Raw genomic sequence first — 286,592 nt, 5'->3', positions numbered from 1 at the left:
AGCCTGCTGCCTGTAAAAAGGTCATTCTTCTAGCCTTAGCCCATCAAAGGCTCACTTTAAAGATGCATTGTTTAAGTCACACAGCTTTGAAACCCCACAACTTCTGGAACCCAGAGCATTCTATAAACTGTATTTCAGGGATTTCAAACCCAAGTGCACTCATAAGGACCAGAAAAAAAAAAAAAGGGAAAAGAAAGGGGGGGGGGGGGGGGGGGGTAGGGCTTGGCCAGGAGTAAAACCTGTCTTATTTAGAGAGCCGAGCTCTAGTCTAACTATGGCCACACAGAAATGCAGACCCTGTGTTGCCAGCCCACCCCATTTTTGTTCAAGAGAAGCTAGAAATCTGAATTTTGTGGACTCCAACCTTAAGTGTTGGTAACTTAATTCAGGTCTCTGAAAAACCTGATGCAGACCTGACATGGCTGCTAACACTGGCCAGAGTGTCAGGCAGCACCCTTTATATCCCCACCTGTGAAATGGGAGGTTCTATAATTTAAATATAATTATGTACATGAATATGTCCGGTCCATATGATGGACTCACAGTGGAGCAATTAATAAAGTGCATGATACTTCCTTTGGACTCAGAATCTAAGACAATCTTAGGGTCTCAGAATTAGTCTTAACTCACTGTGTGCTGCCCCATGTACTTACTGACTGCATTGATTCCTTGATTATCTGGTGTCCTTAAGCCAGTAATCTGTCGACCTACATGAGTTGAAGACACATTCATGTCCTATAGACGCTGATCCTTGACTAGTATATACTTAAGCTCTTACATGTGGGTCACCGTCGTGGTCACTGGTGGGTATACTGAGCCAGATAGGATGCCCCTAATGCATGGGGAGCTATATCCTGGCATGGAACCGAATAAGACAATGTGATCTTATAAATGGCCCCAAGGTTCTGTGGGAACTCATGTCACAAGCACATAAATGTCTTGAGCACTGTTAGGTACTTCATATGGATTCTCTCTGCCTCTCATGATAACCCTAGGGTCTGTACTACATGCTCATATTAAAGATGAAGAACTAAGTCAGAAGCTACATCATGTCTGTTATAAATGACCACGTACTCATTATCAAGCCAGTAAATGGCAGTGTCTGGATAAGGGAGACACTTAGTTTTGGGAGATGCTCAAGTTTCTTTCCTGTGTGGACTTCCAAATCACTGCAGAAATCCAACTTGTTTGCCCATCAATTACATGTGAGCTTCATTTTATACATTGATTTTTTTCCCTTACAAAGAGCATCATGTTTTGTTCTGTGTCCTGGTCAACAGAGTGGAAGACGGCTATGTATTCTGTGTTCCTACCATGGTGGCTTTCTAGGATATGCTTCAGACCCCAGTCCTTGGTGGCTTCTGTGTAGCTGCTGAAGGCAATAAGTGTCTACTGACCTCAGAAATGGCTGGAGGAAGACTGAGTCCAGGTGTCAACACTACGTGTACGAGCACAGAAATGTGCTAGTGTGCCCTTCCTGTGTAAAGATCTCTCCCTCAAGGTTTCCAGGTAGAAGGGATCTTGTGCTGAAAAGGTACAGGTGGGGATTGAACTACGAAATGGAACAGCTTGAAGGTTTGGCTTCTTGGAGCTTTCTAGGCTTCATTCAAGTCTCTTCTGACCTTAATTCATTATCAAAACCTTTCAGTGACTGTCCTTCTTGATGACTGGCTTGTTTCCTTATTTTCAGGTATCCCTCCAACTTGGCCCAGCCCCTGCCTTTATACCAGGTTCTCAGGAATCAGCCAGCCAATAGGCAAGCTGCTCCAGGGTCAGGTGACTGCCTTGGTCCAATCATCTGGGCCCTAGATAGCAAAGTCACATGGTATAGAAACATGGCCTCCTGGGTGGTAGGGATTGGCGTCTGGGAAGTGTCAGTTCCCAGGGACTGTGGGAAGGCAGAGTGACTAATATCTAGCATCTTCTAGAAGGACAATGTGTGTGGTCTGGAAAACTACTTAAGGCTACTTTGTCTTTCTAGCATCTGATTAGAGAGCAAGAGTCCAGCCTTGTAACTGCTCCTCCTTCCTAAAACTCAGGAGGCGATGGCTTGGCCTTGTCCCCCATCTCTCAGGCCCCTGACTTAGGTCTTTACGGATGGGGAACCCAAAAGTCTTGACACGTGAGGAACCCGAAAGTGGAACACCTGACAGATGTTCCACACGGACATCCGATCTTATCTCTTCTTTGAGGGCTTTCCTAGGAGAAGGTAGGCACAAACTTCTCCATGTGTGTGATCTAGGCAACCAAATACACACCTGCGCAAGCATCCAGTGGGCGATCTGTCACCTTCTCTGGGTCTGGCTTTTCCGTGGCTTAGTGTGGGATCTGTCTTGGTCAACGTTCCATGTGAGCTTGGAGGAATGTGGATTATGCTGTTGTGCGAAGTACTTTATAAATGTTCGATTTACTTGATGGGTGCTGTTTAGTTCAATTATCTTGGTTGAATTTCCTGCCTGCTTGGTCTGTCAATCACGGGTAGGGGGGTGTTGAAGTCTCCAACTCTAATAGAGGTGAAACAGACAAATCACTGTCCATTTTTTTGCTGCACATGTTTTTGAAGCTGTCACATGCCTAAAGATGAAGGATTGTTACGTTCTTAGGGTTGACCCCTTCATTAGGTAATACTCCTTTTATCCCTGATAGCTTGCTCGGAATTTTGCTTTATTTGAAATAGCAACTCCAGCTTTCTTCTAATCAGTGTCTTAGTACGTCTTTTCCCATCCCATTACTTTTAATCTACCTGTCTTTAATTAAAGTAGGTTTCTTATAGACAACATCCAGCTGGGTGGTTCTTCAAAATCAGTAAAAATTTGTGAAAAACCTAAGTAAACAGACTATACCTGAGTCACTTCAGTGATACATAATAGTCCATAACGAATTCACCCATCCCCCAAACTAGGGAAAGTGCCACCTGGTTTTTCAGGCTTGGGCCACTACACAATGCAGAATAAACATTGTTACATGTATGTCTTTATGAACTGGTGCTTTTATTCCTATGGGACAGAAAGAATCCCAAGAGGGAGATTGCTAGCGTGAAGAGTGTTATAAGCAATTAATTCTTACTAGCTGTTGCCAAATTGCCTTTCAAAAAGGACAATGTACACTCCCCCTTGCAACTAATAGCCTTTTCATTGGAGTCAAAGGCAGAATATAACTGGGCAATTGTCCAGGGAATTAGACTCCTTTTGATAAGGTATCTGGAACATTCAAACCCCAATCCTGTCTTCTGGTTGGCAAGCTTTTAAAATTTGTTACTTGTTCCAACACAATCCCTTCTGCCCTGCCTATTGCTGTAGCCTGAGCCAATTACTAAATACTTCCGAAATACAACGATGCAAATGTGCCAAGTCTATTTTCAAGCAGCACTCCTTGCAAGATATGTTGGGATGAGCGTTTCGTGTGAGAAGAAAAACCTGAATACGGTTGACTATTTAGACTCATTATTCTGAACAAGTTCGAGGCTCTAGCCTTCACCTGAACTGGAAGAGGTCAGCAAGTGGTGAATCCTTGATTTCTCTCTCTCCCATCCTCTTCCCCCTTTCAATCGGTGGACATTTAACATCAGCCACCTACTAATAGGGAAGCTATTCGGATGGGCTATAACGAGGGTGTTAAACCAAATTGTTTGTGGCTTTGGAATGTGAGGCAGGATTTTGCACAAGGCTTTATCTCTATCCCTCCTTGCCACTAATAGGTCATTAACTTATCTGGGCTATGAATGCATCCCCATCGCATATGTCCATCAAACCATAAACCCACAGCCACCCTGGCAGACCGCATATGCAGTGCTGCAGAGGCCTCTGTTTTGGAGCCAAGTGCTTTATATAACTCCACGGTGGTGGCCCCAACCAACTTGCTTTTCAACAGCTCTCGTGGCACCCCTGCCTGTCTCTCAGTGACAAGCCCAGACCTTCTTCAGGCATTTTCTCAGCGGGTTAATCAAATGGCATCAGTGGGAATGTTTACAGCTTGCTGCCACTTAGGGAGCTTTATCAGTGCCCTTTTAATATCAGCCCCCAACCCACGGCTGATAACAGAACAGGAAGGGGGAGGGGATGGATTGCTTTGGGAGAGCTGGTAAAGACCAGAATATAAGATGTCAATCTAATCTGAAAGACCTCCCATAGGGTCTCTTCCTTGGGGTAGCTGTTCGGTCTGGACGTCCTTGAGATGACACATCTCTAGTGCCAGACAAATGCTTGACATCTAATGCTGTTGGGCCAGTCAGCAGTAGAGCACCTACCACGTACCAGGCTCTGTGTTTCTATGGTGATAAGATGCTATTCTCTACCTGTTCCTAAATGTGTCAAGCTAAGACGTAAGCCTGAATCCTAGTCAAGCCTCTGTTGTATGATTTTGAAAAACTTCTTTCTCGGCCGCTCTTAACCCCACTTTTTAGAGGGTATTTTCTGAATGCCGTGTGTGTACTTATCGTCTAATGAGATATAAGGGGGTGAAGATCATCTTTGAGCCTACCATCACGAGGAATTGTGATGGTTAATTCGGACTTAGACGATATCTGAGCTTTACCTTTGGGAAGGACGGGATAAAGGCCTTAAGGTATGAAAGCTAAAGACAAACATACCTTGAGGGGCTCTGGTGAAAGATACCAAGAAGGGACCCTCTTTGAAAGTCCAAACGTGCTGCTTTTACTTTTGCTGGAAAATATACCACTGGTGTGACTTATCTTTCAAAGAGTAACACTTTTAATCCCCTGCTAACCTATTATAGATTGAGAGGCATTTTATGCTACAATAGGCAGCATGCAATTATCTGATTATGGATTAACTACAATTTGAATCCCAGGCAGATTTCTTGCCTTCTTATGCAGACTTCCTCTCAATCAACAGTGGTGGGCACCCCAGTGACACAGGTAGTCTTGGTACCTTAAGCACAATGAGTATTGTTGCCTTTGGCTCTTTAGAACTGCATTATGCATTGAAAGTCAGTGTCCTGAAATCTTGTTGACTCATCTCTCACTGATTCTGGATTGGACTCTGACTCTAGGCTATAAACACACGAGGGTGAAATAAAAATGGATCTTAGTCACTCCAGTGGGCAACCTTCACCTCGTGCACCTAAGGACTTTTCCTGAAATGATGATGGTTCGTTGAACTTCTGTGACTGGATCTACAGGTGCTCACACAGTCAGCTACCCTGCCTCCATCCCAGGACGTGGGTGGTAGAATATCCACTGTACAAATGAAGTTCGCAAGGTTAAGCAGTGAGTGAAGGGGAAGAAAGTGAGATGCAGACTCGGGTTTAATGGTGGTTCTACGTGCGAGCGACCTCCAGCTCCCACCGACGGTGTCTGCAGTCCAAATGAAGTGAAGAGTTGGCAATTCGATCAAGGCGGTGGACTAATTAGATAGCAGGGATCAGAGCATGACATGGATTCTGGAGGGTTCTGACAGGGAGAGGGATGCGCTTCTTCAGTTGAGGTTTACCTTCGTGGTTCAGCATCCAGCTCTTCCTTGTGTCTTGAGTTCTAGCATCTGGTGGAAACTCCACCTAGAGAATAGGCTTGTAATCTTCAATAGACATGGGTCTCTGTTTGGGGTGGGGACTGGGTATATAACTGTTCCACTCAGACTTGGCCATTTTATTTCGCCTCACCTCACAACCCGCTTCCCAGGATCTGGGTCTGCATGCCCTCCTGGGTGAATCTGTCCATTTTGTGTGTGTCTCTTCTTTGCAGACATTGATTTTTGGCTTTCTCCACTTCTTTAGGCAGATATGCCATTCCTTCATCTCCTTTGCTTCCAGAAACTTCACTCTCCCCTGACTTGTTTGTCCTTATGAACTAATACCTTTTAATTCCTTTGAGTGGGATTTGGAAAAGGAAAAGAGAAGCGTGTAATCAGTCTGCCATGTTTACCTGGAAGTTCTGACGGCGTCTTATTCAGTATTTGAATTTTAAACTTTGGAATGCCGTGTACCACTCACTACACCAGTACTTAGAATGAACTCTTATAATCATAGCATTTATGGTAAGTGCTGTTCTTGGTTAGTTCATGAGGACCTTGCAAAGAGTATATACACTCGAATTATCTAGTAAAGGTTTTGTATCTCTTACCAACTTGGGGTAATCAGATGAGGAGTGAAGACAAGTCACAAAGATAACTAGACTCGGATGGATGAGTTGTTGAGGCGTTGGGAGTATAGCTTAATTCTTCATTTTTCAGGTCTGGTGGGCTGTTATATTGAGAGGATGAATCAGGTACATCACCCAGTATTTGTGGGTTGTTTCTAAGTGCAATTGGACTCGATTCATCCAGAACAAACACTAGGAATGGTCTTGTGCCAGCCTTATATTTTATTTCAGTGGCATCTGTAACATTAGTTTTAATTTGGTTTGATCAAAGGGCATCTAGGTGAGCTTTCTGCCAAGGGACTGCTATAAATCCCATGGCTCTGAAATGCCAGCAGAGTCACCTGCTTGGAATGGATACAGGGTCCCAGGGAAAGCTGTAGACATACTCAGTGAAGCTTTGCCCACGGCTCGTAAGTCATGACTAAATCTACTCTTACCTGTGCACACCTCTTTGTGGCATTGGAATTGAGCATAAATCAAGCAAATGAATGCGTTCTAGGTGACTCCATGTTTTGTTGAAATGAGCTTGATTCCCCCAGTGCATACAAGTGTGGAGGCTATTGGTCTTAGCTAGTGCAGATATCACCTCCAACATCCCAGAGAAGTAGCTAACCTGCCTCTTTGTTCACTTCCGGACGTGCTCACTGTCTCCCAAGGCAGCAGTTTCCATCACGAAATCTGCCCATGACTTCTGTTGGCTGGTCCTAAAACCATAGTTCATTTCCAGTGCTGGGTGGGTTTTCCAGAAAACAGATGCTGAGATGGAGTTAGAAATGCAAATGGTTTATTGAGGAGTGACACCTAGAAAGAGAAAGTGGAAGCGAGATTGAACAGAAGGAACCATTGGACCATGACGTCTGTGTGGCGGCTTTGGCGGCCCAGTGAGGGGCTCTGGGGCCAAGGCTGGAGGAACCTTGCACCAAGCTGGCTCTCCTACCACTTTCAGGTCTCTCCATATCTGCCATACTCCTCCTGTAGTGTGGAGACGAGCAACCATGTTTAACAGCACATCCTTCAAAATATGTTTCAAACACCCCCCACAACTGCACATCCACTCTTTCGATGTTTTCTCCACGATACGAAGTTTGCAAGACTTAGTAAAAACTCAGAATTTCCACTGAAGTTTACCTATTTCAGAAACAAGTGTCTTCTAGGATAAGTTTGTCCCAAATATTGCATGGGACACTTTTTATCGGACAATCAGTATAGGGATGTAAACACAAACATTCTAAAAGTTACAGTAATGTTAAGAGAGTCCAGGTTTGAATTAACTTTGCTGGCAGCAATATGGTTGACGTCTGATGGTACAGGTTAAGATTTTCCCATGTAAATGCTAGGAAAGCTTTTTGTAGCTTGAGATTTAATCTATCTGTCAACCGACGGTTCTTGGTGCTAAGTCAACGCCAAGGGGAGTCCCCAATCCAGGGTGCAGTGGAGACCAGCACAGGTGTGGAACTCTCAATAGTGTTACAGCTCAGTGATGAAGCAGCACAGCTCTGACACAGATGGCTGAGGTGGCCCTGGGGCCAGGCCTCTGTGGCTAGACAGCTCTGCTCTGTGCCGTTTGGCTTCACTCTTCTCTACTCTTGTCCGACGAGATGGCTCTCTGGTGTTTCATCTTTGGAGTTTCAGCTCCAGCCAGGGAAAGTCTTCAGCCTTTGGTGGAAAGGGAAAGTGAGCTCTCTGAGTCAGAGGGGAGCTGACTTATATAGACACAAGTCCCTGCCCCTGTTTCCTGATTGTTCTGTCCTTGTGCAGATGAGGACTCCACATCCTCCGTTTGGTCCAAAAGGCACTGTCCTGGTTGGTCAGAATGGAGCCTCTCTGTTTGGTTGGTGAAGATGCTGATGGGAGATACAGCTGTGCGGCTCCCATTGGATGGGGAAAGCTTCAGTCCTATTGGTTGACATACATTTCCAGGAACTCCTTTATAAGGGCTGGCTCAGATGGCAGGACCACAGTGCAGGCAGGCGGTGTAATGCAGACTTCTCTCTGAAGTGCTGTTTGCATGAGAGAAGTGGTTTAGAAACGGCTGCTAGGCTCTGCTTTTAAATTGAGCCCACTTAGCCACTAGGAGCCCTTCTCAGTGGATAACTTTTTTCTGAGTCCACATATCCTTAAGTTATTCTTGGTGAAACTGTAAGACTAACAGGCTAGAATGAGACAACAGTTACCGATAAGTATTCTCAGTTTTAACTATACCATTATCAATTAGACCTAAGTCTACATGAGTCCTTGATAAAATATTGAACAGGGTATGTCAGTTCTGGTGTGCTCTACTAAAATCCTCCCCCGGAGGGTGTGAATCCATTAGTCTATGCTCTGGCACTCACCTCATCCAAATATATTTCAACAACTTACTTCATCTGCAAAGATACTTTCTTTGGGTGCGTGTTTCCAGGAGTTAGTATGGTCGCGTAGTGTTCTGCCTCAGGGTTTATTCTAGAATCTTGCTAGGACATTATGAAATTGATAACTTTAGTCTCCCACAAATCTATTTTTCCCCTTTCTAGCCTTGAAGGAACCCTAGAGAAGGTCTGAAGATGACACTGCAGGGTTGTAAGCGGTTAATACCTGGAGCTTAAATCATGAAAGCAAAATCGTTTTACAACCTTCTCTTTATCTTTGTCCACACTGGGACGTAATTAGTGTTGGATAAATAAATCCAAAGAGCATAATCTTGTAGCTTAATATTGTACTGAGGTTAACACAGTTTTGATGTATGGTCATGTTCGATGTTAAGGGAACACTTGGGTCAAGTGTATGCAGGAAGTTGGTACCATTCTTCTAACTCTTCCGTTGCTGCTAACATTCTCCTTTAGCTTCGAGCTAATTTAAGGACTCCGCGGAACAAAGAATTACCCTAACTTGAGTCTCTGTGCTCAGAAGAGCCCTGTGCCTGTCCCAGAAACCTGGCTGGGTGTCCCCTCTGTCACACAGATAATAAGTGAGCAAAAATGTAAGCAGAAACAGAATATTTGATAGTATCAAAGTATCTCCCCCAAATATGTAGTACTAATTACAAAGGGGAAGTTTACAATAGAGTCCAGGAACACAGCACTCTAACCAGGCACCGGTGGGCTACTTCACGTGGTCAGCAAACCTGCTGATGTCATGTGCGTCCTCATCTGCACTGAGAAGGGCACGTCACTTCTGTACCGTCTTTCCCCAATATGCATAACTTCAATCATGAGAACTCCAGACAAGCCCTTCTTTAGTGACATTCTACAAAATAACTGACCAGAACTCTAAGAGAAGCAAGGTCACAAGACAAGTAAAGACTGAGAAACTACCAGAGGGGCAGAGACGGAGACTAGGATGAGGAAATGCAACATGGCATTCTGAATTGTATCCAAGAACAAAAAGGGTCACAGAAGCATCATGACTGTAGAGCATGAGCCAGAGAGTTAGCTCTGAAGATGAGAAATACGATGTGCTTGTGCTAAAATGTGAAGGGCTTTCCATTGGTAAGGAAAAGTGTGGGAGAATGTTTCCATCGTGATAGAAGCAACTTTTATAAAGTCCAAGCTGGGATGGCTCCAAACAACCTTCTCATTAAACACTCGGAATCCTATAACTGGGAAAAACTAGAACAGGAAGCAGAGGCTAGTCCAGGTCAGATGAACCCCCTCCTGAAGTCTCCCTTCTACAGATATGACTCCTTCTCTTCCTCTGTCAATTGTTACCCCTTGGTCGCCAGAATGATTCCACTGTTGGAAGATTTACCTTCTTTTGAAATGTTAGTCTTCCTAAGGGCAAGCTTGCTCTCAGTTCTCTTCACTCAGCTCTGTCTCCTTTACAGATGTTCGTCTCATTCCCCCCAGTCCGTCCACTTCCGGGGTATCAGAGCTCCCTCCCTGGTAGACAAAGCTGTGTGGGGATAGTAAACCTCCCTGGCAAGATCTTAGGTTCCCTCTTTCCCACTGCAAGGAGTTTTGTATTAGCTCATTCTAGCTCTCAAAATTGAGATAACACCACAGACAGACTCTGAATATCAGTAGCTATTATGGTCTGAAGCTAGTTTAAGGAAAACGCCATGCAGTGCACCAACTCAGTATTGGATTTATGTACTGAAGTTTTGACTAATGGCTTTTCTTGTACTGCTTTGCCACATGTCACCTGTATGGGGCACCTAACTGAGCCCTTGTGGGAGGAGTGGGTCGGACATATGGCAATATTTGGTTATTCCTAAATTCTCTCTTGGTCTAATACCATGAAATTATATGCTGACTTCTCATCAGACTTTCTATAGGTAAGATATCAAAGCCTAGCCATCAGAAACCTACCTGGAACCACACAGTTGTGTGTGTAAAATATGGTATATAAATATACATATGGAGACACTCAGTGCTATGATCCTGCAGGGACTTGAATGGTTTAAAACAAACTTGTTAGTGACAGAGTTGAAACTAGAATGTGAGTCTTCTGACTTTTCTGTGATAATTATTTGCTCAATTTGTGTTCAGCTCAATGGGCACAGGTATTTGCCTTCTTGACACATACATACAGTGGAAAATATATGTCACAGACAAATCCCAAGCTATAGCTTTGCAAACTACAAAAGACTAAGGGTCTTAGGAGCAGGAGATCTGACCTATGTGAAAATTCATTAAATAATTATGGGGACGTACACACGAGCTGAAAAGGGAAGGGTGGAGGTAGTGCTTAACTAGCAAATGATGGGGCGAGGGAGTGTTTTATGTCATTTGCAAAAGAGTTTTACTTCTTCCTTTCCAATCTGGATGCCTTCTATTTCTTGCCTAATTCTAGGGCTTCCAAAACCACGTTGAATAAAAAAATCACAAGAGTGGGCATCCTTGCCTTGTTCTTGATCTTAAAGGAAAAACATTTTCACCATGGAGTATATTAGGGTTACTATGGGTTTGTCCCATATGGCCTTTAGTACCTTGAGATACAAGCCCTCTATAACCACTTTGAGATTATTTTTACTATAAATCATACGACAAGATTCTCTCTCTTCTGCATCTATTCAGATGACCGTGTGGTTTTTATCCTTCATTTTGTTACTGTGGTGTGTCACATTGACTGATGATCGATGCTGAATCATCCTTGCATCCTGAAAATAAATCCCACTTTATCGTGGTGTATGATCCTTTACAGGTATTGTTAAATTTGGTTTGCTAATACTTGAGTGGCTTTTTTGCATCTACGTACATTACAGATATTGTCCTGTTATTTTACCTTGTATCCTTGTCTGCTTTTGGTGTCAGGGCAATGTTGGCCTCCTAAAATGAGTTTAGGTGTGTTCCCCCCTCAAACTTTTGAAAGGGTTTGAGACAGACTGGTATTGATTTTCTGAATGTCTTATGGAAGTTACCAGTGTCCCTGTCTGGTCCTGGGCTTCTGTTTGAATCAGTAACTTAAGTCTTTATAGTCTTCTTATCAGTAATTGGTCTGTTCAAATTTTCTACTTCATGATTCAGTCTTGGAAGATTGTATGTTTCTAGAAGCCTATCCATTTCTTAATCGTCCAATTTGTTGGTCAGGAAGGGAGTGTTTTAGACTAAACAGGACTGGAAGCAGGCTCAGGGGGGCTGAAGTAGAGAAAGCCAACAGATGACGGTGGTGTCAGTGGAATGGAAACAACACACAACTCGGGGTTAGTCATTAGAACCAACTCGGGGTCCAGAAAGTTCTCTGAAATGGACAACTGCTCAAACGGGAAAGTCTTGCCCATGAAGAAACTTCTTGAGTTATTTCCAGATTTTAGGCTGAGGATTGAAACATTGATTCCCTCAAGCACTTGGCTCAGGAGTTTGGTCTGCATTTTGATCTTAATTACCCTGGTGGATGGCTATCAATCAGGTGGGGAAGTTTTAGTGAATGCAGCTCACCTGTTAGCCAGTGAGGTTACTGTTTTGTACACACAACCCAACTTAAAGCTAAGCTCCACCGTGTGTTTGTTAAAGCAAAAAGAATGAGTTGGGGGAGGACGGCTGGGTTATGTGGGCCTGTCACCCAGGGTCCAGTGAGAACCTGCACAACATTCTCTGGACTGCTCATTTTGAAACAATTCCAACAAGGGTTTCTATTTCTCTCCTAATGGAATATCTTCTGCAGTCTCTCAAGTGAAGTGTTTCCAGCTTCAGTTTTCTCACGTGAGGCTTCTCTGTTCTGTTAGGTAGATCAGTGATTCCCAAACTCTTCCGTTGGTGTTCCTCACTGGGAACTTGCTGAGACATACCCAAAGGTCTGTGGATGTAGTTCTTGGTGCAGGCTGGACTTTGTTCGAGCACTTAAAACGTGCTCTTCCTTCCTTTGGTGTTCACGATCACCTTAGGCTCAGGTGGGGTGTATTCGTGATGTTTTTATAGATGAGAAAAATGCTCAGAGGCTAAGTCTTTTCCAGAGTCATGTACGTCAGGATTGCATCTCATGTCTCTGAACTTCTGGTTGGGTCATCTACCCACGTGCCCCTAAAGTTAACCACTTCGACAGTCTCACTGTGTAGGGGCTAGATTTACTTTTCTAGTAACCATCAGCTGTTCTCGCAAACCCTTTGTCTGCTTCGCACTAAGCTTCCAAACATTCTGTTTTATTTCTTATAAAGCCAAACAGATCTGAAGACATGCTTTTGACTTGTGAAACTAGAGAAAGCTATGGAAGGATGTGCGCCAGGTTAATGCCATGGACCAAACCTGCAGAGGTTTGGGGATGGTGACACGTGGAAGATGGCCAACGATTTCTTCATACTTCTTTGCATTGATGTATTGAAAGTGCTTGCCACTCTTGCTGTTGTTGAAGAACATAATCCTTCAAAATAATAAAATAGAGTATTTAGAGCAAAGGTAAGTCATAAGTAAAAAACTAAAGCCCCAGGGTAAGTGGAACACAGCGGTCCCACAGACGTCTTCAACAAGGGCTAAAAGCTTGGTTCCAAGCTTCCTGTTCGCCAAAAACAAAGCATAGTCTACGGGGATTAAAACTCTTTGTAAGTTAAACTCACTTGGAAGGAACAATCCTGACGTCAAGAGCAAGACCCATAAGATACACCAATATTGGTAATAACCACTATTATGAGGGAGGCATGGAGCAGTGTCTTCATATCACTCTATGTAATTCACAAGACACGAGGCAAGTCTTGGATCTTCATTTTACAGTTGGGGAAACTAGCTCAAGCTTAAGTGCTCCTGAGAGCTCTCTGTGAGGAAATGCCCAAAATAACACTCGATTCCGGGTTTTGCTGGAGTCCAAGCCCAGATCTAGTCAATGCTTCCTCCCTTGTGTTTGCTATGAGTTGTGTTCCCACAAGCGACAGATTTTCTTAATACAAGTCAAGACCAAGACTTTTAGAAAGAATGTCCTCCTGGGAACAGAAACAACAGTTTAAGTGTATACCCCACTGGTCTAGAGTGAGCAAGTCATAAAATTTCTGGAGCACAGGTCTTGGGTCACAAGGCAAAAATTAAAGTTATGATCCCAGGGTTGAGCCCTGAGATCATGGCTGAGAGCTGAAAGGGTGGGGTTATGCACGTGTCCCTTTAAAACAAAATCATTTTCCTATTTATAACTAGTTCACTTTAGCTCAAGAAGTTACTTTGCCATGTTGGACTTCACCTAGTCATATAATGCATATAAATTACAAACAGTTCAGCAATTTATAACGTGAAAAGTTGGTCTCAGGGATTCCATTCTTTAGACATCCATGGTGAAAATGAAGATGCATAATGGTTTTCTACTCAGTGTTCTTAGTGTAAAGTAAAACACGAGATTCTACTTCATAGCGACTTGTGTGTTGCTTATTTTTTTTGTAATTTTGATACATGTCAATCTTATAGAAAAGCTCTAAGAATATTATAGAAAAGCTCTAAGAATATTACAAAGAATTCTCATGTACCCTTTACCTTGCTTCACAAACAGCTTACATTCTGCCCTACTTCCTTTGTATTCTCTATAAAGTTGTCTTTTCTTGAGCCATTAGAGTATGTTGGAACCTTTGTACCCATTTACTCTAAATACCCTAGTGTGTATTTCCTAAGAATAGGTACAGTCTCTTATGCCACAATACAATGACCAAAATTGGAATTTAATCTATAACCCGTAGCAAAATTTCCTAACTCATGTATTATGTACTATCTTGTCATTCCATGTCCTAGAGGTCTAATTTGTTCTCAAATGCCATAGCCATGGATGTACCATAATTGAAGGATATTTAAAAAGGTGCTGACTTTATCCAACGTATACTTCATTTATTAAACAGCCCCCTGCCCCCAATCATTGGGCTCATTCAGAGCCATATATGGTGTTTATCTGAGATCCTGGGCTTCTTACTGGTGACTGAAAGAGGCTCTGACTCGAGAGTGACGTGAAGAGCCTCGGTCGTGTAGGTATATTAGAGTCTATACATCCCAGCTTGCTTTCCTTTGCAGGCTACCTATCTTCTGACCTATGAAGTGTACGTCTAATGATGGAACAGGCTATCAGAAAATGCCTCCACTGAAAGGACCCTTTCCTCCATCTTTTTGCTGACCCCCTTTTCCCTTCTCTTACCGAGGGGGACGAGTCAGCTGTTAGGACTTGCCAGTTGTAGCATTGACAGTCTATGTCTTGGGCAAACTGAGATGGTCGGTCCCCCTCATCACACTGCTGCTTCATCATGGGCTATCATTGCTGACAGCTTTTGTCACAAAAGCCATTGTTCCTTTCCTAAACTATCTACAGAGCACCAATATCCTACAAAATTAAAAACCAGCGTTGCTGTTCTTGCACAGCAACTGACCAGAGTAAAAATAACATTGAAACACTAGTATTCATGCCTAAAAATGGCACGACAGATCTATAGATGCCAAAAGCTCAAACAAGAAGTCACCTGATGCAAGAATGCATGAAACTTATGTCCCATCAGTTAATTTATGAAGAGTCCAGTTAAGACTGTGCAGTGGCTAGGGTAATTGCTGAAAGCATGGGCTATAGTTGAACTAGGGTTTAAACCTTAGCTCTGCTTTTACTAGCTGTATGATGTGGAGTGAATGTCTTGTCCTTTGAGCCAAGCCACAGTTCCCTTTTATCTCACTTTGAAAAGTAGGACTAATATACTCCCACAGAGCTAGAAGGAATGAACATGTCTGAATGCAAAGAAGCTGGTATGTTGCCTGGACAAGTGGTAGCTATCGGAATAAAAATAGATGAGCCCTCCCGAGGACTTTTGGGAGTTTGAGAAACGCAATCTTGTATGTTGCTAGGAAACAGTTCTCCATCTCAAGGAGCTTAGTTGCCAAGGAGCTTAGCTGGACCAATCTGACACCTTGCTGATGGAGGGCAGAAGCAGCTGATTGGGGAAGAGGCTGGGAGGAAATGGGGGTGGGAGGCCCAGTGCCTGGTGCTGCAGCTGTGTGCCATTACCCACAGCAGTCCTGGGTAAGAACAGCCCTAACGCTAGCCATTTGTCCCTAGTTTTATTGCTTTAATCCCGCCATACAGGCCAAGGGCAGGCCATGATAATATATTTAAGTAATGAGACATGACAGCCGGGGCCTGCCATGGTGATTAGAACACACCTAGCAGGGTGTGAGAAGGTCTAAAGGTGAGGGTCCTAATCCCTTAAACGCCTGCAATTGTGAGATGGCAAATGAACACAATGTTGAGACCCAGAGCAGAGCCGACGGCCAGCTGGCAACCCCCATCGGGCCCAGGTAAACACGTGCATCCAACAGCGTGAGCGGAGGGCTCTTCCAGGGTTACGTGGTGGCGGTGGTGTTTGGTAGACTCTCGCCAGTTTTAGACACTCAGCAACCACATGCTAGGAAATACTTGTAGGTTCAACTGCCCAAATATCTCCTAGGATTTATTAGAAAAGGATTAAATATAATTCCTTAAATTCTGTCATAATGAAGTAATACACATGCCTAGTAAAAATTCCAAAAGCATTGTTACATAATGAAATTCTCCTCTTAGCCTGGACCACTGAGGTGGAAATATCCCGAACTCCTCCTGGTACAGAAAGATCCCTCCCTGCATGTAAATAGGAGCAAGCTACAGATTCCAGCTGCCGCTTGGTTTATTGACTTAGTTACTTCTGGCGATCATTCCACTTCAGCGCATGTAGCTATACCTTGCTTTCTTATTGAAATCTTGTTTGGACTTTCCATCACGAAGGGGTGGGTTAAGTGATGGTGATCCAGTCTGTGATTTCTTGATAGGCAATAAGACATGTGATGCTTTCTTTTGGCTATCTTCTTTCCAGCACACAAAGCGGGGAACCACTCAAGGGCTTTGAGCTAGAAAGATCCAGTATGGAGGGTCCAAGTTCAGGGTCTTAAAAAGATCCAGAGTTGCAGCTATGACCACATATGGAGGCAGAAGGCTGGGCTATGCATTTTCTTTATGCACTAACTTGAATCTATGCTAATGAAGGCCACTAAGCAGATTCTTAACAATAAAGAAGCATAGGCCTCATTGGGCAGGCTGGTTTATCAGAACACACCTGAGAACCCAGAAGTGGGAGGGGCGACCTTTGCAGGAGATCCTTTGGATTTTCTCCCTTGGTCAACAAAGAATGGGAAAGTCTTAATTTCTAGAAGTTGACTGTCTAGCTTCCCCTTGCCCAGAAGATGGAGCGATCTTGACAGTTATAGCAAGGAATTTTGCCTGGACATCATGGTTTGGGGACAAATTGGAATTGCTTTGTCTAGAGCAATTAAAACCACAGATTCTAGAGTCTGAAACTCTAGGTTTAACTACTGTGTTTCCCTGGAAAAGAAGACTGGGTCTTCTATTAAGATTTGCTCCAGAAGGCTCATTAGGGCTTATGTTCAGGGGATGTCCTCCTGAAAAACCATGCTAGGTCTTATTTTCCGGTTAGGTCTCATTTTCTGGGAAACACGGTATTGCATTTCTGTGTGGCCTTGGGTAAGTGCCTCACCTCCCTGAGCCTTTTTCTCTACCTTTAAAATGGAGCTAGATTCTTAGGTTGATCTAGCTCCTCTGAGAAGTGATGCTACAGCAAGATTAGATTTGCAAGAGACTTGTTAGGAGAGATACATGTGAGGGAAAATGGGGAAGCTGCTGGGGGAGCCTCAGACCTCAATGCATGTCTGAACCCTGAGTGAAGAAGAGAGGAAGTGGAAGTCAGTTAAACTGTTGGGTTTCCTAAGAAAGTTCAGCAAAGCTATGGGGAGTCTCTGAGGAATAGTCACCTTTGAGAGGTATCCTATGACTCTCCAGAGAGGGCTTGCTTTGGAATGCCTGCGTCGCTGGGAAAAGCCAAGGTGCAGTATGGCCTCGACATGAGTGCAGTGATCGCTCTGAGCTCAGAAGCTGGTGCCACCAGTTACTTAGGTTTCCAGTGGATGCAGATTTGAGAATCATGGTTTCACAGCTGTGACAATCTTATCTGAGATGGGCAGATGGCACACAACTGCTGTTCAGAACTCTTAATGTTCAAAAGTTAGATTTCATTGACACTGCCTGTGTGAACTTAGGCCTCTCTGTGCCTGTTTTCCCATCATAGAATGGGGCTACCCATTTACGGGACGTGACCTTGTAATGCATGTAAGACACTCAGTGTAGTCTAGTGCAGACCAAATATAGACCAAGAGCTCATGGCTTGGATTGCTGTCACATGTTACTACCAAAGTCTTCGTCTCCAGTCAATTTTGGAAACCTTTCTTTGTAGCGGGAACACAGTAGGCTCTGCATTTCCACTCCCTCTTGAGTGAGGAGAGCTGACTACTTGTCTTCTCTATACTTGGTGTCATAGCTGGACAAGGAGCAGCTTATGGCCGTCTCCCGTCTTAGGCCAGGAAGCACAATTGAATGTCTAGTTGATGCTTTTTGCCAGAAAGCCATAGGGAAGCCCTGAACTGGCCCTCTCAGGTAGCCCTGTGTAGCCTTGACCTCGTAGGAAAAAAACCCCCGTGTTCACGCGGGGACCAGCTTCATGCGTGTGTGACCTGTGGAGCCCCAACGGGCCAAATGCTTAGAACCCTGTGCTTGTTTTCATGCTTTGATGTTGGCAGGCTTGAAATTAAATTTTGAACGAGGGGACCCACGTCTTCACTTTGTACCAGGCTTGGCAAAGTGAAGCCTGTGGCTGATCTTGAGTTGGGTGTATTCAGGATCCTGACCGAAGCAACCGGTACATCCAAAGGGTGTAACTGAAGGTAACTTAATGACAGGACCACGTGTGGAGGTGTGAGCAGAGTTAAGCAAACTCGTAGGGAATGGCTGAGCATGTGCAGACTAACCGCAGGAGCCCTTACCACCACTGGGTGTTACCTCCAGCAACAGTGGTTAAGTGTAGGAGGAGAGCTGACAGACAGGAGCAGGGAACTCAGGTAAAAAGACTTGGCGGCTCTTAAAACAGGTCTAGAGAAAGGAATTGGGAGAATAAAGTCCAGATTTTGTTGTCTTCTGCTCATCTCCTTCTGATGCCTTTGATTTGCTGCTAAAACATACGGAGCGATGGGGACCTCAAGTGACACAGTCCATGAAGGTTGTCATCTGGGGGCAGAGCTTCGGAGGGTGGTGACTGTATTTGCGGAAGGGTGTCGCGTCCAGCACAACAAGGGCAGTGAGGGGGCGAGAAGGGGTGGCTTGGGTTAAGTTTTTAAGAAAGAAACAAACAGACTTAATGTAGTTAAATCTCTCCGAAGGCCAGGGGTCTCGCAGTCTCAGAGGACTGGAGCCCAGAATAAGGCCGACTGGAGGTTTTTATTGATAGGTATACAAATACAAGAAAGTAACATTGTTTCTCACATGGTCTGTGAGACTCATACATTGTAGCAGGAAAATGTTTATTCCAATCACCCTTTGTAAACAGCCGAAGCACAAGGTCCCATGATGTCTAACCTAAGGTATGTACCCTCTCAGGGTCAAGTCTCATATTGTAACAGCTCCGTTGAGATAAGTGGAGAGAACTGATCTTTGTTGTCTTCATGATTTCTCTCACAAACAGGTGCAAGGGAAAAGCCAGAGCCGGCAACAGACTTTCCCAGGCAGGGGGAAGGGGAGGCAAGGCCCCTTTCCATATTTCTCTAAGGCAGCTCATTAGGGGTCCCCACTCGGTTCCGCCTGGCTTAGGTTGTATCTCCCGTGAGATGTCTTACCCGTCTTTGGCTGCAAACCATCTTTTGGGGACCAGACAGAGAGACATAAGGTGTAAACACAAGGATGGAACAGAGTCCCAGAAAGGCACAGTCTTACAGACTCTTCTTTCCTTAAGGAAAGACACGGGGGGGGCGGGCAGTTGGCTAGGCTGCTGTGTGACTACAGAAGGGAGGGAAACCAGGCAGGACAATGGGACAGTTCCTATTTTCTGCTTATGGGTCACTCATTTAAAGAAATTCAAGACTTCAGTGCCCAGGAATCTAACCCCCCACTGAATCACCCCCAAATCTATAGTTCCCATGAGCAAGGTCAGCAGAGCCCTGAGAATTTCAGATTTGCTTTCTTGAAGCAGAAGAAAAGGCTTGTTTATTACATAAAGGTTTGTGAGCTAAAAAAATCCCTTTTTTTTTTTTTTGCTAAAGAGGTAAAGCTGTATTAAGTCTATGAGGTACCTGCATTTTCCACACCAGTTTTATCTAAGCCTCATGCTTTAACATCCAATACAACTTTGCTGGAAAAACAAGGGAAGAGGGTAGGTGACATTATGAAAACAGATACATAAGTGCACTTTGATTCAACCCTGACTGTGTTCCTGAAAATATGACTATAGATGATATTTTTGTAAGTCTTCTTGTCAATGCCCTCATGAAACCTGTTTTCAGGATGGTTCCTTTAGGATTTTAGGGATGGTGTCTTCACTACGAAAGTGACTCATTTATCAATGGAAGTAAGTCTTGAAGTTAGTGCTCTTGTTGGAAAAATTCATGCAGCTTTCCTAATATCATTGGAGGGACGTTGTCTTGGGACAGCCTCCTAGCTGATAGCTCCATGAAAAATCATTTAATGGTGAAGAATCTCAGTTCCTCGTAAACAAAACACTGTTGATGGCTGGATCTTACCATCATCTCATGATCTAGGACCACATCTAATTCCATTCTGCCTTTTAGTATTTCTTTGCTTTGTGTGACTTACTAGTCTGGGTCTGTTTCATCTATAAATGGGGAGAATAACCTATGTCTTAAGTTTGCCAGGCTGAAATAAGAGTACGGGGAAGGAACAAACTTTACTCTCAAGACTCTTCCGGCTGGTCCAATAAAAAAGACAAGAGACATATAAGCAAGAGAAAATAACCAAATTTAATACATACATATGGGAACCCCACGTGCATAAGAGATTCAGAGACAGAAAGGGAACATAGGTATATAAGACATTCTGAGCTCGGAATGAGGTAAGGTGCCTTGGGGGCTTCACAGGGTCATTGCAGGATGACCAGAAGAGCAGATGTTGTCCTGCCTTATAGATATGTCCAAAGAGGTTATCTCCAATAATCTCCCATTATAAGCAAGACCCCTAATTCAAGTTCCTCCAGGTAGCAAGGGAGAGGCAGAAGTTTCTCCTGAGCCAGAACTAAAGTTGCTCTTAGCTCAAAACAATCCATATACCAGAGAAGCATATCTTGGGGTGACTAGCTCTGAACCCCCACAAGGGCCTTCACCCAGTTCCTGCTATATCAGGACTCATGTAAGTGACTGACTAAGCAGCCACTAGGCTCTCACCACCACAAAGTTCAGTCTATTGGGGAGTCAGATCAATGTATTATAGTCTGATGAATGCTTTGGGGGTGAAGAACAGAATGTCATGGGAGCTCTGAGAAGAGATCCTTGAAACTCCATGGCAGAATGTCAGCAATGGCTTCCTGGGACAAATAACGTCTAAGCAAGACTTGCGGAGTATAGGATTTGGACCAGGGGGATGAAAGAAGCATTGGAGAGGAGAGACATTGTCTGGGCCCATTGGAAGTTGACTAGGTCACTCCACTTGGAATTGCTTAAGCCTTTGGAAGTACCCCTGGACAGGAATAAACTTGGGGATGAATGGTCTTGTACTCCCTCTACCCTGTAACATCCAACCTATGCAGGGGTCGAAGGAGGAGTAAAGGGAAGAAGCAATTTAGACAGGGTAGGAAGTCACAGCCAAGAGGTGTGCCATTATCCCAGCCCTTCGCACACTTGCAGGGCAAAGGGATAACAGAATCAGGTGGCCTTATCCCCTCCCCACCGGTGCACATGTCCAGGGTCCCAGGCTTATGAGGCAGCAGGGATCAGCAGAGGTCCACCAGACTTCCATTTCCCATCCCCCCATTTCCCCTTTCATTGTCATCAGAAACCCTAGACAAGCAGATGGCAGACAAGGTCTAGTGTCAGCCCGGTGACTCCGGGTGCCTTTGTGAAACAACAGGTGCCTGCGTGCAGGGAGAGCGCACGTGTGTCCTCCTGGAGAGCCATCCGCAGGAAATGCGTTTGTTTCCAACCTGTTGGCAATGCACTGACAGTGAGGGGAGCCACAGCTGTGGGTGTGGAAAGGCTGCGGGGAGAAACCATTTCCCAGCCCCACGCTGCTGGGGACGGAGAAATTGAACACTTACTTGTAATTTCCCCCCGAGGTCTGTCCAGGACTAATCCAAGGAGGCACTTGGGCTAAAGGGCGAGAACACTGGAAGCCTTTTTCCAGGGGCCACCTTCAGTCCCAGCCCCCATGTCAGCACCACCATCACCCTATTTCTGAGGCGTCTAAAGGCTTGTTAATACCGCCTGAGACTTGATCCCTCTCTTCTGTTAAAGAAAAAAAGCCCCAGGCCCAAAATGGCATCACTCATGCTCAAAGCCCATGATACCAAACCTAAATCTAATACCTGGTCTAATGGCAGTTTCAACCTCGCCCAGAAAGATAATCAACCATTCTAGAATCTTCTGGTCAAGGACCAGTAAGGTAATCTGTCAAATGGCCCCCCTCGATCCCCCATAGAAAAGAGGCAATCAACATAATAAAACCGTTCCCTTTCTCTTCCCCCAAGAAAGATGTCCAGGCCCCAAAATAATCCCTTTCTTTCTCTTGCCCCACCTCTCTTCCTGTAAAGACATTCCATTTTGTACAACTCCTTGGAGCATCTTTCTAGTTACTAGATGGGATGCTGCCTGATTCATGAATCTCTTCATAAAGTCTATTAGATCTTCAAATTTATTCGGGTGAATCTTGTTTCACACTTCTATGGAGTGTTTTTTTTTTTCCTTAAAAGTAAAAAAAACAAAAGACAACTGTTTGACCCTTGCTCTCAGACCCCGGACAAGGTCTTAACTGCTTTGAACTTCAGTCTCCTGTAAAATAAGACTGTGGCAAAACTGAAATCAGGATGTACATGCAAGATACGAACCAAGCCTGGCAAATATCATCTAATAACATGTGTAGCTGCCTCTGCCTTTGTCATTTGGGGTTCACAATACCCCTTCCTCCTCCTGCGGCACCCCTAGAGATGGAAGCAGAAGTAGGATCCAGGAGAGCTGGTCACTCAAATGCCTGACCCACAACAGCAGGGCGTAGATGTGTTTTGGGGAGAGAAGTTGGGTGTTAGCAACTAACACCCAACAAAGAGATGTAAGTTGCTCTAAGTTTTGATAGAGGGGTTGATGGTCGCAGGATGACTATGGAGAAAGCTGACTCTATGACAACATATTTGAGATCACTCAGTGTGGTACCTGACATCCCCTTGACCTTCTGAGCTTTTATGACCTTTCTAGTTTTTCCTTAAGAGGTTCAGACCCCAGAAACTTGGGGAACCAGAAACTCCAGGAGCTTACTCCTAATTTGACCTTGCTCCTTAGAGAGCTGCTCCGTGCTCTACCTTGTTCCCCTGAGTGAAATTGTCTAGCCAGGAAACCTTCTGAGGCTGCTCCAACTCCCTCTTTCCAAAACCTTGTTCTCCTTGACAAAAAGATTTCAGAAACAGTGCACCCCCCACTGTTGTCCCCACATAGGACTCAGATGCGTAGAAGGAAAAAAAACTTAACCACTGGAGACAGGAGGACTTGGTTGGTAGCTGGGTGGGCGGGACTGGGGTTGAGCTAGATACAGACCGTGATGTAGCTGAAAACATGGCTGAGGAGTCCAGTGTCATTGAAACCCCGGCTCTACCATGAGCTGGGTGGTCTGAGGCAAGGTGGCAGCTCTCTGAGCCGCAAGGTCATCTGGTAAGAACATCTACCTCACAGGGCTTCTGTGACTCTAGAGAAGATAATATGTGTAACAGGTGGTATGTTCCTTTGTATTAGGTTTGCCTAGTAACAATTGCTAAACCTAACAGACTAGTGGCTTAAGCAAATAGTTTTTCTTCTGTTAAAATCTGGAGGCAGCTCCTCGAGGGCTGGCATGATGTTCCAAGATGCAGGGACCCAAGCTCCTTTCGTCTCGTTTCTCTGGTGTGCGAGGCACACGCTCCCAGAGTCACCTCATGTTTCAGGATGGTTGCTGAAGCTTCAGCCATTGCCTGGATTCCAGCCCAGGAGGAAGGTAAAAGGGTGAGTTAGACAGTGCCTCCTCACTCGAAGAAGACTGCCGGGAAGCTAAACTCACCGATTCTGCCTACATCTATTTGCAAGAACTTTTAGTGACATAGCCAAACCTAACTGGTCCACTTCTTGGTAATCATGTTCACCCAACTGCAAATGGGGAGTTCTATTACTGAGAAAAGGCAGGAACTGATATCTGGGGCTAACTAGATGGCTTCAGAGTTCTAAAACCAGTACTGTCGTCTGCTGTGTGTCCTTTGGCAAATTATTTCGTAGCTACTTTCATATCTCTAAAATGGGCGTGCTATCAACTTCATAGGCTTGTGAGAATAATGGGAGTGTTTTGTTCTAGTTCGAGCACCCAGTTGCTATTCAGATCCTTCCTTTCAGAGCTGTGCATGCTGGCTTGCACATCCGACTGCACATACCTTAGTGAAAAACCTACTTCTCCAGAAAGAGTCTTCACGGAGAAATGCGAGTTGAATGTAGACATCTGGGCCTGATTTAAGAAGCCTTTGAGAGATGGATGCCTTGCAAAGAACAATGCCTTTGTCAGAGGCTGCCAGCATCGCAGGGACACTTAACTGCTAAGTACAAACAGCTGTCCCACATCTGCAGGATCCATTTTCAACAACTGTATACAGTAGATACTGCTGATAATGAACTTGGGTCCAGCAAGACGCAATTTCATGCAGTATAGACTGAAGGGTGCTGCCAGGGTTGCAAGGTGCAAATGATACTTGCACAGAGTGAGGAAGCCCTGGGAGGCTCTTCTGCCTTCAGACTCGGTTTCTGAGCTGAGAAAAGGGAGACCTGGGCTGCCTCCTCTAGGACTCTTGGTTTGTAAAGCAGAGCATAATTACCTTATGGCTGGTCAGTGGGTTAGAACGCTGCCCCCTCCCTCACACTAAAGAATTTGGACACAACAAAGATGCGTATCGTGAAACATTAGAGCAAAGACAATCTATTAAAAACCACCAGATCTGCGGCCCTGTCTGGGTGGGAAGATGTACTTAGAAGTCTGAGCGATATCCATCCATTTCATGGAGGACGCTCCCATTTTATTTAGGTATCTGTTCTTGTCCTATTTATGACCCCAATAATAGAAAGTGCTTCTTACGTCTCAGACTATCAGGTCTCAGGTCACCGGAAAGATATTGGCTTGCTTCAAGGTTGAATTTAGGAGGGTTCCTGGGAGCCCCCCACACATGGGCAGCCCTGCCCACCACAGCCATCTGTGCATAGATCATTAGGTCTACTTCTCTTTTAAAGAAGAGGCATAGAAACTACCCCCCCCCCACACACACACACCACCACTGCAAATAAGGAGGCTTTCTAATTCATCAAGAACTTAAATCGTTGTCCTCAAATAGGTAAATCAGAACCTTTGGTTTTAAGAAAGATTTAAATATGCCTCAACATAAAAGGAATAACCAGATATTGGTATAATGGCTTCCCAATTATTCAGCAATGCATGCTTCCCTTTGCCTGTGAACGTTTTTCTATTTTATACACATCAGCATTTATAAATTTGGTGGCTTCATGTCAATGACAGTGGCAGGTGATCTAGTGCTGCCATTAGCCTGGGACCAGACTGAGTGAGAATCCTGTCTGACCACTGATTTGTTGTGACTTTGAAGCATGGATGTGTTAAGTAACGAGGCCAGTCTCCCCAGAGGTATATGACATAAAAATAGCACAATTACCTTATTCCTCAAAACACTTAAGACAGATAAAGCGCTTAGAACCACGCCCAACCTGCCGTGAACGCAGTATTAAATTTTTGTCGATAAAACCTGGGGGTGCTCTGCCAGGAGAGGTGCCCCACCTGACCCCATAAGTCGTTGCCACGAGGAGTGGTTTGAAACCTACCTGTGCAGGTGATACGAACGAACAGTGAGAATGTAGGTACTTGGCTTATTCGTAGTTACTGTCCCGTCTGTCTTGCAACTCAGTAGAGCTTGCAACATGACTGTTTGTGTTTTTCAGGAGGACTCGTTCCTCTCTCACTGCAGAATCCTTAAACCACCCATCCTAGAAGTTTCCATGTAAAAGAATAGAAGTCACTTTTACCTGAGGACAGCAGGGAAATCAACTACAAGGTGCTTCCATGATGGGGGGTGGGGCGGGGCAAAGGTGGGAAAAGCATGTGTCGGTTTTCTGGAAAAATCTGGAGTTAAGAAGCCAGAGGAAGGAATCTGTGCCTCTGAGATGCCTGTGCAGAGATGCCTGTGCAGTGTGTGTGTGTGTCTGCGGGCATGTGGATGGACCAGAGGACTTCAGGTGCAGTTTCCTCAGACCCCTTTTCTCGCCTTCATCCCTTCCTTAGCTTTGTCTCACTGGACCACCCAGAAGGCAAGGGAACATTGACGGAATTCCCAGCAAACAGTCCTGAATATCACCCTGGTTGGGATATGCCACGTGCTGATTGCTGATGATTTTAGGATGGTATGGCTTATGTGAACTCGTCAGTGTGGCTAAGGGGATGGGACCCCTGACTGGGCTAAGGCCATAGGGGCCCATCTGTTAGAGGGAGGAGCTCGTGGCACTCCGTGCAAGTCAGCCCAAGCTGAAGGCCCCTGCAGGTTAAGGCGCGGTCCCACCCTATGGCTCTGAGCATCGGGTCTTGCCCTTGGAATCCACCCAGGTGTGGGGAGCGAAAGTTCCCGCCGGTAAGAGCCATTGTCCACTCACTGTGTTTGGTTATTCAAGCTCGTCCAAAGTGCACCTTTATACACATAGCCCCCCCTCTCTGCAGGGAGGTGGCCCTCACGTACCCCACACCATGTGATGCCAGAGGCTCCTGGGTCAGGAAACTGACGGAAAGGAACATACACCTCCTTGCTGCTATAAACTCCTCTCAAGGCTCTGCTGACCTGGCCCTGGGGCGAGAGTAATCCTGCCAACCATACTAGCCTCTTGGGGGACCCTGACCCCTTCAGCTTGCCTCCTTTTGGTTTCTGGAGAACACTGTCATCTTGAACCTTCCTTTCTTGGATTCTCCTGCGGCTGAACTTACTTGAGTGGGAAATAACCATTTGTAGAGACTTTGGGGGCCGGATGTTATCCCATTAGAAGGTTCTGTGGAGCTTGTGCCTCCCTCTCTTCCCCCCCCGACACCACCACCAGACATGCTAGAGATCAGTGTCTAGCATGATGTGGACACAGGATGGAAGAGGCATCGGTGCTTTCTTAGATATTGGAATTGTTGATCATGAACTTGTGATTGGCGTATACCATATTTCTCCAAAAATAAGACCGTCTCTTATACCATATTTCCCCGAAAATAAGACTGGGTCTTATATTAATTTTTGCTCCAAAAGATGCATTAGGGTGTATTTTCAGAGGATGTCTTATTTTTTCATGTACAACAATCTATATTTATTCAAATACAGTCATGTCATCTTCTTCTGGAACATCGTCATAACGTACTAAATGTGTCCGTCTGGCTGATGATCTTAACTGGGGCTTATTTTTGGGGTAGGTCTTGTTTTCGGGGAAACACAGTAGCTGCACAGCAGGTGGGGCTGGTGCATTTGGTTCATGGTGAACCTCTCTTCTGGAATCTTCTCTGGAAAAATGTTTAGTGGCTTCTCTGCCTGCCTTCTCTGGACCCCTCTCCTGGCTACGGTGCTGCTGGAACCATGCCCGTTAAACTCTAGCTTCCTCTCAGCTCTCCTTACTTGTCTTACTTAACATCCGTGGTCTTGAATGAATGTCTTCTCTAAATGACCAAATTAGTTTGATGCTCAGACTTTTCCAAACCTGTTGCAATTGGGTTCATAAAGTCCTACCCCCTGAAGGGAGTAATGCCCAAAATGATGTATTTTAGGAAGAACCACTTTGGGAAACTCCAAGACTTATTTAGTTTTGTCTTCTGTGCCACTTATCTTTAATTCCCCTGGTGGCTTTGCATTCACCAAGCAGAACCGCCAGGCTTTGGAGGGTCAATTAGTTTCTAAGCCATGATGAGGTAGCTGAACACAGCCCATCATAATTGCTCAGCACAGAGGGACAAGTGCCACCTCCTGGATCTGGTCTTAATGAGCCTGAATCCTTAGTCCAGAATGCCCACCCCCACACCAACTCCCTGGGGAGGTGATTCCCCCATCTCTGCCGTTTTAAGAATGGAGGCAAGGATGCTCAGCTTCTCTAATGAGAGTTGACAGTGGCTCCAGCCTCTGGCTTCAGGAATGAGGGGAGGGTGGGGCCTTGGGAACAGACTATCTTTTGAGTGTCTCTTCCCTGACCCAGGAGAGCAAAAGTCTATTTCCCTGCTGCTAGGGGGTACAGATGAGATCTCTCGCGCTAAAGAAGAAAGGGCGCATGGTGTTTGTTTTGCATCAGCTCAGAAAGGAGGGATTACACTCAAATGCCAAAGCGATCAGACACAGAGGAGGTACAGAGATGGGGGTGTCGGGGGGTGTTCCCTCTGAGACTGATCTGAGTGGACAGGTTGTCTGATTCCAAACCTGCTCCCTGCTCTCAGGGGACTGGACACTTGAGAAGACACTGATGGGGGAAGGGGGTGCCATAGGATCCTTGCCCGGAGCTCCTCCCCCTTTCCTGTTACCATCCTTCCTCACCATGTGTCTCCAGGACCCTGGAAACGTCAGGTATTCCCTGATGAGCAGCACCTGGCCTTCTCATCATTTCTTCTCATCTTTTGTCATTCTCCCAATGTAGGTGTTTGGGGTAGAGGGAGCGCAAACTAATTCTCTCCTTGCTTTCTTCTTAGACATTGGAGAAGTTACAGTTTATTGTAAACTTGCTTTTGTGTGTGTGTTTATTTCTGTTTTGTGTGCTTGTTTTGCGCTTTCGGTTCCACACACAAGTGAAATCAGGTAGTATGTGTCTTTGTCATTCTGACTTCACTTAGCATAATAGCCTCTAGGTCCATTCATATTGTCACAAATAGTAAGCTTGCATTCTTTTTCGTGGCCGAGTAATATTCCACCTTAGACAATGTACCACCTCTTCTTGATTCATTCATCTATTGATGGGCACTTTTGACTTGACTATAGCTGCCCAGCTAGCAGGGGGTTAGTACATTTGCTTTACTGTGAACCTTCTCTCTGGAATCTTCTGCTCTTGGAAAATTGAGTGTATTGGTTTCCTTTCTATTCATGTTGACCTGTAGATTTCTGTTTCTGAAGCTTGATTTCTCGATTGGTCTCTGGACTTATTTTTCTCCCAGATACATCAATATGTAAACCACAAGCGCTTCTGTATCTTGACACAATAGAAATGTATTTCTTGTCTCCGTTCAGTTCCATGCCTCCATTCCTGGTCAGCAGGAGGCATGTGCAGACCCCACTTAGGAATCCACCTGGTCCGTTCTGTGGCTCCCAATACAGGATGAAATGTGTTTAAGAAAAACGTACCCTGGAGTAAAGAAGAACCCACAAACAGTGACATGCTCCTCACCTCACTCCAGGACCAAGGCTTGGAGGCCACAGAGTCCTTTGTCACTGTAGAGACACAGACTCCACAAAGCAACGTGCAGGAGGATCTCCCTCCAGGTGCCCCTGCTGGGTTTTATTCTCCATTCTGGCCTGTTCTGTGCCTTGTTACCAAGGGGGTGATTCGGCTTCCTTGCTCACTAACTTCTAGGCTGTTTTGGCTCCCGGTGGAATGTTTAGCCACTGTCACCTGCAGTCCAGCAGATGAGGATTAGGGAATTCCTCCTCATATGGAGGCACACCGCTCCTATCAGACGGCCTCTCCTACAGCCAGGGTGCTAGTGGGGTGCTAGGAGCAGTGGCCTCTCTCAAAGTCTCCCCAAAAGTAAGCTCAGTCTTAGAGCCCCTCTGAAGTTCAAACACACTGAGCCCTCCTAGTCTAAGGGCCCAAGTAGATTAAAAGGTACCCATCCCAAGCTGACAAATTTTCCTTCAAAAAAGAAAAAGGCTTTTCATAACTTACTCATGCTGATCTTGGCTCAAGCCAGCAGTGGTTTCTTTCCTCCCTGAGTTCTGTCTCCCCCGCACCCTCCCACAAACCTATACCACAAATATGGAGAGTCAGTTCCGTATGCCAGGGACCTTGAGGTCTGTACTGGTGTTTTCCGTTGCAGACTGTATAAAGCATCAGTGGAATAGTCCCTGAGTTTGGGGACAGGTTGGTGACAGCATTGAAGAGAATCCTTGCTGTCAAGGTAAGAAATGTCCAAACCTGTAGAGAATTTTTATAAGTTTATTTGAGCCAAACTGACAACATATGCCGGGGAGCAAGATCTCAAATGCTCCCGAGAATAACAGATTTGCAGCTTCTTTTATGCATTTGAAATTCCGGAGAGAACATATAGAAGATTGGAGAAAGCAAGGAGGAGATGGGATTACAGGATCGTTAACCAGATCATGTGCTCCCTTGAGGGGGTTATTTCAAAGGTGTGTTAACCTAGATGCGCAAAAACAATGGACAGGGCTGGCTTAAGGCAAAGATAAACCTTCTCCTAAAAAGTTATAGGCCTGCGGCGGGACTGCCCAGTTAGGAATTTATGTTCAAATCACTCTGCGAGGTTACTTTCCATAGAACCCTTTTTGTTTTTCCATCCATATTACTTAGAGAAACTTTTATCTGTTCTGCAGAGCAATTACACAGCACTTGGGGAAAAAAAAAATAAAACTATTGCTAGTTCCAGGAGTTTTGATTGTTGAAAGGGGCAACTTGTGGGTATATCGCTCCATTTGGGGCAGTAAGTCTCCAAAATCAACTGTATTTCCCCTGCTGTCACTGGCCCAAACCCACTATCTCCTCTAAAGACTCTCCTGATAACCACCCAATATCCTGAGCTGCTCACTAGTGGAGGGGTACAGAATCGATGGAGTGCCCTTGACCTTATCCTGGTGCCACCAGGGAAATGAAAGGGAATGAGGACCTCAGGTCACTGAGGCCAGGTGGCAGGAGTGGGTTGTGTGCGCTGGGGTCCTCGGAAGCGACTCCCACGGTGACTCTAAAGCAGGGTAACTGGGGCCAATACCATGTGATAAATGGGGAATCTGCACCAGGAAATGCTTTGGAAAAAAGGCATCTGGACTGGGGACCTCCTCTGCTTTTCTGCATTTCATTCTTTTAGGGAAAACTGAGAAGGTGAAGGCTAAGGACACGTTGGCCTCACCAATCCCCCCTTAAGCTTCCTTGTAGCTAAACTGTACCGAGTCCAAGCTGAAGATTTTTCTCTGGCATGTCTGTTTTGCAGTCTCATGGAAATTCCTGGGAGGAGAATTCCCTTCCCACAGGGACTCAGAAATATGCTATCATGAATGCCAACTACGAAACTATTTAGACTTGGACCACTTGACTTTCCCCCATGCGGCCTCTAGATGGCCGAGCTTCCTTACCTTATTTTTGGGGGAGATGATCCCCCACGAGACGGGGGCATCAATCGTAGATTGCTTTCTGGATGAAATAACTCATAAGGACCTCAAGAATTGATGCAATTTACTTTTTTCATTTTTATTTTTCAATTACAATTGGCATACAATATTATATTAGTTTCAGTTGTGCAACATAGTGATTAGACATTGACATAATTTACAAAGTGGGCACCCTGATAAATCTAGTACCCACCTGACACCAAACATAGTTATTATAATATTATTGACTATATTCCCTACGCTATACTTTACATCCCTGTGACTATTTTGTAACTACTAATTCATACTTCTGAATCCCTTTCCCATTTTTATCCCGCCAACACCCCTTCCATCTGGCAACCATCAAAATGTTCTTTATGTCTACGAGTTTGTGTGTTTTGTTCGTTTATTTTGTTTTTTAGGTTTCACATATAAGTGAGGTCATATGGTATTTGTCTTTGTCTGACTTATTTCACTTCACGTAATACCCTCTATGTCCATCCATGTTGTTGCAGATGGCAAGATTTCATTCTTTTTTATCGCTGAGAAATATTTCATTGTATATATGTGCCATTTCTTCTTGATCCATTCATCTGTTATGGGCACTTATGTTGCTTCTATATCTTGGCTATTGTAAATAATGCTGCCAAGAACATATGGATGTACATGTCTTTTCAGATTAATGTTTTGGGTTTCTTTGGATAAATATCCATAAATGAAATTACTGGGTCCTCCTTTGTCTCTTGTTGTAGACTTTGTTTTAAAGTCTATTTTATCTGGCATAACTGTTGCTACTCAGTTTTTTTCTTTTTCCATTTTCATGAAATATCTTTTTCCCTCCTCTTACTTTTCATTTCTGTGTGTCTTTCAATCTGAAGCGAGTCTCTTGTAGGCAACATATGTAAGGGTCTTGTTTTCTTATCCATTCAGCCACCCTGTGTCTTTTGATTAAGGAATTTAATCCATTTACATTTAAAGTAATTGTTGATAGATTTGTAGCTATTGCGATATTATTCATATTTTTGATCTTTTTAAAAGACGTCTCTTTAACATGGTTTTGTGCTGAACTTCTTTAGCTTTTTCTTGTCTGGGAGAATTGAGGCAATTTATAGTCAGCCACCTGCTCTCATGGGTGATAAGACTTGTCTATTCACGTATTTATAAAAAGCATCTCTTCGCTTTATAAAAAGCGAAGACTCTCTTCAGACAGAACTACAAATACTTATGATGGCTTCAAGGTCTACCTCTGTTTTACCCTCCAGCAATTGTTCAGAAAACAGGATTCATTTTCCAGGAAGTCAGTTAAGCCCGGCAGCTTATACCCACTGGTCAGGAATGGGTAGTACTTCCAACATTGCTTTGGTTCATGTAAAGGTGTTGATCGGGTGGGCATTTAGAATCTTACAACTGGTCCCTTGTGCTATAATGTGATAGTAGTTATATCTCTGCTAACTAATATGACTTCCCAGTAAAGAGTTTGCTAACCCACATTGAGAAGATTAATGTGACCTGAAATCCTGCTAGCATCTCCTGAACTAAGCCAGTGTGATAGAGTATTATGTTCACGATGGTGTTGATTTAGCCAGCCTAACTTGCCCAAAGTTCGGTTAATATTACCTGTGGTCTATATTGACAATGAAGCTTACAGGGAAGTAGGCCCTCTGAATTGACTAATTTGGGGAAGAGAGACCATGCTGAAGACTGTGGTAAATAAAAAACAAAGTGTAGATGTACAACCAGAAGACATGGTTATTTTCAGATCCAGAGGTTGGATATTAGAGATGAAACCACCCTCTTATTACAGTTTAGAAGAAGGTAAATATGTGCTTAAGGGCATGGATGAAACTATATGCTATGGCATGTGTGCTAGATAATCCTACCTACGAATAGGCAAACTCCTTCAGTGATACCAAGCTTGTTCTACAAACAGTGGTAGTGGGTCCTTCTCTAAAAGAATGCCTTAGAGGATTCCTTGGACTCCTGGCAAGGTTATGTTGTAGCATCTTTATTCATCTTCCAAAGCATAGCCAAAGTCCCTCTTGATTTGCAAACTCATCTAGAGATGTACCTGGAGGGGAGACTAGTCAAAAATACTTCTCCCTCAGCCTTGGTGTTCTCCTTCAGCTCCTGGGATAAAATCATTGTTGGGTATTAAGTAAGAAGACCCTGAGATTCTTAGTTCCTCTGGGAATAGCACCTGTCACCTTGGGTCCCAGCACTGGAAAGTAAGGTCTGTTCCCTCCTTCAGCATCTGACCTGCTCAGGAAGAAGGGGCTCCTGGTCTTCATGACTACAAGTGAAGTCTCAACTTAAGCTGAGATCTGAAGAACCACAAGAAACCAGCCACTTAAACTTCTGGATCAAACAAGGTTAGACCTGGAATGAGGAAGGTGGAAAGGAAGAGACTGAACGAGGTGGTGGTGGGTATTCAAGACCCTCTAGATATAGGCCCAGGCTGGTTCTTTGGGGGGAAACTGTTGGACCATCAAACATTAAAGTTGGGACCACAGAAAGCACTGGTATAGTGGTACCTCGATACTTGATCACTGTAACTCCCAAGGAACAAACATTCCAAATTTCGGTGACTTCTCCCTCTCCCTCCCCCCCAAAAATTAAGGAGCTAGGACAGTCCTACTCGGTACATTTGTATGTTTGCCCAATGTGGAGGTGATCTCAGAAGGCAAGGAGCCTGAGGTGGAGGCAGAAGTGGAGGTTGAGAAACAAGCAAGATGAGGTAGACATCTTTCAACCTGTAGACTTTTGGGTCTATGGTACCTGGCACCTCATCAAGCAGAACTTCTAAGGCCCCTGGAGCCATTTGGCAAGGTTGTTGCTGTTCCTTCTCTCAATTCCTTGGTGGTGGTGGTGGAAAGGGGGGCTCAAATGCTCTGGGACAAGTAGGTGAGAGTCCTATCAAATGTTAGCACCCTTGTGGAATGCTGGTATCACCAGTATCTTGGCGGGCTTCTCACCAGCTTGGGTAGCTGCCTTTGAGATAGCAGGACGCAAGATTTCTGGAAGTAGCCCTGCTTATAGAAGTGGGAAAAGAATTCACACAAATCGACGGGGGATAGGTTGCATTTTGAGGCTGCCCAGGTTGCTTTCTTGCTATAGCTGTGTGGAGGTCTGATCTGCTTTGAAACAGAAATACACACCTCCTGGACACATCACAGCTCTGGTTTTCCCCGGTGTCCCGAGGCTGCTGCCTGGTACTTCCCGAGAGATGTCTCACTGCAGAGGCACCAAGATCCTCGGTCCTGGTGCCCTGGGTCCCGCTCTTGTTTAGCTTCTTACACGTGGCTTTGTTCTTCTTGACAAGGCCTGCTTCAATGGAGGCCCTGAGGCTTTCCTCCCTCTGACCTGCTGTCCTGCAGTCCAGAACGTTCTCGGTTTCTACTAAGAAGGAAGCAGGATTGGACAGGTGGAGAACTCTTGATGGAAGCCTTGGTCAACTGAATGCACAAGAAGGTCTAAAGATGGATGACTCTTCAAAGTTCTCCTGAGGAGAGGCAAGAGCATTGCTTCTCTATCCTATGCTGATTAGTCACTGGCTGGGTCAATGTCAGGAAAGGGGCTTCACATGGGACAAGGTAGCTCTGCAGCTAAACTCCCGCCTGCCCAGGGAGCTGACTGCTGAGGTCTGTCTGCTAGCGAGTGCGGTTATCAAAATGAAGGGCATGAGGGGGGATCTGAATGGTACATCCCAGCATCTTGGCAAGCACGAATTTCCTAGAGTTGGAATCTCTTCCTCATTAAGTAGGCTTTATCCCAGACTCTCCCACATTGCAAGTGATTGGATCAAACCACTTTCCCTACTTCCCCTCTCCTTCCACAAATGAGCCAAATTTGTGTAAACCTGGAGGTTGCAGCAAGTTATAGTTGATTCTTATACTGAATCTTAAAAGGATGTGTGTTTGAGGTGGATGCCAAAGTCTTTGCCTGAATACCCCTAAAGGATAAGCAGATTATACTTCCCAAGAGGTGTCTCTGACTCAGTTTCCTGGCCAAATGACACTGTCAAATGCCATTATGGACATTCCACCAAGACAAGTATTATAGTTCATCAGGTTGATGTTGAATAATGTGCTTTTCTCTAAGTTGTAAGAAATTGTGTTGTCTTGGGTGCCTCTCTCTGGTTCTGGACCAAGAAAGGACTGGCAGGAAGACTCCCAGTTTCCCCCTTTCTGATTTTCTCATCTGAGAGGCAGTTGGATGGTGAAGTCATGCCCCCTCTGCCCTGTGGAGTCCCCATATCCAAACACTTTCCAGAGTCCATTGCTAGAGGGACTCTGCCCCCTGTGCGTTGGCCTTTCTCCATGTGCTGTAAGCATCAGAGCCACGTGGAGGTGATATGGACAGGGGACAGCATTCTATTAACATCAAGTGTGGTCTTCACCTTGGCCACCTCCCAACATTTTACCATGTGTCTGGAAGGTAGGATCTTTGAAGATTTATGTCAGCTCCACATACCATGCTTTTTTCAAATTCTCATGACAGACATCAGAAAGTATAACTTGCCAGACAAGCGATCTGGACTCATCAAAAATCATTGGTTCCTCCTCATCGGGTTCAGGTTAAATACTACTTAGCAAGAATTTCATGTAGATGGCGGGTCGTCCTTGATGGCATCTTATCTAGAGGTAACTGCCAGGGGGTGACTATTGATGAGGCAGTGTTGGATCGCTCGGTTGAGGTGAACATCTATCCACTGTAAGGGAACGTATTCCCTTTTGTAACGAACTTGTGGGATGAGACTTTGAAACTCTTAAATAGTGGGCACAGTGTTTCATCCAATTTCTTAAAATGGGTTTGATTCTTCCTGCATCAATGATTTTATTGGATGGTAGCACTCCTAATTCTATCACTTTGGCACACACTTATTTATTTATTTTTCCCTTTCTTCCGTCTCCCGCCCCCACTCCAGTTCAAGCCGTTGTTTCTCAGTCTAGTTGTGTAGGACACAGCTCCCATGCTGGTATGAGCCTTGTGCTCCCCTCAGCTGAGGCAGTCGGTCACCAGTCGGCTGCTCACAGCAGCTCACAGCAGCTCACAGCAGCAGTCTCTGGCTGCTGGCCACTCACATGGGCCACTGGCTCAGGGCAGCACACGGTAGCCCACGATAGCACACAGCAGCCCGTGGCAGCCCACGCCAGCCTCTGGCTGCTCACGGCAGCCCAGGTCCAGGGAGAGCTGTTGTTCACAATCTTAGCTGTAGAGGGCGCAGCTCCCTGGCCCATGTGGGAATCGAACCGGCCACCTCGTCGTTGGGAGCACGGCGCTCCAACCACCTGAGCCACCGGGCCGGCCTGGTACACACTTATTAATGAGCAATTCTTTATAAAGTTTTCTCTCCCTCTTTTTGTCACTGCAAGACTTACTGATTATTTGAATCACTTTGGTAATCCATTTTTATTTCCGTACAGACTATGCTCTTTGTCCAACTCTTTGTTAAACTGGCTTGAATATTATTTTTCTCAATATTCTTTGTGTGCTGCCTTGCTTTAAACACGATGTTTTCCATGCTCATCTTGAACTTGCCTTGCTCCAGACCTATAATTGGCCTTTTGTCTAAGTGCCTTTGGTTCCTTTTAGTGGGGAATGATGTTTAGAAATAATTGAATGGGTGCTGGGTACGTTTGTTGCCCCAGGATCTGCTCTTTTTCAATAAACCACAAAGTACGTGGAACTTGTGATGACAATCGCAACACCTGTCTGGTTAAATCAGAAATAATGATTCTTAATGAGCAGTAACTCAACCCAGAAGAAGTTTTTCCTGCCACTTCCCTCCATAAGCATCTGTTTCTGTCATTTCCTGGAGAAACTTAAGTACTGTTGGCCAGTGATGAAGAGTCTGGCTGTCATTTTACTCCAGTTTTTTTTGCCATGATAAATTCAGTTCCTGGCCAACAGACAGCCTCCATTAAATGTCTTATGGAGACCAAAATGGAAGATGTCTAGTAACAAGATCCATGACTCTCCCTGCTACCTCGTATAAGCCAGAGATTTGATCAGCTGGATTTCCCCAAGTCAAGCCGCTCTTCACCCAAGGTCTCTTGGCGTTGTTTGGTCATCAATTCCAAGGTCTAATGTTACCTAGAACAGGTAAGCTAATGGCCAAGCTGAAGAGTTGCAATGAGTGTTCATCCTGAAAAGTACACACACGGAAAGACTGATTCTCAGATCCAGCCCTGGCTGCAGAAGAGAAAGACACTGGAGACTTTAGCTAGAATATGACTCATGCCTGCCTGTCCCCAGTGTGAAACTATAGGGTCCTTCTCAGACCAGGCACTGGGTCAGCACCAAGCTTCGAAAGGGCAAAAACATTTCAGTGATATCCACTCTCCTCAGTAAAGTCCGTGGAAACTCTCCAAAACTATTTACGACTTTCTGTGGTAACAAAGCCAGATGAGGAAGTAACCAAATGCAAGTCAAAATTTCCTTCACTAACCGAAGCTCAGGGCTGTTTAGACATGTAACTACTCCTGTTACACTTCAGATTCTGTGTGTTCTGGTCTTAAAGCTTCATTGGCCAGTGTGAGCTCACGCCAACCCTAGGGCTAACACACACCTCTCCGTGAATCCGTCTCTGGGTTTACAGAGATGATTTTAGACAAGTGCCTGTTTATTACAGGTTTGGTGGCTTTCTCTGGGTCTTCTGGTTTTCCTAGGCAATTGGGCTTCCCCCGCCCCAAACACTAGGAGAACCTGCTCCTCAGGGGGCTAGGGATTGAGCTAAGACGACCCCTAGGGCTTTGCTCCTGTGTGGCTGGCACAGATCTTTTTTCCCTGGGCTTGAACTGCCCTCTTTCACTGTTCTTAGTGGTCATGCTTGGAGACATCAACTTCCTGTGAGTTCCAGTCCCAACAGACACCCAAACAACCAAGATTGTGATCCCAGGCTAGCAATTGAAGAGGTGGTTTCTGGGATCATTAGGAGCCCATGGAGTAGGTTAAGGTTAACTTTAAACGGGGTGGGGGTTGGTGAAGAGAAGCCAAGGTACATTCTAAAGCTCCACACATGAAGTTTCCTCCCCCACTGATAGAGAACTCGGGCACCCTTTTCTCTTCTGCGTCTGCCAGGTCAGCTCTCCAAGGTCGCAAGCAACCCTGTGGCTTTGTCCGTGGAGTTGGAGCTGCTTGAAGGGCAGGTAGACGTGAGTTTTTGATTCACTGAGGACAGGCTCGCGTGACTAACGTCTTAGATGTCACCCTTCAGCTAAACCAGAAGAACAGCCTGGCGTTTCATAGGCAGGGGTGCTCGAGTCTAGGCTCCAGCTTTTTTCTTGGATGAAAAGCCTTTGCCTATCCTATGCTTTTCTGGCTTTTGCCTCTTTCTTGAGCTCCCCTGCCTCAATGGAGAAGCCTGGAAGACCTCATGGGAAGGGTAATAAGCAGCTTTTTCGGGCTGATTCAAAGCCGTACTACAGGAGTAGGAATCGTGATCTGTATGACTTGGCGCAAATCTCTGAAATGTGAGGACTGATAAAGGTCACATCTCTTGTTTTACCCCTTTAATTCCCTTCAATCCATTTCCCCCCATTTAACTCTTGGCCATCTTGTTAGAGAAAAATGAAACACTGTCTTGAATGTCGAGGTTGACAAGGAACTCTCTTTGGCATCTGAGCACAGGAGGCTGAGGCTCAGAAGGGCAGAGCTGGCCTCTGCCTGAGATGCCAGCACTGGAAACTCAACTTCAAACTTCACAGCCCAGAGGTAGGAAGAGCGCAGGCTAAGCTGCCCAGTCCCTCAAGGTCCCTATCCATTCCTTTTCTGAAAAGTCCAGTCCGGTCCTTAGGAATAACAGGCAACTGGGACATGAATATGGAATTCCATCTTGGAGGACAGGGCTTCCGCCTGCATTCCCTTGGTGTCACTATGAGTGCCATTGTTCCTTGCTGAGTTCTTCTCACCTTGACTCTGGAATCTAGCTAGAGAATGTGCCCTTGGTATGAGCCTCCTGGCCACGTGGGGCAGCGCCTTGCTGCTGTCAGCACCATACTGGGTTGCAGATTCTTTCCTGTTGAGTAGAGAACACCTTGTTACTACCACTGAGTCATTTGCATCAGAGATGGACCTGATGCTGAAGGTTCACGAAGTGGTTGGACTTTGACTCAGCCTCCTTGATACAAACGCAGACTTGTTGTCAAGAGCCTGAATCTCCAATGGACTCTATGGACACTTCCCTGTTAGCAAAAACAAAACAAAGCAAAAAGCATTCCAAGTTCTAATGTTAACGTGTGATTTTGTGTGTGTGTGTGTGTGAGATACCCAAGACATTCTCATTTCCTTGAATTAAGTGGTATACCATTATATCCAGGACCATAGGAAAAATGAAAATATTTCTGGGGGCTTTTGCCAAACTATGTGAGAGACAACATGCATTGGTCTTTGGTATGGTCTGGAAAATGTCCTAGCTTGTACTTATTTTTTTTAACACTAATGTTAGTATTTATTACTATGCATGTTAGATACACATTCAAGTCTTTCCCCATTCGTGAATATTTTGATAAAAGTAATAGAAAAGAATGTCAGAAGGTTGAAGCATTTGCAAGAAGAAAACGTTGATAGTGGTTGGGATACATTTGAAGAAATTTAGCAGAAACAAAAATACTTAATAGAAATGAATATCACATTTGGATCTACACACGCTAGATGTTTTTCTACCATCATCGAAGATGAGGGTAAAGGGGATCAAACATATGGTGACGGAAAGAGAACTGACTCTGGGTAGTGAACACACAATGTGAGATATAGATGATGTATTACAGAATTATACACCTGAAATGTGTGTAACTTTACTAACAATTGTCACCCCAGTAAACTTTAAAAAGTATATATGATGAGAATCTATGGGTTCTTACAATCAGTGGTCACACCCAAGACATGAGGTTGAAATAAAAAATAAAATAAAATTCACAGATAGTCACTAAATTACCACTTCTATTATTTTGGTTTGCTCCATCAACAGAAGTCAAATTGTCATTGTTTGTTTGCTCTTGTGGAGGACTTTCAATAATATCCGTACCATTTTCTTTTTTTCCAACTACTGGCTTTTTTGCTTCTTCTTGATTTCTCATTTGCTCTAATGTCTTTTTCAGATCCTGTATCTCAGCTTCTAAATTTGTGCAATCACGTGATATAACCTCCAGTGAAGCCTCTGACAGACATTGTTTTTTTAGGGTATCAGCTAGCTCTTGTTGAAGTCCTCTCACAACCACTTCTCTTTCTGCTTTAACGTTTTCATGCTGATACAGACTTTCTTTTAAGTAATTAAATTCATTGATTGACTCCATATTTCTGTCCTCCAGCATACAATCTAGTTTCTCAGTTTGACCTTGAAATATTTTTATGATATTCTGAAACTCGTCTTGGATACTAATTACTCTCTTTTCCTTGAGACTTTTGTTGCGAGCATCATCCCGTTGCTGTCGAAGCAACGTATTTTCACTTTGTAGCTGAGAACACATCTCCTCTAGGGATTCCAGCTTTCCATTGTATGTGTTCACTTTTTCTCGTTCACTTTGATACATGTGTTCTGTTTCCTCCTTTTAATGCTGGGTCTGGCTCAGGTCTCCGTGAACATGTTCTAAAACCAAAGTCCTTTCTCTGAGAGCATCTCGGTGTGATGGAACTCAGTTTCTAGGCTTCTGAATTTATGTTTTTCAGCCTTAGAAAGTTGTTGAGAAAGAATCTCACTGTTATCTTTCAGGTTAGATACATCGAAATTCATTCTGTCCCGTAAAACAAACCATTCCTCTCTTGCTCTCTGGAAAACAAGCTCTACGCCTCTTTTAGATTTCTGACTTTGCTCAAGACCGTGGATAGCAGTAGCCAGTCTAGAACGGTAGGATTCAACTTCTGTTTGCAGTCTTTCTCTGTTTTGTTTTGCACTCCGCATTTCAGAGGTTAGTCTTTTATTCTCAGCTGTCAGAACATTCAGCTGTCCATTACATTGAAATATTGTTTTCATTAGTGTGTCCTCATTCAGTTTTATTGTCCTTTGAAGACGGTCGTTCTTTTCTTTTACAATGGCAATGTCCTCCAAATACTTCTTTTCCATTTCCCGATATGCATTTTTAACCTTATCTGTTTCCATTCTTAGTGTGGCAATTTCATGCAACAGATCTTTTTGTTTTTCATGACTCTCAGAAACCTAAGAATTCATTTCTTTAAGATCTATTTGTTTCTCCTTTTGTTTGCAAACGGCATTAGTCCGAATTGCATCCTGTAATATTCGGTCATTTTTGTTCTGAAGAACGTGGCCTCTGAGTGTCATTTTGCTCCAGCACAACAAGTGGGTGGTTATTTTCACTTCTATCAAGCCTCGCTTGCTCTTCCATCGATGTCATACTTAAGCGTAGTTCTCCAAAATGAGTCTTCTTTATCTACTAAGATCATGTGTCCAAACTCTGTAGATGCTGACAGACTTTGCGTCATTGAGTGTGATGCAAATGGACATTGATCATCAACTTTCCAATCCCTGGATCTTTCACGAATGTCACGACCGAAGGTCAAAGTAGTGGGATCCCATTCTGAAGAATCTTCTCCTTCTCCAGTAAGAATATATTTTCCTCTTCAATCTGCAGTGCAGGAGAAATGCTCAATGTACTTCTGTGGACGTCTTGCCGAAAAACTCATTTTCTTTTTTTTCCAATTGCCAGCTTTGTTTCTTCTTCCTTACGATGACATCAAAACGTGGTTTTGCTTTTTAAAAACAGAGAAAACTTCAGAAATAAACAGAACTATAATAGACAGAACAATACCGCTAACCCTCAAGTAAGCCTGACCCAGTTCTGACAGTGATCAATCAGTGGTGAGTCTTGTTTCATATACGTCTCCATCCACTTTCATCCCTGCGTTGTTTTGGAACAAACATCAAACCTTGATTTCCTTCCTACATAAATGTATTCCATGTGCACATCTTTTAAACTAAACTAAACATAATTGCAACAACTTTAGCACACCAAAAAATAACTGAATTCCTTCACATCAAATAACCTGTAAATGGTCAAACTTCAAATTTTCATAAGTGTCTATTTTCTTACAGATTACTAAAATCGGGATCCAGGTATTGTCCACACATTATGACTGGTTGATACAAGTGTTGAAAAAGTAACATACATTACTGCTATATCATCTTCTCTCTATATATATACACACACACACACGCGCACACACACACACACACACACACACACACACACACACACAGGGTGCCAGAGAATGCCCTTTCAGCTATTTGTCCCATTTTTCTTCCCTAGTTTCTCTCTGAGCACATTAATCTGAATTTCAAATACTGAGAGCACAACATACTGGCCTTTTAGTTTTAGGGGAAAGAATCTTGCATATGAGAAACCAGAAGAGAAGGATCAGTCTTCTTGGAAAACTGGAAAGGTAGCTTATAATCTAGTGTCAGGTGCGTCCCCTCCCCCGGCTATGACTCCTGGAGGACATCTACCATATAATACACACTATCTTGATCCAGAGATTTCTCGAATCAAAAACCCAGAAGGGCGTGGGTAGTCAGATCAGCTGAGGTCACTGCTAGAGGGCTTCTGACCTTGCTGCTTTGCCTGAAGGCACTGCCTGCATGGTCCTTGACAACTCAGAATAAGGAGGCAACCAGGAGTCTCCACGGCTCTCAAGCTTTGCCAGAGATGTTGCTGAACGTGTCGCCATTAAGTCTCTTCTCTAATGATTGCTTCGTGACATGTCTGTTGAGACGGGGTACTGCTTTTTTGGAGGGCAGGGGCACGTGCCCCATTCTCGCCAAATCCGTCCATTGTGGTGTTCCAGTTATAGACTCAGGGGCATCTCTGTTAAAAAGCCTGTGTGGCTCGTCCTCAGAAGTGGTTAGGAAGGGATCTCTTGGGATGAGGTTACTGGACACGGGTAGAGCTACTTTGTTTCTGCAGTCTGCCACGGCCTCATCATTCATGGCTTCACGGGTGGTGAAGGGAGACTAAAGACTTGTCCTATAAGCTTGAATCGCATACACTGAAAATCCCTAAGGTACCAACTATGGATTCTTGGAGACCAACTGGGGACAACCGTTTGGAAGAGACAGGCAAGGAAGCACTGAACAGAAAGAGTGTCATATCCTGTCCTCTTAGTGTGAGGGCAGGGACTGGCACATGGGTCACCTCTTCTAGAGCAAACTATCTGCCTTAATGCTGGATCGGTCCACTTACCTGATAATCAAGCTTTAGGTGAACTCAACCACCTGTGTCTCTAGGTAGGGCTCTATCATGTAACCCATCACCTTGATCTAGATATGAGTTAAACTCAGAAGGGGTGACATAATTCCCTGAGGCCACTGCTGTAGAGTTGTTTTTTTTTTTTAAATCTTTCTCCTTTTCTCGAAGGCAATGTTTTGAAGGCCTTTGGAGTGAAGAGTTCACCTCAACTCTAGAAGCCTGGGGGAAGGAAGGGGTACAATAAGAGCCTTTGTCGCTGTTCTAAGCCTTTCCAGATGCATTGCTGAACGGCTCATCATTAAGGTTCTCTCCGAATGGGACTGTTTCTTCACCATTTCCTTTATGTGGAGGAATCGCTTCGGGGAGATATGAGTGTCTGCACAGTCGCCACTTATTGTTTCTACCTGCCCTGGAAACTTCTCAGGAGTTTACAGTGTGAACTTTTGAGGCAACGTAACCAGTAACTTTTGGCCAAAGTTGGGATGTAAGATGCATCCTGGAGCAAGTTGGTTTGTTCTGTGCCATTATGTTTAGATTTTTGCCTTCTATGCTTTTCTTTCTAAGTATCTCATACTATATTTAAGAAAGCAAAGAATAACATAAAATTATATACCCACCGGCCACTCATTATTATAGTCCTGGAAACTATTCCTGAATCATGGGAGACAGTACTCAAAAGGAAGTAAGTTTCCGGCCAAGTAGACAGGAAGTCTGTTTGTTGTGTGGGGCTTTGAATCCATTCTCATCAGGATATTGTCTGAGGGTCTTTTGGAAGCTGCCGGGACCAGGGACTTGTCTGCTATCGGAAGTCTCAGACTTGTGAAATTTTATCCAACAGTTCAGTTCTCCAGATGAGAACACTTGTGGGTTTATCCAAAGACCATACACTAGAGACTTCTTCCCTTAACAATCTGTCATAGATGAGATTTGGCGAGCAACAGGGACCTCAGGCTGGTTTCAGAAGAAGGTTTGTCAAATGGTTGGGTTCCAAAACATACAGATTTTCTTGAGGTAGCAGGTAAGTTCTGCTTTCAGGGAAAGCCCTTCTTTCCTCTGTATGACTTTCTGACACCTAAAGCCAGGAAATAATATGGTGGAATAGTAACAGGCAGAGTCAATCTGACCCCCCACGTAGTTCCCAATGGAGGCAGGAATTTGACAAGGTCACACACCTCAGAACCAGCCCAGATTAATCTACCTTCTTTCCATAAGACCAGGTTGTATACTAATTTTTGCTCCAAAAGTCACATTAAAGCTGATTGTCCAGCTAGGTCTTATTTTCCGGGAAACATGGTAGGCTTCACGCCGGTCCTGCTTCTTCCCAAGGGAAAACAAGTCCCTTATGGTAGGTTATGACAATTGTGGACTGAGTTATCTGCTCTTCACAATATTGAAGCTGCTTTGAAAGACCAGACAGGATCCCGTTCATGCTGTCACTGGAGCCAGACCAAGATTCAAAATACAGTTATGTTCTCATGTCAAATAATCCAGTAAAATTTTAGAAGAAGCCCTCTATTCAATCAATAGATGTATTAGATACTTACCATAGGCCTGGTTTGGATGCCTCCCATGTTTTTCTTCAGCGGTAAGATGGCTGTCATGGAAAAGTTCTATTTTCCATATTAGGTCTTCCCAATTAGGTCCAAGTGGTGTCCCTCCAAAAAGTATTGCTTTATGACTACTTTTGGGGACGCCAAGCGGTGCCAGACTTGTAGTTACTCTAGGTGTTCAAGGTGGGCTCAAGAGATCTAGAGTGAAATTCCTCTTTAGTAAAAATTCATGCCGGGGCTTTGGGCGTCTCTTCCCCTCGGAGCAGTTCTAGGAACCTGCTGTCTAGTGGGTCTAGAGCCTGAGAACTTTCATCCTGATCTGGTTGTATTGACTATAGTTTGCCCAATAGCCTGTGTTTCATTTCTCGATTCCCTGGTCTCCATGGAATTATCTGAAACCCTAATTTGTTAAGTGGATGAAAGGAGAGAGTATATGGCCGTGGTTCTCTTTCCCAGGAAGACTGCAAGCTTCTCAGAAGTCCCTTGTTAATCAACACACAGCTTCTCTGAACGCCAACTCGATGACCTACCGAATCAACTGCCATCAGCAACTTCTTGCCAAAACTAAATCTGTAAGTGCAGGAGAACATTGCTTGTGGACCTTTGAACACACGACAAATGTCATGACCAAGATGGCAAGAATTAACCCCCTGTGAGTTCAGAAAACGAGCTGTGAGCTGAAAGTATCTATTCTGAAGTCAACCTATGAATATGCATTTATTTTTAAAATTGGCCACCTCGAGGAAAATGTTGGGTGTAAATTGTTCTCTTAGGGTCATTCTATTTTCTTGCCTTTGCGCTTTCACTTCAAGGATACACTAATCTCAAACCTCATGGCCCAGCAGGGCTTATTTCTGTGTCCAGTGAAGATAGCGAAATGGGATGAATCCAGAGCCTGGCCTTCCCCAACGGAAGGAAAGGATGTTGTGCTTTAAAGGACCTTGGCCCTCGGTGGCATTCCCAGAACGAAGCCCCGAGCCAGGCACCTGGGTTGCGTCCTTGGTGCCCGTTGCATCCCAAACAGCCTTGTGGGTTTGCACATATGCACATCGAAGGGTCTGCAGCCAATTGTGCATGGTGGGCATATTGGCCAAGAGGGCAGCTCCCAGCACTACAGTGTACCCTGGCCTGGCCATCTCGGCTGAATGCGAGGTCCTTACGCTGAGTGAGATGTGGCCTCAGCACTCCATGACCACACCTGTGGTGGTGCACACTCATGGAGCAGCCCCCTGAGTGGATGGAGGTGCTCATCTGCGTTCCTTGCACTCTGAAGGTCCTACTCTACTCACACAGGTTGCCTGTTCAACACAGACACGGCCCATCTGCTCCCCAGTCTCCAGCATCATGGTGAACAACTGTTGGCCATCTTGCCTGGGTTGGTCATCTTAATCTTTTGATAGCTCCATGAGGTTGAAGACGCGTACCTTGAAAACCCCGTGTTCTAAACTTAGTGTGCTACGCTCACTTCTGTGGTAGCTCTGTGGCTCCAAAGCCCCTGAAAACTGATTTGATTTTCCTTGTGGTTGGAAGGTGACAGGGTATGACATGTTCATGGGTGAGCTCTCAGATGTAGCTATAGGTCCCTTGACCTGTTCGGGCCCAATTTCTTTCTGGGCACGTACCCAACCTCAACTCTTATGTATTCACTCAGCCAGATGTGGTTTTGTTAACCCAGGGCTAGAAAATAGATCTTCCTCTGAATCGCTCTGTCAGGGCATCTGTAATCCCAGAGTCCGTGTCTGCTTACTAAGAAGTTGTGTTGGCCCAATATGGGTACCTTTTGTGGCCATGGGGCTTCCCAAGCCACCCTCCCTCATCAACACACATGGTTCTGAGAGTCTCCTCCAAATGACCACAGAGCTTTAACTGTTAACTCTGTTTAAACTGTGGTTTGCCATTGACTTACTAACCACCCTGCCTCAGGTGGGGGAACAGCATAGAGGTGGGAAGAACAGGCAAACCAAGGAGCAGACGCAAATCTGAATCACGTTGGAAGCCATGGGTATCACCTGAGCGCTTAAGGAAAAGATACTGGCATGTGTTGTAATCTTGTCTTTGCGATATTGATGCTATCTTCTAGCTAAGAACTGAACTTACTGAAACTTTTTATAGCAACCTTACAAAAAGAGTCTGGCTAGTTATGTAGCTTCTCCCTGTTACAGACGTTAAGAGATCATTCAAGGAGATGGGAATGTTATTTTTCTCTAGTTCCTCCTGAACCAATAGAATGGAATATAGTCCAATATGGTGGCTTTCAGAACCAACCTAGGGATTTCTGAAGGTAATCAGCTGTCCAAGCGTTGTTTTCAGCGCCACATTCAGTGCTGGCTAAAACGATGGGCTTGATCTATGCCTTACCTAAAGAGATCTTCGGTGTGTGTAATTTATAACATGGATTCGGAGGGAATGACAGTTTATGGGGGTTAGAAAAATCTTATGGTTAGTGTCTCTAACCCAAGTCTGGAACTGAAGAGGTCTTTTCCTCTCGAGGAGCAAGGTAATAGGATCCTGGTATTGGGGATTTGTGTGAACAGGGCCCGGGCTGTGGATGGATAAGCCTCCTTATGGAAATCCAACTCTGTTCTCTAGCACAAAATGCCATCTTCCCAAGAAAATGCTTTGAGTTAAAAACATGTTTCGTTCTGAATGGAGGCATGTGAGACAGGGTGTTGTCACCTCCTCGTGCCCAAATGTCACTGTAGATCCCTCAGCACAAGGTTTCTTCTTGAGCTTTGTTTGGGAGCAGACCTCTATACTAATACTGCCTGTGTCTAGTAGACAGTGTCATCCGCGCTCTCCACGAGAAATTCAGGCTGTCCCCTTTTGAGGATCACTGTTAACAAAACAATATTTTGAGCGAGTTCTTAATGAACAGAAACGACAGCGGTGTTAGTGACAAGCTCAGAAATTCAAAGGCAGCTCTCTATGTTATCTGGAGGTGAGCCACTGGGACTCCTATCTTGGATTCAGCTCTGTTTCCTCAGATAGATCTAGAACCTTCCCCAAATTGCCTCAGGCTTCCTTCTATATTGTAATAAAAATACTGCAGTAAACAATGTTACAGGAAATGCAAATAATGCTAACATATTTCAAAGTAAAACTACGGGCTTCATAGGAGTCTGTTGTCATTGCTATTCTGGTGGGTGAAGGAGAATTAGTTAACTACTGAAGGAACAAATGGAACAATCCATGACCAAGACTGGGTCCCAACCCGAACCCTAACACTGGCCCAACCATGCCCAAAGTCTAGGAACTGGGGGACAGTCTTGTGACTCAGAAGTAGATCAATGTGACCCACCTCAAATGCTATAGACATAGCCATAGAATGAAACATTCAGAGGATATCTGTGTTGTCGTCCCTCTTCTTGTATTTGTATGATTTAGACACTTTGTGAGCCTTTGCAAGTGAGTGATAATGACGAGAGCAGAAACATAGCGTTCCACCTGTCATCACTTGGCAGTTTTAAAGATCTTTTAAGGATTTGGCATCGAGTATCTGGCCTCTTGAGCTAATGATGAGTGTCAAGTTGAATGTGTTCCTCATTGGCAAATTCTTGGCTCTTGCTGAGGAGACTGGATTCAGCTGACAGTAAAAATGTCGAGTGGCCATCATTTGGAATTCTGCAGTCTCCGGAATTCTTGTAAGGATGTTAGAATTCTCCGAAAGTGGAGGGAGAGAAAGACCTCACTTGAAGAATGATGGACTTTGATTTCTGTGTCCTAATGGGATGAGACAGAAGGAACAGAAGTCAGATAACCTTAGAAGGACTTCAGATTTCTGGCCAACCCTATATGAGAGCAATGAAGCCAGAGCTCCTGGAATATTCCTGAAGTCATAGAACCGAGTTCTCAGCTGGAGAACCAAGTTGCTAGAGATACCCTTGACCTCAGAAGTGAGGTCAGGCTCCTCTGTCAAATGTAAGGAATCTCTGCCTGTCTTGTGGGGTCCTGGAATGGTCCTAAGTGGGCCTGGGAAGGAAACCGTGCTGTAAGAGAAATGTTCCTCTGGCTCTCTGTCCACAGGCCTTCCTAAGAGGGGTTACTGGGATCGAGACACACTTGCCTTTACAAATGGATCTGGACAGCAACTCCTCACCAGAGGGTCAGCTCTTCCCTGAGATCACCCTCCCTAAAGAAAGTAAGTCCCTTCTTAAAGGGACTTCTGCACATCTCTAATGGATGGAATTGTCTTTCTCTCCTTGGGAAATCTCATATTTCTGAACGATGTTTCTGCGTACCAGAACTTGCATCTGGTTAATCTGAAAGAAGGGCTCTGTGAGTCCCAGTTAATTCATGCAGTTGTGTTCTGTCCTCTGTCAGGAAGTCTGCTGGCCTGCGAGCTGACTTAGTCATGATGAGAGTTGGCTTAGATTGTGCCCTTCTCTTACCAGGATGCACACCATATTTGTCAAATCCTGAGAACAAATTACCCTTTCTCTCCATTAGAGTCCTAACTGGAGATGGAGTCCATGTCAGGGGACGACTCCCAGGCATGGGTGGGGTTGAAGGAACCAATCAGAGATGCGGGCATCCCTCGGCTAGAGTCTTAGGACTTCGTTACAACCACTTCCCCTCCCAGAATGAAAAGGGCAGGGGAAATAACCAGTGCTCATGGGGCCTGATGGTGAGCTGTAGCCGTGGAAGCTGAGGTCCTAAAGGGATCAGCCACCAGCTGGAGGAAGGGGACTGAATACCCCAACCTCTCTCCTCTTGTCTTTCTATCACCTGTTGGGATCCCTCATCAATAACATCGAGTTGTTCTTTTGCCCTCTCCCTTCCAAATATAAACCAGTATTCCTCTCGGAGCAGAGGGAAGGGTGGAGGGTGATAGAAAGAGTGGATCTTTGTGCAAACCCAATAGCACATCCACTCAGGTACCTGCTGTCAATCGTTTCTTGGCCTGTGCTCAGCGACCATGAGGATTGGTAGTTTCTGGTACCAGGAACAGCACGTGGTCCCCTGCATATCTGGAGACTTTCCATTTTTACTGTGGTCTTCCTGCCTGACATAGTCATAAGGAAGTTGTCACCATGCTGTTCCTAACACAGCTGTCCTTTCTGATGTTATCCTTGCTGCAACCATAGCTATCCATCCTCCTCTCAGGTTCTCGTGGGCACTGCTCTTGCTGCTGCTGCCACCATCGGTTCCATATCCATTGTCCTGGATTAAAATTTGTGAACGCATAGTATTTTTTGTAGTGAGATATTCCTCATTCTTAATGTTCACGGGAATACAGATCTTTGGCTGTGGTGCTCTGTACAATGAAAGCCACGTGGAAGAGGGTAAAACTAATCTATGGCTCAGAAGGCTGGTTAGGGTACAGGGATCGGGGCCCTCAACCCCGACGTGGCCTCTTCATGAGGCGCAACAGGAATTATCTAGCATCTCAGGAATATTCTCAATCCCTGCAGCACATTCGAGTGTGGGTGAGACAGGCGCTTAGTGCACTCTATACCCTGGGGTTGTTTTGTCCTTTGCCTGCCCGCTGGCTCCTGAAGCACTTGCACGCCTTACAGCCAGCACCTGAGTTATCATTGGCAGACAGACCTCAGGCTGCTCTGGGTGCACACGTGGAGAACTAGACGCCTTTACCAACGATCGCTGCAGGGGTATAAATAGCGCAGCTCCCTCACTGCCAGGAAGCCAGCTTGAGAGCTGAATTCTACAGTCTCATTAATTACGTCAGCTCTCATTCATTACATCAGCTCTTATTAATTATGTCAGCTGGACTGTAGAATGGGGCAAGGTACCCTGGGACAGGGCTCGATTAGAAGGCCTTGCGTGCTTTTTTGCCTTCCCGCTCTCACATCGTTGCACCCCCCTTTGTTGCACCCCAACTAGTGGATCCTGAGACCACGTCCTAATAACTTTCCCCTGAATCTCAGCGGGGGAACCTAAGGCAGGAGGCTCTACCCAGGTTGCCCACGTGATCTTTTTGTTTGGTGTCCAGCACTGTGGAAATGAACTTGAGGGTAGATGTAACTGTTCAACTCAGTGTCTTGAACTTTAAAATGGGCCTCCCACGTTTAAGAGATGAGATTCAAACCTGGATTTATCTGGAGCCCCAGTGAAGACCAAACTCGGGCATCACACAGCATGTGTGATGGGTTGAAATAAAAATGGAAGTGAGGACAGCAGGAGGGCCCGGCAGAATCGCTAACAAGATTGCCAAATAATCCTAATTCCAAATGGCCCTTGGCTGTAACAGTCTCCGTATGTTGACTTCATCCCCAATCAGGTAGTTAAAAACCTATAAAATGAGCCCGCTGAGACTTTCTGCATGGAGGGAGGAAGCCTATGGTAAATCCTTCTGGAAAGCATGTCTTTAAAAAGAATGACACTAATCTCAACAAGGAAGGAGGACTTACATAATTATGTCTCTACACGACTATACTCACCTTGTGAAAATTCATCCAGCTCTGTATCTATGATGTGTGCCCTTTTCTATATGTATGCAATGAAAATTTACAGCACAGCCAAAGAATGGCTACAGTGATACTTTGCCTTGGGAGTTCTGCCCACCGTGCTATCCTATCACATTGCGAAAATCAAAGTAGGATCCAGGACGCATCATAACCATGGGAAGATGTGTAAGGGCGGAGGGAATAAGGACTCGCACACCTCCTTCTCATGCCGCCGACCCATGCTGGCAATTGTCTCGCCCTCTCTTCCTAGATCAGCTGACTTAGAAATTCTTTTCTGCACCCCCCTCATTTCTCACCTCAGTTTCTGCCCTAAGGACAGATAGCTTGGCCTCTGTCCTTCCCCATTCGCTCAGCAAAGCCCCCAACTTCTTAAATCTCTTCCTTGCAGAAGGCTGTTAGCCCCCCAACTGAGGAGGGGAGGCTGCCATTTCTCTTGAACCACCTTCCTCTCCGGTACCCAGATGCCCCGCTCAGTCCTCAGCTGCTGCGTCTGTTAGTAAGGCCGTAAATCAGGAGACCTCCGATAGGGTCAAGCCTGCTCCGATGGCGGATGGCATTAGGGTAACGAACGGGGAGTGGGTGTTTACATTAGTTTCGGCTCTCGAGTTGAAGGAAAAAATGCCAACGTTTAGCTTTGTGATAAACTCAACACCAATACATCCTGGGTCAGCAGTTATGTTTTAAAGATCCCTTGGGAGTTGCTGGGGTGGAACCTCCCTGGGAAAGCGTGGCCACCTGAGCAGGCCTGCCCTGACGAGAGAAGTGGATGACGCATGACACCGATGGAGGGAGGCTGGGCTAAGGCGAGGCTGAGACAGGGAACCAGAGCTACGACTGGGCACAAGGCTATCGCTGGTATCGTACCGGAAATGCACAAAGTGGAGTTACAGACCACTTTGGTACTGCACCCCCACTGTCCTGCTTTCTCCTTGGGGAGTGGAGCAGTTGGTGTTACCAACTCCGGCCTGGAAGACCCAGAAGTTAGGTACACAGCGGTTTATAAAGAGGGTGGGTGATACCTATGTGAGATAAAGGAGAGTGAGCAGAGGCAGGCAGGAAGAGCCTCGGGCCGCGACGCACATCACATAAGGTCTTAGACCCAATGGCAGCTCCAGCGCAAAGACTGCCCCTGAGAGAAGAGCTGCTCGGGAGCCATGCCTGGACCCTAGGACCCCCAGCCTACTTGATCAATGGCTGAGGTTGTCTTGGAGGGCCACGGTGACAGCATGAACGGAGAGACGAATCCCAAAGGTGCTGCTGCAGCTCCATGCTTTCCTAAGACCCACCAGCAACTTCTTTCTTAGAGGGGAGCCAAGCAGTGAGCCCCCAAGTACCACATGGAGATTTTCCTACCCACACTCCCCCTTCCAAGAACTCAATTCCTTGGAGAATCGGGCTGGTGCCTCCAGATAATGTGCCCATGCCAGCTGGAGCCTTATAGAATGTCATTGCGTGTATCTCTGACAACTCTGTGATCCCCATGGCGGGCGTCACTGGAGAGGTACCTTAATTGCCTAGTCCATCACCCCTTTATAGCTTTTCTAAAAGCCAAAATTCAGAAAGGGTCTGGAACTGTGCATTTAGCAAACTCCTACCATCTCCCAGTGTGTGCTTTGTTGAAGAGCGAAAAAGCATAAGAGGGAAGATGGAAAAGCACCGCAAAAGGTGCCCGACGGTTGATGTTGGCCTCAGGGGTGTCCTTCCTCCAAAACACAGAAGTCAGCCAATGCCACGTTCAGCCACAGTGTGCACTAGGCCTTTGGAGGAGGATTCCGACGACATACGAGGTGTGAGAAGTCTCCTCCCTCCACGCAGAGTTCACTGCAGCAGGGAGGCACGGTGTTTTACAGTTGCTCAGTCTCCGTTACAGATGGACACGAGGTTGCTGAGAAAAACACATGCAGTTGCTAAACGCTGTAAATCAGAGGCACTTTTCATGACCGCTGAGAGATGGGCAGGATTTGCTTAGCTTTCAGACTTGGCTTTCTGGGCAAGCCTTGGGCAAGACTTGGCTTTCAGACAAGTCTTTCTGGGGATAAGGAACTTGCCCGATCAGTGCATTCTGGAAGGACTAGTGATTCAAATCCCACCCCCTGACCTATTGCTCTCCTCACCACACCAGAGCTGCTCCCGTCACCAAGGGATAGGGACATGGGGATGAGGTGACATTTACTCTACCCTGGGTCCCACGTGCTCTCAGCCGTAGTGCTTGCTGGCCAAGCCTGAGGGTCCTTGTGCTGGCTCAGATCCCAGAGCAGGTCCCCTTCTATCATGCATGAAAGTCCCTGCAAGCACAGGCACCTGACTGTCACCCAGGGGGGAGCCCGCCCATCCCAACGCTGCGTGACTGTGAACAAACCACACCCCCTCTCTAGGATTTTGTGGTCTCATCTGAAGTGTGCCCTGGTTCATCAAGCAGCTGGTCCTTCGGTTGGTATCAGTAGGTGGTGGTCAGTGGCTCTGCACGGAAAGCACAGGAAGGAACTATATCCACAGTCCAGGAAACTCACACTAGCGGGAAATGACATGACGCAGACGGAACTAGGGCACGGCCGATGAGGGGCTGGTGGTGTCCATCCCAGGTCCACAGGTACATTTGAGAGATGCAGACGTGACTCTTGGGGCCACGGACGTGGGGGCCAGGGCAATGACCCATCCTGGGAGCAGGAATGAGATGGAGATAGGCAAGCCACGAAATTGGAGCTGTGCTGACTCACGCCTACGGGCGTAGGCTTCACGTCAGGTCCCAGCGGTGCCTCTGATCTGCTAGGAAACCTCGGGCAACGTGCTTCTCCCGGAGCCCTTGGCCCCGATCTATAAAATGGGGATGCGGTTACCCGACTTCATGAGAGAAGACGTAATCGGGCCGAATCCTGGCATGCTGGGCGCTCGGAGCCAGTTGTCTCAACGGGACTACATCTGTTTGTGGCTGCTACTGCAGTGGGCTGGGATAAGCGCCACGGGGGTGGTCACAGGCTGTGTCCTGGGAAACAGGCTGAGCTGGAGTGTAGTAAGAGGGTGCCCTTGGGATCAACCCTTGTGGAAGCGGGGAGAAATTGAACTGCAGTGTGAGCCTGACAACAGCCTTGGCCAACCCCATGGGGAGCCCTGGAGCTAGAGTGACCCTTCAGAGGTGTCCTGGGATGGTCTGACCAGGCATTTATACCCCTGCACGGATATGTCACTGGCTGTGGGCTACACAGGGAAGGGAAGGAGCTTGGGCGAGGCAGCTGCCTGTCGCTGAGGTGATCTCTGAGGGCAAATCTGTCTGGTGCATCCCAAGGAAATCCATGGCGCTGGGGGGTGGCGTAGGGAGGGCTTTTGGAGGAGGTGGCATCTGAGCTGAGTTGTAAAGGTCCTGAAAGTAAAACGTGGCTAGGTGAACAATATCATGGGAGAGAGGGAATGTCTAGACAAAGGAAACATCACAGGTGAAGCGTGGGGAGGGTGGGGGAAGGAAGCAGACCCTAGTCCATTGCTGTCCTCGGCCAGACTAAGCATGCACCTGTTTCACGCCTCTGCCCTGGGAACACGCTTCCTTTACATACCTGCATGGCTCACTTCCTTTGTGCCTTCAGGTTCTGGGAAGCCTTCCTGAGGAGGTGACCTTGGAGCTGATGATCCTCTAAAACAGCAGCCCTGCTGTGCCTCCCCCACCCCTTACCCTGCTTAGCTCGCCCTGCCCCCATCACTCCCTGCCCCCATGCCTCCCTGATAGAACTATTAGGTTGGTGAAAAAATAATTGCAGTTTCTGCCATTGTTTTTAACCTTTTAACCTGCAATTACTTTTGCACCAACCTGATACCTTCTCATCTGTCTTCTAGTGGGCACTCTGCCCCAGAACGGGATGCTGCCCAAGGGTGTGACTTTGAGTACCTCCTGTGTTCTCAGCATCCCCCAGCTGTCAGAGCAGCACACACATCTGGCTGCACTCAAGGCCTTGGCCCCAGTGAGTGAAGAGATTGGAGAGAAGCAAGGGCTAGGTGGTAAAACGGAAGTTGACATCCCGTGCTGGGAGGACCAAAGGGTCTTGGTGGAGAAGCTGTTGAGAAAACATGGTACAACCTGATGATGGCTAGGGCTGTTGACACCTGGAGTAGGTGTCCTGGGGAGGACAGCATGGCCTTCCTCCCGGAGCCCTGGAGAGATAAGGACCTGCACTGCGGCTGACGAGGTCCACCCAGCCGTCTCCAGGCCAGATGGCACCTTAAGCCATCCCAGGTGTGGACCCTACAAGACCCCCCCCAGGGAAGGCCGTTTCAGAAGGGTCCCATCAGCTTGCCTTGAAGTCTCACACCTTCCTGGGCAGGATGTTCCTTTATTGCAAAATCCCCAACTGATTGTTCTCAGGACCAAGCCCTTTGATGGTTTTATTGTTCCTAAATTCACACCAGGCCCCAATAACTTCAGAGCAGGTAGAGAATGCAGAGTGGGGAGGCTGCAGGCTGCGTCAGTGGCCCAGGATCAAGGCAGGAGATTGCAACCTCCAAATCTGCTGGACTAGGCTCCCTCTGACGACTTCCACGTGGGGGGTGGGGGTGGGCCCTGCAGTCTTTGGCCTAGAATGCGGGGCTAAGTGGATCCAGGTGGCGCTCTACCTGCCAGAGCTCCTGAGCACACCTGCCTTTGCCGTGTGTGACCTGCTTGATCCAGGCAGCCGACTACTGTTTTTGCCCGGCGGTGGCCCATTCTAGGACCAAGTATCACTGGCGACTTGAATCGATGCTTCATATTGGGTTCCGCACATACAGACTCCTACTGGGACCGGCTTAGCTGATTGGCTGGCGCTGGGTCTGTTTGAGGGACCCCAAACTGAGATAAGGATTGGGGTCCAATTACGTGCATTAGTCTTCCTCCCGCCTCTGTCCATTTCCCCATTCCATTATGCTTTCTGGGGCGACCTCCCGCAAAAAGGGCCGGTTATGAGGCTGACCACCCCGAGCGTGTCGGGTTTGTGCTATTGGGAGCCTCGTGAGAGATTGCTTAGAAAAAATCTCAAGATTGTTCTCTGAGGAGTGAGAAAGCTGGGAGTATTTAACCACCAACCCCAGTCTGTCACCAGCTCGGAGGGTCACTGTGGGTGTTAACACACAACTTCTGGAGTGTTGTGTGTTCTAGCACACTCCCGTGACCAGAGAAAACACTCAGGCAGAGAAGCAGGTGCTTTTGAGATGGGAGGCCGTGGGACAGGAACTGTCTACTAAAGTTGCAGGTGAAGTTCAGGGCGGGCCAAGAAGCTGTGGGCAACGTGTTAGCATTGGTGACGGCTTGCATGGGGTTCCAGCTATACACACACACTCCAGCTTCTGCTTGGACAAGGTTAGCCTTCCGTTATTCAGCTAATAAATACTGAAGAACGACTCCTCTGTCCCAGCCCTCTTCTAGGTACTGACAATATAGACGTCAAGAATATTGATGAGCTCTCTTGTCTGTGAGAGAGAGCCGTCAGTCTCCTAACCCGGTAGTAGTCTGCAGTCATTCTTCGTCACACAGCCCCACGGAGCATGCACAGGTGCTCAGAGAAATGAGAATCAAAGGTGGCCTCCTACAGCTGATGACTGATCCCACGAACGGGAAGGCAGCTAGGTCAACAGCAGGGATGAAGGGCATGTCAGATCAAGGAACCAAGAAAGAGGGGGAGGGAAAGAGGCAACTGACTGGTGCCAAACTGTGCAAAGGCCACACGTGGGACTGGAGGAGAATGGTAGGAGAGGCCTTGGGAAAGGACAGAAGGGGCTGGACTCTGTAGAACTTTGTAGGTCAGAGGAGTTTAGCTTTTATTTGTCGGCCAATGGGAAGCTAGTAGAAGTGTTCAGAAGACAGGAGATTTTAAAACATTACTGTGTCACCGTGGATGAAGCCACTTGTTCTCCTTTCTGCCGTTCTCTAGAACAACCAGAACAGAAAGGAAGTCGGCCGTTTCAGTATATGTTTGAGAGAGAGTTTAGGTGACATGCTAACGGATGGGACATGCTTTGTAAACTAGAATTCTCAGAGGGGTAGGCTGAAACTGCATATTTACACTGCAGAAATCAGCAGATGCTATAAATTGGTAAGCCAATTGTTAACCATTTTCCAACACACCACTGATAATGTCTCTGAAAGATAAGAGGGTTGGAAGAAGGAGAGTTGGGCAGGGAGAGCCTCAGCCTACAAAGCAGACCTGAGAAAGTATCAGTTAACACAATTGGGAGCTCGAAAGTTAATACTGCATGGCTTCTAGAAGAGTCCTGCCCTGGGCAGCAATGGCCTGTCCCCAGTACCCTTGGCATGCTCAGTCATTGCCAGGGAGCTGCCTGGAAAGAGCATGACGTCAGCTTGAAAGCTGGGGCTGACCCTGAATCTGTCAGCTAACCACATTTCTGCAGCTGAATGGAAAGCTCTTGTTTGAAGAGAGGCTTTGGCTGCTCTTAGCTGCATGTGTGGGAGGGGAAACCAGTTTGTCCAAGTGAGGCGTACAGGCCTACTCACTCACGAGGTCTGGCTCGATGACAAATGAGTATCAAGCCCCGTTTCTGCATCTCCACATCCTACCTGGACCAGACTACTTTGCTTTCTGTCTGTGTCAGCTCTTCTCCATTTTTACTTTCAGGCATCCAGGTGGGTCCAGCCAGTGGTGGCAGAAGCAAGAAGTCAGAATGGAAGAAGCAAGGGGTTCCGTTATTTATTGATTCCAACAGCAGGACCTCATACCTGCTGTGCCCTCTACAGAGATGTTCGCCCTAGATAGTAGCGTGGTTCACTGCTAATCTCCTTCAGGTCTTTACTCATGCTCCCTTCTTCATGAGACCTTTTCTAGCATATTTAAAATTACCACCTTACCCTCTGTCCACCCACGTTTCTGCTTTATTTTCCTTCATCGCACTTGTCACCAACTGAAATTGTATTTGTTTAGCTTACCTGTCTCTCCCAAGGGGGGGAGCATGAGCTTGAAATATGAGCTCCGTAGAGACCAGGATTTCAATATTTGTGTTCACTGCTGTATCCCCCACACTGAGAAGGATACATGGTGTGGAATTGTTGTGCTGTATAGTTCAAAGGGGACACTGTGTGAAATGTGCCCTAGATTTGTGCAGCATACATCTGTATGGCCCAACGTGGTGGCTCCATCAATGGAGTCCCATGCAGTAGGAAAATGCCAGGAAATTTAATCAAGGGAATTTAATATAGAAAAGCCATTTCAAAGCCCTGAAAGCGTTACTAGATCAAACAGGCTAAGGTGAGACGACGCAGAGATTAGCAGCAGCTGGGAGCCACTGCAACAGAGGGTGGAGAGCAAAACCAAGAGGTGGCCTTACCTCCTCCTTTGGTTGGAGCCATCAAGATGAATCTGGAAAGACTTTGAGTTTTCCCAATGGTGGTTGGTGACTAGATAGGGATGGGACTGGCAACAAGACCTGGAAGTGAGGAGGAAGCAACACGTGAAAAAGAGAGGAAAAGGGAGAAATAGCCTGGTTCTTTTCTCCTATCTTCAAAACAAAGTCAACTGGCAAAGAGCCTAGGAAAAAATCCACAGGAGTCTTTATATGCAGAGCTGAGCAGAGGGAAGGGCAAGAAATTGATGTCAAGATGAACAGGTCATGACTAGCAAAGCAGTCCTGGCCTTGCACACAGTAGGTATTCAAATAGTTGAAGACTGGATCTTCTCTCACTCAAGGAGAAACAACGGAACAGACCTTCAGGGATGTAGGACAGAGGCCATGTGGACTCAGGGAGATGGAAAGTAGCCTCTGTTACTGAGTCTTCTGACTCCTAGCAAGCCCAGACATCTTTCCTATCCATAGATTTTTGTGAGAGCCACACCTTTAAAATAAGCATTCTTCCCTTTATTTTCTTAGATCGTGAGCTGGCTTGCATGGATCTGTGTCTAGTGGCCAAAAGACTCTTGATCACAACAGTCTCTGATTCCAGAAAGCAGTGCTTAGGGCGGGATACTCTTCCTCACTGATCTTCGGTGGCTCATCATTACTTTCAGAATCAAGTCTGTTCTGTTTTCTAACGGGCCCCAAATACAGGCCATAGAGATTCAACTAGACATTCACATCCTTCTTTTGCACTTCTACTCAGTGTGGCTTTCGCCAGGATAATCTCAGGCCTTGGATCAGTTAGCTGTTGCTAACTGAATCTGGAAAGACTACAGGAGTAGAATGTACTCCTGTCCTCAAAGGCTTAAAAAGATACGCATGCATTATTGCTACTGAGTCTAGGACTCAGCTCGGTGGGTATTCTGGTCTCAGCTGGGCTCATTCATATATGTTCGGTCAGCTGGGGTTGGGTAGGTAGCTTTGGGCTTCCTTACGTATTTGGGGATCAACTGGCTATAGGATGGTCTAGGTGGCCTGAGCTGGGACCACTGGACTGTACGGTCTGTCATTCTCTAGCAGACTAGCTTGGGTTCACTCACAGTGGTAACATGCTTTGTGTACTCTTTATACTCTGCATTAGACTGTAGCTGGAGGAAAGTAGTAGACGCCATAGTGTGCCACCCAGATCTCACTCTGGCCCCAAACTTCAGTCCCCCAGTTGCTGTGAGTTTGGGGTGCTGATGGCTCCCACATCAAGAGAGCTGCTTCACTCAGCATCATGCTTCCTTCTCAGGGGCAACCTACATTCAACGGTTCGTCTATGAGGAGTGTGAAATCCAGCTCTCCTTACCCCACTGGGGAGCTGCGACGGCCTTGGAGTGTTGTCCCAAGGCTCTCCATAGGGTCAGCTGAGGCCTCTGTGGGCAGCTGCATTACAGTTCAATTTCTCCCAGAAACCCAATCCTCCTTCCTCAGTTCCCACAGGTGCTGTTTCTGAGGATGCTCCCTCGCAAACCCACCGCCATGCAAACCCTAGGAAACTCACCTACATCAGGTGACTTTCTTACCGTGGGTTGCAGAAGAACTTGGGCCACAGCCTCAATGTTCAGCAGTATACCACTAGTGACCTGTCAACAACCAGCCTCCAGGGGGAGAAGTTTTCATTTGTATGTTTGCCAATTTCCGTGGTGTAAATACTCCCACCAACGACCAAATTCAAACTATCACTTTGAAGTCACTGAGTGTGGGAGAGGGAAGAGATGTCAAAAATGGGTTCACAAGTTAGTCAGAGCCAGCTCAGGACACCCACACGTGTGCATAAGTAACGGAAACAACAATATCTTGAAGCCAACGTGCCCTTACTGTAGACAGCGAATTCTGGTTTTCTCTCTTTTTTTTTAAAGCCTAGCTCAGTCACTGAATTTAAGACCTCTAGGTTGTGACCTGCCATTTAGAATGTGTGTGTTCGGAGTAGATTCTGCTTAGCAGAGCAAGTGGTGGCTGAATTCAGGACAGAAGGAGGGTGGGGGGCAGAACTCGTCCTGTCAGGGTGATCCAAGATTTTTTAATTCAGGGTGTGGGGAGAAAAGGGAGCGTGGAAGGCATTTTTTTGTTGGTGTAGTTAATATTGGAAAGCTTGCAAAGCCTCTTTGCAGATTTGGTTCCCCAAGACTATTTTGTGTAAATCTTCTCACAATGCCCTGGGAAGTGTGTTTGCACCTGGGAGAACTAAGTGGTCCAACAGGAGCCAGCTTTCCGCTGGGGCTTCTACCAAAAAAAGCAAAGTCCTTCCCTAACTGAATAACCGCTCCCACTGCCTCCCCTCCCAACCAAAGAAAACTCATGGGTTCTTCTGACACCATGGGTCATACAATCAAGCCAGGCATTCATCGGATAAATAAATCCATATTCAGCCTTTAATACCCTGGCATTCATTAATGTCACTTCTTTTAAGATGGTCTAAAGCTTTCAGTAACTCCACCATTTGGCCAACTGGCTACAGTAATACAACAGGGCTTAATTCAGCTGCAGGCATGTCATTTGGTTTGTGAAAACAGGAAAAATGAACATAGAAACTTGGAGTTCGGGCTTCTCGTGTCCAACGTCTGGCAACACTGGACCTGCTTTCTCGCATGGCCATCGGTCTGATGAAGTTGACGCAGGGTCCTCACAGGCAGCAAGAGTGTGAGACCGCAAAAGGGGGGGTGGGTGTTGAGGCATCAAGGGCCTGGGGTAGGTTTGGAAACCAGCGCCCTTTTCACTGCACGTGGTTTGATCAGAGGGGCACCTGAGGGGCAAGAGCTGATCCCAGAGAGGCAGGAACAGAACTCGTTCCCCACTCAGCATGTCCCCCCAATAACTGTAGCCCTCGCCTTGACTGTCTGCAATTGGCTGGAAGTGGTGGTCTCTTGGTGCAGTTTCTTTCTTCCCAGGCAGGCGAGCCTCCTCTATCTCTTTGAAGATTACAGGGCTTTAGCATGCCTTTAAAGTGAATTTTTCCCCCAGCGTTTTATTATAATTAATGACCAGAAAACTCTTCTCTTTTTTTCCCCCCTTTATCTCTTAAATATGTTTCTTTCCTCTTTAAAAATGCAATATTTCTTTTAACCCAGGATATGGATGAGCCTGTCCCCAGCAGGGCAGGCCCGGCTTCATCTGTCAACTTGATTATGCAAAGCCTCTGTTTTCAGCTGGCATCTGAGGTGGATTTCAAAGCCATGACTCATGTGTGCTTCCAGGCTTAGGACCCAGAGAGCAACCTTCTACCACGAGCTCTCAACACAGGTCTGGCTTCTGGAGAGAAAGTTCTCCAAGGGCCCGGTGGCTCAGTGATGCACAAGACTCTTTGTGAGGATACACGGGTGCCTGGGCATAACCCCACAGTACACTTCTGCCAACCTCAGCTGGCGCTCTGTTATCGCTGTTCCAGAGCCATCTCACAAAACAAGAGACACATCTGCAACAGCTCAGATGGACTTGAACTGAGAACTCATCCGATCAGTGTGCAAAGATGCAGGGAATAAACCTAGATTGTTACCAGTTTTTGTTGTTGTTTTTACATAATGCTCTATGGTACATGCACACAACAGAACAATACACAGATGTCCTCAATATTAAGTACGAAGTAGAAAAAGAGCAGTTATAATACGCCCATGGATATATGTACACGGAATATGTCTAAATCTGAGACAAGGTTGCTCAGTGACCTTGGGGACCTACTGACCGTTGGGGCTGGCTAAGTCTTTGTGGTGGGGGCTGTCCTGTGCGTTGCAGAAATTTCGGCAGTATCCCTGGCCTTTACCCACTGAACGTCAGTCACACCTTCCAGGTGTAGCTCCAGGTATCGCCAAATGTCTTCCTTAGGACAGCAAAACTGGGAAGAAGGACTAAATAGGGGATTTTACTAATTTTTTAAAAATTAACTTGTATTGCTTTGGGGCAGGGCGGTGCTCCAGTGTGAGACAACATTTAGGTATCCTGATTTAATAACCAAATACCCTTTATAAACTACAGGTCAGGTATTCAAGGACATGGATTTTCTGAATTTTAGTTTCTTGATGTGACACAAATATTATACATTCATTGTCTTCATTTGGGGCCATGGTTTCCATTCTGGGAACCTGGCATACAGCCCTGGAACTGTCTGTTCAGGGCATAAGTGTTCTGAACGTCAGGCAAGGTGTGTACTTCTCTCTCTAATGAGTCATACTGTACACTTGACAAAAGCTTAACTTCAATGGGGCAGCTTTGGCAAAGCATCATCATTTAATCATCATTGCCTGTTTAATAGATGGGATGCAGGAAAGTGAGTACTTGCTTTGCTTCCAGTAGTAACCCCCTCAGTGGGAGGAAAGGAGAGGGACTTGTCTCAGGTGGTACAGGAATAACGATTTAGGCAGAGGCCCAATTTGCCCGTCACATCCAGGGTATCTTTCAGGGCACCTCTCTCCACAAACCACTTGAAAAGATGCCTCTAAAGGAACTTTGAGAAATACATTCACGAGCATGGCTCAAACTGGCTTTGATCCAATCATCCAGGAGATTGTGTAGCTCTAGAAGCCAAAGCCCCCATTCCCGGGACTATGATTTCAGGAGGTCTAGAGTGGGGCCCATGCCTCTGGATGCTTTGAAAGCAACCCTGGGGCATTCTACTGTAACCTTACCCCATTTCTTGTGGGCCATTTTCTGCAAAGTCCATTGTTAGAGGTCCTCCGTGATAAATGAGAGGTAGAATTGAAACCACAATAAAATACTCTTCCGCGATGACAAACCACCTTGTGGATGCCTGGGATGGGAGTTTTACAGGTGGGCCCGTGGCCTTTGACTATCTCGGAAGATGGATCTAGGTTTAGAGACCCTGTATGCTGGACGTGGAGGGGCCCTCCCACGCGTGCTGTGCAGCCAGCAACAGCGTTTCCGGAGGTTTTGCAGACTCAGTATCTGAACCATGTGGATGAATTGCCAGCTGAATTTGATCAGAAGCCCTGAGATCCGGGGGTCTGAAGCGTCCAGGCCTGGGATTTCTCAGCCATGAAGTACTAAGTTTCTGGGTGCCTACCACAGTGTTGCCAAGGACAGGGGGGAAGGGCTCGACAAATGGTCACAAGTGAGGTCTCTGCTCAAAGTCAGTGACGGATCCTGCACCCCACCCTCCAAATTCCGTCTACTCATTAAGGCCTAATTCTCTTCTCACCCCGCTGAGAAGCCTTACCTGATTCCTACACCCCTGAGTGTGAGCCACATACTTACACGAGCAAGCAAGACTATAAACTCAAGTGCGTCCTGCCTGAGTGAACTGACCCATCCAAGGTGAGGTCACAGTCTGGCTTTGGACAGGTCTGAGTTGGAGAACACATTTTACAAAGGAGGGTTTGGAGGCTCAGGGAGCTCGTGCCTACAGAGGTGAGCTGGCCTTCTGTGGCGGGCAACGATGAGGACAGGATAAGCGGGAAACACTGCTGAAATCCAAATAAGGTCTGGAGTTTAGTTGCTAGTAATATACCCATGCTAATTTCTTAGTTTTGATACATGGGTCATGGTGACATCAGATGTCGACCTTAGGGCAAGCTGGGTGCAGGACACACGGGGAACTTTTTGTGCTATCTCTGTGTGCCCGCCCACACAGGTGACGAATTGAAATTGCTCATTGACATGTGTTAGGACCAGGGGCTCTGTGTTGTGTTCATGTCCCAGTTCTGCCACTTACCAGCTGGAATTTTTCACAGAAGAAGAGTGGGAAAGTTTCCTAACCCTTCACCTCAATTTCCCCATCTGTAAAATGGGGCTAACAGAACCTACCTAAGGGAGTTGTTCTGGATTAAATAGCATTAAAATGTTTGTACACTGCTGCCATATGACAACTTTCTCAGAACCAGCCACTGATATTCCTTCCTGTGCAACTGGTATCTGCCAAGCAAACCAAATAATTCAGACCTTCAGACCCTGGTTGGATGTAATTTTTTTTTAGTGTGGCGATCACATGGCTTTTTTTCTGTGATTGGCCAGTGGGGGGTCTCTGGCTCACGCCTCTCAACAGTGGCCTAAAACACCTCTGACCATCAGACAAACAGACCCTGGCATCCTGCCCACACCCCAGCTGCGTGTCTCCCCTGCGTCCAGTCTCCTACTGGACTAAAACTCTGCCCTGAATTAGGGCACACTCAGAAGGAAGAAAGATGTTTCTTGTAGCCTTCATTGTCATTGGAGAAAATTGGGAACAACCTAAGTGCCCTTCAAGAGGGGATGACGTCAATGGGGGTCCACGGGACAGGCCACTCTGCAGCAGCCAACATGAAAGAGGCAGGTCAATATGTGCCAATGTGGTGTGATCTCCGACACAAATTAAATGAAAATGCTTTACAGTATGCAGTAGTCTCCAATCCTCATGGAGACATTTAGAGGCATGTATTTAAGTATACATTTGTAGGTAAACACACAGAAAAAGATCCAGAACAGTGCTGTTCAGTAGAACTTATGTCACAAGAGAAATGTACTGTGTACCTCTGCTGCCCAGGGCTACGGAGACGAGCCACATTTCAAGTGCTCAATAGTGCGTGTTGCTAGTGTGACTGAGGAACTGAATGTTAATTCTAAATTGAAATTGAAATTGCTCATGGGCTAGCAGGTACCCTATTGGATGGCACAGGCCTGGAAGGCTACAGACCAAACTTAAAATGGCATTGGGGCAGGAAGACAGAAGTCAACGGGGGAGCTTGATCTCTGTTTGTATGAGTTGGCTTATTTAGGAAATGTGTGATAGTCCTCTATTACGTGAAAAACAAACAACAGCTAGTACCCTTCTCAACGCAGTGTGGTTGGACTAGATCCTGGGACAGAAAAGGGACAACCAGTGGAAACGCAGCTGAAATTCGAATAAAGCCTGGAGTGTGTTAAAATAATCTACCGGTGTTTGCTTTAGTTCTGGCCAATTCTTTACGTTTGCGTGTACTGCAAAGGTAAAGAATTAGGGAAAGCTCGTAAGAGCGTACGGGGATTCTCTGTACAGTATGACATTTCTGTGAACCTAAAATGACTTGAAAATAGAGCTTATTTTGAAAATTAATACCGGTGCTGGTCTTGTTCTACATTTAAAAAAGCCAGACACTCGCAACTTGTCTGATAAAGAACAAGAGCAGACACTGGAACCCTTGTTGGTTCTGGGCTGGGCGTGTTCGGGAGCCTTGGCTGAGAGGAGGAAGGCTGTCGAGAGGCTCAGCGGAGTGAGGGCAAGCGGCGGTACCTGCCTCTGCTAGTGGATGGTCATACGGCCCTAGTGCCTTCAGAGACCTGGTGGATACTCAGAGATGAGGCTGAAAACCCACGACATCTGTCCTGATGGCCACACCTCCATGAAAAGATGCCACCAAAACAGGTGCTTCTTTGAGGTCCCTTTCCGCTCATTCTGAAGGTACCTCGAATTATGCAGAAGCCGCGGGGCTAGGACCCCACATTTCGTCCACTATATTCTTCATAGCGCCACCTAGTGGTACATAGTGGCGAGGTTCCACTAATTCTATGTATTTTAATGACGAAAAAATTGGGAACTCTCGTCACCCCTCTGGGTGATCACAGCCTGAGATCCCAGACTAAGTCCTCTGGGCCGGGTACCGTTATACTCTGTGGAAGACGGGCGAGGCCCCTGCCCTCATAGAGTTGCACCTTTGTGGAGCACTTCAGAGTGTGCACCCTGGGGGCCAACAGACCTCGATTCTGTAATTCATTTCTACCGCATCGTAGCTGTAAGGATTTGGGGGCAAACCTGCATCATGAGCTGCTGTGAACCTCTGTTTTCTCATCTGTAAAATGGGGGTGACAGTTCTCACAGCATCGGGATAAGAATTCAGTTCTTGAAATGACCGCATCAATTCTTAAGGCCTGATACGTCATGACAGTTACCCTTTCTTCACCCCCACCATTATTCCCCCAAGCGGAAAAGAGGCTTGAACCACATACCCTTCTAGAAAGTTCCCTGGTCGAGCTAGGAAAAGGGGTGGGAAAAGGCTGTAACTCTTTGATGACTTTATTTTGAAGCTCAAGCCAGAAATTTCGTGGCAATAGTAAACTCAAACCTGGGAAAAGTCTGGAATCTTCTGTTTCCCAGGTGAACGTTTCATAAGTCTTCTGAGCAGCCTGCCCAGTCTGAAAGGCTAGAGATCAGTATTTTCCTGCGAGGCGTAAGGAAATCTTGTGATAAATACATATGTCTGTTTTAGTAGAGCCATCATGGGAATTGAATGAGGTCTGTGCAGCCATGTCACGACCATCACACAAAGTAGAGGCAACATAAATGCATGGTGACTCTCAGGGTTGGCAGGGCTGACGGCTCCCACACCAGCCCATGGTCACGTGACCACATCTGCCTTCCTGAGCATTGTTCGTGACGTGAGTAAATAATGGCTGTTTAATCAAAACCAGACGGTGGCTCTCTCGCCCAGCGAGCACCTCGCCAGCACCCGCCTTCCCCCTCTGTCCACGAGCTTTTGTGTTGGGGGTCCAGGGGGTCTTTGTCTACCCGTTCTCACAAGCAGCTCCTTCAGAGAAGAGTCTCTCTCTAGTTTCCTTCTCAGCGTAAGCCAGCCAGTGTCAGGGCGAGAGTGGGAAGGCAAGTCGCTAAGGACCACCTGTCTGTCCCCACTTCACAAGGAGTATTCCAAGGCTCAGATTAAATGAAAGGTGTACGGAGAGAAGTTTAAGAAGCATTTGCTTCCATGCTTTCTGAAATACCCTTGATGGCAGAGGAGAGTGAAGAGACATACTTGTGTTAGAAAATAATAATACAACTGACTGAACGAACGTTCAATCCAGCTGGGTGAATGCCACCTGCTCCTTTTGTCCTGGTCTTGGTGGCATGGTTTGTAGGTGCAGCAAGCATGGCATGAACCAGGCTCCCCCTCCAGTCACTCGTACCAGAAATTCTAGCAACCCTTTGTTCCAGCCTCTGGAGAGTCTGCAGAGTGTCTGGGGCACTTTCTCTGCTGCTTCCAATAGACAAGAAGCCAGCATGAGATCTCCGTCTCCCCCAAGGAGCAGCCTGGCCTCACCTGTGCATTTGCAGGAGAGACCCCCTTTCTCCTGGCTCCTGGCTGTTGGTACCTGAGGTCCAACAGTAAGGATTTGATAGGCCTGCAGGGTCCAAACCCCACCCCCCTTGCAGCAGGACTTTGGCTTCTGCAGGAAAAGCTAGAGGACAGGCTGGGTCACCTCCTTTCACTGAGACTCAAGAGATCCCAACCCCCACCTCCCTATCTCCAGTCCACGGCTTGAACACCTTTGAATTCTATCGCTTCCAGAAGAGTCATCACCTCCCACCTGCTTGTTTGTGCCTCTGGAGTGCCCTGCCCCAGTGGTTATAGTGCACAGCAGCCCACATCTTGCAATTATGAACTGTTTTGATGACATGAACATGAGCTGAAATGTGTGTGCCCCTCTGGTGTGCCCCTGGCCGTGTTATTCTGTGGAACCTTATTCATGTGTCCGTTTCCTCCTCTGTAAGGTGGGGGTGACCGTGCCCATCTCATAGGCTTTCTCTGAGGATTAAAGTAGCAAATAGGTTATCAAGTACTGACAATAACGCCTGGCACATCGTGTGATAAGAATGTCACTTCACATATACTACAGCATGGCATCTTCCCAAAAGCCTCACGGAGGAAGGAGCTACTGCGTTTCCCTGAAAATAAGACCAGGTCTTCTATTAATTTTTCATCCAAAAGACGCATTAGGGCTTACGTTCAGGGGATGTCTTCCTGAAAAATCATGCTAGGGCTTCTTTTCCGGTTAGGACGTATTTTTCGGGGAACACGGTATTGTGTGTCCTTCTCACTAATGAGGAAAGAAGCAAGCTGGGGGCTCAGTGCTCAGCTCACACAGCCAGCAAGAGGCAGGCTCAGAGTTATAAGGCTTGGCTGTCGGAGTCTTGTCTTTGCCCACATACCCGGTTTAATATTGTACTTCACGGATTTGGTGACTTGTTCAAAGACAAAAACCATCTTGCCCTGCTGATCATTTTGCCTTTGGCAGAAACTCTATCCATCAGCCTGAACACTGTTATTCAGCCTACTGGATTTTTTAGCTCAGAGCTTCTCAACCAGTCTACTCTCCTATAAAACAGCTTAAACATTTTATAATCTTCCAGTTAACTAAAACACGGGGGTGGAAAGAGCCGATCTTTAAGCAAGAGGAACCATGTGAATCCCACGGAGCTCTCAGCCAACTGCCAGGCTTCGAATAACGCTTATTCTGGACTTCCTATGCAGTGAGTCTCTAAGTTCTCTGCCTCTGTTAACTTCTCTGAGCCTCAGTTTCCCCATCTGTCATAGAAGAAAGGGGAGTTGTTTTGAGGATTCAGTGGGTTTTCTTGTCTGTGAGTGTCACATAGTACGAGACAAGTAGAATTGGAAGCCCAGTATCTGGCTCCTGACTCCGTGCTCCTGACCAGTTCTCTTGGGACCGGCCAAGCATCCTCTTGGCCATTCATTTCCAAGTCTTCTGTGAAAGCCAAGTGCAGCCCTGGGCCTCGGCAAGATGGGCACATCTGGCAGTGGGCAGTATGTTTGTTATTCCTGCCCCACCTTCTGGAATGAGGGTGGATTGGTCTGGAGAGGACGTTGAGTAATAACTGGAGAAAGGGCCACTCTGGTTCCCAAATAAACAGGCTCTGAGTGATGAGGGCACCCCTTCCCTCCCACCCCCATCCCCACCCAGGGCAGCTGCTGCCGCCAGCACCATGCACGCGTTTCTTACACGAGGGTGAGTAAACACCACCCGGACCCACTTCAAAAGGCTCCATGGGCAGCCGCCGAGGGGGCAGCTGCTGCTGATGGAACCGACGTGCCTTTGGGGGGCTGGGCCCAAGCAGAGGGGATGGGGTGGCCTCCAGTAACAGACGGCCCCAAGATGTCCAAATACATCAGTGTGGAGGCCTCAAAGGCCCAGAGAATGAGAGCAGGAAAAATAAATAATTCCGTTATCTCTGATGAATTTTTGCCTTTGATCTGATCGCCCCCCCATTCTCCTTCCATCGCTCTTTCTCCCTACCCCCTTCCCTGATTTTTCTTTCCCCCACTACCTCTTTTTTTTTCAAACCTTTCCTCATACTTTGATTTATGCCTCAAACCGTTCTGCAAGGCTGACGTCCCCTGATGAATTAGTGGGGTTGTTCTGTTTCGAGACCCCGACCAGGCGGCTGGGAAGGGGGCAGGGGAAGGTTGGATGGTTCCTTCCAAACAGGGAAAGACCTGGCTCTGGTGAGGGGATGCTGTATGGACACGTTGGGCACATGTGTAGACAGACGCGTGTTCCCATCGGTACACCCAGCCACCTAGAGCTGGGCCAGCCTCTGCTTCCACCTGTCTCTTCTTGAGTCTAAGCCGACTTAGGATTAGGGAGCGGACACTCTTCTGCGGTCGCCTCCTTCTTTGTGGGTTATTCATTCAAAAACCAGGAAGTGCTCACTGCGTGCCAGGCTCTAGGAATTGAGGGTTGAGTGCAGTCAGGAGCTGGAGGCGGCACACTGGAGATGCTCTTGTTTGCACTCGGGGCAAGATCGTGCCCAGATCGCAGGCTCTAGGGCCAGACTACCCAGGTTCAAGTTCAACGTCTGCATTTCACTAGCTGTGTGACGTTAATTTACGAAAACTACTCAACCTCTCTGTGCCCCAGTTTCCCCACATATAAAATAGGGTAACAGGGTCCACATCATAGGATTAAATGAGTTCATACGGACAGCATTTAACAGTGGCTAGGAGGTGACAAACACCTTTCCATCACCTATTAGTGGGGGAGACAGCATAAAAAGTAAGGCACCCTAGGAGTAGCTAACAGAGGCACATAGACTAGACGCTTTAGAGAAGACTGTTGGGGGTAAAAGGAGCATGGAACAGCACGTGCAAAGGTCCTGAAGCAGTCAAGGAATTAAAAGCGAGTACTATTAGAGTCTGGAAATTTAATGGGGCTGGCAGAGTGCTGAGATGAGAGTAGCTGGTGGCAGAGGCTTATAGGACAGGATCAGGAGCTTGGTTTTTCTCCAGATGGCAGTAGGAAGCCCCTGAGGGCTTACAGGAAGCTGGACTGGTGACATGTGCATTTAAAAGACTCCTGAGGCTAGTGCCTGGGAAGGGGGACGCAAGTGGAGGCCAGGAAGGCAGACAACTTATTGGAGTCGTCCAGATGGAGAAGTGAGAGTGATACGGTGACTTGAACGACGACGGCTGCTTCTCTCACTCTCCTTGAGAGACAGCAAGGAGGCATTGTCCAAGGAACTCCGTCGGACAGCTCTTGAAGAGAGCTGATGGAAAGGTCAAGACAGCCTCCCGAGTTGGGAAACAACTGGGCGTTGATGGTATCGCCGACTGCAGGGGGGTAAGGCTGATGATGTGTTTTCGGTGTGAATTGCCAAGTGGCAAAGAAGACCACGGGAGCAGCTGAGTTCATCTTGCACACCCACGCTGAAGAGATTTGGAGGCAGGGCGAATGAAAAGATTAGGAGTTGATGCAAGCAGGTGGCTGCTCTCCCCGAGTCGGGAAACTCGAGGCAGCTGAAACCTGACTCCAGGAACCTCCAATGATAATAATCAATAGTGCGCAACTTGACTGCACATTGGGGTTTTTAAAAAGTCCTAATGCGTGGCTCCCACTCCCAGACAACGATTGGATTTGTATGAGATGTGATTTCGCCTCTGAGATTTTTTTTTTTTTTTAAGCTTCCAGGTGGTTCTAACGTGCAACAAAATCTGGGAATCACTGTAGTAAAAACTCACATATTAGGTCCGGGCCAAGTGCTGTGTTAAATAGATGACATACCCTGACTTTAATCTCTGTGACAATCTCTCTAAAGGTGTTTTTTCTTCTGTCCAGAGGAGATGGGAGTAACTGCTTTGTAAGGTTAAACAACTTGCCCAAAATGACACAGCTAATATGCAGGTCATGTTAGCGCTTGAGTCATCCGACTCCAGATAATGGGCTTATCACCATTATGTGACCCTGCCTTCCCACTTGGGGATAGAACAAGGATGGGCAGCGATGGTGAAAGTGCCTCACGTATTTGAAGAATGCCATCTTGGAAATTCCTCGGAGAAAATCCAGAGGAATTCCTCTCATGTGGTTCCAGGGGAGCAGAACTAAGTGTGGGAGTGGCTGGGAGGTACCCAGAGGGGGTCTTCCCCATCAAAACTGATGAAAAAGTCTAAGTTTCTCCTTGTTCAATCTCACACGGGCTGCCTGGGTTGGTGGCATCCAAGGGGAGAGAATGGATTCAGGTACCGCTTGTTGGGGACACCGTCAAAGGAAGCGATGGGCCATGGAGTAGCTTTCACCTTGATGACCTCCACATCCTCAACACTTCAGTTCTATTGCCTGGTATTAGGGAGGGCACAGACGAGACTTTGTGTTACCAAGGACTCCCTGTCTGTCTTAGTCACCATACTCTTGCTAGGCTGGCCTTTGAATTTTGGCGATGTTGAGGCTCTTTCCTGCTTCAAAATCTGCCATCACTATGTGATATGATCCTTCCAATTGGATTTTTACGATATTATGTGAACAAGTCACACTGTATCCATTTTGCTGTGGACATTTGCTGGTGTCCAGTCTGGGGCAAGAATGAGAAATGCTACTATGGATGTCCTTGGACTGGTCTCCTGGTGCTAGGAGTGGAATTGCTGGACCACAGAGCATAGAGATCTTGACCTTGATTTAGTGAATACCAACCTGGTTTTCCAGAGAGGTCTGGACCGTCACAGCAACAGTTCACGAGAACGGCTAACCCACACCTCTGCTAGTGCTTCTCTGCCAGGAAGTGCCAGTTGCCGCCTGCCAGTACGTCCTGTACTTCTACCCCTGTTCCTTTCATGGTCTCCATTTTATCCTCAAGCTGATTCTCTGAGGGAGGAGGTGGTAGGATCCCCATTTCACAGATAAGCAAACTGAGCCTCACCCTAAGTCACACTGAGGGGGAAGGGAAGATACAGACCTCATTTCCACCTTGCAGTCAGTAACAGTCGTTCCTTCAAGGACCACAGCCCCCCAATATATACTCTGTATCCCCTAGAGTATGTAGCGGTGGCGTCTGCCCCAGAGGGGGAGCAACTTCCCTTACAGGCGTTGGACTCAATCCTACAAATTGGAGGTGGGGTGGTTTTGTGGCTTCGCTAATTCCAGACTCTTATTACAAGGCTAGTCCTCTGCTGAGGGCTGTTGGGTGGCCATACGGGGGCTGTGAAGAGCTTACACTTTAGAAGCAGACTGCAGGATTCAAGGGCTGCCTTCATTTGTGGGGAGCCATGTGACCTTGGGCAAGTTTCCCCACCTCACCGAGCCTCAGTTTCCTCCACCTGAAAAGGGAAATAATAGTGCCTTGCTGCTTGAGTCATGGTGAAGATTAGGTAAGGTCATGAACGCTTTTATTAGCACTTGAGGCGTAGGGAGACACCACCACCATTTCAAAAACTAGAGAGAGAAAAAGGGTATGTTTGAGAAAGTAATCTAGTTCCAGCAGTTATGGTGTAAATGTCAGCGATCCCACAGCCAGAATTCGAAAGGGAGGATGTGTGTGTGTGTGTGTGTGTGTGTGTGTGTGTGTGTGTGTGTGTTTGGGGATGTTGCTAAGAGTTGCTGGAAGGGGCAGCTGAAGAGCCACCTTGATTACAGTGTGGAACTATCCTTGCAGCGGTCACCCTGTGTCTATATTTCCCGCCTGCTAGTCCATCAACTAAGAATAAAATTCTAAATGGATCATATTCCAAACAAAGGATAAAATAAACCCAATTAAAGAGATGGATAAAAGTAGGAAAGGTTAAAATAACAGAATTGGTGTAAAACAACTCCCTTGGCTAGGTTAGGACCCTAGCTCTGTGCTCTGAAAGCACCCTGCATTCCCTGGCTAGACCTCTCACAGTCGTAACTGACGTTTATTTGCTAACCTCCCTGGGTGCATGGGAGAGGCAGTGTCTGCCTTCTTCTGGGTGGTATCCTGGCACGTAGTATGTGCTCACTAAGCATTTTCTCCTGCTTGCAGTTTTATTCAGTGAGACCCCTAAAACCCAAAACATCCAGTAAAAGGAGGAGAAGACAAAGCTTAGAAATTGACATAAGGCATAAGGTAAGATGCTACATGATATAATCATGGTAGGAAATAAGGAGAACACTTGGTGGCATGATTATAAAGTCAAGTTGGGAAACTGAAAACTTGATCAGCTAAAGTGAAATGTGCCAATCTTGGTCTCTTACCCCCTTGTGTTTTTAAGCTCTGATCTTCTAGGTTCAGAGTGCTAGACATCTTCGGACTAAGGTAGCTTGACTCCAGAAGAAAGAAACTTGCTCATCTGTCTTCCGGAGGTTTGTGTTATCAGCACGAGGCCACTTGGAAGAGCCTTTCTGTGAACTTCCAACTGAGCAGGACCTTATAACATTGTCCCCTCATGTCCCTGAGGGAACTTAGGCACCAAGCTCTCAGGCTCAGCTTCTCTGGGCAAATCTCCCTCCATCAAAAATAGAAAAATAAAAACAGGCGTGTGCCCATAATTCCCAAGGGTAGTTTCCTTATTGCAGCTTCTCTTCTAGAAAACGTCTGCCTTCCTGGCGGAGGTGCCATAGCCCGCTACAGTCATTCCCTATTTCAGGGATGTTTTCCACCCAAACCAGTTTGCACCAGCCTCAAAATGCCCCTGAGGTTTCTAGGGGAACATGTGGGGTGTCTGGACTGGTCACGGAACAAAAGGAAGGCAGGCAGGTTGGCATGGAGTCTGCTGCATCTGAGAGTCTAGAATCATTCATCTGTAAGTACCAGGTGACCCCAATGGAGAAAGACCTCACTGCTGGGGTCCAGCTGACCATGGTCTACATAGGAAGGGGAGTAATATGGTCAAGAACGCAGTAGGCTGCAGGGGCAGAGGGCTAGGATGTAAGCCTGTTCCTGCCACTCTCCAGCAGTTTGGGCTGGACTTCCTTTATCTCCCTGAGCCGCCTTTTTCTTTCCTATGAAATGGCAAGCATAGGACCATGAAATAGTATTTCATGTGGCTGTTGGGATTAAAGAAAGTCATAGATGGTAAAGGGCTTTGACCCCACCCCCATGGGGGCCAGACACTGCGTAGTATTTGTTATTATATGACTCCTCTGCTGCGCATTTGCTGGCTGTGTGACTTGAAAAGTAAAATGAATCCAATAAAATGGGGAGTAGGCATTTCTCCCCGAGGCTATTGCGAGGACCCGATGAGATTTATTCAGACTTCAGTATTGCCTTCTGCCCGGACTTAGGAGTCCATGGAGCTGGGTTTCACCCTGGACCCTCCACACAGTGTGTGGCATTGGGCCATGACTTCCCTGGTTAGGCCTCAGGTTTCTCACCTGTAAAATGGAGATAACAGGACTTCCACGTGCTGCTTAAGGGTTCGCTGAGACCATGCATTAGATGAGACCGTGCTTGGCCTGAGTAAGGACTCTGCAAACATAAGCTGCAATGATGTGCACGGAGAACGTTTTTAAGATAGAAAGTGCGGTGATAAAGAATAAGGATGACATGGTCATGAGCCGGACATTATACACATTACCTGTGCATCTGGTTTCTTCCTCTTTTCTCTGGGCAACTCTTCTCCACCCACACCCCATGCTATCATGTCTTTCCTTTCTCGCCATTCCTCTCCGTGCTTAAAAAAGGACTGCCTGCTCGTTGAGAAGCTCCAGTCCATTTGTCTCAAAATTCAGGGAAAGATGCCAAACAGCCTCTCCCACTGGGGCCTCGCTGCCTCTGATAAGAAGGCTGAAGAGAGGTGAATTCTGAAAATTAAACAAATCCCGGTGTCTTTGAAAGGTCACCCGGCTCTGATGTTGGCCGTCCTGTCTGTGACAGACAGCAAGGCCGGCCAGCCGGAAGAAGGGAGCCTCAGGAGCAGATGAAATCAAAGTCTGGGGCAGCCAGAGAGAGAGTAGGTCCCAGGATGTCACTCCTAGCAGGTCAGCAGCCTGTAAGACGTTGCAGGGTGCTTCTAGGAAGCTGGCTATTCACAACAGCTTTTGGAGCACCTACTATGTGCAAGCACCAAGAACGGAGGAATTGCTGTTCCTACCTGGAAGAACTCACTTTCTAGGGAAAAGTTAGCACGTCTCTCCTGCCCCACAGCAGACAAGAGTGTTATCTCTGGTGGGTGGGCATCTGCTCTCTCCACAGGAACACGGGAGGAGGGTGGAGCTGGGGTTCTGGAGACCTCGCATCAGCTGTCCCTGTCACAGGGATCTGCATGAGACTCACAAAGTCTGTGGCTCCCCCAGCATTGGATGAGGAGGCTGGGCAGTGCTCTGTTTTCCAGGAGCCTTGCCCCTGTGTACAGGAGGATTGAGGGGCCGCTCTGCAAGTTCTTTTGTGCCAGAAGTGAGGGAGGAGAGGGGCCACACCAGAACAGTGGAGGAAGCCCAACTCATCTATGATGTGTTGAAAATTTCTCACATTTATGTGGCTGGAATAACAAAGTTTGCCTGCCTCATCCAATCCTTAAAGCAGTGCTATGTGGCTGACAGGTTCTTCTATGATTCCCATTTCACAGATGGCAAAGTAGAGGCTTTGTATTCTGGCTCTGCCTCTCCCTTGCTGTGTAACCTAGACATCAGTGACTTGTCCAAAGTCCCTGCCCCTAATGGTGATACATACTTTACTGCTTCCCCATCTCTTAGCCCTTTGTACTGTATGCAGTGGTTGGGTCCCCATTCTTCCACCACTGCCACCGCCCTCAAACCCCAAATCTGGGGGTTGAAGCAAAGCGTTCTCCTTTCATGGACTAGAGACTTGTAGAAACCTTAATTCCCGGCACCAATTCACCCCACCCGAGCCATGGGTTCGGGGGTTATCAGCACCTCCTTCATGAAACGAATGCACAAACCTTCCCGATGCACCAGCACCCCAGCCTAGTGTGTCAGAGAGCCAAAGAGGACATGCAGCCCTGTGGAAATGGACACAGAAATAGCCAAAAGGAGTCAACCCCCTGCCTTTTCATGAGTACAGATCATATGTATATAAAACATATACGTATGATATATATGTCCTATGTTATATTCATTCATGCATATGAGTACATATTGTTATACAATATAGAATATGTATGTATTAGATCCATACATACACATTCATTCACATATAATACGTGTCTATATACTCATATGAATAAGTATGCATGTTAACACATATATGAATGGATATATATACATATATGAAAACATGCATATTCATATATGTGAGTGGATCAATAATGATATGAGTGGCCTTAATCAAATGGATGCCACATTTTTCAGTGGGTCCTGGCTCAGTGTAATAAGACTCTGTACATGATAAAGACACAAGGTATGGCTTTGACATCAGGAATTAGGCAGCGGAGCTGGAGAGAGAATTTACACAAGGGTTTCATGATTCTTTGTGGCACCACCATCTTATCTTTGTATTTGTATCAATAGCAAATGAATGATACTATGTATCATCAAATGAACGATTCTGTCACTGTAGACAATCCTCTGTCATCTGTTAAGAGTCAAACTTTTGCCTATAAATTGGTAGCAAAGGGATGATGTGACGGTGGGAGCAAAAGTCTGTCCCTGCAACTACTTGGGTCAATTCAGGGAAAAGGGACAGACCATCTAGTCACCGATCTACGTCTGGAATATTATTGCAAAACAGAGCATATGCTGGGAAGTGTCATGCCCTGATTCCAAACACCAGCCTTCACTCGCTGGCTGTGTCATTTTAAGTCATTTCACTGCCTCCGTCTCAATTTCCTCACGTGTATCATGGAGAAAACGCTCATGATGTAACACTTGTGAGGAGTAATTATATAAACTGAGATATGTATTGACTCAAAATGTCAATTCCTAGCGCAGCATGAAAGCATATCCATGCCTCAATTGTAAGCAGCGTTTCTCACGCTCACCTTCCAGGTTATTCTCTCCCTCGTTATTGTGTTTAATGTGTATTGCTGATTGTACCACTACTGGAAGTTATGTGTCAGAGAGGAAAGATAGTCTCCAAATATGGCCACCAGTAATCCCTCCCCTCCCTGTACACACCTGCCCCAGAGATAGGGCATTCTTTTCTCCTCCTCTTGAGTGTGGGCTGGCCCTGGGACTTGCTTTAACCAAGAGAGTGTGGTAAAAGTGATACTCTGGGACTTCTGAGTCCTTGAGAGGACTCAAAGCCCAGCTGCCACGTTGTGAGGATGTCCAAGCTGGACCACTCAGTGATAAGACACCCTGCAGGACGAGAGGGCATCTTGGCATTCTGTCCAAGCCACTAGGTAGAGGCGAGCACATGAATGACTCCAGCTACCATCACGTAGGATGGAAGAACCACCCAGCTGAGCCCTGCCCAAATGCCAGGCTCACAGTGAAATGAGAAATCAATTTTGTTCGAAGCTACTAAGTTTGGGGATGTTTGCTATTCAGCAATCATGTGCTTCCCCTCACCAGGGTGTAAGCCCAAATGCTAGGATTTCTTGTGTTGTTTCTACTGTATACCTGGCATGGTACCTGGCACTTGGTAAGTGCTTAAGTATTTTAATACATGGTTGAAGCCATTCATTGAAGTTGAGGTGGTGTCTTGTTCACCATGTGTCTCCGGTTCCTCGGCTATGAAGTCCTTGCTCTCTTGTTCACGAGACACAACTGAGTCCATTCTTTATCTGGCCATTACCTGTTCCTGTTTAACAGGGGCAAACAGACAGACAATAGTGATGTAAAGCAGGATCACGAGGCAGGGCTATCTGGGAATGTCCTCACACTTAGCTAGGCAGCTAAATGCTGACACATCCCCTTTCCAGAGGGTGTACGTCTCACTAAATTCTGGCTCCAACTGCTTTCCACTGGTGGACTGCATCTCCATTCTCCCCGTACCCTGTAACAGGAAGGAGCCCTCCAGCTTCTGATCAGGGCTAAGCAGATGTGCCTTCCATTTCTGTTCCCTTGGCACTGGTTTCCACTAGAAGGCGGGTGTCTGTGTTACTCACTGGTTCATCAGCTCTGGGTCCTAGGAGTAGGAAGATCTGAAGAGAGGTGGTTTTTGCTCCCCCCGGCCCACCATTTCCTACCCCATGAGTGCTTTGGAGAAAGGGGCTGCTTCCGGCTGCTTCAGGCAAGAGCTGGGCAAGGGAAAGAGATGCCCAGGTTTCCATGGCAGTTGTCTCCCGTTATCTGTCTCCCGGCATCAGATCACTGCTTCAGCTCCCCCCAGGCTGGGCCTGACAAGCTTGTACATTAGCACTCTTCAAAAGCAGTGTCCACTTTGGGAACGGTGTTGGGGCCCAAGTGCAGTCACTTCCTTTGACAAATGCCAGCGCTGACAGCTGGAGGCTGTTTTACAAACCCTGGCCTCCTGCTGCTCCCCGGGTGGTGCTGGGTACAGCAGGAAGGAGCTCAGAGGCAAGTCATTCACCGAGGACAGTGACACTTGAGAGAGCATTCACGTGGTGAAAATATGTGCACACAGAGGAGGGACAGTTAGCTGTAGTTCCTGACAGTCCCCACTCAGCTGTGTCCTTGGGCAGCTTAGGTCGATTATCCGAACCTCACTGTCCTCACCTGTAAGATAGAGGCAATGATCTTGCTGTGTCATTATCTCTTGCTGCTTACTTGATTACTACAAACTCAGCTTCAAACAGCACATGTTTGTTCTCTCAGTTCCTGGGGGTGAGTATGTTGCTTGGCTCACTCCTCTGCTACAAGGTCTCTCACAAGACCACAATCAAGGTGTTGGCTGGGGTCTCATCTGAAGGCAGACTGGGGAAGGAACTGCTCCCAGGCTCCTGTATTGGCAGGATCCAGTTTCTTGCAGGTTGTAGGACTGACGGCCTGGGTTCCTTGCCAGCTGTTGGTGGGAGGCTGCCTGCGGGAGGCTGTCCTTGGTTCTCTGCCATGTGGGCCTCCCCAATGTGGCCGCTTGCTTCATGAAAGCCAGTAAGGGAGAGAGTCTGCTAGCAGGATGGAAGTTATGCTCTTATGGGACATATCACAGAAGGGACACCCCATCCCTTTTGTCATGCGCTAGTGGATAGAAGCAACCAACTCACACTACAGGAGGTGGGATGGTACTTTTACAAGGGCATGAAAACCAGGAGGTGAAATCGTCGAGGATCACCTTAGAGCCTGTCGGACAGGCTTACCTGACTCGTAGGTGGGAATGAAGAAGGCAAGGTATGTGAAGCATTGAGTGTGGGGTCTGGGTGATTGCATAATTCTCCTAACATCCCGGGCGCCAGCAGGACACAGATGGCACATTCAAATGAGCTCCCTTCATTAAACTCCCCCCAGAGGCGTGGAAAGGGAGCAGGGAAACAAAACAAGAGGGGTGAGGAAGTATCCTGGGACTAGGAAAAGCAGACACTGTTAGCGCCCCTACAGCTGAAGAGGCCAGCAGGGAGGGGGGCGGGGGAAGTGCCCCAACCTCTGTCCTCTACTTTCCAACAGCACAGTGCCACGGGAGGTTGGAGAGCACGGGAGTCCTTGACCAATCCCCACTGGCCAGACTCTCCAAAGAGATGCAGGCTAGATCTGGGGGCTAACAGTGTACTCTGCAGTCGTTCAGACCAGGCAGTTTCCGTGGCAACTAGTTAATTCATGTTTCCTGCTTCCAATGATTGGAACACCTTATCGGTTCTGGTCCCTGGGGATCCACAGACCAGCACAGCCTAGTTCATGGTCTAGTGCAGGAGTCAGCAAACTATGGCTTGTGGCCCCAAAACTGGCCCACCACCTGTTTCTGCAAATAAAGTTTTATTGGAAACAACCAAGCTCGTTCGTTTACTTCTGGTCTAGGGCCGCTTTCACACTACAATGGCAGCGCTGAAGAGTTGTACTAGAGACTGGATGGCCCGCAAAGCCTAAAATATTTGCTATCTGGCCCTTCACGGAAGAAAATTTGTCAACCCCTGGTCTGGTGGAAAAAAAAAAAAACATAGCTAGTAAAATAAGTTTAAGCTTTTTGGAAGACGGGGGTAGAAAGAAATTAAACATCCCTATTTTGAAAGGCCAGTATCTGATTGGTGATTAATAAATGTCCTGTGTCTAGCGCACCGCAGAAAGCTCCCAAGTGGCATTGTCTTTCAGGAGAGAAAGTACAAGTGCATTTCAGAGGTTCTACTTGAAAAGGCAAACATGAACGGCCACACAATCACGGCACATTTAATCCTGCCGTAGACTTGGCACGTGCACAGATACAGCCCTGGGTGCTCGGCGACACGCATGGGCGACCCAGCAAAATCCAAGAATGCTTTCTGAATTCACAGGATACTCATTTTTACTAAAGACACCAGATTTCTATTACCAACGCTTCCTTTAGTGGATTCCCCTTCTTGCCTTAACAAACTAATTCTTACCGTTAGTTAAAAGTAGGAAGAAAAAGAGTCCACCGTTTATTCACTCAACAAACACTTGAGCATCTTTTCTATGACAGGGCCCACGGCAGGTGCTGGGATATTTGGAAGCTACAATCATTCATTCCTCTGAGTTTGGACCCTGATCTCCTAGAGGGTCCCCCCTCCTCCACCTGGCAGGTCATTTCACCCCTATCACTTTTCCTCATCTCCGTTAGGGCACTAACATTTCCTGCTCTGTCTATTTCAGAAGACAGTCCTGAAGCTGGAAAGAGACAATGGAAGGACAAATGCTGTCTGGTCCCACTCACATGAGGTTCAGAGAGTGGTCGTGTTCAGAGACAGAAAGTAGAAAGGTGGTTGCCAGAAGCTAGGGAACGCAAGGAATGGGGAGTTGTTCAATAGGTGTGGAGTGTGTTTTGCAAGATGGAAACGTCCTGGTGGTGATGGCTGCACCACAGTGTGACTGCATTGAATGCCTCTGAGCTTCACACTTAAGCAATTTTTTTTTAAAAGAGGGATAGGTGAGCTTTTGTGAAGGCTGCTCCAGAGAAAGAGGAGTGCCTTCTTGCTCGTGGCTGTTGGGCTCTGCTGCCACCCACAGTGGACTCTTGAACCCTGAGCCCTTTGCTCCTTGCAGCTGTCAAGCAGCCCCCCTACCCCAGGTCATCCATCACTCGGTCCCTGTTCCCATCCGTCTTCTAAGGCCATCCCAGGCACCATGCTCATCTATCAGCTATGCCAGCACCATCCGCCTCTGGTCCACCTTTCCCAGCCTGCCAGCCCTCCAACCTCAGGCTTGTCTCCGAGCCATCTTCCTGCCCTGTCTGCCTATCCTTCCTTACCTCTGTGACCCCACTTCTGTCCTTCCTAATTGTCCAACTGAGCAAGACACAGGAGCCAGGACTGCAACAGGTGCTGCAGTGACACAAGCGGGACCCCCTTGCTTGGGGCTAGCTGATCTTCCTGTCCTACTTCCAGTGTCTTGTCAAAATGCAGAGTCTGAATGAAGTCCAGGTGGGGCCTGGGACCACCTCCCAGGTGGTGCTGATGCTTCTGGTCCAGGGGCTACAGTGTGAGAAGCCATGTCTAAGACGCTATCCAATCCCCCCTCGGATGCCTGACCCCGAGGATGTCTGAGGGCAAGGCTGATACAGGGGGGCTTATCTGAGAACTTTTGGGGAAACTCCAATCAGGACCAATTGAATGAAATTGGAGTGTGGGGTGGTGATCTTCAATTCATCAAGCATATCATGAACCATCTTGGAGAAAGATGAATATTTTAGTGGAATTTGAGAAGTTCTCTTTTTTTTTTTTTAAGATTTTTTTTGGGGAAGGGGAACAGGACTTTATTGGGGAACAGTGTGTACTTCCAGGACTTTTTTTCCAAGTCAAGTTGTTGTCCTTTCAGTCTTAGTTGTGGAGGACGCAGCTCAGCTCCAGGTCCAGTTGCCATTGTTAGTTGCAGGGGGCGAAGCCCACCATCCCTTGCGGGAGTAGAGGAATCCAACTGGCAACCTTGTGGTTGAGAGCCCACTGGCCCATGTGGGAATCGAACCAGCAGCCTTCAGCATTAGGAGCACGGAGCTCCAACTGCCTGAGCCACCGGGCCGGCCCCGAGAAGTTCTCTTTTTACAAAAGTCGTTGACGAGGGAAAGAGGACAAGCCATCATTACAGAAGAAACCCAAACAATATAAGTAAATATGTTCCCCGCCAGGAGGTGGAGATAAAATCCCCTTCTTCCTCCCTCCAACAAAGAAGGGTATGGAAGGAGGAAAACTGTAGCTTTACAGTGCGAGAAACCTGGCAAGCACCACGTTGACCAAGTGACCAAGGTTATTTTTCTCTCCTGGTCTGACATCTGGTGTGTCGCTCGCTTGTCCCCCACTGCTCCACCCTAGCCCTGTCCCAGGTGATCCTAAGTGTGAATTATGACATGGCTGGCCATGGCTACTCTATGCAAGTTCATGAACTTGACCCTCTTTTCCCTGCTCATGACAGTCCTAACGAGAGAGGGGTTGTCTCTACTTGGAAAGGGGAATATTGAGACTGAGAAGTTCAATTTTTTTGAAGGTCACATGGATAAGTGAGTGGTAGAATGAGCATCTGAACCCACATATTTTTCCACCAAAACAAGTACCACAGAGACAAGCGTGAAACCCCAGCACAGACCATGGCTGAGATTAGGCCTGCAAAAGCCCCAGGGGAACTACAAGGTTACCCCAGTCACATCCCCCACCCAGACGCCTCCACATAGAGCCCTGTCTGACCACTTAGGGTGTCAGCATCTTGGAGCCATGTTCGAAATGCAGTGAACTGTCTCCCCGAGCCCAGCTAAGGGTCTAGTTCAGGGCTCAGCCTGTGACATATAATAGCTCAGGGCCAGGCAAGGAGGCTGCCCATTCTGGTGCCTTCCTGAACTGAACTCCTGGCCAGGGCTCTGAAGACATCATAAGCTGTTCAGGACCCACTTCCTGCAAACAGTGGTACCTGAACAGGCAGCCTAGGAGGGCTTAGTGCTAAGCCAGCTTGAGAGGATCTCAGACGAAATTCTAGTTCCAGCTCTCAAATGGCCAGGCCTGGGGAAGGAGGGGTACGTTTATGACCCTCTCTCCCAGGGCGCACCATGGCTTTCTTGTGTGTTGTCTGGCAGACTGTGAAGCGATGCCATCTGGCCAGGCATATTCCTGGCGCTGAGTCCCAAAACCCTTCTGGGTTTAATTCAGGGGCTTCTCCTGGCAGCAGGCTTTGAGCCTTGGACCTACAGACAATGGTATTTCCAATGGGCTGGGCTCAGTCATCACTTCACCAAGATTCAGATCACACAGTTCAGCTTCAGAATCAAACATTGGGTCCTGAACCCTGGAATTTTCACCCAAGTGTCTTCAGCCTATCGTGTGGATGAGTGAGGCTTCATGGATTGGAGAGGACTAGTGCCTTCTGTAGTGTGTGCCCACAAAATCAATGTTTTTAAAGCATCAGCATCATTAGCGGTTAAAAAGCATGCACTCTAGAGCCAGTGTGCCAGGGTTCAAATCCCGTATCCACCACTTGCCAGCTGTGTGACCTTGAGCAAGTTACTGAACCTCTCTGTGCCACCATCCCATCTTTGAAATGGGGATGATGATAGTAGCTACCTCATCGTCACTGCAAAGATGAAATGAGTAAATATAGTACTTCTAAAGTACTGACAATGTTATCGTGGGCCAGACCATGTATTTCAGTATCATCACCTGGGTAATGCCTATTGGCACTTGTTTTTATACTTTCTGATACTCTCTTTATGTTTTAAGAATATCAGTACAATAAGGAAGGGAATGCATAGTAAAAGTCCTCCCTAACTACCACCACCCACCTATCTTGTTTCCCCAAAATAAACAATGTTAAGAGACCTTGATATTCTCCCAGGGGAAAAAAAAAATTCTACTTAATAATATACCATCGTGTGACTGTGACAATTTATTAATCCCCGAGTTTTGGAACCATAAACACCCACAATGCTGTGAGCAGGATATGCAACAGCATTGATTTATCTTCTTACAGGAGAAATCCTGTAAGAGAGAGGAAGCAGGACAGGAAAGGAGAGGAGGTCCAGCAAGGATGCGATTTCAGTCAAAGTCCCAGCCTGAGCCCGTGGGGCCTCTGGAGCATGAATTACGCCTCTGAATTTGTCCCGACTCCAGGCAGGGGACCTGGGCCTCTGCACCCGCAACCAATTAGTCACCGCCTAAGAGCCGCCCCTGGAGAACACCAAGTCCCGCATACTTCTCTTTGCCAATGAGGGCAGGGCAACCCCAGTGCCCCATGAGGAATAGATTCAGGCCCCTAGGAGCACACTAGCACAGACGACTGGGGGTAGGGACACAGGCAGGTCATAAGATCCCAGGGACCTGGGCGGAGAGCCAGTGATGTCTGCTCCACATAACAATTCTCCTTGCTTCATCCTGGGCACCTCACCCTGCCCTTTGGTCATCAAGTTGACTGCAACGTGCCCCAGAGCCCCCAGGCTGCTTTCCTTCTGGCCACCACTGTCCTTGTCCCCCTGTCCCAGGGCCAGGTGCTTCCCTGTCAGAACTTCAGTCTCCTCCTTGTGAAATGAGGTGATCATTTGATTGGAATACCACGATTTTTATTTCCTTCTCCCTTTAAAACATGCCGGAACCTTCCAACTGTGCATTATACACGTCTTAAATATAAAAATAGCAAACGAATGCTGACAGTTTTCACCTACCAGATTCATTGATCCTTGATCTTCTCATTCATATTCTCTCTCTCTCGCTCTCTCTCTCTCACACACACACACACACACACACACACACACACGAAACACTCGGGCTGTGCGGAAACGGGCACTTCAATGGACTGTTAGAAGGAGTGTGAATTTCTAGAGCTTTTTTGGAAAGAAATCGGATAAAATCTACTAAAATTTCAAAACGATGTGGCCTTTGACCCACTTCTGGAACTCTATCCCAGTGACACAAAAGTAACAGTAAGTACTCAAAGAACAGGGACACAAGTTTTGATTGTGGCACAGTTTGTCACATCAGAAAAACTGGCCTGACCTGCACATCCATTGGTAGGGAGACGGCTGAGTAATAGCCTCGCTACATCGACAGGATGAAATATTATGCAGCTCTTAAAGAGAATGAGGTAGACCCATGCGTTTTAACTTGAGAATATGTCCAGGACATATTAGTGAAAAATGCACATTGCAGAACAACGATGTGACGGGATGCAGTTTTTGCAAAAGGGGAAACATCCTATGTTTATATGTATTATCTGGATTAAAGAGAAGGGTGGGGAAAGTCACACATCAGACGATTACTGTGGTTAGCTCAGGGCCATACGATGTTATACCCCTCTGCCTTGCTTATTTTTCCTTATTTTCATTAACACTTCTCAAAGTTACAGAATTAAGTCTTAAAACTAACACCTTTAAGAGCTGCCGGTTGAAGGAGGAGAGTGGGAGGGGCAGTATCGGCCTCCCCTGTGCCCCGCTGCCCTCGGCCTGTTCTCCCAGGCTAGATCGTGGATTGCAGAGCACCTCCCTGCCATCACTGGCCCTCCCCGCAGCCCTCCTGGGCTGTCTCATGTTGACAGGGTCCATGCTGCCCAGCCCACCAGCTTTTGGCAGGCCTGCTGCCCCGTCCCTGACCCCAGCTCTCCGAGAGGTTGAAAGGCCACTGTGAGATAACCCAGCTCCGTGCCCCCACCCTGCAGAAGGTCAGCTAAAAAGCATCAACATGGAGGAACCCCCTTGGCAGCCTATCTAGGGTCTCTTCAGAGACTCCTGTGATAACAGCCACCGGTACTGAGCGCTTACTATGTGCCAGGTACGGTGCAGGGCCCTTTAATGCTTTACCACGTCTCAGCTCATGGCAGAGCTCACAGTAAAGAGCATTGATACTGAAGCAAGGCACCTGATATCTGTGGGCCTTAGTTTGCTTATCTGTGAAATGGGAATGATGATAACAGTACCTTTTAGGGCTGTTGAGAGGATTAAAATATTATATACATATATGTGTGTATAAAATTATGTATATGTATGTATCCACTTATCTCTTATCCTTTTATCTAGGAGGCTTCCTATCTATATATTCTCTTTTCTATATATGCTCTTATCTCTATGTGCATATATATTAGTTATATATAATATAGGTAGGTAGGTAGATGGATAGATGGTAGACGGATAAAAACAGCCAATATTTACTAAGCACTTACGCTTTCTGGTAATTTGTCGTGAACAGTAGATAAGAGCTCTGGTGTTGAACTCAGACTGGACCTGTTTTCAAATCCCAGCTCTGCGGATAATCATTAAACGCCTCAAGATGATTGACAGGGGAAGGCTGGGAAAGTGTCCCCTCTTGGTGACCCTTGGAGAGTTTGTGTCAGATGGGACACATCCCTGCACAATAGGGGATGCTGGGATGTATGTCTCTGAGAGAAGACAGCCAAAACAGCACTATTGAAGGGTTTTCTATACTTGGTCCTTGGTCTTCTGAGGGCATGGGCTAGGCGCTGGATTGTTTTGCTGCACAACTGCAGGGGGCGCCACTTACATTGCATTCTGCGTGGTCTATATGAATAGCTGATCTTGGGGTTGTGCAATATGGTGGCCCCATCCGGACCTGCTCAGCCGATGACATTGGGAAGTGTGCTAAGGGTCCACTCCTAGGCCTCAAGAGAGCTCACTGCCCCTTCTGACCGCCTGCCAAAGGTTTGGCCTAATTTATCTCCTACAGTTTTCTGTAAAATGGGGATATTAGCATACTGGTATCTTACAATGTAAAAAAAAAAAAGTATTTATTGATGGTTAAACGTTACACTTGAATCAACTGAAACTGTTGGCTAGGTACATAATGTGTGCTATCTCATTTAATCCTCCCCACGACCCCCATGGGCTGGGGACTTTCAATACTCATTTTTCAGGAAGGGAACAGCAGAATTGATAACATTATGAAAAGCTGTCATTTATTGAGGGCCGCCCTCTGCCAGGCACCATGCTAAACACTCTTCTTGCAAGGTTGCTATGATGATTATGATAATGTGGGCAAAAGGACTGTTCTCCCCAATTCTCAGATGGGAAAACTGAGGTGCAGAGAGGATCGACTCACTTGTCCTAAAGCCTCAGGGAGAGTGAATGGCATGCAAACCAGTTTGTCAGGCTCCAAATCCCTGTTTCCTCTGGCAAAAGGTTGCTTCCGCTTGAAGAGTGCGGAGGACCCCTTGTGGCCAAATTTCACCTCGCTTGAAAACAATTCCGACAGAAGAGGGAATGGTTGACTTGAGGGGAAAAGGGAGGAGTGGTTGGCAGGAGGGATTTTCCCTCCCTGTGGGGAGAGAAAGGGAGGCTCCCATGAAAGCAACTGAATGATTTCATCCCAACATTGGGAAGAAAGTGAAAAATGAAAAACAACCCAAATATGTAACAACAAGAGATTGGTTAAATCGATTCATTTATATAATGCAACGCAAGAGGCCGGTTAAGCTGATGTCACAGAACATTGAGTAATTTGGAAAGAAACTGTTCAAAAGGTTCATGAAAAAGCAGGCTGGAAGCAATCATGTACGACTGATCTATCTTTTAAAAAAATAATCTGCATTTTACATCCTGTTAGTCATGTATTAAATCAATGTTGCATGCTTATAGCTGAATGGTAAGATTAATTATTATTAATGGTAAGGCTATTTTTTAATAGTCTTTCTTATTTGTATTCTCCAAATGTGATAAACCTAAATGCTTTTTTTCCCCTCTGGAGAAAAACACTGTCCTATAACGAAGATTAAAAATTATTTTTATCACACTGTTAGAGAAAAAAGCCCTCGCCCTTTGGGGCCTCAGCCTACCCACCTGTAAAATGAGATTGGACTACATGCCCTTTGAATGACTCCATCGTGTCCCATCACGAGACACACTGCTCACATTTTGGAATGTCCTACAAGTTGGGGTACACCCAAAGGGCTCTTCTGGTGCCCTTGGGGTGGAGGGCTGTGTTGTCCACAGCTCATTTCAGCCCCTTCCCTCCTGAGGAACATGGGATGGCTGTTTCCACTCCATTTCACAGAAGGGCAAGTCCTTGGCATGTGCGCTTCTGGTTCCCCAAACTCCATTCATGAGCTGCAGCTAAAAAATCCCCCAAAGTGGGGACTTTGCAGTCACTGTTGGACGTGGAAAGATAGGGTGGTCTGAGGACACCCTGCCAGGGGTTTTGGCCAGTTCGCTGATCCAGGTCAGTGGCTGCCCACGTGACAAGGATTTCGATCATGTGGACATAGCATGCCTCATTGTTGCTCTCTGTTAAATGGGGCAACAACTTGCGTCCTGAATCCTACCTACTGTGAGGTGGTGGACTGACAAAAATTGAATTGTGTGTAGCTCAACCAAGGCCAGGCTTTCCCCAAACCCGTCCTCAGCGACAGGAGAGATGTGGTCTGTGGAGAATGAGATCATGGTGAAATCTGGAGAGGGGGTGGGAAGCTGGAAAGCACCTAGGGAGAAAACTCCTGTGCACTTGTAGAATGTCCCCTACATGGGATGGTGTCACACCCACTGCCTGATGCTTGGTAGGTGCCCTGCAGGTATTTACGGAAATCCAGTCTTGCCTCCGGCTCCATCACCAGCTGCATCCTCAGGCTAGGGGCCAGCCCAGGGCTCCAGCCTGATCCCAAGTGACTCTAGGGTCTTGCTTCCTCTTTCTGGCGTCTTCCTCTCTCCTGAAGGATCATCCTTCCCAGATGGGTAGATAGGTTTTCGGCTACTCTCGCCTGCCACCTCTTTCCACCTGCTGAGCTGAGCGTGTAAAATCAATCAACCCATCAGTGCTTCGTGGGAGCTGTGGTAAAGGCTGTGCATGGGTGTTGAAGCCTGGCTCAGCCACTTGCTATTGGTGAGATCTTGGGCACTTCCTTTCCCGCCATCTTACCCGGGAAGAAACTAAGGCTCAGAGAGGGCAGTGATCCACCCAAGGTCAGACAGCTGCTAAGTGGCAGAGTAGGGGTTGGAACCCAGGTCTGTCTGGATTCAAAGCCTGCTTTCCTCTCACTCTGCCACCTCTGCTCTGCATCTTAACTCAAGACCGCCCCTAAAATGTAACGAGGGGACATTCTAGGTTATGTTGGACCATCGGAGTGGCAGAGTCCTGGCGTAATTTGAGAGGTACAGGGGAGTCCTGGTCCTACCACCTCCCCAGTTTCTCTGCCAACAGTTGCCCACTGGCAGCGAGACCATGTTTGAGATGCCAAGCCCTGGATATGCAAAGGCTGGTGTGTGGACCTCAGGGCAGAGCCCCAGGCCCCAGCCCAGCCCTCCTGAATCCAAACCCAGATGTTAATAAGATCCCAGGGGGTTCCTGTGCACCCTATGGAGTGCAGGTGTAATCCTTTTTACCTCCCACCCCACTGGCATTTGTTACACACTGACAGCCTCTTGACTACTCATTGGAGATTCCTGTGAGGCATCCTTCAGTTAAACCAGATATTATTTATTGGGCCAGGCTTCGTGAGCACTTACTACATACAAGGCACTGTGCTTAGGGCTCTGGGTGATTCACATCAAACCCTCCGGCGCTCGAAAGAAGGCGTTATCGTCCCCATTTCCCGGTAAACAAATAGAGGCACAGTTTCAGGAGCTGGTTCAAAAGTCACACACGAATCAGCAAAGCCAGGAGTCAAACTCGCACACGTTCTAGAGTCTGTAATTCTAGCGCTGTCATGTTGCCTCCCCCAAACACTTGGGTGTTTTTTGAGCTACAAGGTTAGGTTGTGGTTCCCAAAGTGTGTGACCCGTGGGTCTTCAGGCGTCAGCAATAGCATCTGGGAACTTGCTGGAAATGCAAATGGTTAGCGCCCCCCGCTTTCCTAGACGGAAGCTCTGGGGGTGGCCAAGCTGGGATAGAAATCCAGATGCCCCTCCCACAGCTCCCGAAACACCACAGCGTCCACAGTTGGTCCTGGTTCTCTCTCCACCTCGTGCCTGGAATGGATTCCATCACGCAGCTCTTCCAGGACAGAAGTTCTTAACCTAGGCCTGTGAACCCCACGGGCGTTCCGGGAACCCCTGACACTGAATGCGCTTGTTTGCACCCACAGCCTATAAGATGCTGATCTGCAAAGAGGCCCCTCACTTTTACCGGAGACCCAAAGGGCCCCCTGATTCCCTCCACCCCCAACAAATGCTTGGACTCACCAAACTTCTCAGCTTTGGAACTGTGGACATTTGGGGCTGGATGATTTGGAGGGCGTCCAGCGTGTGGAAGAGTGTTTAGTGGTGGCCCTGGTCTCCACCCACTCGATGCCAGTTGCATTTGCTTTGCTGTTCTGTCTAACAAATGGCCACACTCTTAGAGCTTACACAACACAGGTTTGTTCTCTCACGGTTCGGTAGATAGGAAGTCCCACTCGGACCTCCCTGGGCGAAGCTCAAGGTGTCGGCAGGGCTCTTTTCCTTTCTGGAAGCTCAAGGAGGCGAGTCTGTTGCCTTGCCTCTTCTTGTGTTAGAGGTCACCCACGTTCCTTGGCTCGTGGCCCCTTCTTCCATCTTCAAAGCCAGCAACACAGCACATGTCTGACTTTTGGCCCACGGTCGCATGTCCTCTGGCCCTCCCCTGCTGCCTCCTCCTTCCCCGCTCAGGGACCCTTGTGATTCCACTTGCCCACCCAGGTAATGCAGGATAATGTCCCCATTTGGAGGTAAATCAATTAGCAACTTGAACTGCGTCTGCCACCTCCAGTGCCCCTGTGCCATATAACATAATGTGCACACGTTTCTGGGGATTAGGAGACGGGCGTCTTTGGGGACGGGCATTATTCCGCCATCTATTAGTTCCCCACCTCCTGAGTTGTGACAGGCAATATGTCTGTAGACACTGTCAAATGTCCCCAGGGACCCTGATTTAGAGTCTCAAGCCTCTTAAGGCCTTGCTTCTGACAGTCATGTTCTTTAGTGAGTCCATTAGAACTGCAGAGTCTGGGGGGTGGGGGTGGGAAGCCCGTGCCCAGCAAATAGTGGGGATCAGCTCCAGCAAACTTCACAGCACCCCCGTGAGGTCAGTGACACCCCGTGCACAAGTGGCTTCACCCATCTGAACCCCCACTTCGTCATGTGTACCAAGGAGAAAGTAAGAACTGCTACCAGGGCTGTGGAGACAATTAACGCAGAAAGTATGTGGAAAAGGCTCCCACACAGTGCGTGGAAAGTAGTGATGCTCAAATAGGAGATGCTGTGGGCACCTGTCTTGAATAGACACACCGCACTAACTCTCTTATCTTGGCTTCTCCCAAGTCAGAGCCCGAGACAAAAGTTATTTGGGGAAGTGGTCCCAGGGAGCCGCAGCGGGGGTGGGTGGGATGGTATGGAGAAGGACGAGATAGGTGACATAGGAATGAGAGAACTCCAATTCAGAGTTGTATTACTGAGCTGGGTGCCACTAGGGACACCTACTCGGTCCTACCTGGGCACCCTTTGAGGTACCCCCCAGACTGCACCTCAAATGTTTCCATCCAAGACATGGGAGAAGAGCGTGGGGAGTTTTTATCCACCAGCTCCCAGCTCCTGACCCCCCCCCCCGAGAGACTATTGACTCCTGAACTCTTCCAGGTGTGTGTAGGTGTCCAAGTGGATTATTCAGAGCCCACCTCTCCCCCCCATGAGCCTAACATAACCCAAGTTGAGAACCACGGGTTTATAACGATCTCGATGCTCGTGGAAACCACCTGGCACTTGTACCTCCTCCTTTGTCCAAGTCCCTCATTCTAATAGGAGGGTAGCCTCCCCACGGTATGTGCTGTGCTGGTTGTCACCATCCAGAAGTCTCTTAAAAAATCACTGAATGAAATCTAGTACGTGGCCTCATTGTAGAGAAGGAATATACCCCCAGGACAAATGGAAAACTCAACCGCGCTGATAGTAGGCAAAAGGGTCCCTGTGGTTACAATACAATTTCCAGGGTCAATATCATCTGTTATAGGCTGAATTGTGTCCCCCCACCAATCACCGCCACCAAAATTCCTATGTGGGAGCCCTAGCCCCCACTACCTCAGAATGTGACTGTATTTGGAGATAGGGATTTTATAGAGGTAATTAAGGTAAAGTGAGATCATTAGGGTGGCCCCTAATCCAATATGACTGGTGTCCTTATAAGAAGAGACAATTTAGACGTAGACACGGGCCAAGGAAATACCATGTGAAGACACAGGGAGAAGATGGCCACCTCCAAGGCAAAAAGAGAGGCCTCAGAAGAAACCAACCTGCTGACACCTTGACCTTGGACTTCCCCAGCCTCCTGAACTGAGAAAATACCTTTTCTTTTCTCTCTTTCTTTCTTTCTTTCTTTCTCTTTCTTTCTTTCTTTCTTTCTTTCTTTCTTTCTTTCTTTCTTTCTTCTTTCTTTCTTTCTTTCTTTCTTTCTTTCTTTCTTTCTTTCTTTCTCTTTCTTTTTCTTTCTTTCTTTCTTTCGTTTTCTTTTCTTTTGTTTTCTTTTCTTTTCTTTCCTTCCTTCCTTCCTTCCTTCCTTCCTTCCTTCCTTCCTTCCTTCCTTCCTTCTTCCTTCCTTCCTTTCTCAGAAAATACGTTTTTGTTAAAGCCACCCGGGCTGCAGTACTTTGTTATGGAACCCCGAGCCAGCTGATAAATACAATATCATACACATTCAAAAATGCTGCATTTCCCACAACTTAGTTGTCCTTTTCAATGCAAGGTTGCCCAGTGGAGGCTTTCCGAAACGAGGCTTTCCATGCTGGGAAAAGAATAAAATACAGGGGTTCTAGAACCTCACGCTGGGTTCCATCTCTGACCCATTGATCTTCCCTGTCTCAGTACCTGCCACCCTCAGCCCAGTGCTTTCTGGCATCATCCCCCAAACAAGCTACTTTCACTCGATTCCTTGGCTCAGTGTCTGCCTCTGGGGCAGTCCAGCCCAAGACACCTCCCAACCTAGGGATTTGAGTCTTTGATCTACCCTGACTACGGGCTGAGGTTGTTTTCATGTGTGTGATATGCTTGGCTAGGTTTGCCTCGGCCACAGCAGCTAATATTAGGAGAGGACGGTTGCCCAGGTTGCATCCTGAGCTGCCCAGAATTGCAACGTTCCTCTGTAGCTGAAGGCAGCCTCCCTTGCTCCTGTGTCGTCTCAAACAGGCAAAGCACCTGTGATTCCTGGCGTCACCGGACCCAGGTCAGAGCTGCTTGGGTCTGAGCTCAGTACACGCTCACAGCCTTGACACTTCTCACCTTGCCCAACCTTCACTCGTTACATTTTGTGTAACAGATTCCTACTAAATTCCATTCCAAAGAGAGTGACCATTTACAGAGAGTCTTCTGGAGGAGAGAGGGGGTACACTGGCATCTAGAGACCTGGAGGTTACTAAAGTGACACATTTGAAAACACTCTTCCCTAACAGGTGAGAACACGTCAAGTTGCCATCCATTTCGTAAAGCACTCGGCAGAAAGGGGTAGGGGTGCGAGGAGTGCATGGGCGGTCCCTGACCAAGACGCATTTCCTCTGGCCGTCAGATTATTTTATGGGATGTTTTTGGAAACCAAGTAAAATAAGGATTTTGAAAAATCATCATCGGATGCTTCCAACACAGCTCAGACCTCTGACCAGCGTGGGAGGCGGTGTGGCCTTCCCAGGGCATGAGCCGCCTGGGAGCCCGGGGGAGTCTGGCCAGCTGGCCGGGGCTGCCTGAGGCCAGGGCAGTGGAGGCCACGCTCCTGGAGATGCCAGTGGGACCACCCCAGGCAGGGCTGCTGGCAGGACTCATAAGTAGTTCATTCTGTCCGAGACAGCTGGGCACCGGGCTTGGGCGGGAAGGTGGAAACAGTGTATCTTGGCACAGCAGAGAAGGGGGTCTGGGAGGTAGTTACGTCACACAAGAAGGGCATTTGCACCTCCCGTCCTCCTCGGAGAAGGAGCTGACTCAGGGGGAGTGAAGAGAGGGCTGGAGCTGCTGGTCCAAGGATCAGACACTTGGAAACTTCAGGATCTAAGCTGGTCAGTCTCTCTTCTTTAGAGAGAGGGAGATTGTGGGATAAAAAGATGGCAGATGGGAGACAGCCGCACGGGTCCCTCTCACTTCCAGAGAGCGTGAGAAAGCAGGTCCAGGACGATGGGGCCTCACACTCGTGGGCCATGTGACCTAGGCACAGAAGAGCTAAGCTTGGTAACAATGGCCCTGTCTTCAAAACCAGGGCTTGGATCAACCGCCACCAAGCTACCATCTTCTGATACCGTGAGGGGGAAAATGAGGTCATGTCTGGAGAACGCTTCCTGCTGGTCAGTTTATTACCACGTAAATACTAGAAATACACGTGGTGAAGGCGTCACCTGCAGGCTGCAGGTAAAGCTTATTTATTTAGGATCTTTATGTATCAGGTGGCTTCAGTCACCTTCCACTATTAGGGTGACCATTGCCTGGGACTCGCCTGGGTGTAGCACCGAAAGTCCCACATCTGGGAAACCCTGAGTCCTAGGAATAGCGATTTGGTTGGTAACACACATACACACACCCCTGGCCCTCTACCCGATCTTTTCAAGGATATTCGTGGTTCAATTGTAATTACTAGTCCCACACTCCTTTTGACCTGCTAGGCGTCACACTGAGCCCTGTGTTCTCTACTCAGCATCCTACGATGCCCAGGACGGCCCCCGCCACAAAGAATCATCCAGCTCCCAATGTCACTGGCGCTGCGATGAAGAAACTCGGGCTTCATTTCAGCGTGCCTGCCGTGATCACCATGTCGACCGAAGGAGGTTTCCCTTCCTAGTCTCTCTCCTCGTATCTCTTAAGCCCAGTTTGGACCAGGCCCACAGCACACATCCCAGGGTATTTGAGAAGCTGCTCGGGATGCTCAGAACGGACTAAATCGCTCCACTTACGTCAGGTTCGCAGAAGCAGAAACTGACACCTAGAGTCTTATGCAAGTGATTTATTACGGACGTGCTCGCAGAAGCCAATAGGTGATGAAGTGAAGCAAAGGAGGGCCAAGGGAGAGCCGAGGCAGGGGGAGGTTTCAGCAAAGCTTCAGCTTAGCCGGATCCTGCGGGGAGCTCAGGAGTGTAAATAAAACCTCTGCTTCTCCCAGCTTACTCAAGGCAAAGCAGTTCAGCTTTTACACCCCTGGACCGGTCCTTCCAGAGGGGGTGCCGGGATGTGTTCTGTCTCTGGCACCCTCAGCCCTCTGGGCTTGCAGGCAGAGTGGCCGGGGAGTCTGGGAGCAGACCGCCAAGGCAGCCACAGGTGCAGCTTCGAGGAGCCAAAGCTCCCAGAAGCCAGAGGGTGTTCGCACAGATCCATCTGGGGACTCCGAATGGAGCACTGACCATGCAAATCTGCAGAAAACCTGGGAAATCCATTTAAAATAAATGGCTCCGTGTGACTTTTTCTGGTCTGCAAAGTGCTGGATTCTGTGGATCTGTCCCTCTTTCCCAGGCGCCAGCGGAAGGGGCCAAGCATGGGCGAGCACTTCCTGTGAGCCGGAAGCTGCCATGACATCAGGGATACTGTTGGTACCGAATCCTTGCCCAGGGTTTTTGCTGCTCATGCTCCTCCCACCCGTCATAAAAGGTTATAGACTTTGCTCCCTTCTCCTGATTTATGTTTCTACAAAGGTTGCTCGTAAAAAGAGCATCTGTATGTCAAATCCACTTCACTTAATCAGCCCAGAGATGCTTCTTCACTCCCGCGTGAAATTGCGCTGCCTCTTTGAGTCCTTAACCATCTCCAGAATGTCTCTGATGCCGTGGATGGGTTTGGGGAGAGCCGAGAACTTCCGAAAGTTGTTTCCAAAATACTCTGTGGACGTCGAATGTTCGTAGAGAGGATCTGTTGTTATCCACATGGTCCCTGACCCAAAACACATCCCAAGACAGAAGTTCTTCTTTTTGCAGTGTTGAAATTTCTATTGGAGGATGTTGATTCATTTGCTCAGGCTGCCATGACAAATTACCCCAAAGTGGGTGGCTTACATAACAGAAATTTATTCTCCCAGTTCTGGAGGCTGGAAGTCCATGGTCAAGGTTTCAGCAGGGGTGGTTCCTCCTGAGGCCGGGATTGGAGAAGGAGGGGAATCTGTTTCTTGCCTCTGCTTAGCTGGCAATCTTTGGTATTGATCTCTGCCTTCAATGTCACACGGTATCCGTGCTTGCCCTATATGCAATTCTGTATCCAAATTTCCTCTTTTTTTAAAGGACACCCGTTGTATTGCATTAAGGGCCCACACAACTGCAGTATGACCTTATCTTAACTAATTACATCTGCAATGACTCCATTTCCAAATAAGGTCACAGGCTGGGCCATGAGGGGTTAGGACGTCAGCCTAAGAATGTGTGGGAAACACAATTTAAGGATGTCTTCAAGTAGGGCAGGTAGCATCTTGTGCTGTCAGGGATGGTGTCAGAGCAAAAGAGGGAAGGACCGTGTTCAATGGGGTAGGGGGCTGGGAGCGGAGGAAGGACTGAGGACGGTGGGAGGTGTCCAGTTGGCTATGAGGGGGATGAGCCAGTCCCAACCCACGGACTCCGAGAAGCACACCTAGTGGCCGCCAGTGTCTCAGGCCCTTTCGTAGACCTCTTCTATCTACTCAAGCCCACCTTTTACCCCCGCCACTTTTGTAGGGACCAGTTCACCAACACACAACCTAGAAGTGGGTGGGAGATGAGGTCACCTTGACCCTAGGGGCTAGGAGCTGATGGCTTCCCTCTCTTATGCCCTGAGCAGACGCTTCTGAGATATGTTTCATGAGGCTTCCTACGTCCGGCAGGATCCATACCAGCTGCCTGTAGCCATGACTCAGAGAGTAACACGTGCCTTTGTTGGCTCTCTCTCCTTCCTTGCCCCACCTTCCTGACCCTGGGATCCCTTCCCAAGTCAACTGACTGCACACAAACCTTGCCTCCAGCTCTGCTTTCAGACTGAGGCTAAGATATCCTGCTGGCTAACACAACAGGACGGTAGGTGCCCTTCTCCCTGGTGCCATCAGCACGTCCCCTGTACGGACTGATGAAGATCTTAGAGGAGAGAATTGGGAGGGTGAGAGAAGAGAAGTGTAGGGAGTGTAGTATCCAGTCCTTGAGGGCAAACCACTAGCCACTGCTTGGCAGAAGCTCGGGACACCAGTAAAAGCCCCCTGGACCCCTGAACAACTCTATTTCCTAAACGCCCTGAGGTGTGACACATTAGTATTTGTAAGCTTGCTTCCCTAACACCCCCTTCCTTCCCAAAATTAAAAATGCTCTCCCTACCGAGCCACTCCCAAACATCGTTCCTAAAACAGTAGAAGCTCACAGTCTTGGGGCCAGGGCCCAAGCCTCACCTACAAGTGTGTGACCGTGGGCAAGTTACTTAGACGTTCTGCACCTCTGTTTTCTTATCTGTATAATGGGGACCATAACGGTGCCGGCCTCAGAGTGTTGTTGCCAGGTTTATGTGAAGCCAATGCCTGCCAGGAGGTTTTCTGCTTTGCCTGGTTTTTAGTGAGCATGCAACAAATCAAAATGAAAGCAAGCAGTTTCCATGTCAGGGGCAGTGACTGGAAGGGAGCGTGATGGCATTTCCGGGGCAATGGGACTCTTCTCCATCCGGCTGCTGGTTCCCAGGCTGTGTTCAGTTTGTGACAATTTAGTGTGCTGATACACGCCTTCTCCTGCATGTTATACTTTAATAAGAAAATGTAAAGTCAGAAAAATTAAGTTGCCTGTTGCTGCTGCTGGTGGTGGTATTATTGAAACCCAACCTGTAGGAGAGAGTGGGAGGACTCTTGGCTTCAAGGAAAAACCCAGTAAGCAGCAGTAGTGCAACCCTCCAATTTGGGGTTTGGGGTACCTCCCAGGTGGGTAAATAGCAGGCTGGTTCCTTGTTGCGTGACTTCCCATATCCAGACCCCAGTTTCTCCATGGGTCAAATGGAAAGAAATCATACCGTTGCCTAATTTCAACATCTTATGGTTCGCCATTTTACTGATGAGGAAACTGAGGCCTGAAACAGTTCATTGCAAGTTAGTAAGCAGGTACGAAAGCTTTTGGAAAGATGCAGACTTTGTCGTTCTCTCCCAGACCTGGCTCTAGGAACAAGAAGGGCAGTGACACCCACTGGCATGTATGAGCTCTCCCTGGGAACCAGGCACTGTTCTAGGCACTTTTCAGGTCTTCGCTCATTTGCGCCTCATATTATTATCCCCATTTTGCAGAGGAGGAAACTGAGGCACAGAGTCAACGTCACCGGAGCAGAGCTCATGCTCCTAACCGCCCTTAGCGCCACGCTCCTGTGGTTGGGTGGGTTGCTCCTTGCTCCCCACCCTCCCAATCCTCTTTCCCCTCCCCCACCGGAGCATTTAGCCGGGCTGGGTCCTTGCCAAGTCTCAGCTGTCACAGCGTTCCCACCTTTGATCACCAGTCAGCGTTCTTGAAGTGCCGAGTCTCCCAGATGTTGGGCTGATCAAAGGCAGCTGTTGCCCGGACCCTCCCCAGAGCACACGATTATAGACGCATGTAGGAGAGAGGCGGGAGGGTGGGAGGGACAGACACGTGACGGATGGAGCCGCTCAGCCGGAGGGGCGGGGCTAGGCTGGGCGAGGGGGGAGCCCGCCCTGCCGGGCCCCTGGCCCTGTCTCTGCAGGTCGTGGAAGGACCAGGGCCCACCAGTGCTGGGCAGAAGAGCAGATGCTGGGGACGGATATGCCATGGGCTTAACTTTGCAAAGGCTGCAGGGACCCTAGCCTCAAAACCAGATCAGAAGCAAAATCTCACTGATTAATGTCGAGGTTGCTAGCAACTTGAACAGTGACCATGGCTCACGCCATTCACTCCGTCAAGAGTTGAATTTTATGTTTACCATTCATTTAAAAAAAATCAGAGCGTGAAACAGCAGGTACAAGATAATCTTGTGAGTTTGTTTTTTAAGTATAGTTGTAAGAATGGGGTGGCGGGGGCGGGTGGGGAGTACTGGAAGGGCATACACCAGAAAAATCTATAGTGGTCAGATCTGAGCTGAGAGAAAGTATGTCCTTTTACTTTCTGTCTTCATTCGTTGATTCAACAATAGTTATGGGCATATTCTCAAATAAGAGCACCTGAGATTTATTTTAACGTTTGCTGGATTCCAGCAACAGGCTTACTATTTCTGTGCTATTTTTGTAATAAGAATTTTAACATTTAAGCAAAATGTAAAATGGTGTATATACTTGGATATCAATTTGTTAAGACATACTCTAACTATATAAACAATAGATAGATGATACATAGATAAAGACAGAGGGACGGACAAGATATAAGTCTTAAAAAAATGAGCTGAAATACACGAGAAGCCGCTGCACCTGCAATGTGATTGGCAGATAGCACATCTCAGCGCTCCAATGTCCAGTTTCCATTTCCCATGGGAGAAATAGAAATGAATGAGGTGCTGGAAGGGTTTGGGTTTCCCCCCTCAGGAACCTCAGGGTCACAAAGTCTAACTGGACCTGGGATGGTGGCAGCTCCCTTTTTCGAGTATGTGAGCTGTGCTGAGCACTTTGCACACATCTTCTCAAACCTTCCCAACAACCACTGTAGGAAGTACTATCATCCTGGTTTTACAGGCTGTGGCAACTGAGACATAGAAGGGCTGGAGACAGAGGTGCACTGGAGCTGTTAAATTTTCAGGAATTTTGTGAATCAGTTAAACAGAGTCACGATTAACAATTATGTAAACTTACAATTAAATTAAAAACCAAGACAATGCTCCAACCTCACCACTTTCTAGTTGTCTAATTACATTTTACTCTGTGCTCCTGAGGTTACTTCCTGCTGGGAGAAATGTTACGTAATGGGTGCTCCTGTGTATCTCTTCCCAACTCTGCATTCAGTGACATCGGGCTAATAGAAATCAGCCTTGGTGGGAGTATTTACACCACGGAAATGGGCAAATGCCTCAGAGCCAAGGTACCAAGTCTTCCAGGCATTTTCTATAAAGAAATAAAGTGCAAGTTTCACGTAAGCAGGAGTAAGTCATTCTATGGGCAATGGAAAACACGCAGCCTGAATCCCATTTTATTGATCCCACAAGCTTTATGCAAAGGTCTGCTCCTCACTGTATCCTCGACTGGGAGATGGACAGAGGCTTCACTGGATGCATAGCTGAGACCTACACGCCTTGAATAAGGATCCTGGTTCTTTATGGAGCACTTTCTCTCTGTCGGGGTGTGTGCAGAGCCCTTTAAGGAAATTATCTCATCTGTTTCCCACAACAGATGTTTGCGCCTTCGAATATGTTTAGGAAAAACCCATTCACTTCATTTTTCTGTCTCCCCTGGTCAAGGCCCAAACACTGCATGTATCATCAGGCTTGAGAACAAAAGGGTCAACCGAAGCACAATTCATAGGTCCCCCCATTGCTCTTAGTCACCTGGTGTAGTATCTGTCCTCAGTCCCTAAATATGCTGTTTCCTGAGATATGAGAGCAGTGATAGAGAAGTCACGGGCAAATAGTTTGGGACTCAAGAGCCACATCCTGATGCCGGGAGCTGACTTCTCACGGTCCTGGGAACTGGGCACAGTCAAGGGGTTTGAAGGTAGTCCACCATCTCACTCCCCTGCCCAGAATCTAGATGTGGCCACCCAAACTGCTGACCAAGGTCCAGGTCCAATATGACCGGACCCACATTTACTTCTCCAGTTTAATCTCTCGTGGTGCCTTCTGTTGTCCTTGATGACCCCAGCACACCGAGCATCTTAGACCCTCGAATGCCAAGCCCTCCCCCACACACACACACACAAGTTGCTCTTCTTCCTAGAATCGCCCTCTCGCTGGCCCCTTTCCTTCCTGCCTGCCTCAACTCTGGTGCCCCCCGCCCTTTCACTGCCTCTTGGTTTCTCTTCACTGACCAACCCAGACAGGCAAGGGCCTCCTCTGGGGCCTTCAGGCTCTCATAGAAACTGCCAGAGTGAATGATATGCAACATATCTAACAAGCAGTAAGGCTGGCATAAAGCAAAGCCGGCTTTGACTCAAATAGAAGGGATTATGTCGAGGAAACAACTGGTCTACCCATACTGCCGAGCAATGGCTGGGCAGCCTCTCTGGTTAGTCCTCATCGTGCTGGATCCCAAGGGTCTCTTTCTCTGTCTCCTCCTTAAAGATGTGAGCAACTAGAGGGTAGGAATGGTGTCCCACGCTCTCGATCAATGAGGATTTGCTGAGTGCCAAAGAGAAGCAGCTTCCCTGGTGACTGGCTCTGTGCTCTTAAGTTCATCTGTAAAATGGGTCCGTGGAGATACCTGCCTTGTGGTTTGGCTTAAAAGGAGCAAAGCATGTGAAATGCTTAGCATGGTTAGTGTAATCATTCAATAAATGGTAGTTGGTGGTTATTATTTTGTGTGAGTGGGTTTTATGGGCTTTTTGGTTGAAAGGGAAGTTCTCCCCAGGGCGGAAGTTGCGACGAATTGGGCCGTGTGGAGGTGCCAGCTAGGTAGCCACTGCTCTGCCTCGGTGTTCCCAGAACTGGAGTCTCCCTTCCTCTCCATCCTGGCCCCCTAAGAGCATGAGACCAAAGAGGGGACTGATCAATCACCAGGACTTTAAAGGCCAGTCGGCTTTCATACATCGTGTCCTCCCAATGTTTCTCTTAGCTGCATGCTAACACCCGTTTGTTTAGAACTCACAGCAAATACATCTTGGAGAGGACTTTGATCCCTGGCAGCTGTGTACGTGTGAGTGAGGCAGAGTCCCAGGGGCAGACAGAGCCTGGGAAGGATGCAGGCTGGACTTGCCTCTCTTATGTCCTCTGGGCTTGGCCCTTTACCCGCCAAGCCCCACCCCAGCATGCTGCCCTTGGAGAAAGAATCAAGAGCAAAAGCCCAGGCTCCAAAGTCACAGAGTCCTGGGTTCAAATCTGACTCTCTCACTTTCGAGCTGTGTGACCTTGAGCAAGTCACTCAATCTTTCTAGGCATCACTTTCCTCATCTGTTAAAAGGGCATAAGACTAGTTGTTAAAGCCAGGAGTTTGCATAGGAGTAAATAAGATTGTGCACAAAAAGCACTTGGGATAAGGTAGGAGCTTAATTATTTGAGTGAGCAAATATTTTGGTTCAATTTGCAAGAAAGGCATCACCATACTGTCATTAAAAGCACAGGGTCAGTTGCCAGATGGTGCCACTGCCGTCCAACTGTGTGACCTTGAGAAAGTCCCTATTTGAGCCTCAGTCTCCTCATCTATAAAATGGAAATCATAATAGTCCTTCCCTGAGAGGCGAATTATGGAACTTCACTAGGGTAGTACTTCACAGGGCTTAGAGCAGGAGTCAGCACGTTGTACACACTCAATAAACATGACCTTCACCTTTATCCTCATCTGCAGCAGTAGTATTGCCCCATCTCTCTAAGCAGAGTCCCATAATAAAATAATAATAATAATAATAATAATCTCACAGCGTTGGGGAGGGCACTAAGTAAGACCACATAGGGAAGAGCCTTGCATAATGACCATCCCGAGGACCCATGATGTGATGGGCCCTGGGGTCATTTAGCTTAACTTTTCCTCAGTTTCCCCACCCTGGAACATAGGAAGCTTTCCCCATCCAGTGATGCAGACATGGCATCACATGTGGCCCTCCACACGGCAGGTGGGAAAAGCCATGTCTTTTTGAGACGTGTCTCATTGAGAATGTCCCCATTTCATGGAGTACGGTACTCCATCATGACCACGTGAGATGGCAGGAGGGCAGGGAGGTTTTGATTCCTGTCCTGCTCCCTTCAGCATCAGGAGCAGCCAGCCAGGGGAGGTCTCCCCAGATGACTCAGAGATGGACACAAGGAAGGCATCACCACGTTCCTCTCCATCCGCACTGCTACCATCCCAATCCCAGCCACCATCACCTCCCGCTGGACAACGTTGGCAGCCTCCTCCATGGTCTCCTTGTACAGAAAAGACCCAACACCCATCCTGGTCTCCTTCACTCATAGGACTCGAGTTTGTCACGCGTGGCAACATGTCCACCTGAAAGACTACATTACCCAGCATTCCCTGCAGCTGGAGCGAGCCACGTGCCTGAGTTCTGGCTAATGGTAGGTAGGCGGAAGCTGTTGGGAAGGACTTCTGCTGGGAAGACCTTTAAGAGTATCTGATTCTGCTGGCAAGGATAAAGGGAAGGGAGCAGAAAGGCTCAAGGAGACCCTTCAGATTGGGATACAGGCCTGACACTTGGGAAGGGAGAGAGGGAAGGAAAGAGGATCAGGTAGGAGGAGTCTCAGGCTGCAGCACAGCTCTGAGAAAGTTTTGGCCTGTTCAGTGGGGGGATCAGAGCAAAGACTGTCCATTAGAGGAGTGCAGCAGTGGGTAGAAATGGCCTGGCTCGAAGACCCCACATGCCCGGTGACTGGCGGGGAGCAGCCTAAAGGGACTGTAGCCTTGGCATGGGCACTGCCACAGACCCAAAGGTGGCGCACCTGCAGGCTGTCACACAAGGATAGTCCTTGCGGCGGGCTCTCGTGGAAGGAGCTGAGAGGTTCACCTGCATGGCTGCTACGTCACCGTCCCCCTTACCTTTTCACACTTAAAAGAGGTAATAGCTCCCCACTGTTGCTAAGGTCCCCGGGTGCCTGGCTCCAGAATTTGTTCTCTTGGCCACCACACTTCTCTGCCTGGAGTTATCCAGATTTAAATAAAAGCAGTTATGGCATCTAGGGAGAAATCCCACATAAGCAAAGCCTTGACGTTGTGTGGGAAGCTCTCACCACCGGAACCTTGTTCCTTTAATGTGTGAGATAGGAAGTGGCAGGACAGATCGGAAGGGCCAGAGGGTTACTTTTTGTATTTTCCAGCTTCTAATAAGAGCCTGCCGGGCTGCAAGCAGCCCGTGGTAGGTTTTACTGATAAAGTACCAGGACCCTAGCAACGCCAGAGAGCTGTGACTCATCAAGAAGCTTGGGGCTCTGAGGGAGAATCCGTTCCTTCCCTCTTTTAGCATTCCTGGCTCGTGGCTGCATCGCTCCGGCCTTCAAGGCTGGAGTCTTGAAATCTCTCTGCTCCGTTTCCCATCACCTTTTCCTCGGTGGGTATCAGATCTTCCCCCGTCTGCTTCCCTCTTGTAAGGACACATGCAGCTGTATTTAGAGTCCACCCGGATAATTCGAGATAATCTCATCTCAAAAGCCTTAACTTAAAATCACAGCTGCAAAGACACTTACTTTTATTTACTATTTATCTTTGCCACATGAGGTGACATCCTCAGGTTGCAGGGATTAAGGTGTGGGTTCTCGCTGTCTCAGGTCCCGGCGTCCTAGGACCCTGGATGTCTGCTTACCAGGCCCCGACTCTGCAGGTCCTCCTTCCACGGAAATATCTTCCCGACCTCAGTAGCCTTTCCTCTGCTTGGCCCAGCCCAGGGTCCCTGCCTTCTTTCCCAGACAGAGCTCTCCCTCAGGCTGTCTGCGTGTAGATTCCTCTGGCTTTCTTTAACTTTCTCCAGGTTTGAATTCATTTATCTAGAAGTATTTATTGACCCACTATCGTCAGGCGCTACGCTGAACAGGGTTCTGGTGGCAAGGAGGCATAGTCTGTCTCCCGAAAGGGGCGGAATCAGGAATGAGCCCCATCTATTGTGCACCAAGCCAATTTGGACATTAGTCTCTGACGTTGGTGCAGGCCTGTGGGCAGTGTTCTCGAAACTTCCTGCTCTGCGGATTCGGGTTCTCAAGGGTTTTCCCCGCTCCCGCCGCTCTGCATGTGTTTATACGTGATCCTCTGGCGCTACCTGCTGGCAGATCTGTAGAATTGCAGGGAGCCATTCTAAGCCACACAAAGATGAGCTGAGAAAACAATGAAGAAAGGGGATAAAGGGATGGAGGGTTTGGGGACATGATGGGCGTTTAGCAAGAGCACTAGGAGACAGAGATTCGAAATCAGCCAAGCGGCGTCAAGCTGACCCTGACCAATCAGGGAGCGGCTTCTACTCTGTACGGCACAGTGGATAGAACATAGGCTCTGAGTTCTCACACGCTACTTCCTGGCTGAGTGAGCTCCATGGAGTCACTTCAGCTCTCTGTGCTTTAGTTTCCTCACCCGAAAGGTGGGTTAATAATTGTACTTACCTCGCTGGATGAGTGTGAGGTTTATGTGAGCTATTCCATCAAACCCCCTTAACCAGTGTGTGGCACGTCCAAATATCATCTTGTTATTATTGGCACCACGTACGCAGTACGGACATATTGTTTCAAATCTTTGCCGCCACCCTGGAGGTGGGCGTTACTGGTCCTGTTTTATAACGAAAAGATGAGGTTCAGAGAGGGATATTGACTTCCCCACGCTCACACAGCAGGGAGTGTCAGAGATGAAATTGGAACCCTCCTATGTCCTGGCTCTTCCCAAGGGGAAAGCCAGGAGGGGTGGGCAGGCACAGCATTTTGGTTTGGCTGGGAACTCGCCGCTCACCCAGAAGTACAGCAATCCGACTTAGGCCTTTGACCCTGGAGAGATACAGCCCCTTTCTCCTCCCAGATGGTGCCAGTGATGGTAACAAGCTTGCCTCACAGTGAGTGTCACATTCAGGGGACAGTGATGAGGCACGCGTGCCTTTTAATGTTTGTCTCTCTCACTAGACTCTGAGCCCCATTAGAGCAGAGAACATGTCGGTTTTGATCACTGCTGTGTTTCAGTGCCCGGCACCGAGCAAGGGCCCGTTACGTATTTGAATGAATGAGGGAGTGAGTGAATGAATGAACGTGTTTGCTTCCTCACAGCAGAACCACACCTGTCCAGCCGAACCCAATGTCGTCACTGTCATAGGGCTGTAATTCCCACTCATAGATAGTCCACAATATAAGGACTTAGGGCTCAGATAAAGTGGGACACACTGAAAAACAGCGACGTTGACGGAAGGACTTTTCCAAGACTTTCACGTCTCGAGGGGCATTGAGAGTTTGTAGGGGTGAGTTACGTATGATATACAGCATTTTCTCAACCTACTTGGACACCCTTCCCCTTCCTCCCTCCGTAGAAGAATTAGAGACATCTTGCTGGACGTTGTCCCACAAAACACAATTTGGAAAGTATTTTCTTCAGCCGACTACAAGAGCAGGACTCTAACGTGGGATCAGAACAGGCCCTCGCCTTGTTTTCCTAGTCACTGGGGACAAGAAAAGTTGAGGTCAAGGGTTTAGCCATCTGGCCCGCTGCCTGAGGTTTGTCCAAGTTTTATTGGAACGTGGCCATCTCATTCATGTACGTATTGTCTGTGGCTGCTCAAAGTGGCAGGGTTGAGTAGTTGTGACAGATACAACTGTATGACTTGCAAAACCTAAAATATTTCCCATATGACACGCTACAGAAAAAGTTTGCTGACTATCGATTTAGAAGATCTTTTACTGAAAACAAAACAAAGCAAAACAAAACACCGAAAAACAAGCTAGGCTAACTTTCCCATGAAGACTCTTACAGGCAGACAAAGGATGACTGGTCTGGGACCTGTGGGGCAGGCAGGTGGCGGTGGGGGCACCCTAGCAACTCAAATTCATTCATTTGCTTTGAATAACTGTTCTACACAGCTTGTATTGCTCGCCTGCCCTGCGTCCAGTGCTGGGATAGTCCTGTGCGGGTCCCAGGTGGGGACCAGTCCCAGAAAGCTGAGTCAGCGATGGAGTTGAGCACACGGGAGGTTCATTGGGGGCTGGTCTTGGGCCCAAGAAGCACCTGAGGAAGGGACAAAAGCAGACGTGGGCGGAAACACTTGGGTTGAGCTCCAAGGCCCCAAGTGGCCTCAGCTGACCTTATGAAGAATTCTGAAGCTCGGCTGAGGCTTCAAGGTTGTCCCTAGTTAGGACCAGGAGGCTGGGCACATAACCCTCCACATCAAGCAGTCATTGGACTGCGGCCACACAGGAAAGGGCACGACCTGGGCTGAGGCAGCTCTCTGCAGCTGAGGAGACACTGCCAACAGTCCTTGTGGACGTGGGAGCCGGGTGGCACGTCCCTTCATGTATCATAGTGAGCAAAGACAGACCCAGCCCCTGCCCACGAAGGCTTACCTTCTAGGGGGGCCACAGCCGCTAAACCTGTGGATGAGCAAACACCTATGTCATCACAGATGGCTGGGGAAAGTGCAGGCAGCTGCAGAGGCAAAATCAGCGTGGACCCAATGCAGATTGGGGTGTCCTCTCCGAGGACAAGGCATTTAAGCTGAAGTCCAAAGGATGAGCTGGACTTGGTCAGCTGAAGAAGTGAAGGACTAGCTCAGGATGTGCAAAGGCCCTGAGGTGACATGTTATCTCCTCGGGCTGCTGTAACTGATTACCACAAGCCGGGCGGCTTAGAACTGCAGAAATATGTCCTCTCACAGTTCTGGGGCCCAGAGGTCTGAAATCAAGGTTACACGTTGCAATCCATTGTCATATCTCTTTCGATGCCTTCAAAATCTGCAGGATGTCCTCCGCCTTTCTTCATCTTTCCTGAGCCCGATGCTTGTGAAGGCAGCAGGTCAGTTGTGTTACGGAATGTCTCTCAATGTGGGTTAGCCTGATACTTCCCCAGGATTAGATCTGGGTTATGATGTCAGTTTATCCCCACGTAGGTGACGGTCCCACTCATCACCTGGTTACGGGGCTGCCCCCTCCGGAAAGCTTTTCCCTTTGTCCTTAATAAGTCATGTATGAGTTTTAGAAATGTTGCCAGTCGTTAGAAAGGCTCAGAGAGGGTCGTTTTCAGTTTTTATAGGAGTATAAATTTTTCATTTATTCCTCCAGAAATAGCCAAGCTTGGGGATCAGCAAACATTTTCTATTAAGGGCTTTGCAGGTACATGGTTTGTCACAACTACCCAACTCTGCTGCTGCAACAACAACAACAAATGTGCCCAAAGGTAAGACAAATGCAGGGGTGTGGCTGTGTGCCAATAAAACTTTATTGACAGACACCGAAATTTGAATGTCATAGAATGTTTGAGTCACAAAACATTCTTCTTCTTTTGATATATTTCTCCAACCATTTAGACATGTGAAAAACATTCTGAGCTGTGAGGCCATACGAAAATGGGCGGTGGGCAGAATTTGCCTTGGGATGTGGATATCGTTTGCTGACCTACATTTAGAAGCAAGCACTCAGAGTCTTTTTTTTCTCTACCAAAGGAAGCACGCCTCTGCATCTCACTTTGCCCTTCATAGGGTACGTTGGTGATTACTCGACCTCTATAAATACTGACCTCCTACAACTTTTTAATTTTCAAAATACATATTTAAAAATATTTAATAAACTCTTTAGTTTAGAATCACTTTAGATTTTTTAGAATCACGACAGGTTGTGAGAAGAATATCAGAGTTTTCATATACCCTGCACCCAGCTTCTTAACATCACAGTGGTACACTTGTCATATCTAATGAACCAATAGTGACATACTGTTACTAACTAAAGTCCACGCTTTGGATTTCCCCAGTCCCCCCCCCCCCATGACCTTTTTTATGTTCCAGGATCCCATATCACATTTAGGCATCAGGTTTCCCTCCTTTGGCTCCTCCTGGCTGGGACAGTTTCTCAGACTTTTTCTTGGTTTTGACGACCTTGGCAGGTTTGAAGAGTTCTTTCTGGTCAGGGATTTTGCAGGATGTCCCTCAATTAGGAGTTGTCTGATGTTTTCCTCATAATTATACTCCTCACACAGAGGAAATCAAGAGTTCAGTACCCTCTCCTCTTTCCATCCAGCCTCTTCCAACCCCTTCCAAGCTCTCTCCCCACTGCGGGCCTTTCCCAGGTGGGAAGTTCATTCTCTCAGGGTCCAGACACAGCCCTTCTCCTGAAGGCAGCTGTGGGCGGAGCCAGTTTAGACCTGCCTGGTTCGTTTTTTAATCCCCAGGTGGAATCAGAGAGGCTAGTCCGGTGGGGTCCAGGTGCCCCCGGATCATTTGCTGGGAGAGAAAAGGAGGCAGGAGACAAAACAGGAAGGCAGGAGAGCAAGGAGACTAATAACAACATTACAACGTGGCTGTTTATTAAATGCACGGGGATATACAGCCCAGGAACAGTCTCTCCTTCCTCCAACATGTGGCAACCATATTTTCTTGGCCCAGCATTGGAAACATCAGGATTGGCAAAGAGCATTCCATTTTCTTTTAATACCTTTGAAAGACCCTCTGATTTGTGAATTTCTTCGGGGAAGGCTACATGTAGTTGCACATTTTAATAAAGGCAGTTCATGAAAATAATAAAAGAACATGAGGCCAGGACTGGCTGGGCAACCCGCACTTGCCCTCTCATAAAAGGCTAAGATCTCGGAACTGCTTCATAAAGCCTGCTCCAGCTGGTCCTGACCAGGGTCATGGTGTGCAGAAAACAGCCCCCTAATTGTCATTTAACGAAAGAGCACTTTCATACGTATCAATAAATATCTGTTGAACAAACAAATGACTTTGAAACACCGTGACCTTAAATCATCGACTCCAGGCTCGAGGGTATATTTTTACGCGTGTGTGTTTTCCTTGAATAGACAGTCAACGTCAGACAGAGAGAGAAGGTGAAATTTGATCTTCCGAGTAACATATTGCAAAGGACGTAAATCCTCAAGTCGTGGGCCGAAGGCCACTCCTTGAGAAAGAAGATCTGGCCAGGCTCCAATCCCCAGGACCTACGAAGGTGACCTTATTTGCATCTACTCGTATAATCAAGTTAAGGGTTTTGACATGAGATCATTGTGGATATAAGATGGACCCTAAACCCAATAGCAGTATCCTGATAAGAGAAAAACGAAGAAGACAGCTTTGGCGCAGATGCTAAAAGTCGAGCATGGCCATGTGAAGATGGAGCTAGAGATGGGAGGGACGGAAGTTACAAACCAAGGAACGTCTGAGCTCACCGGAAACTGGAGGAGGCAAGGAAGGATTCTCCCATAGAGACTTCCACGGGAGTACAGCCTTGCTGACCCCTTCATTTTGGATTCCTGGCCTCCAGAATTGTGACCGAATAGATTTCTGTTGTTGTAAGCCACTAAATTTCTGGTAATTTGTTACAGCAACACCAGGAAACCAATACACCCCATAATCCTATTATTTAAAACTTAATACTATTTCATACTTAATGGCTACACGACTTTGAGCAAGCTGCTTCACTTGACTGGTTCCCAGTTCACTCACAGACAACACAGGAAAAATGTTTCGTGCCAACGTACACCTTCCAATGTTTCCAGGTGATGCTCAGTAATTGATTCACAGCGTCTGGCAGCCTCTCTGGGCCTCCTTTTCCCCATCTCTAAAAGGGAGGCAAGAATCCCACATCCTGTCCCCATTCTTTGGGTCGTTTTAGGATTCAATGAAATTAAATAGAGAAGGAGGTTAAAACAATTTCCTCATTTGCTCAGCGCTTATTAAACCCTAAGCCGGCCGCCTGCAACCCTCCGCCGACGTGAGGAACCAGCGCCCCCTGTCGGTTTTGCTGCGTCTCTCCAGGCGGCGCCAAACACTTTGCGCCTGCGCAGAATGCAAGCCTCAGGCACGCCCCTGGGGTATGTGACTTCCTTGGGTACCTCTGAGTTAGCCACGCCTACTTCCGGAGGGGGCCGGCCTAGGGCCGGAGCACATGACTCTTCCGGCTCGCTAAAGATGGCGGCGCCCACGACTGTGGCGTGAAAGTGGTTTGTGGAAGACGCTGTCCATTCGTGCTGGGAATCAAAACAGCGGAACCGTGCACCATGTCACGACTCATCGTTAAGAACCTCCCGAATGGGGTGAGTGCAGAGCCTGGACGTGGGAATCGGAAATTGGGACCAGTCGGGAGCCCGGGGTTGGGAGGGAGGTGGCAGGGGAGAATTGACGGGTTTTCGTTCTGAGGCAGGAGTCCAGGTGGATCTGGAACCCAAAAGGGTTAGGATCCTCGGCTTGTCCCCGTTTGACAGTTGAGAGGGAGGGCATAGTGACTGCTCAAGATTTCACAGCCGGCCTGTGGGTACCTGACACCCAGTCCGACAACTTATCCCAGGGAGATGCCAAACCCCACCTTGGACCGAATGCCTTGTTCCCACAATCCCTCGCGTCCGATCACGTTTTTTTGTTGACTCCCGACTGGGTCGCACACCGTCCTTTCCCATTCAGCGGACTGTTGGGGAGGCCATGGGGAGTAATAGGCTTACCACCTGTGTTCCAATTCCAACAGGGCAGGTCGGATTAGTTTAAGACAACGAGGTGGGTGTGAAGGGGCTTTAAACCACTTATCCAGTAAGCGGCTGGGCGTGACCCAGTCATACTTGTCTGTTTCTCTAGTGTCCCGCACAGAACCTGGCACGTGGTAGGTACTTAATAAACACATGCCCAATAATCGAGTGAAGAAATAGGCGAATGTGTGTGGTATTAGCTGATTGGGTGCAATCTGCTGGCGTGGATCATCCTTATCTATTTCCCTATAACTTTTCATGCATGGAGAGCCCCCACACCACTGGTGCGGCTAATAAGCTCTTTCCCAAAATACAAAACGTGCCATTGGGATGGTGTGAGATATCTTCCGTATTCTTGACCCTACGCCTTGGGAGTCTCTCTCCTTAGAAAGCGTAAGAACACAAAGCCATTTCTGTTTTATTGCTGTGGTTTTTGTTTTGTTTTTAACTTGGAGGGGCAGGAACCTATGACACGATTGTAAAAATTTGAACAGTACAGTAGTGTATAAAATGAGAAGCAAACTTTGTCCCATCCTACCCTCCGTCTTTCTCCAGGAGTAACCATCTTCTATGGCTTGGTTTTAGGATTCCGCATAGACGTCTCTTTATGATCAGACAGTGTGCTCTCACCTCCATTTCTTGGCCTATTAACCCCAATGACTATCTGCTGACCTCCCACTGTGAAAGATGAGGAAATAGATCTATTCCTCCCTTCCAGTCTTGTTTATTATTTTTAATTCTGCCGTCGTTTACCCTTATTGATCATAGCCCCTTTAGGCCGTGACTCTTGATGCCTCTGATGGATGAGGATGGCTACCCTTCCCCTCGCAATTTCCATTTCATGGTGCTTCTCAGGGTGGCTGAGTTGCTTGACGCGTGTGATGAAAGAAAGAATTCAGAAAAACAATAGTAGTAGCTAACACTTGGAGAGCTTACTATGTGCCAGGCAGTGTTCCAGGTGCTGTAGGTAACATAACTCATTTAACCCTCACCATAACCCCACAAGGTAGGTTCCTTTAGTATGCCTCTTTTAAAGGGGAAGAAACGAAGCTACAGCAAGCTAAAGTGATTTGCCTGAGGTCACACACAGCTGGGAATCCATAGAGCAGGGAGTAAAACTGAGCCGCCTGGTTCTAGAATTTACATTCACGATCACTGCACCAAACTGCCTCTCCTAGCGTGATCGCATGCGCTTGTCTTCATTCTTTCCCCCCAGATACACATTAAGTAGTGAGAACTTGTTCTGTCGCTGACGTTGTTGACAGAGGCAGGTAAGACTCGGTCCCTTCTTCTGTGGTACTTGCAGTGTAACAGAGGAGACAGACACCAGACCACTCAGACAGAAGGTGCGGCGGTTGAAACAGGAACCGGGGCTGTGTAAGCACAGAGGGCTTCATTACCTGGCCCACCTGAGGAATCTCCGAGAACCTTCCTGGGGAACTTGAGGTGAAGGGACTGAAGAGGAGGACGAGTTAGCCAGGGCCTATCGGAGGAGATTGACCCAGAGGAGACAACAGTAGTGAAACCTCAGAGGGGAGAAGCAGAGAAAGCTGAGAGGAACTTGGCAGATGCTGCTGAAGAGCTTGGTTGGGGCCAGGCCATTAGAGAATCTTGTGTTTACTTTAGGTGCGTATTCTTGAGCCTGTGGTGTTAGAAAGTCACCGAAAGGTTTTTGACAGAGGAGTGATGGCTCAGACACACGTGGTCTCTCCCAGTTCATGGGAAGACGAATTCACTTCCCTTAGTACCGGAGTTGAGTTACAAACCTTGATGCTATAGACGTTGGACAGGTCACTGATTCTCTGGGAGCCCCCTTCTCTCCTCAATGAAATGCTGAGAAATAATTCTTAGCTCAGAGTGATGGTGAGATTTCAGTGAGATCAGAATTAAGGACCTGCCTCAGAAAATGTCTTTTTCTTTCTTAGTGGGCTGCCACGGCCTCTATTTTCTTGAGTTTTAAAATGGATTTTGATATTTGTGGGGGCTCTGCGTGTCCCCTTCAACCCAACACTACCCACGTCTACCTGCCTACACATACACACCCCTCCCAGTATCTGCTTAAAACTCACTGAGTTGTGAAGGTGGCCCTGGCTAGAGTGAGAATGATGGGAAACCAGGAGCCAGCTTTATATAGCTTAGGGCTCTTTGATCAAATAACACTATTACTGTATTAGTTTTCTATTGCTACAGTAAGACATTGCCACAAATCAGTGACTTAAACAAAACAAACATATCATTTTACAGTTTAGTAGATACTAGAATCCAGGTGTCAGCAGGGCGGCGTTCCTCTTGGAGACTTTAGGGGAGAATCCGTTTCCTTGCCTTTTTCAGCTTCTAGAGGCCTCCTGCATTCACTGGCTGGTAGCCCCAGCCTAAATCTTCAAAGGCAGTAGCGTAGCGTCTTTCTATCTCTTTCTGCTCCGTCATCACGTTGCCTTTTCTGACTGACCCTCCGGCCTGTCTCTTATAAGGACTCTTGTGATCACATTGGGTCCACCCAGATAATCCAGGATAATTTCCTCTTCTCAAAATCCTTAATGTAATCACATGTGCACAGTCACGTAAGGTCACATTTTCACAGGTCCCAGGGATTAGGATGTGGCCGTCTTTTGGGGGGGGCTTCATTATTCTATCACAATTAGCAAACTCTGTGCACTTTCGCCTGTTTGTTCATGCACTCATTTATTCTGACGAGCATGTATGAGGTACACACTTTGCAGCAGCCGAAGATCTCTTTATAATCGGTCTTCTTACCCTCCTAACAGCCCACAGGATGGGAAGACTTCATTGCAGCCATCCTGGGGCTTGATTTCCTTGGGATGAACTGGGTCGGGGTCTTGCTCAAGGCCACGCAGCTAGTTAGTGTTCGAGCCAGAGCTGGAACCAGGTCTAATTGTACAGCACTCTCTGTCACCACCTCGTCGGAGGTCGCCTTTGGGTTTCCAGCCTGTTCTGTCCCCCTGGCTCTGAGGCCTCCCAGCTCCTCCCTCATTGTGCCTGTTCTGTTCTAGATGAAGCAGGAGCGTTTCAGGCAGCTGTTCGCCGCCTTCGGCACGCTGACCGACTGCAGTCTAAAGTTCACCAAAGACGGCAAGTTCCGGAAGTTCGGCTTCATCGGCTTCCGGTCTGAGGAAGAGGCCCAGAGCGCGCTGAACCATTTCAACAAGAGTTTTATCGACACATCCCGGATCACAGTGAGTGGGCGCGGACCTCGCCCCTGCCTGCCTGTCCAGAGTGACCACTTGATCTTTCCCTCCACGCCCCTTGATGTCCTTGCTCTCCCTCGCTGCTTCTCAAACTTTCATGCCTACAAATCTCCTGGGGAGCTTGTTCAAGCAGTTCCCTGGGTCCTGTCTCCAGAGTTTCTGATGCAGTATGTTGGGGGTGGGGGCCGGGGAGGCCAAGAATTTGCTTGTCTAACAAGCCCCCGGGTGACGCCATGCGGCGGGTCCCAACACGAGAACCACTGGTCCACATCACTCAGTCACTCCCCCGTTTAGCGGGCACTCAGTGAGCCCTTACTTGACGCTGGCAATTTCGAGAGAAGGTGGTACCCTGGCCCCTGTCCTCAAGGAGCCGGCAGCCTCCGAGCAGGCGGGGCCAGCAGGTAAACAGGCCGCTTCCAGCCAGTGTGGTCAGTGATGACGGGGAAGCGCTGGCTGCTGTTGGAGGACAGAGGAGGTCCCTTCCCTTGCTGGGGGTAGCGGTGGGGGTGGGGTGGTCGAGAAGGCTTCCTGGAGGAGGAGGTCCGACTCGTGTCACTCATGTGCGTTGAATGGCTTTTCTCATTGCCCTGGAGGTCTTCTCTGGGACCCTTTGAGCTCGCTTCACAGTAACTATGGTAACACCAGCAGCCATTAGCTCCCTGTTACCTTGTCGCACACCCTGTAGCATCTGATTTCATCCGCACAGCCACGCTTGGATTGGATGGCTAAGAGCTCAGGCTCCAGGGCCACAGCCCCGAGTTCCAGCCTTCATTCTGTCACTTTCTACCTGGGTGACCTGGGGCAAGTTACTTCTCTGCACTTCAGTTTCCTGATCGGAGACATGGGGAGAGTCACGGTTCCTCCCTCCCACTGTTGGGAGGCTCAGGCCACAGCACGTCCCCAAATAATGTCGTTTCGTTCAATGTCATTTGGTTCAACATGGATGAGTTGCCATAGGCATTTAACTCTTGTTTGTGTCAGTTAGCCTGTGGGAAAATGGGTTTTGTTATGTTTCACTTAACATCACAGAACCTATGATGTTGAGTGAGGCCCTACTGTATTCATACATGCAAAGCATTTCAGGCCACCTGGCACCTGGAATTTTTCGGTAAATGTCAACGACCATGATGACATGAAGGAGGAAAAAGCCAAGGCGAGGGGAGGATAAGTAGTTTGCTACAGCTGACTCAGCTAGTCAATGGCAGTTGCCTTTTTAAAAAGTCTGAGCTCCCAAGTGCTGAAGGGCAGCCACCCGTGCTGGGCATGGTGGCAGGTGTCTCCATCGTCACCCTCTCTCTCTCATGTAGGTGGAGTTCTGCAAGTCATTTGGGGACCCAACAAAGCCCCGAGCCTGGAGCAGGCATGCCCAGAAACCAAGCCAGTCCAAGCAACCTTCAAATAACAAAGACTCCGTCCCCCCAGAAACTGAGAAGGTACATAGGAGGTCACTCGTGTCCACATGCCTGGTGTCGAGGTGGTCACCCCTCTGGGGGACTGGGCAGTGGGAGCAGGGATGACCTGAGAACTCCTCTCTGATGGTTCCTGAAGGGGGGCCCTCCCCAGGCAGTGTGGCTGCGACCCCCTCACTCTTCAGCTGTGACCCTCATTGTCTGTGCCTTCTGTTTTCAGGATGACAAGAAGAAAAAGGTAGCAGGTGAACTGGAGAAGGTGAGTCTGTCCTGTTGACCAAGAAAGCGGGCACCCAGGGGCAGTCCCTCGGGGTGGGGGGGCCGGAGCAGGCCTGGAGAGGGCAGAGGCCGGCCTGGCCAGCAGAGCCCTGCCTGTCGTCTCCCCTTGCCATGTCTCTGTGGCTTCTTAGTCTTATCTGATGAGAGTCCATTCTGCCCTCCCAGGACTGACCCAGCTGACTGCAAGGGTCCTCTAGAGACCGGGGGGGATGAACTTGGAGGACACTCTTACCCTCCCGAAAGTTAGGAGGGGTGAGCCTGACATGAGCCTTCTCTTTCTGTTGTCCCTTCTTCCTGCTGCCCTGTTCCGGTGCCACCAGCTGAAGGAAGACACCGAGTTCCGGGAGTTCCTGTCAGTTCACCAGAAGCGGATACAGACAGCCACTTGGGCGAACGATGCCTTGGACGCTGAGCCCTCAAAAGGGAAGAGCAAGCCAGCCAATGACTACCTGAATTTCGACTCCGATTCGGGCCAGGAGAGTGAGGAGGAGGGAGCCGGGGAGGACCCGGAAGGTGAGGTCATCCACCCGCATGTGTGTGTTTCCTGCCAGCGTGCGTGCCCCTGCGTGTGTCCGGGCCTGTGTGTGTGTGACATGGGGCCCCTCAGTGCCAGGCAGGGCCAGTGGGCCAGTCTCGTGGGGGCGGTGATCCCAACTGCAGTTACAGTGGCCTTGACTGATTCTGGTCACTTAGTCAGTCAGTCAGTCACTCAACTATCGAGCCCCTGTGGTATGCCAGGCACTGCTTTAGGCATTAGGGATACAGCGGTGAGCAAAAGACAGAAGAATCCTGCCCCCGTGGAGCTGTCACCCTGGTGGGAGAAGAGAAACCTAAAGAAGGAAATCCACTATTTAGGGTATCACGTGAAGGCGAATGCCACAGAGAGAGAGCTGGAAAGGGGGTGGCAGAGTTCTCAGGGAAGGCCTGTGAGGAGGTGCAAAGGCCAGAGGGAGGTAAGGGAGTGAGCCAGTGGCCACAGAAGGGGCTCACGGTGCAGTGGGGGCTGGACGGGTGTGTGAGCAATTGCATCCAGATGGGAGGTTGGGGATGCAGGACCGGGAATTGATTTTGGTTTAAAGCCAGAGAGTGAATTTGATGGGAATTTTATGCATGGTAAGGTTTCTGAACAAAGCTGGTATCCACTGGGAGTGGGTAGGACCCAGTCATGGAGGGGACAGGGGGCAGAGGACACGCAGGGAGCTCTGCTGGCTCAGGATGGCTGGAGCCCAGAGGAGAAGCCAATCGGCTCAGCTGGCCTGATGAGCAGGAATTTGGGTTTTATCCTGTGAGTGTCTGGAAACCACTGGAGGGTTTAATCCAGGAGTGACCAAAAAAAAAAAAAAAAAAAAATCCTACAGGTCGACGGAAAGAACGGATTGAGGAGGGCAAAGCTCGTGCTGGGAACTGTCACGTGACACGTAAAATATTAGAACTCCAGCGTTTTACCCCGTTTGACATTATTTATCAGAGGACTCTGGGGCTGTGTGGCACAGGGCTGCTGGTCCTGATGGGCTTGGCACCTCTTGCCACCCACCAGTGGCACCGCCGTGCCGTCTGCCGTCCCAGGCCTCTGGTGTGCTCGCGACTGTCGCTGACTCCCAGCCCGTTTTTTTCCAGAGGAGGATGGCCTTGAATCAAAGGCAGCTGGGAAGAAGGAGCTGTCAGACATGGATTACCTGAAATCTAAGGTGGTGAGGGCCAAGTCACCGTCTTCCTCTGAGGAGGAGGAGGAGGAAGAGAGTGAAGACGAAGCCGTGAACTGTGACGAAGGGAGTGAGGCCGAGGAGGACGGCGATTCCTGCGCTGCCCCTGCCCGGCAGGACGGGGAGACGACAGGGCCCAGCCCAGAGCCAAGGACCCTGTCTGGGAGCAAGCAATCCCAGGAGGCCCGAGCTGAGGTGTGTGTGGACTGGGGTGTGCGTGGGTGCCTGGGGAGCTGGCCACCTCATCTCGCACCTCGGAGTCCTCTCTGCTTAGAGACAGGGCAGCTTGTCATGTCCTCTGGGTCCCCATTCCCTCACCTCCCAGGGGTCTCGGCATCAGCCCTCCCCCTGCCTGGCCCTTTCTTTTTATCAGAGCTCCAGGCTTCTTCATTCAGCTCCCACTTTACTCTTTCCCCACCCCGCTCCCTCGTTTTATTTTCTGTCCCTTCTAATTGCACACTCTGTCCTTTACTCCTAAAAACGTGGATCCCAGCGAGGTCCTCGAGTATGGTGAAGTCGGAGAGCTATGGGTCTAGATCCTGTTCTGACAGGGACTAGCCGAGGGACTTGGGGTGACGTACTTCTCCTCTGTGGGCCTCTGATCCTCATCTAGGACGACATTCGGCAGAGCACTGGTTCTGTGTCCAGTTTCCAAAACCGCTGTGCCTGAGTGTGTGCTGGAACTCGGAAGGTTTCGGATTTCAGGAAGATAACCTGTACCCTATGTAATCTAGCACTGCAGTGGGGTTTGGGGCAGCACCCCACGTTCAAGCATGTGACTGTTTCTGCCATGAATCCAGAATGTCCACTCGTGCTACGTGGGATAAATGTCATCTCGAAATTCCCTCCTGTCAGCGCAGTGCAGGCTTTGCTGGCAGATGTGTTCAAGTCCGGGCAGGTTTTGTTGCCGAAAAAGTCAGAAAACATTTTGGTTTTTCAGAGCTATTTGGATTCCAGAATTGCAGAAAAGCTCCTTAACCTATCCTTTCTCTAAGATCGTTTTGAAGATTCAATAAGACAGCGGTGTCTGCAAAGTGCTTTGCACAAGTGTCTGCACAGAATCAGTGGCAGTGAATGTCACATGACCTCAGGGCTCCTTCCCATGCTCCCTGCCCCTCCGTGTACCCTGCAGCCCCTGTTGGCCCCCCTGTCTCTGACTGGCCAGACTGCACATCCAAGGCAGGCATGACACTTGCTGCCATTCCTGTGCCTCCCGCCCTGGCAGCCCGTGCCTCTGTGCCCTCCCTGAGATGTCTGCGTCTGCCTCTTCCTGGAGCTGTACCAGGGAGCTCCCTGTGCTCATATCTGCTCTTTGCCATCACTCAGACAGAGAAACCAGCAATCCAGAAGGAACCCACCACCCCCCACACTGTGAAGCTGCGGGGAGCCCCGTTCAACGTCACAGAGGTACGTGCCAGTAAGTAGGACCAGGACAGGGAGCCCCTAGGGCAGCAAGAGATGAAGGTGGGGCGCTTCTGCTGTCTGCGGTGCTTTAGAGTCAGTTCAGGACTTGACTGGAAGGAGTTGGGAGGCAGAAAAGCTGGTAAATAGGACCTCGGGAATTGTCAGGGTTAGGAAACTGGGACGGCACCCGAGAAAGACTGGTTTTACACGCTGATCGTCTACCCAAAGGTGGGCAAACTTTTTGTTAGGGAAAAAAAAAACAAAAAAAAGGAGCAGCTGACAAACATTTAGGGCTTTGTGATCGATAGTCTGTGTTGTAACTACTCGCTCTGCTGTTGTAGCAGAGGCAGCCTTAGACGATAGGTATATGACTAGGCGTGGCTGTGTGCCAATAAAACTTTATTTACAAAAATAAACAGTGGGCCAGATTTGGCCCACATACTGTAGTATGCTGACTCTGGGTCTACGCAGCAGAGAACACTGTTTAAAATTTCCCTTCTTACGTAAGTCATAGAAGTTCAGTATAAGAAAAATTATAGATGTAGCTAAATAAAGTCAAAATCACCTATAACTGGGATTGCTACATAAAGCCATCCAAACTGAGTTGCGAATGAGAAGAGTGCTTAACCAGATAAGGTGGTAGGATGCAAATAAAGATCCAACAGGTCTAATTACTGGCTGTCCCAGACAAACGGGCAACCTGCCCCCCACACACTCTAATTACTGGCTGTCCCAGACAAACGGGCAACCTGCCCCCCACACACTCTAATTACTGGCTGTCCCAGACAAACGGGCAACCTGCCCCCCACACACACCTGTATCCCACTCATAAATTCTGGGTATATCTCCTTAGAGTTTTTTTCTTTGTGTGTAAACAGTGACTTCTTTATTTAGAAAAAAACCAATCCAACTATTTTGAAATTTTTATCCCCTCATTATATCATAAATATCTTTGAACATTGACTATTCTGCTGCAAGATCATTTTTCATGTTGCGTGCTTGTCCTCACTCTGAATAAACTGTGAAATACTCAGTCCCCTAAATTGGGGCGTGGGTTCTTTCTAATCTCTTGCTGTTGATAAATAATGTCGTCAGCATTCCTTAAGCTCAGAGGGCAGCAGATTTTTTTATTCTGTAAAGGTCAGATAGTACGTATCTTAGGCTTTGTGGGCCATTTGTTGTACATCTTCTCCGTTATACATCTTTTTTTTTTTTTTTTTTTTAATAACCCTTCAGAAATGTAAGAACCAGTCTTAGCTTAGCTTGCAGGCCATATAAACATAGGCCCTGGGCGATACTTGGCCTGTGGGCCGTGGTTTGCCAGCCTTTGCTCCAGATCAATATTTTATCCAAGCACGTGCGTGTACATTTTTAAGGTGTGACGCACAATGTCAGCTGCCCTCTGGAGACACTGCTAATTTATACTCCCTTCAGCAGAGTACAAGGGGGTCCATTTCTGCGAACCCTGGGGCTTAATCTTCATCAATATGACAGGCGAAAATGACATCTCGTTTGAATTTATATTTTAAATTATTAGCGAGACCATTCATTCTTTCACATTTGTAAATCACATGTATATCCTCTTTTGCTGGGTGCCTTTTGCCCTATTTTTCTCTTGAAGGGTTATCTTCTTTTTTGGTAATCTTTCTGTTCACTGACTTTTAAAAAGTAAAACTTCACCAGTTTCTGAGTGACATGCATTAGGGTTGTACTAGATTATCTGAGTTGTCTGGTCATTTAGAGTCAGAATGCTTTCAATTACCAGCCATGGAGATAATCACACACTTTAAGAAAAAAAAACAAGTAAATGTTAGATGGCCTTTTGCAAAATTAATACATAAAAAAATCGTCACTTCTTTCTTTTCCACAAACAATAACAGAAAATATGATGGAAGAGAAGATTCCTTTTATATATCAACCAAAAAGAAAGTTACCTCTAGATACTCGATGTGCAGAGGTTGAAAACGTTGAGGTTTAGTTAACTCAGTAAACTGGGGCACATCGAAACAGTAGAATACGATGTGTCATTAAAAAGAGTGATGTAGAAGATTCCCCAAGATGTATTATCAAGTGAAAAATTCAAAGCGTCGAACAGTGTGGATGGGTTGTTTTTTGTGTTTTTTTTCCTCCAGGAGGCACCTAAACACACATTATATACTATGCTAGATCTCTCGATGATTCGTAAAAGTGAGGGGGGGAAAATGGTTTTCTTGCAAGAATTTGATGATTAGACTTTTTTAAAAAAATTAGGAAAAATTCAGAAGTTTGTTGAATTTCTTCCAATAATTTTGTAATGCTTTGATTTGTATGGCTGCCCAGACATTGTAAGCTTCTCGATGCTGGTTCTCTAAAGGGCTTAATCCAATGTACGATCAAATAATGGTTTCACTCCTTTTATTTTTTAATAAAAAGTGATCAAGGGTGATCTGGCCATTGGAATTGTGGGCCATTTTTGTTTTCTTCTTTGAACTTTTGGTGTTTGCTAAAATATCATACTCTGTGCATTTTTAAAAATGTGTTTCAGTCACTCTAGTGTCCAAAACAGAAATAGTCAAGAAAATTGGGAACTGTCTACAGCAGCACTTTCCATGCCTTAATGAGACGTGGAAAAGGCCAGATTTAACCCCAAACATATAAAAAGGTACTTAGGAAAGCGAGATCAGAAACTACACCTTAAAAGGCTGATGGTGACGTTACTATTTTATATTTATATTGTTCATCTCCAATTTGTTTCAAATCTTTTTCCAAGGCAATTTTATTTTATGGTGGAGAAAGCATGTATTATTTAGAGGAAAGCGAGAAACCATAACACTTCAATAATCTTTCTGAATTCAGGAATTTACCCCATGTCTCTTTATTGGGTTGCACTTTTATTATTGGATTCATAAAGAGGGGAAACTTTTCTTCTCCTGATAGAAAAATGTGATGGAATTCCTGGCACCCCTGAAACCGGTGGCCATTCGAATAGTGAGAAATGCTCACGGAAACAAAACAGGTAAGGTCTGGGATGTTTCGGGGCGGGGAGGGTCAGAAAGGCCGATGATAAAGATGGAAGGTTGGGGCAGCTGAATTGGGGAGAAGTTTGAAGGGCAGCCATTCTTCTTCCGCTTTGTGGTCCCCGGTCCTGTGGATTGGTTAAGCCGCTCAGGACAGGGTCTGCCTCTTGTTCCCTGCCTCTGGCAGCCTGGTATATAGTTTTCACCTGTCCTGTTCTCTCCCTCCTCATCTCAGCCACACGTATGCCAGTGGGCTCACCTAGTCCTTCAAACATATGTCTCCAGTCCTGGGGTTTGCTGTGCGAAGTCCCTGGACAGCTCTGCTGTTGCCCCCACCCCCCACCCTCACCCCCACCCCATACCACCCTCTCCCAGGTTTCCACTCTGGGCAGCCAGCACACTCTCAGGGCTTTGGAGCCCTAAGTTCTGGCTGCCCTGGGGCGGGGAACATGCTGGTAGGAAGGGTCTGAGCTTGGAGAGATGGAAGCCTGCCCATGCCTACCTGCTGGCCCGGCCAGGGGTCTGGGACACACAGGAGCACACGTAGCCCCCAGAGAACCAAGCTAATGCCCTCTGGGCAGCACGAGGCATGCAGGCTGTCCTGGGCAAGAAGACGCTGGCTTGGGCCCAGTGGTTAGGAGCTGCTGGGTCTGGAGTCTGGGGAAGAAAGGGTTCCTGCTTCAGGGCTGGTCTCGTCACCCTCGAGTTTCTACATCTCCTCCCTGGCTCTCCCCTGAGCACAAAAGCCCTGCTTGCCAGGCAGACGCATGCACCAGCCCTCCCTCGCCGTGCAGACTTAGCGGGTGCAGTGCCACCCAGCTTCACATTCCAACTTGGCCACTTGCGAGTCCTGGGACCTTGGACTAGGGACTTAGTGCCAGCGTTTTCATCTGTGCAGTGGGATGGTCCTGTCTCATTGAGTCGTGAGGATTCAGTGAGTTGAGACACACACAGCATTTAGAACAGGGCTAAACACCCACTGCACCCTCCCTGAGAGGTGGTGTTAATATTAATGGTCGTGTTGGTACCCCTACTTTCAAGCACTTCAGAGACCAGAGTGGGGAGCAGGGGCTGGCTGGAGGGAGCAGGAAGGAGCACACATGAGTTGTCAGGGCTGGGAAAAACCGTACTGGAGGCCTTGGAGTTAGAGAGGGCTGTCACGTGAGCACGGTGCTTTCAGAAGGAGCAAAATGTTTGCACAGAAATGTTGCTGAGGAGGCAGCCCAGCTCGGGTGCAGGCCTCCACTGGGGGCTTACAGCAGGGGGAGACCACGATCGGATTCAGAGTGGTCCCTGCTGGTGAAGGAAGGGTCCTGGGGCTGGGCCCACGAGGACGCAGAGAGGACAGGGGAGGGCTTTTGCAGTCCTCCAGGGAGGATGCATGCTGGGCTGGGCTGCACAGGGTGGAGGCGGAGGGAAGAGGATGGACGGTGTTTATGGGGATAGATGAGACGTCTTGTTATAGGAGCAGAGTGGGGGGAGCAATCACAGGAGAGAATCTAAACAGCCTGGTGATGGAGACCAAGTCCCTGTGGGCTGTGGCCCATGTTGCAGCACTGCCACCTATCAGCCATGTGCCCTTGGACATGGCTCTAGAAAAGTGGGGCAGTGACACCTGCTCGGCCGCTTCTCCGGGTGAGGCCTGACGAGGTTGAGGATGGAAGTGACTCCGTGCTTGCTTCTAGCGGGGCCTGAGGGTGCTCACCGGCAGAGTGGTTGTGGACTTGGGCCCTCTGGTGCTGAGCTGGGCCACAGCACGTCTTTCCCAGAGAAGGCCCTGGAGCAGGCCCTAGTCAGGGTGGGAGAGGCCGGGAGGGAGGCAGCGGCCTCCTGTGTTCCTGACACCCACAATCCACCATCTTCATCCATAAGACCAGGCCATGGGGTCTAAATGCTTCCTGCAAAGGGAGGTTTGGCTAGGGGGTGGGGGGAATCTTTGCATTTTGGAGATTTGGCAGAAATAGAGGCTTTCCCTCACTTTCTGCTCAGTGTCTCAAGCCCCTAGCACAGTGTAGGTGTTTCCTCGGTGAGCCCTGCGAGTGTCTGCAGGGCCCTCAGATGTCACCTCTGTCATTGTCCTTTCTCAGGGTACATCTTTGTGGATTTCAGCAGCGAAGAGGAAGTAAAGAAAGCTTTGAAATGCAACAGAGAATACATGGGTAAGGACCATGGGGCAGGTGCCACCTCTCCCTGGTTTCAGGGGTTTGTTCATCCATTGACTCCACACATTTTTGTCGAGGGCCTGCTGTGTGCCCAACACTGTTTGTGGCCCTGAGGAGACAGGTGCAAGCAGCAGAACAGGCCAAAATCTCTGCCCTCCCAGAGCTGACTTAGAGTAAACTTTCCCAGAGGGGGAGAGACGGGCAGGAATCAAAGGGGCCGTGCTGTGGAAACATACTGCAGAGGGCGGGGATTAGAGGAGGTGTGTTTGTAAACAGGATTGTGTCCACGTGGGCCTGCCTCCCTGAGAAGGGGACATTGGAGCAGAACCTCGAGAAGTGGAGCGAGTAAGCCCTGGCTTTTGTGGAGCAGGCCGTTCCAGTGCAGGGAACAGCGTGTGCGAGTTCTGGAGTCGAGAGGTTGCCTGAATGATCTCCAAGGATGTGATCTATGCCCCCTCCCTGGCATGGACAAGTGATCCAGATCTAGCCCCTAGGGAAAACATGAGTTCCCTTAGGGAAGGTGGGAAACAGCAGTCTTGTTAGCAAGTCAGGCAGTACTATTTATTGAGCACCTGCTTTGCGTATGCGAAGATGGCAATCGTCGTGGTTTAATCAGGCACTGGGCGATGCATGTGAACAGTTGAACAACAGTGCAAGGTGACCGACTCTCCAGTGGTGGGCTGTCACATCTCGCTGTCCTTAGGCCGAGCAGCGAGCCAGGGACCATGCCCTGGGATTTAGAGGATGGGGCGGCTCGGGCAGGCTCCCCCCAAGGTTGAAACTGAACTTGCAGGATGAGTGACATTTGCAGAAAGGGCCTTCTGGTTCAGGCCGGCATTGGCTCAGGCTGCTGCCTTGGCCGTGGCATTGGGAAGGCAGCAAAGATGAGTTTGGGATCGTCACGAGTCACTGGTAAGTTCTGGGCCGTCCCCACGGAGCCCTGACTCCTCTCGTCACGCAGGTGGCCGCTACATTGAGGTGTTCAGGGAAAAGAATGTCCCCACCGCAAAGGGGCCCTTGAAGAATAGCACCAAATCCTGGCAAGGCCGGACACTTGGGGAGAACGAAGAAGAGGAGGATCTGGCCGACTCCGGCAGGCTCTTTGTGCGAAACTTGCCCTACACCAGCACCGAGGAGGACCTGGAGAAGATCTTCTCCAAATACGGTAGGGACGCAGCACCCCCCCCCCCCCCCCGGCGGGGCGCACACACTGAGAGCACATCGTACGAGAGCAGGGCGCCCGGCTCAGCTCTTGACCTTGGGCTGATGACTTTCTCCTCCTGTCTCAGTTTTCTCATCCATAAAATGGGGCTGACAATCCCTGAGCTGCTGTGAGGATTGACACATGATGTTGTAGCCGAGCTCGTAGTCATAGGTTGTACAACAGGCAACTATTGCGGTCTGAACCCATCCTCTCTAAACTCAGAACTGACGAGGCTTGGTACAGTTTTCTGGGGTAACCCTTGCCGTCCGAGCTCTTGCTTCAGTATTAGAAGTCTGGCACCTGTACAGGTGTGAATACAGCAGCGCTCCCCAGTCGGGGCCCCCTGCTTGTCTTGCTCTCCAAACTGAGCATCCAGACAGATCTGATAGCGGAAGTTACTTTTATTGTCGTTGTTGACAGAATTATTTCACAGGAACTGAACTTGAAGACGCGTAGTTCAGTTGGTCACACTGGGCTGCATTTATAAGGTCATGGTTATTGAAGGGACGGAAGTTAGGGTTCAAAATGGCGGTGAGGTCTTTATGCTTCTGAGATGCCCTGGAGGGTCTCCCACTTTTGTTTGGAGGCCGGCTGTGGGTGGTGGAGGATCAGAGCGTGGTTGAGTACCTGGTGTGGGGACGAAGAGGCTGAGCAGGGCAGATCGGCGTAACCTCCCAGCCTGTGGTCCCTGCTGTCCTGCTCGCTGGATCCTCCTGCCCAGGCCAGTGCCCTGGTATACAGCAGGGCTGGCTGCACAGGACGGGGTCGTCAGTAGACTACAAGTGTCCATCTCAGAGCACGACTGAGGAGGAAGCTATGATTACCCCCTGGTGTTCAGAGTGGAAACCGACTCAGCGGTGTGCTTGGAGTCTAGCGACAGTGTCACAGCACACTTCTGGGGCACTGACGTAGCAGGCGCTGTTTAGTACGTTTCGCGTATCAACGTGTTTAGCCCTCCAGCTGCCTTTTGAGCCAGGTGCTCTTATGATGCCATTTTACAGAGGAGAAGACTGAGGCATGTGAAGGCTAGTGGCTTGCCCAGGGCTGCACCCATAGTGGGTGATGGAGGCAGGATCCGGCCCAGGCACCTCTACTCTTAGGCTAGACGCATAAAGGTTGTGAAAGGACGCCCTTGCCCTTTGAGGTGGTCTCCCTGCTGCCGCTGGCCACGTTGTTCCTTGGGCTGAGTGGCTGCGACCGACCCGAGCAGCAGCTTGATGCTCTCGCCAGTGAAGACCCGTCACCTGGTTAGTGCGGAGCGCCCAGCCCGTCCCGGCCCCCAGGACGCTGACACCGCTCCCGTCCTCAGGTCCCCTGTCCGAGCTGCATTACCCCATCGACAGCCTGACCAAGAAACCCAAGGGCTTCGCCTTCGTCACCTTCATGTTTCCTGAGCACGCCGTGAAGGCCTACGCGGCAGTGGACGGGCAGGTGTTCCAGGTGAGCGCTCAGGGCTGGCGGGGGGCTGCTGGGCCCAGGGGATCAGGAATGTCCTGTGTGTGCGCACGCGGGTGTGTGCACGTGTGCTCTCCTCCACGTTTGTGAGGAAGCCGCCTCCTCCCACGAGCTGCTGGAGGGTAGCTCTCTGAGGGCAGGTCTGCTCTGCTCTGGTCACTGATCTGACAGCACCTAGGACAGCGCCTGGCACGTAGTAGGCACCACAGTATTGGTTGAATGAATAAATATGCTCTCCATCTGGAGAAATACCCCTGGGAAGAGGAGTAAGGAAGGAAAGAGTGGGCACAGTCATATTTAGTGGCCACAGTGAAATGTGAGGAACTCCTCTCTTTGTTCCCAGCGTCTTCACGTAAGATGCTTCGTGCACGTGCTCAAGCCCCAGGCCCCCTCACCTCCCTATTCATTCATTCATTCATTCATTCATTCCTAATTTACTGTGGTCGCCAGGCCAGACCTCACGTGCAGGGACCTATGGGACCCAGGCTTACGGGGCTGGGGTGCTGCAGGTGGTACTTACAAACTGATCAGTTTTCTTTGTGAGGCTGTGTCAAAGGGCCTGCATCACAGTGTCAGGTCTGTGTCACGTGGCCAGGTCCCCATTTTGGGTTGAGGGTGGCCACATGGTCATTCTGCCTAAGGCCACGTTTTCTGACAAGGGCGACAGCACTGAGTCTCGCCGACTCGTGGAGAGGCTGACGTCCTGGGGCGGGATGTAGAAGTGCCTGCCCCCTTCTTTACCTCTTCCTCTCGTCCTCGTCTAGGGCAGGATGCTCCACGTGTTACCGTCCACCATCAAGAAGGAAGCCAGCGAGGACGCCGACACCCCGGGATCGTCCTCATACAAGAAGAAGAAAGAGTCTAAAGACAAAGCCAACAGCTCCAGGTCCTTATCTCCTACCAGCCTCTGGGCCCTGACCCAGGCTCCTGCCACCCTCACCCCACCCTTTCCCAGCCACCTGGGTGCTTTGGCTCCTTGTGATGGGTTCAGCCTCTTGTCCGTAACCTTGCTGAGCCCCAGTTTCCTCATCTGTAAAATGGAGAGTCGCAGTGGTACCTTACGTATGTGGTCTTATAAGGATTACGAGTTAACTTAGGCAAAGCGCTCTGTCCCTGGCACAGAGTAGGTGTGTGACAAATGTCAGGATTGTTCATAATATTGTGGCTGCTCTTGTCTTCTGGCCCCAGGTACGTGGCCGCCTCCAGGTAAGTCGGGGGGTGGAGGAGGTCTGGGGGCGTAGAAAGGCAGGCCAGTGAGCTCATTTCTTAGATGTTTTGCATCTGAAATCACATCCCCCGTGTTCAGCCATGGTCTGACCTCCCTGTTCTGCCTCTGCCTGTCAGCTCTCACAACTGGAACACGCTGTTCATGGGCCCGAATGCAGTGGCCGACGCCATCGCACAGAAGTACAGCGCCACCAAGAGCCAAGTGTTTGACCACGTGAGTGTCCGTCTGATGTACCCCCAGCTCTGGGCCAACTGCAGGGAGGGAGCATTGTGCTGGGGCATCTGTGAGCCTGGGGCCTCCGAAGCTGTAGTCATGGGCGCTTCCCTCTGGGACATCCCGTCTGCCCTTCAGCCCTGGCTTCGGGGGTTGTGGGGAGCCACCCCCGAGAGTACAGTTGCTACCACACAGCTGTGCGGTCCTCTGCACCACAGCCTGAGGAAATGGGTGCTCCTCCTATCCCCACTTTCCAGATGAAGAAACTGAGGCCCAGGGACACAGTAACTTGCCCAGGGTCACGCTCCTGGAAGAAGGCAGAGTGGGGATGACACCAGGCCTGCCCTTGCTCGGACCCAGGCACACAACTCTCAAGGGTTTTGCTTCCCAGGGAAGGGGAGTCATTGGTCTCTGTCACCCTCCTCCTGAGTTTCTTTCCCCTCCTGGCTTTCCGCCATCTGTCTATCCAGTCACTCCAGATCCTCCTTCCTTTCAGGGCATGCATCTCCACTTAGTCCGAGGCTTAAGTCCAATTTAGGCAAAGCCTGGGAGTGTGTTTTTCAGCGAGTCAGCAAAGGACACCCGTGGGTTTGGCCCATGAGCTCATCAGCCTATTGTCACTTACTCCTCCTGCCCTGACAGTCGGCGTCAGTGCTCTCCCCACGTAATTATAAATGTCTGAGTGGCCACATTTTCTTTAAAATGCACAAAGAAACAGGCGGAATTAATTTTCATAATCTGTTTTATGTAATTCAGTATAGCCCAGATTATAATTGTCTCTCTAACATATATGCAGTATAAAACAATGACGAGATACTTTGCATGTCCTTTTTCTCACTAAGCTTTCACAGTGCAGTGTGTTTTACACTCAGGCCGCGTCTCCATCTGGACGCACCACATTTCCGGTGCCCAGTGGCTGTGTGGCTTGTGGCTGCACCGCTCCAGAGCTCAGCCAGCTGGGAGGGGCTGCAGCCAGTTGCCGTCCCACAAGCACCCTGGGCACTGGGAATGCAGTGGGGCCCTAGGCAGAACCGGTGCTGCTCTTGTAGAGCCGCCTCGTGGAGCAAGACACTGACAGAGAAGCAGAGATGCAGCATGTCGGTGTGATGGGTGGAAGACTAGTTAAGCTGCGTAGGGGGAATAGGGTGTGAACAGGGGGAGCTGGTCCGCGAAGTGACATTTCAGAAGAAACTGCATGGAACCAGGGAGCGTGGGGTAAGAGCCAGGCGGCCAGAGGCCAGCAGGTGCCGATGTCCTGAGGTGAGGACAAACTTGGCATTGGGAGGAGCAGCAGAGAGGCCCGTATGACCGGAGTGGGGAAAGGTGAGGCTAAAGAGGTGGGCGTGGGGTCCTTGGTTGACTGTGAGAGACCCGGAAGCTAGAGCCATCCCGTGTGGGGCGGCGAGGGGCGCCAGCAGGTCCGGCTCCCCCCGGGCCTCCTCCGCAGGCTGCTGGGAGGGGACGGCTGGCTCGGCACCGGCCCCACCGCCCACAGGGCCTCTTCCTTTCCCCTCCCGCAGGAGACCAAGGGCAGCGTGGCTGTGCGCGTAGCCCTGGGGGAGACCCAGCTGGTCCAGGAAGTACGGCGCTTCCTCATTGAAAACGGGGTCAGCCTGGATTCCTTCAGCCAGGTGAGCACACGTGCCCGGCCACTGGAGCTGGGGGTGGACGTTCAGGTCATGGACGTGCTGATGCATTTAAGGTTCTGGTCTCCCAAGGATGATGCTGACTGACTTGAATTCCCTGAGGAAAGGAAGAACCTCACAGGGGCTCCGACAAGGGGCCCATCTGACCCAGATGGTGTCTCGGGGGCTACAGACAAGAAGGCTACCTCGTAACCCTCAGTTCCTCCACACAGACTGGCGGGGGGAGGCCCCAAACGCCCGTTCCCCCACCCAGCATCTCACTAAGAGCACCTGTTGTCTGTTTAGGGCTGTAGTCCTTTCTCGAACCAGGTTGGGGAGAGGTCGGCACCGCCATGTGCTCATTCCCCACCAGGTGGGGCTTCTCAGGTTTACGGCTGATGAAGTCTAGAGGGTCTGACGAGACCACCCAACATCCCCACTTCGTTTTACAGACCTAGAAACTGAGGCCCAGAGAGTGGGAGGTGACTTCAAGGTCAAACAAAGAGTCTGGCAGGAGCCTGACTCCCAGCTCTTTCCTGTTTTACCAGACCTGAGCCGTTTACCTGAGAAGGCTGGTTAGGGTGGAGGATGGGTGCATTAGACGGGTGGGTGAGTGGGTAGGTGGCTGGGAGGAAAGTGCGGTTGACGGGTGGGAGGTAGGTGTATGGATGGAGAAATTAAATCAGTGCACTAATAGCTAACATTTATTAGGACTTCCCAAAGCATTCTTCTAAGTTAATGTGTTTTATTAATTCATTTCACATAACAACCGCAAGGACACAACACACACACACACGTTGTACAGAAGGGACCACAGTCACAGAGGTGAAGTTGTGTGTTCGGGGTCACACAGCTAGTCATGGTGGAGCTGGATGTGAATGCAGGCCCCAGATTCCGTGCGCCTAACCGTTAGTTACACTCTGCCACCTGAGTTGCACCTAAAAAGCTCTCTGGTGCCCAGCCCTTCCCACCTGCAGGCACTTCCACTCCACTTGCCTCACAGCAAGCCTGTGAGGCCTATAGGATAGGCGTTACTGTTAGCCCATTTTGCAGATGAGAAAACTGAGGCCCACAGGGAAAGTGATTGGCCCAAGGTTTCAAGTTAAATTAGTGGCTGAGTAGTAGGGAGTATCATGCCCAGATACTCCCTATACCTGGAATTTTCCCATTTTATATGTATTTCTTGGCTCTTTTATTCCCGTCCAACATGATTTTTTAAAAAAATAATTGCTGACGTTTATAATGCTATATGTACATTGCCTGTATGAACCCAATTAAGGAAATGCGCTTCTGGAGTAATCCTATGAAATAGGTGCTGTGTCCTTAGGTTAGACGAGGGATGAAGGCACACAGTTCAGTACATTTCTCAAGGCCATATGTCTAGTGTCTTGCTTTGGGTTCTTCCGAAAGCAGACTCAGAGACAAAGATTCCAGCGTAAGGAGGTAGCTCACTGGGCAGGGCAGAAGACACTGGTGAGAAAGGAGAAGGGGAGGGCAGGAGACCAGAGCAGGGTGTCTTTATCACGGCACTGCAGACAGCGGTGGGCTGAGCTGTATCTCGGGACTCCTGCGGACCTCCTGCCTCAGAAGTGCTGCACCATCTCCTGGGACCAGAGGCTGCTCCCAGGGCTGGTAACTGCTCAGCGTCTCCTGCCGGCCACATGTGTGGCAGGCAGTGTGCAATTGCAGAGCCGCAGTGCCAGCCTGGGCTGGAGTGCTCTGGAAGGTCAGCGAAGGTTGTGGTGGACACTGTGGGAATCGGCCACAGCTCTGAAGCGGAGAGGTTGGGATTTGCCCCAGGGGTCCACTCTGGAGCTCTTCTCCTTACCCACTCCGCAGAACCCTATGCCTGAGACGGTGGCATCTCCCTGGGCCTGCTTCCTAAATGCCTGGTGACAGGTCCCAAAAGGGCGCTTGGTCTGGAATCAGCCACAGATCAGTGCTGGTGTCAGGGGCCAGGGACCCTCCCTCCTGTTGTCCCACATGTGTTCACCCTCCCTGCAGGCTGCTGCGGAGCGAAGCAAGACTGTGATTCTGGCGAAGAACCTGCCGGCAGGCACCCTGGCAGCCGAGCTGCAGGAGACCTTCGGCCGCTTCGGCAGCCTGGGCCGCGTGCTGCTGCCTGAGGGCGGCGTCACCGCCATCGTGGAGTTCCTGGAGCCCCTGGAGGCCCGCAAGGCCTTCAGACATCTGGCCTATTCCAAGGTAAGGCTGCCCCAGACCTGCTTCAGGAGGGGATGGCGGGACCCGACACATTGACAGTCTTAGCATAGCTCTGACCCTTGGGAGCTCCGTCTAAAGCCACCTTCTCTGTCAAGACTGTGAATTTTATCCCCCCCCCCCCGAGAACACCTGGACGGGAGAACATGGGAGGGAAGCTCTAAACCAGGGGTGTCCAAACTGCGGCCTGCGGGCCAACTGCGGCCCGCGATCCATTGTTAATTGGCCTGCAGCAAATTCCAAAAATATATTTAGTTTACTTAAATAAACCAGGTGAGGCAATACGTACTTCACCTCGAGTGAGTGGCCCGGCTGTTTGTGTATTTTACCGCATCTGGCCCTTGGTGAAAAACGTTGAAAAAAGTTTGGGCACCCCTGCTCTAAACCATCGTCCAGGAAGCAGGTCTTGGCTCCTTGCCTGACTCTGGGTTTCCTTGGCTTTCTGTTCTCACATGAATTTGAATCACCATTCTTAGTGCTTTTGGTATCTGTACCTACAAATAAGCTAAAAGTCAGTTCTGGAGGTGGCCGTCTTCTATTTCTGAGTAAAAAGAAACCACAGATACACACACACACACTCACACTCACACACAAATAGTGCATTCATTTCCTGTGGTTGCCATAAGAAGTTACCGCAAACCTGGTGGCTTAAAACAACAGAAACTAATTCTCACACAGTTTTTGGGTCCAGAAGTCTGAAATCAAGGTGTCGGCAGGGCCATGTTCCCTCTGAAGCCTTCAGAGGAGGGTCCTTCTTGCTTCAGCTTTTGGTGGCCCAGGCGTCCCTTGGCTTGTGACTGCAGCATTCCAGTCTCTGCCTCTGTCTCACGTACCTTCTCTTTTTCTCCGTCTCAAATCTCCTTTCTCTTATAGGGACACTGGTCACTAAATTTAGGGCCTACCCAGGTAGTCTAGGATGATCTCATTTTAAGATCTTCACTTAATGATATTTGCAAAGACCTTTTTCCCAAATAAGGTCCCATTCACAGGCTCTGGGGGTTAGGACATGGACCTGTCTTTTAGGAAGCCACCTTTCAAACTACTCACTACAAGTAGCTTCTGTTTATCAAGCATTTTAATGCTCTGCAGACTATTCACAGTGTCTTATTTAGCCTTTAAAGCAAAACAAAACAAAGCTATGTACGCACACGCGTGTGCAGGCATTGCCTCTGAGTGTCTGTGGGGCGTGGGGAAGCGTGGTATCTCACGGCTCTACTGTACTTCTCCAGGAGACCTGCTCTCTGTCAGGCCGTTCCACTCCCCCTTCGTACTCTGATTAGAGAAAACGCAGGGGACACAAATGTATCCAGTGACAACAGATGCTGGGCCTCGAGCCGCAGCAAGGGGCCCCCACGTTGCTCTCCGGGATCAGGCAGCACGGAGGGTTCTGGGCTGTGCTCCTCCTTCTGGCTCCATTCCGGGGGGACTCACCCACACTCGCTGAGCCTCGGGCTCTTCATCTGTGTGTGTGAGGCACTGAGTCCCTCCCGCCCCTGACTCTGCAGTTTCACCACGTTCCCCTGTATCTGGAGTGGGCTCCAGTGGGCGTCTTCTCCAGCTCAGCCCCGCAGAAGAAAGAACCCCAAGACGCACTTGTGGAACCTGTGGGAAACGACAGGGCGGAGCCAGAAACTGGTGAGAGCCGAGTCTGGGATCAGGGGTCCAGGGACAGCAGGCGAGGGAAGAGGGAGGGGCGGGGCAGCACTAAATGTCTATCAGGTGCGTGGTTTAAAGTTCTTTATTCGTCCTGGAGACCAGTGGGTCTCAGACTCTTGGATTTCATAGGCACGGAAAATGTCCTTTAAAAAACGTAGTATAAATTTATGGGTGCAACATAAGGTAGTTGATTTTTTAGCTTTTCAGTGAAGTGTTGTAAGAAAATAAAACTAGAATCTATTATTAGGGATTCAGAGCAGAGCAAGTGAAACATCCATCCATCCATCCACCAGGACGCCTCCCGCTTGAGGGAGGGTGGCTGGCTGGCGGAGGAGATAATTGTTACCATGGAGTGTCCTTGGAGTGGCACAGTGCCCTCTGCTGTCCAATGACTGCAAAGGCAGGAAAGGGAAGGGACACCAAGGGACACCTCCTAGCTAATGCGTCACACTTGGGTGGGGAGGGGGTGCCATTGGCCCTGGGGACAGCACAGTTCCTACTTGCTGAGACTGTACTACAAATTGTAAGGTATTTTGCTTCCCTGGACCCCACCTGCTAAATGTCAGGAGTGCTCTTGGGGACTGTGACAACCTGAACCACTCCCCTGCGTTCCCAAATGCCCCCCAGGGCCAGTAGAGCCCCAGTTGAGTACTTAGTCTGGGGACCATGACCGCATCTTAGAATCAAAGACCTTTAAAAACACTTTGGAGAGGACTGTGGCGGTCCTTTCACCCAGGTAGTAGTAAGATTTTACCCGTCGGTAATATCCCTCCCCCTTCCCTCTACCCCTTAGGGTTACCCACTTATTAAAATAAGGATTAAAAAAAGGCTCAGCTACCATCTCCATCATTCTCATAAAAGAAAAGCTATTTTACAGGAAAAAAAAATATATGGGGGTGGGGAGCAAAATTCTCAGATTAAAGAACAGTCTTTTCAGTGAGTAGACCTCCCTGCCCACAGACCTCCCTAGCTGTCTACATTTCTCATTTCCCCGTGGGTCAGTCAAACCTTCGGACTGGCCCGGTCGGTATAAGGCATTGGGGTTCCCTGGTCTTAGCAGCCTTGTTCCTGGCAGGAGCGAAATTCTTCCCCCTCTGCTCTTGGAGGCTCCGACCTGGGCATGGGAATAACGGATTATTGGTATAAACCTTTCAAAGCCCCTCACTTGCCCCTGCTTCTGAGTTCGTTTTGTCCACAGGTTGGATTAGGGGTTGGATTTCCAAACCTGTTTATACTGCCGTCGAAAGAATTCTCTTCACGTCGTGGTCTGTTCCTAACTAGCCATCACCGCTAAATGATCAGCGACCTTGTTTTTGGTTTTTGTTCCCACTTCATCTGCTAAACTAGAACCTGACTGATATTTGGGGGCCAAAAACAAACAGCGATTTGCCAGGAGGGAGGGCCCTGGACGCCAGTCCAGCAGAGGCCTTTTCCCGCCCGCTTTGGGGGGACAGGGAGCCTCCCCACGCCACCGCTGCCACCTGGCCACACTCATTTGCACCTGTCCCGTTGCTTCCCTCCCTTCACTCTGTGCTTCTGTAACTCTTGTCACAGTGTATGTTTTTTTTCATTTGTTTGTTTTCCTTACTCTCCGTCTCTCTGCCTGACGGTGAACCATGAGGGCAGAGAACGGCTGCCTCTGTCACGTCTGGGTGCCTAGCACCCCGTGAGGCCCGGGCACGGAGTAGCTGGATGAATGTGTGTCGAGGGAGTGAATAGATGCAGGAAGAGGGGTATCTGTGTCTCTCTCGGTACCTGTGCAAAGTAGGGGCCGGGTCATACTTGTCACTGTGTCCCGAGCCTCTGGCGCATAGTAGGAGCTTAGTGATGTTCTCGGTTGTTAGCCCAGCGTCACAGCACGTCCGGGATGGGACCGATTTCCACCCGCCCCAGCAGCTTACCCTTAACTTTGTTTCACACACTCGTCATTCCCCCGAATTGCATCCTGGATGCTGCATGTCCTCGGTGCCTGTCTGCCTCCCCCCCGCTAGAATGTCCGTTCCCCATCTGCTTGCTCGTGGCTGTACTCCTGCGCCGGGAAAGTACCCGGAGCCTGGAGGGAGAGCAGGGACTGGGTGCCGAGTGGCCCCACAGGCCAAAGTGGCATTTTCCCCCTGCCGGGCCCTGAGCTAAGCACGCGGGGTTCCTCCTGGCTCCTGGGGTGTCACCGTCTCCCTTGATGTCCTCCCCTCGTTCTGTGACTAGGCAGGCTGCCATCCTTCTCCAAGGCTCGTTCCTTTGTCTCTACAATGGGCCTCATACCCGTACCGAGCTCGGAAGGCTTGTGAGAAGGGTACGCGGGAAGCTGCGTGTGAGTCGCCATTCCGCTGGCCTGCGGTTACTGCAGCAGCGGGGCTTGGGGCACCAGCTTCAGGCCAGACGCTGAGCCTGGGGGACCACGAGGGCATGAGACATTTCTCTTCCCCACCGGGTCCAGGCTGCAGGGGGACAGATGGGGCTGTTTGGGGACAGCTGAGATGTCACAGTGGTAACAGAAGTGGGCCCTGGGTGTGAAATGTTCTGGAGCACACCCACAGGGGAGGCTTCGCAGAGACAGCGTCCTGGGGCTGAAGTCAGAGTGCTGCCCACCCGCCCCGTGTCCCCAGCTCCCCAGTTGCCCGGGCCCCGGTTCAGGTGCTGAGAGCAGCCCAGACACGGTTCCCATCTGGTCTTCCTCTTGGGCTTGGTGTCCAGGGACCTGCCGTGACTCACACAGAGGTCCTGGGAGCCAGGAGGAGGGGCCGTCGTTCCAGCACATAGGTCCGATTTGGGGGTGGGAAGTTGTGTGTGTCTGCTGCTTTCCAGCCCTGCTGAGTCCCACCTCGTTATCGGGCGAATTCCCCCAGAGCTCATCTCCGAGGCCTCTTTTTGCCCTTTTTGTTCCTTTTCTTACACTGTCACATACATCGTCCCCTCTGTCCCCTGTGCTGTTCCTTTCCACCTGCTCCTCCCCCAGGCCCAGCCTCTCCACATTGTTCCCGAAGCTTCCCCAGACCCCCAACCCCACTGCACGGGGACTCAGCCAGCCCCCAAGCCCTGGATTTTCTCCTGCTCCAAAGGAAGGCAAGCAGGAGGGGTGTGGATGGAGCTTTTTGTTCACCACCCCCCTTTCTGCAAAGCCCTCCATTCTCTGTACCAGTCCTGAGGGAGAGGACAGTGTGTTTTATCTCCCCACAACGGAGACCCTCACCTCCAGATACAGGGCTCCGAGTGGGGGGAAGTCCTGAAAAGCTGCTTGCAACTGATAACAGTCTTTGCTGTCAGCCTCCTGCCCAGAGCTGGAAAGGGGAGGGAGCCACGGTAAATTCTGCGGCCTGATTATAATAAGGCCCCATGTGGCGATGCGTGACCAGATTTTATTGTGCTAACTAGGATGGAAGTGGATGGCGGGGTGGGCGCCTTCTCCCAGCACCCCGTCCAGCCCACCGCGATGTTAAATCCTCCCACACACACACACCCCCCTACCCCACCCCAGAGCCCAGCCCTGCTTTCTTTCTTCCCTCTTTTTCTGGTTCCTGCTGATTTCCTTGGTAAACATCTGTTTGAGTTTCACGATTCCTTATTTTTCCTTTCTGGTTTTTCTATTGTCTCCTCCGCTTGAGTCCAGGAGCCGAAGTGCTTTTAAAAATGACTTTGGCTTCCATGCCGTGGCTCTTGGCCATCTCGAAACCTCTCTTGACACAGGCGTGGACCACAGCAAGGCCTGGCCTGACCGCTCAGAGAGCAGAAGCTCTTCTGGGAGATGTGGCTGGCAGGGACGCGGTCCCCAGACTCAGGTGTGGCCCTGCCTGTTCTCAAAGCCAGCAGTGGGCAACCCACCCTGCGGACTCGCTCAGCTGGCTGTCCTACCTGCAGGCCTCAGGATGTCAGGATTTCTGACATTTTCCCCTGGATTTCTCAAGGCCTGGCTAGGCAGCATGGACGGTTGGGATGATGTTAACACTAAAGGAAATACTTCTGAGCACTGCAGGCCCAGGCACTGTTCTCTCAGGCTTCTGTGCGTTCATTCGCATCCTCGTTCTGCAAGTGGCACTGTTATTGTCACCTCCTTTTTCAGCTGGAAAGAAGGAAGCACAGAGAGGTTGAGTGACTTATGCAGGGTCGCTTATCTGAGAGAGCCAAGGTGTGACCCAAAGCCACCAGCTCCCAGGTCTGTGATCTTAGTGGAGAGGGGACAGCAGGTGCAAAGTCCCTGTGGCAGGGTAGGGCTTGGTCTTGGCAAGCAGAATAGAGGTCTGTGCTGCCAGATAGGACAGGTGGGAGAAGATGGCAGGCCAAGGACGGTTGAGGAGCCCGTAGATCATCCAGATGAGGGGCAGTGATGCCTTGGGCCAGGGACCTCGTATGCAGATGGAGTGGCAGACACTTCATTTCCAAACAACCCAGCGGAGTACAGGGTGTGGGTGTGTGTGTGTGTGCAGGCATGTGCATGCATGTGTGTCTAACTCCATGTTCAGTAAACACTTTGAAGCACGCCAGCCACTGCTTGTGGAGCAAGGAGGCAGGATGGCGTGGACCCTGGCCATGCTCGGAGCTGCTGGGTTTCCCTGAGATGTCGTCCTTGGGAGCCTGGGAGCCCCAGGAATTGCATGCGGGGACCTGGCCGGGATCCAGGCCCTTGGGAGACACAGAGGGAAGTGTCACTGGTCTTGGCCAGGAGTCTGTGCTCAGGCCGGAAGTAGGAGCATAGCATGAAGACCTTGTTGACCGCCAGTCACCTCTAGTTGATCACTGCCTCCTTGGTCAGAAGCCACATGCCGTTGTCTTAGTTGCCAAGATTGAAAAACAGTGGGTTTTCCCGTAAAAAGCTGGATTTTCAGCTTCTCTTAAAAGATGGGACAATCTGACCGCCCTGAGTTGACGGCTCTTCCAACGTGGCGGCAGTTGGCCAGTGTCAAGAAGGGGCTGCCCCCTTAAACCGGCCACGAGCCCTCTTGGTCCCCATCATCCCCACCATTGTCTTCTCTTTAAAAAAGTGGTTTCAGTCTTGCGTGACCCTCTCTCCCAGCCTGAAGGTACCTGAGATCTGAAACCTAGGTGCAGGTACAGCAGCCTCCAGCATTTCCCTCGGGCCACCCATTTGTGATACGGCCTCTGTGATCAGTAATGAGATGGCACACTTAACGGCATCCAGCCACGCGCCTGGCACACACTGGGGTCTCACCAGCCTGCCTGTCTCCTTTCATCTCCAAGATGGCAAGTACAGGGAGAGCCAGTGGGGTGGGAATGTCGTTCCAGCTGACGGCCTTGGTTTTCATTTCGATTGAAGTTCTCATTCAGAACCTGAAGTCCTAGCTACTTTGCATAGCTTTGCTTCCCCATCATTAATAATACTTTTCCCACCATGCTTTGCTTTGAAAGTTGAGCGTTGAGTACAAATGGCCACCCCATGGAGTCCCTTGTTGGGTACATTGTGTTAGTTTCTTGGATAGGGGAGGAGCCTTTATGTAGATTTCTCCTTTCTGTCCTGGAGAGAGGCTGAGTTCCAGGCTCGCCTCCAAGAGAGCCAGAGGGTGAAGGCTGCCTTTTGCACTGATGTTCGGCAGACAACATTATCACTATAGCAGGTTCCATTAGGTCTGAAAAGGGTGGCTGTATGACACACTGCAGAAGCTTAACTAGGACTTGCAGCGTTAGGTTTGCATCAGAAAGGGCAGGGGAGATGGAGGGGCTTTGGTGCTTGGCATGAGAGTGGGGGGGACAGATTTGAGCCCCAAGAAGCCCCCTTGGTTCTCTCAGAAGTTTGAACTATTTGAGTGCAGGTTTGTGTGGGAGAGCAGGGTTGTCCCTCAGCTCCAGGCCTGCACACAGCGCTGCCCCCACCAGGGTGTGCGGGGTTTGGATCTGCAGAGAGGGGCGGGGCCTTCTGCTTAGAACCATGAGGGTGAGGGCGGTGAGGGTGCAGCCTGATGACTGCCTTTTGCTGAGACGGGTCGGCTTCCCTGTGGGATGGGGTTAGAACTTCACAAGCTTGGATGTGGAGAAGGGACTTGTCCCCAGGCCCCGATCATGTGACTTGGGGGGAAAATTGGGGAGGTTGAACCAAAAGGAACATGTGTCCTGGCAGCAGGGCTTCTCAAGTGGTCAGGACGCTGTTCCCCAGCTTGTGAGGGTGTCTGGACACCCTCGGGCGAAATCCACACTCTAGTCACCAGGGCTGACTGGTTCCCTCCCTCGACCCTGCTAACTCCCAACTGCCCATTTGCTCTTCCCTCTTTCTGAAATGCTTTTCCTTCAGAGTAAGAGTGGTCCAGTGGGGGGGTGCCTGGGGGAAGGAGGGACAGGATGAAACAGCCGTCTGACCCCACTCTGCAGGAATAACCAGGAGCACACGAGGCATTGCCTTCCGGTCTTCTCTCCTGGTGCGTTTCTGTTTTTGTGTACAGAACACGGTGGGGATTCCAGTGTATGTAATTTCATATCTTTTTCTCCTAATTTCTTATTAAGAGCATCATTCTCTTCTCTGTTTTAGCAACTTGAACTGCCGTGAACTTGTCCATGTTGTTAAACATTCTTCAGAAGCGTCATTTTTAATGACTACTTATTATTTCTGCCGTTGGCCGCACTATAATTTTCCTGATCTGTTTGTGAACCTTTGGTGTTTTTTTTTCCATTTTTTACTATTACGTGTAACTGTGAATTCAGTACATCATGGATAGATCAAAACTCCTTTTTTTGTATGTATGTATGTGCTCCCTGAAGCTTTGTCTATTGAGAATTTTAATTGAATGTGACATCCCGTCATTGCAAGGGGTATTTAGGATGTTCTAAGTTTTATTCCCATTCTATAATCTTTGAAAAGTTTGTACGTTGCATTCCAGTTGGACAGTGGTGCCGAGGTTTGTGGTTCCAACAGTTCACACAGCAGTTTATTTTGAAGTTCAAAGTAGTGTGGGTCCGTCCAACTTAAGGCTCATCGTTTTCGGTCTGTGTTTCGTATCCCTTTGTCATTAAAACAGGAAAGAGGCAGGACAGCCCCTCCCCCTTCCCCTGTTTCACTCCCACAGTTGCTAAAACCCAGCACAGGCCAGGAGTCAGCGCCCTTCCTGACGCTCCCCTCACAGAGACAGAAAACCCTTGATCTGGCAGGTTCTGTGCTTAAGACTCCAGGACTTAGGCAGACTAGACATCATTTAATGGATTTTTGTTTGTTTGTTTGTTTGTTTGTTTGGTGGCAACCCAGTACCAGATAGTGAGACCCCAGAAGGTGAAAAGCCAACAGAGGGAGGAACAGATGACTCTTCAGCAAAGATGGAAGAAGAGGAGTTGGAGGAGGAGGAGGAAGAAGAGAGCCTTCCTGGGTGTACTCTGTTTATTAAAAATCTCAACTTCACCACGACTGAGGAGACGCTGAAGGGAGTGAGTGGTGGCTCCGGGGGTGGGGTGGGAGCCCCATCTGCTCGTGTCGTCCCTCTACTTATTCTGCCTGTAAACATGCCTCGTGTTACTGCGTAGTTGAACAACCAACAACTGCCCGCTTGACTCTGTGGGGTGTCCAGTAGACATCTCACCCCGAGACGTGGGGGCTGGCAAGGCCCCCCACATACACGTAAGGGACATGTCAGGGTGTCTCAGGAGGCATGTGTGAAAGCCACTGTCCGTGTTAGCATTGTGTCTATAGGAACAGTGCCCCTCGGCGTCTGCACTGCCATGGCCAGCCCCCGTCTTTTGAGACACGCTGTGTCTGTTGCAGGACTCGTCTGGCACAGCTGATGCTACATGTGTCTTTCTTTTCCAGGTGTTTTCCAAAGTGGGAGTGGTGAAGAGCTGCTCTATTTCCAGGAAGAAGAACAAAGCAGGTAATCTCAGTCAGGACAAAATGGTTCCGAGAGAAATGTAGCTTTGGGTAGGGCTAGGGCTAGCTCTCCCTTGCTTACTTTGAAGGTCCTTTTTTGTGGGGAAGTACCGTCCCCGCCAAGCTCTCTCAGTTGGCTTGTGTAGAATGGTCCTCGTGTCTGTGTCCCCTGGAGACCCCCGATTTCCAGCAGAAGCAGCCATGCACGTCAGGTTCTTCTGAAGCTAGACCCTTCACCGCCTTGGACTGTCGGAGATGGTTTCGGAGCAGTGCCATTCCGGCTACGGGAAAGGTTGACATTGTTCAGTAGCGGAAGCCTCTCCCTGCTTCCAGAACCTCTGTGCTCTGGAAGCTTCTTAGGGAATAGCAGGAAGTGACCGATCCAGGGCTTTCCCTAACCCAGACATAGAACACTTAGAACATTCCACTGAGGCATTGGCCACACACCTCCCTGGCCCATGGGTGTCTGGGCCATGCAGAGACCTCCCTCATCTCTCTCTTCGATTTTGGGTATTATCCCGAGTTCTTTGGCCTCTACTTTGTCTCTGCCCCAGCCCCTGGCTTCCTGCAGATGCCAGACAGGCCGTATATCTTTACTTTTTCGTGGCCGTGCCGTCTCCATCCCTTCAGTTTGGTGGGGTTTGTAGGGATGCCAAACGTGTCTGCCCAGAACTCATGTGTCCTGAGGGACAAATGAGCTGGTGGCTGCAGCACAGTGCGAAGAGGAGGTGATAGAGGGGGGCCTGGAGGGCCAGGAGCCCAGCTGCACATCAGCCTGAAGTTTGGAGGGTGGGAGAGAGACAGAGCGGTCGGTGGACGGGGCCGGGGTGTGCAGAGGAAGAGGCGCGAAAGGGCTGGAGCAGCCGGCACCGGCCGGGAGAGTGGGGAAGAAGAGGCAGGAGATACCACAGGAAGACGGGCAGGACCACATCACAGGGCAGCTTTTGTGCCAAACAGAGGAGTTTGGGCCTTTTCCCAGAGGCGGTGGGGAGCCTGGAGGGTTTTTAACAGACTAGGAATCAGGGAGTCCCTTGTATCCGTTCGCTAGGGCTGCCCTGACAAAGCACCGCAGACTGCGTGGCTTAAACAACAGGACATTACTGTCTCGCAGTTCTGGAGGCTGGAGGCCCAAAACCAAGGTGTCGCGGGGTTGGCGCCTTCTGAGGCTGTGAGGGAAGGGTCTGCTCCGGGCCCTTGGCGTGGCCTGTAGACGGCCGTCTTCGTGTTCACACCGCATTCTCTTGGCATCCACCTGTCCTGGGTTCAAGCCCCTGCCTCCCTTTTGTTTATTATAAGGACCGGTTATGTTGGGTTAGGGCCACCCTAATGACCTCAGTTTTAACTTGATTACATCTATAAAGAGCCTGTCTCCAAATACAGTCACATTCTGAGATACTGGGGATTAGGATTTCAACCCATGAATTCGGGGGGACACCGTTCCAACCCTAGCATCCCATCTTCCAGGAACTGCACGTCTGGTTTGGGAAACAAGGAAAGGCAGCTAGGTGCCAAGTTAAAGATAGGGAGTGTCATTTGTGGAGGCGGGGGGGGTTCGGGAAAGGTAACCCCTGAAGTCCAGGAGGTGGGTCAGGCTGGCAGAGGTGTCCTCAGCTCCGTCCAGGGCTGCCCCTGCCTGTCGGAGGGTCGCTGCCCCTCTGCTGTCATGGAGCCCACGTGTCACCCTTGGGCCCTCTTCAGCGCGCTGTAGAGACGGTCACCTGACCTGTAGTGACACGAGCGGCTCTCGAAACCTGCACTCTCCTTTTTAAGAGCCTCTATGTGACAGCCCTGTTCTCTGGGCTCATCCGCCTCAGTTCGGGGGGAATCCAGACAGTGTCCGGCGGTGGCAGTGAGGGTCACAGCTGGAAACAAAGCTCGCTCAGCTGGGCTTGTTGAAAAGGCATTTGTAATGAAGGGATGCGGTGGGCTGGGCTGAGGGGGCCCATGGGGGATGTTGAGGCAGGAGAATGCCTCCCCCCCACTAAGCCCAAAGGGCTGTGGAGAATGGAGTGGTGAGACCAGAGCCACAGAGGAAGGGCCACCAGTGGGAGCTGAGGGTGTGGGTTGGACACGAGCACTGCCAGACCCAGGCCAAACCAGGGAGATGGCGGGGCCTGTGGAAGGGACAGTGCCCCAGACTGTCCTCCACCCACCAGTCTCAGATCAGGGCTTCCCACTGGCCCAGCCCAACAGGAAACCAGGGAGCCCAGGGCATGTGTTCTGTGGAGGTCAGCCTCCCAGGGCAGAGAGTGCATCTGCAGCGTCAGTGAAAGGTGATGAACTTGACTTTCTTTAATTGCCTTTCACACAATCTTAATGCACTTTTTAAATATCCTACATATACAGACAGCGCTGACCCACAACCTTGACTATCCGGAGGAGTGTTTTCAGACATCTGCTGAAGAACAAATATTTACAGTCACCACAGGGTGGCGCTGCCTATCCGCCAGCAGTTCTGTCTGAGCCTCGCTTCTGGGCAGTTCATGGAAGTTCTTCATGCCCTGGGCCCTCGTTTTATAACACCTGGCTGTCAGTGGGAATGCATGCAGGCCGGTCCCCTTGGTAGGGGCACAGTTTGCACAAACAATACAGGAGACACAAAGACGGGGACACTGAGTGAGTCAAAGGTAGAAAAACTTGATCCTCACTGGGACCCATCAGAGTTGGGCCAATCCTCTCTGAGTTCAACTGTGAAAAAAAAAAAAAGAATAAAATTAGTAAAGCTGTATGAAATGTCGGGGGGAGGCATGGATTATGATTTGTGTCAAAAGGACAAGATGTAATGAGAGATCTTATTTTTTTGTGCCTTGTAAAAACTCCTCTGCCCCCAATTATACATAACGTAGAACATATATGTATGTGTGTGTGTGTCTGTATACATGTGTGTATATATACATATGTATATGTATTATATATCTGAAGTTGGGAAGCAAAAGTTGCTGATAAATTTCTGAGCTATCCCTTGCTATCTGAACTCTTGCTACTGAACAGCTCAGAACTAGAACTAGGTTGGAATACTGCCATCGTCCTCCCACTCCCAACTTTATGTCTGAAACCCAGGAACCAAATGCGATTGGCTGGTTAGAAGTACTTGTAAAGAGTGAGCCTTTGGTGCGCTGGCCGTTCATGCATATATTCATCTGATGCATTATGGATGGGAGCCGGGGACGCCGAGGTACAGGTTTTGCCGCTTGTCATGGCCGTGGGCATCCCTGTTCGTTCCTTCCCCCCCCCCCAAAGGCGGAATTCTATCATGAAGTTAATTATCCTGTCAATCATCTGTTAATTAATAGTCACCGGGGCCTCAGGTGGTGGCTATGTAACCTCCTTGGCTGATTCTTCAAGATGACTGGTAATAAATGGCAAGCAGGAGCTGAGATCTTTCTGGGAGTGAAGAGGGGTATGAAGAAAGGACCGGAAGCCGAGGGCGGGGGGCCCATCAGAGCCCTTGCACTTGGCCTTGCCCTCATTCTTTTTCTCCCCACCTCTCTCTTCCAGGAGCCATGCTGTCCTTGGGGTTTGGGTTCGTGGAATACAGGAAGCCAGAGCAGGCCCAGAAAGCGCTCAAGCAGCTGCAGGTAAAGTGGAGATTCTCAGCCAAGGCCCAGGGAGTCACTTGGCTCTGGGGGAGAGGCGGGGTTTGTCAACCCTCTGAAATTGAGCGGGAATGTGGATAAGTCCATGCTTTCTCCAGTTCTCCAGGGGACTGTGGCTCAAGAAAAGTTAAGAACCTTCCTCAGCATTCCGTAGTGACTATGACGCGGTCAGTCAAGCCACAGCTTTTTATGGAGGGCCTGGTGTGTACCAGGCGCTGTGCTAGGCCTGGGGGAGACTGGCGAAGTGGACCTCTGAATAAATATACATGTTCGGAGAGGAGCTTGGATGGAAAAATCAGGCAGGCACTGTGATGGGGGGAGGGCGACTTCAGATTATGTGGGCAAGGGAGGCTTCTCTGAGGAGGTGACAGTTGAGCTGACACCTAATTAACAAGATGGAGTCAGCTCCGCAAAGGTCTGCGGGGAGAGCAGGCTAGGAGGTAGGAAAAGCACGTGGAAAGGGCCTGAGACAGGGACCCTAAGGCAGCAGTGAGCTTACTATGTTTGAGGAACAGGAAGAAGCCAGTGTGGCAGGGCCAGGGTGTGGGTGGCAGGTGTGTGGCCACATCTGGTAGGCCTTTTAAGATAAGAACTGGAATTCAGCATAAAGGTGGTGAGATACCATCAGAGGGTTTGGAGCACACTGGGGAAGGATCTGATTTCTGCTTCAGAACTGTCTCTCCAGAGCAGGCTGGGTGCTCGTGATTGTGCCTCTAGGACAGGCTTCTAAACCCAGAGTCCAGGGAAGGGCTTCAGGGGGTCCAGGGAGCCTGGTCAAGCATACTTAAAATGTCATATGTCTGTGTGCGTTGTACAAAAGGGGGCACAGGCCTGCCCAGCGTGAGGCCAGGAGGAGTGAAGGTAAAGGAACATTGAAACAGGCCAAGTTTATAAGCCAGGGCAATGCAGGCTGCACTGGCCGTGGTGGAGAGGGCGCCCATACAGAGCTCCGCTTATTCATCGGGACCCTCCAGGCGACTGACTCCTGGTCCAGGGAAAGGAAATATATAACCACGCACTCGGCCAATACAATTGTTTTAGTAGAATTTTGACCTCCCTCCCTTTGGCTCAAGGTTACTCCATGAAGGGGTGAGTTGGGTTTGGGTAGGATGATGAGGACGTGATGGCCCCTGGCGCCTCTGCTCTCAGTTTGAAAGGCTCTCTGCTCTCCACCAGGGCTCGCAAACTCAGATGCCACAGGGGCCAGACGGGCAGTGTAAGTGATGAAGGGTCACACATGACCCAGAGCAAAACCTGGGCACTCCTGCCCTGTCTAACGGGGGAGCCACCTCGTGGCCTCGGCCAGTTACTGCCTCATGGGAAGGTGGGCCCCAGCCACACCACGTCTTCACTGTTTCTGTTTTGTTTGTTGCTGTTTTTTTAACAGATGCTGGAAATCCAGCTTTGCTGTTTAACTGGATTTTAGCTCTGCACATTCAGTGGGCCATGTTTTTCTTCCACACAGGGCAAGATTCTGTAAAATGCTACTTTGCACATGTACGCGTACAGTGTTATGTTCTATGCCTCGCTGTGTGTGTACCTGTGTGCACCTTGCCATAAAGAATTATTTGTGCAAAGTTATATGTGCTCTATTTTATGGGCGATTTAAGGGACTTTCAAGGGTAATTTTGCTCATGCCAGTTTTGCCTTAAGGGACCAACGTTAAAGTTTAGCTTTTTAGATGTAACTCCACCATGATTTAGATTTTTTTTTTTTTTTTAAGAGCATACAAACTAAACTGAACTCTCTGCAAGCCAGACCAAAGGGTCTGACTCGGCCTGAAAATGCTTATAAACAATGGAAAATTCTGTGCCCCTTGAGTGGCATAAAGGTCAGGGACCACTCACAGCTCAAGAGGGCATTGGAGACTGGGTTCCTGTGACCACCATCTGCTGCCTGGGCTCCGCGTGAGCCGTTTCCAGGAAAAGTCGTTTTCTGCCCTCGATTCCAGTGAGGCTTTCTGCCTGGGAACAGTCAGCCCCCGCTTCCAAGGGGGAAAGCCGTTTCCTTTCCCCTCACTCAGCTGGAGCCCACCCTGATGGAGGGCAGGGGTACAGGTGAGGGCTTCTGAGAGGAAGAGGAGGGACGAGCCGTGTTGTCTTCTCGCTCAGGGTCACGTCGTGGACAACCACAAGCTGGAAGTGAGAATCTCGGAACGAGCCACCAAGTGAGTCTTCAGTGCCCCCTCTCCTTTGATCTGAGTGGGTGCTTTCTGCTCGGTGCTGGCACCCGGGGCATCTCAGGCCCTTTGACATCATCTCCACCCAAACCCCTCCTGATAATTAAGGTGACGTCACACTTGCCAGCTCCAGCACCATTTCCCTGATGAACTGGGGCTGGGCCAGTACTTTGAGTAAATGTTTCATTCACCCATATTATGAAAGGAATGCGGACAGGAGGAACAAGCAAGTCCCACCCGTCCTGGCCGTGGAAATAAACCAAGGAAGTGTTGCGACTTGGTGGCACTTTGGCCGAACCAGAAGCTATAAAACGTAGATGTTTCGCTTTATGGGGCTTTCTTTCTTTGAGCCGGACAACAGTGCCCAGAGATGGCCTCCAGTTAATTTGAAAGCGATTCAAAAAAAAAAAAAGCATTGGAAATGGCGACAGACCAATGTGCCAGCTTCCTGAAGTACTGAGCTTTTTTTTTTTTTTCAGAATTTTACTTTTGCCCTAACATCTTTACCTACTTATACATCTAGATGAACTAATACACTTGAGGTGCTTTGAACAGTGCCCAGCACAGAACACGTGCCCAGTGTCAGCCCTTATTATTGTCATTATCTACCTGCCTCAGGTGATGAAATGACCACCTCTAACAAGCCTAGGGCTGGTGTAAGATATTTATTCGGTGGTTTTCAGCAACTTGGTCATGTGTTGTGGTCGTTGAGCAAACGAGCTGCTGCTTTTTCCTCCTTCTGTTTTTTTAACGCTACTTGAGAATCCAGCCTAGTCGCCTCTGGTATGGTTTATCCATCCCCATCTGCCACACTGAGCATGCTTAGCGACAAGGCAGCTTGGTACAGGAGCCTTTAGAAGTCTAATGGGGGTTCCTGAGCTGTGGTGGAAGGGTGGGCGTCCAGGCTCTGAGCCCCACAGCTTTGGGTTCTAATCCAGAAACTGTGTGGCCTCGGGCAGATGACTGTGCCTGGAAAGTCAAAGGTGATGGCTGGAGGTGGTGCATAAATCGTCTAGGACATGGCTGGCACACAGCCACTCAGCCAGATGTGGCGATCTTTGTTTTCAGTCCCCTGTCTCTAGGGGGCCAGGCTGAAGTCACCTTGCAAGCTCTCAGTTCCTAGCCAGTGCTCACATAGTCATTCGTTTATTCAACAAAAAATTACATAAATTATAGCACACCACACACCTTCCCCAGGTGCCAGGGCTGGCGTTTACATTCTAGGGCAACGTATTCAATAGACACTTCTGCAGTGATAGAAAGGTTCTATAATGTTCTACAGCTGTGCTGTCCAGTATGATAGCCACTCGCTATGCGTGGCATTGGAACTCATCTGCTACATAACAAAGTACCCCCACATGTAACACTGTAAGACAGCAAATATTTATTATCTCAGTTTCTGTGGGTCAGGAGTTCAGAGCAGCTTCGCTGCATGCATAGTTCCATCTTGGAGTCTCTCACCAGGTGGCACTCAGGATGTCAGCTGGGGCTGCAGTCTCATCTGAAGGCTCACCGGGGGTTGGTGGCTCCACTTCCAAGATGGCGCGCTCATGTGGCTGTTGGCAGGAGGCCTTGGTGCCTCACCACGTGGGCGTCTCCGGGGATGGCAAGTGTCCTTACTCCGTGGCAGCCCATTTACCCCAGGGCGAGCAAGTGATCCAGAGGAAGTGAGGCGAAAACAGCATTGTGTGTCCTGACCTCCTCCCAGAAGTCACACACCGTTGCCTCTTTTGTCTACTGCTGCTCACGCAGACCTGTCTTGGTACAGCGTGGCCCACACGCCACACGAGGGCATCTATACTAATAGGCGGGGAACACTGGGGACCCTCTTGGAGGCTGGCTACCCCAGCGACTGAGGAGCTGAATTTTGAATTTGTTTCCTTTTAATTTAGATTAAACGTGTGGCTGGTGGCCACTGTATTCTACAGCAACGCCCTAGAGGACAGACGGTGAAGGGGAACACGATTTACAATGTCACAGGCTGTGAGACAGTGATGAGTGCCAGGAAGGAAAACACAGCGGGGGCTTACTGTGTTAGTGGAGATGGTTAGGGAAGGCGTCGAGGAGGTAGCTCGGTGCTGGCTTAAAGGAAGGGAGTCATAACGATACTCACAATAGTAGCTGCCACTGGCGAATGTTTGTCAGGTGGTGAGCACCGTGCAGTGATGGAGTTTGCTCTCTCACCCCCGGCCCATCTCCATGGTTAGAAATTGCACGATGCTCCTCCGCTTAGTGAGGAAAGGTCTCGATCAAGACCTTTGGACCAGCCAAGGTCTTTCTGCATCTGGAAGGAGACATAGGAGACTGGATTTAGTGAGAACCAGCCTCACCCTCATCGGGGTTCGTTTCTTAATGTCCCCACTAGCCCCTGAGTGTCTCAGATGAAGGGCAGGAGACACACAAGGATGTGGGGGGCGTGCCAGCCAGAAATCCACAGCCGTTTTGAGAAGATAACTATGGTCCACGTCTCCCGGGGCAGGCTGCCTTCCTCCCCTTTCATCTCAGCCTCACCCACACTAACTCCTTAAATCCCTCACCTGAACAGAAGACGAGCATTGGGGTGGGGGGCGGTGGAGTCAGTGTAAGACAGCAGCGGCTGGCGCCCCGATTGACCTGCATCCTTTCCCCACCCTGCAGGCCAGCCCTGACCTCCGCTCGGAAGAAACAAGTTCCCAGAAAGCAGACCACCTCCAAGATTCTGGTGCGGAACATCCCCTTCCAGGCTGACAGCCGCGAGATCCGCGAGCTCTTCAGGTGAGACGCGCCGGTTTGGTCCAGTAGACGTCGTATGGGTGGGGAACCAGCGGAGCTTGGGGAAGGCAGCCTTCGGGTCCTTGGTGCTTCCAAAAAGCCAGCGCAGTGGTCTTTCAAAGGTCATCTTTGGGCTGCGTTTGATTTATCTCCCTTAATCCCAGGCACTGCTCCCCAGAGCACTGTGCAGAAAAAGTCGAAACAGCCAGGCCTCCCCCTCCAGAGGTGAGATGAGAAAGGGCGGTCAGTCTTCTCCGTCTGTCAGCTGTACCGCCCACGTCACTCCTTTGGTTTAAGGCAGTGGTTCACCTTGGCGGCACATTCAAATCAGCTGGTGACTTATCCGTACCTTTGCTCAGGCCCCACCCAGACAGTTGGATTCCTTTGGTTAGAGGTGGGGCCCGGATATTGGTATTTTGATCAGAGCTGCCCAGGGGATTCTAAGGTCCAGCCAGGGTTGGGGACCACTGGTCCACATGGCTGTCTGTGGAGCGCCCCTTTCAAAATGAGGATGAATCACCTACATAAATACTGCAACCCAACAGCTGCTAGCATGGGCCCCAAACCGAGAGATGTCTCAGGGTCCAGGCAGGTGAGTGAACAAGAGGAGCAGGCTGGGTGGGGACCGACGCAGCGACGCTGTGCGGGAGGGCAGACTTCGTCCGACCCGTTCTTCCCTCGTTTTGAAGAGAAACTGGCAATCCGAATTCTTACGGGGAATACGTTGTCAGCTAGTTCGCTTTCTAAATTCAAACACTGTGCAGGACAGTCTGTGGACCAGAGACAGACCCAGGAACACAAGTTTGCCTGGCCCATCACTCTGTTCAGTTTATCAGGTTAAGTTAGGTGTCAGCCAGCCCCGAGGCCTGGATGCGACGTCTTCATAAAAGGCATAGGGGGAAAGGTTTAAAGCCAGGGTGCTCCCCAGGCACGTGCTGGGTGGCGCAGAGACAGGCCGTCTAGCCCTCAGATGAAATTAACCCCAACCAAGCAGCTCGTCCAGGCTTGGCCGCGATCTGAGAGCGCTCTGGGAACCTAGTGGGTGAACATGAAGGACTCGACGTCCTAGACCTGTTCGTTTAACCTGTTTGTGGAGTTCTAGCATGAATATCAGCTGAGCCAAGTCCGTATTAGGATTGCCAATTAGCGTCTTACGAGGTCAACTGTGGATGCAAAAGATAAGTCCTATATTTTGGAAACTAGAGAGAAGTTATGTTTGTGCGAAATCTACCTCTTTGCTCTCTCTCTGTGGTTTAAAGAATGGGGAGCCCTTTGGAGGGTTTGCTTCACAAACCCCTTTTCCTTCTCCCCTCCGTGCTAAAGCATACACTGGTGTACAATTCCTCAGCAGTTGTGGTTAGCAGGGTTGATGCAAAGATGCACGCACGCCGGGTTCTGAATAGCAGGGTCTTAGCTGTGAACTCGGCCCCCTGCATGCGGACGGGCTGGTGAGATGAGGGCCACACCCTGGGGAGATGTTTTCGTCTCCCTGCGCGGAGGAGATCAGTCAAGAGGTGTCTGAGGTGAGTGAGGTCGCCGTGACAATAAGGTACAGCCCCATAGCCTCGCGCGACTGCTTGTTTTAACACGCTTCTGCTCCTTAGAAAGAGCCCAATTTAAGAACTGCCAGATCAAAACGGGATTGCTGCGAACAGCACGTGTTGATCAGGAAATAGCATCCCGCAGAAATGACAGTTTCACTTGGTTCCGCAGTCTATTTAGGGATGACACTTATCCAGGGAACAAAAGACCGCGACGGAAAGGGAGAAGCGCCTGGTTTGATCTCGCGTTTAAATTTATTTCGAGAAGACAGAGAATTAGTGTCCACTGAGCATAATTACGTGCGGTGTCTCTTCTCCCTGCCATTGTTCTGCTGGGAGTTTTCATCAACCCCTGGAGACGGAAAGGCTCCTGGGAGGGCTCACCTTGCTTTGTTGTGGGCTCCCTCGGGCTTGGGGGGGTCTGAGGCAGTTCTGAGTGGCGGCCTGCAGGGGTCGCTGTGAGCCTTCTCAGGGAGACAAGCTTGTCCAGGAAACCACCGACCGGGTTTCAGACAAAGCCAGTGGCCAGCAAGTCAGAGCCAGGGAGAGAGTCCAGGGTCTGGTCCATTGTACCAGGCAGGTTTTGGGGACCTGCCCTACTGGGTGTTACCAAAATCACAGCTCCCTGTTACAGAGTGCTTGCTGTGTGCTGGGCTCTATCCTCTGCAGCATGTGCTTTAAAGCCACACAGCAGGCCTGCGAAGAGGGGATGGAGGGATGCGAAGAAGGAAACGAGATCTGGGGCCATGGAGTGTCCTGCCTGGACCACACAGCTGAGCCCGGATTTGGAGTTCAGGGTCTGACCCAGAGCCCTGGTTTGGAACCACTGCTCTCTGCAGCCTGCTGTCCTTCTCTCAGGTCTAGAAGGCACCATCACTTCCCAGATCATGTTAGTGGTTCCCACGAGTGGCGTTTGTACCACACCCTGTGCTGGGTGCCGAGCATGCAGTCATCTCAGGGGACACACAGGCTCCTCTCTTGAGGACTTCACTCTGTGGAGGACCAGGGAGGAAAGCGACAGTGACAGTCAGTGACACACCAGGGTGTGTGTGTGCGGGGCTGTGGGAGAGCATGTCAGGTTATCCAGATGGCCTCCCGGGAGCCTGCAGGTGAGCTGGGGCGCCACCGCTGGCCTGGGCCTTGCCTGGAGTCCACCACACTTTTCTGCGGGATCGTCGTCTGGAATAATTCGAGGCTCGCCCTTTAGAAAAGTCAGAAAGCAGACACACTGGTGAGTTAGGAGACAGCGGTCTCCTCTCTCTGCCATCCCCTTTCTGGGCCTCAGTTTCCCCTGGCATAAAATGCTAATGATACCGTGTGTGGTGATTTATGCTAATGATATAGTAATAAATTATAATGTTCATGATCATCATTAAGCATCGTTTTCAAGGCCACCCTCTGTTGCCAAGCACTGTGGGCTGAAGAGCTTTTCATTATTAGACGTCCATGTATCGAAACAGCCCTGTTTCCCAGCGAACAGACCAACTCCGGAGCCCAAATTCCACTGGCTCGCTGGCACCCAGCTCCCTCCCCATGTGGCCACTCTCAGGGCTGTTGAAAGGATTAAATGCGATTATGCATGTGGACCACTTAATGCTGTGCCTGGGACAGAGCAGGTAATTCTTAAACTTAGCGGTGGGTATGAAACAGCACAGAACCAGTGGCACCAGGCTCTGAACTCTGTCTGACTCTCGACAGAGCCTGTGTCTCTAACAGCAGTGCCAAATGGAGGGCCTCGGCAGCATTTTCTTTCTTTCTTTCTCCTTTCCCTAAGTACACCCCTGCCTCCCAGCCCTCCTGCCCTGACATCCTCTCCAGAAACCAGGCATTTCAAGCCTGGGTTTCTAGACGGCAGCAATCTTCCAGAAACGGGATTCTGTCAACGTGAGCTGTGTAGTCACACAAGGCCCCACACTTGTTTTAATGCTGCTATCGCCATCTTAAAAAGCCTTAATTTCAGAACACTGGGCCCTGCAAATTCTGTAGTCAGTCCTGCAGAGCAACAAGAAGACCAGGAGGCTTGGGGCCAGAGTATAGTCTGGCAGTTGGCCGGCCTCAGTTTCCTCATCTGCAGGATGGGACTGGAGGTGATGCCAGCCTATCCCCCTCTCCAGGCTCAGTGAGAGGATGGATGTACAGACTGGCTGTGGATCATTGCTGGGGAACAGGTTTCAGACAGACCTGCCCTCTGAGGATGACATAAGAACATCCAGACAATTCTCAAGTCTGGTAAAGTAGACGATGGGGAAGGGTCAGTTCTGGCAATAGATTGCATGGGTTTGAGAAAGTTCCCCTTTTTCCTGGGCTGTGTCACTTTCTCTCTCTGACCCTCAGTTTTCCTCATCTGTAAAATGGGGACAATAACCTGCCAAACAGCTAGGTGATAAAGATAACTCAGTGTATGTGAGATCCTTTGCGTGGTGCCCAGTTGTTAATACTGTGCTTCCTTTGGGTGGTCAGTGACTTCAGGAGCTTGGACTTGTTGCTGTTTCAAGTGAGGCCCTCAGCTCACCCCTATACTGGCTCACTCCCGACTCCCTGCCAGGGTAGGCTGGCCTGTCCTGCTCTCCTGCAGCCCCGCCTCACAGCTACCCTTGGAATACTATCCATGAGTCTGTTGAATGTACCTCAGCCCCACCCCCAGACTGGAATCGCGCACACCGTCTGGTCCGCTGCTGTGTCCCCAGGGCCCTGATACGGAGCTGGTGCTCAGTAAAGGTTTGCTGAGATGTAGCTCCACTGTGCAAAGCCTTCCTCCGTGGAGTCCTGGTAAAGATGGGGCGTGGGAGACACAGAGAAGCTAAAGAGGTGGCCCAGGTCTCTGTCACCCCAGAGCCCACCCCCCTGGAACCATCCCCAAGGGCAGGCTGGGCCAGTGGCTGTAGGCTGGGCTGCACGCAGGCCACAGATAAAGAGCTTTTCATCTGAGCCTCTTTTTTTTTCCTTTTTTTGTTGGCTTCCTCAGAGGTGTGTGCCACCTGCTAGGGGTGTGAATGGGCGAGCTCACAACAGGTGTCTGGAGGCCTTAATTGCACGGCTTGCATCTCCTGTCCCCGTGCACCTGTGGTGCCCGCTTCGTGGACAGCATCTGTCCGTCCCTGGCCGCCTCTCCTCATTTCCTCTCCCGGTGACCCTGACTGACTGTGGAGGGAGGGCTTAGGACAGCTCGCGCGCTCCCACCTCGTCCCCCTCGTCCAAGTGTGGGGGCACTGCCTGATTCACTCCTGGTTGTCAGCAGTGCTCTTCCAAAAGCTGTGAGCCACGACACTTGTCATCTGCTCTTCACTGAGGCCTGGGATGGATGGGGCCACTTCCTGTTCACCAGGCTTCTCACGGCAGAAGCTCAGCAAAAAGCAGCCTTGGGCACACGCTCCCGAGAGCCAGCCCAGAGCAGTTAGGAAGGGGTGTGTGGGGGAGAGAGGAACCCTCAGCCAAGTTCTGGAAGGAAGGGTTAGGAGGGTGAGGCTGTCCCCAGGTGACCCTCCCCCACGCTGCAGAGACCCTACGTAGAACGTGTCGTACCCAGTGATTCATTTTCATATTGTCTGTTGTGGCTGCATCACACGACAGTGGCAGAGTTGAGTAGTTGTATCAGAAACCAAATGACCCACAAGCCTATACGTTATTTGCTCTCTGGCCCCTTATGAGGAAAATGTGCTGACCCCCTGGACGAAATTAAACACAGAGCCTCCATGGAGATGGGGCACGCCCTAAGAGTTTGGGGTCTTGCCTTCTAGTTTTAGTTCCACAGCTAAGGTATTTTTGCTTTCCCCTCGTTTAAAACATGCAAACATTACAGGTAAGGCTATAGCCCCCGTGACCCCCGTTGAGGAAAGGCTGTGAGGTTCTGGGCACAGTAGGTGCCAGGCCCGACGGTGGGCATGAGCTTGGCCTGTAGGGGAACTGGCAGGGTGAGCGGGGACGGGGACGGGCCTGAGATCAGATGGGTGGACAAGGGCCTGAGCATGTGGGCCGTGATGAGGGCTTTGGGTGTTTTTTAAACGTTTTTGTGGATGTACAACTTAACTACAGAGAAGGACGCCAATCCTCAGTGTACAGCTTGGGGAGTGGTCATAGATTTGGCACCCAGCTCAGGAAGCAGAACATTTCTGGCCCGGCCCTGCCCAGTGTCCCGCTCCAGTCCTGCCCGCCACCTGCACCCCTCCCACCACTCTCCTGACTTCTAAAAACATGTGCTTGGTTATGTACTTTATGTAAGTGGCATACAGATGGTCCTCAGCCTACGTTTAAAATATCCTCAGTTGAAAATGCATTGAATGCAGCGAACCTCCCGAACATGACAGCTCAGCCTCGCCTTACACGTGCTCAGAACACTTCCATTAGCCTGCAGTTGGGCAAAATCACCTACCGCAAAGCCCAGTTTATGATAAACTGTCGAACTCATGTAGTCATAATTTAGTATGTGGACCACTTTCCCACCGCCATCGAGTCAAAGAATCGTAACTCAAACCTTTGCAGGCCGGGGACTGTCTGGCCTCTCTGCTCAGCATTCAGTGATTCCTCCATGTTGTTACGCTGGAGTTGGGCCTTCTTCGTTCTCGGTGCCATGTGGTATTCCGTTGTGTGACTGTGCCGAAGTACGTTTATCCATTTTACTGATGTGCATTTGGGTGGTTTGCAGTTTTTTGTCTTATTTTCGGAAAACGTTCCTGCAAACATGCTTCTGTGTGTCTTTTGGTGACCACGTGCTGGCGTCTCTGTAGGGTGTCCGAGTAGGAGTGGAACAGCTAGGTTGTGGGGTGTGTGCATAGCCCAGCGTTAGTAAATATCGCCAAACTTGGGTTTCCAAAGCAGTTGTATCAGTTTGCTCCGCCACCGTCACTTTGAGTGTTCTGGTTGCCTCTCGCCCTCGCCCACACTTGGTATTGTATGTGTTTCTCTTTGAGCCATTCCGGTGGGTATATGATGGCATCGTCACATGGTGGTTTGAATTTGCACTTCCTGATGGCTAAGGAAATCAAACGTTTTTTCATAGGTTCATGAGCATTTGGATATACATTTGTGGAATGCCTGTTCAAGTCTTTTGCCCATTTTTTTGAAAACTGGGTTGTCTGATTTTTTTCCTTATTAATTTTTCTCATTAATTTTCGAGTCACTTTTTTTTGTAATTTCACATATTCTGGATTCAAGTTCTTTGGTGGCTGTATGCTTGGAGTCCCCCTCTCCCGCATTCTGTGGGTCGCTTAGTGGTGTCCTTTGATGCACAGAGGCTCCTAATTTTAATATTGTCAATTGGCCATTGTTTTCCCTTTGTGGTTAAAACTTCTTGTGTCTTTCTTAGGAAATCTTGGCCTCCTCCAAGCTCCTATGTTTTCCTCTGAAAGCTTTGACCTTTCACCTGTAGGTATGCAATCCATCTGGAATTGATTTTTGTGTGTGGCGTGAGGTAGAGATCAAGGGACATTTTTCCCCCCCACATGGATATTCAATGGGCCTGACATCATTTATTGCAAAGCCCATTCTTTGCTGTATTGATTTTGTCATAAATCAGGTGACTGTGGATGTGAGGGTGTGCTTCTGGCCTCTCCAATCTGTTCCACGGGGCTATTTGTCTACCCCTGTGCCAATATGCACTGTCTTGATTACTGTGGCTTTGTTGTAGCTCGGTATCCGGTGTCTTTGTTCAGGAGCCCTGGGCTGTTCCCAGCCCTTTGCACCTCAGGCCGGGGGGGTTTATGCCACCGCATCAAGGCTCTCAGCAGAAGGGGGAGTGGATCTGACATGTTTGTAAAAGGTCTTGTGGGGAGAAGAGGGGTCAGAATGGATGTGAGGAGACCCCCGAGGTCACTTGGGCCAGAGGTGATTGGGGTGTGACCAGGTGTCAGTGGTGGAAGTAGGGTGCAGAGTCCAAAGAGAGGCCCACGGATGGCTCCAGGGAGGACTGGGATGGAGAAAAGAATGAGGACAATGCCTGTATTTAGGTCCCCAGCAGCTAGCTACATTTGGGGGTGGGGCCGCCCGAAGGAGGCGTCAGCCCCACTCCACACGCCCGCCCTTTCCTGGCCCACGATGCATCACACACAACCACTGGCCGTGGGGGTAGTGGCCAAGTTGGGCTTCTCAGTGGATCTGTCCATGTGCGGCATCTGTGTTTGGGGGTTCTGGTGCCCGTTCCTATTGGGAACATCCCTGGTTACGGGCCACCTCTGAGCTCCTTGGATGTCAGCTACAGCACCCACGTCGCTGTGTCAGCATTCCTGTTGGCGCGTTCTCTGCAGTGTCACCCAGGCAGTGTAGACCATGCCTACAGATGTCTGCACAGCCTTTCCCAAAGGGCCCCAGCAGGGCCTGCGGTGCTTCTGTGTTCATGATGTCACTTGTCCCCCCCCCACAAGCCTGCGGAACTACAGCTCACCAGACAGATGGCTACCCAGCCATAAAACCCTGAGCAAGTGGCAAAGTCGGATTCCCACTCGCAGTCCCTCTTTCTGCGCCACCTCTCCCATCACACACTCCAGAGAGAGGTACCTTCTTCACCCTTTGATGTACCCATGCGCAGATCTGTTAAGCCCGCGTGTCTGTTAAGCCCTTATGAGACGCCTATCTTCAGCAGTCTTCACCTCTGGGACTTTGCATGTCCTGATGCTTATCAGCCACTCTACAGGTACTTAAGCATGCTTACTGTGCGCTAAGCACTGGGCCAGCTTCAAAGAGCCTGCTCTTGCCCCCAGTATCGCTACATTCTAAGGAAGACACGGGCCCACCTGGAAAGGTGATTACAGTTACAAGGCAGGAACAAAAAATACCAGGGAGTCAATTCATCCGTTAGGGGAATGTCCCAAAGATGGAAAGGAGGTATCCTTGCCTAACATCTTTTGCTTTGGGGTGGGGGGGATATCGGGGGTTCTGAATGGACTCCAGGGTTCCTATGGGCCAGCTGAGGAATGCAGCTCAACAGAATCACATGGTCCAAATTCCAGATACCTCACCACTACCAGGCCTCCCATGGAATCAAGCTTTTAATGTGGGGCCTGCTGGCTAAGGGGGGAGGGGCATGAACTAACCAGACTCTGTTGGGTTAGCGGGACTACGGCTGGCCAGCCTACAAAAGGAATGCATGCCCACGAAGAGACTGCAGGACCAAGACTCCCAGCACATGTTACTGAGACTTGGATTTCTGCTTGGAGTAAAAACAAACAAACACACGTGCCTATCAGAATGGCTAAAGGAAAACGCAGGAGTAACACAAAATGCTGACAGGAGTGCAGAGAAATTGGATCACTCAGACGTTGCTGGTGGGGATGGAAAGTGGTGCAGCCACTTTGGAAAAGAGTCTGGGCAGTTTTCTTACGGATGCAGCATGCCCTTCTTGGGCGTCTACACCGGAGAAGTGGAAACTTACATCCACACAAAACCTATACATACACACGTCCATCAGCTGATGAGTGGATAAACTAAATGTGGTCTATACAGTGGAATGTTATTCGGCCATAAATCGGAATGAAGTGCTGGCGCGTGCTACAGCATGGAGGAACCTTGAAAACATCATGCTAGGTGAAAGAAGCCAGTCACAAAAGGCCACGTAATGTATGATTTCATCTATATGAAATGTCCAGAATAGGCAAATAGAGAGAGAAAGAAAGTAGATTAGTGGTTGCGTAGGGCTGGAGAACGGAAGTTGGAGGGTGATAGCCAAAGGGTGACAGGGTTTCTTTTCAAGCTAATGAAAATTTTCGAAAATTAACTGTAATGATGGTTGCACAACTCTGTGAACGTGCTAAAAACGCTTGACTTATACACTTTAAATGGGTGAATTGTATTCAATAAGACTGTTCCAAAAAAGGAAAGAGAGGGAGGGAAGGAGGAGGCGGGAGAGGAAGGGAGAGAGGGAAAGGAGAATGGGAGGGAGGGGAGGGAAAGTGGGGGAGGGGAGGGGACACAGGGAGGGAAAACAAGAAACCAGTACACAAACGTTCGTCTTTATTCGTAATAGCCGAAAACTGGGAACAGCCTAAACGTCCTTCAGTGGGGGAGTGGTGAAATGAGCGGTGGCCCATCCATACCATGGAATACGCCTAAGCAATCAAAAGGAGTAAACTATTGATACAGGCAACAACCTGGATGAATCTGGCCAGAATTATGCTGAGTGGAAAAGGCTAATCCCAAAAGGTTGCATACTGCATGATTCCATTTATATAACATGCTTAGAATGACAGAATTATAGAGACGGAAAGCAGATTAGTGGTTGACTGGGATTAGGGAGGGAAGGAGGGAGCGGTGGGTGTGGCTGTAAAAAGTACAGCTCACGGGATCCTTGGAGAAAATTGCTCCATTCTCTGCACGGTTGCCTGGTGGTCACTCAAGTCTACGTGTCGTACAATTGCATAGAATTAAATATACACACAAATGAGTGCATATAAAACTGGTGAAATCTGGAGAAGGTCAGTGAGTGTATTAATGTCAGTTTTCTGGTTGTGATATTGTTTGTACTATAGTTTTGTAAGATGTTACCATTGGGGGAGCCTGGGTGAAGGGTAATGGATTATTTCTTGTAATCGCATGTGAGTCTATAATTATCTCAAAGTAAAACATGTAAAAAAAAAATAATACCCAAATCCATAAAGGATTAGAAAAGGGTACTCTCTACAGTAATGAGTTGCCCGTCACCAGGGATAAGCAAGTGAAGGCTAAGGCAACTGTCCGTTAAGGATGCCATAAAGAGGATTTCTGATGGAGTGAGAGGCCAGGCTCACTCCCTTTGAGACACTTCCACCCCGGAGTATGTTAGCGGTAGAGTGTATGGGGTCAGAGTTGTCTGCGGTGTGAGGAAACACTGGATAAGTGTTTCTGAGAGCTAAGAAACCCGTGCGTAACTTCCTTACGCTCTTAACCAACCTTCGTCCCTCCAGACACTGGGTCTTGCAGGCGGGGCCCAAAGCCACGTTTCTCAGATTGTACCTTTCTCCATTGAAGTTCCCCTGCCTGGACCATGGCCCTAAGGGATGTGGTGGGAACGGGCACTGGATGGTACGTTCTTCACTCGAGAGGCCCACTTTGGAAACTCTATGCCAGACCCTTTGCATCTCTGTTGTCATTATCCTGCTCTCTGCCTACCAGTATGTCCACAGGGGACGGTCAGATGCTGTAAAAGTTATGCTGCTCAAAACAGGACAAAGCAGCACTTGCTTAGATGAGATGCTCAGGTTACCTGAGTTCTCCCTTTTCATGCTGTCCTCGTCCTTTAGTCATTAGGAGTTCGCTGTCAGCTTGGAAAGGAGCCAGTGTGATTTTCCAAGTGAGACGAATACCAGCCAGGGAGTCGGGAGACCTGAATTCTGGCCCAGCTCTGCCCTACCCCCACTGTGTCACCTTGGGCAATTGCGTGACTTCTCAGAGCCTTCGTTGAACGAATCCGTGACAGGGTTGGGCGAGGCCAGCCAGGGTGGATAGCTTCCACCTTACAAGCCAACACAAAGCCTTGTTGGTCATGGCTGGCTGGAATTCTGTGGTGGAGGGCTGTGAGGCTGGCTGTGCTCCACGGGAAGTGGCATGGTAATTGATTAGTGATGTCTGCCACGGACACGGGAGCAGCATCTGTGGTAGGTGAGCCTCTGCAGGTATTCACCTAAGAATATGGTGTTTATCGCACATCGCCAGAGCTTTTATGTTTCCATCTGCCAGACCCACTGGCAGAGCAGCCCCAGATCAGCCCATGTGGAAGCCTACTTAGTTTTTCTCCTTAAAAAACAATCGTGAACTCAGAGTTGAGAAGAGTTTTTTGTTTGTTGCTTTCTTCCTCTCTTTGTAATTCCATAGATTTGGCTCTCCCACTACAGCTGGCATTTTCTTTCACTGCACTCCCAGACTGATGCCAGACGAGGTGACAAAGGCCCAGACAGTGGGATGAGGCGCCCTGGGGAGAACACGCAGTCCCCAGGGGTAGGGTGGCATTGTGCACCCTAGTTCCTTTCCTGCAGTCGGAAGCCATCGCCCAGCCTGCTCTCACCTTGCTTTCACACCTCCTCTCTCTCCATTCAGTGTCTTTTCAGTTACAAGGTCTCTGCGCTTTGTCTGGGCTTGTCGGGAGGGCGGTAGTCGGCTCATTGTTGCCACTGGTAATTGTGCTCTGTGTCTCCAGCGTCCGGGTGCTGAAAGGCAGCAGGGAGCCCCAGGGTATTCTTGGGAAGCTTCCAGATAGGAGCAGCTTCTGTCTCTGCACCTCTTGGAGCTTTCCATGGAAAAGGGAGTTCTCCACACACTGCTTCTTAGTTAAGAAACAACTCGTCCGGTTTAGCAAATATTTACTGAGCATCTCTAATGAGGCAGGGACTGTGCCAAGTGCTGGGTTACAGAAACAAACGTGAACTCCAGGAAGGGAAGGGACTGTCTTGGTTTAGGGGGAAGTGGATAGAGGGTTCACTCCTTTAAAACCCTCACGTAGAGGCCAGGTCTTACACGTCATTGCTTTAGTAGCAACTTCTCTAGGACTCGGTATCTATCCCTATAGAATGGCAAGAAGAACAGCCATGTGTAGTTTGCTGTAAGGAAAAGGTCAGTGATGTTCATAAAGGACTTGGTCTCTCTCCCTGCCCAGGAGTAGCCCTGCCTCCCACAATACACTGGGATGGCCCTAAATGCCCGGCGACTAGACTCTGACTCCCAGCCCTGCTACTAACTAGCTGCGCTGTTAGGAAAGTTGCCTTCTCTTTCTGGCCCTCCCCGAAGACACTGAAATGAAGGAGTTCGAGTACATGATTGTCTCGGAAAGGGTTTTATGTTGTAAAGGAGCGTCTCATACAATCAGGGGCCGTGCCTGTGTGTCTCACACTTGAGTAATGTATGCAGAGCCCTTTTAAAGGAAAATAAAAGTTCTGTGGCCCTTCCCCCACAGCGAAAATGTAAATGTTTTAATTTTTACGTGACGTCAGTATGTCCAGTTGTAAGAGAGTGAACCGACAACTCACGCTCATGGTTCTCTTAGGACTGGAAAACCAAAACACATTTTCAAATTAAATTCAAAAAAAATTGAAAATCAATAAAATTCAAATCAACAACATTAGTTTAGTGTGATGGATGATGCGGTTTTGCGGAAACTAAACTTCAGAACGTGGGTTTTAATTTTAGAAAGCGGTAGCCTCAGGTCCAGATCTGTAATTCGTCTCGGCACTTTTACATCAGTAGTACTAATGCAGAGAGCACCTGTTTGCATGAGGCCGTGCAGAACGGGAATAGCGACCTGCAGCCTCTGTTTGCCTGGTCAGCATATTAGGACCTCTTGCTTATCTAAATCACAGCCGGTCATCAAGCGCCCCTTTTAATGCAGCCTCGCTTAGTGTCTGTATAAAGCCATTTCAGTTACTTAAAACTAAAAGTTAGCATTGCAGTGTTATTGAAATCGTGGATGGATGACTAGTTACTCTTAGAATTAAGAACAGAAAAGGGTTTCGTTGTTCATTCTCGCTAGTTGCCCTCCTGTCGTAGGTTGGTACATGTAAACATGGGTTCCCCAGATAGGGCGTCTTTCCCACCCGAGTAAAGTGCTGGCTACTGCAGCACAGGTCTTTTGAGATCAGCGTGCCTCTACCACTGGGCGTCAAGTCTCTTTACAGCACTGTTATGATACACATATTTAAAATTCGATTGTCTACCTACAAACAGAAAGTGTTAAAATTATCCTACAAAAATAACTAATGCCCCCAACAGCCCTGTCCCTATCCACGCACAGACAGTCATACACATGCCCAAATCTGTCTAAGAGGCAGCAGACCTTATGGTGAGAAACTGTTCTGTTAAACAGACTCTTACCATGGTCCACACGTCAGGTCCAAGATGCTTGCTGGGTCCACTGAGACCTGTAGATCTTTTTCCCCGCCAAGCCCACTTGTAGTTGAAATGCCACCAGTTTTTATGCAATTTAATTACACTGTGGGAGTGGGTCATTTTGCCACCTGGTCGCCAAGGTTAAATGAAGCTTTTGGAGCTCTTTAGCTTGTCCTGCCAGTCTGAATTTGCTGGGGAAAGATGTGGGCCGAAGCCCCATTCGAGCGATCATGGAAGTCAAAGAAAGAGGCCACTCAGTGAAGGGGCTATTATGGCTGCAGGCTTTGTGCTAATTCTAACAGCAACGGTTAGCTTAATACTTCAGAGCATCAGCATTATAGTCTGTGGGAGTGGCACTCGCTAGAAATGTGCAGTATTCAACCTGAACAACTGAACGGGACAACCCTGGGAGTCCGCCAGATTGGAGCGTAACGGTTGGCTCCTCCGTTGCTTAAGCGGTCAGACTTGGACAAGTCATTTAAATACCCTGACTCTGTAAGACGAGGCCCATGGGACATACTTGTCAGGGTTATTGGGAAGGGTCAATGTGTTGATGAAAGTGAAGCCGTTTGCTCAGTGCCATGGTTCTCCAGCTGTGGACCGAGGACCGTTGGGGTGCCTCAGTGACCTCACAGGGGCACACTGTAGGGTATTTTAGATTTTCTAGAGAAACACAACATTTGTCAGACAGCCAACTACTACCGTGTTTCCCCAAAAATAAGACCTAGCCGGACAATCAGCTCTAATGCGTCTTTTGGAGCAAAAATTAATGTAAGACCCGGTCTTATTTTATTATAATATAAGACCAGGTATAATATAATCATAGTATAATATAATGTAATATAACATAATGTAATATAATATATAAATACAATATAATACCAGGTATAATATAGTAATACCGGGTCTTATATTAATTTTTGCTCCAAACGCATTAGAGCTGATTGGCTAGGTCTTATTTTCAGTGAAACAGGATACTATTAAATTGTTTAGACCTATTACAGACTATTACATTATGACCGAGCTGTTAGGTCTTTCTCTGGCCTAAGGATTTCATGAAAAAAATGACTGAGACACCAAGGGCACCGCGAACGGAGAAAGTATGGGAACCTGTAGCCTCGTGTTATCTTATAACCATTTTGTTTTGACTCTTCACACATCTCACTCGTGGGATCTGGGGTTAGATCCAGGGTTAGAAGGCTGTACCTTCTGCGCGTCCCACCTCCCTTTCACCTGTGTCTGCTTGGAAATGCATTTCAGAACATCGATTTCCCAGCTCAGATTTTGGAAACACCCCAGGCTGCATGCAGTCATCTCAGAGGGGTGTCGCTAGAGCATCCAAACCATAAAAGTCTTAGAAGAAAATTAATCCAGTTGAGTGTCCATGCCTTGCAGTGTTCCTGGCAAGGGCCAGTCCCTCCGTCTGGACCCCGAGTCAGCGAGTTGGGGGGCAAGGCAGACCCTGGGGTCCTGCAGCCAGATGTCTGCAAGGACAGCCCAGTCAGCTGTGGCCGCCCTAAGCCTTTGAAGTGTACACTGCCCCCAGTTGAGAAATCCCCCTGAGCTCTCAGCAACATCTTATGTGATGGGGTGACTGCATCCCCCCTTAATCCTGCACTGGGCCAGGCTGGGGTGCGGGGAGGGAGACATGCGAACCCTAGGCCCAGGTTTTTCTGGTTTTGTTTAGTTTGTTTTGTTCTAATTCCTCTCCTCCTTCCAGCCACGTCTGGCCATCTGGTGGACTGGGGTACTCTTTGGCCTACGAATATTAGGTTAAACTGTATAAAAATACCACTATGTGGTCACCTTCGACCTCCACAAAGAGCCCTTTTACTTGGTTCCACCTAATGGTAATTGTTCCCTCTCGAGTGAACCCTAACCATGCAGCTAGCACTCACATGCGTGCGTGCTCTGTCTCTGCTTACATATGTGTTTTTTTCCTTCTTTAAAAAATAAAATGTAATGGCACAACTGAAATATGAATATATTTTCCTTGTTGCAAGAAAGATTGAAGGCGAAAATCCCCTTTGATTGACTGTCACCCCTAATGCGGTGCCTCCTTCCTCCCCAGAGAAATCCATGTTATCCACTTGGTAACCCTGCTTTTTAGATCTTTTTTTCTGTGTGTTTCGTGCATATGTGAACCTGTAGACAGCATATGCTATTGTGTTGGGTCCATTAGACAAAAATGGTGCCATTGGTTTACCTATCGTTAAGCTTTTTACGCTCCTCTGAAATGTGTCTGTGAGATCTTTCCAGTTTAGTCCATTAGAGCTCTTCCTGGTTTTCAAGGCCCTACGTTCTCCCTTTACTCTGAGGGACTCATGCAGCCCACCCGACAGAGGAGGAAAATGGAGTTAGAGTGGGGAGCGGCCAAGCTGGTTGACGCCCAGCCCAGGCTGAGCTTTCTCCCAGCAGCCGGCCTTTCCTGTCCCCAGGCTCTGTGGGTCGTCTGTACACTGATGACCAGCTCCCTCTAACCCGCCAAGGGGAGGGATGGGGCTTCCTGGCAGACCCTCCATTCGGGTTAATGGAGAGCTACCATTGATAACCATGGATGGCCGATTTCCAAGGAATTAGAATAGAATAAAATATACTTAACATTGGAACTCAATGGAGTGTAATTGAATCTTTGACGATCCAGAAGGCAATTCAGGGGCTGCAGGGCCCCGGGTCATCATTACGAATATCAGCTGTCACTGCGCGCTGGGTGGAAGCCTTGGTTAATGGCCCTTCCTGGCTGCTGGCCTAAGTGCCCACTGTGTACGGGGTCCCCTGCGACGGCGCTTGTCTTTGGGCCAAGAGAGCAGGCTTGGAGAAGGGAACCGTCCTTGTCAAATACCAGAAAGCTCAGGGACATCTGCGGGTGTGTGGCTGTCCCAGCTGTGACTGTAACCTCCTCCCACCAGGTGTTTCCTACTTGAGCCTCTGCGAAGCGCTTTGAGGCCGAGTGTGGATTCTGCAGGCAGGCAGACAGCAGGCGTTTGGAGTCCTCGCCCAGACCTTCCCTCGTTGGAGGGGTAAACTGTGCGACTTCTTTCCTTTCCAGGAAAATGAAGCTCTGCTCTGGGAGCTGAAGGAACTTCAAGGTTCCAACAACTTGCCTGGGAATCTGTAAAGGTTCCTTGTATTTTTTTTTTCCTTATTTGCAAGTAGATTCCTCACTCATTTCCAGAAGGATTAAGACCTTAATTCATCAGTGTGGAAATTTAACAAAAATGTCAGTTGGAAGAAAACTCTGTTACAATTCCCCGACGGAGAAATACTTCAGGACAGGGACCCTAAACTTAAAGTCTGAGCTCCCTAGCAACCAAAGCAAGAAGGGAAAAAGGCACCAATGCCTGCTAATTTCTTAATCTACCACCCAGCCCTCTAAAGAGATACTTTTCCCCTGGAGGGTTCCCAGGGGATGGGCAGGCTGAATTAAACCTGGGATTCTCAAGCTAGAGAAAGCGTACTCTATCTGCATTCTAATATAGCAGGTCCTCAGGTAATGTTTCATTCGACATCGATGAGATGCTGTAGGAACATGAAATGTGAAAATGAGCCAAGACAACGTGGAGTTACACTCATGGAGTCTAGAGAAGTGTATGTTGATTCTCATCTGCCATTTGCGATGGCGTACATTGCTGGGAAGTTTTGAGACATTGTGACTTAAGTCATATGTAGAGAGAAAGAAGTAGAAAGAGGCGGGAAGGGAAAGAAGGAAGATGGTGCCAGGTCCAGAGAAGGGGGACGGCCGGACACCAGGCTCACCTGCCATGGCAGTGCATGTATGGTCTGTGACGTGTTGCGAGAGCAGCGGTGTTCTATAGAACTTTCTGCAACCACAGAAACGTGTGGCCATTGAGCACTTCAAATGTGGCTCTACAACAAAGGAACTGAATTTCAGTTGTATTTAATTTATCCTTAAATAGCAAAATGAATGTTTTTCCTTTTAATTTCCAGTAGTCACATGTGGCAGTGGCTGCCATATAAGTCATATTAGCACAGGTGTAGACCCTTAGAAATATTCCTACCCTTCGATGTAGTCATTCTGTCTCTAGAGTTTTATCCTACAGAAAGCATTGGGAATTTGGACAAATTTTTTTGATATGCAGGGATCTTCCACGAAGGGTTGTTTATGACAGCAAAACGCTGGAAACACTTAACACTCCTCAGTGGGAGACGGTGGGCCAAATTATGGATGGTGCACCAGAAAGACATCAGCAATTGTTTATGAAGAATAGTACTGAGATGGGAATGCTTGTCATCCAGCCATTCAGTGAAGGAAGCAAATATCAAAATGGTGTATTCAGGGCAATCACTGAGTAAACACACACACAGAAAAAAGACTGGAAGGAAATATACCAAAATCACACAAATCATTGGTGAGTTTATTGGCCCTTTTTATTTCCCTCTCTGTGCTGTGCGTTTGGCGGATTGCCTACACTGAGTGTGGAGTTTGCTTTAGAGTCAGAGGGAAACTTTCTTCAAAATTTGCTTTTGTCCATTGCTTTATATCACTTGCCGGGAGTGGGTGTGGGGGGGGGGGGTTTCACGAGATATTCTGGTTCAAACTCGTGGTGCGGTTCTCTTGTAATACACCTTTGGGTGACTCTCTCAGCATCTTCTCTTCCCCAGCTCTGTGCAGTATTGCTCTAACTCCAAAGCCAACTCTTTTAAAAATCGAATTGCATCAAATGAAGCCAGGACAAGACCACTTTTATGGGGTTTTAGTGGGGTTTTTTGCCCAGCGCTTTCTATAATTTCAAAATTCTTTCATATACAAAACTCTTTGGAATCTTTCTCTGGTATTAGCAAGTCAGACTTTTACTCTTTTAAAATTCTTCCTTCTGATTAGAAAAGTAACCTCATTCCAGAGAGCTTGGGAAATTCAACAAAAGCCAAAGCAAACCACCCGTATTCCCACCACATAACAGCCATCCATTCTCCATGCGTCTTCCTGCGTCCTCTTTTCATAAGCCTCTGTGGGCAGGGCACGTATTAATATCACCATTGCACAGATGAAGAGACAGCAGGTCACAGAGGCTAAGTGCCTCACCTGAGGTCTCAAAGCTGGTTAAGTGGCAGAACCGTGGCCCGAGCCTGAGTTCTAGTCTGCCTTCTTTCCCTGGCCTCTATAGGTGAGGTTTGATGTAACCCCCAAATCGGCATCTCACCTATTCATGGGATGCTGAGAGCCTCTTATCCTTCTGAGGATGACGCTTAAAAGCTTTCGATAATGGCGCGGCTCAGAGTAAGTTACGCCAGGCCGATCCTTTCTTTATGGGAGCTTACTATCTAAAGTAGGCACGGCTGACACAGGCGGGGTGATTCAGGATGTGCTTTGTCACACAAGCAGAAATGGCTAAATGTTTACCCGACACGTGGACGGAGGAATGAAGGCTTTCTGTAGGGGAATGAGGGGAAGAAAAAGAGAGTTATGTGGAAGAGCTTTTACTCCAGGCGTCCTGACCACACTGGCCTGGGACAGTTACATTCTGCCTACCTTGAATTTAAACAATGACCCTTTCATGGCTTGTTCGCAAAAGCACTTTTTTCACCCCAGCCTGAGCCATTATCTCAGCTTCTGCTAATATAGCCGAGCTCAACTCAGAACAGTTAAAAAAAAAAAATTCAGTAGATTTTTTCAGGGCCTCTGAACCTCCTGGGTGAGTGTGGAATAGTCCTTCTGTGTCCTCAGGGAAAGGAGTGTTACAGCTCCTGCCGCCCGCCCACCTGGGCAGCCCCAGCCCTGCCTGGGGTGCTCAGACCTGGCTTTTGACAAGCAGAGATGGATCCCACGTAAAGGCAGACCCTGGCAAATGAGAAGAAGGCTCAGATCTGCCTGCCTCTCCGCACTGCTCTAAGTTCCCTCCATCCTGGGAACTGGAGAAGTGCTGACCACACACTTTGTATTCCCTGGGGCTTATTTGTGCTTTTCTAAACAAGTTGTGCTAATGTTGACTTCCCCGCGGGAGGAAACAAACAGCCCAAGTTTTAGGAAAAGAGTTGGCTTGATGAATCAAAATAGGAAAACAGTCAGGAGGCGGCGGGGAACCAATGTGATGTACCCTGGGATAGATCCTGCGTTCTCTCTCTTCCTGGGGCCCCCGATGCAGCCTCCCTGGATTGGTGGACAGAAAATACCCCCGTGGGTTGTTTCCACTCAGAGACTCCATCAGCACAACCAATTGCATCTCGGAGCGTGCAGCATCCCTTCCAGGAAGGATCTCGGACCTGCACTGAAGTCCTCGGGGACCCCCTGGAAAGGCAATGGAATGGGGACAGTCTTCCATATCTAGCTGGCTTGGTTGGGTTTGTTTTTAACCCATCTCCCCACCTCGGCCAGAACTCAACTGCTCTCTGGCATTCCTGAGCATTCCCCGCCACGCTCTGAAGCCCGTGGGGAGGGGGAGAATGGCGGCCCGGTCCCACTCATGGAGAGTCACTCATTTGTATCTCATTTTCGAGTTACTATCGAGCCACCGGTTGTGAGAGTATTTTGACAGCAGCTGTCGGCAAGGTGCAAACGGCTGCCATCGCCTCTGATTGGCTGAAGACACCCGTGGCAGTGCGCTGAATAATAGTCAAGCCCACCCTCACCCCCGCCAGCCAGAACGGGGAGCAGGGAGGACGTGGAGCCGAGGGAGGCAAAGCAAACAGAAGAGCAGGGGAAGGGAGATACCTGGCCACTCCAGGCCCAGGGCCAACCTGGCTCAGCCCTGCAGTCTCTGTATCATTAGCATTTTCCTGACTCCCGCTAGAGAAAACGGCCGTAAAAGACTCAGATTGTGTCTCGTGTTTTACTTAATTTATTTTATTTGAGGTTTTGGGCAGCAAGGGAGGGGGGATAGAGAGGATCCATCCAAACAACCATTTAGGCTTGTCAGAGTTCATTTATTGAATTAGCGAGGGTACCACTCCCGGGCCCCCAGCTGCCAGCCCATAAAGCCAGAGCGGGGAGCTGGGGAGGGCGGACCGACCAGAGCGCAGTGGTGCTTTGATCACATTACGGCTGCTTTTCTTTCCCTCTGCTTGGCTGAAGTGCAGAGGAATGCGTGTGTTTTCCCTTCTTCGTTGAAGAGTCTTCTCTCTCCATAATATAAATCATTCCACGTGTTTCTTTCCAAGCGCTGAGCATCCAGGCAGGGGGAATAAATAATGCTTTGTATTCACTGCCTTTTACTTACGCAGTTTAAAATTCATTCTTTTCTTCCTTTTTTTTTTGAGTATGAGAAAAAAAAATGTCAGCGACACCAGAAAGCAGATGCTTCGTGATCGGGAAGCAAGCACAGTGCTGCCTTATATCGAGGACCCGTGGGGGTAGTCTCAGATGCATAGTGACTGCAGGAGAATGTAATCGTTGTATCCAGACAAGGGAGACCACGTATCAGTCTTGTTTCCTACCCAAACAATTCCCACATCGGCCTGGACTTCCACGATGGGGTCTCTTACTTTGAGTTTCAGTCACTGCGGTCAGACATGGGGTCCAGGTGACGTGGTGTGACAGATGTGCACCCACTGCAGGCCTGCGGATTTTCTGTTGGTACCAGAGAGCCCAGAAAGGCTACCTTCTCAGAGAGTTGCAGGGAGGGCGCTTTTGCCCATCGGGGGACATCTGGCAATGTCTGGAGTCATTTGGGGTTGTCACAACGTGGAGGGAGCCACTGGGATCTAGTGGGTAGTGGCAAGGATGCCACTAAACATCCTGCAATATACAGGACAGCACCAACAGAAGCACCCCACCCAAGATGCCTGTGGTGACGAGGTTGAGAAACTGGACTATCCTACAAGGGAAAGGGACCTGCTTTGCAGAAGAAATAGCACAGGAGCTGTGACTGTCCCAGTGTTTCTAACTAGGGGTTCTGTTGGCATCGGGGTGCTGTCCCATGCCTGCAGGGTGTTTCACATGTGTGGCTGCCACCCAGTAAATGCCAGCAGTGCTCCCCATCGTTGTGACAACCAAAAACAGCCCCTGCCGTTCCCCAAAGGCCCTCTGGGGGGTACTGCCCCTTAAGAATCAGAGCCTCTAATTTTGTTGTCAGTGTTGACCATGTGCTGAGGGTCAAGCTAAGTTCTGTAGCACGTATATTTAGTCTCCACAGCAGCCCCAGGAGGACGATGTTTTTGCCTCCATTTTACAGCTAAGGGAGGGAGATGAAGCTTAGAAAGGTGAAGTCCCTTGCCTACAGCCGAGAAGCAGGAAAGACCGAGGCCAAAGTTTTAACCACTCTGCTCATCACTGATCCTCCCAGAGAGCCCCAGTTTCCTCATTTGTTAAGTGGGAAGAAATGCTACCCTTCCTCCCACCTCGTGTATTTTTGTCGAGAATCTTAGGAGAGAATGCACGGAAAGGGGCTTTAAAAAAACACAGAGTACAACAGTAAGGAAATTGCAGTCATCATTGTACCTGCCACAAATTGGAAACTACATGAATAGTGAAGTCCGATCTTCATGAACCAGCCCCGTCAGCTGAGTCCGTGGCCACTGGAATTTGGACCTGGAAGATCAGGGTTAAAGGCAGACTGGGTTGGGACTGAAATGTACAAAGTGGTCAGAAAGTGCAGTATCGAGTCCCTGAGTGGTGTGATGGTGGCTCCTTCAGGATTGCTATGCATGAAACAGATTGGTTATATAATGGTATTTCAACGGGAATGTGTTTCAGGCACTGGCTTTTACAAAAAGCAGCGCAGGCGTAATGCCGAAGGCCCCCCACGCAGAGTCTCAACAGACTGGTGTTCTGTGCGCGTCTCTGCCTCCCCGGCTTGGTGATGAGTGATGGGTCAGCAAGTCAAGAAAACCGACCGTGGGTCTGAGCGCGCCCCCAGATTGCCTTGTGGGGGCTTTTAAAAAACAAGGAAGCCTGAGCCTCAGCCCAGCCAATTACATTGGAACCTCTGGATGCTGGCTTTTTTTTTTTTTTTTTTTTTTTAAACAGCCTGCAGTTGATTCAGATCTGCAGCCAGGGGTGACAGTGACTCACCTAGATGAGAGGCTGGCAACCTTTCCGTTCAGGGCCAGATAGTACATATTTTCAGTTTCGGGGGTCAGATGGTCACTGTCTTGACCACCCACTCTGCCCTGTAGTAGGAAGCAGCTGTAGACAGTGAGGAAACAAGCGGGCGTGGCTGGTCCAATACGCCTTCATTATAAACCCTGAAGTTGGAATTTCACGGGATTTTCTTACGTCATGAGATATCGTTCTTTTGATGTTTTTCCTTTCCGACCGTTGAAAAATATTAAAAACCGTTCTTAGCTTGCGGGTTATGCAGAAACGGGTTGACGGGCCAAGTTTGGCTATCGTTTGCCAACTCCTGGTCCAAACAAACCCTGAGTGAATTCTTTTCCAGTGCAGATTTTCTAGAATTTTCGAAGAACACAGGCTTTCTCCTCTAAAGCCGATGTGTTCCCCTGGCCTATGTGTTCACCTCTCTTTGGCCCTGCCTGATGGCAGGCTCTCCCTGCCCATATCTTTAGCACCACCCCCAGCCACACCAGCCTTCGCATTCCCTCTTCCCTGTACCCGGAAGCCTCTGTTCCAAATAAGCACGTGGTCGGCTCTCCACGGTGTTCACAGCCTACCCAGATGCCCCTCCTCAGAGAGCCCTTCCTGGGCCACCCTGTGTAAAACCGCAGTGTCACCCCCTCCCTCGGCCTTACGTTCTCGTCACACCTGATCCCGTATGAAACGCCTGCCTGTGGAGCAGCTTGTCCTGATCTGTCTCCCCCAGTAGAAGGTGAGCGCCTTGAAGTGGGGGGCTCTGTCTCCCACTGCTGGTCCCCCGGTGCCAGAACAGTGCCGGGCACAGAGTAGGCCCTCGGGACATACTTGGCAAGTGAATGAACGAATAAGTGAAGAAACAGATGACACACTGGGCTTTCCTCTCTTCGCTCACCTTTTCTGTATTTACTGTTTGAGGAGCTCATGTCAGAGTTGGAACTAGCAGAACTACTCGTAAAAAAGACCTCAGTGGCGAAGCCCACGGTGGACTGGTACAGAACCCGTCCGTGGGGATCCGGGACAGCAGAAAGGTTGGATTACAGCGATTAGTGGGTTAATTTATTTGATTCTTTATGCAGAAAAACCTGTAATGAGTCTATCCCTGTTTTAATATTTGGATCTGTCATTGGTCAAAATGGGAAAGGTATAGGAGAGAGGATGTAAGAGCATGAATTATGGTGGCAACCTTTTTTTTTCTTTAACCTTTAAAAAAATTAATTCAGACATACAGAAAAGTTGCAAGAATTATAATATGTTGCTTCTTTACCCCTAAATAGTTAAGAGTGTATGTCTTCTGAAACAAGATTCTTGTTATTAATTGCAGTGCGGTTATCAAAACCTGGAAGCTCACTTAAATGCAGTATTCCGCAGACCTTCAAATTCTACCAATTGTCCTAATTATATCCTTTATAGGGAAAAAAAAACATCAGACTCAAGATTCAATCCAGGCTCACACGTGCATGTAGTTCCCGTGTTTCTTTGTTTCATTTTGGAAACATTACCTCGCGTTTCTTTGTCTTCCGTGACCCTGACGGTTCTGAAGCGTACGGCCACTTGTTTTGTAGATGTCCCCAACTCGTGTTTGTGGATTCTTCCTCGTGACTCGATTGGGTTATGACTCTTTGGTACAAACGCCATGGAAGTACTGACGTCCTTCCAGTGAGGAATACCAGGAGGCATGGCTCGGTTTGTCCCATCGCTGGTGATGTGATCTTTGATCACCTGGTTAAAGGAGTTTCTGCTAGGTTTTTCCATGATTAAGTGATGTTCTTCCCTTTGTAATTGATAAATACCTTGGCGGGGGGCTGGTTACTTTGAGACTCTGAGAATATCCTGTGTCTGGGCTCACTGTGCTGCTTATAGCATCCACTGATGGTTCTGGCCTGAATTATTCATACCTGGGCTGTAATTCAATCAGTCCTCACATTTATTAGTATTCTCCTGGGAAGGGAATCCCCGACCCCATATTTACTTATTTATTTTTCTTATTTTTTTATCAGTGTGGACTCAGGTTATTTATAAGCCATGATTATCATTATTTATTTTGTTGTTGAAGTAGTCCCCAGTTTGGCCAGTGGGAACCCCTGCAAATTGGGTTGTATCCGTTTGACATGCCCCTGTCTCTTTCCTTCCTCCCTCCCTCCCTCCTTCCTTTCCTTTCTCCCTTCCTTCCTTCCTTCCTTCCTTTAGCATTCACTTCCTTATTTTCTGGCCTGATAAGATATTCCAGACTCATCTTGGATTTTCTCAGCTCCAGCCCTGGAATCCGCCATTTCCCCAAGGAGCCCTCGTTCTTTTCAGTGGGTGGTGGTATTTAGAAACCAAGGTGCGGGTGTCTGGTGTGCTCGTTGCTGCAGGAGTCTCAGTGCCTATAGGCCAGGGTCAGCTCACTTCAGGCTGGATGACTGTTTGTGGGGGGCGGGGGGGGACTCTCCCATGCCTGGTAGGATGTTTAGTAGCATCCCTGGCCTCTACCCACTAAATGTCGGTAGCACCCCCCAGCCGTGACAATCCAAAATGTCCCCATACATTGCAAAATTGTCCCTGGTTGAAAACCAGGCCCTCTTAGCAGGCGATACTAGAGAAAACAAACACACACACACACACACACACACACACGTATACACACACATAAGCCTACACACTTTTACTGTGTGTCCGTATGAAAACCCCGCGCTCACACGGATACCTCCAGGATTTCGTCACAGGGTTCATCCTCTCCTTCCCCCTTTCCGTATTTGCGATATTTGTGGAGCTCCATTCTCAGGCAGTGAGAAGCCCACTCCAATTCTCCGTCCTGTGTTTCCTTACTTGCTCAATCCTAACATTCACATACCAGTTTTAGAATGGCTGACCCATTGGTGGTAAACTTTTAAAGCTCGTTTGTATCTATGTTGCCTTTCATTAGAACAAAAAGGTTTCCGCACTGGATGTACTCCTTGTAAAAAATTTAGATTTCTGAAGTATTACAACATACAAAGAAACTAGGCTGTACTCTGGAGCCTAGTAAACCATCTACTTTGGTTTACTTTCCCCAGTGGACGGGCAAAGGGACAGGCTCTGTAGAAGCCGCTCTTTTGTGAGCACTGGCCCAGCGTGTCAGGGATGCAGGCTCCCTTTTTACCTGCCCAGGGCTGGTGGGCAAGCGAGCAGTTTCCCACGTCTGACTCAAATTTGGCAGGACAATGTGATGGGATTGGCGGAGACTCAGAAGGAGACAGACCTGGGCAAACCCCAGCTCCAAGTTTATCATTGTGTGGCCTTGGCCAAGTTATCTAAGCGAATGTGCCTTCTTTCCTGTTCCTTAAAGTGGGGGGAAACAATACCTTTGAACGTGTTGAGAAATCACCAGTTATTTGAAGATAACAGATGTTTCATGGTTGAGGATTGGCGGTTGGGATCAGACAGTCTGTTGAACACCAGTGGTGCCACTGTCCAGAGTTTTGACCTTGAGCAAGTCATTTACCCTCTCTGTGCCTCGGTTTCCTCATTTGTACGATAGGGGAGATAATCAACAGTACCTCGTGTGATTACCAGGAAAGTTAAGTGATAAAACTCAGCTGAGCACTGCTGAGCGCGTGCTCAGTCCCCAGGAAGAGTGGCGATTGTGGAGCTCTCAGTGTGTGCCGGCCCCTCTGACCTGTCGCTTCGCGGAACTGGTCCCACTGTCCCTCCAAGGAGGTTCTTCCCTCATCCCCACTTACAGATGTGGACGTGGGCTCAGCTCAGGCAGCTCAGAAATGTCAGGCTAACCCTTAGAAACGTTGAACCCTCAATCCTAGAGTCGCCTTGGGAAAACCCAGGCAGGAAACCTGGTTTTCCTTCTTTTGGCATGTTAGTATGCAATGTGCTGTCAGAACTTCCAGAGACGAGAAGATGGACTACAAGAGGGACTGTTTCTTTTTCAATATTTGATAAGCTCCTTATGTCTTTTCTCTGGCTTCTACTGATGGCTCAGCCGGTTAAGCCCCGCAGATCCCGCAGCCCATGTCCGGCTCCCCATCAAAGCAGGGGCTCTGTCTGCACCGGCCAGTGACCCCGCTCCTGCTTTCCTACCAGGACCAGCCACCCCCTGCTGAGGCCAGCACTATCCAGATCACCACCTGCGGTCAGTAGGGTCACCATTCTGCCACTCTAATGGTTATCTTGGCAACCACAGGCACCTCCTTGAAAACTCTGGGCAAAAATGTTCTTAGGGAGCAGGGCCCGCCTTTTGCACTTTCTGTTTCTCAAATTCATATTGCTCTGTGTCTGTCTCCTTCTCTTCTTTTGCTGTTTCCCCCCAAAATGTTTAGGCTTACCATTTTTTTCAAGGCATCCCCAGGACTTTGCCACTTAACCTTTATCCCGGCAAGAAGCAGGTGGCTTTAGTATTGCTACATGACCTCCCAGGGGGCGCAGGCCCAGAGGAAGAGCTGAGTCTGAACCCACATCTCTGGAATCTTAGTGGCAGCTCTAGAATTTTTCCAGTGGGGGAGTTGGGGCGGTAGGTCTGTCTGCAGGGATTGTCCAGGAGCTGCATTTATGCAGTAACAAAAGCACGAGCTTACTTAGATTCTGGGAGGTGTGCAGCTGCTAGAACCCCCACTAAGCTGCCCCACGCCCCTCCTTGGATCCCTGCCTGCTCTTGGTCTAGCTTCCTTCCCCAGGACTCGAGTCCTCTCTTCTCCCTCTGCTTCGATCTCCCATTTAAAATTCACCCCAGCCCCAGTGCCTTCTCTCCTTCCTTTTGATACACAGCAGGCTTTGTCTTACGACTCTTAGTATGACCTTAGAGCTCCTTTAAAATAAAATATGCCAGTTCTTCACCTCTGAGAAGGAAGAGTGTGGCCAGAACAGAGACCTATGCAAATTACAGTTAGCTGAGCCCTTCGGGGAGGTCCCTGAGGTCTATGAGGCCTGGTGAAGGGGACTGACTGTTCAGGCCAGCTCACTCATGGGGTCCTTGACTTGCTCAAGGTCAAGGTCACACAGGCCTAGTTTCTGACATCTCTATAAACAACTAGTTAAGGTGGAGAGAACCAGTCCTCCTATAGGCAGCCTGTTCCCCTGTCCATTCCCAGAGGAAAGTGTTTTTCTTTCCCTTCACCCTGAGCCGGGAGGCTCCAGCACTGTCTCCTCCTGTACAACTGCCATCCACTGTCTCACCACCCCACCTTCCAGAGCGCCTTCTCTCCTGAGCGGGGAGAGCACATTCACGAACAGATCAGAGCCATACTTCCCAGGGGACAGAGGCCACCAGGACTCGGCCTCACTCACGGGGGCCTGGAGGGTTTGAGGCAGCTGTTCCGGTCCGAGAGGGCCGGGCTGTGGTAGCCCAGGGTGCTGGCCAGGTGCACGGTCACTACTGTGTAGTCCGTGGACACCCCCCCCCAGCAGCGGGCAGTATGTGTACCCCTCCTGTGCTTCCCTCCAGCAGAGTGGTTGGACCTCCTAAGGAGACATTCTCATCCCCAGTTACTTCAAGAGTTGGTAGTATAAGCAAGTCACAAGTTTGTATAGAATGGAGGGTCTTCTGCAGCCAGTCCAAGCAGCGTCCATTCAGGTCAAGGTCATGGCTCCACGTCTTGTCCACACCCACCATCCAAACTGCCACTTAACAGACGAGGCAGCACTTGCTATCCTGTTCTATTCCTGACCTCATCTCCCTCCGTGCCAGGGGACCCTGAAAGAGGGAGGAAGCCAGTCAAAGGCTTTGACAAGTGTTTGCTTTAAAGAAAGACACTCCAGACTCTGGATATAAAGGGAACGTAAGTGGCGGCCAGAGGCAGACTGAGTTTGGAGTAGACGTTCCTTCGGTTTTTCTAATTCCCTTGGTTCTCTCCCACAAAGGTAAATAGGTAAGGCGTTTCCACCTGGGTCCTGGTGACACGTGCCCTCACTCTTCCATCTCTCCAACTGGGGACCTGCTCTGGCTGCGGGAACTGAGATTATTTCCGGAGGTGGGGACGTCAAGCCCCACGACACATGTCCTCCTTGCTCCCTTCCTCTGACAGATTGTTAAATTATTCCAAGGGAGCCAGAGCTCTGAGGCTAAATTACCGCGACGGCCGTCACATGGCCCCCGTACCTGTTCTATCACTTCCTTCTGCAGCTGTAACCACCAAGAAACTTGGTTGAGAAAAGTCACTATGGGGCCAGGTGGGGAATTCAAGACAATAAGGGTTCCAGAGGTCCCCCCTTGTCTCCACACACCCATGAGGGGCAAGCCTTGCGTGTGTAAGGTAGCACGTCGGGGTCACGGGGGCCATTGAGTATGTCATGCTTGGGTTGACAGGTCCAAACTCAAGGGCGTTGGCAGACTCAGTGAAATTGGGTAGCAGCAGTGTTCTCAGGAAGTGGGGAGGCAGAAGAGGCCCCTTTCTTTTTGCAGACCTGGTTTTTACCCTCGTTCATTGGTTTTTTGAATGATTGAGCACATGGTAGGGCCATGGGGGTACATTGGTTGCCGAGACCAGTGAGCTACTGCCCTGTACACGTGGGGAAATGGACAGTGAACGCGTGACATCAAAGAGTGATACGTGTGCTGACGTGTGGGGGGCGATGACGTTGACGGTGCCCAGGAGAGTAGCTTAGGGGGGCGGGCAGGCTTCCCTGAACAGGTGGCTGTGACCTGAGACTCGAATGATAAAAAAGACCTAATGTTGCAGAGACCAAGGCAGGCAGCGTGCCAGGTACCCAGCCCTGAGTTGGTGTGACCCTCACCCAGACTCCAAGCGGGCTGGCGGAGGGAGGCTGGCAGGGAAAGGGAGTCTGAGCTCTCGTGAAGACTCAGCCAAACTCCAGCACAGGCCAGAGGTCCAAGGGGTCGGGCCCGAGGTCTGACTCCATGTGCTTCTCCCAGGCAGCCCACTTCTGTGTCCCACTCCAGAAATAATTCTCTGTGCACATACGCACACCTCTCCCCTCCCCGCCTTTTTTGTTTTTTTTAATCATTTGGCCCCTGGCTTTTTCCCCCGCCCCCCACTTAATCACATATCTTGGCCAGGATCTAGTTTTGGGAACCAGTTTCCTAACATGGCCCCCCGAACAGGTGACCTTGGATTGCCCTCCTTTTGTTTCTGAAGTCTCTGTGCTGGCGTGTATTTGCTGGGTGGGGGTGCGTGCCCAGCGGGGAGAAGGCAGGAGGGGAGCACGCCGTTCCTTCCACACAGCATGTCTTGTCGTTCCCGTGGCAAGGTGATCAGGTGGAAACCTTCTCCCCATCCTGCAGAGAGAAGCTGGCTGGGGGCTGCTGTGGCAATGCCAGGCTCGGCCGTCTGTGATGGCAGGCTCCCGGGGGACAGTCCCTCATTAGAGCCCCCTCAGGTAAATGACACATCGGGAGGTCGAGGTGGAGAGGCGTAATGACTCCTTCTGCAAACCTCCCTAATTACCAGTTGACTTGGATTTTCTCACAGCCTCTAATAAGTGCCCTCTGATCTAATAAATACCTGATTAAGGAAAACAAATAACTCAGGGAGTAAGGAGGGAAATACACCTGGTCGTCAGTGAGTAGGGACGTAGCAGTGCAGAGAGGAGGCCCAAGCTGGGGCCACAGTGATGGTGTGAAGCCTCCTTGTGGACTGGGGTTGGCCTGGGGCGCGACACTGCTCTAGAACGGGGATCGTCTGTACTTCTGTAAAGAGCCTGTGACGGTTCATTTTATGTGTCAACGTGACGGGCCCACCGGGTGCCCAGGCAGCTGGTAACCATTATTTCTGCCGTGTCTGTGAGGGTGTCTCAGGAAGAGATTAGCTTCTGATTGGCAAACTGGGCACACCTGACCATCCTCATCAGCACAGGTGGGCATCGTCCAACCTGCTGGGGGCCTGAATAGAACCAAAAGGCAGGGAAAGGGTGGCTTTGCCCTCTGCTTGAGCTGGGACACCCCTTTCCTGCCCTCAGGCATCAGGCCTTCGGACTCAGGCCAGCACTTACACCACTGGCTCCCCGAGTTGTCAGGCCCTCGGGTTTGAGCTGCAGCTACACCGCTGTCTGGGCCTGTAGCCTGCAGGCGACAGCTCATGGAACTTCTCAGCCTCCACCGTCTCGTGAGCCAGTCCTGCAAAGGCAATCTCTTTCTGTATGTCCACATATATCCTGCTGGTCCTGTTTCTCTAGAGAGCCCCAGTACAGAGACAGCCGGGGAGTAAACGTTTTGGGCGCTGTGGGTCACATAGGCTTTGTCACAGACACTCAACTCTGCTGCTGTAGCTTGAAAGCTGCCGCAGACAAGACGGAAGCCAGTGGGCACAGCTGTGTCCCAGGAAAACTGCATTTACCCAAATGGTAGAAGGCCCTGTTTGGCCCACGGGCCCTGGCTTACCACCCCTGGTCTAAAAGAACCAGTCACTTTTCCTCATTATCGTTTAAAATAGGAATAGCCGTCTAGTGCTAAAGGACCAGTGACGAGAGAGCAGGTGCTGGGACTCACGAGGCCGTGCCTTCCAGACACCTGGTAAGGTGCTGCAGAACTGCATGGAGGTCCAAACCAGACTTGGATTCTGAAGACCAGTCTCCTTGAGCTGTCATCCCAGGGGCCGCTGGTCTTGAGCGTCTGTCCTTCTGCGTTTCAGCTGCTCTCACTGATGCTCTCAGTTCCTCCCCTAAACACTTCCTCTTTGATAGCTCTGTGAGTCAGGATAGGTTTAATGTGCTGCAGTAACAACTTAGCCCCAGAATCCTTGCAGCTAAACACAACCCCGGTTTATGTGCACATCTAGTATGTACGTGTGTGGCGGGGCGGGGGTCCTCTGCTCCACATACTCTCTCAGGGCCCCAGGCAGAGGGAGGCTCCACCTTCTCATCATGTAGTGTCAGGTTTCTCCTTGGCAGGGAAGAGAGCTGGACACTTCATAGGTCAGATCTGGTGTCTTTCCCTGCCTACAGAGGCTGGGAGGTGTGCGAGAGCCATGGATACTTGGAGAGCAGGTGATGGCACTGTGACTCTAACTGACCCCACCCCCCAACATGCCTTCAGTAATGTCCCTGGAACACACTGATGGTCACTGGTGTAGCAGAGGGGGTTTCTTCCCGCAACGGAGAAACATTGCTTCTAGTGAAAGCACCCCCCAGAATCCCAGCGTGCAACGCACACCCAAGCGGATCCTCTCTGTATCAAGTTGGTGAGGGTGAGACAGACAGAGCACCCTCATGGCCTCGGGCAGCCCACTGGGGCATGGGACTCAGTCTGTGGGCTTCCAGTCCCACCTCTGCCAATGGCATTTTGAAGGTTGGCAGGGGCGGGCATCTCCGTCTTCCCTCATCTGTAACGCGGGAGTCTGGTCCTGGCTCAGGACCCCTCACCACTGGCTCTGGGGACAAGTAAGAACGTAAACACCAGGACACTTCCCTTGGGAGGGTTATCCTTACCTGACTTGCATGATCTCTCTTGCTCATCTGTCATCTGCTCCTTTACTCATTCATTTTGCTTCTCGGTGAGTGCTCACAAAGGCCCAACCTTGTGTGAAATGCTTCACACATATTATCTCATTGAATCCTCACCACAACTCTGCTGAGCAGGAGGCCCTTAACCCACTTGACAGATGAGCAAGCTGAGGCCGAGAATGGAAGAGCCAGCTTGACCCCCGTGCTTGTAACTCCTATGCCATCAACCCCTCCTGACTTGCGAACTCATCCTAGCCGTTGGAGGAGCGGCACCCACCAGGGGTGGGGAAACTCCCATCTGATCCGGATGGGGTTTCTGGTCCACCGGGAGTGTGACTCTCACCAGAGAAACCAAGTCTGGTTTTAATTATCTCCCACCCTGCCTCACAAGGGCGTGAAAACCTCCGATGGTTTTTCTCCAACAATAATTCCTCACCCCACCCACCCCAAGGGGCACATCACCACAGGCCTGCTGCCTCAGGAAAAGCTGTGGCCACACTTCCTCGTCTTCCAAATGGAACAGAGTCGGGGAGATGAGGATGGGGAAGGGTGGCGAGAGTCACACACGCAGCTCCTCTTCTGTGCACCGAGGGGGAGCGGGGAGATAAAGCACGTCGAGGGCTTTGTGCATCGCCAGAGACACGATAATTTACTTTCCCTCTGCGCGAACTTTGCAAATGATGCTCTTTAACTCGCTGGTGAGATAAACAGTGTTTGTTGCAGAAGGGGCCTCCTTTCCCTCTGACTGCTGATTTTTCTCCCCTTTCTCTTCACCTCTGCCTGGGGCACCTTGGTTTTCCCACACCCCAAATCCTCCCTGGGTTTCTTATCATGGAAAGAGCCCTCCCCACCCACACACCCCGAAATCCCCCACGGCAGGTCCCACCTGCTCTCACATTCCCACACCTCAGACTCGCTTCCTCTCCTTTTCCTGTAGCCACCCGGCACCTGCCCTCAGCCCATTTCTCTTTGTCCCAGACTCCAGGCCACACACGGCCCACATTTCACCCCTTTGAGTGTCCCCTTCTGATGGACCATCCGATTCTACTCATCCTCTTCCTCTTCTGCATTTGAATCATGCTCTGTGTTGGTTTATTCGGCCCCAAACAAATGGTACCCCTCACAAGTCCATTTTCACCTCTCCCTGCATCTTAAAACTCACCAGCCATCCTGAGCTCGAGTTGTTTTATTGTTGTTTTCATTCCCAGACCTTTAAAAATAATATTTGTCCCTGCCGGGGTGAATGGCACACACACACACACACGCTGGCAGGCTCAGCAGCGTGCATCACCGCTCCTCCGAGCCCTGTCTCCGGCATGCCCCTCGGACGGCTCCCTCATCAAAGGCCTGTGCTGTGGACTTGAGGTGTCTCCGCTGTCATCCCCCGATGACGCTAGGCCTGGCTTTCTTGGGAAACTCAGGTGTTGAGGCTGTTTGGTTATGAGAGGCACACCCCAGTCCTAACCCCATTGGACCAAAGAAGTGGTCACCTCCCAGCTGTGACGTGCCAGGGTGAGTCCACCCAGGGAGACACAGCAACCACGCTCTCTGCCTCTTCCCAACCATGATCATGTCGAATGGATGCTTGGGACTCTTGCCAGGGAATGGAGAGCATCCGTATTGGCTTTCTAATGCTGTGTGGGGTATGGAGTGCCCTCCTAATGGCACGTGTCAGAAGCCTCCAGAATGCCGAGAAGCTGCCCCTCCACATTTGTCATCATCTCCTCGGCTCTTTTTCTGCTTCCTGCATCATTTGCCTGAAAGCTTCCCAGTGTCTCTGAGGCTCCAGCGGGAACCTGAGACAGTGAGTTCAAGGGCAGAAGTGGGTTACTCTGCCCAGAGTGGGGCGTAGCTCGGCAAAGGAGAAAGTCTCGGCAGAGTCCACAGTCAGACAGCCCTGGATGAAAGCCCTGCGAGCTTAGACAGACCTCCCCTGGGTGTCACAGGGACCTTGGGGAGCTGCCACCCTCAGGGTTGCTCTTGGCCAACAACATAGAGCGTCCGGTGCCGAGTCCGGCATGTGGTAGGCGCTCAGCAAACGCTGGTCCCCTCCCCACCTCTGCTTCCTGTTTCTGGTGTCAAGGACCTGCGTCATGAGAGGGACCAGAAACAGAACAGTGAGGGAAAGACACGCATCCATTCTTAACTCAGTCAGTCAGCAATCAGCCAACCGGCACGCTGGGCGCCGTGGGCGCTGTCCTGGGTGCTGACCACTCAGTCGTCCAGCAGGGGAGACGGTCGGTAGCCAACAGAACGAAACGCACTGTAGGATGTAAAGTCGATGATGCTGAGGGAGGAACGAAGCAGGGAAAGCAAATGCCAGGCCTTTGCAGGTAGGCAGGCTGGGTAGGAAGGCCTTCACCCTGGCATCCTTCTCCTGTCTTGCTGCTTCGTGGGGCAGCAGCTAGGGTTATGGGTCCATATCTTTGCCTCGGTGCTGAGCAGGTCTCTAGGCTGGTGGCAAGAGGTATGGTTCTTGGCTCTGTGGGACCTGGCACTCACCACTAGGTGCAAACACACAATAACTCAGCCTGTCACCCGCACCACTGAGGCATGAGGGCTTTCCCCACGAAGTGACTTTGCCACCTTATGCCGTTACGCACCAGTCCTCTCTGAAAATGTTGACCACGCGGTGGAAGTCTTTCTAAAATGCACAGTGCCTGTTCCTCCCTGTGCCAAGGACGCTGAGCCCAGGCTGCAGTACAAGGGCGCCGATCCATGGGAGTGTCCACGTCGGTCTGCTCATGGCCCCTGCACCTGATAGTCCCGGGCGCGCTGCTTTTCCTTCCCAGTTACTGGAGTACCACGTTTGGGTTTTTTGAGCCAGTGCAGAAGTCAGCAAACTAAGGCTCCTGTGCCAGCTCCTTATTTGTGTAAATAAAGTTTTATTAGCGCACAACCATGCCTTCTCATTTATTAGGTTGGTGCAAAAGTAACTGCGGTTTTTGTGATTTAACCTTTTAAACCGCAATTACTTTTGCACCAACCTAATACATATTGTCTATGGCTGCTTTCTTGCTAGAGCGACAGGGTTAAGTAGTTGTAAATCCAAAAATGTTTACTATCTAGCCCTTTACAGACAAGTGTGCAATGCCCCCTGGTCTAATGCATGACTCACTTATCATTCCTTGAGGGCTTTTAGGAACCTGCCCCTGTTAACCCCTTTTGCCCTTCTTAGCTGCTCTGGGATGAGAGATTAGTTAAGCAAGTTTGTAAAATAAAAGTAGGCTCTCGGTGAGTGAGAGGGTGAGGTGAAGGACGTCCCCCTAGGTGACAGGCAGAAAGAAGCTTAATGTGTGGTCTTCGTGGCGTCGTCCTGTTTGCCAGGGGGATACTTTTCTTCCTTCTGGATTCTCTGATTCTGGATGAGTGAGCCACACCTGCTCATCTGGAGTGTCGTGGGCCACGAGCCCGCCTGCTGCTGACGGCATGTAACTTGCTTTGCTCTGAACCCCTGTCCCTCGAGTCCCATCCTCAGACCCCCAGTGTTGGCATTGACTCGCATCCCATCTGTGCTCCCAAGAGGGCTCCTGCCACCCTCTCACCCCTTTCCTAGAGATGCCATCGGGGCACCACGTGGACTTGTCTGGGTGTTGAGATGCTACCTGGCGCTTCTCCAGAGAGGTCAGAAGACTTGGGGCCCAGTGGCCGTGAGGCCGGCATGCACACTGGGGCACCCCCAGCAACAAGCTGCCGTGTTGTCAATATCAAATACCCCCAAGGTGCATCCCACTGGCTCAGCAGGTGGGAGGTGGTGTAGGTGACTGTGGCCTGCTGCTTGGCGGGGCGGGGGGGCATCAATGGGGGTTTTCTAATTCCCTGTCTACCCACATGTGCTCCTGAGGGTCCCTACAAAACCCTACAAGCTCAACAGTTCTCCTCGTATTAGTAAGACCTTGCTTCTCTTCTCCCTTCAGATCTTATTCTCGTCCAGCTACCCTCCACGTCCCCTAGTTAGCAGGCTCTGGATCACCGGGAGACTGGTGCCCTTAGCTTGAGGAGTTAGGCTGTGACTCATTTGGGAGAGCATGGTAAGGCTGGTGAGAACCAACTGGAGATCGTCTGGATTCGTGATGTGCAGTCCTCATTCAGGTTCTGAGTGTTGAAATGGGTCCAAAAGAAATGAGAGTGACGGCCCTTTCTGCGTGTAGCACACGTGGCTGGGGAGTGGGCACTGAAGGGAGGTAGCCGGTGCTGAGGAATGGGGTAGCCATCCTTCATTCAGCCTTCGCAGAAGGCCTGGCTGTGACCTGCAGCCAGTGGCATGGGCGCGTACGGGCCAGTGGTGTCTTCCTCCTCAGCACCCCGAGCCCAGCCTGGGACGGGCCAGCTGCCTGCCCTGTTTGCTCATCCCACCTTCTCCTGCCCTGGAGAAACGCCAGGAATAGGTGTTTTAATCCACGGTCAGGTTTCTGGATTTGGTGGTTACGTGGGGACGTAGGAGTTCACCTCGGAATGGTCCTCCTCGGAATGGCCGCAGACATGGGCAAAGCAAAAAGTATTGTGTGTACACAAGTCTAACCACACTTGGTGACTTCCTGGATCTTCTCCACCTCCTTCATATTTTCTGGAGTTACCGTGGAGCTTTCGGGCCTCATGGAGATAATAGAAATAAGCAAGATACGTGGCAGATTAATTCTTTAACCAGATTTAAGCTAACAAGAAAGAGGCTGGTTTGGGGTTTTTTGTTTTTTTTCTTTTTAATTTTTTCCTTCCTCTCAAACGTTTCCTGTACTGAGGATAACAGCACCAAAGGGTGTTAAATTGGTTCTGAATGTCCACCACTGGCTGGCCACATTCTTGTAACGATTTCATTAGCCTGAATTATCCACTTTATTTTCTTGTAATGGGATTAGCTATACTTGAGGCAGCTGAAGACCGGAGGGGGAGAAAGTGAGGGAGAGCGTCCGCTGTGTGTTTCATTAACTCGCTCCAGCAGAGGCGTGGAACTGACCAGAATGCGTGCCCCGGGCCAGAGGTTGCATCTCGATCCTCTCCTTTTAAAAGGAAGAGGGACACGAGCTGTTCCAGTGGTCTCACTTGGCCCAAGGAACGAGAGGTGCCTGGGTCTGGCTGACGGATGCCTCCTCGGGGACAATTTCTTCCAATTATCTTGTAAAAGTAGTAGGGCGTGTGGGTAAGATGGAGAACTGCGTCTTTTTTCAGGGCTCCAGGAATCACAAAGCCACATCCGGCCCTCCCGTCTCAGCTGTTTGCTGGAAAGCCCTGGGGTCCACCAGGAGGGGCCTGACTGGCCAGCCTGCTCCTTCTCAGCTTCCACCTGAAACTCCATAAGGGCTTGGGGAGCCGGGGGCTGTGAATTGCATGTCACCAATACAAATCCTTTCAGTGGGCAAGGGATTACTAACGACGGCTTCCGTTTCTTCGTTCCTGATAGATGCCAGGAACCATGGACTCAGCAGCCTTGTATGGGTGGGGTGGGCGGTGATTGTGCCCATTTTACGGGGGACAGAAAAGTGAGATGGGGTGCAGGTCTGGGATCGGAACCCAGGTCTAACTCCAAACTTAGGTTCTTTCAGTGATGCTATGACTTGGTCCCTCAGTGTCAAAACTAGACTCTGTCTGTAGCAGTTCCCCACTGCGTAGTCACCGGACATATACAAGTTTCACCTGAGTGTTAAAGGCAACGGCCTTTCCCCTTACTGTGTGTGCTCAGGCCTTCCATGACGACAACCTTATTTCTTTTTCATCTCCCAAATTGTATTCCCCAACTGTGTTCCGTGGAAAACCAGCGTCCTGAGAGATGGTAATAGGTTTTCTTATTTGGGGAAGAAAGGTTCTGTGGTCCGATGAGTTTGAGAAACATTGTGTCTTCTTTCTTACTGTTCCAGATAGATACTCTGTGCTCCTAATATCTTAAAGGCACTGACAAGGTGTGCAGCAGAGAAGCTCACTGATCTCTTTAGCTGTCTCCCAAACTTATTTCATCCCAGAAGCCTTTTTACACAAAATATCTATGAACACCTTTCAGGACAAGTTTGAGAAATACTGTTTTTTTGAAAAGTTCCCTAGTGTGTTAAAAACTATTTTTATGACATTTTCTGCCTGAGGACTACACTCCGGTCCAGCAGACAGTGTTCATCCCGAAGTTGCTTCTTCAGTCCTTCAGCCCCACGCAGATGCGCCCCCTCTGGTACCGAGCCACGTTTAAGGGCACAAGCTTTAGGACTTCATCAGTCCCAGGTGTGAGTCCTGGCGCTGTTTTGGCAAATCCCTTAAGCAGCCTGTGCCTCAGTTTCTCCACATGTAGACTAGATGCATCATCCCTGCCTCACAGGATTGCTGAAGGTGGCGTGACGTTATACGTGGAACACGCTGAGAACAGTGCCTGGCCCGTGGAGTGCTCTCAGAGTGGGGGCCTCCAAAAAGTGCCTGTGACAACCAGTAGGGGTGGGGGGGCAGGAGGAAACTCCTAGCAATGCCGTCTCTGTTTGTGCTTTAGATCATCCTGTTAAATTTTCTAATTTTTAAATATTTAAAGATGAACACACACAGAGAAACAGTGGTGCTTATAGCCGTCATATGTAACTGACAAGTGTACATATATTGGGGACGAACGCCCAAAACTATTTTACTGAGGATGTGCCCCAACCCCAGGGGAAAAACTTGAAAGCCACCAGCTTACAATCATCGAAAAAGAGGCTGTGCCCCATAGAGGCCAGAGCGTGTCTGGTTGCTTTTCTTTCCCAGCACAAAGCTCTGTACCAGCACACGGGACGTGCTCGGGAAGTAGTTGTGGCGTGAATGCAAGGCGCGTAGTCCCTGAAGGACAAGGCACGTCAAGATTACTGCCATGCCTCAGAGCTAGGTCTGGGTCCTGGAGGAGCTGAGGGCCGTGCATTCAGTGCCTGTGTCCCCACAAATGGGTCCACGCCTGGAGTAGGGGCTGGGGGGCAAACCGTGGTGGCAAGACCCTGTCTGTCTTCAGGTTGCTGAGAAACCCACGTTATGTGAATACTAGCAGCCGAGGAGGAAGCAGGCTGCAGGGGGTCGGGGGAGAGGGCCGAGAGGCCCAATCTCGGGTAGTGAGGAGGTAAGGGGGATTCCATCATTTTGGAAGCGGAGGAGCCTTCTAATCTCTTAGAACCAAATCAGAATGAAAGGCGAATGTGGAGGTGCCACACCGGCTGCGTGTGTTGTATTTGCATGTGTTGTATTTGTTGACACCGTGGTTAAAATGTTTTGACCTGGTCACCAGTATCTTAAAGTCTCATTTCTTAAAAGAATCTGGATTGCAGGCCTCTTTAGAAGAAAGATCTGCCGGCCCTGGGCCCAGATGTCCACTGGCCGTCCAGACTGGGGCTGCGTGGCTGCTGCGCCCTCTGGTGGAGCAGTGGGCCTCAGCCTGAAGCAGACTGGCTCCCCTGCAGGGCTTGTTGCAACCTGGATTGCTGAATTCGTACCCACCACCCCAGCCCCCAGCCTCCCCAAGTGCCCCGAGCTTCAGATTCAGAGAACTGGGAGGGCCGAGAAGACTTTGCATTTCTGACAAGCTCCCGGATGACGCTGACGCTGCAGGTAGAGGAACCACACAGAGCTGGAGCGTTTCTGCCATTTGTTCCCAGCTCCCTGGGCTCCCTTCCCTCATCTGCCTGCCTCAGCTTGACTTGGGGGTCAGCATCCTGTCCCTTCTGTGGACCCAGCTCTGGCACGTCTCAGAATGCCTTCACACCTCTCTCTCTCCCTCTCTCAGTCCAGCCTGAAAACGACTCAGCCAGCGTCACCCAACAGTGAGGGCAGGGCCAGGCCAGGAGCTTCCATCTGCCGGTGCAGGTCCCCTCCGCCAGAGCCTCTCAGGAGAGTCTGTGGGTTCTGCCTGGAACGCGGGCCCCACCAACTCAGAGATACCATTTGAGTGTTCTTCCCCAAGATCCCTCATCCAGAAAACGAGAGGGTCACACTTGCCTTGAAAGGACCCATGAAAGGCTATTGAGAAAAGCTAAACGCTGTCCCCCTCACTTTTTCTCTCACTTTCTTAGAAACCAGGTCATTTTTCAGCCTCTGAGAGGCAAAAATGAAAGGGAGCATTGCGCTGATGGTGATAAGGTAACCTTTCTACAGCCGGCTCTCCCCGTGATGAGCCGTGAGTAATTGGAAAAGTTCAGTCTAAAAGGCACTCTTTAAAAAGAGAGCAAGAGGGAACAAAAGAGGAAGAAGCTCCGCAGCAACTACGCCACCATTAAACCTCTCCCCAAAGCCATCGCCCCTTGGGCAGGGTCCGCTCGACTCAAGAGTTGATACACACTCAGCAGCGTGACCTCCTGGGACAGTGGAAACAGCCCACCGAGACCCCCCGCCCGTGCCAGCATCTCGGCCAGGGTTGTCTAGAAGGAACCATGTCTTTTCTCTCCTGCTCAGCAGGGCACAATGGTGAACCCTGTTGTCGAGGCCCCAGGCCCTTGGTGAATCATGGAGCTGGCCCCCGATGTGCCTGGTGTCATGTATTCACTGCCATTGAAGGAACAGATGCGGGTATTTGGGAAGGAGCTTTGACCCTGAGGGCCAAACACTCTGGTAGTAACGTGTGCTTGTCGTACCTGAAAGAGCGTCCTCAGGACAGGCACAGAATGTCCTGCCCCCAAACATGGCTGTGCCGACACCAGAGCAGATGCCTCGCGGGAGGTAACTGTGTGAAGAATAGAGGCTGGCGCTCGGGGGACTCAGTCAATGCTGAGCGCGTGGACGAATGACTGGTCAGCGTGTTTTCTGTGTGCTAGGCACGGTCCTAGGTTCTGCAGACACGAAGAGCCCTGCCGTCTCGGAGTGTTCTTTCTGTTTCCAGAACGGGGGAGAGACAAATAAGTAAACAGCCATTTGAGACCCGATGTGGCAGAGCGTGGCCGATGGGGTCAAGAAGCATGGCTGCATGGAGTGACCATTGAGGGCCCTTTGAGAAGGTGGCGTTTGAGCTGAGACTGCATGCCACGGAGTCGATGGTGGGACTGTCTAGGCAAGGAGGTCATGGGAGGAGCAGGCTCAACGGTCCTGACACAGGCAGAAGGTTGGTGGCTTCCAGGATAGGAGGAAAGGCCCTTGGGAGGTTGGAGGATTGGACGAGGCTGCCGTGACCACAGGCTTTAGTGTGTACACATAGCAGAGCTGGGCGGTTGGGGGGATGGGTCCTGTCGCCGACCCAGCTCCACTGCAGAAATCCCCCGTCATGGACGAAGGCCTGGATCTGTCCAGTCGGCCTGTCTGTCTCTCCAGGCCCCAGGCCCTTGGTGAATCATCGAGCCGGCCCCCTCTTTGCCTGGCTGTCATGTATTCACCTTACCTCCGTCACATGGCGGCTCTGTAAACAAAGAGGGACATGAGGCGGGACACTGGATAAAGCCGCTGCCAACCTGCCGTGATCTTTCACCCAGAGGGAACTACTCCGTGGGTCCATGGGTGGACCCTCCTTTAGGATGGTGGGCGCAGAGGGGAGAGCAGGGAGCAGAGGTCAGAAGCCTTCAGCTGGAGCCCCTACACAGGTCAGATAAGGGGTTTTATCCCAGAGTCCTCTTGTGACAGAGGGGGGCCCACGGCCTGCCTGCCAACTCTTCCCTACCAGGTGAGGGAAGGTCCCCTGAGAACAAGGTTGATGTCTGTCCTGCCCTTGACTCCCTCCCAGCACCCTGCATACAGGGGCCTCGCGGAGACTTGGGGACAAACCGCCCTCTTTGAGTCCAGCTCAGGCGTCTCCCACCATCTGTGCCACCTTGCCCAGTTCACCCCCTTGGTAGGTTGACTCGCCGAGTGACCTTGGGGAAATCAGGTGACTTCTTTGAGCCTCAGTTTTCTCCATCTCTATAATGGGAATGGCAGGGCCTAGCTCCTAAGGCTGTCGTGAGATCACGCTCGGCAGATGCTTAACACGCTGTAGGGCACAGAGCACTGAAGAAGCACCTGGGGAATGGACGGATATGTTGTGTGGGTGTTGGGAAATCGTGGTACATTTGAAAGGCTTTTTAATGCCAAGAGATTTAGCCTTTTTTCCTTACCTCTAGAAGGAACAAAAAGCCTGTGGTTTATTCTTATCACAAAACCACCCCTTCGTCTTGTGCAGACCACACTGTTGTTCTGGCTCTCAGTCCCTTGGGTGGCAGCTGATGTTTTTTTCCGTCAGCCATGCCTGGAGTGCAGGTGGAGAGAAGTCGTGCCAACAGACTTCCCACATGACTCGGCACTTCTGCTGGGACTCGAGTTGCCTTCGCAGATCCAAATAGGAGAGTGATAAGGATTTGTGTCCTGGGAGCAGAGTGGCCTAGGCTCCTCAGGGTGTGCCCGACCCCCACTTGGTATTCACATGCGGGCTGGCTGGTTAGGCTGGCCTCCCTGCCTGCTCATTAAGCCCCCAAACCCAGGCACCAGAGCAGCTGCAGAATTGTCAAGCTGGGCATCTCTGGAGGGTCCTCTCTGTCTCCCCCTCAACTTCCCTGTCGCTTCCGTCTCCCCGAGCCCATCACGACATTCGAGGAGGAGAGAGGCTGATTCATCCCTTTTCCTAGCAGAGTCGAAGACCCTGAGCGGTTGCCATCCAGGGGTCTGGTCGGGCGCATAGCTTGTCCCGAGAGAGGCGGCCCCCACATGCACACAGGGCACACACGGGGACTGCTCTGCGTTCACGCCTGTGTGCAAACACAATTTGCATGTCCAGACTTGTTTATGAGGGCTGCCTATAATTGGCTTGCCGGTCTCAACACCCCGGCACCGCCCCCCGCAACCTCCTCCTCCCCCGCGCGCCCTCCCACCTGCACACACCTCAGAAGAAATTAGAAACGTGACAACAAACTCCAGTTGTCGAAAGCCCACAAATCCACCACCAGTCATGCGCACTTGGCGGGGCGGAGGGGGTGGGCCTCGGCGCGGGGGAGTAATTGGTGAACCCGAGGTGAATGAAATAATTGGAAAAGTGAGGTGTGAGTTTGTTACTGAAGTGTGAGCGTGGTGGGGGAGGAAAGGAGGGCCATGTTTAAAAGCCCGCTATGTCCTCTTTATTCACAGCTTCTGATACAGTAATTGCTATTTTGTGGTTTCTATTATCTACACAGTGGGGAGTGTACGCGTCTCCTTCCCCAAGCCACAGAGTCTGGGCTCGGTGGGGAGCTCCTGGGTGCCCTGTGATTTGCCTCCCTCTCTGGGCCTTGGTGGCCCTGCCCAGGCTCACCCAGGTGGCAGCCTCGGTCCCGGCTGACTAGGGCTCACGCACAACTTCCTTCCCAAGCCGCTCGTAAGAATGGCTCCCTGGACTTGGCTGTCAGATAAGAACCTTAATAATGGCTGGTATTTATATATCGCTTATCTCCAAGGAGCTAAAGGTACTTCATCGATTTTTCCCCCCAACCCCCTTTCTTTTTTCCATTTTAATTCTCTTTCTATATCTCTCAGAGATCATTAGTATCAGCCTTGGATTATCGCACACGGTCATACAGGAACCAAAGCCCTCCGCTTCCCCAGCATTGTTTCAGCCAGGAGGGCAAGCTTGCCCGGGTGGGAATCCCAGGCCGTGGGACCTGGGCGGGTCAGTTCGCCCCTCTGGCCCGTGGTTTTCTCCTTTGTGAAAACAGGCAGTACCGCCACTGCCCCACAGCGATTGCACCTGGAAACGATACATTTAAAAGGCCTAGCCCGTCGCAGGCACGCTCGACAGAAGCAAGGATAGTGTCTTGAAGTCTTAGCTGTTCATTTCGGGGCTTCACAGGCACCAGGAAGTTCCTTCTAAGATCTAACCCTAGTCTCCCAGCTGCTCCGCAGGCCCCGTTCTCTCTCGTCCTCTTCTCGGAAGGAAGGGGAAACAGCTCACCGTCACCATTTCCCTGATCCGCTGAAGCATCATGGGATTTGGGAAGCTACTAGGGTCTTGGGACACAGCATGTCATTCGCCCTCCAGGGGCCTGCCTGGAACCCCAAACGGGGGCTGTGACCTCCCCACGGCCCCCCAGCTCCCTGGGGCAGGATCCCGGCTCTGCCTTCCCGGGCCTGTGGTTCCTCGTGAGTCCAGAGCATCACGGCTCTCACTGCTGAGCTTTCCAATGCCACTTCTCCAGGCCACATAAGCACAGCTCCTTCAGCCTTCTCCTCATCAGCTTTCCGCTCCCCCTTTTAATTATTTTCCTCGCCTTTCTCCGGACCCTTAGCTGCTTACCATGCACAGGGCATCCACAGCTTGCAGTGCACTGCAGAGGAGGAGGAATTAACCTCTCTCTTTGCCTCCCTCCTTCCCTCCCTCCCTCCGTCTCTCTCTCTGTCTCTCTCTCTCCCCCTCTCTTTCTCTCTCCCCGTCTCCCTCCCTCCCTCTCTGTCTCTCTCCCCCGCATGCACACACACACACACACAGGCTGGCTCACCAGAAATTAGACAGCGCTAAGAAGAAATCCGGGCAGAGGCCGTGGAGATCACCAAGCGACAGGATTGTAGCTCGTGGGCAGAGGCAGAGGTTTGCACGTGGGGCAGATGGAAGGAATCGGGACTCAGTCAGCCTCCCTCGTCCTGGGGTCTTGGGCAAGTCACTGGACCCCTCGGAGATCTTGCAGGGCGTTCCTAGCCACCCCCACATGCAGCCTTCCTGCTTCACACCAGGTGGGGCGCAGCTCAGAAAGAAAGAGACCCCATTCCAGAAAGTAGCCAGTCCCCTCCAGATAAGTGAAGGGAGGCAAATATTGTTCAACAGAAAGAGAGCTTAACGTCAAACATACTCAAATTCACATTCTGGCCCTGCCACTTACTGGCAATAACTGTTGCCACCCTCAGCCTCAGTTTCTTCATCTGTAAAATGGGGGTGGTGAGACTAATAATGAACGTTTGTGCTTTCTGTGTGTGCCCCATGGCCTGTTTCCTGTACTTCTCATCTGAGTACAGGTGTAACGTACCAGTGGGCCCGCCTACCTTCACGGCTACCCTTTTCTGGTGGGTTCATTCCAAAAATACTGTCAGGCGTCCACTCTGATCCAGACCCTGGGCTCCTTGCTGCAGGTCTCGTGATTGACAGAACAGAACTCGCAGAGCTGCGTTCCAGCCCCAGGGGCAGGCAGACAGCTACCACCACAGTGAGCCCTGAGTGCCGGCAGGGCATCCAGCCCAGCCAAGGGCAGATCCGCACAGGCCGCTCAGGCCAGCGCTGGTGAAGCCGAGGCCAGAAAGAGGCCGGAGGCTGGGGCAGGGGTGGAGAGTGGGTAGAGAGACCAGCACACCGTAAGTTGTCTGTGATTGTGTCTGTACAGTACCTGGCGTGGCCTGGGCACACAGGAGGGCTCGCTCGGACCAGATCTGAATGCTTGCAGACTCCTCAGCCCTGGGGGCCATCTGATGCACCCTCCCTGCAGTCCCATGGCTCTCTGTAGAACTTAGAGCCTAGGGACCATTTATCTGAAGGCAGCTACCAGGAAACTCAGCCATCTCCGCCCTCCCTACCTAAGGCCAGCCCTGGCAGAGGCTGGGGGCGTCCATGGAGGAAGAGGCAGCGTGTCTGTCATGGGGCGCGCTGGCCTTTAGGTGGCAGAATAAAGCAGGGTTTGCAGGGAGAAAGCAGCTCTGCCACCTCATCTTCTTGTCCCCACCTGCCCAGCTTCTGGGCCCCAAACCTCCCCCTCCAAACCTGCCAGGAAGACTGACAGGGCTCTATTGCCCATCCTCTCCAGCCCCTCCCCTCCCTGGGAGGCTGGCCTTCTCACCAGCAGCCCAGTTTCTGTCGCCTGCTCAGAGGCTCCAGGAGGGGGGAGCTGAGCTGCCGGGGAGAGCTCCGCGGAGACGTGCAGATTCATTTTGAGGACTCATAATGCTGCATTTACACACCGTCCTGCCTTCAGAAATTGGGCTGGTAGATGCCTGGTCATGCTGGCAGGGCTGTGGGTTAACACCTCGGATTCAGCTTATATCATTTCACGAGAGCTTACGGCCTTTCCCGTGTTTTTTACCCAATCAGTCTCTGGCCCTGAAGCATCCTAGACCATCGGCGTATGTGCGTGCGCCCAGCCGCTCGCACGTATGTGTAGGTTTTCAGATAAAATAATACCTCTCTTCAGATGCCGTGCACATCAAATATTTATCGGCAGCGATTTGCATGTATATATTTGATAAATGGATGTGAGGACGGGGTCGGGGCGAAGGAGCAAGGCAGGAAAGCAAGGGAGGCCGATGCTTTTGTCCGGGAATTCCTCTGAGGTTTACTGGGGACAGGGGTCCGGGGGGAGGGAGAGGAGGGTCCCAGGGATGGCCCAGGCTGTGTGTACCTGTTTGATCCCTGTCTGGGGGAGCCAAGCCATTTCCTCCTCCAGAGCTTTGCCTTGCTCTGGCTTAGCAGATAGCAAAACGGAAGACCAGAGGGAGGGGAAAGTGGGGTTTACAGGGCGTCGCTCATTCGAGCAAGCGCAGCGCGCTGACGATACATCCCTGGTCCCGGGCCTGGGAAAACAGGCTCATCCTGCTGCTCCGCCACGGGGTAGATTCCGGTGGGGAGACCCCGCTGACCCCAAGTCCGGAGCCTTGGCTGGCACACATGAGCAGCCCCTCGCTGCCCCAGCCAGGCCATACGTGTACAAGGCCGGACACCCCCTGCTGCATATTTACCCCCACAGGCCGGGGAGAACGAGTGTGCCGGCCTGTCAGAGAAGAGCCGAGAACTGCCAGTCAGCTCTGCCACCTGATCTTTCCCTCCGTGCCCAGTGTGGTGGCCTGGGCCTGGAGGAGAGGGCCGCTCACACCCCAGAGCACGTGCTGGCCGGTCGGGAGCTGCCGCACGCGTGTGCGTGTGCGTGTGTGTGTGTGCGCGCCCGTGCACATGTGCCCCTGCCAGCACTTCTGTCGTCTAACGGGGAGGAATGAGTGTGTGAGCATTGGTCCTGCCCCCACCCCCTTTGCTGACATCAGTTCTGAAACTCCCCTGTTTTTGCTGTTTGCTCCTAGCACCTTTGGGGAGCTGAAGACTGTCCGCCTGCCAAAGAAGATGACTGGAACAGGCTCGCACAGAGGGTTCGGCTTCGTGGATTTCCTTACCAAGCAGGACGCGAAGGTGAGGCCAGGATCCCCGCCCGCCCGCCCGTGCTCCCCTGTCTGGGCCCTTTGTAAGAGAAGCTGCAAAGCTCTTAACAGACGTGGGTGTGTTGCCTCCCCCGTGCGGTCTGTCTCTTTTTTTGTCTCCCTGACCCTGCTAATATGCACAACATCCTTGGAAGAATAAACCCTGGGTTTTGTGTTTGGAGGAAGGGGCAATTCTGTGACCTCCTGCCTTCCCCGCGTCACATACGCAGGGACCAGGGATACAAAGTGGGGAAGCAAGTGGGTTTCCCAGGCCTCCCGGGCCAGACAGCAAGCGGCTCCATCGTGAGCTTCCCCAAGGCCGGTAGCTCAGGAGCTGCTGTGTGGAGGACGCAGGGGTTCAGGGGACAGCGCTTGCCAAGGAGACTCTGAGGCATCCAGGGGGGACCTGGGGGACACGCCTTTCCCTTCCTCCTTCCCACTGCGGACGGGCGCTTCTGTTTTGTGCTGGTTGCCGGTGAGGACGGTCTAGGCAGGTGCTGCTGTGTACAGAATCCCTCCAGGCTCCCTGGAGACATACAACACCCGTTATTTTTGTAAGCAAAGCAGCCTCTCTGAATTTGGGGCCTGGTTCTCACAGTGGATACGGACTTGGGTCCTTGCCCAGCCCAGTAGCAGGCGTGGAGGCAGAGGCTGTGGGACTGGGGTTCTGGCTTTGCCCCTGGTCGCTGCCCTCACAGCACCAGGTCAGAATACCCAGAGGAGGGGGCAGTGGTGCTGTCATCTGTCATCATGGGCTCCCTCCACAAGCCTGTACCTTCAGGCCGCATCTCGGCCCTCTCGGCCTCGTCTTTCCTCGAGGGTGCAATAAAGCGACGGGCAGATCTCACTACCGGCTGGGAACCTCTCCGTTCATCCCACCTCCAATGACAAGCAGAGTATTTGTTGGGATGGTACCCACTACTAGCCTTTAGCCAGAGGCCCAGTGGGTGGAGCCAAAGGTGACATCTCAGGGACACAGCTGCGGCCTTTGTGGGCCCTGGGAACACGCGCAGGCAGAGGGGGCGCCCGCAGGACCTCAGGGAGCCTTGCCAGCCACCTTTGTCTCAGCGTCTTGAGCTCAAGTGCCTGTTTTGTTGACACGTGGCCACGTCTGTCCAGACATCTGCTCCTCTTTCTTCTCGGCTGGCAGGCAGCCTTTCCCTCGCCTCCCATTGTGACAGCAGGGGCAGCACCCCATGTGCGGCAACACCCCCCGCCTTGGCACTCAGCAGCAGGGCAGGCACCTTGGGGGTCCCTGCATTGGTTCAGCAGGAAGCCGGGGGGACAGTCGTCCAGAGCACCACTGGCAGCTCAGCTTTCCTAGCCACACCCTGTGCCTCAGTTTCCTCATCTGTCAAACAGGAATGATAACAGGTCCCACGTCACAGGGTGAAGCCAGATGGTACAATGAAACCCTGGCACCAGTCCTGGCACACAAGTGTCCTCCTTGTTTCCAGCAGCCCAGGTCCCTTCAGAGCCGGCTGACCCTTGGTCCACGGACGGAGAGAAGAGCAACATAGGACAGTGTGGTCTCCCCCGTTCCACTGAGCTCTGGGCTTCCGAGGGGGTTGGGCCAGGAGGATTGTCAGCTGTTTGATATCAGGGTTCCTCCGTGAGATGATGAGTGGGAAGAGCGGAGGGGCACCCAGTCCCTGCCCCTGAGAAATGTCTCTTATTACCAGCTGTGAGAACACAAGCTTTGAAGCCCGAGGTGTGGGGTGTGTGCTTGACTCTCAGGGGCCAGATAACGGAGTTTGAACCCTGTACTGCCACTCGCCTGCTGTGTGACCTTGGGCGAGTAACTTCCTTTCCGTGTGCCTCAGTTTCCCCCCTTACAAAATGGTGGTAGGATTTTCCTCATGAGTGGTCATGGGGTTTGGAGGAGGTGACATGGAGAGCCTATGGCCTGGACCCTGTGAGCTCTACCTGTTGGCTGTGATGAGGAAGATAGTGGTGACAGTGGTGATGACCTGAAAAGTAGACGAGATGGGGAAAGAGCAGGGAGAAAAGGTGTCCGAGTTCCTTCAGCTGGAAGCCATCCTTCCACATACAGCCTCTCCAGCCCCGAGGCTGACGTCAGAATTGAGACAGCTCTCAGGGTCCAGAAGCTGAGACCAGGCACAGGCTGCCGGCCGTGAAATCCCATGCACCCCACTGCCAGGACACAGCCGTCATGCAAACAGAAGCGGGGTTCTCAGGTAGACAGGACAGCACGAAGGCCCCACTGGCCTGCGCTCCACACGGGGACCAGGCTGCAGGGGTTATTTCTGAAGCCAGCACAGCTCCTGGTGATTTATGTCGATGGCTCCTCCCCGCCACCCTTCCCTGTCTTCGATTCTGGGCTCCTGGAGGCGACAGGGCACCCAGGACAAGTGAGGACCCAACCCACAGCCCACCGAGACTGGCTCTTACTGTCCCGCCACCCCCTGGCCTCCACCAGGCGGGGACCTGGCTCCGGAGCGATTTGTGGCCCCGCCATCCCAGCAGCTGTCACCACGTGCACAGTCGGGACGAGGGCCCTTTGTGCCCGCAGCCGCCAAACAAGCCTGCCTTCCACGAAGTCTGAACCCACCGGGAGCATCTCTCCCCTGCAAAGCTCCCTTTGCTCTTTTCGCTTCCCCGAGAAGCGTGTTGCTTCTCCCTCTCCTTCTCCCTGTCTGTCTGAAGAACTTGATTGTCTTCCGAGTGGAACATTCAGCACTCTCCCCTGACCCACAGAGCTGTGCGCGCTGCAACCTGGTGAATAGAATCGTGAATATTGTAAATATCTAGTTAGCTCGAGGGTGGGCGTGAGTTACAAGAGGGTGAGCAATGCTGCACGGAGACATTGAGTAAAAACAGATCTTTTTTTTTTTTTTTTTTTTTTTTTTTTTTTTGCCTCTGCAGAAGGCATGTGTGGGACTGCCAGGGCTGGCAGAGGCGCCTTCGTGACCCCTCGTTTCTCGCTTCCCCAAGCGGCTCTCCTCCTCTGGGAGCGCTCTGGGGAAGGACACCTATGGAAACCTTCCCAGGGCTCGCTGACACCCCGACCCGCTCCCCTCCCTCACGCAGGGCTTTACTCCCATTTCTCACCGCAGTGCCCTCCCTGAAGAAGTCGGTCCCTCTTTTGGCACAAGCAACTGCTTCTTGAACCTGGAGCTGTAAGCCCCCTGTGGGGGCCCCAAGCAGTCCTCAGAGGGGAGGAAGGAAGAAGGGGGAGAAAAGATAAATGGGATTGGGCAGACGTGGGGAGAACGGCAGGGAGGGAGTAAAAGCTGGTCGTAGAAACTTGAGTCTGGAAAGCAATGGAGAAATGAATGGTTTGTGGGCAAGGCCGGTGCTGAGATTGGAGCCAGGTACGTTGGCTCCCAGTACAGTGCTCTTTCCTGCATCTCCCCATCCTCTTGGCCAACTGGCATAAGAGAGAATTCGGCCCCAGTCAGTCCCCCGGCACCACCGTCTCTGCTTGGGCCCCAGGCAGGTGCCATCTGTGTGCCCCTGCCCTCGGGGATGCTCAGTCTTCCCACCTTCCTCCGTGATGCTCACGCTCCACCCCACACGTCATCGGGAACTCCGTTATCTGGCAGGCCCGTTGGGGTCCAGCACACACCCCGCAACTGGGAAGAGAATCCTAGCACGAGGCTCTGAGGAGGCTGTTGTGGTCAAGCTCAGAGTAACTAGGCAACTGATGACAATAGCCAGAGGCTCCCGCGACCCACAGTGCTGGCTTTGTCCGTGACATGGACACCGCACGCGCATTGTCTCGTCCCAACCTGCAGCAGCCCCGGGAATCGGGCGGGAGGTTTGCATAACTGCCTTCCCGAGTCTCCAAGTTGCTAAGCTTCCTCTGCCGCCACTGCTGAGCCCCAGGAACCAAGGGGAGACCTGGCTCTGCAGTAGGAACGCTGAACCGGGTGTGGGACCTGTCTGTCCTCGTCACAGGCTCCTTGAGCTGCATATTCTCCCAACCTGGGACCTCCTATCAGCCCCCAATGTCCCAAGCAGAAAATGGCATTCCCTGGGAAAAGTGCCGGTTATCTAAAGCTCCAGGTGTGATGATCCCGTATTTTTCAAAGGCGGAGAGAAGTAGGGGGTAGGTAGAGGTTGATGAGGGCAGACAGGAAGTCCAGGAGTCGAACACATCCCGAATGCAGCGGTCTTGCTGGGAGCCCTGGGTCTGCACTTACGTGCGTGGCTGTCCGCGGTGTTTCAGGCGCCACACGGCCCTCTGGGTCCCGTGATGTTTCTGGATGGGCAGCATCTTTGCGTTGATAAAAACTATCAACTTCTAAAAGCCCATCTTTGGCAGGGGCAGGGGCAGTGTTGGGCATTTGCGTAGGTAATTTCTAATCCTCCGGAGACTCTAGGAGACTAGGGAACAGGAAGCCCCATGACAAACGGGAAAACTGAGATTCAAAGGGATGAAGTCACTTACCTGGTCGTACAGCCAGTGCTGGGCGGGGCTGGGAAACCACCTGTGTCCATCTGACTCCAAAGCCGCTATTGAGGACTTCCTCACTCCCTGCATCCATTTATCCACTGAAACGGAGGGCCAGCCCCCTCCTCGTTCCCCCACACCCACCACCCAGCCCCAACACCTCACCAAAGAAAAAGCACTCACTAACGAGCGACGTTTTGGAAGAAGACGGACAGGTTGCTCCTTAAAACATCTCTTGGGAACAAGCCCGGGATGAAAGCACCTCCTCCGGGGCCCCAGAGGAGGATTGGTCCCCCACCTGCGCCCACTCTATCTCCTCCCAACCCTCCCCGCCCACAGGACGGCCTCCCCTCAGAGACAGCAGCCTTCTACCTGGACAGGTGACCTGGAGTTCCCCCCAGGTGTGCCCACCCCCATTGGCCACCAATAGCCACAGGGATCCATGTAGAAGCCGCCGCCTCCTCTCCTCTCTTCACCCAGATCAGGCTGGTCACGGAGGAAGAAGGGAAGGGCCGCATGGAAGGGTAGGGGTGCAGCCCGGACACTGGAACGTTAACTTCTTCCCCTGCGTGCGCCTTTAATTCTTCCTTCCCCCAGCCTGCCGCCCCTTTGTACTTCTGCAGTTGCAGCTGTTTTTATTTGCCGCCGCTGCTGTTTGTTTTAAAAGGTCTATTTTCACATGGAATGTTATCCAATTAGCAGAGCAATGTGTTGGCTTAAATAAACACTTGGGGGGAGCCGGCAGTAGGGAGACGTGATGGCGGCTGGCGTTGGCAGGCAGCGCTGTTCTCACTGGTAAACAGCCGCAGCTTTAATGGTAGGGCCGCACCAATTCCTGTCGCCTCTCATTCCTCACTTCTGCACGCAGCCAGGAGGGGCAGAGCGAGCGATGGACACACGGCCCCGGGCCCATGTCAGTGCAGGTGCCACTGGGTGGGCGTTTTGGACGGGCTCCCGTTGGGCCTCTCTGTACCCGTGGCCTTCACCTTGCAGGATGCACCGAAACAAGACCTGCGGTGGAAAGAGGTGACGAGGAGCGAGCCAGGCGAAGCCATGGGCCGTGTTACATGCGCAGTAAACAGTGATCGCCATCCGATCACCAGCAGTGTGTGTGCAGCACACACGTTTGCTTAACTGAGTGCAAGGAGGGAGTAGCGTGCAGTGCCCACAGGGTCCTATGGGGGTGCCGCCGGGGTCTGAAGGGGACATCGGCCGTGGAAATGAGGAGTCCCTGGGGCGTGGCATCCCTGGGCAGCCCATGTGATGGACAGGCAGCTGCGCAGTGGTTAGCGGTGTGGCCTGTGGAGTCAGCTGCTTCCTTCCAGCTGTGTGACCGCAGACGAAGGACTTCGTGTCCCCAGACCCCAGGTCACTCATCCCCTCAAAGGGGAATAATGCCGCCCCTTGCCCCGATTGCGAAGCTCCAGTGGAGGGGATGGACTGGTGTGTGTAAAGGGCTTCACCTAGGCCGTGGCACCAGCACCAAGGGAGTGGTGGCAGCCGACTGCTCTGGGCCCCATGGGTCGGACATGCTGCCGTTCGAAGCTGGGTCTTGGTTGTTCTCTGGCTCCCAAAATGTTGTCTGGAAGCAAATTCAGGACTTGGGGTTTTGTCCCCATGTCTCTGTTCTGGCTTGTGTGTTGATGTATGCACTCACACCCGTGTTTTAATTGTGCGTTTTGCCTAGTTTCTGTCATCAGAGCCCAGGGGTAAAAGAAAACGTGTTTGCATTTTAAGGCCAGGACTCAGGCTCAGCCAGCACGTTTATGGGCTGGGAACCGGGGATCAGGACAAGCCACCCTCCTCGGACGAGCAGATACACATCCTTCATCAGCACGTATCAGCAGTGCCATGACGTACCTGTCTGCTGACTGTGCACTGCGGCCTGCGCAGCCCCGTGACGTCAGAGTGGGAGGAGACAGGGTCCAGTTGGCCTCCTTTCGGGTTGATCAGGCAGTCGGTACAAGTGCCAAGGAAAGGTAACGTGCCCGCTTTGTGCCCCACTATGGAGCCCAAGGCCATTACCAGGCCACGCCACCTCGTTGCCTTACCACTTCTGACCCTTGGCTACATGGGACTGGCCTAGTTTCCCTGGTGACTCTTTGTTCTCTCCCAGAAGTCAGAGGTGATGTGTCCCCTTCGTGTCCCCTAGTTTGGTGGTTGGCTCACAGTAGGTCCTCCGTGGATGTCAAGTTGAATTGGATTGAGCTGAGTAAATGAATGGATGGATAAATAATGGAAATCTATTCATCTGAAAGATTTTAGACACAACAGCCTGGAAACGGGGCCCTGGGGATTTTTTTAGAAACACCCTCACTCAGCTTCCCGGTATCGTAACTCGGAATAGAGCAGGGTGCCGGGATGGAGTGTTGTGCAGGGAGCCCCACTTACTGCGGAGATCAGCTCCTCCCCTGTGGAGCCCAGAAGTAGCCGCAGGGTTTGCTGAGAACTTGCACGTGGGACTCTGGGGCGTTGGGACACGGACAAAAAGGATCTGTCCCTCAGAGCACAGGACGTCACCCATGGGAAGACGTGAAACATCCCGCGGTGGCAGACCCTCCTCCCAGGAGTCACAGGGCCCCGTTCTTCGCCCACCTCAGCAGAGAGAAGTTAGCCCCCAACAGTCCCGGCCAGGCCTGCTGCTCCCGTTCCCTTTGCTCGGTCTCTTGGCCAGCTTAAGTCACACTTTCCCCAGGCAATGGGGGCACAGATGGCTTGGGACAGGTTGGCGGTGTCCGTGCTCAGGGAGAGTTGACGTCTGCCGGGAGAGGCAGCCCTCCCCCTCTGCAAGACACAGAGCAGAAGGGGCCGAGAGCGCGCCCTGGACTTCGAAATTTCAGACAGGAGGCCGTCCTCGGCTCTGCCCAGAGCCATGGCCCTTGGGACGGGAGTCCTGCCAAGGGTATCGAATGGGCTTTGTTGCCAGAAGGAAGAGGCCTGTCTCCAGGGAGAGCTGCGGAAAGGTCAGGCCCAGCGCTTGCTGGCCGCCTCCCAGTACCTTCCCTGTTCTGGAGAGATGGCCGCCGGGCCTGGTCACAGTCTAGCCGGTGGCTGCCCTCCCCACTCCGGCTCCGCGGATTTTCTTCCAGGGGAGTGGGGGAAAGGCGGCTAGGGCTCACGGTGCCCGTAGCTGGTGGCTTAGGTCCGAGGAAATCAAAGAAGCGTGATTCCGGGACACCCGAGCCAAAGAAGCAGACGTTGGGGGTATCTCTGGACTCCAGCTAGCTGCTCAGAGCAATCCTTGTCGCCTCAGATTGTCTGAGCAGGGCCAGGGCACGAGGCCTGCTGTCCAAAGTGGGAAGTCCATCTGCCCCGGGTCAAGGCAGAGACTTGGGGCAGCCATCTGCGTCAGGAAACAACCCAGTCCGCAGATGGTTGGAATGACGAGAGATTTATGGAGGGGTAAACGGGGCTCGGGCACTCCCCAGGGATGGTGAAGCTCTCGGGACCAGCGATAGAGGGGGGCCAAAGAGATGCTTGGAGGGAAAGCTAAGAGCTGGCGCTGCCAAGGCAGGAGCTGTAGTCCTGGAGGGAGGGGGTGGGGGAAGGAATGTCCCCACCCCCGTGACTCCCATCAGCTTACCTTAAATAGAAACCAGAAGGCCAGGGAGCCCCAGTGTTACAGTCTCCGTGGGTATCAGCTCGGAAAGCACAGAAAACGGGGAACTCGGAGGAAGAGCAGAAATAGGCAGCTCGCCCATCAGATGGTAACAGCAAGTGGCCCCAAATTTCTGGGAGGGGTCTCCTCTTAAGCGGCACGCTCCCCTTTGCCAAATCATTGCTCCCGTAGAGTCCCCTGTGGATCTCAGCTTTCTGCACTGACCCAACTGAGTGAGTGGTGGTTTGTCGTGTGCTGGTTGCATAGGTGCCTGTTTCCATTCCACGAGGTCCCAAAGTCGTGTGTGGAGGGCAGGATCTTTTCTCCCTCTCTGTCTGTCAGACCCCAGACTGTGGTCCAAACCAAAAGGTAGAGGGTCCGCTCAATGGCCAGTCGAGGATGAGACGTGCCCCTGTCCCTGCCGTCTTCCTGGTCTGAGTCGCAGGGTGTGAATAAACCGTGGCAAGACCTCTAAGCCAACCCTCCACCTGCAGCCAGCACCGGCCTCACCGTCCCTCCCAGTCTGGAGAGTATTTTCAAGACCCACAGTGAAGGACTTTGCTCTGCAAATATTCACTGAGCACGCTCTGTCCTCGGCATTGCTCTCAGGGTAGCGAGGAGAGAGGCTTTCCCGCCGATGCTCACCGTCGAGCCGGGGAGTCCAGCACACAAGCAGGTGTTGCGGGTGGGTGTGCAGGGCACAGGGAGGGTACCTGGCTGCAGCCTCGGTGAGGAGAGCAGGACCTGCCCTGGGCCGCCAGCAAGTCAGCCATGATGAAGCAAGGCTTTCCGAGGCCAGGGTGGAAATTGGAAGACCTAGAGACAGAAAGTACGTGTAGAGGCTGAAAGGAAAAGTAAGAAGGAAGTTGACCTGCCTCCAAACCTTGGCCAGTGCCTCAGCTTTCCCGCTAATGAGATGGGAGAATAATGTCTGTCCTCATGAGTAGGTTGAGATCATGGGCTTAGAGTTCTGTGGAACCCACGAAATCCATAATCCACACGAAGAAGGCTCGTGGACTGCAGGGGGTGAACACAGGCAGCAGAAACAGGATCTGGAGAGACGCAAAGGGCCAGGAATACCTGACTTTCCACTTTCTCTGTCGAGACACCCGGCACTGCACTGGGTGCAGGCCTGTGCTGTCCCTCTGCTGTGCCCAGAACCTTCCGTGCACCACACTCTTCCCCTGAACCAGCCCGAAGCCCCCTGAGACCTGGGGCGGTGTCTTCTCACACGCTCCCCTGCCTCCTCTCGGATGTCTCAAATATAACACACTCTCATTAGACTCTTTTAATGAAAGGCAATTACTCTGGATTACCCAGGGCCAATTTTAGCCCCGAATCATCGTCCTCGCTGCCTGCGACAGTTTGAGGCCACCACATCCCCACCACCGAGGCAGTGGGCGCTTGGGAACGCAACCTGGTTTCATATTAACCTGAGGGGACGAGAACTAGGAAGGCGAATTCTGCTATTTCGGGAGAACCACATATTGTGCTCAAACTTCAAATAACCTTCCCTTGTTCCTACTCTTCAGGGTGACGATGAGAAGCCGAGGGCATAGCAACATAGTAACATTTAGTGAGACTTGGGATGTACCGGGCAGTGTAGCAAGTGTTAGTTCATCGAATCCTCCCGTCCATTCTTTGCCTATGGTGCCTCTGTGTTTTACACATGAGGAAATTGAGGCTCAGAGAGGTTGAGCAGCTTGCCCCAGATCACACAGCTTGTAAGTGGTGGGGCAGGAATTTGAACCAAAGTAGCTCAGGTCCAGGGCCCCCAATCCTACCTGCTGTGCCGCCTCTCCTCTTGGAGTGAAAAGCCCTTACAAAGAGGAGACGAGAATTTGCAAGAGGTGACATTAGAGGGAGGCCAAGAGAGAATTCTCAGCAACTCCTAGAATGAATGGAAACCTCTGCAGGCTTTGTGTGACACAGGAAACACAGGGCTGATGGCTAGAGTCAGAGAGGCTGCGTTTGGGGCATCTCGCTGGGCGCACCTCCCGGGCTCTGTTATTTCATTCTTCTGAGTTTGGGCCTAGCTGCCACCAGATGCAGCATCTTGGCTGCCCCCATCCAACTGTGTCCCCAGGACTGCAGCTCCTCAGGGACCCTGGCACCAGGATGGAATACCCACCACGCCAGATTCCCGACCAATTTCTCTCCGCCATCTTAAAGCCCCAGCTCCCCCTATATCAGGCTGTTTCTCTGCCTCGCCAGCTGAGAACGCGTGTGTTTTAAAGCTGTGAATGGCCCATTTCGGCTCAGAGTCCAGATGCACTTTTATATCCGTGTGGAAAAAAATGCAGAGGCTCTGCTGGCAGTCAGAAAGAGTTTTTTAAATTAAAGTTAAAAAAAAAAAAAAAAGGAAAGAAAAAGTTTCCTGCACCTGGCCCTTCTCGGGAAAGCACAGAGGAGAACAAAGCATTTCTTTAATCTGGCCACATGTCTGGTTTTAAAAAGATGCGTATGCCACCCACCTCCCACCCGATTATTAAATAGCTACAGTGTGGCACCATCAGGGCTTGTTGTGTGTAAGTCCCACAGTTAGCCCCATTTTACAGATGAGGAAAGCAAGGCTCAGGGTGGGGCAGTTGGCTTACCCAAGGTCACTATGTTATTTTCCTAAGCTGCTGTAACAAAGTACCACAGGCCAGGTGGCTTAAAACAAGAGAAATATATCATCTCACAGTTCTGGAGGCCAGAAATCAAAGTGAAGGTGTCAGCAGTGTTGGTTCTTCCTGAGGGAGAATCTGTTCCATGCCCTTCTTCCAGCTTCTGGTGACAGCCGGCGCTCCATGGCTTGTGCAGGAATCACTCCAGTCTCTGCCTCCATCGTTCCCATGGCACCCCCCCCCCCCCCGTGTCTCTGTGTCTTTACATGGCCCTCTCTTAGAAGGACACCAGTCTGGATTTGGGGCCCACCCTGCTCCCATGTGTCTGCGTCTGAATGTAACTTTCTGCAAAGACCCTATTTCCAAATAAGCTCACATCCTAAGGTACCAGGGGTAAGGACTGCTATATATCTTCTTTTGGGGAACGCAGTCCAACCCCTGGCAGTCACAGTGCAGTTGAGAGCCCAAGCTGGGCTGGTTCCAGTCCAGAACCCTCCTAGTTATATGCTGCCTGCTGCAGCTGCCTGCCACTGCCACCAAAGGGCTCCCGTCCAGTGGTCGTCTCCACCAGGCACTCCCTGGAGGGTCTAGGGAGCCACTGGCGCCAGTTTCCCTGTACCTCGCCCCCACTTTACTAGACCCTCCTCGGCTACCTAGAAGCACCAGAGAAGCAAGAGGGACAAACCCCACAGCGCCCCTGCTGTACCGGCGGTGCTGTCTGCAACCCAGAAGCAGAGGAAGAGATTCCCTTTAGCTGCAGTTGCTCTGTGGTGCCGACGAGTGCCTGGCGTGCCCAACCCAGCGCTCACCTGAGGTCCCTCTGCAGAGAGAGAACCTGCAGATGTGACTAGTCTGCAGTGACAACACAACAACGAGAACTAGCATTTATTGAGCGCCGACGGTGTGCACCCACCTTATTCCAGGCACTTCCCATGTTAACTCTTTTTCATCTTCCCTGGAGCCCTTAGACTGGAATACCATTAACATTCCCATTTTACAGGTGAGGAAACCGAGGCTGGGGAGATGCATTTAACTTGCCCAAGGTCTTGAAGCCAGGACGTGCAGGGCGCAAGCTGGGTGGCTCCAGAGTCTAGGCTCTTGGCCACGAAGCCCTGTGGCCCCTGTGTACCACGGGTGTGTTGCCAGAAGCGTCTCTGCCTGATGCCATTCAGCTTGAGACTTAGCATGTTTAAGGGGGAGCTCACCAGCAGTGTATGATTCCACTTCTATGAAATGCCCCGAGTAGGTAAATCCACAGAGACAGGAAGGAGATGAGTGCCCACTGCGGGTTAGGGGGGCAATGGGAGTGACAGCTAATGGGATTGATACTTTCTTTTGGGGGTGATGATGACGAAAATGTTCTAAAATTCATCGTGGTGATATTTGTGCAGCTCTGAAATACAGTAAAGACCATGGCATGGTGCATTCAAATGGGTGACTTGAATGGCATGCGAATTACATATCTCAATAAAGCTGTTAGAAAACAAAAACCCAAAAGGGGGACGTGGGCGGAGTGTGGCGGTCGGGAAGACCGAAAAAGGATCGGGAAAGCGGAGCAAGGGGTGGGATCCAGGCATGGCTAGGAGCCAGCAGCCAGGAGGAGGCGCAGCCTGGGGCAGCAGAGCGAGCTGGGGCACAGAATCGCCAGGGCCCGCGCAGGACAGAGCCACCAGGTGAAAATGAAGGGCCCGCATGGTTGTCATCGAGAGGCCAGACAGGCCTCGGCTTTCTCACGTGGCGCTGCCCCTGACAGCCGGGTGGGAGGCGAGCCAGCTAATGAGGTCACCCTCCCCAGACAGGCTCTAACATGGGAAAGAATACGCCGCCTGGCCCAGGTCCCGAGGGCGCATGTGGACCAACTGCACCATCGCTTGCAGCTCCGTCCCTGGGAATGTAACCCACTAATTAGATAGATGTGCCCAACAGCTCGCACACCCTCGCCGGAGAGCAGGTGTCACGAGGGCCAGAAGCTGGCCTTTGAGTCTGCGATTCCGGCAGGCGCGAGGGCAGAATGGAGTGTCTGAGGTTAGGACTCAGCTAATGTTGTATTTCTTGTCCCTGCTCCCCCAGAGAGCCTTCAACGCCCTGTGTCACAGCACCCACTTGTACGGCCGGAGGCTGGTCCTGGAGTGGGCCGACTCTGAGGTGAGCCTACAGGCCCTGCGGCGGAAGACGGCCGAGCACTTCCACGGTAAGACGGGTGGGGATGCCGAGAGAACTGCCCTGGACTGGACGAGCCCCAGGGGCCAGGGAGCCCTCCTCTTCCTAGTCGTGCCCTTTCGGCTTCTGGTCGGGTCTGGTCATTGGGAGGCCTGGCAGGAAACGGGGGAGACGAGGAGGGTGGGTCAGGGTGTTGATCCTCCCTGCCTGCCTCCCTGCTGGGTTGCTGCAGGCTGGCTGACACTGCCACCACACTGCTCCATCCGGGGGTCCTATCCCCCGAGCGCTCTGGCCGGCTTCCGCTGGCCGGCCTAGGGAGTCATTGGCACTGGTTTCCTTGGCTGCCTGATTTAAGGACCATGCACTTCCTGCCAGGACCTAACTCCACCTTTTACACATCTTGGTGGTATCACGTGTCCTCGCTGATTATTTAGTCCTTCCCCAGAGAGTACTTAGTGAGCACCCACTCTGCCCTTGGGCTCAGGGTGACCCAGCGGGGCCCTGGGTCCTGGTGGACGAGACCTCGGCCATTGTTTGAGCCGAGGTCCAGAAAGGCTTCCCTGCAGAGGTGGCGCTGGTGCCCATGAAAGGACTACCTGAGCAGAGGGACCCCAAGGTTGGTGCGAGGGTGACACATGGAGAAGGGGCCAGGGGCCAATGAAGTCAGAGAGGGCTGTGGCTGGCTGTGAAGGGCGTGGTGTCCCACCTGCGGCGTCATCCTCCGGGCTCCGCTGCTTTCCTCCCCCTAGTAAGTTCCCATGGGACAACTAGCGGCTCCACTGCACTGAGGTGCTTTCCCAGAAAGGCCATGTTCCTCCAAGCGCCTGCCACTGCTCCCCTCATCCGTCCCTGTCCCCATCCAGCAGCTAGAGGCCAGTGGTGTCACCTGGGGTCAGTCTGCAAAGCCTGCCCTTCCCTCGTTCGTCTGTGTAGAGATCCTGGAACCAGGATGTGATGGTTTCCTGTCCCACCCAGTGACACTCGGCCTCCCAGATCAGACAGCCACTGAGGGGCAAGTTGTGGGGGAGGTGACCCTTACAGAGCTGTTAGTTTTCCAGTTGGGTCTCAGTGGTCTTGCTTGAGGCAGCAAGCAGGCCTTCTGAGCAGCTTCTCAGTGACACAAGACTGCATCTGGTGTGCCAAGAACACCAGAGACAGGCTGAGAGGACCTTGGCTGTAGTTCAACCTGCCAAACCCTTCAGAATACCCCTCCTGCCCACCCGGTGGCCTTTCCCGCCTCATCCCCCACACTACGCCACCCACAGAGTTCATTATTCCCCATTCGCCAGGCAGGACTCTGTGTCTTTGCATATGCTGTTCCCTCTACTGAGAATGCCTTGCTTTCAATATTTTTTTTTTTTTTAACATGGCAAGTGCCTGTCCAACCTTTAATACCCAGCTCAAATGACACCTCCTCCAGGGAGCCTTCCCTTTCCCCACCCCCTCCTCAGGTATCAGTCATTGCTCCATCCTCTGCTTCGCCACCTAAACTTCCTTGCCGTGTCATCATTTATTTCTCTGTGGTTCCTATCGTCGCTGGACCCGTGCCTCCCCCAGAGTGGGGACTGCTTTGTGCTGATCAGTTCATCTCTGGGCCCCCAGGCCTGGTGCGGGTTGGGCTGTCGTCAGGCCAGGGCTGGGGAACGTATGAGCAGAAGGGAATGAGAAACCGGACAAATCAGTACTAAATACACAGTCGCTGGCTCACAACTCAGTAAGTCCCCAAATCCTGCCGTGCAGAAAGAGGACCTGTCATTATTGACAGCTATTGACAGGCCCAAATGCACCCGTCGGCAAATGTTTGTGTAAGGGACTCTCCCGGTCCCCTCCCCACCCACCCACCCCCCAGGCCAGCAGGCTCAGCGCTTCCCCTGGCATCGGAGAAAAGTCCCCTTCAATAAATTGAGTTCCACAGACAGCATTATTGCCTCACCCCAGCCAGAAGCTTCTCTGTGGGATTGACGGTCTCCACAGCTACAGATCAGCTGCAGGCTGGCGCCCAGACAGGGCAGATGCAATAATAATAGTAATAAAGACAACAGTTTATTTGTATGCATCTTCCCATGAATTTCCCACCAGCCCTGTGAGATGGGCACGATTAGCCCCCTTTTATGGATGAGAGAACTGAGACCGGCCAAGCATTGAAGTGACTCGTGACAACTGCTGTTTATGAGGGACTTACTCTGTGCCAGGGCCCCCCCCCCATTTTGTGACACGCACTGTCATTTATCCTCACGGCCACCCTAGCAGCTGTAGGTACTGCTGTCTCCATTTTGTAGACAGAGAAACTGAGTCTCAGCGTTGTGCCTAAGGTTACTCAGCTAGAAAGTGGCAGAGCTGAGATTTGCATTCCCCACCAACTCGACAGCCCCACACACACTGCATTACACCAGCAAATGCCATTTTCAAAGGGTCTGGGGCCTGCATTAGATCCGGGGTGTGTATCTACTGCATGGCTCTCTTCATCTGACTCATCTAGACCCTGAATCTAGAATCTACCGGGTTCCTTCCAAAAGTGGAGGGAATGAATAATAAATCGTAATGGCAAACGTCGTACAGCCCTTGACAGTTGACACAGCATGTCCTTGTAGGAGCCCTCTGGTGTGTTACATTGTCCCCATTTACAGATGAGAAAACTGAGGTGCAGAGGTGGGGTAAGTGCCTAAGGCCAGGGCTGAGTGTCCGAACCATGTGCTTAGACTCCCCGTGAGTTGCTCTCGAGGGAGCTTTGCCCTCCCAGGTCCTAGAAGAGGCCACCAGCTCTGAGCTAACCAAGCGTGCAGAAGGTGAGCACCTTGAGACCTTCGCGGGGTCCTAGCGGGGAACGGAATTCACCCCACTGGTTGCCAGGAAGAGCCTGTAATGCAGGGGCTGCTTACAGAGGTCAGCAGTAGTGAGGAGCTGGTACCACTCCCCACCAGAGTCTGAAGGGCAGGAGGGGGAAGTGATGTCCCTGGGTCGGTCCGGTGAGAGCAGGAGCCTAGGGGACAGCCACCTCATCCCCTAGTCTGGAGGATCATGGCCACTGCCAGAGAACTACACAAAGGCAGGGAGGGAGCCAGGGAAGAAATGCCTGCAGTGTCCTCTCCTCCACCCTCTGCCTCTGTAAGCCAGCGGCCCCCTCCCCCAGTGACGTCTTCCAGGGGGACAGAGCAGGGCAGAGGAGAATATCCAGCCTATAGGGTGCGCCACAAACATCAGAGCATATGGCTGGGGTGGGGCCGGGCTATCTGGGGGGCAGGAGCAGCAGTGCCTGTTGGAGAGGGTGCAAGATGTACTCACGACGCGCCTGTCTGGTGGATCCCAGCAAGCCCGGCCGAGTGTCAGCCTCCAAGCCTGGCTCACCTCCTGGGGCATGAAATGAAGAGGCGGCAAAAGGTGGCCTGAGCATTTGGGGACCAAAGAGCCTGCAATTCATTACCAATCGTGTTTTTACAGCACTCTTTTCCAAGAAATACGTGACAGTCCTTGGAAAACCAAAGAACGCTGTATCCAGAAAACAGCAAGATAGGGGACAGGGATGTTGAACCCGGAATCCACGGAATCTTGTCTTCATGTGTCCTAATCCAGGGCTGGCCTCAGAGGGGTTGTGAACACCCAGAAATGCTGTTCTCCTGTGTGCGTGCGTGTGTGAGAGAGAGAGTGTGTGTGTTTACCTCTCTGGCAAGAGGATCTATTGTTGTCATCAGATTTTCTATGAGGTCCTGGTCCCCAAAAAGTTAGCTTCAGGAGAAAGAGCGTTGACTTTGAAATCAGCAAGACCTGAGTTCTCTTGCCTCCCGGCTGTGTGTCCCAGGACATGTGGTGCCCGCCGGGCTTCCATTTCCCATTTTACACATGAGTATAACAAAGGAGCCAGCACATAGAATTGTGGAGAACACGATCAAGGGAATAACAAAAGCGCATGAGATGCCGGTGTTTTGGGGTTTTTTTTAATCCACACAACATACCCAGGAGATAGAGACCATGAATCTTCCCATTTTACAGGTGAAAGTACTGAGCTGAAGTAACTTAACCCAGGGTCACACTGGTAGGCAGTGCTGGAAGCAGTCTGGCTACAGTGCCCCACTCTCAGTGACTATTCCACCCGTCCTTTTCCCAGCTAAATATGACATTGGGGGGGGCGGTGGGGTACAGGTGCTCGGGAAATGTCAGCCCCTCTCACCCACCCACCCCATTGTGTGTTTGATCACTTCGTGCGACAGGAAGTGTCCATGGCAGGGCTGCTGGTCTCCTGTCCTCCTGGCCAGACCCTTTCCCCCTGCTCTGCCCCTTCCCTGTGGCGAAAAATGCCCAGCTCATTTGTGTTGAAACCCGCATTGTTCAGAGCTTCCAGGGCCCTGGCAGACTCGGAGGGCAGGTGGGCTCCATGCCCAGTTCCCTCCCCCGGCCCTGAGCCATGCCAGGAAGGCACTCAGATCTCGGGTGGAGGCCGGGAGCCCCATTTGCCCAGCCTGAGCACCACGGCCACGACAAAGGGCTCCCTGTGGAATGTGGGCCTCGGAATGAAAGGCAGGCATCTTAACCATTCACAGGGCCCTGCAGGAAGCTTGCTGGTGACACCCCGTGGCCTCTGATCTGCCCTAGGGGACAGTGGGAGGTGACCGGGGCAGATAGAATAGAGCTTTGGCCCCAGCCAAAGCCCTCATTGTGGCCTGTGCAATCGGCGTAGTTACCCAGAGTTCACCCCTACCCCTGGGACTCAGCTTCTTCAGCAGTCCAGCCCCTACCCTGGGGGAGACTGGAGACAACATGCTGGTGGGCCAGGGCTGCCCAGCCCCCGTGACCAGCCTCCTCTCCTCCTGCACGTCCCTGGCGAGACTAGGGCGAGCCTAGGACAAGGTGGAAGCTCAATGTGCAGTCCAGGCTGGTAACACTGTTAGTGTTAATCCTGTAACAACCTTCATCTATCAAGCCTTACTCTGTGCCGGCTACTGCGTGTGGACTTTCACAGGTATTAATCCTGCAGAATCCCAGGAGGTAAACACTGAGGCACAGAGAGGGCATATAACTTGCCCGAGGGCGCCCAGCTACTAGTGGCCGAGGCAGGAGCCAGAGCTGGGCCTTTAGCATCCTGCTGGATCAGGTCATTGTTATCAGCAGACGTGCACCGATGCCCCTTACATTTTACCCCCATGAGTCAGGCACGTCCCTCGGCCTCAGCTTTGGCATCTGTACAATGGGACCGGGGTATGTAGCTCATCAGAGGAATTGTGGCCCTAAAGGAGGTGCTACGGATGAAGCCCCTGTTGCACAGTGCGTATGCAACAGATACTGTTCATCCTCTCATTCAGGCGCTCATTCTTCTTCCTCTGGGTGCCTGAGAATACTCCCCATTTTCCGTGCATTCTGGTCAAGCCAGGCTAAGGGAGGCTGCTCTCTGGACAGAGGAATGAGATATAAAGAGAGCCATGGTTTTGCTAAGCCTGAACAGTAACGTGCGTGCGTGCGTGCGTGTGTGTGTGTGTGTGTGTGTGTGTGAGAGAGAGAGAGAGAGAGAGAGAGAGAGAGAGAGAGAGAGAAGAGAGAGAAAGAAGAGAGAGAATGAATATGAATATGACTAATGCGTGGGCAGTGCTCAGGCTGGCGTGTTTGCATCTGCCTCTAGTTGTCACCTAGAGTGCATAGCCCTGTGTCTGGCACATGGTGGCCCTCACGGTGGGACAAGGAGGAGCATTCGTAGTGTCCTGCCTTCCGACGCAGCTGTGGGGACTAACCGTGCTGGGCGCTCGGTCTACTGCTTGCTGCTTATCTGGAGTCCCTTACTGGCAAACAGAAGAAGCTGGTTTTAAACCTCCCAGCAGCCCCCCAGGTGGAAGCCTTCGTTTTATCCATTGTCCCTGGATAACGGCAGGGCATTATATTTTTCCCTTACAAGTTGATGCTTACGAAATACCCATGAAATGAAATAACCGAGAGCAGGTCTTTGAAAGTCATTTGCAAAGTTGCCCTGACTAGGCAGAGACCTTGACACCAGACAGGTGCTTTTGGAAAGGGACTAGAATAGCAAGGCAGCCGTTGGGCACAGAACCACCCTCCCCTCTCCCCAGCCTACCCCACCCCCACCCCCCTTCATGGCACCCGCTTTCTCAGCTCAGCCTCCCCTGGCAGGTGAAGTGCAGTTCTTCTTCCGAGCCTTGCATGTGGGAGGGTGAAAAGAGAGAGCAAGGAGGGAAGAAAGAGGAAAGTCGGCCACTGGCTGTGTCCTTTTCTTCCCGAGCCTGTTACAAACCAGCAGGGTCGCGGCATCGAGCTTTCAGGGCCTGGCAGGCCGCGGTGCCTGCGAGCGCGCCGAGAGAGTATAATGGCACGGAAGCAATCCGCCCGCACAACCCTCTGTTTTCGAGTGCGCACAGCTAGGGAGGCCCAGGCAAACAGGCTTTTATTTGGCCGGGGGCACGGCTCTGCTTCCAGGCGTTGTCTTATTCCAGCTGGGAGAGCTGATGGGCTGTGGTTAGCGCCTGCACCTTTCACCTCCAGAGCTGGGAGCGCAGACATGACCGGCATGGCAAGTGGCTGGCAGTGGCGCCATCCCCCACCCGCCTGCCCGAGCCGGGCCGGGCCGGGCCGGGCCGGGAGATCTCTCTGCGGGCACAGATGGGTGCCTGTCCCATTGCTGGTCGCTGGCCTCTAGCACATAGCTGCCCTCCTGGCCGGGCAGGGAAGGCGCCTGACTGCTGGAGTCCTGGTCCCGTTAGCCCGACCCCTGAGTTGTCTGTGCCTTTAGGGTTCAGCCAGTGTCAGAGAGTCGGCTAGTCGCCAGCACCCCTTTTCCTCTCAATTCCCCCAACACAGCCCTCACCTCACCTTCCTGCTACTTTGTGTTCACAGGTGCAATTGTCTGGTAGCGCTGGTCCCCACAAGGCTTTACCCTCCAGGGGATAAGGCCCTGGCCCTGCGTCTAGCACAAAGTGGGTGCTCACCACCTATTTGTGGGTGAATAGCCAAATGTAACAAACAGGAGCCTACTTATCAGAACGACCCGCTCTAAGTGGGACTCGGTGTACTGGGCACGGTGGAAGTGTCAGTTCCTCTTCACTGTCCCCCACGGGCGAGGAACCAGGGCTCGGAAAGGCTGCACAGTGTGCTCAGACCCCACGGTGAGTTAGGCGTGCAGCCAGCTCTGGAGCCCTATTGGGCAGCAGCCTAACCTTGAGCCTGGGAACACCACCAGCCTGAAAAGAGGCAATCGTGTGACTTCTTATTAAAGATCAAGTCAGGTAAAAGAGAAAGAAAGAGAGGGAGAAAGCTTTGTCGGGGACCTGCCATGTGCAGGGGGCGATGCCAAATGGTTTCCTGTACTCAGTCTCATTCCCTGGAGAGAGGTGCTGTTCCCATTTTTCTGAGGTGCACACTGAGACCCAGAGAGGTCTCGTGATTTGCATGAGGGTGCACAGCTCTGCACGCTACAGAACAGATAACCTATTTCACCACTCCCTAGATCCCCAGTAGTTCCTGCATCCCATATGGTCCCCCTTTTACAGATCTGGGCTCCCAATCCAGGTAGGGCTATGGTTGCAAGTTAGACCCAGCCAAATGCAGCCCGCAGCCTGTTTGTGTACGGAAAAGTTTTTTTGGCACATGGCCATGTCCATGTACACATGTAGTGTCTGGCTGTGTGCTCACACTGCAAGGGCCAAGCTGAGTAGCTGTGACAGAGACCCTATGGGCCATAAAGCCTAAAATATTTACTGTCTCACCCTTTACAGAAAAAGTTTACAGCCCTTAGGCCTTGCGAAATGGCTGTTTTATTTTATCCAAAAGCTGCGGGTGGCTGACTCCTCCCACCGTGACCTCCGTTTTCCCATGGAGCATACAATCCTAGAGGCCTCACAGCCACACCCTTACCCCCCAGCCCCATCCCACCACCCCCCGCTGGAGTCCTCTGCTTAAGAACCCCAGTTTTCCCTGGGAAGGAGTCCCCATTGCTTGGCTTTCTCCCTCCATTTTCATTCATTCACTCCCCCAGTTCTTCACTGTCACCTAATTATCAAGCCTCATTCAGCACTGAGAACAAAGTAGTGAACATGAAGCTGATACTTGAGTGGGGGAGACAGATGATAAAAAAGAACAAGTAAATAGCAATAAAGTTCTGATGACAGCAGGCCCTGTGAAGGAAATTAGGAAGGATAACATACTCCATTCCTCAGGGATTGGGAAGGGGAGAAGAGATTTCAAATACGGTGGTTGGAAAAAAGTCTTTCTGAGGAGTCCGTATTTTCGTGTGAAGCAAAGGAGCCAGCCAGCCAAAGATCTGGGTGGAAAACATTCCAGGTAGGCAGGGGTTGCCGCAGGTGCAAAGGCCCTGGGGCAGAAGCATGTTCCCAGCAGGCCATTGTGACTAAAGAACAAGTCTAAGGTGGGGAAGGCTGGAGAGGTGTCAGGGAACCGGATTTTTATTCAAGATACAGCGAAAAGTCCCTTGAAGATTCAAAGAGGGACGTGCCACGCCTGATTTACACTGACAGACTCATTTACACTGCTGTGTAGGGCATGCAGTGGAGTGGGGGGCAAGAATGGAGCCGGGGGGTCTCACTGTAGTCATCCCAGTGACCGAGGGTGGTGGCCCAGGTGGCGACAGGAAGAAGCAGGTGGACTGAGCATTGCAGTAACGTTTGAGCCACCCACACTTGCATCTGGAAGGCAAGAGGGAAACTGAGGCCTGTGCAGAGACCTTTGCCACTCAGAGGATGGTGGTGCCAGGTGATGACAAAGCCCAGGAAGCTGCGAAGAGCGGGTGGGGACAGTGCGGGGGCCAGATCTGGGCACGCTGGGTTTGAGACCCCTATTAGGACTCCCCGTGAGATGTCAAGCAGACAGATCTATGAGTTCGGAGCTCAGGGGCGAAGTCTGGGCTGAGATATAAATTTGGAAGTCATCAGCATACAGATGATATTTAAAGCCTGCAACAGTTCACCCCCACCCCCACCCCCCATAATTTCATCATTCATAGGATGGCACATTTTCACAAGATCGGGGACCAGGAGAGCCCATTATCCGCACGCCAGCCCTTGCAAATATGCCTCCTTGATCCTGGCATGAAAACATAATCATGAGGCTTTAAAAATCACAGTCAGGAAAAGTTCAAGCAAGTATGTGAAGCCACAGAATTTATTATTCAAAATACCCCTTGGCCTTGGATCTTTCCAGCTCCCTGGAGGCAGATGGGTCCCGTAAGCTCCCCTTGCCTCATTTTTATTCCTCCGTTTGGTGCCTCTCCTGCCCTCCTTATGGCTCTGCTGTGGCTGAGAAGAAAAATCAAGAAGTAGGGACTGTTTTGGTCAAGGCAGCTCCTAGGTGGCAGCTGCTAGCAAGGGTGCAGATGGCTGGCTGTGGGGAAGGAGCTGAATGTTTCTCCCGGCAGAGGTGCTGGGGAGGCCGGAGCAGGTGTCTTCTGGGTCACCCCTCCTTCCGCCCCCCACGCCCCGAGCCTCTTTGAGTGGTGTTTTGGAAATATTTCCAAGCGCTTCAGCAATATCCTGCACACTCTCTTCTCTTTCCCCCGGGAGCGGCTGTCCGTGCGGGAAGGTACTTGCTCCCAATCCAGCTAAATTGTTATTGACTTGTGTTCTCTGCGTTCCGCAAACATTTCACTCAGCCATCGCCAGCAAGGCCAGGATTCCCTGCTAGGGCTAACGGGGAAACCAGCTGTGCGGGCCATTTCTCCTGTTCTTCCTCATCCATCACGGAATTAAACTGACAGAAGGAGAATTTCAGAGTGACTTGGGAGGGAACGGGGCTGGGCCCGCATTGGACGAGGTTCTGGGGCCTGGGGACCAGAGTGCTGGAAATAGGGGCTGGAGGAGGGCGGGCTGCCCTCCAGGGTTGCGGCTGGAGGCAGGGGGCGGCCGGTTTTGTTTGTGAACTGTAGGCTGGCCCAGGCTGGAGAAACTCAAGGAAAAAACACAGGCGAGAACGTTGTTATTACTGTTTTTTCATGATCACAAGTGAAACCAGTGAGGTTTTGTAGGCAGGAGAGAGAATAAATCAGAGGCCGCGCTGGTGAGCCATCGGCCGAGATCTGCCACAGATCTTTATTTTGACTACAAAACATGAAAAAAAAAATGCTTTTTTAAAAAAAAACAATTAATCACCACTCTGGCTGTCAGAAAGTTTGGCCTGAATTTGCAGATTCTGGCCTCTGGTGAAGAATCAGGTCTGACCACCCGGGTCCTGCCTTCCCCTGGGGCAGTCGGGCTGAGTTGCGTGTGTTTTTCCTTGGCCACAGTCTGCACCACTCCCTACAGTCGCCCACCCAGACCATCTGACACCATCCCATTGCTGCCTGGCTCCCAGGCTTTTGCACTTACAGATCCCAGTGCTACCCGGCATCCCACCCTGGACCTGTCAGGCGATGCTCCCATTTCCTCCCCTTCAGTCTCTACCTGTACCCAGAGAAAGGGACGGGAGCTAATGTCGATCAAGCCCCTAGAAGGTGAACGATCCCTCCAGGACTGAGGCACAGAGTGAGGGATGCCTTCCACCCTTTCCTGGTTCCTTTTTCTCTTTTGCTCTGCAATGAGTCACCTTCATCTGCACACTCGCCTTCCTCTCCGCCTGCACAGGCTTCTCCAGCATCTGTAACTAATACAAACACAGGCAGGACCAAGCCCCAAAGCCCCCGGGCTTAGCCCAGCCCCACGGCTCTACCTCGGGCTAAATCCATGCTAATCCAGGCCAACTGCCTTCACCAACCCCTGTGCACGGGGAGCCGCCAGTCCAGCTGCCGGAAACCACGGCACACCCACGACTCCCGTGATACCAGAACACAAAGCGAGGCCGACCCGCCGGGCTGCACCGCGGTCTGCCTCACAGGAAGCTAGGGCCTTTGGCACACGTTGGTTATCAGTGGGAATCGCAGAGGGCTCAATAGCCGGTGCTCACTCCAGGCCACCGAGTCAGAACCTCTGGGGGCACAGCCCAGGTATCAATGGGTTTCTAGATGATTCTAGCAGGTGGTGTGTTGAGACCCACTGGCCTCTTGAGAAAATTGCTGACGCAGGCAGGCGGGTGCTCTCCTGTGATGGTTCATACCTTTCCTGTTGAGGAGTTCCTTTGGAGGACGGCTGGCCTCGGTGTCTCCACCGCAGGGCGGGCAGCTGAGCCCGGGCGTCACTGTGGTGTGACAGGAAGGCCCCAGCCTGATCTGAGCTCACGCCCCATTTGGAGAGTCTGTGGTCATGTGACGTCCCCAAAGCCACGGAGCAGCTGCTTCCACATCTGACACATGGGACAATGGTGAGTTTTCTGGAAGTGCACACCCAGCCTGCTGCCCAGGGTCTGAAGAGCGCTGACTGAGGCCTGAGGACACAAGTGTTCCCTTCCGGCCCTCAGCACTGACTCAGCCTGCGGCTTCTCAGTCGCAGGCTCTCTGTCTGCCCTCTGGCTATCCTTGCAGGACGCTTTCATTGTTACTCTTAATATTTACTACTCACACCTCTGCATGCCTGGCCCTGGACAAACCCTACCCCTAACCCTTCTACTGCTCTGAAGCCCCGTCGGAGCTGGGTATCACGCAGTTACTGCAGACTGAGAGCACAGAGGTGAGGCCCCTTGCCCCAGGGGGCCCCAAGGCGCAGCAGGCTTTGAGCCCCTCAGCCGAGCTCCAGCCGGCACCCCACGCCCTGGGCTCAGAAGCCATCCTCCCTAGCTGTTCACCCTGCCTCTTCTCTGTGCCTTTCAGAGCCCCTTCTCCCCAGCCAACCATGCTCCTCTTCCCTCCCTACTTGGCTTTCCTCAATCCTGAACAAAACCCCAGGAAGCGCTTTTCCTTGTCCTCCTATAGCCCCCTCCCACCCCCACCCCCCTACACACACACCCGCTTGTGCCTTTCTCTCTGCCTGCCTGTGCCTTCCACGCAGGGCGACAGCGCCAGCCAGGGACGACAGAGAGACGCGGGCTGGCATTCTGTCAAGGAATTAATTGAAAAATAAAATCATTAGATGGGAACTCCAGAAATGCAAAATGGTGGTTGGAGGGGGGGGAGGGGGCAGGACTGGGGGGTTGTTGGGGGCCGGCTGAGCTTTTTGTCAAGTTAATTTCTCCGGTATTGATGTTGGGTGACATTCACTTGTTGTTTATCTTTGGGTGCAGCTGTAATACTGAAAGAAAACGCACAGCTTGTTTCGTTTATTTATTTTACACCTTTCTCTGGTTCTGCATTATGTTTGTTTGGTGAAAACCCACTGAGGCTTTTGATGTCGGGGAAGTGGGATTTCAGCAGCTGTTCCCTGCAAGCAGGGTGCTCAGCACGCAGCCAGGGTGCGGAGGGAGGGTGCTGTGGGTCGTTTGGTGGGAATTCAGGGCCCACCGCATCCCGGGGAGCCAGGCATTTGGGGGCCCAGCCTGACCAGATGCCCAGGCCCAGGAGATCAGCAGGGGTGTGCCAGGCCTGAACTTGGTCGTCCTCGCAGTCCCCCAGGAGATGGGTCCTGTTTTCATCCCCCGTGTCCAGACCCAGAGAGCGGAAGTGACTTGCCCAAGGTCACCGAGCCATTAAGTGGCAGAGCTGGGACTTCAGTTTGACTGACTTCCAAGGCCATGAAGTTAGCCACTCGCCAACCTGCAGTCCGTATCCCTCGGCCCATAGCAGGTAGTGGGTACCCCTGTGCCTCCGTTTTCCAACCTGGTGGGGGGCAAGACATGCTTTATTTGGCCTTGATGTACTAGCCTTCCTACGACAGTCCCCGCCCACTTGGCCCGTACTGGGCTAATGGCAAAGAGAGACATGTTAAATCAACACTTCTTATAGGAGTAATGGTAACAAAGATACCAATCTCAGCGCCCTCGATGGGCCCCTCCCTCCCCAGGTGCCAGGCTCTGCTCTTTTCACTCACCACAACCCCATGAGGGAAGTATCAATAGTGTCCCCATTTTACAGATAAGGAAACTGAGGGGCTAAGTCTGCTGCTCACAGCCACTCAGCTAGTCAGTGGTGGGGCTGTGGTGTCAGCACCCGCATTCCTGAGCAATTATACGTGCTAAGGAGAAGTAGAGGTGCTCTGAGAGGCTTTCGCAGGAAAGAGGACCCCTCCCCTGCTCCAGATGGTCAGGGAAGGCCTGTGGGTCAGCAAAGGGTGGCCGCAGAGGAGGGAAGGGGTGGAAGAACTGCTCTGTTCCCCCGTTTTATACGTGAAAGATTGACCTTGGACAGCGTACGTGCCTTGCCGGAGGTCACACAGCTTGGGAAGTGCCAAAGCCAAGTGTGTCATCCTAAAAGCAGACCTGGTGACCGCATGCCTTGTCACAGGGCCCTGTATGGCCTTGGCCGTGCCCCCCGCCCCCAAGCAGGGCCCCTCAGGAGACGCCACATGGCACAACACAGATAGCAGGTGTGGGTGGCAAAGCGGACACACCAGTGCTGCCACATGTTAACTGGGGGGCTCAGAGTGTGCGCCTCCGTCTTCCCACCGGTGAAATGGGGGTGATAACTCCCACCACTTAAAAGGGGCCCTTATGAGACTCCGGCTGCGTTCCCTCCCCCCCGGGCCTCAGTTTCCCAGCCAGGTGACATCTCGGGTGCCTCCCAGCTCTGCCACTCATTTGTTTTATTGCTATCCTTACATTACCCGTTTTATTTGTAAAAAATTACCCACCTTGTAGTCATTTATTCTTTCATTCTTGCATTCGACAAATGATTACAGAGCACCTACTATGTGCTGTGCCCTGGGACACAGCCGCCACTAAGACAGACCCAGCCTCCCCTTCCTCCCCCTACCACCACCCCCGTTGTTAGTAGCTGGGAGGGGGACGTCTGTGACAGGCCCGCAGGCCCTATTTTGCGGCCCTTCTATTTCCCGGCTGCTATTACCTGCCCACAAATTCAATTTCCAGAAGCCATTGTGCACGTCCAGAGCCTGGCGATTAGAAGGAAACCAAGAGCATCGAGGAGGCAGCAGGAAAGGAAGTGGGTGTCGGAGCCACAGGCTGCCGCCCCTGCTCCAGCCCATCCTGTCCCCTCTCCCTTTTCATGATTAACAATGATGGATACAGCTGCCAGGCCTTGAGGCTCTCTGGGCAGGCGTGGGGGCGGGGGAGGAGCAGCCTCCCACACCTTCCTCACCCTCACTGAGCGGGCAACTCGACCCTTGCTCATCCCCCCTATTCAGCAAATACTCATGAACCCCCAGCAGGCGCGAGGCTGTGCGCTAAGGCAGGGGACACAGAGTGGATGGGACAGCGTCCCAAACAAATGCCTGCCAGAGGGAGAAGTGCAGAGAGGGGTTGAAGGTTAGGGGTCCTGTTTTAGACAGTGGTCAGGGGAGTCCTTTAGACAGGGAGGAGGGGACTCCAGAGCTGGGGTTCGAATAAAGGGCAGGAGGCCTGTGGGTATGGAGGTGTTGAGGTGGGAGTGCACTTCACAAGCCTGGAGGGAGAGCCAGCTCAAGTGACACCCTCTGGAGGGCTTGGGTGTCCCTCTCTGTGCTATGCAAAGCCATGGAGCTTTGGGACCCTGGAGTGCTATGCTGAGAAGGATCCCTCGTGCTGCTGTGAGAGAATCAGAATTGACCGGGTTGGTGAGGGCAGAGGTCTGGAGTGGCATGAGACGGTGCAAGTGCTTGGATTGGGCCGGTTACCATGAAGAAGATGAGAGGAGTCAGTGCCCTGGTTGGTTTTGGAGGAATGAGATGAAGTACGTGTAAATAGGCTCCGAGAGGCCAAGTCACTTGTTCAAGACGACCTAGGAAGACCTGAGATTCTCCATCTCTGGGGCAAGCAGCAGGCTGGGCTCATGCCCGCAAGGAGCTAGCAGCCCAGTGGGGAGATGGAGGCAGAGGGTCACGGGGGCAATCTGCAAGGCCTGGAAGACTTCACAGAGGCGGTGTTTGAGCTGGGGAGGAGAGGGCATTGGGGCAACCTGTGGAGACAGCCTCTCCACAAATCACGTGTTATCTGTGAGTGAGGCTGACCATTAATGAGTGGTTAGACTAACAGAGGGACTGACAAAGCAGGCCAGCCTCGAGCCCAGCTCCCCCACCCATCCCCTTCCTGGAGGCTCAAGGGGACCAGTGCACCTTCTTTTTACCACCCTTGGTCTCCCTGGCATTCTCTGGCCAGCACCAGAGACTTTCATGAAAAGTGGAAAGACTATAGGCTTTGGTGTGGCTTGGCTTCAAATCCTGGCTTCACCTCCTAGCTGAGTGACCTTAGACTTACCTTCCTATGGCTCAGTTCCCTCACCTGTAAGAGGCAGTGCTAGTACCTACCTGTGGGATTGTTGAGAGTCGAGTCGTAGCACACAGTAGGTACTCAGTCAGTAGCGTTTGGGGCCCAGAGGGCACATATTTTGCTGAGCCCACCATGCTCTTTCATATGTTCATGCTGTGCATCTACACCCCTTGCCTCACAGAAAACTCCTCTACATTCTTCAAAACCCAAGCCAAATAGCCCCTCTAAAGCCACTCCTAATTGTTATTCCCTCCGTGCCTCTTCTGAAATCCTTGAGCATCTATTCACCCAGCATTTATTGAGCACCTATTATATGTCAGTCAAATGCTATACGATTAAGAGTCTGCGACCTCTAGGAAAACAGAACAGCTTCTACTTATTTTAGATGAAATACTTATTTTCATCTAAACCACTTCATGGCAACCATTGCCATGGTTTGACTCAGCCTCTCTGAAGGTTTTCAGCTCCCTCCGCCCCAAGGCAGGCAGAGATTGGTTAACAGCTGCTGGGAGGGGGCCTTCCTCACTCCCTTTCCTCTGTGGGTGGGAGATGGAGAGGGGGTGACCTGCAGAGAAGGAAGGTTTCTGTGGCCCAGAGAGGGGCAGCTCCCCACAGCAAAGCTGAGACTAACCCGAAGTTTCTCTCTCCCCTCTTGTGTTTTCTACCCCCTGGCCTCTCATACCTCCTCCTCCTTGGCTCTGTCTCCCGTTTCTCGTCTTTTCTTATTTCTTCTGCCTCTTCTCTCCTGTGTCTCTCACCACTTCCCTCTCTTCCTATTCTCTCGCCGCCCCCTCCATTTTGCTCACCCCCTCCCTCCCCTCTGCTGTCTCTCTCTTCCTGCTTCCAACCCTCTCCGCTGTTCTTTTCTCCTCTCTTGCCATCTGGGCTCCCACAGAGCCCCCGAAGAAAAAGCGGTCTGTGGTGTTGGACGAGATCCTGGAGCAGCTGGAAGACAGTGAAAACGACGGTGAAGAGCAAACCCTTCAGCTGTGAGCTGGCACCGAGAGGGTACGTGACTCCAGGGCCCTGGGGACTGGGGACAGCCGCTCTGGCTTCTGTGCTCCCTACCATGTGGGCTGGGAGGGGCAGTGCGCACAGTGGGGTGGCAACAGCAGGTGGCCCCACCCTCCGCTGGTCCAAGGTCGTAGGGGACGATGGCCTCAGTCCACTGCCCGGAGCCTGGGATCCTGTGCCGCCGACACCTGCTCTGTGCCAGCTTGGGAAGGCCAGAGGGCAGGCCAGTGTGGCCACCTTAGGAAGCCTTCTGTGGTAGCACCGGGACCTGGAAGCAGCAGGAACAAACCAGGCCTCCCGCATCCCCCGGCCATTTGCTGCTCCCGCTCGCTCCTCCTCCCAGCATCCCTGAGACACGACAGGGCCCCATCTTGCTGGTAGGAAAGTCGGGATACAGAAGGATTCCGGGTTTGCTCCAGAGTAGACAGCACGTGGGAACGAGGACCCTCGTAGCTCGCTACCCCAGACCCATTGTGGGGGGCGGCTAGAGGCAGCACCCCGAAGTGAGGCTATGTGGGCACAAAACCCTGCTCCACCCAGCTCGGGGCTCGGGCCACGGACCCCAGGCCCCCTCACCAAAGCTCCCTGGGCCCAGCCTCCTCCTCACTAACTAGTTCCCACCTCATAGGGCTTTAACGAGAAAGGAAGTGCAGCAATAAATAATCTGTGAAAAACACCAGGCACAGTGGGCATGTGAGACAGGCTCCAGAAGCTTCCATTCCCGCTCTCCCCTCCAGGACTGCTGAGCTGGAGTTCCCACCTACCCCTGTCCGAGGGCCTGCTCTCTGCTTGGGACTCGGCCTCTGTCCGGCCCCATCCTCGTCACCTGGGACCGCAAGCTCTGGTGACACAACCGGCCCTGCTGACCTCGGCCTGGGGAAGCCTCTGAGCTGCTCACAGAGCCCGGGCTGCCAGCCCAGACACCAGTGTCACTGGTTGAACTCAGCTGTGTCACTCATGGCGGACGCCCTCTGTTCACGGGCTGGGGGCCCTGTGAAATGCAGCCAGGTTCCCAGCCCTGGCAATCAATGTCCCACGGCCTCTCCCAGGTTTGGGGCACCCGCGTGCCCACACCTACTCCAGCCTGGAGGTACGGCCCCCGACAGAGAGGGCCCGTGCCCAGCACACACCAGGAGGCGGGAAGGCGGCGAGGAAAGAGCTATGGCCCATGTGACCTGGGTCTGGATCCTGGCCTGGCCATCCCCAGCTCTGTAACCTTGGACCAGCGAGGTCCCCTCGGACCCTCAGCTTCTCTGTCCATAAATTGGGGTGATATTGTGCCCACATCAGAGATGGTGGTTGGAGTAAATCAGTCAGTGGTCATCAGCACTTTCGTTTACTTCTGATTTTGGGGCGTCTGGATGGGGCTCCAAGTGAGAGTCCAGGAACCTTCGTGCGTAAAACTGGGTGTGTGCATTGTTGGGGGTTCCAGTCTCCATCCAGTTTGCAGGGTGGCCTGGGACCCAAGCCCAGCTCCACAGCGCTGGCTGCCCCTCAAGGCTAAGCCTCCTCCCCGTGTCCTGTGGGGCAGGTGCGTCCTTATCAGCCCCAGCTCGTCGCTAAGAACTAACAGGAGCAAAAGACACAATCCCTGAGTGGCTCATACCAGCTTTTACAGCAGGGTGTCCCTCAGACATCAGGTGACCACAGCCTTCTGGGCTGGGCGGGGCGCTGGGGTCGCTGTTAAACCTCCCCAGGCCAGACCCTCAGGTGACCGGGCTCCCAAGTTTCCAGGTCTCTGGATGGCAGGGCTGGGGTCCACCCCATTCCCTCCCACTGCCTTCTTTTAGGGACATGGGGGTCCTTCTGGTTAAGCACGCAACTTTAGTAGTTCCTAACTGTTTAAAGCAGAAGTTATTTTCAAAGGGAAAGGGACAGGGCTCAGGATTACACAGTCACTTGTTCAAACTGCAGGCTGTCCCCTGCACTAAGTGCTGTGACAAAGGAACAGGGATAGGACATCTGACACAGGGACGTGGGGGTGGGGGCTGAGGGTGGGGGAGGAGCCAAGTGTGTCTATTGTGATTTTTATTATTATAAATCATCACTATCATTGTTCTAAAACAAAGTAAAAGAGAGCAAGGTAATACTGTGTTTCCCCGAAAAGAAGACCCAGCCAGACAACCAGCTCTAATGCGTCTTTTGGAGCAAAAATTAATATAAGACCCGGTCTTATTTTACTATAAGACCCAGTATGATATATAACATAATATAACATAATATAATATAATATAACATAACATAATATAATATATATGGGGTCTTAATATAGTATAATATCGGTGTCTTATATTAATTTTTGCTCCAAAACACGTGTTAGAGCTGATTGTCCAACTAGGTCTTATTTTCAGGGAAACACGGTAATAAGGTAAAACTAGGTAATTCCTAGTTTTGGCCCCTAATTCCTAGCCTGGCCCAGAGGATGCGCCCGTCTCTCCCCCTTTGGGGACAAGGAGCCACATGAAAGTGTCTTGGGAGAAATGCATCCATCCAGTGTGCGCAGGGTGAACTGGGGGACTCTGGGCGATGGATAGCCACTGTTGTCACCAGAGAGGGGGGGCATGGGAGAGCTGTTACCAGAGTCCAGGGCTGGACCCTTGGTGGAGACACCAGGCAGGACAGAGGCAGCTTCAGTTGAGTTTGAAGTAATGATGGGACATCCGTGGTCTGAGCTACCAGAAGATCTAGGAGAGAAATTGCAGTAATAAAGCGCGGAGGGAACAGCTGAGGACAGGGGGCCTCTTGGTCCCTATATAGATTTGTGCTGGGGCAAGACAGGCTCATCCACTTCTCAGAGGGGTCTGCCACCCCGAATGGTAAGGATAGAACCTGGAAGAGAACGTGGCGCAGGCAGGACTGGAGCAGGCGCCTGGGGAGGAGAGGTGGCCTCGTGGAGGGACAGAGGGAAGCAGAGCCGGGAGGCGGGAGTTTGGTTGGGGTGTGCACATGGGGGTCCAGAAGGCTGAGCAGGTGGAGACCCCAGGGAATTGCTGAAGTTTGATGGTCTGGGGGTGAGGCCCTGAGGAGCCCTGAAGGGTGGCAAAGTGTTCAGAACGGCCAGGCTTGGGGAAGGAGCAGAGGCAGCTGAGCCCCTGGGCCTGGCAGGCGAGAGTGCTATACAGACACGCTGGACAGGTGAGCAGATATGCAGTCAGTCTGCAGGAGGGGGACAGGTGGTCAGATGGCGGCAGAGATGAGGGACAGTGGGGTACACCGCAGCAGGAGGGGTGGAGGGAGGGGAGAAGAAGGCACTGGCCCTTATTCCAGGAAGGCCTGGGTTGGAATCTCAGATCCACCTACCTCTGCCTGTGTGACCTATGGTATGGGTTTCAGCATCTCCTGCCTCAATTTCCATATCTTTAAAATGGGTACAAGAATTCCGGCCTCATACGATTTTTTTTTTTTAGAAGATTGTGGAAAGCACTTGCAGCAGACTATTCCATGCCTAGTGAACACTAAATAAATGGTAGCTGTCATTATTATTATTATTATTATTATTATTAAAGAGGAAAGCTTGTGGGGCTTCACCCAGTGAAGGCCCAAGGAAGTCAGACCCTGGCCTGTGTCTAACAGGCCTGCTGGGTCCACTTTGGAGGCATGGGCCAGCACTGGCAGTCGCCGGGAGGTGGTCATGGTGGAAAGGAGTCCGCGTATCCAGAAAGGTGGCCTGAGGCAGATGCAGTCTGCCCCCCAGCCCAGAGCCGGCCAAGCATCACACTGTTGACCCCGTCAGTCCTTGCTCAAAGCTAAGGCCAGCCCCAGGGTAGGCTGGTGGTTGCCAAAGGGGCATAGTTGGGACACAAGCGTGCCCTTTCCCCAGTGTCGCCGTGTTTGTTCCTAACCCTTTCCGTCCTGGGGTCACCCGCAGGCAGGATGCCTTTGCCACGTAGTCTGAAAGCCAGACCCGGGCCCTGGGTCAGCACTTCTAGGTCAGTCCAGACTTACACAGTCTACAGACAGGTCTTCAGCAAAGACCCACAGCCGTGGGGTGATACCGGGTGTGCAGCGGAGGCCCGGGCCAGGCCTGGAGGTCTGCTTCCTTCCCCCTGGGAAACGAGAGCTGGCGCACTCGGCAGGGGCCAGAGTGGAGGAACAAGAGACCGTAGTGAGCCAGGTTCCCTCAGAAGCACCTTGACTCTGGGGAAGCGCCAGGCACCCTGTGGCTTCTCAGGAAGGAGAGACAGAAAGGGCAGAAGCTGGCAGAGCGAGTCCTCAGAGCCAGCCGCTAACCCTCACCCCATTCATTCGTTCATTCATCCATCAAACACTTAGTAGGTGCCCCTGCGTGGGAGGCACGATGCTGGGGCCAGGAATACAAGCCCGGAAATGCTGGATCCACACAGGGTTCTGGCTGCCAGACTTGGAGACCCATGCGTCAGGCAGAAGACAATTTCCAGTGGCCTCTGTCCGCGTGTTTTTCCTCCTTTCCTTTTATCGCCTCCTTGGGCCTTTTTGTCTTCTGAGGCCGGGCCGGCCCTCGCAGAGCCAGCACCTAGGAAAGGATTAGTGCAAGCCGAGTGTGCAGGCTTTGGTGAACGGAGCCGAGTTTGGTTTCAACATCTAATTCAATTTGTTCTGCCGAGATTGAAATATGAAATGGTTGCCAGTCAAACGTTCAAAGGACGGCGAAGGGAGAGTGAGCGCCTGCTGAAATTTAAATTTTAATGAAAACGACTTTAACCCTTTGGTTCACCTGGCAGAAACAGAACACAGTCTCCCATCCCGTGGAAACACCACTTGGGTTCTCTCCTCTGGCCGCTTCTCTTGCTGAGCATCACGAATATGATAATATGTAGTCTTTTTTTTTCCAGCAGAATTAGTACTGAAAGACTAAGACACCACTTGCTTAATAATACTTGGTTCTCCCATACTGCCCCGCCGTTGAAACGGACACCTTCCCATAGATGACTTTTCCAAGCTCTATACAGATAAGTCCAGGCCCCTATTAGGTGCCCTCGTGACACCTGTCCCAGCTGTGAACGGTTGTCTGAGTTGTGGTTTCACATGTGTCTTCCCTCTGGGTTGTGAGCCCCAGGAGGGCAGGGGCGCACACGGCACCCCTTGCCTGGTGGCCAGGAAGGAGGTGCTTGATAGTATTCGATGAGGGGATGAACGGAACGCTCACACTTCATCCTCCCAGCAGGTGTGGGAGGGGAGTGGACGGAAATATGGAGTCTCGGGGAGGCAGGCGACATTCCCCAGATGACACCGCACAAAGGGCTGGCACCGGGGCTGGCGCCCAGCTCCGTGTAGCAGGAAGCCCGAGTTCCCACCCTCATGCTGTCTCCTGCCTCCCCAGGGCAGCAGTGGTGTGGGGGAGCTGACCCTGGGTGGGGCAGGTAGCGCACACCCTCCTCTCCTCGCCCCTGCAAGCTGGGCTCAGGAAGGAAGGCCCGGCGTGTGTTGGGACTCGAACTCTAATCTCAAGGCAGCTCGAATGAAAAGCATCCAGTTTCTTTCCCCTGATGAGGCTTCTCTTATCCAGCACCTACTTGCCGTAAACCCCTAATGTGCTCTCTCATGTATTTTTCTTAATTTTTAATAATCTTCGCATGCCATCAATCCCTGAGTGAGTGTCACGGCTCAGTATGGCCGTGGACAGTGCCAGGCGTTCCCCTGGCGTGCTAGGGCTCCAGGGTGGAGAGTGGGGGTGATGGGGAGACGTGACACTCCCTTGAGTACAGTCGGTGCCTGAGGACTGAGCCCTTGGCCTCAGCCTCTGGGACCTGGCGGAACCGCAGAGCCCCGGGAGAAGCTTGAACCTAAAACACCTTGCCGCACGCGCCCAACAGATGTTTGCTGAGCCTGCTGTGCACCAGACCTGGCCCTGGTGCTGGGGACGACACTCCCCGGCCTCGAGGAGCTCGCGGTGGGAGGCGGGCCGACAGACTGCCAGCAGACGTTCTTTTCTCCGGTGCCCCTGAGGCTGCTTTCTCACAGGGTGTCGGAGGGCTGACGGGGTCTCCCTGAGGAGGTGGTGTGACAGCAGAGTGGGAAGGAATGTGTGTGTAGCGTCAGGAGCAAGGCCTCTGGGCTGGGAGCGTGCCCCGTGTGCTCAGGGGAGAGGGGGAGCGGGCAGTGGACTCCACTGTGCAGGCTCAGCTTGGCTGCCAAGCCGGGCCTGGGGAAGGGGCAGAGCAAGCTTCCATAGCTGTACGTTGAGAATTGATGGCAGAGGGACAGGGACACGAGTGCCGAGGCCCTTGCAGTCATCCAGGGTTGATAGTGGTGACTTAGACCAGCAACGGAGGTGACAGGCAGCCAGGTCCTACATATATTGAGGGTGGAGCCCAAAGGTTTGGCTGTGGGGTGTGTAATGCCAGGGGTGACACCATGGTCTGGGGCCTGAGCCAGGAAAAGTCAGCATGTGCGAAGACAGGCCGACTGCAGGAGCTGGCTCTGAATGGAAGCAAGAATTGGATTTTAAATCTGCCACGTTGGAGGTGACGGTTAGCCATTGGGAGACAAAGAGCTCCCTGGAGTATGTGTCTCAAGTTCAGGAGAGAGGGCTGGACCAAAGGCACAATAGGAAATCGTCTGTTTTTCTCAGAAACTTAAGAAGCAACATGGGGAACTCACAGCCCTGTGTAGGCAGAGCTGGGAAATCCTAGCCCGAAGCTCCTAAGTTTCAAGTTCATGTTGAAGCCACTTCTAGATATTTCCAAACCTGTGGCCACAGGACCTCTTTTCCAAACAAGTCTTATGCAGAACCCAACCCGGAAAACAGATGAAGCAGAAACTGCTGTTTACAGTCTGGGTCTGAGGCCCAGCCCCCCACCTGTTCACCCTGCCCCTCAGCACCTGAGCAGTTTGCAAACCACTGACCTAAACATGCCTCACAGAGCGTGGGAGGCAGGCTTCCATGGTACACGGTGATTTACACAGCCCACGAACTTTTAACTTACTATAATTTCACCAAGCTCTAAGGAGGAGGTAAAAATTTGTTTTTAAAAAGTGAATTGGTGTAAAGAAAATGAAAAACATGAGCATAATAAAAAGAAGTGGTGAGGAAGGGACATAAATGATCTAAACCAGGGCTTGGCAAACTGTGCCTGCGGGCCAGATCCAGCTGCTGCCTGTTTGTGTAAATAAAGCTTTATTGGCACACAGCCACACCCACTGGCTTACAGTTGTACCCAGGCTGCCTTCCCACTGCAGCCACAAAGCTGAGTGGTTGCAAGAGAGGCTTTATGGCCTGCAAAGCCTGAAATATTTACCATTTGGCCCTTCATGTCAAGTTTGCCACACCCTGTTCTAAAGCAAGCCCCTGGTTTTACAGCTTAGAAAGCCAGGCCCGAGAGGGCGCGTGGCCTCTACAAGGTCACACCATGGCAGAACGCCCCATTCTGTGCCCTTCACGCCCCACCATGCTTTCCTGCATAGACCGGAGCCAGGCTCCCTGGGCTTGCATCCGCGCTCAGCCACTTACCCTGCAGCGTGACCTTGAGCCTCGTGTCCTTACCTGTGAACCGAGAACACCAGCTGTACGGACTGACTGGGGATGTGAGGATTAAATGAGTACTCGGTGAGCACTCACCGAGTAACAATTTGCTGTTGTTAGCCCACCCCCACCCCCCAATGTAGAGGAGTGTCCCCCAAATCCCTGGAGGCTCTCCCCCGTCACCCACCACCCAGCAGCCTGAAGTGCTCCAGCACAAGCCTCCAGCCCAAGACCTTCTGGCGAAGCGGCAGAATTAAAGGGGCCCCGCAATCCAATTAGAGCATCGCCAGGAGCCAGGGCCGCGTCCCCTCCAGCTTCCTTAATAAACCCCACTTCCCCTTAATTGCAGCTTTCATTGGAAACGACCCACTGGGGCCGCAGCGCCCATCCTTGGGTGCAGGCCAACAGCAGACATTTTTCTGTTGTGCAGATTTCCGGATGGCAGCTGCTTCTGCCTTCCCAGGGAACTGTCAGGAGCCCTCCCTTCTCCCGGTCCCCAAAAAGATTCCAGGCGATATCACTGCCATCTCATATGTCTTCGTGTCACCCTGCCATTTACAGAGCGCTCATAGTCACGAGCTCAGTTGCGTCTCGGCTGAGTCACAAGGCAGAGACTGTCACCCTCACTGCACAGGTGAGGAAACAGGCTCGAAGGATGAAATGCACCCCATGGCTAATAGTCCGGGAAGGTGCCAGAAGAGGGCAGGCCCCCTTCTCTAGGCATCGCCACTGGCCACGGCACCAGTCAGAGCCGCCCTCTCCCCGCCTCGGCTCTGCGGAGGAAGGAAGGAAGCTTGGTAATGGTGGGCCGCGTGGGACGTCACTGGAAACACTGGCTCTGTTCCTGGTTCTCAGGCTGTTCCCCAGAGGAGCTGGGATGGGAGGCTGAGTGGGTTGGGTCCAGAGCCCTAAACCCCGCTCCCCTTCTAGTATTTCTTTCTATTCTTGAGCTCAGTTGCCCAGCTCTCACAGTGTTGGTGTCTCACCGCAACAGTTTCGAGCTGTGAGATAACTTTGTGGACCCCAAAATGCAAGCCAGCTTCTTTATCTGGTGCTCAGCCAAAGAACAGTGGCCGAGTTGTCCTTGCAGACAGTGTATTGGTCACAGTATGTTTCCGCTGCTGTGACAGCCCCAAATATCAGTGCTTTAAGTAAGGTACACGTTGACTCTTCTCATGGGACAGTCGGAAGGTAGGCAAGCCCAGCCCGAGGGGCGCTGCACAGTGGCAGGGACCTGGCTCCCTGTGTCACCTCCATGGCTCTCATCACACGGCCCCAGGAAGGTTCCCCACTGTGCCAGGACCCAGCCATCGGGAGGGAAGGACAAGGACAGGGCCTGCATGGTCTCACATCACGTCTGTGCCCCGCCCTCTGGCCAGAACAGTCACGCGGTCAAACCTACCTATGAAAGATGCCGGGAAGTAGGCTTTCTCTGGGGGGCCCGTCTGCCCCTCTAAAATATGGAGGCCCTTGTGCTTCAGGAAGCAGGAGAGCGAATGTAGGAACAGCTGGCAGCCTCTGCCACAGATGGAGTCAGGCTGCTGCCTGGGTCTTCCTGGGACGTTTTCAAGGTCAACTTGAGTGTCCCTGATTTGCACCTTTCCAGCTGACCTTAGAACTTAAGTTCACATGAGTGTCATGCACAGGTCTTCAAATTACTTCCATAGATTCTTCACCTAAGAAGAGTGTAAAGCTCACCGTCTTAGACCCAAGCAGTAGTTGTCAGTGAAAACCCCAAAGAAGCGCGTTGGGGTTGCTGCTTTCACAGAAAGACGTGTTTGCTACCTGCCCCATTGGCCAGAGTAAGTCATGCGGCAGAGCCCAAAGTCTGCGAGGGAGAGGATCGCCGAAAGGCATGGACGTGGGATGGAAGGGGGTGAAGAATTGGGGCCCTGAATGCCGTCAGATGTCCCACGCACCTCGTAAACATGCCTTGCATCCATGCCCCTCCATGGGCACCAACTTCGCGCCGACCCCCACCTGTCGCCTTGATTTTTGGGCCACCTTCCTCTCCCGTTTCCTCTGCCCCTTCCCACTGGTTACCACCCACTTGTCCTTCAGGTCTGAGGCTCTTCCTCTGAGCAGTCCCACTGGCTCTCCCTGCACGTTCTCCCTGGCCCTCTGTCACCAACTAGAAGCCCTTTGAGGTCAGGGACCAGGTCCTGTTCACAAGTGACCACACAGGGGAGGTACCCACTGAGTATTGGCTGGAAACCAGGTTGTCCCTAGAGAAACAGGAAATTCAGAGACTCCTCATTGCCAAAACCAGGGAAATTATAGCCAGGCAGGTGAGCCCAGGTGGCACCCATCCAGCCCCCGGGTGTGCGTGGACCATCAGTTATTCCCTCCTCCTGAAAGATTCTGTGCCTGTTATCTCCACTGCTGCCTTTAAGAGGTGCCCCGGCTTCTTCAACAGCCGGAGCCAGTTCATTCCGGTTCCCGAGACTCAGTGTGTTCACATCCTGTTTTCCCTGGGAAAGGTTTGAATTCAGAAACCGGGGTTGGGGGTCTGGCGCCGTTTCTCTGCATTCTGTTTCCTCTCCGTTCTCTGAGCCTCTTGCCACCCAGGTGGTGTGGCCTCGTTTCTGGGGAGTGAGGGGAAGAAAAGCACCTCCTCCTGTTCCTTCTCCTGGAAGCCTAGACTTTAACTTTCTAGGGACTGAAAAGCAACCCCAACTCCTGCGTCTGTCTTCTGTTCAGTGGAGTGCGGGTCTCCCTAGAAGAATGTGTCTGTATCTAGCCTTTCCGCCCCCACTCAGCAACGCCGCTTTCAGCGTGAGCTGGGGGTGAAGGGGGTGCAGTCAGCGTGTGCATTCTCTCTTGAGTTGACAAGTATTTACTTTTACTTCATCTTGCCTGGTGTCGCTGTCGGGAGCAAAAGCCACTGGCCCCTCCAGACAAGGATACTTCCCAGAAACCCAAGCCCTTGGGGGTGAGAGGTTAAATTCTGCCCTTGAACCCAGAAGCACAGGCCTGAGAATCATCCCAGCCTCGCTTCTGCTTCCCGGGTTTGAGTGTCTGCACCTGCTTCCTCTGAAACAGGGAAGAGACCGTCCCTTCCAGGAGGGTAACAGGCCTCCAGGAAATGAGTGCCAAGCCACAGTCCAGGGGTGGTCCGAGCTTTACTGAATGCCGCCCTGTGCCCGGCACCAGATGGTGAGCCAGGGGTACAGGCCTAGGCCCCCATGGAGCTCAGCCCCAAACACCAAAATCAAGATTACAGGCTCCGGTGTGTGAACAGGGACGGCACAGAGCACCTTGAGAGCAGTGGTGGGGCCGACGCAACGGGGTGCTGGGAAGGCATCTCTAAGAAGTGATTTTCCAGCTGCAGGAGGAGCGGGAGGCTCGGGCGGGAGGAATGGCCTGTGCAAAGGGGGATCGGTGGGACTTGGGAGCCGAGTCTGGCCGCTAGCCTTCTCCAGCCAGCCCCACCCCCAGCCCCCAGCTCCCAGCCCGCCCCCCATCACCCACCCAGATTGGAAAGCCCTCCTGGCACCTCCCAGTCCTGGCCACCACTGAGAATGGACCACTGTCAGCCAGGGGCTGCTCCCAGGGTGCTGTGTGTCCCCATCTGGGGGGGGCCACCGCTGCATGTCAGGGCTGCTCGGGTCCCCGCGTCCTCACAGCAGCCGCCCCCCTGCTCCCCCCACCCCACCCAGGCAGGGAGTCACGTGGCAGCTGACAGGTTTCACCTCTATCCACTCATGAATATCAATCAGGCCTGGTAATTCACAGTAAGTGGGATCCAGATTGACTAATAAGCAAGGCTTTCACCCCAAACTGGGTCCGGGGATGGAGAATGGCAGTGATGTGCGGCGGCGGGCAGGTGTGGGCACGATGTGATCGGAATCGGAAAACCTGACAGCAGAGCTGCAGACAGCAGGGTGGTCCTGAGGGGCTGTCTGACAGCTTGGGGAGGAGGGGTCCCCTCACAGGCAGTGGCCAGCGCCCTAGGGGCCTGGGAGCAGGCTCTGGGCCATGGGATCCCTGCGGGCTCCTCTCCATCCCAGCTGAGAGCCAGCTTGGCCTCACTGGGCTCTCCTGACCTCGGTTGTGGGGTCCAACCTGAGACCCCAGGAGACATGGGTTACCTGGGGCAGACCCTCATCACCAAGTGAGAAAGACCCAGTCCTGAAGGTCAAGGGTAGAGCCCTGACCCGAGATCGCTTCCTGTGGGAGGTGACCTCTCATCCTCCCTGAGGTCAGGGTGTCTGAATTACCGACATCTGGGTGGGAAGAAGCCTGGCTGCCGGGCTCAAATGCCAGCTCTACAACTTACGTGAGCTCCGTGATCTCAGAACCAATTTGCTTTTCTCTGCCTCAGTCTCCTCTTCTGTAAAATGGGGGTGACTGGAGCACCCACCTCAGAGGGTTCACTGAGCAGGTGATCACCCAGCTGTGCGACTCGGGCCAGACACTGCACCTCTCTGAGCCGTGGCCCCACCTGCAGGATGTAAAGTCCCTGGCACACCGTGGGCACTGGGTAACGGTCACCTCCCTCGGACCCCCCCCTTCTAGCCCTGGTTCATCCACCATCCCAATAAGTGATTGTCGTCGTCATCACTGCCCTCACCGCGGACTAACTCCTTTAATCCTTCACCACCTCACGAGGTGGGCGCCATTATCGCCATCCTCGTTTCCAGTGAGGAAGCAGAAGCCCAGAGAGGTTAGGTGCCTTGCCCAAGACCACACGGCCCGGGGGTTGAGCCAGGGTTGAAACCAGGCAGCTGACTGCAGTCTGGGCCCTTCCCTCCGGCACTGTACCCCTCTGCCAGCCTGGTCTGCCTCTGCCCATTGTGTTTCAAATGTGGAAATGCAGCCCTGCTCCTGGAGGGAGCCACCGCGGGGCTCGGGGCCACCCCTCGCACCTGTTGCTGTGCTGAGGCGAGCCTGTCCAGCCCTCCAGGCACCTCTCTGACCAGTCCTCAGGGCTGCGTCTGAGACCTCACAGCTCAGCCACCTTTGAGATTTAAGTTCTAAGCCCTCAGAATTCAATGACAAAATTAAGTCAAATGATCAATTACTGACTCCTCACCACAACCCTGTGACCCGTGGGTGCTGCCACTGCCCCCCCACTTTGCAGTTGAGGAAACTGAGGCTCAGGGCTGGACTCCAGGCTCAGCAGGGACTTCCCCAGTCACCGAGCTCAGAAGAGGCTGGCGTGGTGTTCCTGCCAGGTCCTTCTGACTTTCAGCCCCAAGACCCCAGCCACCAGCCAAGGCCCAGGAGAGAAAGCCCGGTGCATTTGTGCACTGAGCAAAGCATTGAGTAGAAACTTCCCCGGACCAGGCCCTGGGGTCTGTAGGGAAGAGAGCAGACACAGCTCCTGCCCCTCAGAGCCCGCAGACCAGGTCGGGGGGGCGTCCTGGGAGCGCCCAGGAGGCGCCCAGCTCTGATGGGGCATGAGTGCATGCCTGTGGTCATTTGTGTGGATGGACAGGAAAGCCATGGGACATGTGGTCGGTTGTAGCTTTGCCTTCTGAAGGCTGTGTGCCGCGCACAAGCCCCGACCTCTGCTGGTCCAGACAGCAGCCGGGGCACGTATTCCGTGTCCTCCAGGCACCCTACCCACCACACCAGCTCTTTTCCTGATACAGGACAAAAACAGGTCGTTGAAAAGCCTCAGCCTCTGACCCGGGGAGGGAGGTGTATCTTCACCACAAACCAGCCTGCATTCATCCATGACATATATGTAATATGTCAGGCGGAGGGCTGGAAGTCAGAGCAAGGAGAGGGCGCCGGAAATGAAGGGGATGACCTGACAAGTGACAGTCATGGTACTTGTGTCACTGGGTCCTTGTGAGGATGAACAGAGATGAACTGGCCAGGGGCCTCATCACAGCACCTAGCACATAGTAAGTGCTCAATAAACGGCCTATGATAATGATTATTGGTTTCTTGTATTTCTAGCCATAGTCCCATCGATTCTTAAGCAAATGCCGGGGCAGCTCCAAGTGCCCCAATCTAAACCGCAAAGACAGGCGATATTCACGAGGGAGCGTGGCAGATACATAGCCAACCTGCAGCTGCTGCTAATTTTTATTTGCATCTCAAGCGGGTCCTGTGCCTCGGAGACAGGGAGGCGAGCGAGGGCTGGGTCTGAGTCCTCACAGCCTCTTCAGTGGGCGCCGAGGGCGCTCGCCTCTGTCCAAGGGCTCCCCGTCCTCTCTGCGTCCACCCCCGGGGTGTTAGGGTTGGCCATCGGAGCTCAGGAGGCCCAGCCTCCCAGGAGACACTGGGTAGTTTCTCATTTTCTCCTCGAGCAGTTTCACAGCCCAGTTAAACCTGCAGCGAAAGCTCACTGGAGTGGAGACCTGGACTCGGGGAAGGAGGCGGGTGAAGGAATAAATACACTCAACGCTGGTCGCTGCCCCACCAACAACTAAGAAATAACCAGGAAGAGCTCCAGGGAGAAAGTGATTTACAAATACCAGCCCCAGTCCTTCCCCAGACCCAGCGTGAGTGTTCACCAAATACATAAATATTTCCAGCGCCTAGATTCCACTTAGCATGTTTATTTTGCAAACCAGGCAGCAAACTGTACAAAAGAGACCCTGGCCCAGCTCCTTGTCTTTTAAAGCATAGGTTTGACCCCTAAACCTAGGAGAAGTTTATTTCCCTAAAGTGTAGTTCAGCCACGGAATTCTTCTGATTGGGACACGACAGTGGCCAGCCAGGGTCCGGTCATCTTGTTTATCGGGCTGTGTTATTTAGAGTTAGAAATGCTTCTGTTGAGACCCTCCCCTGACCCAGATTCTTATTAATACTGCCTGTCATAACCGTAAGGGTGGGACTCATGTGCCCATTTTCCAGATGTAGAAACTAAGGCGCAGAGCCGCGTAGTGGCTTGCCTGGGGTGACACAGCTCAGAAACAGCAGCATCAGGCTTCAGGGCCCGGGGTCTGTCTGACTCCAAAGCCATTACCTTTACCAGAAAATACCCTGATGATGGGAGCCCTGAGGGAGAGAGGCCCCACCATGCCCATTATCTCAGAAATGGGCTCCCGGCTGGGCTCCCGGCAGTGCCGGGCCGTGCAGTTCTGACAGCGTCCTTTTACCTTCGGGCTCACTCGTCCCTTTGTAGTAGCTCGCTTGCAATCAGCATGAGCAGCTGGAATGAGATCATCTCTCAGGGCTCGGCCAGGCCCACAGGCAGGGCCAGGTGCCACATACGGGAATCTCCAGGTGCTTTCTCTCCCCACCGGGACCCTGGGAGCCGATCTAACCGGGGGCTGTCCAGGCGGGGCTGCACCAAATCCAGTGTCGTGGGGCCTCAAAGCATCCAAAGCCTCGGGGGTGGGGAGCGAGCCCCTCCATACCCCCACCTGCCTTTGCCCAACAGTCTCCAGCCTCATGATAATTCTCAGCACGGAATCATCCAAGGCAGGCCTGTGGCGTCTCCCTGCACGTCCCTCTGTTGAGCCTCCGTGCCCCTTGCTTTCCCCAGGCCTCTGCTCAGATGTGGCCTCCTCTGGGAGGCGTTCCCTTCCACCGTGTGCAAAGTCGACTCTTCCATTTTCTTCCTGGCACTTGCCACCCTCTGACGTGCTTTCTGTCTGTCTGTCCTTCATTCCTCCTCCCCCTCCCAATCAGGATGCTCCACGAGGCCCGGCGTGTGACCTTGGTCACTGCTGAGTCCGCAGAGCTCAGAACAGAGCCTGGGACAAAGGTGTTTAGATGCTGAGCGAGGAATCTGTTAGGTAGTTAGAGCGGGTTTTCCCTTCTTCAGTCAGAACAATCCCGCAAGGTGAGTCTTGTCCCCACTTGACAGATGAGAAGACAAAGGCCTCGAGGCTGGGTGTCAAGACACTGAAACCACTCCCCTGCTCAGACAGCCCATTTTGCCCTTCAGTGGTGGCCGGCCACCGGAAACGTTCTCCTCCTCCTCCAAGGAGGGACGTCAGACTCTTTGTGAACCACTGCTTTCCTAAAAGAATAAAATCAAACAAGAAGTGGGAAACTTGGGTTGGCCTGCGTGGCTTCAAGCCCCAGGCGGGGCCCAGCCGCTGTCTGTCTGTTCCTGAGTGGAGCGGCTGGGGTCTAGGGTTTTGCTGGCAGACGGCAGGCTAAAGTCTGCGCCTGGACTTACTTAGAATTCAGCCCTTAGATCGCTCCCTTCTCTCTGATGGCTGCGAGTGATTGACACTTACAAATTACCCAGCCGAAAGTGTCGAGTCTTTGACCCCTGAGTAACATCTTTGGCAAGCCTGAGATTTGCCAGCATTTTGTCATCTAATTACTACAAATCCCTTGAAAATTCACTGGCTGGTGAATTTTTAATGCGGGGCAATTTCAATCTGATGCATTGCCCAGATGGGTTCTTGCGTTTCTCCTCTCACTCGCCCTCTCCCTAACTCTTCTCTCTTTCTCTCTTTCTCCATCCCGCTTTGCTTAACTTTAATCATCTCACAAACTTTCGAATGGGTTTCTGGTAGGAGCCCTGTCCTGAGCATCTGGATGGAGCTGCCGGAGGGTGTGAGGTCTTGGCATCCGAGCGTTTCCGTGCCCTGTTCTTTGGAAATGTGCATATAGACGGTCACCAGGATAACACCTCACTCCTGCCTCCCAGACAGTGTGTGGGTCTACGTGCTCCCCCTAGACTCCCCCAAGTAGCACAACAGACTGGGAAGCAATGATACCGCAGCCTCCTTCACAACATACCTTGCGAAGTCGCTTTCCCCAGGCACATGGGCTGGTGACTTTGCAAGGTTGGTTACTTTCACATTAAATCTTGGACAAAGCAAATGTTTCACACTATTATTATTATTTATTTGTTTATTTATTTACCTTGTTCTTTAGATCGTTGGATAACAGCACCCACCAGGGCAGGGGAGAGATGGCTGCCTTTTGCAGAACTGAGAAGAGGCGGCACCTGCATGCTCTATCCTCGCACAACCTCCTGCCTCCTCAGACCCCTGAGGGGGAAGCTAGACCTCCTCTCTCCAGGCACCACACCGACCTACCTGTGCTGCCAAATGAGCTTGGAACTCCAGCCCACCCGAAACCAGCGCTGAGGGCTTGTTCCCCATGGGAGCAAAACTATCTCCAGACCACGAGTGGAAAGGGGACCGGGAGAACAAGACATCTGGCTCCCTTTTTTCTTTTTCTCACGTTTGATATGTATATCGGATTCTTATTTCTAAATACAAAAACAAGGTGCCTTTTAAACTCTGTCCCCACACGAGCCCTCTGTGCGGACCTTTTCTCGATGACAACGCAGAGGGCGAAAACCGCGGTAGCAGCCACGTTCTCGCAGTTGACCTGCTAGAGATAAGTCTCCGCCAGCCCTCTCCACCCCCGCCCCTTCCCCCTATTCAGGGAAAGGAGGTTTTGCTTTTCAGCCCCCATTTCTGGTTACATATGTACACGGCTGATAAAATATTCCACTTCACCCCTTCTCCCCATGGGACCTGCCGTCTTATGGGAAAAGGGTTTGTATGACAGCGATCACGACAGCCTGCGTGTCGCCTGGAAACGGCGGTGGGAGGAGGGGGCTGCTCTCTCCGACTCTTCTTTATTCAGATTCCCTCTTCTGGTTCTGATAACTGCATCGCTGGAGAGAAAAGGCCTGGGCTGCCTCTGTGGGCTCCGGCCGAGGCCCAGATGCTCGTCCTCCCGTCCTTGGGAAGGGAGATGCTTTCACAGTCCCCACGGTTCCCTGCCTGGCAACACCCACCTCCCGTGGACTTCACCTGGAGCCACCCAGACACGCTTAAGTCCGCCCTCCCTGGACACCCTCAAAAGTTGGGGCCACAGCAGAATCTGGTTGGGGGAGGTCCCGAAGAAGCAAATGTGGCTGATGTATAGAACCCAGCAGTTGGAGAAGGGGCTGGGCGTTGTGGGGGGCAGGGAGGGGTCCTGGCTGCTTGAGGTCGTCCAGGAAAGAAGCAGATAAAGCATGGTCTGGACTTCTACCCAGAGGGCAATAGAAGTGATTCAGTAATGTCTCAGCAGACACTGATTCCTGCTTCTCTCTCCACCCACTTGGCTCTCTCACGTCGCCAGTCACATGTAACGGATGTTCTAGAATATTCCAGAGGCAAAAGCCGGGGTGGAGGCAGACGTCCCTAAGCTGCTTTCTGAGACTTCCTTTTACAAAAAGCAACAGCGGATTTTGCCCTGAGTTCACAGGAGCAGGGCCTTTGCACCCAGGTCCCGAGTGACGCCCCTGCCGGCCCCGCCCCCTTCGAAGGGCCTCCGATCAAGGTAGCCGTTTGCAGAGCTCCGTGATAGGCCAGGCACCAGGCTGCGGGGCAGAGCTACAGACCCTGTGCTAAAAAGAGCTGTGACCTGTGGGTGGAGTTAGTAAGACAAAAATGGATTGGCAAAAGCTTCCCATGGGAGGTGGGACGTGTCCCGAAAGACTGGAAGAAGGTGTGGGGTTCAGACAGGAATGCAACAAGCATGTAATCAGCACCTACTAAGTGCTAGGCACCAGGGTGGCCAAGATGAGAGCTACATTGCCCGGCCTTGGAGGGTTCAAGTTTATTAGAAATGACCTTTGCGTGGGGATGACCTCTCAGAAGGAGGGCATCGAGGTGGGCAGGGTAGGGCAAACCACGGTGGCTTTCATGGGCGAGTAACCACACGTGCACTGAGACCCCGCCAGCCGGGCTGGGCGGTTTTTAGGCTGAACTTTTAACAAACAAAAGGTGTGCGTGTGCGTTATGTGTGAATTACAGCCTGGTCCCTCCGTGCTGTGGACCAATTAGCACAAGCTGGCAACACTTGGGCCCACATGGAAAGAAAATGCATGAAAGTAAGAGAACTGTGAATGATGAATTCTGTTCCCTGTCCACTGGTGCTGCCATCTCCAACCTCGTGGTCATCACGACTGAGGAATGAAGCAAAAGGGCTGGCAGGGAACGTGAGTATGTCTTTATTTTTATCATGCCTCAAAATCCCACTGCTTTTTCCTTCTGGTTTTGTTTTACTTCGGAGTGTGTGTGTATGTGTGTGTGTGTGTGTGTACACCCACGCATTTTGCTCCTAACAAGAGTCCTATTAGAACCATTTCAAGTTCTCAGCTTGTTTGAGCCATTGTCCCTACTTGACACCATCTGCCAACAGTTCTGAGACTATCGATATTTTTTTCCTCCTCCCTTTCACATATTCATTCCATAAATATTTATTGAGAGCCTGGCACTGCGCTTTGCATGGGAACATGCTGATGGGACAGAAAGTTCTTACGTTCTTAGGTCTGATAGGAAAACAGGAACAAATAAATGTATCATTTCAAGGAGGGAGGAGGGCTAGAGAAAGGGCCAACCCCAGTGGGATGATCCGGGAAGGCCACTCCAACGAAGTGACATTTAAGCCAAAACTTGAAGACTGGAAAGAAGCCACCCATGCATGCTGAAAATGGAGGTGGACGAGCAGCCGCTCTGGCAGAGAGACAAGCAAATTCAAAGGAAGCAGGCAGACACTGTGCCTAAGGATGGCCAGGGTTCCTGAAACAGTGGGAGACGTAGAGAATGGACTCGAGAGAGATGTCGCCACATAGTGGCTACTGTAGAGGAGGGCTCACCAGTCATTCCAGCAGGGAAGACATAAAGGATGCGGTGAAGTGTGGGAGGTGGGGTGAAAAGAGGATGTGGCAATGCTGTGGGATGACCGTTGCCCATCTCCTTTACCTTTGCGGCCTTCCTCTTGCTTTCCCAGCCCCCCACCCCCGGCAGGTAGAGGTGTCTGGGTCACAGTTAGCCAATCCGACCTAAGCAGAAATCTGCTAGAAGCTTTCCAGGGAAGTTTTTGTTTTCCTGATTTAAAAAAAAAAAAAAAAAAAAAGCTAGCGAAACTGCAGGCCTTCTTCCTTTCTTTTTGCCTTTAACTCAGATGCGATGCCTGGAGCTGCAGCAGCTGTTTTGCAACCTTGAGGGAAAGGCCAAGAGAAATCACAAAGAACGAGGGGCCACTTAATCAACACTAGCTACCTATCTCCAGACTTTTCATTATATGACAAAGAATGGCCCCCATTTGTTTAGGATACAGTTAGTTGGCTTTTCTGTTATTTGTCAAAAGCATTCCTGGGCAGGTAATTGGAGTGAGAGACGGGGGATGGGGAGAGGTGAATAACAATATGGGTGAGTCTGAGTTCAAAAGCAGCAGCCTTGAGATTCTATAATGGAGCACCAGGTGTGGCAGGGCCATCTTTGATGGTAAGATGAACCTACTATTTACTTGAATATCTCTAATTCAAGTTCAGTGTTCATTGGGAAGGGCTAACGGGGAAGTGAATCAAGTCAGACACCGATCTTTATTTTACATGCGATCCTTATCTCCCTCCAAGGCAAGTTTGGTGTACAGACATCAGCAATTGAGAAAGACACTTTCTGGAGTTTATTCATGTGTCCACTGAACCCAGATGGGGAAAGGGCCAAAGGTGATGAAGAGTAAACAAGAGTGAGAAAGGAGAAAAATTTTCTGCACAAGCCCTGAAGAGGCCCTTGTGCTACCCTCAGTTTCCAGGGTTTGAGGCACATTGTGACAATAAATGTTTTGTGGAATAGGAAAGAAAAATTGTAAGAATGGACAAATTCTTTGCACAATGTTAGAAGAAGAAAAAAATTATTCAGTGTTGTGCGTTCCCTCAAGAGGCTCATATAAATTCTTGTTAAGTGAAGGTATGCCTTGAAATAGAAATGATACAATGGCCACCAACTCCAGATTTCCTAGAGTTGAGGTCTCAAAAACGTACATGGCTGAAAGCACCTATTACACAGGACAGAGTTAAGGTGTGAGCCCTGGTTCTAAAAATTGGACAGAGGGCACTCCCAATCCTGTCCCCTTAATCTAGTCCCAGCTGATGTCAAGGTCCTCAGCGAATGACAAGAAACCATTCTGGGGCCAAGAGAACACATCATGCTCCCGGGGAGGGCACCCGTGCTGGATACACAGCTTTCTGCGTAAGGTTTGTGGCATGTTGACAGTCAGTCAAACATTTGTTGTAGACCTACTATGTGCCTGCTGCCCTGGGTGCCGGAATCATCTAAGACCAAAGGATTATTAACATAAAAGATGGATCTCAAAGTAGTGGCTTTACAACTGGGGTACGTGTGTGTGTGTGTGTGTGTGTGTGTTACAAGCAGGAGAATCTGTTTTCCCAAACAACTCTCAATATGTAAAACAAAAGAGAGACTACCTGATTAAAATGCTGGGTGGGGGGACCATGTATTCCAGCCCTTTCCTTTCTCCACCTGAGATAACCCACTAGAATCACTGGGCTCCACAATACAGAATTTGAAAACTCTTCAAAAAAAAAAAAAAGCTAATGTTTATTGAACACTTCTTATATGCCTGGCACTATTTGAGCATATTACATTTATTAATTCATTTAATTTTCCCCATAAAGTGCAAGCCATAACTGGCCATTTCACAGATGAGGAAACAGATTCAGAGAGGTTAAGCAACTTGCCTAAGGCCACACAGTAAGTGGCAGTGCTGGGTGAGGAACTGTCTTGTATCTGTGTGTGTGTATGCATGAGTGTGTATCTGTGTACATTTTTATAATCATGGTGTTTGCATGGAAAAATGGACACCAAACCATTAACCGTGGTTACTTACAAGGTTGAGAAAAACAGATGGACCTTTATTTGCTAAACCTTTACTTGTAATGTTTGAAATTTTAAATCAAATAAAACAGAATTTTTTTTAAAAAGTCTGTAATACTTTTCTTGCCTACCTGTGGAGCAGGCCCTGAGTGTGTGACCCTGTGAGTGTGTGTGCATGTGTCTGTATGGTGTGGGTGTGGCAGGGAGAGAAACTTCCAGAAGGCCACAAGCTGGGCGGACAGTGGCCCGGGTCCTGGGCACCATGAAACTGGACTGTCAGGTGATACTGGGGCACTCACAGGTGACTCAGGACCACGCTCACTCCCCCGCTGAAGTCCTCTAGGTATGCACCGACATGAGGGCGGGCACAGGGGGTACCCCCAGAAAAATCTGCAGGTGCCTCCAGCCACCGGAACCTGCTGGGACCGTGGGCCTGGCCCTCAGGGTGCCCACAGCCATCCCACGAGTGTGAACACCCCCGCGACGTCCCCCGGAGTTCACAAGACAGGAGATTCTCATTTTCACCCAGCAGACAGCCTGTCTGTCGGAGAGCTAGAGCCGCCTTCTATTTTTTTTTTTTCCTGAATGATAATTTTCCCCCTTTTTTTGTAGCTAAAAATCACCCAGGCTTGTCCAGACGAGAGGGCAGAAAATTATGCGGTGAAAGAGAAGGGAGGATAATTTCTCTGGGTCACAGACATTCTCGCTTGTCATCCGTCTGCAGGAGGAGAAGTGGAAAGGGAGGGAGAGCGCGCCCAGATGCGAGGCTCGAGGATGAAAATGAAGGCTGGCCCAAATCCATCACTGTCCTCCTCGGCTGTCCCGGGTGGGGGGGGGGGGAGGGGGGGGATGGACCTGGGGGGAGGATGGGAGCAGGAACAGGAGGGGCTGTGGGCTCTGATCAGGGACCAGGAAAAGGGGGAAGGCAGCAAAGAGCGGGAGGGAGACGAGCCCTGCTGTCTCAGCTGGACAGGCCCACTTCCCGCCGTGGGCCTCAGTTTCCCCTTTTGGAAAACGGGTAATAGCTCCCTCCTCCACTCACCACCTGCACCCCCCCACACACACAGGAGAGAACAGATGGGGACATTCCGGAGAACATGGACCGTGGAAACACAAGGTATGGTTTACCAAAGGCAGATGAAGCCTGCTGGCTGGGGTAGGGGGTGGGTTCAAATCCTTGCACCGCCCCCAGAAGGGCCTGCGCAAATCGCAGCCCCTGTCTGGGCTTCAGTTTCCCCATCGGTAAATGGGAGAATAACACAATGCATCTCAGGGTTATTTTCAGGGCAAGTAGACTTACGTATAATGCGTCTGGCATATTGTACTCAACTATAATAATAGCAACAATAGAAAATTACAAGGGAACCGCTGACGGTCACCCATGTTAACCATGCAAGTCCCATTTCTCACGTGTTAAAGAAGAGTCCTAGCTCTCCCCCAAGTGTGTGGCCCTGGCTGGGCAAGTCGCTTTCCTTCTGTGGGCCTCAGTTTCCCTCTCTGCAAAGACCAGGTTGTGATGCCTCCCCGAAGCTTAGAGTTAGTCCGTGGGACCTGCCCAGTGTAGTGATGAACGCAGGACTCCAAAAGTGCTATCATTTCTTCTTCCTCCTCCGCCCCCCACCTTCCTCTTCACGGACAAAGCCACTCCCAGAAAACACAGTTTGGAATTCTCTGCCTCCTGAGTGGCAGCAGGGAGAGGAAGACTGGACAATGGGGAGTGAGTCTCTCTGCCTGCGTTACTGCCATTGTGCATTGTTTCGCACTAGAAGGGGCAGCCCCACTCCTTGGTTTGTCTGACGCAGGGCCAGCAGACTCTTTCTACGAAAAGCTAGACAGTGCACATTTTCAGTGTTGCAGGCCGGACATCTCTGTTGCAGGGCCTCCACGCTGCTATTGTAGCAGAGTTGAATAAAGCAGCCGGAAACAACATGTAACCAAATGGTGTAACCGAGTCCCCATAACATTTATTTCCGAAAACAAGCTGAAGGCTACATTTGGCCACGGGCCACAGTCTGCCGGTAGTTTGTCCCATTGTCCTGGTCTAATGGCAAAATCGTAGCACGAGAAACCCACCTAGATCAGAGCTCTGAGGCTAACGTGTTACATGTTTGAGCATCAGGTCTGGGGGACCGGGACAGTTGGATCGCTCCCCCGGTCCATCTCCTTAGGCCAGCATTGGATGTCCTCTGTGACCTGTCTGAACCTGCTCTTCCAAGACCTATCTGCTGGGACCGCTGCTCCCCCCTTTCCCACTGCCCACTCGCCCACCCCTCCTTGCTGGACCCTGTGACCTTCCAAAACTATGTTCTGTGAAGTCTTCTGATGGGAAGTCTTCCCCTGACTGGTCAGTTTGGAATGGACCTTCAAGAGCTGGCTCACATACTGAGTTGGGGTCTTCGAAGAACTACCATAGCGCTATCTAAAGCAAGAGATAAATGAGTGGCACACATTATCAAACCTCCATTCCTGGACCAAAGCAGACATTAGTAATCAATCAAGACAATCTTTCCTGATTTAGGCAGCCGTTACATCAGATAGAACTGCTTTTGAGATAAAAGCTAATCGCCATTCAGACTGGGTAAGAAGAAAGAGAAGAGCTGTTTCTTGTACGGGCCCAGGAAGTCCTGAGGTCTGAGATAAAAGGGGAAAACTCTTAGCAGGCACTTACTAAGGCCCCATAAATGAGAGCCCCTGTGGTTACCAGCTCCAACTTGGCTTCTGGTGGCCTCATTGGGGAGACTTGAGCCCAGACGAAAGAGGCTAGGTCTTGCAAATCCTAGGAGAAGCTTCAGGGGTATTTAGCTAAAAGCTAGGATCTTTTGCCTGTCCCAAATCCAGTTCCTCTAGTTGTCCAAGAAGGAAGAGTGTGGGCATACACAAGAGGAAGAAAGGGTGAATCTGTCATGGTGTTTCAAAGGCCTCTTGTTGCTTTTTAAAAAAATCAAAACCCCCACTCTGGCTTCTCTTCATTTCTCTGAGCTTATGATGCTCCCTCCTGTCTCAGGGTCTTGGCACCTGCTGTTCCCTTTGTCTGAAATGCTCTTCCATGCCCTCTCCATCTAATCGATGCCCACTCATCCTTGAGGTCTCAGCTCAGTCATCATTTTCTCAGGGAAGAGCCTGCATCTCCCATCCCTAATATTCTCCTTCTAGCATGTAGTTTGTGGTTTGGTGACATCACCTCCTCCCCTGGATGTCAGGTGGGGCTGAGTCTGTTCATTGCTTCATTCATTCATTCTGCAGATATTGACTGAAGGCCTACTATGTGCCAGATTGAATGGCTGGGAGGACCAGGAAGCAAGAAAAAGCAAGATTTTTACAAGGAAATAAATGTAAGAAGACAAACATGGTTGGAGTAAAGTGAGTCAGGGGAGAGAGTGAGGGAGGGGTAGAGCGGAAAGAGATGAAGGGCAGGGGCAGAGAGAGGTTGGATTTAATACAAAAGACAAGGGGAAGCTGTATCAGTCAGGTAAGTCTCGATAATGCTGTGGAACAAAGCACCCCCACCTATATTCAGTGGCTTAAAACAATGAACATTAAATATTGTTTTGTGAGTCCATAGGCTTTAGCTGGGCTCTCTCATGCATCTGTGGTCAGACATGAGTCAGGTAGGTGACTCTGTTGACCAAGGCTGTCCTCTCTTGCATGTTGGAGGGTCAGCTGGCTGGCACTTGGTCCAGAATGGCCTCTGCTGGAGGATTTGGCTCTCCTCCACGTGGTCACTCATCCTCCAGCAGGCTCGCCCAGGCTTATCCTCAGCGTGGAGGCAGGACTGCAAGAGAGAGCAGACGCTACCAGGTCTCTTGGGGTCTAGCTTGAAACTGGCACAGCACGACTTCTGCGACATTCTGTTGGCCAAACCAAGTTTGGAAGCCGGTTTGGTCCACCATTTGTCAATCCCCGCAATAACAGAGCCGGGCACAGGTGAGGAGGCTCAGGCAATATTTGTGGGATGGATGTACAGATGGCAGGATGACGGATGGAAATTCTTGGGCTTTGGCTGAGCCCGCACCGATGAGGAGGGGTTAAAATTCTTCAGCCTGGCCCCTTAGGAGCCCAAGCCCCCTCCCCGGAGCTGCAATGAGGAGAGAAGACAGCATTCTTGCTCCCAAAGTTTAATTAAGTGATCTGCCTCCATGGGGCTAATCCTGTTATCACTGCCCAGAGCTGACCGCAGGGGCCGTGTAAAATGTCAGCTGAAGGGAGGGCCTGGTGGGGCGTTGAAAGCCGCTGGAATTTGGGGACAGGCAGGAGGTGGAGCCAGAGTCCCCACAGGGGCAGGACATCTGCTTTCCAGACAGAACATGAAGGGGTGCTCAGTTTTAATCCCATCCCAGTAGGAGGTGAAGAGGAGGAGGACGAAATGGAGGAGGGAGTCTGCTAAGAAGCTTCTGGCTTGGCCAGACTTTGCCGTGGCCGCTGTCCATCCTGGGCACCACGTTCCAGAGTAAACCCTCCAGCCTACATTCCTGCCTCTTCTACAGAGGTGGACACTCCATCGTCCTAGACACATAGCTCTGGACCAGACGAGCTGGCTTTGGATGGTATATCAACCATTTCCTGTGTGGCTTTGGGCAGATTATTTAACCTCTCTGAGCCTCCATTTCCTCATCTGTACAATGGGAATGGTAATAGCCATCATCCAGGGCTAGTGAGAAGACGCCACGAAACACCTAGAGCGTGCCTTGCATGTACTGGGTGCTCAAAACATGCCCCGCCAGAGGCTTCCTCCCACTGCGGGGATTACATTTATCACATGAATGAGTGATTGTCTTTTGTCTTCCCTACCCGTCCATGGACAAATTGGGAGCAAAGACTGTGTCTTCAACAGACGGCCACTTCCCTGCACATCCCAGGGGTATCTACCACCTCCTGGTCTGTTGCCAGCGCCCCCTGAAGATGGGCAGATCCCAGGCTAAGTGACCTTACCAGGCAACTCTACTCTTTGCCAAATCCCAGCGCTTAACCCAGGGCTTGGCAGGTGTTGCCTCAGCTTTTCACGTCATTTATTCATTCATTCATTCATGCATTCATGCTTTCATCCACCCATCAACAAACATTTGTTGATGCCTCTTCAGTTTCCCCATCTGTAAAATGGGCATGGGGGTGAGCCGTTAGACAAAATAATTCCTTCTTGCTCTAATATGCAATGATTTGGGGGAGACTGAGAATGCCAACCTTCTCCTGAAAGTGATCCCCTTATCCAGTGGCTGACATTCCTCCCAAGGGCATAAATCTTGGCATTCCCCAGTCATGAGGACTCAGGACACCTGCTGCGGTGGGGGAGTCTCTTAAGAGTGGGTGCTGTTTGGGAGAGAGGAGCAAAGGCCTGGGACATGGCTGGGGAGGAGGAAGTAGAGCCTGGGGCGGTGAGGACATACAGTCGTGGCCCAACCTGACCCTGTAGTAAGCATTATAATCACCAGCTTGTGCCAGAGCTTTCCACCCACCATATGCTGTCCTAAGCACTTAAATGTCATCCTCCTGACTAGCCCAGGAGGCAGGTTCTAGTTTTCATCCCCATTGTACAGATGAGGAAACTGCAGCCCGACTTCCGGATGGCCCATACTTTTAACCTCTCTGCTGTATGGCTTTTTGCCTCAGTTTCCCCACCTGTGAAGGGAGGCTCTCAATACCTTCCCTGCAGACTTGAGGAAGGGGTTGAAAGGAATGTGGGACTCCGGGGTCGTCCTCTGGGTGCTGAGGGCTGTCGGGGAGGCTGAGGCAGTGATGCAAAGAGGTAAGGCTCAGGCTCTGGCATCAGACTTCCCAACGCAGGAAGCAAGGACAACCACTTACCCTCTTGGGACCTCTGTTTTCTCACCTGCAAAATGGGGATGATTTGTTGTACCTACTCCTGGGGTAGCTGGCGGACAGCAGAGCTGTGTGTGTGTGCAGGCACAAAGAGAGCAGACAGGGGAGGCTCCCCCAGCGTGTGGCTAGCACTCGGGCCTGAGTCCCTGGGAGTGGCCGGCCGGAAAGAGGGGCAGAGGCACATCTGCTGCCTGCCACCGTGGTCTCCAGAAGTCACACAGCAATGGCAACCCCAAAGAACTCCATAAAATCTGAGTGGTAGTTAAGCCAGACTTCTGAGTGAACAGGAGTAATTAGCACACTTTCCACAGAGAGTAAAACCCAAATGTCAGACAATGCCGAGGCCATTAAAGCTGTCCTCTGCCTCAGCTCCCACCCTGCTGCTGGCTGGGTCTCCACCTCGCCGATGACCTTCTCCAAAGTTGTGGGCAGCACAGAAGACAGTGTTCCAGGCCTGGGGACTGGACTTGGGGACACTAGGTGAGCTTCACGTTCTACTCAGTTCTGGAACTAACAGAACCTCATCATTTTCATCTGTTAAATGGGTTTATCTGTCTCATAGGGCTGTAGGGAGAATTCGAATTAGTCGTAGATCTAGAATGTTAGGCACATAATAGCCACTCTCCGTGAAGTAGGCAAGAGCTACAAGGGCAAATAGTGCCCTAAATACAGTAGGTACCCACGTCCCTGTCCTCCACTCAAGTTGTATGACCTTGGACCACTGACTTAACCATTTTGTGCCTCAGTTTCCTTGGTTGTAGGAGAAGGTAGCAACAGAACATAATTCATAGGGAGGTTGGAAGGATAAGACAGTTTAATTAAGTGCCCGGAACCAAGCCTGAATTTAATAGGCACTCAATAGATGTGGATACGGCCTTTCTCCTGCTCCTTCTATATTCGTATTATTAGTAGGGATATTAATATAATGAATGAGCTAACATGTCAAGCACCCAACACAGTGCCTGGGGGACCATCGGTCCCTTTCCCTTCTCCTGCTGTGCATCCTGGCTGTGTCCACTGCCTGACCCACCCCAATTAGGTGACTCTTGTGTTAATATTGACACACAAAGGAGCCAGCTGGTGACCTCTGAACTCACCTCACTTGGGATCACAGGCTGATTTCGGCCCCAGCCCTCAGCTCTGAGAGCAGGACTCGTAATCTTCTTTGACACCAAAAGGAGCTGGCTTCACCCTGACCTTTGCCCCCGTCTTCCTGATGCCCGGTGTTCCCTGGGCCCAACGGGAGTTACACTGCTCACAGATGGTTATGGTGCAGATCGAGTGGAGGGAGGCCAGCCTGGGCCAGTGTTTGCTGCTTGGAGAAGGGAGAACCTTTGGCTGTAGAAGCTCATCTGGCTTCTGGGTGGAACACAGATACGTGGGGGCAGATTTCCTGCCAGGGAGCCCCATTAGGAGGCATCTGACATCACCCAATAGGAAGATGCTGACGGCTGGGTTTGGGTACTGGCAGGAAATGGAGCATGGGGGGGAGAGAAACTGGGAAGGTGGAATTTTAGGGCTCGCTGAGGGGGTCTTGGGAGGGAGATGTCCAAGAGGGAGCGGTCCCTTCTTAAAGGTCCACAACCCAGGTTTTGTCTCACGTTGCTCCGGGCTCACAGGTAGGAATCCAGGTGCCTGGCCCATTGCCCTGTCCCTGCTGTGGGTGACAGGAACTTGGGGGATCTGCATTAGAAATGGCCTTCTGCCTCCACCCTGCTGTCTCCACCCACCACCAGCTTCAGCCCCAGCGATCCCCAACACTGAGCCCAGAAAAAAAAAAGAAAGAAAAAAACCCACAGCCTGGTGCTGTCCAAGAGGAGTTGCCATGTCAACAGGTATACCGGTGCAGCAGGACGGGGGGTTTTACTGGGCCATACCCAGCTCTGCTGACCCATCGAGGGGGTGCATGAACCGCCAACTGTCCATGGAGCTGGCCTGGGGGGACTTGACTCCGGACATCCCACCAAAGGAGAGGTTTGCTCATGAACACGACCTCCAAAGAGGTGAGGAGCTCCAGGCCAACCTGCGCCTGCAGATCTCTGTTCCCTTCCTGTTCTCTCTACCCGGTTTCCCCGAAAATAAGACCTAGCCGGACAATCAGCTCTAATCCGTCTTTTGGAGCAAAAGTTAATATAAGACATAAGACCGCGTCTTATATTAATTTTTGCTCCAAAAGACGGATTAGAGCTGATTGTCCGGCTAGGTCTTATTTTCGGGGAAACACGGTAGGTCAGTTCAGAGGAGTCAGCACCAAACCACACACCTGAGTCCCAGGACATACGCCTGCACCAGGCTAAAACCTCATGGGACTTAAGATATGGCAATGACCAGAAAGAGCCCTGGGTTCAAATCCCAGCTCTGCTTGCTCCTTAGCTGGGCAACCCCAGGCTGATTACTTGGCTTCTCTGAGCATCAGGTCCCTCACCCAGGAAGTGGAGACACCAACAGGGCTCTGAGACCAGGCGTGCACAGAATCTGGCATGTAGAAAGTGCTTCATAAATATTAAATCTATAATAGACAGAATGTGGCTTCTTATTTTGGAAAAGTTTTGAAAGTTAAAGGCCACCGGCTTGGAGGCAGGAGATAGACCTCCCTGGCTACTGGGTTCTCATTCCAGCCCTTAAGTTGGAGAATTCCAGGCTCATCCAATGAGTGACTTCCTCCCAAACCACAAAGATTGTGGGCCTGTGAATGGGTCTAGGCAGAACCGGCTGCATATTTTGCAGGGCCCAGTGCAAAATGAAAATGCAGGGCCTCTTGTTCAAAAATGATTAAGAATTTCAAGATGGTGACAACAGAGCATTAAACCAAGTGCAGGCCCTTCTAAGCACCGGGCCCTGTGTGATGACACAGGTTGCATGCCCATGAGGCCAGTCCTGGGTATAGAAATGTGGGCTCCATGCTTTCTTTTGGGGCCTCTCAGCAGTCACCCAGCCTCTGGCCATAATCCTGGCAAACCCTAGGAAGGGAAACTCATTCTGGGGGTCCTTCCATGGACTGCAGCGCACTGAATCTGCACACAGCCTTGTGAAGTAAGTGATTATTATCCCATTTCACAGATGAGGAAACTGAGGCACAGAGGGAAGGACGGCCGGCTGGACCATCAAAGGACATATAGCCAAGTAGTGGCCTAAACCCGGGTCTTTGGGAACCTACACCCCAAGATCCGCATACATCTCACTCCACTAACACATTCCTTCCGGAACATGAAATATACTGTCCCCCAATTCAAGCAGCCTCTGATGTGGTTTTAACCAAATGTGGGAGGCCACACAGACAGATTTTTAATCCCAGCCCCAGTAGGCATGCTCTTCCCACAGCACCCCGTTTCCTCCCGCTGGGAGCCCCAGCCCTCCAGCAGGACTGGGTCTGGCCTTCGCCAGCTTGCCGCTCCGGCTGGGGCCGAGAGTTAACGTCGGAAGCGAGCCTGGAGAGTGTGAGAGCGAAAGGACATGTCAAATCAATCATATTTAAACAAAAGCCTCTCCCGCCCAAGGGCCCTTTTAAAAGCTGCTTATTTAATTAAAAGTCCCATTTTCCATATTTATGGCCCTTATTCAGTTAAATATTAACCGCTGGGGCCAGGGCTGGTGTGTGCTTTGAGAGCGGTGTGTGGGAGGTTCATTACCGCGGCCGGATTTATCTGATGGCGGTGCGGGATCAATGCGCCTTGCCCTGGACAAACACGCCGCCCGCAGCCCTCCTACTGCCACGCGGGCCTCGTGTCTTCTCTCTGTCTCTCTTGCTTCCTTCCATGTTCTGTTTCTGCCCAGAGACAGTGAGACAGTAAGAGACCCAGAGAGGCAGTGAGACACCCGGAAAGAGACTCAGAGAGACAGTGAGGTAGAGAGAGAGTGGGATGTCTTGTGTTTCTCTATGTCTAGCTGGCTCAGTCAGGACCAGGGACATACTCTTCCTGGCCCAGTGAAAAACGAAATTGTGGAGATTCTCGTTCAGAAACTAAGAACTGCAAGATAGCCCCATGTGACTGCACAGGTGGCATTCCCTGGTCTCTGTCAGCATCTCAGGAGAGAGAGATGTGTGTGCTGGGTCCAGGGTGGGGAAAGCCCAGGCCAACCCCTCTCACTGCTCTTTCTGGCCTTCACTTTACAGGGGAGATTGGCAAAAAAGAGGAAAAGGAGGAGAGCTGGCATCTTGTAAGGGTTGGATCCCCAAAAGCTCAGGGGCACGGGGGTCCCAGTTTCTAGAACTCCTCGGGGATGATGGTCCCTGGCCAAACACAGGCATTAAGAAGAAAGGAAACACCAGATAAGGAAGGTGTCTGGATCTGAGCAGGGGGCTGATGTCTTCAGAATCATATCCAGGGTTCCCACCGGCCAGGCACCATGCTAAGTGCTATCCAAGTTTTAACTCATGTAATTCTTACTTCCGTCTTATAAAGTCGGTACCATTCTGATCCCCACTTTACAGACAGGGAAACTGAGGTTCCAGGGGCTTAGGTATTGAGCCCAAGGTCACACAGACACTGGAGGGCAGAGCTGGGATTGACCCGGGTCCCCTGGCTCCTGACCAAACAGTAGAAAATTGTCAGTCAGTGAGACCAGGCTGAGGGCCACCTCTGCCCTTTACAAGCTGTGGGACCTCATGCAAATTCCTGACCCTCCCTGAGCCTCAGTTTTCCCAACTGGGAAACGAGAGAGGAAGATTCTTGGGGTCATTTTTAATCTAGTTTTTGGTGGCTTCACCCTGGGTCCTTTACCCCACACCGCTGCTCCCGGCCACTGCAGTCAGCGGACGTCGCTGGTCTCCCTCCACCTCTTCTGAGCCCTGCTCGTGCCCTTGGTTCAGCCTGGTGGGCTTTGTCTCACCAGCTCCCGTTCTGCTCCATGCCATGACCCTCTAGATGTCAGGGACAAAGCCAGATCAATCCATCCCCATCTGTTCAGTGCTCAAGGGGCGAAGGGAGCACTTTCTCTGCCCCCATCACAGGAAGCAGCGTGGCGAATGGAAAAGGTGCATGTAGGGCCACAGAGTCCTAGGTTCCCACCTCTGCATGTACTGGCTCTGCACATTTGGGCTGCCTCACATCAACTCTCTGAACCTCAGTTTCCCCATCTGCAAAATGGGGATCATGATAGAACCTCCTCAGAATTGTTATAGGATTAAATGACCTCATTCTTATAAAGGGCTTAGCAGTGCCAGCACTCAGCAAGCATCACTGCCAGCCCTGCAGGACCTGGTGGGGCTGCCAGAAATGCTGCCAGCCTTGGCCCCTCCAAAGTGACATCTCTCCGAAGGGCAGTGGTGCTCCAGTTCCCACTTTCCACTTTGCCAGTCTCCCAGTGGCCTGGCAGGGGAAGGGTTGGTCTCCATGGCCACCTGTGGCCCGACTGTGACCTCAGACCTTGTGCATGCCACTCCTGCTGCTGGGGCCTCAGTGTTCCCATCTGTGGAATGAGAGGATTGTTGGATTTAGAAAATCTCTCTGGGTCATGTGCAGGGATAATATATCTCGGCAGCTTCACACAGGGTGAAGCCCCTGACCTGAAGGTGAAAATGTTGGCAAACGTGCCCATTTATGCTCAGGAAGGATATGTGATGAGAGAGGCAGGTGCCCAGGTCCTTGGTGCTGCCTGTTAGGTGCCAGAAGCCAGGCTGGGGAAGGTATCTTCTAGGTCACACACACACACACACAGGCACACACAACACACATGTGCCCACACATGCAGACACCCACAACATGCACATAAACACACCTGCATACACACACGCAGGCACACCTTTGGCCTCATGTTCCACCCTCCATTTGGATCCTGTTAGGAGCTTGGTTTCCTCCACCACCGCCATCCCCCAAGAGAAAAACAAATTCTGAAAAGCCAGATTAGAACTTCACACACGCATCGCCGGGAAAAATCTATGTCTCATTTTCATATCTAGCAAAATAAAATGACACCAGAACACTCCAGCAAACCCCTAGAGGGGGGAACGTGTCTACTGAAGATGAGGGGTGGGGTGAGACACCTTTCCCAAAGAGGGGAGGCCCCAGGGCCAGAAACACGGGAGGGGGCGGCCAGCCTGGGGAGAGGCTGGGGATGAAATTGATCAGGCCACTTTCTCCTGGGGTGGGAGGAAGGCGGGGGTCCTGAGGAGAGCCTGGGGGGGGGATGTGGATGAAGGGTAGGGAAGCAGCGAGAGAGGGAGAGAGAGAGAGAAGGATAAAATCCTGGGGATGGTGGTGAGAGAGAAAGAGAGAGGGAGAGAGAGAGAGAGAGAGAGAGAGAGAGAGAGAGAGAGAGAGAGACACTAGGTTATCAGAGAAGTGTGAAGACAATAATACAATCTGACATTTCTGAAACAAGACCCCCCTGTTGCCATGGCAACTTCTCATGTGGGAGCAGCTCCCAGGAGACGGTTCCGAGATGTACTATAAATGATGTTTGATTAGAATTTAAATCATTTAGGCAGAGAGAAGATAGGCCTTTTGTCAGCAAGGGGACCTGGGGGTGGGGAGGGGGGCCAGGGTGGTGGCGGGGGAGGGGGCTCAGCCAGCCACCGGGCTCAGGCTCTGCCATCCTGGGCGCGGGGACTGGGATCGGAGGTCAGCTGGGGGGTTGATTACTTTTGCCCTCGGCTTCATTCCCGTTTACAGTAACCTTTCCACGGTGGCCAGAGGGACTCGGAGGGCAGGAGAGGAGAGGTCTGGGGGGACAGGGGTGTGAGAGGGGAGTGAGAGTGGCAGAGATGGAGAGAGACACAGAGAGACAAGAAAACAGCAGACAGAGGAGAGAGATGAGGAGAGAAACAGGGAGCGAGACAGACAGACAGATAGACAGATAGAGCAGCAGAGATTGTGAGACAGAATCTAGGCCAAGAAATAGACGGAGGCACAGAAAGAAGGTACAGAGGGAGAGAGAGAAAGAGACTGCAGGAAGGGGAACAAAGAGAGACAGAGACCAAGAAATAGGGGGAAAGAGACAGAGGGAGAGACAGAAGGAGTCAAAGCTGGAGCATTTGCTGCCAAAAGACTGAGAGACAGAGAGGAAGAGACAGAGATCAAGAGTGAGAAAGGGGACTCTTGGATCCACACACTGGGAAGCACTCTCCAGCCGCTGAGAAAGGAGTCAGGATGTGGGAGCCAGAGGCGAGCCTGCTCTAGAAACAGTTCTGCCTCCACCCCCCACACTGCTTCTCACCCCCCACCCCATGAAATTCCCCGGGCCTGAGATGCATGGACAGGGAGGGTTTCGTGACCTGGAGAAGAGGCACGGCAGGCTTCTGACGCTAAGCAAAATGGGCCAAAATGAGCCTTCCTGTGAAATTTTAGTCAAACCACTCTGAGCCTCCGTTTCCCCATTGATTAAACCAGAATCTAAGTCAGATCAGTGTATGGACAACGAGTTCTGTCTGCCCCTTTCCATTTGCACTTTTTAGTTGTGTTTGTTGTCAACATTCAAAAATTGCCAGACTTCATATATATTTGGATTTCTGGGTTCTTTTAATGTATATATTAAATTATATATATATTTATATATATATATATATATTTATGCTGCACCTTCTACATGGTGGCCACCTGCTGGAGCTGAGTAATGGTCACCCCTTTCAGGCAGACCATGAGGTCCCCAATTTTCCATAGCCCCCACCACTCCCTTTTGTCTTACGCCCTGTCCGTTTTCACGGTTCCTGCCTGGCCAGTGTGGGCATTCGAACTTTCAAACCCTGCACATAATCTCCAGATCCTTATGGCTCTAGGAACCTACTAACATACAAGGTCTGACAATTAAGTTCATGAACTTGTGGCAATGCTGTTGCTACCCTTTTTTCATATCAGAGGGATTATTCAGTATGAATTCGTACCAACTGGACAGTTCAACAAGTTTACTATTTGAAAGTGCTGAAAAGGCTGCGTGAAAAAGTTAGACGACCTGAACTTTTCCCTAACAATTCATGGCTCTTGCATCACGTCAGTGCACCAGCTCACACGGCACTGTCTGTGAGGGAGTTTTTAGCCAGTAAACAAATCACTGTATTGGAGCACCCTCCCTACTCACCTGATCTGGCCCCAATGACTTCTTTATGTACCCGAAGATAAAGGAAATATAGAAAGGAAGACATTTTGATGACATTCAGGACATCAAGTGTAATACGATGACAGCTGTGATGGCCATTCCAGAAAAAGAGTTCCAAAACAGCTTTGAAGGGTGGACTAGGCGCTGGCATCGGTGCATAGCTTCCCAAGGAGAGTGATATTCAGAAAGTGACCATAGTGATATTCAGCAATGAGGTATGGAGCACTTTTTCTAGGATGAGTTCGTGAACTTAATTGTCCGACCTCGTATAGCTTGTAGCCCCCACGCCTTAGCTGCCATAGCTTTGAACACACAGGATGACAGCACACAAGCAACTGCAGCATTAGTGCAACCTACCCAGCCATCCTCCTAACATAGTAGGTGCTCAATAAATGTTTAATTAACACAGACATGAGGAGCTAAAATGCAGCTCCTAACTAGGGCGACTGAATTGGGAAGGATGATGGCGTGGCAAACATAGGCTGGCAATTTGAGAAAATGGACCGAGTGCCCTTGGGTATTGAGGATAAAAATGATCTGCTCGGGAGAGTCCCCGGAATTGCATGGGAGGACATTTGTAAAGAGGGAAACAGGCTTGTGAAGCGGCAACACTGCAAGTACCTCTTGGTCCCTTCCTCACGCCATTCAGGGCACCTGTCGCAATCTGTGAGCTTGTCATTTGTAGTCTCTCCTCCCCACCCCACCCAAACACTATGAATTCTGTGAGGATAGAGACTATCTTGGCACAATCAGTGCAGTAGCCCCAGCACCCGGCACATAGTAGGTACTCGGAACATTCTTGATGAATACTTGAAGGAATGAGCCCCCTTTTCTCACATGCTCTTTACCTCTCCCGTTTTGGCTTTGGGTATTTTGAGGCTACGTGAGTCCTCATACTGTATGACTAAATCCGAGCAGTGTGATTTTTTGTTGCTGTTGTTCATTTAAAGGGGACTTATGAAGGGTGGCAATGATGTGTGACCCTAGGCAAGTAAGAGGCACTAACTGTCTCTGAGCTTCAATTTCTTTACATACAAAGCAGGGCTAATACCTTCATCAAGGGAAGGTTCAGAAATGTTTTGCGACAGTGTCTGACACATAGTAGGTGCTCAATAAATGGAAGCAATTTTTGTTGTGGTTGCTGCGAGTAAGAAGGAGACCCAACAGAAGAGGCAAACCTTGGGGTGATGAGGAAATCAGGGAGAATTTGGAACCCCTTAGGCAACATTTCCCTTAAGACAAACTTGTTTGCCCAAAAGCATTTCCCATCTCAATTTTCAGCGGAGTTTGAAGCTTGGTTATTGAAGGCAATAGCCAATTCATACATGAGAGGTAATCAATCGTGGCCATGGAACGTCTCGACCCTTCCATCTCCAAATGCATTAGCAGTGCCTCCTGGACCACTGTGTTGACAAAGATGTGAGCATGTCTGGACTTAGTGAGCTAGAATGCCGCGATTGATTAGTGATGCCTGCCACGGGCACGGATGCATTCGTTCATTTGCTGTCCTGGGTGAGAGATTTCCAGGTTCAGAGAGAAGGATGGTCCTCTTCCATTTCTGCATATTACTGTTCCTGGATATTTTTATCACTGGGAGGTTAGACTGTGACTAGATGTGGGGCACCTGAAGGATGACTCCTGGAAGAGCCAAGGAGGCGGGGAGAGGTTATTTGATCACTTGTAAGAGTTAGTGGGTCATTCGTCATTGCTGTGCCAATGACCTGGGGCACACCAGACGGGTCCCCCAGGCTGGAACCCCCGTCAGGAGAGAGGCCCTTGGGGGCCCTCAGGACTTGCATAAGGAGAGAAGAGAAGCCCTTTTGACTTGAATAGAGGCATAAACAAGATATTGCACGTGGCACGCTTAGCACTGTGCCTGGCATGTGGGGACTGCTTGTGGCAGCTGCTTCTGAGTCCTCATGTCACATCTAATGAGGTGCAAGTTCTGTGCAAGCGAGCTGAGATTCAGGCCCATGTTGACAACACCCTACATCAAGCATGAGCTGTGTGTCTTTTCCTCCTTCTGTCCCATGTCCTGTCTGATGCCATCGGAACCCACTCACCTGTACACAGTGCAGCCTGGACGTTTAGGGTCGTGGCTACTATTACTTACTCATGGCTGCTCTATCAAATGACCAGAAAGTGAATGGCTTGAAATAACACACACTTATAAACTTACAGTTCTGGAGATCACAAGTCCAACATAGGTTTCACTGGGCCAAAATCAAGGTCTGCATTCCTTCTGGAGGCTCCAGGAGAGAATCACTTCCTTGCCTTTTCCAGCTTCTAGAAGCTGCCCACATTCCTTGGCTGGTTGACCCTTCCTCCACCTTTAAAATCAGCAACATTGGGCCAAGTCTTTCTCCTACTGCATCTGGTTGTTCCTCTTTTGCCTCCCTCTTCACTTCTAAGGACTCTACTGATTACATTGGGCCCACCTGGATAACCCAGACAAACCTCCCTATTTTAAAGTTAGCTAACTAGCAACCTTTATTCCCTCTGCAACCTTCATTCCCTTTTGCCATGTAACCCAACATTTCACAGGTTCTGACGATTAGAACATAGACAGATTTAGGGGGCTATTATTCTGCTTACCACATTGGCCCTGAGCTCAGCCCTTCTAACAGTGGAGGTGAGCAGCCAGAGGATAATGATCCAGCCTTCTGGTCTCCCATAGATAATTCTGGAAGGCACTTTCTACACTCCTCAGGAGGTCCCACGGAAATCGAGTCTATTGTCTATTGTCTGCAGTAGCAACCTCAGTCATACACCTTGACACTGACTTTCTCTGAATCACTCTCCTTTGCGCCTCACTCCCGCTTCTGGAGATCACCTGCCAAATAAATGATCTGTACCCATGTCCTTGTCTCAAGCCCTGGTTTCAGGGGAACTCAAACTAAGACCGCATTCGGTCCATGTTAGCTGTTGCATTGTATAAGCAGGATGTGATGGACCCCCAGGTCAAAGTGGCTGAAGCAGAAACACTTTATTTTCTCATTGACTGAAAAGTTTATAGTTTATATCTAGGACTTCAGGCACGGCTGGATCCAGATCCTCAAACAATGTTATCAAGACTTTGTCTCTCTTTCATTTTGAAAGCTTTTCTCTGTGTTGTCTTCATTTTTGGCAGCCACTCCTCATACATTGGCAAAGATGGCCCCCGGCTGCTCCAGGCACCAACCACAGCAAAAATGAGAGTGACTTTTACTCAATAGCACCAGCAAACATCAGATATCCTTCTTCCTTGGCTCTGATTGGCTCATCTTGGGTCATATGCCTGTGCCTGAACCAATCACTATGGGGAAAGGGGATGTGGTACTCTCATTGACCTGCCCGGGGTTACTTACCTATCCCAGGATCTGGGGATAGGGTCAGCCCCATGAAGGCCACCTGGCCTGAGAGGGAGTGAGCTGTGGTTCCCCTAAGAAAACTGGGGTGCTGTTAACATAAGAAGAGGTAAAGGAGAAAGCCCGATGTCTCTATAAGCAAGATCATCACATACTGTTAATTTTAGGTAAACCTCTGCCAAGGATGGGAGACAAGACGCTGCCCAGCAGGTGGGGGCCTGGAGCTGGGAGGAAGGGAAGCCAGGCATGGTGCCAGTCAGCAGTGCCAACCCATCCTGGTTGGAGGGAATTCTCAGGATCAGAAATCTGCAGTCTGAGAACTTGTCCATATTTTTGCAATTTCTATTTTCTTCGCTACAAAGCTGAGGGAAAGCCAAAAAAGAAATAAAGTTCCTTTCAGAAATGCCAGCCTGTCTGTGCCATATAAAATGGCATATGAAGAGAGAAAGAGCCTTTTGTGGAGGCTTGGGGAGAAAGAAAAGAGGGTAAGGGCCAGTGGTGGCAAGGGAAATGTATGAGAGGCCCCTCCCCTGGAGGGGGAAGAGGTAAGAGGGAGGGGTGAGGATGGTTTCTTCCAGCACGAGCTGAGTCCAGGAAGGTTTAAGTATCTTTGATTCTTGGGAGTCATACAGAGCTGGATGTGAACCCCAGCCCTGCCACTTCCTGTGGTGTGGCCTTGGGCACATTTTATAGCCTCTCTGAACCTCATTTTTCCCATCTGTGAAATGGGAATGATAATAATACTAATGGTACCTCCTCCGAGGCCTTTTGTGAAGATTAACTGAAATGATCCATACGAAGCCATTAGCCGGATGTGCTTGACACCTGATAAGGGCTCAAGAAATATTAGCCATTATTATTAGGAATGCTACTGTGACTTGTCAGCTGTCATGGTCATCTGTCACCAGGAGAACAAAATCCTAGCTTGCTTTTAACCAGAGGGTGGGAAATGCAGCAGGCACAGAGGCCTGGTATGCTACATTCGGTCCAATGGCTGCTGTGACAAATTACCACAAGTGGGGGGCTTACAATACCACACATTTACTCTCTTACGGTTCTGGAGATCAGAAGTCCTACCATCGAGGTGTTGGCAGGGCTGTGCTTCTTCTGGAGGCTCGAGGGGACAATCCATTTCCTCGCCTTTTCCACCTTGTGGCTGCCCTCATTCCTGGGCTCACGGCTGCTTCCCCATCCTCAAGGCCAGCTGTGCAGTACCTCCTCATTGCTGCTCTATGCCCGCTGTCACATGTCTGTCTCCATAATTCTGAGCTTCCTGCCTCCCTCTTCTAAGGCCCCTGTGATCATGTTAAGCCACCACCAGTATAATACAGGACAGGCCCTCATCTCAGGCTCCCTGACAGAGTCCCCTCTGCAAAGTCCCTTTTGCCATGTCAGGCCACATAGTCACAGGTTTGGGGGATTCGGATGTGGGCATTTTGGGAGGCCGTTTTTCAACCTGCCACACGCGCTAAGCCTAGACAACAGGAAGACGCATGACCCAGAGGGGTTGGGGTCAGTTAGCTTTTACTGCACAACAGACCACACCAAAATGTGCGGCTCCAAACAACTCCCTTGATTTGGTCCATGACTCTGTCAGCTGGGCTGATCTTGGCGGGCCTTACGCACGTGTCTGCAGGCAGCTGGGGAGCTGGATCCTGACTGGTGATCCAGGCTGGCTCTTGGCAGGGCTATAGGCAACAGGGCCCCGGGTCACTCATCCTCCAACAGGCTAGCTCAGGCTTCTTCGCTGGCAGGCATCAGCATTCTAACAGCAGGCGCTGCAAAGCCCCTCATGGCTTAGGCTCGGAGCTGGCACATTACGGCCACTGCATTCCATGAGACAAACACAGCCACAAGGCCAGGCCAGATTAGTGGGGGTAGGGGAGATAGACTCCATCTCTTGACGGACAGAACTGCTAAATATTGTGGCTGTTTCTGCAGTCCACCAAGGGCCAGTGGGTCGCCAACATTTATGAAACCTGCTGTGTACCAGACACGGTGTTATGTACTTTAATGACATCTCATTTCATTCTCTTAATAACCCTTTGAGACGAGCACTATTTGGGTCCCCAACTTAGAGATGAAAATGCTAAAGGTCAGAGAGTTACAGTCACTTGCTCGAGATCACACAGCTACCCTGCTTCCCCGAAAATAAGACCTAGCCGGACAATCAGCTCTAATGTGTCTTTTGGAGCAAAAATTAATATAGGACCCAGTATTATATTATATTGTATTATATTATATTATGTTATATTATATTATATTATGTTATGTTATGTTATGTTATACTATACTATACTGTATTACATTATATTATATATTATATTATATTATGACCCAGTCTTATATTAAGACCCGGTCTTATATTAATTTTTGCTCCAAAAGGCGCATTAGAGCTGATGGTCCGGCTAGGTCTTATTTTCGGGGAAGCACGGTAGTGAGTGGCAGAGCTGGGAGTCAGCCCCCTATGTCATGAGCCACCTACACCCCTGGGTTCCTGCAGACCCTCCTAGCAAAGACCACGCATTGCGACACGGCTGATTAGCATTACATGTGATGTCTGAGGCTACTGTCCAGAGGCACGCACGTACGACTGGCCTCCATGGCTTTGGTGTCAGTTGATACTGTTGCCCAAACACTGAACTCATCAGCTGTGCCTCTAACCCTGACCCGGCCTCCCAGGGCCCATCTCCCAGAGGCTCAGGGCATTCCTGGCAAGACATCTTTTTTGAGGAGTTGGGAGGCCTTTCCTCAGCCATCCAGGAATCTGGGAGATGGGCCCATCACTGCTTTCCTGCCCATGGAGAAAAGGGAGGAAGGACAGCTGGCTGGAGTGGAGGCACCCAAGTCTCTTACTTCTCTCCTTTGAGAATCTGACCGCTTCCCCCAAGGTCCCTGCCACCACATGGGTTCCAGCGGCATTGTTCTGGCCTGGATGACACACAGCCTCCTCAGTGGTCCCCCGATCCTTCCCCCCTCCCCCATCGGTCCATTTCCCACACAGCAACCAGGATCGAAGTCAGACCCTGTCACTCCATCCACATGTCCCTTGTTACTCTGGCTCAAAGCCAAAATCCCTACCAGCTCCACCCTGCAACCTCTCTGTCCTCCCGCCCTCCCACCACACCAGCCTCCCCGCTGTGCCATGGGTCCCCAAGCTCCCTCCCACTCAGGGCCCTTCATCCCACCGATCCCCTGCCTGGGACATCTCATCTCCAGATTTCCACATGGCTCACCCCTTCAGTCCATTCCAGTTGTTTCTCAAATGGCCCTCTGCAGGGACATTGCTTTGATCACTAGGTTTGAATAGCAACCCTTATCAATCTCATCTAGCCCTTATTCTGTTTGGCATTTCCTCCCTACAGGTCACCCCAGCTGACATTCTACTGTGTGTCGACATATTTATTTATTTGCCATCTGCTGCCTCCCATAGAATGTCACCTCCACCAGGGCTGGAATTCTTTATCTGTCCCGTTCACTGCTGCGCTGCCGGTGCCTAGGACAGTGCCTGGCATTGGCTCATAATAGCTGCTCAATAAATATGCTTTGTGTTGAATGAATGAATGAATGAGTGAATGGCACTAGTCCCTTGATCCTCCCTCTCTGGGGGCGGGGCATTGTGAGCAGAGGAGCCTGATGGGGGCTGAGGACCGAGTGGCCTCGTGGCCCAACGAGTTCTTACCTGGATTCCACATGAGGCTTCCAGTCCACGTCCACGCTGCTACCCCTCCCCCACCTTCTTAGACGTTTACTCTTCCATCAGGCTGCCCACTGCTCATTAGACAGGATCTGCTTCGTCTGTTGACTCTCCTCTCACCATGGTTCCTCTGGGCTTGCAGGAGAAAAGCCTTGCCGAGGGGATTCCTGGCATGCCAGCTCCGCCTCAGAGCAGGGCCCTGTCTGGAGACCCTTCGCAGAAGGGACATTAAATTGTATCAGGAACACAGGCTTCCACCAAGCCTAAGGAAGCCTCCTGGAGATGGGCACATCTCCCATCAGCCTCCAGTGAGAAGCAGGAGCCCAGACGCTCAATCGTAACTCGATGGCACTGTCTATATGCCTGTCTGTGTCCTCTGACACTGACGTGATCACAGCAGCAGATCGGGGGAGTAGGCTGGGACGCCATGGCTTCTTCCAGTCACCAGGTATTTCCAGAGCGCCGTCTCTGTGCCTCCTTCCCCCCTCTCTCCCTCTTTCCCTCCCCACCCCATATAGGTGTATACTATAGCCGGCATTCGCTGGATGCATAGTATATTTAGGACACTGTAAATGTTTAGAACTCTTCAGCTCTATGTGCGTACATTCCATGGCTCCATCCTCACCCAGGTCTGGGGACTGGCGAGTTAGATGCTGGTTGGACAACCTATGGCCACACATTTAGGCCTCGTTCACGCATTTTGCATGGGACATAACTAATACCACACATAACTATTGGTTGTCTGCCTGAAATTCTAATTTCACTGGTCACCCCGTGTTTGTATTTGCTCCCCCTGGCCACCACAGGCCCAGAGAACTCTGATGTCCTGGGAGATGGGGAAGGTGATGTCCCTCACACTTGGAAAAATCTGAAGCTCTGACTCACAGCAAACAGAGGGCTGGGGCGCCAACGTCCCTGCTGTGGTTTGGGTTGATTTTCTCACTGCTTTTATGGGTGTATCTAGGCACCAAGATCTCAGAGACACCCCGCAGGAGTGGGGGTCTGGCACCCGAGCCTGACGGTTACCCCCCTGGCTCCCGATACACTGATTAGGGTCTTTTGCAGTGGCTGCTCTGCACATTCCATTTTCCTCCCTAATTCAATGTACTTCTGTGTGCTGTGAGCACCGCCACTCTTTTTACCATTTGTAAGAGCTTCCTTGATTTGCTTTTGGTCTAAATTCTACCCGGCCTGCCTTGTTCTTGACTGTATCTCAACGCGACACCTGGAAGATGAGTCACACCCAGTACATTGGGGCAGAATAAAATACAGGACACCGTTCCGGGGTGGCGGCAGACCAGTGCCTGGATTGTGTCTCTCAAAGGAGTAAGTCAGTACATCTTCGCTCCTCCAAGAGAGGTTCATGGACCAGCCGCATTACCATCACCTGGGAGCTGTTAGAACTGCAGAGTCTCAGGCCCCACCCTGGACCGCCTGCATCCACTGAATCCAGTTCACCACTCGCTGGTGGGTCATTTCATCCAAGTCTGCAAGTCTCAGTTTCCTCAGCTGAGAAATAAAAGGTAATAAGGTCCTTTACTGCCTCCACCTAATGCTGTTGCTCATACCAGGCGAGAGAATGGACTGGAAGGTGCAAACTAGAATACACTCTGTGCAAGGTAGCGTCGTCCTTACAGGAGTGGCCCGAGGATGATAACTAGCACCCTGCCCTCCGACTCCCTTCCTAGCTCAGTCTCTTTCTCTCCGTTTCTCGGCTCCTGGTTCCCAGACCCTAAATAAAATCCAACTTCCCCTGCCTGTTTCTCCTGCCCTTCCTCTCCCAAGTGTCTCAACAGCAGGCAAGACTGCCCAGGTGCTTGTCAGCTTCTGCGCTTTGAAACAGACACTGAAGCTTTCGCACAGTGTCTGTCTGAAGGAGGTCGGCGTGGGGGGTGGCTGGAGTCCCCTGTGCTCCATTTTGTCTTGTTGCAAAATGTGTCGTTTGATGCAGACCTGATCAAACACGTCCCTGAGCTGGGGGATGTGGGGGTGGCGACAGGAATTAACATTTTTCTCTGCACAGAAGCTGCCAGCATCCCGCCCCCTCCTAGGTTTGGGCCTCATGGGGATCTCATCCAATTATAGATGGACCTTCCAAGTCCAGCGTCCGCCTTCACATCCCGCATCAGCACTTGAGGTTTTCAAAGGAGTGAGCTAACATCTATTAATGTTTTCAACGTGCCAGGCTGTGTGCTGGGTGCTTTATAAATATTTTTATGGGGTTACTGGGGGAATAAAGTGAAACACGGGGTTAATGCATTTCCTGAAATCGAAAATTCCATCAGCTGTAGCTTTGCCCCCTCGATTTAATAGCAAGCACTTTAAATGTAGAAGTCCACCCTCCCCGGCTACTCCAAAGGTGGCCCACAGATAGATTCCTGGCATGCACTGTCACCTGAGACCTTGGCAGGCATGCAGCATCCCCGCCCCACCCCGGGCCTCCTGAATCAGAATCTGAAGGTTAACAAGATCCCCGGGGGATATGTGTGTGTGTTACAAAAATCTATCTTGATTTCGGACTCATTAAAATATAGGGGAAAAGACATGTTTTAGAATCGAGGACACGGGGGGGGGGGTTTCCGTTTCAGATGAGGAAATTGAGGCTCAGAGAGGCAAAGTTACTTGTCTAAGGTCACACAGCTGGTAGATGACAGCGCCAGAATTACAGCTCAGGCCGCTAAGGACCATCCTGCCAGAAGTGGAAGGAGCAGAGGAAGCGATGGGGGAGCCCAGCCCCCCAGTCCCTCTGAGCTTCCCACCGCCCTGCTCGCTCCTGCCCCCCCGCCACTCACATGGGAATTTCACTGCCGTCTGTCCTAATCAATACACGGTTTTTGATGTCAGCTCAAGATAGTTACGAAAGACCAGGTGTGTTTTGCCTGTCACTTTGAGAGACTGACCTTGTCAGCCACCATGGCCCTGGCTGTGACTATCTCCAAGTTAAAAAAAAAAAAAAAACAAACTCTGCAGAGGTTAATGCTGGTGCATCACATTGTCATGATCAAATACTGGGAGCCTCTCTGCACGGGAGGGCTTTCCGCTCGCACTCTCGGTCTCATGCACGTGGCGCCCCTCAGAGGGGCCATCCCTGACCACGTGCTCTCAGGCCTCCATCCCTTTCTAGCACCTCAACGTGTCTTAATTCTAAGTGTGGCACTTGTCACTGGCTGAGATGGTTTTGCTGACTTGTTGACTTGGTCTAGGATGTCTTTTCCCCACTGGAATATCAGCTCTAGAAGGGCCAAGGAGCCCCTACATAGTTGCCCACTGGATCCCCATCGCCTAGAGAGGGCCTGGCACATGGTGGATGGGTGCTCAGTGGGTATTTGTTAAGCTAGTGAATGAATGAATGCATGCATTCGTTCAATGGATCGATGGGTGGATTACTTCTTCCGGGGGGCATGGCCTTGGGCCACGAGACACGATTTGCTGAGTGGCCCCAGAGGCTCTGAGCTGCTGGTGGCCTTGCCATGTCTCAGGAGTCCCAACCGATCTCCTGCCATCATTCTTTGGTCATTTCCTGAGCACAAGCCCTGCAGGCTGGGAGGAGTCTGTTCTCAGTCCCCACACCGCCAGCACAGGAACCTTGCAGAGGCTCCCTGGGCCCAGACCCTTCTCCCTCCCTCCTCCTCGCCCTGTTTCCCTCTGCAATTAATCGCTCTCGTCTTCAGCAGTAACATCCGTAAACTCCCCGAGATGTGGGCTCCACCAGGTGGCAGTCTCAATGATGAGACGCGGCCCTCTGCCCTCTGCCCCGTGTGCCCACTCCCCCAGGGTGGTTCTGAGGTCTGCGCCTTTCAAGACGGGGCAGAGACTGCGACGCAGCAGCAAAGAGCATACATGTAGGAACTAGAAAGAGCCGGATTCAGATTTGCCACATCTGCCTAGTAGATGTGAGTTCAGGCGAGCGATCTGACCTCCTGGAACCTCTGTTTCTTCTTCTGTGAAACACATACGAAGATGCCCATGTGGCAGGGCTGTGAGGATTAGCTAGAAAGAGCTGGGGTTGCCACTCTGACAGTTTTCGGGAAAAGGGAGGGAGCTGGAGAATGCTAGGAGACAGGCAGGCGTGGCGAGATGGGCAGACAGGCCCACGGGGGGCTGGGGCATTTTCTTCCATCATTGGGCAGTAGGGTTACTCATCTGAGGTTCGAAGCACCTTTGGGAAATGTCTGGTCCTGCCCGGTCCCCTGATTGCAAAGAGCTCAGAAGTCAGATGAAGCGCACCTGTGTTTTACGCTCAGCAAAGCCAGGGCCCTGGGGCTGGTTACTTCAGACTCAGTTCCCTCAGCTGCCAAATGGTGATGAGAAGTCTCCTTAAAGAGGGCAGTGAGGACGGAAGGCGATGAGGGGAAGGGTGCTCTGTGAAGTCCTTGACAAACTGAGAAGTGCTTCACAATGTGGGCGAGTGCTTTATCAACTGTAGAGTGCTTTACAAAGAAAAAGATACATTGTAAAACGAAGACCTGGAAGCTCCCGTCCCTGCCTGGCCCAAGTCACCCGAAAAACCTCCCTTTGGGGTGATGTGGTAGCACTGAGGCCGGAGCACAGAGAGGGTGGAGACCTTGGCAGTGGGAGACCAGACACCTTGAAGGGCAGGAAAGGGCCCCTGGCCCAGAAACGCCAGGCTGCCACTCAGTCTGGTCCCTGAGTCCCATGCATCCTTCTACCTGACTCTTCCCTGGTGTTTCTCCAAGTCTTTCCAGGAAGGACCCCTTGTCCCAGATTCACCTCCAGGTATTTTTTCATATGGAGATTCCCAACCCTCTCCAGAACCACACCCACTGGATTACCGTTCCCAGGGCCTGGGAATCTGCATTTGAACAAGATTCCCCCAGGGCATTTGTGTGCATGGTAAAGATTGAGAACTGCGGTCATAGACAATCCTGGAGGACCAACAGGGTGTCTTCCTTTCAGTTTTCTTATTTGCCAGGAGAGCATTTTCTTGATCCACGGCAAATGCTAAAAATAAACAAATAAATAAATAAAGCAAGTAACACATGGCTCTCGGTCAGAGGCAGATTCCCTGTGGTTGCCGTGGACGCTCTCTGGTTAGCCGTGAACCAGAGCAGCGAGTGCGCCTGGACGTGGCAGGCAGGGACCGTATGTGTGGCCTCAGTCACATTATTGGATGTCTATTGAGCACCAGCGCTGTGCGATACATTGCACGGGGCATAGATTTGTGAGTCTGCTGGGCAGTGACCCGAACGCAGTGCTGGGTAGAGTGCCGAGTGCATTGGGAGAGATCAATAAGCAATTATGATTATTATTACCATTAATAATAAATGCTACATGGTCCGTGCTGAGGTGGGCGCCTGCCCCGAAGCTCAGGCCTTGCATGTGTCACTGAGCTGGCCCCATGCTGCCTTTGCTTTCAGCCCTGAAAGAGAATTACAGAGCACCTCTCTGCATGGAGGAGGCCAGGGTGGGTCTGTTCTTACAGACTTGTCCCCTGTGGCGTGTGTAGTGCCAGCTTCCCGGGGAGACTGGGAGAGAGTCAGGGACCTACAGGGAAAGCAGGTATTTCTGGGGTTGGATGGAGGTCAGGAGAGATCCCCAGGGATTGGTGGTTTATAGGTGACTCCAGAAGATTCTGTCGGATGGTCCAGCTCAGTGGACCTCACTCCCACCCTGGCCCTGGGCGGAGCTCTTAGCTCATTCCCCCATCCATAGTCCTTTGCACACCCTCCTGGACAGCACTGCTCACCTTGCATGCTTGTGATGGCAAGGTGGCAGTGTCACCCAATGGTTAGGCACACTGGCTCACCAGCCAGACTGTCACCACCTGTGAGCTGTGTGTCCTCAGACAAGTCACTTAACCTCTCTGGGTCTCAGTTCACTCATTTGTAAAATGGTGATAACACTGGTGTCCATCTCATGGGGCCCTTGGGGCCCTTTAGAGGATTGAAACAATGAGTGTAAAGTGCCTTGCACACAGTGACCATTCCGATGCTCGTTGTGACCATGTTCTTTCTGGTATCTTACTCATCACTGAAAGCCTGGTGTCTGGCACAGAAAGGGGCTTGGTACATGTGGTTAAATCAGCGGCTCTATGGAGAATCACAGCGAGCGTTCACTAGCTGCTTGCTCTTTCCCAGCACTGTTGTAAACATCTAGCTGCAGCTATTAACTCGGTTCCTCTTTGCACCAATTCTTGAAGGGAAGGACTATTATTTTCATTTTACAGAGGCAGAAACCAGGTCAGAGATTAATTAAGTTGTCAGTGTCCTTCAGTTGGTAAGAGATGGAGCTAGAATTTGAATCCAGCCATTCTGGGTCCAGGGACCATGCTCCTAACCACTGCATTGGACTGCCTCTTGGAAGGAAGGAAGGAAAGAAGGAAGGAAAGAAGGAAGGAAGGAAGGAAGGAAGGAAGGAAGGAAGGAAGGAAGGAAGGAAAGAAGGAAGGAAGGAAGGAAAGAAGGAAGGAAGGAAAGAAGGAAGGAAAGAAGGGAGGAAAGAAGGGAGGAAAGAAGAGAGGAAAGAAGAAAGGAATGGATAATTGAGATCATTAGATGATTAGTCGATCAGTGGACTTATGGATGGATAAAAGAGTGAGAACTGACCTCAGAGAGTTATTAAGAAAATCAAAATGAGTAAAGGCTCTGGGCCTGGTACCTAGTGAACGCTCAGTAAACAGTGATGATGATGACGTCATAATGATGATAATAAAGACAGATGGCTAAATGGATAAATATACGAACGATAGCGACTGGGACCAGAGAGTTGAGGTTTAGTCTGGGATTAAGGTCAGGGCTCAGTCTGTCACTGTCGTCAGGACTTAATGTTTGACCAGAGCTGGGGCTTAGTCTGGGCTTAGGGTCAGTCGTCAATCTTTGACCAAGATGAAAGCTCAGTTTGTGACCCGGGTCAGGGCTCAGGCTGTGACTGGGATCAGGGCTCAGTCTGTGGCTGTCGTCGGGACTTGGTCTCTAACCGGGATCAGGGCTCTGTCTCCGGCCAGGGTCAGGACTCAGTCTGGAGCAATGGTCAGCGCTGACTCTGGGGCCGGGATGAGGATCCAGCCTTTGACCAGGGTCAGAATTTCTCTGTGGCCAATCAGTGCCCATTTACCAGACTGTTCTAAGGCTGGGCCTCACGCCCCAGAACCACTGACACGAGCCTCAATCTCAGCCCCAACCCTCCGACCCCAGGACCCCGGCCCTGCCTCCACTGCCCCAGGAGGAGTGTCCCAGCAAGGAGCGTGCCCTCCCTCCCTTGGGCAGCCTCAGGTCGGCCCAGCACGGCCCAGCATGGCTGTGGGCACCGGGGGACCCTCATCCCTGCTCGCCCTCCGTGCGTTTCCCTCCGCCTCCCTCTGCCACCAGCTGCCAGCTCCGTCTGCTCGCTCTCTCCCCCTCTCTGCCTTAGAGACAGCTATAAGTCTCCCGTGAAATATATACAGTGTAAATATATAAAAAGCTTGTGCCTGCCTGCTGCTTATGTATTCATGAAATAGTAAATAAATTTTATGGGATAATTTGAAGGCTGCCAGGAAGCTGGGAGATGAAAACGAAGCTCTAATGAGATGGAGTATCAGGGCGGCACACGCGCAATCGATCTGCCGCTGCCTGGGCCCGAGCGCGGACGAGCCCATCTCCTGTGGCCCACGGCCTCGCTGACGAGACACTTCGGAGGAGCTTCTGGGGGTCATAAACCACGGGTGGCTGCACCCGGGGAGGCCCGGGCGTGGGGACGCGGTGATGGGAACTGACAGCCACCTTCTGGGAGGCGCAGGGACGGGAGGCATGAGCCAATTCTTTTCCTAGCTCTGCCAGGGACTTGCTGTGTGTGACCCTGAACCAGTCATGTCCCTTCTGTGTGCCTCAGTTTCTCCGTGTGCCTGACGAGGAATGCAAACAGGACGGTGCCCAGCTGAGACGTGTGTTCGTAACGGTCTCTCTGGTAGCCCCTGCTCCTCGACTTCCTGCTACTGGTGGTAGAGTGCAATGACATGTTTATTTTATGCTTATTGGATTAAGATCTGTCTGTGCACTAAACTTCTACTCCATTTGGGCAGGGGTCTAGGTCTGTTTTGCTTAGCGTTTAGTACCCCCAGTGCCTGGCACAGAGAAGGTTCTCAATATTTATTGGTAGGATGGATGAGGGAATGAATGAATGAATGAATGAATGAGTGAGTGAGTGAATGAACGTGTGAGTGAAACCCTCAGAATAGATCCAATCTTACCCACCAACCTCCACTGCAGCCCCTTGTTCCAAGCCACCGTCATTTCCCGCTGGGACGGGTGCAGTAGTCTCCTCTCTGTCCTCTGCTTTCACCCTGCCTCCCTACAGTGCATTCTTCCCTCGGCCACCAGGAGGCGCCTGCTAAACCTAATAAGTCAGATCACATCCCTCCTCTGCTTTCATCTCACTCGGAGAAACAGCCCAAGTCCTCCCTGCGGCCCACAAGTTGCTGCGTGATCCGCCTCCGCCCCTCTGGCCTCCCCACCCCCTACAACCCACCATTCCTTCCCCCCCTCCCTACAGTGCAGCCACTGACTGCCTGTGCTCCTGGTCCCACCTCAGGGCCTTTGCACTGGCTGTTTCCTTCTGCCCAGGCCATTCTTTCCATCATAACGAACTCACTTCTTACAAGGCTTTGCTGAAAGCCTATTCTCTCTCTGAGGTCACCCTGACCCCCTGACCGAAAAGTGAGCCCCAACCCTCTCCTGGCACTCCCTGCCCCCTAATCCTGCTCTACTCCCACCCCACCAAGCACTTCCTAACATACAAATCATTTAGTTATTGTTTGGTTGCTCTCTACATTCTCCCCAGGAGAATGTGAGTTTTTTTGTCTGGTGTGTTCCCTGCCATGTTCCAGCACCCACAACAGTGTCTGATACGCAGTAGGTGCTCAGTAAACATTGATCAGTGAAATGAATGAATGAATGAATGAATGAATGAATGAATATGTAAGAACTGTCCAAAGCTGACTTCATTCATTTCTTTTTAAATATTTTTTATTGAGCATGTTCTCTGAGCCAGGCCTGGGCATCAGGAGTATTCTGGGGGGTGGGGGGGAGCAGTATCCTGGGAGACGGAGGAGAGAGGGGGGCAGGGAAGGAAAGCGACCCAGGCTGGCTTGGAGGGGCATGGAGAGAACCGTGGCCTCGGGGAAGAGAACAGGGAAAGGAGAGGCCAGCCTGGAGCCTGGGGCAGGGAGGAAAGCGGGACCCTGACTGAGCTCTGTTGTGAGCTGATTTGTGCCCCCTCAAATTCATACCCTGGATCCCTAAACACAGCCCCTCGGAATGTGACCTCGCTTGGAAATAGGGTTGTAGTAGGTGTAATTAGTCAAGATGAGTCCATTAGGATGGGCCCTCGTCCAGTATGCTTGGTGTCCTTATAAAAAGGGGACACTGGCACCCCGACATGCACACAGGGAGAACGCCATATGAACATAAAGGTAGAGATTGAGGTGACGTGCCTAGAAGCCGAGGGACACCAGAGATGGCCAGCAAACCACAGAAGCCAGGAGAGAGGCATGGGACAGATCCTCCTTCACTGCCTCAGACAAGATGGTCCTAACAACACCTTGATCTTGGACTTCCAGCCTCTGGAACTGTGAGACAATACGTTTCTGTTGTTTTAAGCCACCAATTTGTGGCACTTGGTTACAGCAGCCCTAGAAAACTAACACAAGCTCTGAGAGGCGCAAGGAGAAGCATGAGCTTGGGAGTCCAGTCCAGGCTGGAAGTGACCTCAAGAGCTCATCGGAGCCACACCCCTGCCTCCAAGTAGGGCCAGAGAGGACAGCCTGATTCTTCCTGGGATCCCTCTGACGCTCTCCTCTGGGCCCATGGGGGTGTCAGGAAGTCCTTCCTGAAGCTAACCTAAAGTCCACTTGCTGCTGTTACAGCCCCACTTCTTGTTCTCAGTGGGAACCCACACAGCAGTCCTCCCACATCTGGATGTGACACTTGACATACAATATCTTACTTAGGACACTGGGGTCAGGCAAACCTCGCTGCTTGTTAGCTTAGTGGCCTTGAGCAAGGCAAGTTCATCCCTGAGCCTCAGTTTTCTCATCTGCAAAATGGGAATGACAAAATTCCCTGAGAACTCATAGAATTACTATACGGATGAAAGGAAGTCAGTCATGTGAACGCCCCTACCACAGTGCCACAGAATGAAACAAATGTCTGACATTATTACCACTATGGGTTCATTGCTGGGATTAAATGAGATAATACAGGTAAGGTACTGAGGGGCTATTCTGACCAACATCCCTGCCAACATGAGCTTCCCCAGCAGGTAAAGGGAGGGGTCTCCATCCCTCAGACACTGCTATGAGAAACCCAAGGGGCTATGAATAGGTGAATGAGACAATGCTTAAGTAAATAGAAGGCTGTCAGTAACAATACATCACTTTTTGAAAATAAAGTGCCACACTCAAGGCCTGGCATATATAGTAAGTGCTCAATTAACCGTAGCAAGCGTTATAGCGTAAGAATAGAGACATTACCTCGGTCTCTGACCTCAGTCTGCACATCTGTAAAATGAAGCTGTGGGTTACATCTGTGGTTTCTGTGTCACTGGGCCACGAGGCGGTGTGGGGTCTTGGAGAAGTTTGTGGTTTGGTGTTAATATGATTATCGCTGCAGGTGTGCACAGCCCAGATCCACTTTGGAAATCAAACATTTGCCACTGGCAGGCTTCCTCCACTGTGCAGAAACGTCCCTTCTCCCACCTCTCCCTCTTCTTTTTCCCTCCCTTGTCTCCTCCCCCATCCTCCATCTCCTGCCTTCCCCACCAGTCTAACACCTTCCGCCTTCCCGGTCCCCACACCGGGCCTGCTACTGCCCCTCACAGCAGTGTGTGTGCAATCCCCTTGGGGAGAGCAGAGGCAGCTGGACCTCGGCCCCCTCAAGGGCACTCATTAACCTGGCAAAACTTCCCAGCAAGCACTTAGTCTGCCTGCTCCAACCAACCCGGAGAAGGCAGAACCAGCAGCCTGGGTCAGCCAGGCCTGTGGGACACAACCTCAGGCTCCTCTCCTCACCCCCACCCCTCCCTTCACCTGGGGCTGGAACTCGACCTCCACACCTCCTCTCCTCCTCCTCCTGAGGGTGATGGAGTGGGGGCTGGGAGGCTGGACGGGATGTCCGGGGGTCTCCCCTGTCCTGGTTCCATCCCTCTGCAGACAGAACAAGAGAAAGGGCCAGAGAGGGCAAGTAATTTCACTGTGTCCTCCAGCGGATGCTGGTAGTAGCGTCAGAATTTGAACCCAGAGCCCAAGGATCTGCAGCTAGAAGTCTACTGTCCAGAAAATTATGCAAACTCCATACTGATAATCATTATTGCTATTATTATTATTATTATTATTATTACTGTTTTCTCACTCTTAACACTTTGCTACTTGTTAAGAACTGCGTGCCAAGCGCTGACTAAACAATTATGAGCACCACCTCGTTGACTGCTCAGATGGCACGATGAGGTGGGCAGACGAGGGCAGTGGGTTTCCTGTGACACTTCTGAAGCTTACGCTTGCAATGGCCCCTTTCAAATAAAGATTCACTGCTAATTTTTATTCATCATTAAAATTTTTTTTCTTGGTGAGATCCTCCAAAATTGTATAAGCTTCAGGCCACTCCAAACCTGCATCCACAATGGAAGGGGGTAGTCTTACTACGTCCATTCTACTGAGAAAAGTTTCGAGGCCCAGAGACGTTTCTTCACTTTCCCAAGAACACATGGCTTGGAAGAGGGAAGGTGGGGGCTTGAACCCAGAGCCCGTGCCCCTGGCCACCACATGTGCAGCCTGCCTATGGAAAAGAAAAACCTCCATCTCATCCGGCCTCTAAATCTTATGGCCCCCAATGGCAGGGCTGGTGGCTCCAAGGCTGGTGGCAACAGGCATTACAGAGTCGGGTGGGAGTCTGAGAAGCAAGAACCAAACAGGAGAAAAAGTTGCGCAGGTGGAAAGATGTGGGTGGCCTGGATGGGAAGCGTATGTGAACAGCTTCCAGTTCTGTTGAAGAAGAGGTTAAAGCTGCAGAAGAAAGTGGTATAGGAGGGCCTACCCTCTTGGAATTTTCCAGCCACAAGCTTATTCTTTTCCTTTTTATAAGATGTTCTAATTAAACTGAATGATTTCGGAATGAAAGAGATTTGGGATGACAATGAATGAGCGTTCACACCACCTACAGCTACGACGCTGGTCCAAGCCACCAACACAACCACCTCCTAACTCCCTTGCCTCCCTGCTTCTGCCCGTGCCCCTCTCTTCACCCAGCAGCACGGGAGCCACCGCCTACGTCTTTTCTCGGGGTCTCCCAGGGGCTCCCCATCTCAATCAGAGAATGTGAACAATCGCAATGGTTCCCCCACCACCCACCCCCATTACCTTTCTGACCTCGTCTCTCATTATCTGTCCCTCATTCCCTCACGCCATCAATGCCAGCCCCTTGCTAGTTTTCAATTCCTCCAAGTACGTTCCTGCCAGGACGGGCCTTTGCACGGGCTGTTCTATCTCCTGGCACATTTGTCCTTCCCCAGATAACCACATGGCCTGCTCTTGCCAACCCACACTCAGCGTCTCTCATCTGGTCCCTGATGTGTTTTCTCCTCGGCACTGACAACCATCAAACACGCTACGTACTTTACTTACCTTGTGCCTTACCTTCTCCCTTCCTAGAGCATCCGTTCCCTGAAGGCAGGGATTTTTGTCTGTCTTGTTCATGACTGTATTCCCAACGCTGATGCCAGACACTGGCCGACCAGGTGAGTGATAAATACCTAAACTCTGAGCAGAGAAAATGTGGTCTGGGAGGAACTTTCAGGGTGTCCGGAGCTGAGCACCTCTACGAAGGAGGCGTGGGGACGGGCGTCCATACGTGTGACTCAGGGAGCAGAACGCAGAGCAAGAATGCACAGACAGGTATGCATGGCATATGACACTGCCAGTCAGCCGCGCCACCTAGTCTTTCGACGGTTGCCTCCTCGATGAAGTAGAGAAGGGCTTTTCTTCTTTTCCTTTCCTCCAAAGCCAATCTTTATATTGATTTTTCCACCTCCACCTCCAGCCGCAGTCAATGGGCGTGAAGAGAGGCTGACCGTGTCGGTTTTCCTCAAGAACCCCAGTCTCTGAGGGGCCAGCACAGCCTCTGGTGGGCACATCGGCCTGCAGGGACCCTGGCTGCCTGACATGGGCACCCCTGGGGCTCCAGAGAGACACACACCAGCATCCACTCAGGGGGTCGGCTGGGACAGTCATTTATACCCTAAGTGTGGTCTGGTACCTGGTGTGCACTGCCCTGTCTCCTAAAGTTGAATCACTGGGTGATTGATTCAGCTAATATTTAATGAGCACCTACTATGTGCCAGGCACAGCTGGATCCAGGAACCCAGTTGCTGTCATTTGGAATCTGTCTTTCTCCACCTTTTGGCTGTGCTTTGCTCAGTGTTGGCCTTATTCTCAGGCAGGCTCTCTTCACACAGTGGCAAGAATAGCCACCCAAAGCCCCAGGCTGAAATACTTCCAGCTTAACAACCCAAGATAGAGACCACTTCTTTACCAGCACAAGCACCAGAATGGAAGCTCGTTGGCCCAGTTGGGTTATATGCACATATTTTAACCAGTCGTTACAGGCAGAGGGATGAAGAGCGCTGATTGGTCAGGACTGGTCCTGTGTTCATCCCTGGATCTGAGGGTAGACGAGCACCTCTGAGCCATGGGAGCTAAGAGAAGGGGAAGGAAGTTCCCCCAAAGCAAGATGGGCAGGGAACCATTGGAGACGAGGGAACGGTGGGCTGTAGGCCACCTCTGACTAATGAAGGGGCTGCAGGGACAGCTGGAATTATCCCACTTCACTTTTGCAATTACTGATTTTCCTCAGTCAGAACCCAGGAGCTCACAGAACACGGTCAAGGGTGAGAACACTTGGGCAGTACAGTTACAGTTGTTTGCAAACAAAGTCGGGACCATAAACATAAAGCTTTCTAATGCCTGTGCTCAGCCACTAGCCCAAGGCCATCTGGGCCCCTGCCAAGTCTGAACCCATGGAAATGACATAAAAACAACAGCAAGGAGATGCTTAGCAGGGAAGGATACTCTGAATCCTGCAACGCCAACCGTGTCTGCCCCGCCAAGAGGGGTTCAAGAGGTCATTGGACCCATCCCCCTGCCTCCAAATGGGGCTGAAGACAATCCTCAAATCATATGGCTCAACCGTGGACGCATGTGGCTCAGAAGATCAGGTGGTCCTGCCCTCACCGAACCAGGATGTTTGACAATGAAAACCACTTCTGCATTTGCTGTAAAAATGCCACAGAGAATGCTTAGTGGCTTCATCCCATGCGAGCTTTCTGCCGCTTGCAGAATTCTTTCCTGTCTGTCAATAAGCAGTGTCTTTTGCTGGTTGAAGTTCTGGTAATCAGGGAGCTCAGAGCCTAAAGTTTACACTCAATTAAGTTACTCTGTGGGCCTGGATAGTTTTTGTTACTTTGGTCCTGATCCTGTTACGTTTTATTATCCTTATTATCATGTTGTCAATGTCCTTTAACCCTTTTTGCAAAGAGGTGAGGATATGACCTAAGGGTATGAGCATAAATAGAGCCCAGCAAAGGTGCCCAGTGATTAGAGATTCGGCAGGGAACACACGGAAAGACCAGTCCAGCACAGCTTTGTACTTGGGAGCTGCAGTTTTTAAGTCCAGAGAGCACGTTCTGAACCCTCATTCCGCAATCTGTGCAGCCTTGAGCAAATTACTTAACCTCTCTGAGCCTCTATGTTGTTGTCTTTACAATGGACTTAGAAAATATCACTAAGGCATCAGGGAAAATGCAAACTAAAATAACAATGAGATCCCATTTTATGCCCACTCGAGTGACTCAAATTAAAGACTGATATCATCAAATATTGACAAGAATGTGGAACAACCTGAACAGTGTACCATTTCGTGCACAGACGATTTAGTGTGCCCCGATTTGTAAATCTCCTTCAGTTCCCCTTCAAGTCCGGTGGAAATGTAAAGTGGTACAAGCACTTTGGAAATACGTGTGGCAGTGTCTTATCAAAGTAAACCTACACTTATGACATGACCCAGCAATTCTATTCCTAGGTATTTAGCCAAGAGAAATAAAAACACATGCCCACAAAATTATTTGCATAAAATGTTCATAGCAACTTTATAATAGCCCCAAACTGGAAACAGCCCAAACATCCCCCAACAGGTAAACAGATAAATATATTGTAATGTGTCCATACAATGGAATACTACACTAAAGAGCACAAAATAAAAAGGAACAAACTACTGATATACACACAATGCGGGTGAATCTCCAAAATTCATGCCGAGTGAAAGAAGCCTTACGCAAGAATTCATACTATACGATTCCGTTTATATGAAGTTTGACCCTAGCCAAACTACTCTATAGTAGGGGGGTAAAATGGAACAATTGTTGCATCTAGAAGCTGGGGGTTAGTTGGGGTGGAGGATGAAGGCATTTTCGGGGGAGATGGAAATATTCTATATCATGAGAGGGGCTTGGGCTACTCAAGTGTAAGTATTTGTCGAAATTCAGCAAACAGCACACTTAAGATTAGTTGTCTTCACCGTGTGTAAATTTTATTTTATTTTGCTTAATAAAAAGGTATCCTAACCAAAGATTGCATTCCAATTCATTACTGTCCTGCTGAAGTATTTAGGGGACAATGCATGGATGTCTGCAATTTTCCGTGAATTGCAGGACAAAAATGAGATACACTGATACATGGAGAGAGGGATAGACACGTGAAACAGTCTGTAATAAAGGAAGATGATAGAATTTAGGTGGTAAGTGTATGGATGTTAACGGAGAAACTTTTTCACCTTTATGTTTGCAACTTTGCACGATAAAATGTTGGAATCAATGGGGTTAATAAGACCTGCCTCCCAAGGTTGATGTAAAGACCAAAAGGGACGAAGTCAGCAGAGTGACCAGTCCAGAGGGGACACTCGGCACATGGTAACAATGATGAGAAGTGGAAATGCGCAGAACACCAGGGAGCATTTGGAAAAGAGAGCGAGACGATGCAAGATAGTCAAGACCCGTGTTGGCAAATGTTTCCCACTATTACTATTTTAATTTTTTATCTGTTTGAATCAGTAATACTGGCATGAGCTACAAAATTCAAAAGCTACCAAAGTGGATAAAGAATGAAACCTCTCTCTCTTTTCTCTGTCCCCCAGCTACCCAATCTTTCCCCAGAGGCAACCAATGGTACCAGTTGCTTATGTTTCTTTTCAGGGATACTCTATACTATACACATATTATGGATATATGTTTTTCTTTTTGTCATAACAGCATACTATACACTGTTCTGAGATTTCTTTTCAACTTAATGTATCCTGGTGATTCTTCCCTACCAATACATAAAATCCATCCTCATTCTTTTGTATGGCTCTATAATATTCCATTGGAAGGGAGAGACCATAGTTTCTTTGCACAATCCCATATTGATAGACATGTGGGTTGTTTCCATTGTTCGTTAAACCTTTTGAATGGCGCCACTGTTTTTAAAGCCTTGGGCACTGAACCTCACATCTCTCAATACGTGTGTCAAAGAATTAGGGGGGCTTCTCTGATCAAAACCCACAGCACATCATGAAGTCCTTGGCTTTCGTCACTCCAGCTTTTATTAAATTATCCCAATTTGTCCTTTCAAATAGATGTCTTTTCTTAAGTAGTGATTTACCACAATTAAGCCCCCCAAAATTAAATTAAATGAATTACGTCTCTTAGGCGGGGTGTCTGCGGGAACCGAGGCTGGGCGCAGTGACGGTCCAGATGCTATTAAAAGCTAAGGCAAGAGACTGTGCACTGGGTTAGAAGGGAAAATTCATAGCTCCACTGATACGCCATGATAAATAATTATGAGTTATTAATTTTAAATTACATCTTTAATGCGTTGCATGATTTTAATTCCCCCTACAGTATTAATATCGGACTGGCTTTGATTAATTTAAAGCAGAACAGAAAGGTGCCAATTAAGGGAACTCGCTGGGAACTTTGAGGTGTTTATATCTGTCTCTTGATAGCCCCCACGGTGGGGGACAAGGTCATTGCTCAAGGGAAGCTGGTGATTATCCGCAGGAACCCAGGGTGGGATGTGTCAAGAAGAGTGGGAGATGGATGTTAACTCTTTTTGTGTCTTTGAGTGCCAGGGAGGAGAGCGATATGGCTGGAAAAGCAGAGGGGCTGAACAAGTACTTTTTATGAGCCAAAAGACAGGTCAGAATAAGGCTTCAGGGAGGACTCCTGCACCCGGAGATTTACCATGTCACTCCAGACAAAGCTTTGACCTCCCTATGCCTTTATGGACCTCAAAACTTGGAAAAGGGGTTAACACCCCGTAAATATGGAGCCAGAAATCAAAGCGTTTCTTAATGAGCTTAAATGGTGGGAGGGTAATGCTTGGGACATCAGCCCTCTGTCACAATATGGCTCCCATGGAGACGCTTAGGGCGGCCAATGGACACACATTTTATTTAATAGTGAAGTGTTCCCTTTAATGTATGCTATAGGGAGAAATCTATCACCAGGCCATCGAACGCGTGCTTTCATAGGGACCATTGCTTACGTGAAGGCTAAATTTAATGGTGTTTTTTTTTAAAAAAAGAGCCATCCAAAATAATATGTTTAGTAATTATTGTATTTGGCATGCAGCTATGACAAAAGAGAATAATAATGATTATACAATGGTGATACACAAGTAACTGAAGTTAGCATTCTCAAATTAATGTCATTACAGCACATATGACAGCACGCCCTCAGCTTGGGAAAAGGAGATAACACTTGATAAATCTGAACCGATGAATCGAAGGGTTTTCTAGTTAGCCAAACGGTGAGAGGGTGATGCCTGGTACAGCCGTCCACTATTAGGAAGTGGCCCCAATGAGGATGGGTTTTGTTTTATTTTTGCAGAGGGATCTTTTTTGTTGTTTTTTTTAATTTCGCTTAATAGCCAGGTGTTTCATCTGTGTTAGCCCGTCAAACTTTTGGTTTCATGGAGAGTATCACTTAAGTTTAAGGTTAAATTTAAATTTAAAAAATAATGAGTGATTCAAAACGAAATTCGAAATACAGCATAGTTGTAGGCAGCAAATAAAAATAATTATAATGGTGACACGCAAGTGACTGAGGTTGGTGAATATCAAATTAATGTCACTCTAGCCACCAATGATAGAACTCCTAGTCAAAGCTCTAAATTAATGACCCTAGATGAGAGTGAACTGAAAAAGAAGTCACCACAAGCCCCAGTGTGAATTTATCACCTCTTCTTTTCCATGACAGATCAGCCTTGATCTCGCCAGAGTGCTTTCCCATTTGGTACATTTGATTCTTAAAATAATTCTGGAGGTGGGCAATGCCTAGACAAGTGCCTGAGTCATGGCGGGTTGCCCAATATGTGATTGTGGAGGGAGGGAAGGAGGCGGGAGGGAGAGACCGGGAAGAAAATGAGAAAAGGATAATAGCAGGTGTTTGTCAACTCTAATACAATTATTCCATGCCAAATGTAGTTTCCAGCACTTGGCATGGAATATCGAATTTAATGCTTGCAACAACCTTAAGAAGTAGGCATTCTCAACGCTCAGTGTAGGATTGAACTCAGGTGTCGGGAGTCCCAACGCCAAGCTGCTGTCGTCATAGCCACTATATCACTGTGACCCCATGAACACCGAGGATGGGTCTCTTCATGGGCAGAATCTTGCC

At 50.6% G+C, this 286,592-nt stretch overlaps 1 protein-coding gene across 2 annotated transcripts; it reads left to right on the top strand.

Moving 5' to 3' along the window:
* Positions 1–110,667: 110,667 nt before the first annotated feature.
* Positions 110,668–246,720, top strand: RBM19 (RNA binding motif protein 19). 2 transcript variants are annotated; one of them, XM_033098146.1, is made up of 25 exons: positions 110,668–110,848; positions 114,283–114,465; positions 115,785–115,910; positions 116,107–116,145; positions 116,486–116,678; positions 117,783–118,063; positions 119,195–119,275; positions 122,189–122,267; positions 124,356–124,427; positions 125,392–125,595; positions 126,944–127,074; positions 127,854–127,975; positions 128,434–128,530; positions 130,051–130,161; positions 132,160–132,360; positions 133,881–134,010; positions 141,215–141,390; positions 141,770–141,830; positions 145,325–145,404; positions 147,534–147,589; positions 150,239–150,355; positions 196,934–197,039; positions 209,742–209,862; positions 225,895–226,007; positions 242,254–246,720. In XM_033098146.1, exons 1-24 carry the CDS (start codon positions 110,813–110,815, stop codon positions 225,990–225,992), a joined length of 2,901 nt encoding a protein of 966 aa, XP_032954037.1. In that variant the 5' UTR covers positions 110,668–110,812; the 3' UTR covers positions 225,993–226,007; positions 242,254–246,720. The 2 variants fall into 2 exon arrangements, with proteins under 2 accessions (XP_032954037.1, XP_032954038.1); XM_033098147.1 differs by lacking the exon at positions 242,254–246,720 and adding an exon at positions 226,751–227,282.
* The last annotated feature ends 39,872 nt before the right edge of the window (positions 246,721–286,592 follow it).

The sequence above is a fragment of the Rhinolophus ferrumequinum genome, chromosome 25 (assembly GCF_004115265.2).
Source record: "Rhinolophus ferrumequinum isolate MPI-CBG mRhiFer1 chromosome 25, mRhiFer1_v1.p, whole genome shotgun sequence".
Lineage (NCBI taxonomy): Eukaryota > Metazoa > Chordata > Mammalia > Chiroptera > Rhinolophidae > Rhinolophus > Rhinolophus ferrumequinum.
The sequence above is the reverse complement of the archived record's forward strand: the minus strand, read 5'-3'. Positions and strand labels throughout refer to the sequence as shown.

Bases quoted from the DNA above. Each gene is read 5' to 3' on its own strand.
- RBM19 (XM_033098146.1), top strand. From the start codon at position 110,813: ATGTCACGACTCATCGTTAAGAACCTCCCGAATGGG. The intron at 125,596-126,943 runs GTAGGGACGCAG...TCCCGTCCTCAG, and splicing joins GAAGATCTTCTCCAAATACG to GTCCCCTGTCCGAGCTGCAT. The intron at 132,361-133,880 runs GTAAGGCTGCCC...CTGACTCTGCAG, and splicing joins GACATCTGGCCTATTCCAAG to TTTCACCACGTTCCCCTGTA.